Consider the following 235,430-nt stretch of genomic DNA (forward strand, 5'->3'; position numbering starts at 1 on the left):
CACGAGGTAAGGACAGGGGCTGCTCGGAGCGGGGGCGCGCGGGGGGCGGGAGCGCGCGGGGGCGGGGGCGCGCCGCGGGGCGGGTTGCGGGAGCGCGCGCTCGTGTGTGTGTGTGTGTGTGTGTGTGTGTGTGTGTGCGCGTGTGCGCGCGCGCGCGCGGGGGGCTGGCGCGGGGGACCCCGGTCGGGGGTGTGTCCCGCCTCACGCGTCGGGCCGGGGGGAAGTCCGGGGGCCGTTCGGACCGTCCGGTCCCCCGCGCCCCCGGCCCGGGCTTTGTTCGCGCCCGCGGGCAGCGGGCAGGAGGCGGGGGAGGGAGGGGTCGGGGTGCCCACCTCACAAAGGGCCCGGGCCGGCCGGAGCCCCCCCGCCCCGGCCCGGGCCTTTGTGACAGCCCCGGGGGGCGCCGGACCCCCGACGCCCGCCGGCCGGGAGGAGGCATGACCCGGGTGGGGGTGGGGGGTGGGGCGACGCCGAGGGGCCTCGGGGGTGGGGGAGGAGCCCCCGCAGCGGACGTGGGAACTGCGCCCCGACGGGCCAGCCGGGCGCAGCGCGGGGGCAGGGGCCAGAGGGCTCCGGGGCTTCTCGGCGCCTCCCCCGGTGCGCCGGGATGGAGCGATCCTCGCCAGGCACATCTGGAAAGGGGTGTGACCCTCTGGCACTGGCTGGGGGAAGGGTGCGAGCCTCAGCCCGGGGCACCCGGGGTGGGTGGAGGCTCGGGCTCGGCCCCTTCTCTCCCCCCGCCCCCCGCGCACCCTCGAGCCGCAGCCCGCAGCCCCCCGTGCCCCGTGCCCCGTGCGGGATCGGCCGCACGCCGGGGCTGGAGCGCGCGCCGGAGCAGGTTTGACACGGGCTGAGGGTGGGGGCAGGGGCCCAACCCGGGAGCTGGCCTCGGGGTCCTCGGTCCTTGTGGAAGCCTTTGTCCCCTCGCCTCCCCTCCCGTGCCTGTCCGGCCTTCCCCGCCTCGCCCCTCTCTCTCCCCTCGTCCTGCTCTGCTCTGCCAAGGACAAACGCGGTGCCCGCCCGAGGCCCCCTCGCAGGGGCCGAGCCCGGCAGCAGATGTTCGGAGCGCATTTGCAATGCAGGCATGAGCGGCCGGATTCTGTGTAGGCACCGGATTCCCGGAATGGCCCCGGAAAATCCCTGGAGAGGCCTCGGGCCCTTGGGGGGCGTGTGGGGCAGCGGGGGCGCCCGCTCGCCCTCCCCTGGCCCGGCTCTGGGGGAGAGGGGATTGTTCGGAGGAGCCAGGCGGGCCCCCAGGGGGCCTTTCTAGTCCCGCACAATTGAATTTATTAGTTGTAAAAAACCTCGGGGCTGTCTGTGGGCAGAGGGGAGCCTCGTTGAGCGCGCCCGAGGCAGGCTCCCCGCCCCCCTTGCGCCCGGGGTCCGGCGGCTGCTCCCGCTTCCTGCACGACCAGTTCCTGGGACTTTGCAGAAGGGCCGGGGCTCTGCCCAGCTTTTCTGCCCGCGGTGGCTCGGCTGCCAGTTGTTGGGACTTGTAGCTTAGTCACCCTCCGTTTACGAGCGATTCCTGAAAAGAGAATTCCCCTCCGCCGCTAGCGGCCAGGAAAGGCAGCCCGAGGGAGCCAGGCCCTTCATGAAAAGAAAATAGCACGGAGGCCGGCTGGGGCTGGAGGCGGGAGGGGCCCTTCTGTACCTGTTCCCGGGACAGGTGGCCAGGATCCTGTGCCCTTTCCTGGGGCTTGGCCAGTGGCCCAGCCTTCACCACAGGCTGCAGCCCTGGATTAATCCCCACATCGTGTTTTCTTTCTCGAGATCGGATTTCTCATTTTGTTAATAAGTGCAACCTCCTATGCACTTCAAGTCAGCTGTTGTGGAGTGGGGACAACAGGCATTTTGCATTATTGAGATGACAGGCTTCCTGCCTTTCTCCAGCCGGGATGGTACAGAGAGCTGGGGAGGGAGGGGGGAGGAAGGAAGGAGGGCAGGAGGGCCTCCGAGGTGCCTTTAATCAGCAGGGAGCCTCATCAGGAATGGAGAGCAGAGTGGGTAGGGAGTCCCGGAGGGGAAGGGATAAAGTCCAGTTTACCCTAGGCCCCAGTGCTTTGCCCTTCTTCTAGGCCCACAGGGCTCAGAACCCTTAGCTGGCTGGGGGAGGGGGCAGAAAGGGCTACTACCTCCGAGCCGCCGCCACCACCACCCCCAGGTGGTCCTTGGGGCTGGGTGGCCCCTAGTCCATCCTCTGTTGGTCCTGCTGGCCTCAGATGGTGAGGAACAGGAGGAGATAAGGGCAGTGGCTGGGTGCTGCCCAGCTGGGGCTGGTTTGGAGAGACCTCTCAGGGATTCAGGAGGGAGGAGGACTGCTTCTCCCACCACCAAGCTGGGGCTCAGCTTTTGTTTGGGAGGAGGCCTGATTTTGCCTCATCCAGCTAGGCTGAAGCCTTCCTTGGGTTTGGGGAGAAGGCAGCTCCGAGCTAATCTCCCCCCAGTGAGTTTGGTAGGAAAGCTCATGGAACCACTCTCACCCATTTGTTCCTGGGCCTTTATCTTAGATTAAAGATAGAAGGGCATAGAAACCAAGGCTCCAGCAAGTTACCTTGTTCCTTGGTTGGCCCTGAGGTGTTCAAATGGAAGACACCCCCCCCCACTTCTGCTGTGCTGGGCCGTTGTGGGCAACTTCCGGACTCCTGGGATGGGCAGTCTGCTGAGCCCTAGGGTTGTCCCCCTTCTCAGAAGGGTGGCACCTGCCTTCATAATGGAAGGGAATGGGGCATTTGATGAAACCATAGGTGCCCCCCCTTCCTGTTGAAGTTCGCAGACCCTAAATCTCGCCACGTTTTCCTTGGGGTTAGAGGCAGGGACAGAAAAGGAAGAGGGCTTAGGTCAGCACTTGATGATTAGAGTAGCCCCAATCTTCTATCTTCTTAGGGGGGCAGTTAAGAAGCCCTGCCCTAGAGGATGGAGAAGTCCCCCTTTTCAGACAAGTCCATCTCCTTAGCACTGCATTTATCCCATTCCTAGGTGTATCTATGAGCATGTATTAAGTGCCCACACTATACATCAAGTGCTGTGCTGCTAGGGATACAGAGGAGGGCTTCTAGGATCTTGGGGCAGCCACGGTACAGGCAGGAGCAGTTGGGGACCTGGCGGGACCTGTCAGGCCCTGGCATTCATGAAGCCGCATCCCGAAAAGGCTTCTTGGAAACTGGGAAGGCAGCAGGGAGAAGATGCGTCTCTTGGACTCAGGAGTGGGACAGCCTGGTTTTGTTGCAGTCTCTGCCCCACTTTGCTGCTGGAGAGGCCTTGTGGGGCGGGCCTGGGCCATCAGGAGACCCCTGGCTTTAGAGCTTGCCTACATCTTCTCGTCAGCCACCCCCAAGGTGCTCCCCTGACTGGCCTTTGAGTGGTGTGGGTCCGGTGAAGGCAGAGTGGACATTTGCTCCTTCTCCCCTGACTGGCCTGGATTCGAGCCCAGCACTTCAGGTGTGGTAGGCAGGTTCAGGGTCAAAATGGTTTCTGCACCTCACTTTCTCCATCTGCAAACTGCATGTTCAGGGAAGGCACTTGGCTCCCAAAGAGCAGGAGGAGGGAGGTTTGGGTTACTGGAGGGCCTTGAGATCATCTTGGGGCTGAGGGGACCTGGAGGAGGAGGTGCCCTTGGGGGGCCTCTGAGGGCCTGGCTGCTCTGTACTGAGCAGGCACTTCGGGGCCAGAAGGGCCCTGAGAAGACAGTCTTCTGTGGACACATTATAAGTTTTGCCTTTCCCTTCCCCCTTGCTAAGAGCCTTCCCTTACACCTCCAAAAGGAGGACAAAAGCACCAGCAGGTAGCCTGTAGATGGTGGGTGCAGCCGGGCACGTCGCTTCCCACATCTGTCAGCTGTGCCCTGGGCTTCTCAATGCACTCTCTCCGCCCTGGCTCTGGCTGCCCCGACATTGAATCCCCGGACTCGTGAACTTGGGGGAAGCCGTTTTCAGTGGATAGGGCCTGCTTTGGTTCTGGCTCACTGCCACCATTGGGCTGGCACACTTTCTTTTTTGTCAGTGATGTCCTCGGGCTGTCTCTCTTAGCTGTGGGTCCATACAGGCAGTGTGGCCGCTTTGACTTCATGGTGCCACATTGCTTTCCTGCTCCCCTTTTACATAGATGAGGAAACAAGAGCAGGCCCATCAAGGTGGCCTAGAGGTCACAAGGATTTGAACCTGGGCCTTCTGGACTCCAGATCTACCCCCCCCCCCCACCTTGTCTTCCTGGCCCAAAGGTTCTGAGAGTTGCTGAGGCAGATTGAAGCCTGCTAGGACAACAGACTAACTGATAGAGCCAAGGAGAGTGGAATGGTCTGCCTCCCCTCTTGTCATTGGGGGGGGGGGGCACCTGTGTGCCAGTTTGTCAGGAACAGGTTGGCCTAGATGAGCACCAAGAAGTCTTTTACTAGTCCGGTTCCATGAAAGGGTCATCTCCTAGCCTGTCCCCGGGCCTGGCCTCGAGTGGGGCTCAGGTACCAGGAGAGCCCCCACAGGCCCAAGCTGCCTCTCGGGAGGGTCCGCTGCTGCAAGTGTTTGTGCAGACTTGCCTTGTGCAGCCCTGAGCCGCTCTGAGCAGCCTGGGTCTCCTTCCTGGAAGTGTGAGGAGCTGGAGTAAGGGCAGGCGGCACTCCCTGATAGCTGTGGTAGGAGGGGGCCTCCACAGGGTTGGAGAGCTTTACTGTCTTCCCTTTGACGGTGGCTCATTGGTTATCTTACCTCCACTGCCTGTGGATTTGGTGTCGGGAGACCTGTGTTTGATCTGGGAGTGGAGGCCTTCGTTTGCCCAGGTACTGGCTCACTGTTCCATTTAGTAACCCCTAAGTACCTGGCCAGGGAGGTAGATTGGTAAGACGAATTGTACCATTTGTGTTTGCTGGTATATGAACCCAAGTCCAGACTTGGAGTCCAGCCGACCCCCCCACCCCCAATCCTGAGAGAAGAGATTTTCCTCCCCTCCCCCATCCATGAGAAAGGGGCATTCTGGGTGCGGGGGATGTAGCAGCCAAGCTGTTGTTCATCAAGCCCTCATGGGTAAAGGGAAGTCATTAGAAATGAGGCTGGAGCAGATGGAGGGGATCTGAAATGCTGGGACCAGGGCATTGTGCTTTAGCCCTAGGGCCACAGGGAGCCAGTGAAGTTTCTTCAGCAAGAGAATGCCGAGGTCAGGCCTGGCCTTTGGTCATTTGGAGAAGGGACTGAAGAGGGGAGAGACTTCCTGGAAGCAGGAAAGCCCAGGATCCTCTCATTATCACCGTGGTGGTCATGTGAGTGGACGTATGGCTTGGAGGTGGGGCCTGCAAACCCTGGCAGCTGACTGGGTGGGGGCAGGGCAGACTGCCCCAGGTGGGCCTCCCGGGCAAGGCTGGGGCATTTGGAGAAGGTGAGGCCAGACAGAATCCTTTTATTTCAGTAACATTTTCAGTTACAAAAGATGTGCCTTGCTACTCCCAAGTGACTGGAAAAGGAATTCTTATCCCCTCTTACCCAATAGAAACTGGCTCAAGGGAGGGAGGGGACCTGGCCACAGCTCTGAAGCCTTGGAGGGAGCCCAGCTAGTGTCCTTTCCTGTTTCCTTGCCCACTCTGCCTGGCCCCTGGGGGTGAGCCCCCCGGGCGCTCAGCCTTGTGGACCAGACTGGGGTCAGGGGGAAGGGGAGAAATAGAGGCAGGAGCCCTTGTCCTAGTAGGGTCACAACACCCCAACAGCCAATAGACAATGAAACTGACACTCAGAGTGGGGAAGGCCTCCATTCAGGGTACAGATCTCATTGTGGCTCTTTTTTTCCTAACTTCAGTTCCAGGCATCTGCCCTTGACTAGATCGTCCTGCTGTGGGCTTAGGCCTTATCCTGCCTTTCTGGGCTGTCTAATAGAGTTGAAGGCCCGCCCCCCCCACTGTGCCGATCCTCAAACCTCTACTGTTCATAGTTTCCCTGACATAGTTCAGCATTAACACTCCCTTTCACTCTGTCCTCTTCCCACCTTCCTCAGGAGGTCCGATTGCAGAGGAAAGCCCCTAGGGGTGGGGGACAGTAGGGCTGAGGCCTCCAGGAGGTTCAGGTTGGGGTTGGAATGGGCATCTTTTGGCCTAGCCCCTTCCGTCCCTGACTGGGACTCCAGGGGTCAGCAAGGCCCTCTTTGGGCCTGGCATCTTGAGTTTCCTCAGGATTCCCTTGAAATGGGTTCTTGTTCTCTTAGGGGAAGTGCTCCAGCCCATGACTGTCCTTTCCCAAGCTTAGTGAGTGCCAGACTCCAGGGGGTGCCCAGGGCCACTGCCAGGCAGGACAGTGATAGAAGGGCCAGGTGGGTACCTCGCTGGAGTGGGTGCTCGCTCAGAGATGGAGGCCCCAAGGAAAGAGTCCTTGGCCCCTAAAACCCTAAGGTCTTTTCCCATGAGCTCATCTCCCCTTCATCTTGCACATCCCTGCTGCCCTTCACATTATGAGATGAGACTATGAGGAGACCAGGGTTGTGATTGGGGGCTGGGAGGCAGCGGCAGCTCAGATTGAGGGGCTCCCTACTCCCCGTTGTCCCCGTCACCTCATTCCTCCACCTTGTCCAGCTCCCATTCTGTCTCCCTTCCATCCCTCTCCTCTCTTTCTCCCTCTCCTTGCACCCTGTCCATCTGTTCCCTCCCTGCCCCCCTCCTCCTATTGTACCTCTTCCCTCACCCCAGACCTGTGAAGATGGTTTCTAAGGAGGCTGGACTGAAGGCCAGGCTTCTTGACATGAAGTCTGATGCCCCTGGCCTTTCTGGACACCCAGACCAGGTATCCGTGAAAAAGTGACTGTCCATATTAGCTCTGATAATGTAGCAGCACAGCCCCAAAGAAGGGGAAGTGTAGGAGAGGTTGGGGTGCCTAGGACTGGGTCAAGGGGTGTGTGTGTGCGCGTGCGCATGCAGTGCCAGTTTTCATTTGCACCCATTGGTCTGGGTGCGAGAGCCTGGCCTGGAGCTCTCTGAATGAGTTCTACCTTCTTCCTTCTTTACAGAATGAGAGAGGATCAGCAGTCCGTGTTAGCTCTCAGTCTGTTCCTCTGATCCCTGCAATATGTATTTCCAACCTCAGTCACAAACATTTTGGGGGAACCACAAGCTTTTAACAAACACAGAAAATCAGACAAACCCAGTGCCCACAGTCGCCTGTGCCCAGGCATGTCTGATTCTGTGGTGTGAGCCCCCCCGTGGCTCTGTTAGGAGGTGGAGAGCCTTCTTCCTCTGGAATTGCTGGGCAGAGCCCTTGAGTGTTTCAGAGGCTTTTGTCCTTGTGGTGCTTGTCTAGTGGTCCTCCTGCTTCTCCTCCCTCCCCTCTGCATCTCTTCTACTAAGCCTTCCGAGGTTTCTCAGACACATTTGCTTCAGCATTTCTTGCAGCCCAGCCGTCTGTTTCCCCATTTGTTAGGTCCTCCCAAGAGCTGCTATCGATATTCTCGAACTTCAGGGTCCCTTTCCACTTTCTTTGATCTCCCTGGGGCCTCGTGGCCATCTCAGTGTCAAGAGCAGTGTTTGGTGACTTTCTTTCCCTGGTGTACTTCATGCTGTTAGTTGAATCGTCTTCTGAGATGGGGCTTGGGCTGGTTCCGAAGGACCCTAGGCCTGGAGCCAGGAGGCCCAGGATTGAAATCCTTACCTAGATGCTTCTGGGGTCTGTTGCCTTCTCTACAAAGCAGGGCCAGTCCCAGCTCTTCCCTCCCAGGCTTGTAGTGAGCTGAGAAATACATGAGAAGCCCTCGGTAACCGCATGGTGGTTTCTAAGATTTGAGTCTGGGTTCTTAGCTCGGCTCCCCAGAGCTTTCCTTTGGAGGACCACCCCCCTCCAGTTCCCTAGGCTGTGACCCTCCTTGGCCTTTTTTCTGTAGACCCTGTCTTTGTGAGGTGGTCCTCCTCATATCTCTAATTCAGGGCCTGTAGAAGTAAAGGTGCTCAGCAACCCAGGCAGTGGGGAGCTAAGCCTCTTTCTGGGGCCTAATGAAAACACTGAGGTTCAGAGTGGGCCCTGGCTACCAGACGGGAGGCCCCCACATAGTGTCTGTAGAGCTAGAGCTTCTTTCCACCTCCACCTCTGAGGCAGGCAGGGCCAGAGAAGGGGCTCCTACAGCTCATGAGTCCACCCAGCCACAAGGGCTGCCGTGCTGCCTGAGGGGCTGCCAGCCAGGGAGTGAGAACTTGGCCCAGTCGTGGAAAGGCTAGGTGCTGCGCTCTGGGGGAGTCAAGCCTGAGCTTCGAGCCAGGAGAGATTTCCCCCACAGGCCACCCAGAAGAAGGGCACATCCCATCCTTCCCAGCCAGGTGCTTCCTTGTCTGCTTTGCTGACAGGGCCCAATTTGACTGTAATTTGGAGTTCTTTTCTTGTTCTCCTGTCAGTACTCAGCAGCATGTGAGAAACCCTCGGGAAAAGTCTTCTGGCTTGTCTAGATTGGGGTGGGCTTTGGGGTGATATGCCTGCAGCCCGACCTCAGGGCTCCCCTTGAGCTGGCAGACCTGGGAGGAGCCTCTGGAGTCTGTGTGCATGTATGGAGTGAGGCCTTAGCTGGGCTATGGGACTGAGCCCCAGGAATGAAGGGCATACAGTCAGCGACTTTGATCCGGCCTTGCAGGGCTCTCCGGCCTCCTCTGATTTTCCTGAAGCTCTCCTGCTCCTTGCTGAGGGCAGGTGGGGGGAGGCCCCTCTTCATTGTTCTTCTGGACCCTTGGGACATGTGAGCAAGCACCAAACCTAGAGCTGGGAAAGCCATCCAGAGGTCATTTTACCCTACAGGGAGGGCAACGATTAGGTCTAAGCCTTGATGACTTGGTTTGGCTTTGGGCCCCAAGCCCAAGGTTCTTTCCAGTAAACTCTGCCTTTGTAGCCCTGCCCCCACCCTTCTTTCTAGGTGTTTCTGGGTGGGGGCAAAGGAGCAGAAGCCAGGTGAAGCCGAGCTGATGATTGACTGGGGAGTGGACCCTCTCCCTCCCAGGAATCTGCATTACCCCATTTATCTATTTGGGGAGTGGACAGAGGCCTTGTTTGCAGCCACTGTAGTAGACAGAGCCACTTCTGCTTGTCTTCCCATCTTTTCTTCAAGCTGTTTGGCTTCAGATTGCCCCACCCACTGGCCTCAGGAACCTGGCTGCCCTGAGCAGGAGGGACCCCGGGAAAGGGTGTGCTAGGCACTCAGGCCCTGCCCTGCCTTTCTCACGAGAGCCTCCCTGCTGGGCCAGCTGGCCTCTTTCCCACAGAGATGGGGCTGGCTTCTGGATGGGTATCCAGGGCTGCCGGTCTGAGTTCTTGGCTGTCTTCTTGGATCCCTTGGGGGTCTTCAGGGAGCTGTCATCAGAAAACCTTGGTTTGAGGCCAAATAGGCCTGCGGCTCCATCCCCAGCAGGTTAGTAAACATTGATCAGGTACCTACTATATGCCAGGCATTGCCTGCCCTCGAGGAGCTCACAGCCTGAGAGACAACACACATATTGACTATGTACAAACACTGTATGTTTGTTCGTGTGACAGGCTGTGGGGTTCCTGAGGCCTTGGGCCTTTCTGGCCTCTGCCATCTTCTTCTTTCTCTCCAGGGTCTCTCCCTGGGGGAGCTGAAGCCCTTGTTACTTTCCTGCATCTCCTGGGAGTTGCCATGTGGGCCATGGCTGCTGGCATGCCAGGGGCCAGCCCTTGGAGGGAGGGGCAGGAACCTCGGGTGGGGTGTCTGCCCCCATGGCACTTAGGGCAGCTGCTGCAGAGAAGATGGTGGGCGGGGGAGGAGGAGGAGGTGCCGAGTGCAAAGGCCAGGCCTGGAGCAGGTAGGATGCTGGCTGGTGGGCGCAGTGCCCGACCCTGGGGCTTGGGGGGCCGGCCAGGCCTACGTGTGGCTCTGCCCATCTTACAGAGAACAGAACTACATCCATGAGAGGGGAGCAGCTTGTCTCTGGTTGCCTTTGTTAATTGTACCTACCAGTGCCAAGCACTGGGCTGAGTTTTTTACAAGTGTTACCTCATTCTGTCCTCACAGCCACCTTGGGAGGTGGGTGTTATCACCCCAATTTACAGATGAGGAAACTGAGGCAAACAAGTGAAGTGACCTACCCAGGGTCACACAGCTAAGAAGTGTCTGAAGCCAGATCTGAACTTGGGTCTTTCTGACTCCAGGCCTGGCACTCCAACCACTGTGCCACCAGCTGCTTTGATCTCAGAGTTCTTGACTCCAAATTCAGCACTGTCTTATTTAGGAAACAGATCTGGGGGGCGGGGCAGTCAGGGGATGAGCCTCAGAAGGCACCTCGGACAGCCCCTCCTTGTCTGGATGAGGACACCAAATCTCCAAAGGGCTTGGTGCTTGAGCTGGGTCTGAAGGCTGGGGCCCTCCATGTCCAGGTGGGCAGTTGCCCGGTTCAGGGGAAGCCCTGGGGGGCTTAAGGGACAAAGGAGCAAGGAGTCTGATGGGGGTAGGAGTCACCCTAGGAGTGCCCCCGGGGGCCTGCCTCTGCAGCAGCCTCCCTTCTTTGGGGCTTCCACTTTCCTTTTCCTGTGACCCTTGGTCCTGGCAAAGAGTGGAAGGTTGGGATTCCCAAAGAGGCCCGGGGGAGATTTTGAAGTGAAGGGAGTCTGTGGGAGTTCCTCTGACTGCTTGCATTGCCCGGTGTCTGGGGCAGGCCTTTGTGTGTTTGCCACTGTCTAGAAAGGTGGCCTGCTCCTGCCAGTTGGCACAAGGAGGGAATCAGGATGGCCCTGCTTTCTGGGCATCTACTCCAAAAACCACTTTGGCTCCTTCTCCACACAGACCTATATGTCCCTCCTCCCAGGTGCCGGTCCCTCTTCCTCCTCCCCTCCAGCCCCATTTACCCTGTGTCAGATATGGATGCTGTGAGTTCTGTGTTGTCCCCTCCATTAGAATGGGACCTCTTTGGAAGCAGGGCTGGTGTTTTCACCTTTCTTTGTATCTCTGGAACTTAGCCTAGTGCCTGGTGTACGGGCAGAACTGAATAAACGCCAGTTCCTCGATCTGTAGCCCGTGAAGAGCATGGTCTTGATAACCTGTGGGGCTGAGCTGTTTTTCTTGGGGAGCTGGTAAAGGCGAAGCAGGGGCAGAAGTGCATACGAGGCAGTGGTTGGCAGACCTGAAGAGAGACTTCCCAGGTGCCACGGACCAGAATTGCCAGCAGAGCTGATTGAGTATGGGGCAGTGCTCCCAGGCAACCCGCCCTTTGGGGGCAACAGTACTCCCTGGTTCCATGAGTGAATCCAGACCCCAAGTCCGTGTTTCAGGAACGCAGGACAGTGGCCTTGTTTGGGCGGTCTGGTGAGGATGGTGCTGCCTGCCAGTGGCCAGCAGGCAGAGGCCACGTTGCCAGGGTTCATGATTTAGCTACAGCTGTCTGGCTCAGCCCTCCGTCGTGTGTCGTAGAGGAGGCCTCGTCCCCCAGCACTGCTGCGTTGGGCTAGCCCAGCTGTTGCGCCCTCCATCTGTGGTCTTTGATTGCAGTCCCTTCTCTATCTTCATACGTCCCTGGCCTCCTTCCCCAGAGATTGTGTGGGTCTCCAGTAGTCTTCTGTTGCCATGATCGGAACTGCGCGGAATATTTCCAGTGTGCTTCTGTTGTTCATTAGGGTCTGACTCTTCTGGACCCCATGCTAGGCCCAAAATCTGTCCAGGTTCATCCTCTGCTGTCCCCTTCTCATTGTGTGGCCAAAGTATTTAAGCTTCAGCTTCAGTGTTTGACCTGCCAGTGAATGGTCTGGATTAATTTCTTCTGACTGATTTGATCTCCTTCTGTCCAAGGGACTCTCAAATGTCTCCTCCAGCACCACAGTCCTACAGCATCGATTCCTCAGCTTTCCTTAGAGTCCAACTCTCACAGCCTTGCGTTGATACTGAAAAAACCATGGTGTTGACTGTGGGACCTTTGTAGCCAAGGGAATGTCTCTGCTTTTCGGTCTGCTGGCCAGGTTTGCTGGAGCTTTCCTTCCAGGGACCAACATCTTTTAATTTCATGGTTGCAGCTGCTGTCTGCAGGGCTCTTTGAGCCCCAGAATGGGAAATCTTACATGATCTTTGGTCTTTTGATTTAAGCTTCGAGCCACCTTTCACCCTCATCTTCACTCTCGGCCATCAGAGTGGTGTCAATACGTCTACATATCTGAGATTGCTGATTTTTCCCCCAGCAGCCTTAATTCTGGCTTTTGATTCCTCCTGCCCAGAATTGGCATACCATAGCCTTATAACAGAGTGGGGAAAGGCATCCCTGGCCTTGGCTCCAGTGAGCCCCATGGGCTTCTCTCTGCTACTCAGCCTCCTCCGATGCTATTGAGAAGCACCTGGGTCTTGTCCCCCAGACTCTGCTCTTTCACTAATTTCTAACCTGCCCTGTGAGGCGTTGATCCTGTGGGTACCTGAGCTAGCTTGGCTCCAGGGCTTCAGAGATCTTCATCTTGTCTCGCTACTGCCACTCAGTATCTCCATGCCCTTCCCCCTCCCTGTACAAAGGCTTGTTTCATGCAAGGACTCTGGAGCCCCAGGTTAAAATCTTCTCTATGACTTAGTGGTTGGATGACTGTGGGTAAATCGTTTCCCTCTGAGCCTTTGTTTGGGGTAGAATACTGGGTCTGCAGTCTGTCAAGGCTTCTGGTGAGGAAAGCATTTTGTAAACCTGAAAACATTGCGGACCATGAAACCGTCCAGGTTTTATGGGGGGAGGGAGGAACGGTGTGGATCGGTATCCTGGCAGAGGAATGAGCCTCCACGCTAGGCCAGGGGTACTTAGCAGCTCTGCTTAGCCCCTCAGGGTGCCCTCTCTGGGCCCCCGTGGGCCCCGTGGTGGTCTGGCACCGCCCCTCCATATGGCCAGAGCAGCTTCTGGGCTCAGGTACACACTCACTCTCGGAATTTGTCCTACACCACCCACCTTTCTCCCTTCCTGTCTTTTCCAGCTAACTCCATCACCCTGTGCCCCATGGGAAGAGCCAGGTACAAGACAGGGGGATTTAATCTGGTGGGATTTAGAGATCATCGGGCATCATCCTGAGGCTGAGAAGGAAAGGGGATTGCCAGGGTAGCCCAGCTTGGATGCTCCAGAGCCAGGGTTTACAACTACCATGTCTTGTACACTACCAAACCTCCCATTTGTTCCTTCATTGGCTCAGCAGGATGGCTCAGTGAAGAAGGCAAAGGTTACTCTCACTAATGAGGGAACTGAAGCCCAGGAAGGGGCCCACATCTCCTACTTTCCATTCTGGTGCCTTCTAGGACCATAGTCCCTCTGCCATTGGCATGGCCAAAGTGGGAATCCTGTAGATGCAGGACACCCTGTAGATCCCGGGAACCCCATAGATGGAGGGCACACTGTATATCCTGGGATTGTCATCTCGACTGCTCAGGATCATGGGGTCTCAGTACTAGATGGGGCTCCAGAGCAGCTGTCTAGACCACCCTGACCCCAGTGATCCTCAAGGGACCCATTTCTCTTTGGAACATGACTGCCCTCAGCACCTCCTGTTCCGTGGCTCCTTGTTCAGCCCCCTCTTCCATGGGACAGTCTTCACCCAGGTACTGACAGGCCGTGGTCTTCTCTTCTCCAAAGGAAGCCTCTCTGGTTCCTTGGACCAGTCCTCACGACCTCTCTGATCTCCTCCCCCTATTCCAGGCACCGTCTGGCTCTGCTCCATAGTGGCCCCCAGCACTTATACATGGTCTGACCAGAACATTCCCTTCCTTGGCTCTGGAGTCTGTTTTATGCATGAAGGGCCCGGTTGCCTTGTGATTCAAGTGAGGCCAGTCTTTCCTTTCTAAGATTTTCCTTCCAGGGAAGCCACAGCTTGCCCGTGTCAGCCCCTGTCTTGCTTTGGATGGGCAGCAGCATCACCCTCCAAGGCCTGGATGTTGGCACCCCTGGGTACTGCCTGTTGCGCTTGCTCATGGGATGCAGCCAGCACACAGTTGTGCTTGTCTGCCCAACCTGCCTCCTCACAGCCTGCTGATGGGCATGGAGGTTCACTTGGCTCGGGAAGCTGGTAGCCCACGGCCCTCCCGTTGTTAGAAAGCCATCCGTTCGCTTTCCAAATAAGTTGAATCTGCTTCCGTGTCTCCTGCCATGGGAAAGTGGGAGTGGGCACTGCCTCTCACCTGCATCATTCTCATTCACTTTGAGCAGGGAAGGGACCTTAGATCTTGGTTCATCCATCCTCTTGATTTACAGAATGAGCCACAGAGAGGGAGTGCTCCAGTCTATATAATGGCCGAAGCCCAGAGTTCTGCTTCAGTGCCCCTGGTAGCAGTAGTGCCCAGAGTGCTCCTGGGCTAGGAGGCAGGGGAGACTGACCTGCTGAGCCCAGCTGTGAGGTAGACCCCCATTCTCATCTGCCTGTGGCCCTTCCTCACAGGGCTGGGGGAGGAGCTTTTGAAGGAGCCAGGTATGTTTCTCCTTAAGAGGAGAAAGCTTGGAGGCCAGGCTGGTCCTACTTCAGGGATTGGGAGGTAGAGCTCAAATGTGTTCTTGGCTCGAGAGCAGAATCAGGAACCTTGCAGGCAAGTGGTGGGGAGGCAGGTTTGGGCTTGATGCAAGAGGAAAACCAGCCAGAGTGGGATGGGCAGCCTCCATTGGGGAGTTTGGCCCCTCTCCAAGCAGAAGCAGTGGTCGAGGAGGAGGAAATGGCTGAAAAAGTGCCCCCTCCTCCCTGTCCCAGGCTGGGATTCTGTGACAGGAGCCCCGATCATCTCCACCTCTTGAGCTGCTCCTCTGGGCCAGACCCCAGAGGTATGGGCTAGGGCCTGGGTTCAAATTCTGACTCAACCTCTCACTAATTCTGGTCTTTGGAAGGTCTCTAAGCCTCTCCAGTCTTCTGTAAATGGAAGGGTTGTCCATTAGCCCACCCTCCTGGTACCAGGGTTTGATAGCTCTCTGAACACAGAAGAGCAAACAGGTGTGAGGGGGACTGTGAGGTTGGCATCTTGGTGACTTGGTGGGATGTGAGAGGTGAAGGACAGGGAGGGGGGCCCCTCTGACACCTTCCCACCCCCAGTGGCCTCAGGAGGATGCTGGTTGTCTCCTTTTGGGGCCTGGAGTGGTACCTCATCTGCTTCCCCTGTTACCCCCTCCCCAAGCCTTGCAGTTTCAGTGATGGCTGTGGCCAAGGTATGGTGGCAGTGACTGTGCCATTCCTGAGCGGGTGGTTGGAGACAGAAGGCAAGCCTCCCCTTGGAGAGCCTCCTTTGGGGACCAAACCCTGGGCCTTGGGTGAGCCTGATGCTTTCCAGGAGGAGATCTGGGAAGGCAGCCAAGGAGGAGTTGGCTGCCTTCCAGGCCCCAGGCTGGGCTCTGGGGTTGTGCCTATGCAGATGAACAGTGGCACCTGGGCATGGGCCCAGGGAGGGTGGGGAGGTCAAGGAGGACGGGAACGAGGTTCCCATGTCAGCACCTTGGCCCAGCCCTTGCTCTCACCACCACTGCTCAGGGAGGGCCTGAACTGAGCCCCCTGCCCCAAACTCCCTCTGAAATTCCTGTGTTTGTGGCATCTCTTTGCTAGAAGGGAAGGAGCAGCTTGTGAATCTTAGCCAGCTGTGGGTGGTGTCTCCTAGGGGCTTCTTCTCCAGGCCTGAGGTGCCTTGGCATAGCATTTATGGACCTTGCTGCTGCTGCTGCCACGGGACTGTGGGGACCCCCACCCCACCCCGCCCCAGGGATATCTGGAACGCTTAGGCCTGCCTACAGGTGGCAGGTGCAGATGCTTACAGTAGCCACCCTGAGCAGATCCTTTGGGAAGCCATTGATTAGGATGTGGAAGGGGAGCAATGGAGGGGGCTGGATGGACAGGTCAGGGGGCTGGGGCAGCATAAAGGAACAGGGACTCTGGGACCCCAGATGAGGGAGGTGTTTCTTCTTGAGGCCTTCTCTGCTCATCTGAAGAGTCACCCTCAGGGAAGTTTCCCAGATTGCCACTCACCTCATCTCCTGGGCCATGTGTTTTGGCTGAGCCCCCTGGGTCACTGGCAGGCATTGGCAGGCCAGGGCTGGTTGCACCATTCCTGGTTAGATCCCGATCGGCCTTCCTGCACTGTTACAAGTACCAGCTGCTAGAACCAAGGGATATGACTAAAATTTGGAGCCTGACTTGGCTGGCCAGCCCTGTGAGTCCCCAGTATGAGTGGCTGGCAGCCATGGAGCCGAGCTTCCCAGTCTCACTATATGCTTAGGGTCGGGGTTGTTTCTTCAACAGAAATTAAGTGACCTGCTTCCAGGGCAAGACCACCGGGCTGTGAGGAGAGCAGAAGCTCTGACCCCCTAAGAATGTCTTGGCGTTAGGAATGGTGATTCTTCTGTAGAGGCTGTGGTCATGCTTAGGACCTTGGAGCAATGGGGAAAGTTGCAGAAGCCAGTTCTGGTTGGAAAAGATGAACAGTTCCTCAAATGAGAGTTGCCCCAAAGTGGAGCAGCCTGCCTCGGCCACGGCGGGTCCAGAGGGAGGTAACAAGTGCCTCGTGACTGGAGTCTTCCTCTCGGCTTCCAGGCATGTCATCGAAGGCTTCTGTGCTCAAGCAGGGGCCATTCTCTGTCGCTAGGCCTAGCTGGGCCTTTGGATGGGAGCTTCCTGCCAGGTTCCTTAGCCAGCCCCTCTCCCTGACTGGCTGCAGGGCAATCTTGGGAGTGGGATGGGAAGAGAAAGGGGTCCATAGGCTGCCACCTGCTTACTTGGCCAGAACCTGTAGGTTCCCAGCCCTTGTCTGTGCCACACTCCGAGGGATGCCCGGCTTCATTCAGTGCCCAGGCCCAACTGTGCTCTTTATTTATCTGCCTGAAGGACCCCAGACACTTCCCTTCAGTTCCCTCAGCTTGAGTTTCTTAGTCCTAAATTCTCTGATCCTGTTCAAAGTGTCCAGAGCCTGGCAGTTTAGTGATCATGTCTTGGGCTGGAATCCCAGCCATTCTGGAAACCTGGGCCGAAGGCTCCCTTGCCTTGTCATCCCTTTGGGGCTGGGAGGGCTTTGAAGTTTCTGCCTCTTGCCAGGTGTGTGACTTGAGGCAAGTCATTGTTAGCTCTCTGTGCCTCAGTTTCCCTTCTCTATACATTGGAGGTGATAGTCTGATCTCCCTAGACTTGTTGCAGGGCTACGATATTGGTGTGTAATATTAGCTAGTGCTCTGTGGAAGCAGCAAAAGCGTATTCAGCTTGGGGGGGCGTGGGGGTTTGTCCCCACAAGTCTTGGGTGGTCTCTAGTTGCCAGAGAGCTGAGCTTGTTCCCCAGTGCTGGAGGGCATTTGGGAGACAGCCTGCTGTTTTCTGCCCTGGTCATGCCTGACCTGGACTGGGTTGGTACTTTGCCGAGGGCTGCTGCAGCTTCACTGTGTCCAGAGGAAGGACGTGTGTAACTTGGAGGAGGAAGATTGACTTCTAGTGGAAGGAGGGATATGGTTCCAGCTCTTCGAGACTTCAAAGGAGCATTTGAGGTGGGAAAAGGATTTCTGAGCAACTGAAGACAAATCTTCCAGTCAGAGCTGTTCCGAAGGAGCAGCCTCCTCCCAAGGCCCCATCCCCGAAGGCCTGGGAGCAGAGGCTCAGTGAGCTCCCCCTGAGGCAGGGCCTCCACCGAGGACATTCTCCCTCCGAACTGCCCTGGCTCTGGGTGGATAATTGCTGTGTGCTTGATTGTGAGAGCCAGAGAAGGAGCCGGCAGGGAAGCTTCTCCAGGAGGACAGGCAGCTACTCTTGACTTTGGCGGGGCATCAGTGTGGAAGTAGATGGCTGAGCTGGCTAGAGAGAAGTTGATGGTGTCAGCCTGAAGCTCTGCCATGAGCAGAAAGTGCTCCCGACCAGATGAGGGAGATCTGGTTTGGACTGCCCCCTCCCCCAGCTGAAGATCAGCTCCTAGCAGCTGGGCTTTCTGTCTCAGTGACTCCTCTGGGATTGAGAGATCCTTCTTTCTGGCCTCCACCCTTCCCCAAGCAGATCAGGAATTCTACTATCGTAAGGGAGTGCCTTTGGCAGCCAGGCTGCCCTACATGTAGGGACCTAACCTTGGAAGGAGTGAGTACCCTTCACAGCTGTGCTGCTTGCCTGCCTGCCAGCCCTCCAGGTAGGGGCAGAAGTTGCCCCAGGTGGATGCCTGAGCTCTAGGGCCCTCTGAGGACCCCAGTGAAGGAGCCTGGGATGAACTTGTATTCACTCCATCAAAGACATGCTGGGGAAAGGGAAGAGGAGAAGTGATTGCTCCTGCCCCAGAAGGGCAGGTTCACCGCCAGGTGGATCGCCACAGGGCCTAAGTATGGTTTGGAAGATGGGAGGAAGAGGAGGAATCTTCTAGAAGGGAGAGAAGAGTTACTGTCCTCCTGAGAGGATGGGAGCTTCTGCAGCCAGCACAGAGGCAGGAGCCCGTGGGATGGCTTTGGAGGACGGCTAGTGAGCCAATGGGGGCAGTGCCAGGTGGAGCAGCTTTTCTCAAGGACCATGGGAAGCCATGGACATGGTCATTTTCCTCACTTTCTTTTGGGAAATGAGAGAACCTTTATGGGCTTCTCCAGGACAGGATTGGAGCTGTCTTGCTCAGTTGCCTCAGTCACAGGGAATGGGCCAGAAAGCTCTCTGCAGCTCAGACACCACCCCTCACACCCGTGTACCCTCTTCCTGTGCCTTAGAGGTTCTCTCTTCCCTACCTGCACAGCCCCTCCTGCCTTTCATACTCAGCCTACTCGGCCCCTGTAGCAGGACTCCCTCCAGTCTGGCTCACCCTTCTGTCTACTCTGTGCCCAACTTGGGGTGTAAGCTCTTGGGGGGCTCAGAGCCCAGTGCTTGGCACAGATAAGTCAATGCTTCTTCCCTGATAGAAGCTCATTTTATCAGAATTGTGAAGGGTCAATTGGCAAGAGGGAGGAATTGAGATAGGAAGATGAATTAGAGGCAAGAGGGGCTGGAGGCCTGGATGAAGGTGGCGACCAAGGAGGGTTAGACAAGGGGTAGGGGAGGGGAGGAGGAGGAGGGAGACTACTTGGGTGTTCAGAGGGAGGAAAGGAATAATATTTCTCCTGGGATGATCTGCTACATCTGCTTGCCAGTTTTTGCTTGCTGCCTTCTTCAGTTTACTGGAGGTGGAGGTAGTGTATGTGTCTGGTTTCAGGCACCCCCTTGGCACAGGCATCCTGGCAACTTCTCCCTAACCTGGGCTAGCAGACCCTGACTGCTCTGGGTCCTTGGCATCCCTGGACATGTGCCAGGAGAATCTGGGAGGGAGCATGAGATCCTTCAGTAATAGGAGCATCATCTAGGCCTGCTGCCAGTCCTGGGGTTGTCCCTGCAGGAACCCCATGTTGTTGTGTGGTCAGGAGCAGGCACAGGATGGTTTGTCCTCCCTGCCTGGCATCAGCTTCAGATAGGACTTGACACTATTCACCTGGGATGCCAGTTTTTTAGAGAGAACCCATCCCAGCTCAGCTGTGTCCTTCCCCATCATTCCTAGCAGGCAGGTGTTGGGGCGGGGGAAGGTGGGAACACGCCACTGCCCTCACTTTGCTTTTTAAAATGGGAGAAATATGTTAAGGGTTTCTCAAGGGCAGGGTTAGATCTGTGCTGCCCATGACATGATCCTCTCTATTGAGAATACCTCAAGAGTCTGATCTGATTTCAGTCTAGGTGGGCACGCCAAGGGTGGTGCTCCTGTGTTTAATATTGTCCGTAATCTCTTAAGCGTTCCCTGTGTGTGCTCCTGTTTACCCTGCTCTGGGCTCCGGGAGCGCTACAGAAACTTGAGAAGCTGAGTCCGTTGGGGAGAAGTCTTGTTAACAGCCCAGTGTCCTGAGAGAGCAGGCTATGTGGCAGAGCTGGGCCGTTGTACCGGCGCCACACTTTAGGAAGGACACTGCCAAACTAGGCGGAGGAGGGACATGGGACCCGATGCAGGGTGTCCTCTAGGTATCGGAGGGAGGGTGGTCTGCCTGACTTCTTACCAAGTGAAGTAGGGGTGTGATTGGCTTGTTCTTGGCCCTCTCCCCCAGAACTGCCTCTGAGGGGCCTGCAGTGGCCTGGATAGTTGTGGTCCCCAGGCCTCTGGACCCTTCCCACTGAGGCTCTTTGCTGTTCATCCATTCCAGGATCTCTCTGATGCTTTTATCAAACATGTAACGCCCCTAATGCCCTGCTACCAGTCAGCATTCCATGTGTCTTGCCTTCCTCTCCTGTCCTCTCCACCCCCAGTCACATCTTGGCTAACCTTGGTGCCGTCAGCCCCACTTTGCGCACAATCCAGGGAAGCATCCAGAAAGGCTGCCCTGGCCTTGAATTCTAGCCGTGGTTCTCTCCCCAGTCTCACTTTTCTTGTCTGTAAAATGGAGGGATTCTCTGTAGGTAGGCTGGGAATTCTGGCTTTAAGAACCAGACTGGGCTGGATGAGGTGGAGGGGGTGGGGCTGCTCCTCCGGCCTAGCCTGAGGGAGAAGCTGCAAAAAGAAGGTTCCCCTGGACCCAAAGGAGAGAAGACTGAGTAGGTAGGGCGGACCTGGTGGGGGGAGCCATGGGTGGTTTGTGAGTAGGATGAGGTGGGCACACTGGGAGGCTTGCTGGTGCCAGGCACTGTGGAAGCGCTTCCCAATTTACCAGCAAGTGCTGGTATTAATCCTGTTTTACAGATGAGGAGACTGAGGCAGGCAGGGGCAAGGTTACACAGCAGCTGGATTTAAACTCAGGGGCCACCTCGGTCTGAGCAAATGTGCAGAGAGCCATGATGAAGGAAAAGTTCCCTGGGAACAGAGGGCTGGGAAGGCCTTACTTTGAACAGAAAATGAGACAATAGAGTGTGTTGAGGGGGTTGCTGCCTCCCCTAGATTGTGGAGGAGGGACCAGTGAGGCTGTGTCCCCCCCCCCCCCCATTTTACAGATGAGGAAATCAGTGAGATTATATAGCTGGCCAAGCTCAGAGCCCAGCCTCCAGACCTGCTCTCTCCTTCCCCCTCCAGGATACCTCCAGATCATGCTGCAGCCACACCCTAGAGTCTTGCTGTCACTTTTTGGTGGTAGGGAGCAGAGTGTGCAGGACAGTGAGAATTTGGAATGGACCCTGGGTTGGGAGGGAACTTGGGCTGGTTGCTTTCCTGGGGGGCGCAGGAGGAAACAATGAAGAGCCTTCGAGGCAGGATCATGGGGCGGGGAGCCATTCCACCACCTCACACAAACATGAGTGGAGCCAGCTTTGCCCTGGAGAGTCGGATTCTTGGTGTGGGGCTCCCCACGTGTAAAGGGGTAGAAAGGACCTGATGGGGATTGGGGCAGGATGTGTCAGCCAGAGAAGGTGTGTGGATGAGGAATGAGAACCTGGGCCGGGCCTGCTCTGCCACATCTCACACCACAGCTCCCACCCGTGTCCACATTGGCCACAGAGCTCTTTCCAGGCTGCCTAGCCTGGTGCCTCTAGCCACCGCTTTCCTTCTTTGCAGGGACCCTGGTAGATGCTCAGCTCACACTTGGCCTTAGACCCTCGGGAATGAGTAGAGACAGCTTGGACCACACTTGGTGGGGGGGAGGCTTCCTTGGAATCCTTTAGTGATTCGAAGCTTTTGTAGGCAGGGGCTGTGTGGGGTGCTGGTCAGGGCCACAACTGACCAGCAGGAAGTCCTCAGGGCCTCTTAACCCACAGAGCTGGTCTGTCTGGCCTTCCCTAGGATCTGGGGCCTGGTGGGGGAGGGGAGTGACTGCCTTCTGCTCCCAGGCCACTGGAACAGCTGGCAGGCTGGGGCCTAGGCCTCCCTGGCCCCAGGCACCCCATGTCTGGTCACATTCCTGAGGGCCTGGGGGGGAGGGGCTGGGGCAAGGAGGCAGGATCCTCTGGGGGCTTCCCCAGCCCAGTAGAATGGGTTAGCGCCAAGGTTGCCCAGCCCATGGGAGTGGGGTGGGAAGGGCCAGCTGGGGGAGGGGGCTGAATCTTGCCAGCCACCCATTTGCCTTTTGTTATACAGATGCAGCAGGGCCCAGCCTGCCCCTGGGGAGCTGCAGGGGGCCTGGGTGGAGCCAAGCCAGCCTAGCCATGAAACTGCTTGCTCCCAGAGGGAGCCAGGGTTTCCAGGCTTTAGCTGGCAGCTGGGGGACAGTGTTCTGGGTCCGGTGGGACACCCCCCCCCCTTTCTTGGGGAAAGAATAGCCCCAGATCTGGTGATTGGGGACCTGGGTGCAAGCGGTACGTGTGGCAGGGAGTCCTTTGTGGCCTGTGAAGCGCATAGTGTCTGTGCTAAGTTGGTGTTTGCCCTGGGTTCCTCACAGGGCTCCCGATCCCCACCCTGGCTTCCTCCAGGCTGGAGCACACAGTCCTCCCCTTGTGCTGACCGGCTGGGTGACCCTGTCCTCCTCCTCCACAGGTAACCAGGCTTTGCTGCTTCCGCCGAGAGACCGCACCCTGCAGGCGGCCGCCCCTCGCTCGCATGGTTTCTGAGCCCCGAGCTTTCGGTAGGCTGGGCCCTGGTGGGTGGGGGCTGGGCTGCTGGGGGCCGTGCTCTCTAATGATGCCAGTAGATGTGCCCTTGTGGCCGTTGTGATGGAGACTCTGTCCTTATGTGGCTTCCTTCACACAGCTCCTTGTCCTCTGTTCTCACCACTGTCTGACCATCTGGGTGCTAGAGAGGCAGGGGAGGCGTGGCCAGTGGGAGAGGATGAGCCAGCCTGGGCTCAGAGCCCCAGGCTACTCTGGGATGGTGCCCACCAGCAGCAACTCTTTCTCCAGACCCACTTTTCTGATTAGCAGGGAAGCTCTTGAGTCAGGCCACTCTGTGTGCATGGGCTGAGGGCTGTGTGGGGGCACCCCACATCCACCCCCACCCCCTTGTATGCCAGTGGGTTCCAAGGCCAGGCACATTCATTTTTCAGGTCCAGGAAAGGATCTTACCCCTGCCCATGGTGTAGACATCAACCCCCAGAAGTTCCAGGCTTCTGGTTGGGACTGTGAGCCCAGGAGGGCCTGGCTGGGCAGCATGCCACTCTCTGACTCCCCCCTCCCCCATCCTTTGGGTGGGAGGAGCAAGGAATCTGGTGACAGGCCTTGGGACAGGAAGCCATGCTCAGGACTGTGCCATGCGGGCCCTTTTGGAGCAGCAGGATCACAGGCACTCACACTTAACTGACCTGGGTCCTGGCTGCCTGGCTGCCCTCACCTGCACCATCCAGCAGGCCCAGGGCACCTTGGGAAGAGCTGGGAGGCCCTCGGGCCTAGCACCTCTAAGTTCATCTCAGCTTTCAGGCTGCCTGGAGACCCTCACTTGGCCACTCCAAGGTGTTGCCGGAGCACAGACATGGCAGATGCCAATAAGCTGGAAAGGTTCTGAGGATGTGCCCAGCCAGCAAAGGGCCCACTTGAAAGAGGGTGGAGAGAGGGCTGGCAGAGAGGCATCAAAGTGGTTCATTGGTAATTCATTCTTTTGTGCCTCTGCTACCTTCCCACGTCCCTCTTCTTGGCCTTTTTGGGACAAGCAAGGCAAATCTAAACTTCCTCTATTCCACTGGCTGGTCCTTTCTCCCCCTCAATCTCCCCACTTGTCAGACCCCTTCCTGAAATGAGCATAGTATCCCATGCTACTCTGAGCTGATAGGGCAGAGGATGTGGCCAGTGGAGTGAACAGGTCATCCTCCCCGCCCAGATAACCCACAGGGATCCCATGTCACTTCCACGGCCAGGGCCTAGTGGGTTCCATGCTAGGGTAAGTTACAGGCCATGGGAAGGAATGTTCAGATTGGCCTGGGCCAGTGCTAGATGAAAGCTTCTCCTCTCTGGGGAATTTAGGAAAGAGAAAGGCTGGGCAAAGAAAGTAAGACAAAGCAAAGACCTGTAGATGGGAAAGCCCCCGAGTTGCAGAAGTGGTTAACTCCTTCTGGAGTTTGTGCATCTAGCTTCTTTGGGGGGGGGGACTCCTTCAGGGGTGGTGTTGGTCTGTCCTCTTTCCCTTGTGTCCTGGGGGCATAGGGCAGGAGCCACTCTTTAGTCAGGGGACTTGTCCTTTCCCCCTCCTTCCTTACCAGCCTGATGGGCTGGTCCTGCCTTCTGGAGCTCTTTGGAGGCAGGGTTGGGCTGTGACTTGTCTGTCTCCCAGAATGTCAGAACTACAGGGCCAGAAGTGGGGGCAGGATGATGTGGGCCAAAGCCTTCTCATTGATCAAAATGAAAGGTGAGACCTGCAAAGGAAAAGGGAATGGGCCAGGCCCACTGCTGGCCCTGCCCAGCAGCCTGTGAGGCCTCAACCTGGCTTCTTGGGTCTTGGGCTGGATCTGCTCCTTCAAAGACTCTGGGAATGGATGGGTGGGGCTGCCTGGAGTAAAGATCAGCCCTGTCCTCCCTTCCCTCCACCAGCTTTTAGGGCTGTTTCCCCTGCCCAACCTGGTAAGGTCTAGGACACCTTTAGAAACCAAAGGTGTTGGTGCTTTTATTACTTAATGGCATCAATTAGCCTGTGCCTGCCTGTCTGGCAAGGCTGGGCGGGCCCGCTGGGCCTGGCCCGCCTTCCCCCCAAAGCTGAGCAGCAGCCGCTTTTCCTAGAAAGGAACCTGAGGGCAAGAAGCATTACGCATTTGGCAGAGGGCCCTTGGGCCCTGGCAGTGCCTGTGCTCAAGCCAGCCCAAGCAGCGGGCACAGGGCCCTGGCCTCATTGTTCACCCCTGTAGGGCTGACAGCTTTCCAGCAGGGAAGCTGCCCTTCACTGCCCCCAACATTTGCCATTCAAGAAAGAAAGTGCGTCAGGGACTTGGTCTGTGCAGGGCTCAGTGTGGGGGGCACTTCTAGATGTCTCTTGAGGCCCAGGAACATGGGCTTGTCACTTCCCTTGGTGGGAAGGATGTGTGAGGAGGGCATGCAGCACAGCGGGTGTGTTGGGGGTGTGTGTCTAAGGGGGTGTGTTGGGGCGTGTTTTAGAAGGGTTGTGGAGCTCTGTGATCATATTTCTGAAGGTTGGGGGAGGTGTCTGGGTAGCCCTGAAGGGAGGGGCATGGCTTCTGGGTATCCCTGGAGCTGCATGCCATACTTGGCCTCCCAGGGGGCCCCTGGTGGGCCAGGCCTGACCCTGGTCTCCCCTTCTCCTGCAGGTTGTTGGCTGGGACACGGGGCCTGCTGCCATGGAGTTGCCCAACCATGCCAAGCAGCTGCTTTTGCAGCTGAACCAGCAGCGGGCCAAAGGCTTCCTCTGCGACGTCATCATCGTGGTGGACAACGCACTCTTCCGGGCCCACAAGAACGTCCTAGCTGCCAGCAGCATATATTTCAAGTCCCTCGTCCTGCATGACAACCTCATCCACCTGGACACAGACATGGTCAGTCCCACGGTTTTCCGCCAGGTCCTGGATTTCATCTACACAGGCAAGGTGCTCCCCAGCGAGCAGCCATCAGAGCCCAACTTCAGCACGCTCCTCACCGCCGCTAGCTACCTCCAGCTACCAGAGCTGGTCGCTCTGTGCCGCCGGAAGCTCAAGCGGGCAGGGAAACCCTTCGGCTCTGGCCGAGCCGGAGTCCCAGGAATGGGCCGGCCAGCCCGCGGCCAGCGTCTGTCCACTGCCTCGGTCATCCAGGCCCGGTACCCAGCGGCCTCAGAGAATCGCAAGGCCGTGCATCCTCCCAAAGAGCTTCCTCAGTCCAAGGGCTCGGATGATGAGCTTTTCCTTGGGGGCCCGGGCCAGGAGAACTCACATCCCCTGGGCCGAATCAGCTGCAAGAACGGCGGGGAAGGGGCCAGCTGCGGGGGCTCCAGTGGGAACAGTGGTGGCAGTGAACAGGAGCTGGGCCTGGACCTGTCCAAGAAGAGCCCCCCCTTACAGCCCCCGGCCCCTGGCCCCCTGCTCGGCCCCGATGACCTCGGCCAGCTCAGCGACAGCCAGCACGGCTCCCCTGCACCAGCCTCCACCAACAGTGCCTCTTACGCAGAGCCTGGTGGCCCCCCGGAAGACCCCATGGAGGTGGAGGGGGCGGGGCCCCCTGAGGAGAACCACTTAGGGCTGCTGGAAGGGCCAGGGGGCCAGCCTCGCAAGAGTCTGCGGCATCTGGCTCGGAAGAAGGAGTGGAGCAAAACAGAGGCCGTGGCCTGTGCCTCGGCTGGGGGCAAGAGCTGCTGCCCAGGGGACGAGGACGAGCTGGAAGACGGGCTCCCCAATGGCATCTTGGGAGCAGGTGGGGCGCCCTACGGGGACCCGCCTTACCCTTGCAAGGAGGAGATGGAGAATGGCAAGGAGCTCAGTGAAGAGAGTGGGCAGAGTGAGGGCGAGGGTGCCGGGGGCCCTGCAGGGTCTGGCGGCGCCAACTACGTGTACCGCCAGGAGGGCTTTGAGGCGGTGCCCTATGGAGACAACCTGTATGTGTGTATCCCCTGTGGCAAAGGTTTCCCCAGCTCCGAGCAGCTCAACGCCCACGTGGAGACGCACACGGAGGAGGAGCTCTTCATCAAGGAGGAGGGCGCCTACGGGGGCGGCCCAGCGCCTGAGGAGGAGGCCGAGGACCTGTCGGCCCCCAGCCCGGCCTATGCCACCGAGCAGCGCCCCTTCAAGTGCTCGGGCTGTGAGAAGAGCTACAAGGACCCGGCCACGCTGCGGCAGCACGAGAAGACACACTGGTTGACGCGGCCCTTCCCCTGCAACATCTGCGGCAAGATGTTCACCCAGCGTGGCACCATGACCCGCCACATGCGCAGCCACCTGGGCCTCAAGCCCTTCGCGTGCGAGGAGTGCGGCATGCGCTTCACGCGCCAGTACCGCCTGACGGAGCACATGCGTGTGCACTCGGGCGAGAAGCCCTACGAGTGCCACCTGTGCGGCGGCAAGTTCACCCAGCAGCGGAACCTCATCAGCCACCTGCGCATGCACACCTCCCCCTCTTAGGAGCCAAAGAGGCCGCGGCCCCTCCAGCCCCACCAGGGCGGACAGAGGAGGGCGAGGGGAGAGGCCCCAGTGCCACCCCTTGCACCCCAGAGCTTTAACTGACAGTGCATACCAAGAGAAGCTGAGGGAACCAGGGCCGGGCAGGGTACTGACCCTGTTCCCTTTGTTGTTTTGGCATTTGGTCTACCTCCACCCCTCTACCCTGAGGGACATCCCCCAGCCCCACCCCCTCGCAGACCGCTCCAGAACCAGCAGCAATGGGGGGGGTGGCGAGGCTGTCTTCTGGCTCGGGCTCAGCTTGCTCTCCTTGCTCCCCGATTCAGGGGTGAAGATTGGGGGGCACAGCTGAGCATTCTTCCCAAGCCAGAGTACTCTGGAGCAAGCCCGGATCCCCCATGGGGGGATGCGTGCATCCGTATGTGAGTATGTGGACGTGCGTGCGTGCGTGTGTGCATGTGTGTGTGTGACAGATGTGAGGGGAGCCAGGCTGGGCTGCCAGGCTTGCTCTCGTCCCTCCTCCCAGGCAGTCAGGGTTAGCCCAGATACTTGAGTTTTCTTCCCTTCCTCCCAGGGTGCTCTGGCCCATCCCTCTTCCCCATCAGCCTTGGTTAATTTTTTTTTTTATCTAAACCCAGCCTAGATCTCAGTTTCCCACTTCCCTGCCCTGCTTCCTTGGGACTGGGGCCTGAATGTAATCGGGGCAGCTGGCCTCCCCCCCGCCAGTGTGGAACCCTAACCCAGAGGCCCCCTGGGACTCTGGGGCACTCCCTCCACGCCCAGCCTGGTTCCCTGTGTGTTCTGTGACTTCCTTTGCTCATAGGTACTTGTTTTGTGGAGACAGAGCAGTCAGCGTCTGTTCAGCTGGAGGGTCTGGGGTGGTGGGAGGCAGGGGCTGAACCGGCTCTGTGTTTGTAGGTACTTTTTGTATTTTGTGGGTGGATGTTCACATGTTGGGTGTGCGTGTGCATGTGCGTGTGTGTATGTGTGTGCGTGGACAGATGGTTCGATTCTTTCCTCACTGAACAAGGGAGTCTGATCCAAGACTTCTGATTTTTTTCTACCTCTGAAATTCATAAGAACAATAAGATGGTGAGTGGCCCGTGAGACCAAGCCTGGGATTCTTTGGTTGTTCCTGGTATCCTATAGAGCTGGGGGAGCACTCCCCCTCCCTGCACCCTTCTCCCCAGGACTGAGGGCAGAGCTCGGGGCATTTTAGGTTGAGGTGCTCCTGTGCTGACCCTGTCTCAGGGAGCTGCATGGGCATAATCCAACAGATGCTCATCCGTGGGCTTACTGTGTGTGACCTGGGCAGCTCCTGCCCTCAGGCAGCCTCTGGTGTGCAGGGTGCATGCCCGAGCGTGTGAGTGGAGGGGTGCTGAGTGGAGTTCAGGTGGGGGTTGGGTGTGCTCCTGAAGGAGGGCAGTAGAGAGGGCCCCTTCCCAGCCTCCCCCTTTCTCTGGACAAGACCTGGGACCCGGGACAGCAGGGCCAGTGGGAGAGGGGCAGGGCCTTGGCCAGCTGATCCAAACCAAAGTGTTTCCACGTCTTCCCAGGGGTGGGGGAGATGGATGTTTGCAGAGCACACCCCATAGCCTGCCCTCAAAAGGGACAAGGCCTCGGAGGCAGGGAACCCAGCCAGGAGTGAGAAGGGCTCAGGCTGGGGTGCCCCCTTCCTTCTCCCAGGCTCTCTCTTTAATTTGTCTGCTGTTGTTGTTTGAGAAATTCTTCTTTTTTAAGTTCAGACCAAATAGTCCTTGAGTCTCTGCCCCCTCCTCCCTTTTGAGAATGAACCTTCAGCTGAAACTGAGCCTGAGCGTGGGGAGCGGAGGGTCCCCTCTCTTCCCCCTCCCCCTGTCCCCCCCCCCCAGCAGGTCACTCCTTCAGCACTTAACCACACGACACAAAGTCTGTACTGCCCAGGATGGCGAGCGATGGTGCTCGCAGCAGCAAGCCTCCCTTGTGGCGCTCGCCTGACGCAGAGGAATGGGGACATGCAGCAGGCGACCGAGCCTCCCAACTTCAGGGACGGGGAGCAGACGCCCCCGACACTCAATGACGTTTGTACGACCTAGTATTGTATCCAACCTTCGTGTTGTATTGGAACATTTTCTGTATTTTAAAGGAGAAAACAAAACACTAGTTTCATATTTAAGATTTTAAGGATGGGGGTGGGGGGCGAACACTTTTCTGTTTGTTTTGTAACTTCATGTCACGTATGTGTGTGTGTGAGAGAGCGTGAGTGCTTTCTGTATGCGTGGAGATGAGCCTCATGGGGAGTGCCGGGCAGGAGCAGAGAGGAGCGTGGGGGTGGCTGGGGGGCCTCGGCCTGGCTCACTCCCAAAGGCCTTTGGAGAAACAGGAAATAGGAATGCAGGCTTCAGGGGGAGACCAGAGAGAAGGGAGAGAAGCTCATACCCAAAATCACAAAGCTATTCTTTAAACCAAAGCACATTTAAACGAGTGTGGAACCTCACTTGGCTCACGAGAGAATACTAATATATTTATCTCATGTTTACATAAACTTTTACAGTTTCAGACCTCAGCAGATGGAAGGACCAGTCCCAATGCATCCCAGTTTTTCCACTCACAGCCCCCAGTCCCGGGGATTGCCTTATGCTCCCAGCAGCTAACACAAGTCTCACTTAGACCGCTGGGGTGGCATGAGACCCTCTGGGCAGCTCCGACCCCGGACGGCACCAAAGAGCCTCGACCAGTCCCGGACGGCCGGTCGAGACTGGCCACGGGATCCCAAGTTTGGGCTTGGCACAGGGATGGGGGACCCAGGGTGGACCAATATCAGGTGGGGGGGCTGCTTAGGGCACCAGTCCCCCCCTCGCCAAAGAGTGGAGCTTGTGTAGGTGGGTCTGGGCTGCGCTGGGTCCTGGCCCTTCTCTCAAAGATGGTGCAGACACTCTTTTACAGTGTTCTTTTTGTATCAATCTGTATGTGCAGTGATGAATGTATTTATTTCTCAAACTCGGGCACACTGGCCTCTACCCCCTGGCCAGCTTGGGCTGCAGGGAGCAGCTCCTCCCGGATTGCAAAAAATAACACAAAAGACAAATGTAAAAGGCAAGAGCAGAACCTCAGAAACTGGCAGCCGTGTAGCCATATACCACGACCTGGAGAGACTGGCCGAGTCTGGCCCTCTGTGGCCATGCACACAAGGCTTTGTCTCACTGGATCTGTCCACGGTAACCGTGGAACTTCTACCATTTATTCCAGGGGGTGGGGACCGCCCCCACCCCCTTAGGCTCGTCAGTATTTGCTACTTTGGTGCAGGAGTGCAGGCTGGGCTGGAGGGAGCTGGGTGTAATATGTCCGTCCGTCACACACACACACATATCCACACGCGTGCACCTGCACGTGTCCTGTGTTAGCAATAAGGGTCCTGAGCAGTGCACCTCTCTTGGTGGCCAAAGAGAAGGCAGTGGAGGGGCAGGTGGAGGGGGGTGGGGGTGTGGGGGAGCTTTATCCGAGAACAGGGGCCTCGACATCATCCCAGAATTGTGCTGGGGGCAGGAATTTTTTGGCTAAAAATTCATGGCTCCTGATCCCAGGTACCAGGGAATGGGAATGGACACCTCTGTGGAGGTGAAGGGGAGGAGAGTTTGAGAATGCCATCAGAACCCCCTCCAGCCTCTTCTTGCCAGTGCGGGGGGGCGGGGGAGTACCCTGGGAATGGCTTTCCTCCCGATTAGTTCCTGCCCCCAGTTTTTCACCAGGAGCCTCCTTCTCAGCCCCACTATTTATTGCTATAATTTATTGACCTCAGAAATGCTGCATCAGGAGCTCGGGGCAGGGGGATTCTCCAGGGCTCTCCCCACAGATACACCCAGTGGGGCCCCAAGGGGCCAGGTGCTGAGGGGAACCTCCCATGTCCATCCCTGCCTGCTCAGTATTTGAGGCCTCAGGCTGGGGACTGACCCATTTCACAAATACCTCGTCTGGGGGGTGGGGGTGGGAGTAGCGTTATAGATGTTTTATTTAAATCAAGCTGAAAGAGGGATCCCCCCCTTCTCTGGGAGGAAAAAGAGGGCCCCCAGGACTGCACTCCTGTCCCAGCCACTGCCCTTGGCATCACTCGGCCCATTGTCCTCCAGATTTTGGAATTCAGGTCAGAGCCACTAGACCCTGTGGCTACCAAGTGTCATAAGAGAAATTCAGAAAGTTTGATCTCCATTCAGAAGTGTGCAGTCTTAATGTACAGTGATGAGAAACTGCTATTTTATGATCTTTTCATTAAAAGCTTGGTTGAAAATGATCCTGTGTCCTTCACTGCCTGTGTTCCGAACTCTTCCCACTTGGGTCTGGCCCTTTGATTTAAGTTCATCTTGGCAAAGAACAAAAAGCCCTTCCTTTCCTGCACAGGGAGCCAGTCCTGCCTTGTGCACATGGTGGGATTTGAGCGTCGCCCTGCCTCGTTGGTTTTCATTCCCCAGATGGCCCAGGGGAGCTAGCTGATGGGCACCCAAAGGCTTCCTTTTGGCCTGCCTCCATTTCTGCCCGTCTTGGTTTTGTTTCCATAATTCAGCCCTTTCAAAGTCCTCAGATCGGGACCAGTAGGAGGAAGTGACTTGTTACGAGTCACAGCCAGGTGGTCTTCTGACCTTTGGAAATGGTCACAACTTGTCTGGCTGTGTTCGCCACCCCTCTACAACAAGAGGGTCCATGCAGAGAAGTTAGCATTCGCTGTTATGTACAATGGGTCGTTAGGCCATTGTGCTCAGTGCAGCTTTTCAGAATGGAACCCCTGAAGTTAACCTTGACCCACCAAAGTGTGGACCCCTGTGACAGTTATATCTTCCTACCTGTGGGACCGCCATGGACAAGTCACCGCTCAGGGTGTTTCAGGCTAAGTTGCCTGTCAGTCTGTGATCCTGAGATCTCAAAATCAGACCCTGGAGGCCAGGAGTATTGTTTCTGCATATGTCCCACATCGTTGTCTGGGAATCTTGTATCTTGGTCGTTCTCTGGGCTCCTGATTAAGTAGCATCTTCCTTTCTCTCTCACTCCACCCCCTTAATTGTAAGCCTTGAAGGTCTCCTGTCACCACTGGTCTGCTTCCAACTTGCTTCTCTTCACCTCATTATGTGTCCTCTGGCTCTGGAAAGGAATCCATCCCTTCACTTCCATAAAGCCACGGTCCAGAAACTTGAAGCCAGATCTGCAAAACCATCCCCCTCGCCAACTTTTTTGCCTATCTTCTGCCCTGCCCTGAGTTGGGCTTGGGAAGGTTGCACGTCCCCAAGTCCGGATGGAAGTGTTTGCCTCAAATTGTATCTAAGAAAGACCAGTTGAGAGCTTTGTGAGGCCCCAGGAAAGAGGCTGGGCTCCAGGAGCCCCTGGGAAATGCTTTGTGAAGGGGGTGCCATTGGATCTGGGTCTTTGGAGGAATGAGAATGATCTTAACAGGTGTAAACGTGGGAGGGAGACATTCCAATCAGGAACAGCTGGAGCAAAGTTGGGGAGGGCAGGCGTGGGGATGATAAATTTGGTTGGGGCACGTTATCCATGAAACAAGTGGGACATGAGGCTGGAAAAGCAGACTTTGAAGTGCCCTCAGTACCAAGCTGCCATGTTAGGATTTGTGTCTAGGAGATGCAGGAGGGGCCCAAAGACAACCTTAAATCTGGAGGACTTGAAGAAATACTAAACCCTGCAACCTGCTCTCCCTTGCCTAACCTTAACATCAAATCTAAATTTGTCCTTTTGTGACTTCCGCTCAATGCTGTTGGTTCTGCCCTATGAGGACCAAACAATTCTAGTTGTCCATTTGACAGGACCCTCCCATTCTGACCCCCATATTCCAACTAAATAAACATCCCCAGTCCCTTCCACTGACCCTCTGGCGGCACCTAGTAGGATAATACTCTAGACAAATGCCACCTTCTCAGTGCCCTTCCAACGTGGCCAGACCTGATCCAGGGGGATTTGGGTCTCACCCCCACCTGCTCACTCCACATCCAGGAAACTGGCCTGAGGCCCCAGATCAGCACATTGAATGAGCAGTCACTTCTCATGAAGGTCAGTCCCATCACCCATTTGGCTTGTGTTATTGATGTTTTGGGTCTATGGAAAGGAATTTACATTTATCCTCATGACATTTCACCATCTTAGTTTGGGTCCCAATTAAGACTGCCATCCATCCCTCTGAACTTTAGGTACTCCACTGGGTGAGCATATACTGTGAGGCAGATGCTACGTGTATGATGATCCCCAATTTACAGATGAAGACACCGAGGTTCCGAGGTGAAATAACCTTCATGACTTTGGGCAAGTCCCTACCTCTCTGGCCTGCCTCCTCTGAGGCCCCCTCTGATTCAGAACCAGTTCCTTCATCCAGTCACGTCTACAGGGGCAGGATCTTACTAGAAGTTGCATGGTAGGGGAGGGATGGTTGATGATATGGAAAGAAGTTAAAGCACCATCAAAAGTCTGGGAAATGTGACTGGAGCATCAGGGACCAAGCCAGAGAGGAAAAGCTCACGGCATTTGCTCTGGGACAGAGAGTCTCCAAAGCAGGAGGGTCTGGCTGGGAATTGGGCCTGTGACTTTACTGGGCCAGGCCAGGGCCACCAAAGCAGCCTTCACTGACTTGGCAAACCCCGTATTAATGCTATGTTCTAGTATATTTTTATTCATCCTGTTAATTTTTTCCCTATTATATTTACATCTGCCTGGGAGGCAGTGCTGGGTGCCAAGGCTGTGTGTTTGACCCCTCTGGTCTAGGTACTCTGGGATGGGGGTGCTCTGTGTACCAATATGCAGATCAGTAACTTCTCTAGGGCATTGAGTGGGTAAGTGCTGTGCCCAGGGACACACAGCTAGCTTTGTGTTGAAGGCTAGACTTGAACCCAGGCCAGTTCTGTCTCGGGTTCATACATTTATTATGTGTGAATCCACCACGACTCTGGGAGTCTGCAGAAATGCCCTTGTGGGGACTGGACAGTGTTAACCAGGAAAAGAACAGCAGGGAGGGATGGGTGGTGGTGGGAAGGCTCCTAGGATTTTGGACCATGGAGTCACACGCTGGTAGATAGAATCAGAGGAAGAGGGAGATTGTCTAGGAGACCCGGGCAGGGGGGTGTGAAGCACCCACAGGTTAAAACGGGCCAGAGGGAGGGGAGCTGATGCGGGTCCTCTTACTCTAGCCCTGGATGGGTGAGGGTGCCCAAGGTGAGATCTGGAGAGAAGCCAACAAGGCATTTATGAAGTGCCTACAGTGTGCCAAGCCTTGTGCCCCGGAAGGAGGCTGGGGTGGGGCCCAGGGCATTGTGATGCCTGATGACCCCTCAGAATGGGCCAGGGCAGAGCTGGCCTGGGCACGGAGGGCTTGATCAGGGCCAGGCTGGGCCAGGCACGGCAAGGAGGGCATCTGGCCGGCCAGACACATGGCAGAAGCTGAAGAGATCCTGCTGCAGCTTCAGAAGGACAACAGAGATGGAAGGCTGAAGAAGCAGGAGCTGGAGGAGTTTATGAGGATCCTGGAGACAGAGAGTGATAAACTGGTTCTGAAACTGAGGGGCCTGAGGGAGCAAGAGCGCAGGTGAGCCTCCCCTCCCTCACCTCAGGAACCCCTGGAATTAGGAGCTGGGAGGGGCAGGGGGAGAGGGAAGGAGGAGGAGGCACCCATCTAGGCTGGGAGGGGCCTCAGGCCATGTAGCCTTAATAGAATCTTAAGGTTCTAGAGCTGGGGAGGAGCCTGAGAGACCCTCTGGTGTGGTTCATCTGGGTAAACTGAGACTCAGTTTTTGCATTTCTTTTTTAAAAAAATTTTTTTTGGAGGGGAAAAGGCAGGGCAATTGGGGTTAAGTGACTTGCCCAAGGTCACACAGCTAGTACCTGTGTCAAGTGTCTGAGGCCGGATTTGAACTCAGGTCCTCCTGACTCCAGGGCCATTGCTCTACTTGCTGCACCACCTAGCTGCTCCTATTTTAAAATTTTTTAAAATTTTATTGTGGTTTTTCATTTTTACATAACAGGCATTGCTAGAAATATCCATAGCCCAGACCCCAAGAAGTTTTCAAGTGTGTGTGTGGAAGAGAGGCCTTGAGGGAGAAATTTACTAAGTGTGGGTAATGGGCACTTGAGGGAATATTTACTGAACCTTTATTAAGCACCTGCTGTATGCTTGGCGCTGGGGAAATGAAGAAGAGAGAAGATCCAGTTCTCACTCTCAATCAGTCAACAATTATTTATCCAGGGCGTACTCTATGCTTGGCTCTGGGGGAATACAAGGGAAAACCACAAACAGTCCCTGCCTATAGGAAATAGACATTTATTAAGCACCTACTGTATGCTAGGCACTGTGCCAAGAGCTTGGGGTACAAAAAAAAGACAAAAGCGCTCAAGGAGCTTATAATCTAAAACAAAAAAGCCAGCTACCGTACAGGAAAACAGCAAATGGAGACATTGGGATTGAGAGGTCACTAGAGGGCTTCTTGTAGAAGGTAGGATTTTTGTTGGGACTTAAAGGAAGCCATTGGAGGAGGGAGAACATTCCAGGCATGGGGGACAGCCAGAGAGAATGCCCAGAGCCAAGAGATGGAGGGTCTTATTTGTGGAACAGCCAGGAGGTCAGGGGTCACTGAATGGAAGAGGACATGGTGGGGAGTAAGGTGTGAGAAGACGGGAAAGGTAGGACAGGACAGGTGATGAAGGGCTTTGAAAGTCAGAGCATTTTGTATTTGTTGCTGGTGGCCATAGGGAGCCATTGGAGTTTATAGGATATGGGGTTGACATGGTCAGACCTGAGCTTTAGAAAAATCATTTTGGCTCCTGAATGGAGGATGGACTGGAGCGGGGAGAGACTGGAGGCAGGCAGGACCCCCCACCCCAAGCTATTGCAATAATCCAGGTGTGAGGTGATGATAGCTTGGACCAGGGTGGGGGCCATGACCGTCAGAGAAGAGGGGAATATTGGAGAGATGATGCAAAGGTGAAACTGATGAGAGATGATGCAAAGGTGAAATTGATGAGAGATGATGCAAAGGTGAAATTGATGAGAGATGATGCAAAGGTGAAATTGATGAGAGATGATGCAGAGGTGAAATTGATGAGAGATGTCACAAAGGTGAAATGGAGAGGCCTTGGCACCATATTGGATATGCGGTAGGGGGGAGATAGGAATCCCTGGGTTGGGAGACTGAGGGACTGGGAAGAGGGCGCTCTCCTGGACAGCAGTAGGAAAGGTGGGAGCGATTGAGGGATTGGGAGAGAAAAGAACGAGAATTATTCTGTCTTGAAGTTACTGAATTTAAGGCTTCTACTGGATATACAGTTAATAGAGAGACGGGCAGAAAAGGTAGATTGGAGTCATTAAATCCATGGAAGCTGATAAGATCATCCATTGATGCATAGCTGGAGAAGAGAAGGGGGCCCAGGACTGAGCCCTGAGGGACACCCTGAGGGGGTGAGCTGGAGGAGGAGACAAGGGAGTGGTCAGAGAGGTAAGAGGAGAACCAGGAGAGATAAAGAAGGGGGGGGTGGAGAGAGGGAGAGATGAGGGGGGGAGAGGTCTTGAAAACCTAGAGACAAGAGAGTCTCAAGGAGGAGAGAGTGATGACCAGGGTCAGAGGCTGCAGGGAGGTCGAGGTGAATGCAGGTGAAGAAAAGTCCACTGAGTTTGGTAACTGAAAGGGCACTCGTTGGACAGAGCTGTCCCATTGGACCCCAGACTGGAGAGAGCTAAGTGAGTAAGAGGAGAGGAAATGGAGGCCCCCAACGGAGAAACTGCCCAAAGACAGGACTGATGAGGGCTGTTAGTGGGGACAGATGGGTCAGGGGAGGGGTTTTTGAGGAAGAGGGGCCATGGGCATCTCGGAGGCAGTTAGGGAGGTGTCCAGTAGACAGGGAAAGACTGAAGCTAAGTGTGAGAAAGGGGCTGACCTGGGTCAATCTGCTGGCACGGGGTCACTGGTACGTGTCGAGGAGAAGGGTCACCTCATCATGTGAGACGGGGTGGAGGAGGAGGGAGGTGCTGAAGGCATCTGGGGGATGGGAGATAAGGAACAGGGCAGAAGAGAGAGCCCTCCGTCAATTTTTCAGTGAAATAGGAGGCAGTTTTCAGCTGAGAATCAGGGTTGGGGTTCAGAGACTTGTTATCCGTCCAATAAGCAGATTTCAGGCACCTGCTATGTGTCAGGCTCTGGAAATTCCAAGATGAAAACAAGACAGTGTTTGCCTTCAGAAAGCTTTGGAAGGCCCCAGCTGTTGGACAGTGTTTCTAGTGAATGGCGATTCACCTCCGAGTGAGGTGTCTGTCTGCCCTCTGAGGCTAAGCAGGACCAACTGACTCTTCTTTCCCAGGGCATCCCTCCAGATACTTGAAAGCAGCGATTATTCCCTGCCCCACTCCTCCCCACCCCCACCCCAAGCCTTCTCTTCTCCAGCCTAAGTGAAATCGGTTCCTTCAACTGACCCTCATGTGCCAAGGGTTCCAGGCCATCCTGAGATTTTCCTCTGGAAACTCATCTGCCAGCTTTCTCCTCAAACAGAAGCCAGAGTTGTGAACAGCGCTTCATCTTTGCACACCTCTCTTCTTCTAAGGCTGTGACTGGCTTGGTAGGGCCTTCTTGATGGCCAAACCACTCTGTGGAGTCTGACTGAGAGTGGCCCACCGAGCACCCCCAGGCTTTTCCCAATGGATTGTTTTCTCATTCAGTGGAACTTGCAATAATTTTTTTTTTCAAAAATCAACGGAGCCTTCTTAGCTTTCACCTTCCCAAAGAGAGGCTGAATAGAGAGCAGCCCAAGAGTTGGGGCCCCAGAGCCAGGAGCATCTGGGCTCTGTCTCACCCCTAACCCATCACTTTCCTTCTTACTCATGACACTCTCTGATGCAGAGAAGGTGCCAGCCCCCACTTCTTCCCCAGGGAGATTCTGGTATGTTCCTCGGAAGATGATGGTGACAGTCCCCAAATTTCATCTTACTGGATTCTAGCTTGTTGAAGTCCTTTGTGGGTCCCGGTTCTGCCATCTGGAATGCCTCTTTTTGGCATCATCAGCCCTTAAACATTCTGAACAGGACGGTGCCAAGGACAGAGCCCTGGGGTTACAGGGGCCGGGGCTCTCCCACCAAGCTGCCAACTCCTGTTGGGTTCCAGCCATTCCCACAGCCTGCTGAAATTTAGTGAATAGGGGGGTGGCTTGATCCCAGCTGAAAACCTTCCCTCAGCTTGGCATCTTTGGGCCTGAACGCACCTCTAACCATGCCACCTTCTAGACCTCGCCGTCTCGCCCTCATGTTTACCAGTGGGAGACTTGGTCACTTACCTTTGCTGTAATGCAGACCCAGGATGTAGGCAGCCTTCCCCTGAGAAAGTGAGGCTAGGCAGCCATGATTGGTTTTGATGATCCCAGCTGCCCCATTCCAGGGCCCCCCAAGTCCCCTTTTTTCTAGCTTGGAGCTCGGGGCCTTCAGTCAGATCTTCTGAGGCCAAATCAGGCTTTCCACACAAGCTGCCATCTCATCCCTAGACAAGAATCCCAGATGTCATAGCAGTGGGAGGGACCTCTGAGGCCACCCTGGAACTTAACAGGGACACACTTTCAATACACTGTGTTATTTGATCCTCATGAGGTAGGCACGACAGGGGCTGTTAGTCGCACTTGACAGATGAAGAAACTGAGGCACAGGTTAGGTCACATGGCTCTAATTTGGAGCCTCTCTCCAGTATCCCTGACAAGTGGCCATCCTGACTTGACTGGGAGACCTCCAGGGAGAAAGGGCCTCGAATCTCACCAGAGGGGCTGTGGGGGCACAGCTCAGCTGGGTCTGTTGGGAAGGAGCCCAGAGCAGCTTGCTACAAAGGGGTGGTGGGTGGGAATCCCTGCTCCTCAGTCCAATGAGATGACAGATTGACGGATCCCATAGCTGTCCTCCTTTGTCCTGGACACTTCGGCCCCCTCCCTCAGCTCTTCTCGAATTCTCTGACAATCTCCAGAAGTCCCAGTGCAGCCTAGATACACCTGCTTCCTCTGGCTGGGACCCCAACCCAGAATGCCCCCGGGCCAGAGGAGATGGCACTGCCTGTCCCTCTGTGCTCTCATAGGTGCAGGCTGGCACAAGTCCCCAACACATACAGGGCAGATGGAGGGACCTTGGAGGGAGGCAGAGGGGGAGGAAAAGGAGGAGGAAGAGGAAGAGGAGGAAGAGAAGGAAGAGAAGGAGGAAAAGAGGAGGAGGGAGAGGAGGAAGAGAAGGGAGAAGAGGAAGAAGGAAAGGAAAAGGAGGAAGAGGAGGAGAGGAAGAGGAGGGAGAGGAGGAGGTAGCGGAGGAAGACGAGGAGAAAGGAGAAAAAGGAAGAAGAGAAAGAAGAGAGGAACAGGAGAAAAAGGAGGAAGAGGAGACAGGAGGGAGGAAGAGGAGAGAGAGGAGGAGGAAGCGAAGGAAGAAGAGGAGGAAGAGGAAGGGAAGGAAGAAGAAGAGGAAGAGGAGAGGCTCGATTCTTCCGCTTGTTCTGTTTGGCTCTCTCCAGATCTAGCCCGGGGCTTGGTACTCAGGAGCGGCTTCCTAAATGCCGGTTGCATTGAACGAGGGGGTTGAGGCAGAAGGCGGGTGGGCAGTTTTTTTAGCTCGGTGCCCCCAGTTCTCAGTACAGCCAGGTACACAGTAGGTGCTTAATAACCTGCTGGGTTGGCTCAGAGGAGAGGCAGCCTCCAGCCTCTCCCACACCCTTGGTCCCGGCCCCTCCTTATGCTCAGCGCCTCCCTCCCGTAGCCTCCAGCGGAGGCTGAACCAGGCGGCAGGGGCCCTCCGAGGGGAGGCCGAGGACGTGGTCAAGAGCCGAGCAGCCCGCACCCTGGAGCTCATCGCTGATGCCGCCGAGCAAAAGCTTATCCTGGTGAGGGGCCGGGGAGCCGGGGCTGGGGCTGGGGGGCAGGGGACTGGAGCCCAGACCCTGCCCCTTCCTTGACTCTCAGCCCACTGGCTCTTCTTCAGGAGAGGAGCAACCAGTTACTTCAAGAAGAATGGGAAGAGCTTTCCAGCCAGGTACCGGGTGCTGGGGGGCGGGGGATGCGAGGAGGGGAGATGTCTGGGAGGCTAAAGCGACAGCTGAGCGCAGGGGCCGGGGCCCGCCCAAAGGCCAGCCCGCTCCTTCCTCCGTGTGCCCCTGGGCACGTCACTAGGCTTCTCTGGGGCATATGACGGCGGGTAAGGGGGCAGGAAGGCGAGGACTGTGTGGTTTCTGAGGCCCTTTCCCTCTCCAAGCCTCAGTTTCCCCAACTGTAAATGGGGTGCGTGTGGACTACATTACGACCTGAAGTAGTTTCCCTACTTCCCTTTGCGCCTCTCGTCCCCCGGCCCCAGAAAGATGCGAGAGCGCTTGAGACTGTAGTTGGACATCCCCTCCCCGGCTCTCCCGGCCTCCCCCAGACCCCATTCGTCTCCTCTGTCCGGCAGCTTTTCTACTACGGTGGGGAGCAGCAGTGTCAGCGGAGGCAGAACCGGCGCCTGCAGGCGGAGCTGCTGAGCCTACAGGTGGGGGGAGGGCGCCGGGGCGGGGGAGGGGAGGGACCCCCGGCGGGGCTCCGGCCTAGGCCGAGAAGTGACTGACCCAGGCTGGTCTGGCCTTTGTGTAGAAACAGCAGGAGATAATGGAGTCGAGATTCGCCCTCCAGGCGGAGGGGATCCAGAAGGTGAGTGTGAGTGGTGTGTGCGAGTGTATGTGATTGCGAGTGCGTGCGTGCGTGTGCGTGTGTGTGTGTGTGTGTGTGTGCAGGGGAGGGCGGGTTCAGACTCCCTGTGGGGGTCCGTTTGTGTGCCTGGGTCCGTCTGTCTGTGCATTGGCGGGGGGGTTCAGCCTTCCTGTGGGGGTCCATTCGTGTGCCTGTATCTGTCAGTCTGGGCCTGGGTCCATCTGTCTGTGCATGGGAGAGGAGGTCAGGCTTCCAGTGGAGGTCCGTTTGTGTGCCTGGGTCCGTCTGTCTGTGCATTTGGCGCGGGGCGGGGGGGGGGGGGGGGGCGGGTCAGGCTTCCAGTGGGGGTCCGTTCGTGGGCCTGTATCTGTCAGTCTGGGCCTGGGTCCGTCTGTCTGTGCATGGGGGGGGGGGGTGGTCAGGCTTCCAGTGGGGGTCCGTCTGTGTCTCTGGGAGCCAGATCCGAGCAGCTGCTAGGTTTCTAACCACCCTTCCGACGCCTCCTACTAGGGAGTCGTGCAGAAGGAAGAGGCCTGGGCCAGCTTCCAGGAGCAGAGCGGGGTTCTCCAGGTGCGGCCATCCCCCTCTTCCAATTTCCCCCGCCCCCGCCCCGGTCCAGGGTCCCCACCCCCACCCCCATCTGGCTCCTTCCGAGGCAGTGAAGTGGTGCCCCTCCCCCCTTGGCGGCAGGAGCTCCAGATCAAGGTGATGGAAGTGGCCTCTGTCCTGGACGCCCCTCGAGAAGGGACAGATCTGTAAGTTCCCTCAGCCTGGAGGGGAACGGGCTGGGGCTGGCTGGGGGGCCGGACCCAGGGCCCAGTTCAGCCTCTGCCTCCGGTCCTGTTCTTGGCAGGAACCCCGGGCAGATTTCCCCCATGGCCAAAACCCCAGGCTCCCTCATGGAGGAGGTCGCTGAAGCCAATTGTGTGAGTAGGAAGGGAGGGAGGGAAGCTTGCGGGGAGCGAGGTCCGTGGAGACCAGACCCTGGCCCAGCCTCAGACCTCGGTGGCCCCTGGGTCCACTGCCCTCCTCACAATGCCTGGAGAGGAGAGGCCAGGCAGTGAGAGGCCTTTGACCCAAACTGGGGCCCTGGATGCCCAGCTCCGCCCACTGCAGCCTGGGATCCATTCTGGGCTGTCCTTTCACAATGCACTTTCCTTCCTTTGGCAGGAAAACAGGCTCAACGGCCCTGGGCATCTGTCAGGGCTCAGGTGAGGAGGAGCTGGGGCTGGGGCTGCAAGGATATCCTTCCTCCCTCCTCATTGTCCTCTTCCTGACCCCAGACCCACCCCACCCCCACCCCAGCCCTAACCACACTTCTCTGACCCCTCCCGGACTGACCTTAGCCTAGGCCGCACTTCCCCTACCCTGAACCCTGACCTCTGACCCCCCACAGGCTCCTGGCCATCCTAGGGCTTCGGCTGCTGCTTCCCCTGTGGTTCCTGAGCCTGCCCCTCTTCTACCTTAACTTGATCAATCCCAATGCCATCCGAGAAGCCCTCTCTGGCCTGTGCTCCCAGGGCACCTTCCGCCGTTTGCGATACACCCTTTCGCCTCTGCTTGAACTCCAGACCAACAACCTGCTGCCCACTTAGGCCTGGCCGGAGGCAGCCCTGACCCTTTTCATCTCATCCTCCTCATTGGTAGTGTCCCAGCCCCGCCCAGGCCCCACCCTGTCTCAGCTCCAGCTCCGTCCCACCTCGGCCCAGCCCCGCCCCCACCTAGCCTATTCTCACCTAAACCCCTTCTCCATCTCCTCCCATCTTAGCCTATCCGCACCCTAGCCCAGGCCCACCTCAGCCAATCTCCCCTCTCCTCACCTCCCCCTCTACCCTCCTGGCCCGTCCCCTCCCTCTTCCCATCATCCCCTTCTCCCCATCCCTCTCTCCTCTTCCTATTTCAAGACCTCTCCTCATCTTGCCATCCCAGCTCCCTCCAATTCCAATCTTCCCCATTCCCCTCTTCTCTCCCCATTGCTTCCTAGCCCGATCTCATTCCGTTGTCACCATGTTCCCATTCTCCCCACCTCCTCCCCTTCCATCCCACTGTCTTCTCGGTCGCATCCCAGCTCCCAACTCTCCCCTCCATCTCCTCCCAATCTCATCTCATCCCTACTTCATTCCAGCCCTTAATAATCGAACCCAACACTCCCCTCCGGTCTCCAGCTCAGCCTGGTCCCGCCCCACACTCATCCCCCATAACCCTCTCCTCTCATCTACAACCCTGTGACCAGTCCAACCCAATCCTACCCCATGCCAGCTTCCTTCCCTAGCCAAGCCCGTTCTTCCCCCACCCCTGAACCCATGGTCACAACTGATTCTTCACCGTCTCATCCTCAACCCAGATGCCCTCCAGCCCACCCCAGCCAAGCCCCTGACCCGTTTTCCCATACTTAGCCCCTTCCCGTGTCTGCCTCTTCTTCCTGTCCCCATCCCCACTCCACCCCAAACCCTTATCTGTAGCTCCATTGTGTTCCCTCCCATTCCCACCTCAGTCATCCATCCCATGTCTTACACATCTCTTCACTCTCTCCCAGTTCTTGGCTCTGACTTTGACTTCAGGGACAGGGCTGAAATCTCTCCCTGTACTCCATGGATTGTGTGTGTCCCTATATTGATCGTGGATTAATGGATCTGGGCTCAAATTGGAGATGGGTGCGTGCGTACATGTGTATGTGTGTGTGAGTGCATGTGTGTGTGAATGTGTCATGAGTGTGTGTGAGTGCATTATGTGTGCATACATGTGTGAGTGCATGTTTATGTGAATGTGAATGTCGAGTATTTGTGAATGTGTGTCATGAGTGAGTGCATGTGTGTGAATGTGTCATGAGTGTGTGTGCATGTGTGTGTGTGTGAATGTGTGAGCACATACATGTGTGAGGGGGTGTATGTGGGTGTAAATGTGTGAGTGCATGCACACTTACATAAGTGAGTGTGTGTGTAAGCATGAGTGCATGTGTGTCTGTTTCAACAGTCCGGCTAGCAGCTGCTGTGGGGGTGAAAAACCACCAACAACCAGCTCACAGAACACTGCAAAAGCCCAGGTTCTTTTGATCTGCTTTACTCAGGAAAGCAACGTTAAGGGGTTAACAATCTTACTTTAATTCAGCATACAAATACTGTTCACTTAGTTCAGGGGAAAAAGCCAGCACCCTGAACTTCAGAGCAAATCCAAACAAATTATGAACACACCCAATACAATTCATAGTTACCAAGAAAACCATCAACATCTGAGTTCAGCGGGAAGGCCCTTAGAGCAGCTGCCCAGGGTCCCCCGCCTCCAGGAGTGAGAGCCCTAAGCAAATAGCTCTGTCTTCCCTTTTTATGCACTCTTTAGCCATCATCAAACGTCATCTGAGCCACCAGAACTTAAGCTCTTACTGTTGGCTCTGGAGTTAGCACCTCCCCCTAGGACCTTGAGGGCTTCATGCCCACACCCACTTAGCACCTAATAGCTAGGGGTTTGGGGCCTACTTGGGAGTGAAGATATAATCAGACCTCCTTTCATTGGGCCCAGGGGGGGCCCCACCTTAGTTACCAATTCACACCCACATAGTCTCAGCACCTAATAGATAGGGGTTTGGGCCTGGGGCTTAGCACCTAGTAAGACAATCAAAGACACTGAATTAATCATTTTTAAAAAGTAAGAAAGTCCCTACTTAATTGTTACTACAGTGTGCAAATGTGTGAGTGCATGTGAATGTGTGTGAGTGCACACACACACAGAGAAGGCACTTCCTGACATGGCCCCCAGCCCAAGGCCCAGGCTGTGCAGGAATCACCACCAGCTGTTCTGTGCCTGGTCTCCTTTGGGGTCCCTTTGTTTTTCACCTGGAGGCCCCTGGACCGGCCCAAAGTGGTTCTTCCTTCTCTGGCTGCCGCCATCCGTGTTTCACTCCTCTCTGGCCTACCCTGCAGCCCTCAGGCTCTCCCCCGGTGTCCTCCCTTCCCTTCCTACCCAAAACAGTCAGAGAATCCTAGATTTTCTGGGTGGGAGGGACCCCAGGAGCCACAAAGCCCAGCTAATACCTGAAAACAATTCCTTTGGCATCATCATTTACTTGTGAGCATCCAGCCTCTGCTTGCAGAGCACCTGTGCTGGGGAGCTCACCACTTCTCTAGGCAAGCCAGAGTACTTTGAAAGGGTGGCTTTTACTGGGAGGGAGTTCTTCTTTACATCAAGCCAAAATCTGCCCCTGCAACTTTGACCCTCCCTTGGGGCAGGACACTGGAAGGGTTCCCGCTGGTTTTGACATCAAGCAAGGGTAAGGAAAACCCCAGTGCTGAAGGTACAGGGGCGGGGGCCTGGGGAGGCGGGGTGTCCAGTCAGCCACGCCATTCATCCAAGAACTAACTCACAAAGCTGCTTTCATCATCTCCCCCTTCCTAACTGTGACCCTCTGTGGGCCTGTTTCCTCATCTGTAGAATGGGGGGCTCTGCTATGATCTCCTGAGAGCAGAGGGCACCAGTCCTTGACCAGCCCTGCTACCCCTGGTCCCCTTTCCTCTGGTTCATTTGTTTATTTCAACAAATGTTTACTATGTGCCAATTGCTGGGCTGGGTGGGAAGAGATATTGTTCAGCTGCCTTTAACAAGTCTACGGTGGGTAGGGGCGCGAGAAGGACGTAACTTTAGATCCCCCAAATTGGGTGCTAAAAGCACAAGAGGAGGCAGCTTTGTAAGAACCCTGGCTTTGGAGTCAGAAAACCTGGGTTCAAATCCTACTTTCCTTTACTAGCTGTGTGACCTTGGTCAGGTCCCTCTCCCTCCATGGGCCTCAATGTCATCCTCTGTAAAAACAAGGAAGTTGGACCAGTGGGCCTGTCCAGCTTGGGGTCTGTCATCCTATGGATTATCGTGGAATGCTCCTTGTAAGAGGGCCCCTTACAAAGGATGAGCTCCTCAGCAGCCAGGGAGGGAGGGATGAGGAACACAGTCCAGTGTGTGAGTCAGAGGAGCTGGGATGTTCTGAGAAGTCAGGCTTCCTCTTCACTGTCCTCTGCCCATGGGAGGCCCACGGGGCCCAGGCCTCATTCCGTGTCTGAGCTCTTTCGTGGACTGCTAGTGAAGGAGATTGGTGAGGGCAGGGCCTTGGTGGCCCCAGGCAGGCTCAGCCTGGTCGTGCCAGGACATGGTCAGGTCTGTGATTTCAGACATGGATTTCTGAAGAGGATCATGGGCAAGGCCTTTTGGGAGCAAGCTTCCTGATGGTCCTTTGCAAGTTTGGGTTCTCCTGGGTTGCTGGACCCAAGACCGGACATGGATGGTGCTGGCCTCAACAGCTACTGGGTCACAGGAGCACAGACCAAGATCCCAGAGGCCACCTAGCTCAACAACCTCATTTAACAGGGAAGGAAACTGAGACCCAACATCAATCTTGTCAATCAAGCCTTTTCAAAGCCCTACCCAGTGCCAGGTGCTAGTGACACAGAGATTCAATTAGGCAATCTGTCTCTGGGAACCTCCCACTTCACTGGAAAAGACACCATAACCAGCCACAAAATAAAGACCCTGTCATTTTGGTGAGGAAGCACCAGCTGCTGGGAGGGTAGATAGGGAATCGATGTGGTGTTTGAGTGGAGCATTGAAGGCCAATTGAAGAAGTAGTAACAAAGAAAGACGACATTGGACAAGGTGTGCCAAGGCATGGAGACAAGATGGAGCGTATCATTTGAAAAGAATGGTGGGGCCAATTTGGCTGGACCATAGAGCATATGGAGTGTTTCCCCCCCTACTTAGTTATTCAATTAAAAAATATTTTCCTACCTACTTCCCTCATTTAAAACACACACACATTTTAAGAAACATAATCAAAAAAAACTTCTCACATTGGCCATGGAATGGCCACATTTAAATAATGCTTTAAGGTTTGCAAAGCACTTTATATGTTAGGTGTGTCTCATTCTGCACTGCCCCCTCCCCACCAAGTCCATCCCCCATCTGGCGGGTGGGTAGCAGACTTCATGATTCGCCTTCTGGATTTATGGTTGGTCACTTCATTGATTAGAGTTCTTAAGGCTTCCAAAGTGGTTTTTCTTTCTTTACACCATTATTATTAATTCATATAATGAATTATATGAATAATTCATGATTCATTAATTACTCCAACCAGTTTCTTCTCTCCCTCTTTATAAATCAGAAGAGGGTGATGAGAGAGGGCCAATCTACTACTACTTTTCTACCTTTCTCTTTCCCTCACCCAGAGCTTAATCTTATCCTCTTTTTCTTTTTAAATGCCTCTTCACATTCTACCCTGCATCGTTAGAATTTGTTTTGTACATTGTTTGATGACCAGCTATGATAGACTTAGCTTTTCTCAGCAATGCAGGGATCTAAGACAACTCCAAAAGACTCATGATGGAAAATGCCGTCCACATCCGGAGAAAGAAGGATGGCGTCTGAATGCAGACTATCTGCTCCTTTTTGTTGTTGTAATTTTTTGTGATTCTTCTTTCACAACATGACTAGTGTGGAAATATGTTTAATATGATTTTACACGTATAGCCTATACCATCTTGGGGAAGGGAGGGGAAGGAGGGAGAAAAAAAATTTGAAACTCAGTATCTTATAAAGGTGAATGTTGAAAATTATCTTTACATGTAATTGGAAAAAATTTAAACACTATTAAGTGGGGGGAAAGAATTTGTTTTGCTCAGGAAGAATCCCTCTCTTAATCTGCCTTCTCTCTAATTTCCTCTTGTCCTCTTTCCTTCCTGTCTTCCTGTATTTCTGCATCCAGCTGTGTGTATGTTCACTCCTCTGAGCAGTTCAGAAGAAAGTGAGTGAGGGTAAAGCGTCACTCTCTCCAAACCCCATCCTCTCTGTATAGATGTCTATTTGTTCTCCCTATTATGTGAGAGAACTTTCCCCCTTTTCTGTCTCAGCTCTCTCCCCATCCCATTCCTTTCTTCTTTTAAGATAATCAAAACCACTGTCTGGTCCTCTGTCTTACTTGACTTCCTCTAGGACTCCTAATAATATAGGGTTTGGAGGGGCACGTGCATAGTCTATTTTAGAACGTAAACAGCTTATCCTTGGTTAATCTTTTGTGATTGGTCGCTTATGTTTACCTTTGTTTCTTTTGACGCCTGTGTTGGTATTTCAAAGTTTCTATACAGCTGTGGTCTTTTCATCAGGAAAGCTTGGAAGTTTTCATTTCATTTCTCCCCTGTAGGATTAGACTCAGGTTTTCTAGGTTGTTATTTTTAGCTGTGAGCTCATATCCTTTGCCTTCTGGAATATCATATTTCATGGACCTTAGTGGAATATCATATTTCATGGACCTTAGTGGTTGCTAAATCATGTGTGATCTTGACTGTGGTTCCTTGGTACTTGAATTCTTTCTTGCTGCTGGCAATGTTTTATCTTCAGCCTAGAATCTCTGGATTTTGGCTATAATATTTAATTTTTTTATTTTTGGTTTACAACACAGTTCCACAAGTTTTTGAGTTCCAAATTTTTTCCCTCTCCTTCCCCACCTCCCCCTGCAATACGGCATGGGATCCAATATATGTTCTACATATACCTTCGCATTAAACTTATTTACACAATAGTCAAGTTGTAAAGAAGAATTATGTCCAATGGAATGAATCATGAGAAAGAAGAAATAAAACCAAAAAAGAGAGAAAAAAGAGCAAATAGTTTGCCTCAATTTTCATTTAGATGCCATAATTCTTTCTCTGGATGTGGATAGCTCTTTCCATCGTGATCTTTTGGAGCTGTCTTTGAACCTTGTATTGCTGAGAAGAGCCAAGTCTATCAAAGTTAGTCATCACAGAAGCACTATGTCTGTGGTTGTGTATAATGTTCTCCTGGTTCTGCTCCCCTCCCTCAGCATCAGATCCATCCAGGTTATAATGAAGTCCATCTGCTCCTCATTTCTTATAGCACAATAGTATTCCATTACATTCATATGCCACAACTTGTTCAGCCATTCTCCAGTTGATGGGCATCCCCTTGATTTCCAATTCTTTGCCACCACAAAAAGAGCTGCTATAAATATTTTTGTACATACAGGTCCCTTTCCCACTTGTATGATCTCCTTGGGAAACAGCCCCAGAAGTGGTATTGTTGGGTCAAAGGGTATGCACGTTTTTACAGCCTTTTGGACATAGTTCCAAATTGCTCACCAGAATGGCTGGATCAGTTTACAACTCCACCAGCAACGTAACAGTGTTCCAATTTTTCCACATCCTCTTCAGCATTTATCATTTTCCTGTTTTGTCATGTTGGACAACCTGACAGGAGAGATGTGGTACTTTAGAGTTGTTTTGATTTGCATTTCTCTAATCAATAGTGATTCAGAGCATTTTTTCATATGACTATAAATATCTTTAATTTCTTCCTCTGAAAACTGCCTGTTCATATCCTTTGACCATTTCTTAAGTGGGGAATGACTTGTATTCCTATAAATTTGACTCGGTTCCCTGCATATTTTAGAGATGAGGCCTTTATCACAGACACAGATTCTTTGCCAATTTTCTGCTTCCCTCCTACTCTTTGTTCCATTGGCTTTGTACAAAACCTTTTCAATTTAACATAATCAGTATCACCCATTTTGTATTTCATAATGCTCTCCATCTCTTGTTTAGTCATAAATTCTTCCCTTCTCCATAAATCTGACAGGTAAACTATTCCTTGCTCTCCCAAATTGCTTATAGTATCAGCCTTTATACCTAGATCATAGACTCATTTTGACCTTATTTTGGTATATGGTGTAAGATATTGGTCTATTTGACTATAATATTTTTGAGAGTTTCTTATTTTGGAGTTTTGGGAGGTAATCAATGGATTCTTTATATTTCCATTTTATCTTCTGGTTCTAAGAGATGTAGGCAGTTTTATGTTTTCTTGAAATTTGATGTCCAGGCTCTTTTTCATTCAGGACTTTCCAGATAGTCCAATGAATCTTCAGTTATCTCTTCTTGATTTGTTTTCTAGGTCACTTGTTTTTTCATGTGAAATGACTTATATTTTCTTCAATTTTTCCCATAATTTGACTTTAATATTCTTTGTTATTTCATGGAGTTATTTTCTGTTTGGTGGATTCTAATTTTCAGAGTTTGTTGCTTGTTTTGTATCTCTTGTGCCTAGCTGTTAATTCCCCTTCCAGTCCTTTCTCCCACAATTCTCTTCCTATTTTGTTCTCTAATGGTCCCATTTACTTTATTCAAAAAATTAATTTTAAACTCTTGAAAAAGTACCCTGAACTCTTGCTTCGTTTCCAGGAATTCTAGTTGAATTTGTACCAAACTGTTGTGTTTTCCTTTGAGGCTTTTCTTGTAGATGTTTCGGAGTGATTTTTTTTTTTCGGTTGATGTCTTGAGATTCTCTGCAACCATCAATAGCTCATTACGATGGGATTCTTTTTGTGTGTGTGGGGGGGTGTTGGGGGAGTGCTGCATTAGGGTCAGTAGTCAGGTTTCAACCACACAGCTACTCTTTGCTCCTCACTCAGTATACAGCCTAGGACCCGAGACAGTCCTTGCCACCCCTGGCTCAGGTCTCTTCAGTCCACTGCGACCCCACACTAAGTATCAACTACTGCCAGTTGGCTCCTGTGATGACCCCTCTATGCAAGATCTCGGACTTTTTCTTCTGTGTGGGTGTAGAGAATGTGGCATAGGGCCAAAGTCTGCTGATCCAAAGGTGAAGGGGGGGGGAGGATCTCTGCAAGGAGGACAGCAGGTTCCCCCCTCTGTTTCCATGCTTTCCTCCATCACTGGTTGCTGGTCAGGGGACATACACCCGCCTTCATGCCATGCAGGGAGAGACCCACCAGCAGCTATTGCCACACTCTAGGTGTGAGGCGATGAGGGTCTGCACCAGGGTAGGGGCAGGGTTAGAGGAGAGAAGGGGGTTAAACATGCAAGAGATGTTGCAAAGGTGAAATTGATGAGATGTGTTGCAAAGATGAAAGGGACCAGAGAGTCTTCACAAGTGAAATCAATGAGACATACGGCAAAGGTGAAATGCAGAAGAGATGCTGCAAAGGGTGTGTGTGTGTGTGTGCGCGCGCGCGTGCGTGTGCGTAGGAGATAAAAAGCTGGGACACAGAGAGAACATGGCAGATGAGAGAGTCAAGATCAAAAAGGTCTTGAGAATATTGGGCTGAATCTAAGATAAAACTCTATAGGTATAAATATAAAGTCTTATACAAAAATCACAAAGTACAAGGGCGGTGGTGGGGGGAAGGGCAGGCTTGGCTAAGTAACAGTTTTCCTGAAAAATATCTGTGGGTGTTGGCACGTGTGAGCCGGTGTCCAGTCTTGGACATTGAATTTCAGAGAGGACCTTAGTAAGTCGCAGAGCACCAGTGGAGAGTAACATCAGAGGGTTTGGTGAACTGGGCATATGTGCTCCAGGGATTTGTCAGATCTGCCTCCTATGAAACAAGGTGGCATGGCCAATCAACATTTATTAGGCACCTACAGTATATCAGGTCTTGTTTTAAGCACTAAGGATACAGAGAAAGGCAAACATGCCATCTCTGCCCTCAGGAAGCTCACATTCTCACGGGGGAGACATATATATATGTATATATGTATATAGGGACATAAAAATATATATAGAATACATAGGTCATCTCAGAGGGGAAAGAATTAGTGATTGGGGCTTTTAGGAAGCCAGAGGCAGAGGGGATGGGGCGGAACACTCCAGGCATGAGGGACTGCCAGGGCAGAGGCCAGGAGAGGGGAGATGGAGGGTCCCTTTTGGGGATCTGACAAGGAAGCCAGTGCATCTCTGTCAGAGAAGTGCTTGGGATGCAAAAGGAGGAAGGGGCCAGATGTGAACGGACACTGGAGGGGATGGTGAGCCAATGGTGTGTCAGCAGTCAGATTTATGCTTCTGGGCAGCTTGGGGAGGATGGGCTGGAGGACAGGAGGTGGGGGGGGGGCAGGGAGAAGCGTTGCCACACTCTCCCCCATCACTCCTCAGCGCACACACCTACACATGGACCAGACCGAATCCTGCCCAGGAAACCGACGAACAAAAATCATGAGTCACTCTTCCAGCCCAGGTTGGCACAGGCAGACAGGCAGAGAGGTGTGCAGACACTGGGGATGGCATCTAGGAAGGACTCTCCCAGTGCGGATGGTCTACCTCCAGCTGCACCTCAGAGCCTGACCTGTCTCTGAACGAAGGCATTGGTGCCAAACAGCAGGTCTGTTCATTACTCCTCAGTTCTGAGTCATAGCCCATTTCTCTCCGACTCTTCTCTCCTCTATCCCTGCCCCCACCTTGGTGCAGGCCCTCATCACTTCATGCCAGGAGCTTGTGGGTGTTTGCCTGCCTCCAGCCCCTCCTCCATTCAGCCACCAAAGTGATTTTCCTAGAGTGGAGGTCTGACCACATCACATGCCTTGTCCCCACCCCCACCCCCACTAAACTCCAGTGGCTCCCTATGGCTTCCAAGGTCAAAGATTAAAGGTTCTGCTTGGCCTTCAAGGCCCTTCGCTGCCTGGGCCCTCCTTCAGGTCGTCCAGCGATTCTTAAATTACCTTTCTTCCATCAGTTAAAAAAAGAGAGCAAATAGTTTGCCTCCATCTGCATTCAGACTTCATAATTCTGTCTTGGGATGTGCAGAGCTTTTTTTTTTTTTTTTTTTTTTTTCCATCTTGAGTCTCTTGGAGCTGTCTTTGAACCTCACATTGATGAGAGGAGCCAAGTCTATCAAAGTTAGTTCTTACAAATACTGTGCGTCTGTAATCATGTATAATGATCTGGTTCTGCTCCCCTCCCTCAGCATCAGTTCATCTAAGTCTTTCCAGGTTATAATGAAGTCCATCTGCTCCTCATTTCTTATAGCACAATAGTATTCCATTACATTCATATGCCACAACTTGTTCAGCCATTCTCCAGTTGATGGGCATCCCCTTGATTTCCAATTCTTTGCCACCACAAAAAGAGCTGCTATAAATATTTTTGTACATACAGGTCCCTTTCCCACTTGTATGATCTCTTTGGGAAACAGCCCTAGAAGTGGTATTGTTGGGTCAAAGGGTATGCACGTTTTTACAGCCTTTTGGACATAGTTCCAAATTGCTCTCCAGAATGGCTGGATCAGTTCACAACTCCACAAACTGTAACAGTGTTCCAATTTTCCCACACCCTCTCCAGCATTTATCATTTCCCTGTTTTGTCACGTCAGCCAATCTGACAGGAGAGATGTGGTACTTTAGAGTTGTTCTGATTTGCATTTCTCTAATTGGTAGTGATTTAGAACATTTTTTCATGTGACTATGGATATTTTTAATTTCTTTTTCTTAAAACTTCCTGTTCGTATCCTTTGACCATTTCTCAATTGGGGAATGACTTATATTCCTATAAATTTGGCTCATTTCCCTGTACATTTTAGAGATGAAGCCTTTATCAGAGACACTGGGTGTAAAGATTCTTTCCCAATTTTCTGCTTCCCTCCTAATCTTGGTTGCATTGGCTTTGTTTGTACAAAACATTTTCAATTTAACATAATCAGTATCACCCATTTTGCATTTCATAATGCTTTCTATGTGTTGTTGGGACATGAATTCTTTCCTTTCCCATAAATCTGACGGGTAAACTATACCTTGCTCTCCCAAACTGCTCGTACTATCAGCATTTATTCCTAAATCATGAGCCCATTTTGACTTTATTTTGTTATGTGGTGTAAGATACTGGTCTATGCCCAGTTTCTGCCATACTGTTTTCCAGGTTTCCCAGAAGTTTTTGTAAAGTAATGAATTCTTAGCCCAGAAGCTGGATTCTTTGGGTTTATCAAAGAGTAGATTGCTATAATCGTTCACTACCGTGTCTTGTGTACCTGACCTATTCCACTGATCCACCACTCTGTTTCTTAGCCAGTACCAGGTAGTTTTGATGACTGCTGTTTTATAGGACCGTTTAATATCTGGTATGGCTAGGCCACCTTCCCTAGCATTTCTTTTTATTGATTCCCTTGATATATTCTGGGCCTTTTGTTCTTCCAGATGAATTTTGTTATTGCTTTATCCAGATTTGTAAAATCATTTTTTGGCAGTTTGATTGGTATGGCACTGAATAAGTATATTAATTTAGGTCGAGTTGCCATTTTTCCTTATATTAGCTCAGCCTAATCATGAGCGACTGATGTTTTTCCATTTATTTAAATCTGACTTTGTGTTCATTTGGGTCCTGGGTTTGTCTTGGAAGGTCAGCTCCCAAATATTTTATAGCGTCCGTAGTAACTTTAAGTGGAATTTCTCTTCCTATCTCTTGCGGTTGGGCTTTGCTAGCAATGTATAGGAATGCCGAGGATTTATGTGAGTTTGTTTTGTATCCTGCAACTTTGCTAAAGTTGTTTATTATTTTAAGTAGTTTTTTACTTCTTTCTCTAGGATTCTCTAAATTATCGTATCATCTGCGAAGAGTGATAACTTAGTTTCCTCTTTTCCTATTCTAATTCCTTCAATTTCTTTTTCTTCTCTTATTGTACAGCTAACATTTCTAGCACCAACTTGTATAATAGGGGTGATTAATGGACATCCTTGTTTCACCCTGGGTGGGGGGGGGGTGTCTTTCTTAGGTAAGGTCTTTACCTCTTGTTATTTCTTCCCAAATCTACACACAATTTTCGCTTCTTTTTCCATTTTCCCCTCTTGTGCTCCCATTTATTAAAACATTTTGAATTTTCTATAAAAACAAAACTTTAAAAAAATCTCTTCCAGGAATTCTAGCTAAACTTGTTCCCAGACTGTATTTGTCTTTGAGGTTTTGGTTATATATGTTTTGGAGTCGTTCTCGTCTTCGGGGATTGTTTCTTGAGCTCCCCTGCTCCCCATAGTAGCTCTTTATGGTGCAATTGCTTTTCTGTTTTTTCCTTCTTCTATCCTACTTCCTGTTAGGGTCTGGAATCTTCACACTTCAGGAGAGAATGTCTGGGTTGAGCTAAGCTGTTGCTTACTAAGTGTACTGAGTATTGTGTCATTCCAGGATCTCAGAGGTAGCTCAGTCTGGGGACTGGCAAACTTTCGGGGTTCCCAAAGTGACATGGCATCATCTGATTGCTTCCCTCCTGGTCTGGGCTGGCCTAGGCCTGTGTCTGCGTCTGAGTAGCACAACTGTTAGCTTGCCCCTGGCTGGAATTCCAGGAGACGCTACTGGACCCAGCCTTGATTGAGTGCTGGAAAGCTCCCCTTTAGTTTGAGATTCCTGGCACCGTTAGTCCTCTGCTGGCTTCAGAACCATGGCTTCCCCTTGGGGTCTGAGCTATAGGGCCGCTACTCTTGCTTTTCTGTTTTCTGCTTGCTCAGGCCTGCAATGGCTCCTCAACCTGGACCTCTGTTCCTAGACACACAGCTATCAGTAAACATTTATTAAGTGCCTGCTATGTGCCTGGGACGTTACTAAGTGCTGGAGACAAAAAAAGGCAAAAGCCAGTCCATGCCCTCAAGGAGCTTACAATCCAAGGGGGGAGATAAGCAAATAAATATGTACAAAAAGGCTACATTCAGCACAAACAGGAAGGATTCCAGTAGAAGGTGGGTTTTTGAGTGGGACTTAAAGAAGCGGGATTGGTCCGTAGTCGGAGGGAGGAGGGACCAGAGAGACTCTCAGATTCCAGACAGGGAAGCTCTTGGGAAGATGGTGTCATTGGCTTGTAGAGAACATGGTGGGGGGAGTAAGGGGTGAGGCTGGGAAAGGACGAGGGGGCAGGGTACAAAGGGCATTTTGCATTTGCTCCTGGAGGCCATGGGGAGCCATAGCAGTTTATTGAGAAGGTCACTTTGACAGGTGGAGGAGGGAATGGAGTGGGGAGAGACTCAAGGCACTAACGTGCCTGACCAACTGTCCAGGAACTTGGGCCACTGATAGAACCCTCTGCATGGAGAGGAGTTCGCCTTCCGGGACTGTGAGGCATCTCTCAGGTGTCCTGGAAGGAACTGCCGGAGAAACCAAAGGCTCACACAAACAGTCTGATTTTGGTCCTTTTATTATTTCTGGTAGATTAAATAAATCTTTATAGAGTGATTTTTATTTTACACACAAAAGGAAAAATACATTCTCCTTGTACCTGTGAAATAAAGGAGCAGGGAGGCAGGGACCATGCCCAGTGCGGAGCACGGACAATGATACCTGGGGTGATTATCATTCCACCTCTTACAGCATCACCAAAGCATTGCACCAGGTTTCACCCCCTGTTGCAAAGAACAGATTGCCACGCAGTTCCTGCCATGGGGACCTTCACTCTCCAATCATCTCATTGGTTCGCCCTGAATTCCTCTGACCTCACACCGGGTGGGGGGCATCAGGGACACTAGGGATCCCCACAAGGAGACTGACACAAGAGGCTCAGTTCTATAGATTGCTCTATGGGTCAGGGAACTAGTTGGCCACAGGGGAGCTGTCGTGCAAGCACATCCACACACAAGCATGCACACCACCCCCCGCCCGCCTGCCCGCTGCCACCACAGACCAGAGCCAGAGCCGGGGGCTGCTATTGCACAGTGCGCATGACAAGACTTGGAAGCAGTGTTGAGGCCCCAGAAACCCCCTGCCCGAGGGGGCCTCAGTATGGAATGTCATTCTGATAGTACTGGATCATGTCGTACGTCCGGCTCCTGCAAGGAAGGAAGAGGAGGTTCATTGGTCAGCTGGGAAGCTTCGAGAAGTGCCTGATGGGTCCAGGGCCCTACCTTAGGGGTACAGATTCAAAGCTGAGGGGCCATGTGGTCCCTGCTCCCGGAGCTCACAGGCAATGGTGACACCCCACTGTCAGCACATTAGGGAGCAGTGACCGTGTACCATGTGAAGGTCAAAGGAAGCAAACGGCTGGAGGAATGGGGGCAGGCTTCCCAGAGGCGGTGGCATGGTAGCCCCAGGCAGAGGGCAAGAGGAGGGGGAGACCCTCAAGGCCTAGAGGGCAGCTGTGGGAATGCACAGGGTCAGTGCAAGAGACAACAGGGAGGGTGCAGTCTGAAAATACAGGCTCTCACCAGGCTATGAGAGGCCCTCAACGCCAGGCTAAGCAATTTTAATTTAATTTGGTGGCTATCAGAAAGCAGCAGGGGCCTGGTTGGATCTCTGCCTGACTGAAAGGAGGGAGGGAGGGAGGAGCCAGAGAGAGGCCAGCAGGGGCCTCCTACTGAAGGCCAGGCAGTGGGTGCCTGGCAGAAGTGCCAGCGGAGGAGGAGGGAGGAGCCCCAAGCCCCAAAATGCCCCTTCCCCTGGGAACTGGGGTCTGATTTTAGGACACAGAGGGCGGCCTCAGAGCTCAATCTGGGCATGCTCCTAGGCCTCTGACCACAGGCAGGTTAACCCTCCCTGGCTTCCTTTAAGGCCCAACTAAAATCCCACCTTCTCCAGGAAGCCTTCCCGACCCCTCTTAATTCAGTGCCTTCCCTGTTAATCATTTCCTATTTCACTTTGAACACAGTTGTTTGCATGTTGTCTCCCCCACTGTGAGCTCCTTGAAGGTAAGGCCTGTCTTTGGCCTCTTTTTGTCTCCTCAGCACTGAGCATGGAACCTGGCACACAGCAGGCACTTAATAAATGCTGACTAAAAGGGACCTAAAAGGTCAGCCAGACTAAGCCCTTCATTTTAGAGAGGAGGAGACTGAGTCCCAGAGAAAGGAAGAGGCTGACCCAAGGTCCTATGGGCTTGAATACAAATGCCTCCCGCATCAGCTGAGCCCACTTGCCAGAACCTGCCAAAGCCCAGACCTGGCCTCTCTGTGGCCGATCCCTCAGGGGAAGAGTTGTCAATGGCTTCTAGTCTGGAAAATGGGCAGCCTCTTCCTGATCCTCACTCTCCCTACCCTCCCTGCCCCCTGGCCATCCAAAACCCCTGACTGTCCAGGCCCTTCTGCCCCTCTCACAGAACAGCCAAATGGGCCTAGGTTTTGTGCACTAGCTGGTCCGAGCCTTTTGAGGGATCTGTGCAAGGCCCCACAGCTAACAGGTGTCAGGGCCAGGAGCTGAATCCTTCCCACTATAACTCACAGCCTCGGTCACCACAAGCCGCCTTTGTGCTGGTTCCTAAACTTTTCTCTCCGGCCCTGTATTCTCCAGTCTCAGGCCTCGGCCAATCAACAAGCATTTATTAAGCACTTACTATATGCCTGGCACTGGGCTCCACACCAGAGACACGAAGAAGGGCCAAAGCACAGGCCATGGCCTCAAGGTCCTCTCTCTCTGATGGGGAAGCTACACAGAGCAGATGGGAGGGCACCTCCAAGGGAATGCCCCAATGGGGTTTGGGGCCTTGGGAAAGGACCCTGGCAGAAGGAGTGGGGCTCAGTGGCAGCACGGAGAGGGGAGAGCAGTCCAGGCATGGAGCGTCCTGGGCAAGCACAGACAGTGGCCCAATGACGCTGGATCATAGGGGGACAGAGGCTAATCTGCCTCTGTCTAGCGATCTGCCAGAGAGGGCACTGAGGGACGGGAGGCCTGAGGGAATGTAGGGGGCTCAGGGTCAGCAAGGAAGAAGGCCCCTCTTCAGTGGTGACCAGAAGGAAGCAGGAGGAGGGCAGTCAGACGTCTGAATGGCTGAGCTCACGGCCAGTGGACTCGGGTTTCTGGCCAAGAACAAGGGAAGAAGAATTTAGCTGACGGGCAGTGGGGAGGTTCTGAAGGGAGGGGATCTCTCATGGCTGCTGTGGACAACGAGGCAGTAAACAACCAGGGAGGTGCGAAAGGACTGGCTTGTCCACTAACGGTCTGGCTGATACAGGACAACGCTCCAAGTGGATCCCTTAATGGTTAAACCCGACGGTGAGTGCCCTCGGCAGCTCTCTGGACTCCGAGTTACAGAAGGTGCAGACGCTTCTCCGTCCCCCCGCTGTGTTAGACACCACTGACCACTTCCTCCTGGACGCTCTATCCTCTCGGGGTTGTCATGACTCTTCTCTCCTGGTCTTCCTGTCTGGCAGTTCCTTCTCAGTTGCACCCTAACTGTGGGCGTCCCCCAAGGTTCAGGGCCCTCTTCTAATCTATGCAACTTCAGTTCACATCTCTCCACAAATGCAGCCCCAGTTTCTCTCCTACCTCGAGCCTACCATCTCCAATTGCCGTGGACACCTCCAATTGGCTGTGTCCCAGAGACACCTTCAACTCAGCTGTCCAAAAACAGACTCATCCTCCCTTCCCCATCAGCTCTCCCCTCTCCTGAGGAAGGTGCTACCATCCTTCAGGTGTCTCAGGACCATCACTTTGGCAGCAGCCACCATGCTGCTGGGCATCATCCTTCACCTCCCATTTCTCTACCTTCACGACGCCTCATTCTCTCCACTCCTTCTCTCCGTTCATAGCTGCGACCTCGGCTCAGGCCTCTTCAGTCTCCCTGCTTTAAATCTCTCTCCACTCCAGGCCCCTAGACTCTGGCCAGGTCTCTCACCACTTACCCTGCTGTCTTTAAAGCCCTACCAGACCTGGCCCCAACCCGTCCTTCACGCTCCCTGGACATGGGCTCCCCTTCCCACACACACTGATCTGGTCAAACTTGCCTCCCTGTTCCTCCTTTGTGACACTGTCTCTTCTCTCCATGTTCTCATACTGGCCGTACCCCATTCCTGCAATGCACTCCAACTAGACCTCCATGTCTTAGGGTCCCTCTCTTCCTTGAAGAAACAATTCAGGAGTTGAGTTGGTTCATCAAGAAGTTGAGTAAGGGAGTGTCCATTTGGGGGTTGTGGAACACTGCTGGCTGGTGGTTCCAAATCCCTGGGATGGGGTGAGTCTAAGTGGGTAAGCAAATGTGCTAACCATTGAGGAGAGCATCCAGAAAGGGCCTCAGTGGTTGGAGATCATTGACCACCAGGGTGACAAGGAAGCCAGCCTTGCAGCCCTAAGGCCGGTGTGCCTTGCTCACCTTGGAGAAGGTTCTGGGAGGCCAGAGGCGGAAGGAGTCTAGTTGAGAGGTGACCAGTGCGGGAGATGCTCTGGGGTCCCAAAGAAGCAGGAGGTGAGCTGTCAGGGCAGGGCCCTTTCAAGACAATTAAATGATCTCACTGGCCTCTCAAGTCTCGACATGTCCAAAGTTCAGTCAGTCAGCCAGCATTTATTAAGTACCTACTGTGGGCCAGGCACCCTGCTAAACTCTGGGGATATGAAGGCAAGGGAAAGAAACCAAAAACATTTTCCTCATTCAGACAATCTCCTTTCTGAATTCGCCCACATTTATCCCCAGGGTGTGCCGCTTGGTGCTGGAGAGCCAGCTCTGGTTTGTTTCTGATGTCCAGCTGGTCACCAAATCTAGCTGACATTGGTTTCATTCTCTCTCCTTCCCGTCCCATTGTCTCTATCCTCACCGCCTCCACATGAGGCCAATCCCTCAGTGCCTTGTTGGAGGCCGTGGCAATGGTGGGCCTCCTTCTGCTCCCCATCCTCATGCGCCAAACACATTTCTCATCATCTCTGTCCTTGCTCAAGTGACTTCTGACCAGATCAGGTCTAAGTTTCAATCTTTCCACCTCAACAATCCTTCATCAGCTCCCACTGGGTCCCTCCACTAGGCAGGTGTACGTGTGTCCTCCCTGGTGGGGGCTCATGATCTTGCTGACTGATGACCCCCCTCCGTCCTGTTCTCCTTCTGTGCTCTTCCCTGGCTCTGGGCAGTCTCACACCTGCCCCCGTGGGATGCCCATCCTCAGAGGGGGAGGTGTTCTCACCAGGCTTGGGGTCAGCAGAGGAGCACTGTGGATTCCTGACAGCAGCCGGCCTGTTCTTGTTCTGCTTTTGGGCTCGGGGCCTAGCTCCCTGGCTGTTTCTGACACCTACTGTGGGGTAAGTTCTGTCACTGAGAAACTTGGCCCTTTGACATCCTAGTGAGGCCCAGTCACCCAAAGAAAAGCAATACAGGCTGACCTCCCCCCAGAACTCCTGCTCAGAGCTGTGCTGAATTCTGGGTGACGGACGTTGTTCATCTGCTCAGTCTCTCTGTTTGGATGGGCAGGCCGTATCCTTCTCTTCTAGGAGGCCATGCAACATTCTGGTACCATGTTGTCTTCAGACTTGAGGGAGCAGCCGAGGACCTCGCTGGACCTCCTCCCTTACAGCGACCAAGGCTTTTGTATTTTTTGCCTTGCCTGACGGTGATTATCAGGGCTCTTCCTGTGGTTACACCTTCCGAGGAATCTTGGATCGTGTTTATGTATAAATGGGAGGCAGCTGGCAGTCTAGGGGCCCACAGTGGGGTCTCATGTTGTCTACATCTTTCACGCAATCGTGAGAGGCAGAGGTGTGGTCAACTGCTGACTGGTGCCTCCCTGCTAATACCCTTGCGTTGTGGAGGACACTCTCATCTCGTGGACAGACAGGAGCGAGGGGAGAGGCGGCCTCAGCTGGCTCTCTCTGCTGGTTACCTTTTTTGGGAAGAAGGCTCAGGATTTTTGGATCCCTTGTGACTCAGTCTCCCTCCCAGCACCCAGTCTCAGTGCTTTCCCCATCTAGCAGGTGCTGTTATCTCCATTCCAGAGGCTGAGGGAGGTTCTGGGGCCCACCCAGGCTCAGTTCTGGAAGGTTCCAGAATCACAACGTCAGAGCGGTCCCAAGCAGCAAGGTCCTGTAGCCACCCAAGGAGGTGTGTTTGTGGGCGACCACAGACCTGACCAGAGAGCCTGGCAACTCATGGGAGTAGGTCAGGGGGCACCTGGGCCCCCATGCACTGGCAATGCCTCTGACCAAGGTCTTTGGCCACATCGGCTGCTGTGGGAAGCGGGCCAGGATGTGAAAGGCCCACTGTCCCCTATCTCATGGATGAGGTGAGCTCAGTTTTGGGCTCTCCATGGCAGTCCAGAAGGCTTAACAGATAGGACAGGAAAGGGCTGGAGCTCGGCCAGAGGAGGTCACACTGGAACCTACTGGGGAGGAGGGATCAGGCTCATCCCACTTGGTCCCTGGGGGCAGGACAAGGTGTTCTAGGGGGACAATTCCAGCTTTCTAAGGGCATGATTCCTGCAACAAAAGCAGTCCCCAAAGAACACAGGCTGGCCTGGGGTGGGGTAGGGTGAGTGGGCCTCGTCATCTCGGAGGGCCCCCAGCTCAGGGGAGCTGAGGACAAGGCACCTGCCAGGCATTGGTCCCCTGGCTCCTGAGGGGAAGGGAGGAAGCATCTCAGGATGAGATGGGGCTGCCCTGTGGGGGGGTCAGAGGTTTCCAGTTGGTGGATCCTGGAGCGCTCACTTTACAAATGTGACCTGGAAGGGGCTTGGCTATAGGGAGCCTCTAAGCTGGTTCTGTCTAGAAAAGGGCCCCCCCATCATCACAGTGCCATGCTGAAGGTGCAGATGGATGGGGCCTGGATGTGTAGGGTGAGGGCTGGCCAGGAAGGGCACTGACCTGTTACTGAGGAAGCAGTTCTGAATGACCTTGAGGATGAAGTTAGCCGCCTCCCGTTCAGTCATGTTCGGGCTGAACCTGTGCCTTGGGGGGCGAGAGAGAAAGATAAGCCCATTTTCAGAAGAAGTTAGGATAGCTGCTGCCCTCTGGGGCAGGGCGGCCTGCCTCCCAGTGGCTGGGAGTGAAAAGCTCCTCAGGATTGTTCAGCCCAGGGTCAAGTGCTAGAGAGCCATGTCTGCAGTGGCCGAATCCCCTGACCCCTTCTGTCTGAGGACAGCTGTCCAGGGGTGTCTGACTACAGAGGTTAGGGGCGATGGGGAAAGGACAGAGGAGGAGCTTGTGCTTTACGGGGGGTGGGACCAAGCCAGAGGCATCCTGGGAACTGGCCCCCTCATTCTGGGAGGGAAGATCATGGGATCTCCAAGCTGGAGAGGTCCTCTAGCTAAGGGGAGCAGCATGCCCCCACCCCCACCCCCACCAAGGCAGCCCAGGACACTTTGGTCTGTCTTGATCTCAAGCCCAAGCCCTGCCCACTCTGGTGGTCTTGCCCCTGGCTCTGCCCTCTCCCCTCCCCTGGTCTTCCGGGTTCTTTCTGGGCAGTCTGTGGGGGGCTGCTCAGCCCACATGGGTAACGAGAGCACCTCTCTTCTCTCCTTATTCCCCCAAGACCACCACCTTTGTGCCCTGGGGCCGTTTGTGTTCTAGGGGAACTGAGCACCAGGAGAACAGGAGGGGAGAGACTTGGCCTTCCCTCCACTGCTGGTCATCACTGACCCATCCACCCCTGAATCCTTCCCTGGAGAGCAAAGAGCCCACTTCTAGGCTGACCCTCACATCCCTGCCTTTGCCCCTTGCCATGTAGGGGGGAAGCTGAAGCCTTGACTGTGAGGAAGTCTTCCTCACATGGACCTCGGGTGCCTCCAAAGGCAGGAGCAATGACGCCCCCCACACTGGGGGGGCCAGCTACAGATGGCGGGAGTAGGCTGACTGTGCGCCAGCTGGGGATAAAGTCCCAGAACTTACTTCAGCAGCTTGATTGTCTGTCCTCGGAAGCAGGGGAGCCCAGTGTCCAGCATCAGGGTGACCAAGGAGACCACAGCGTCCATGTAGGGCCTGCAGGGAGAGCCAGAGGGGTTGGGCGGGGCCTGATGATATTGGATTGGCCCTGCCCCACCTCGAGGCCCCCAAACTAAAGGGGCTGAAGCCTTCCCCCCCACCATGTGCCTCAACAGCCTGGCCAGCCTCCCCCACCTCAGAGGACTCTGGGAGTCCTGCCCAACAGTGCCTCCCTCCTAACAGAGGCCCAGGGTCACCACAGCAGCCGCCAGCTCAACATCCCACCCAGCACTCCAGGCCCCGAGCCTTCAAGGAGTTGACTACTCTGCCTGGCTTCCCCAAGTATGGATGTGCTCCCTGGGAGAAGAGCAGGCTTTGTTTGGCTGGACACTTGGGCCCCTGAACACTTGCTGACTGAGCGCTGGATTCTGGCTCCAAGCCTCAGGTCAGGCCCCCGGGGAGGCCCCACTTGGCTGTGGGAGACAAGGTCTGCAGGCCCTCACCTGACCGCCAGATAGCCCCGGACACACATCTCCATGAACCACTTGAACGGGGTGGCCTCCATCTTCCCGCCCATGATCATCACCATCTCATCGGTCAGTTTGATGTCCGGCTCCCAGCCCAGATTCCCGCCAGGGGAGCTCTCAAACATGAAGCCGAAGTCTGTGAACATGAGCAGGACAGTCACCATGAGTGACGTATCCCATGGCGGAGACACTCTCGCCACGTGGCCGGCCACCACCCCCATCTTCAGCGTGGCAGCCGTGTGGCCTAGCAGGTCGAGTACCAGAGTTCAAATCTGGCCTCAGACACGCTGCATGACCCTGGGCAAATCCCTTCCCTTCTGCCTGCCTCAGTTTCTTCAACTGCACGGTGAGGATGATCAAAGCGCCTGCCTCTCAGTGCTGTTGTGAGGATGACCGTATTATTAACACAGGCGAGAGAACCACGGTAACAGGTGACAGACGCCGTTTGAGTGTTTGCCAAGTATTTCACGGACACAATGTCATTCAATCCCTATTGTCCTATGAGGTTGATATTGTAGGCCACTAAGCTGAGCGGCCTGCCCCTGGTCACACAGCGAGGCTCCTCCGTCCCTTTCTGCCCCTAAGAACCTGCCAGGCCTTGCCCCCCACCCCCACCTCAAGGCCCCTGGCTGACCGATGTGGATGATATGGCCCTTCTTGTCCAGCATGATGTTCCCGTTGTGACGGTCCTTGATCTGGAGCAGGAACAGGAGGAGGCTGTAGGCAGCCATGCTGCGGATGAAGTTGTAGCGAGCCTGTTCGGGGCAAAAGGTATGTGTCATGGGGGCGGCCACAGTCCAAGCCGTGGCTCTGGAGGCCCAGGCCCCACGGAGAAGCCACCTCCTCTAGCAAGGCCTCCTGAGGCCTCCCTGTGCTCTGCTGAGCCCTGGCAGCTGGGTTGCTGGGCAGGGATCAGGATCTCCCAGAATCCACTGTGGCAGCAGCTGTCACTGGACGTTACCTTCTGCATGTGGGCCACTAGCGGGTTGCCTGCTCTGAGCCCGAAGACGCAGAAACAAAGAAGGGTAAATGCTTGCCCTCTGTGGGGGTCTAGACTGCCCCGTCTAGAGGGGCCCGCTCCTTGGGTTGTGAGCTCTCTGTGTCCAAGGACCCCACGGAAACCTTTTCAAATACTCATCACTTGTAGCCATCCTACGCTCCAGGATTCTGAGATTCCAGAGCTATTCCAGTCAGCTATTCCCTGACGGCTGGAATTTGGGTCGTTTTACTTTTACACAATCACAGATAATGCTGCTACAAGGGCAGCTGAACAGTGAAGTGGCCAAGTGGGGTCAGAAAGATCTGAGTTCAAATGTGGCCCCAGATTATGTTTGATCCTGGACAAATCGCTGAACTGTCTGCCTGAGTCACTTCAACTATAATAGCAACGTGCTCTGAGGACTGCTGTGAGGCTCCAATGGGAGAATATCAGCCAAGCGCTGAGTGCAGTCTGGCACATAGTAGGTACTTCATAAATGCTCCCCCTCCTGATCAGTGTCTTGTTGTGGGGGAGGAGCTTGTGTAGCTCAATGAAACCATGAGCTCTGCAGTGCAGGGTCATCCAACACGGACAGGTCATAGGGCAGAGTTCAGACAAAAGGTGATCCACCAGAGGAGGAGCTGGCCGGCCACTCCAGGATCCTGTGGTCAGCAAACTCAAACAGATGGGCATGCGTTAATTTAATTCAGGCGATCACTTCGTAGACTACTGCGGGGAAGACTCCCTTGGAAGAAATGGAGGAGCCCTCACAGTCGATAAAAAGAGAGAAAAGCAGGACTGGGGCACAGTCTCAGGAATGACAGGATCATCTGTTCGAATCCAAGGTAAACCATTCAATGCCACAGCGATACAAGCCTGTGCTCCAACCACTGAGGCCAACGAGGCCACAGTGCATCAGGTCTGTGAAGACCTAGAATGTGTTCTAGAAATAATACCAAACAAAGATGTCCCATTCATCTAGGGTATGGAACGCTAAGGCAGGAAATCGAACGATAACTGGAAGAAGCAGGGAGTGCGGCCTTGGAGGACAAAATGAAGCAGGGAAGACACTACAGAGAACTCGCCAGTCACAACAAGCACTCCTCTTCCACAGCCCAAAGGCACTCTACAGATGGACGTCACCAGAGGGCCAATGGAGAGATTGGACTGAGGATAGACTTGGCAGCCACAGACAGAGAAGCTCTGCGCAGTCACTTAAAACACAACCTGGAGCTGACTGGGGCCCAAACCATGAGCTTCTTATTGCAAAATTCAGACTCAAACTGAAGAAAGTAGGAAAACCATCAGACCATATGGGTGTGACCTACGTGACATCCCTTATGAATAGGAAGTGGAGCCAGAGTGCCTGAAGAGCTCTGGACAGTGGTTCAGAATATTGTACAAGGGGCAGCAACAGCAAAAACAACCCAAAGAAAAAGAAGAGTGAGAAAGAAAAATGGTGTCTGATGAGGCGTGACAAACAGCTGAGGAAAGGAAGAAAATGAAACGGAAAGACATCGCTAACTGAATGCAGAATTCACTGGAGCAGCAAGGAAAACTAAGAAGGTTTCCTTAAATGAGCAAAGCAAAGAAACAGAAGAAAACAAGAGAATAGGAAAGACAAGGGATCTCTTCAAGCAAATTAGAGACACTACGGAATGCTTCATGCAAAAACAGGAATGATAAAAGACAGAAACAGTAGGAACTTCCTAGAAGCGGAAGAGTTTAAGAAGAGGCGACAAGAATGCACAAAACTATACGAGGAAGCTCTTAACATCACTGATAACCACCGACGCTATGATGCTACTAGATCTAGAGCCAGACATCCGGGAGAGTGAAGTCAGATGGGCCTTGGGAAGCACTGCTAACAATAAGCCTGGTGGAGGTGACGGGATACCAGCTGAGCCATTTAAAACCCTAAAAGGGGATGATCTTGAAGTGCTGCACTCAATATGCAGCAAATTTGGAAAACCTAACAGTGGCCACTGGATTGGGGAAAGATCAGTTTACGTCCCAACCCTACAGAAGGGCAATGTCCAGGAATGTTCGCATTACCAAACAACTGAGTAAGGTCATGCTTTGGCTTCAGCTACATGTGAACTGAGAATTACCAGGAGAGCAGGCTGGTTTTCAGAGGAAGAGGTAACTAGAGACCAAATTGCCAACATTCGCTGGATTATGGAGAAAGCAAGGGAGCTCCAGAAAAACATCTACTTCTGCCTCACTGACTACACTAAAGCCTTCAACTGTATGGATCACAACAAATGTGGCCAAGTCCCCAGAGACAGGAAGACCAGATCGTCTTGTCTCCTGAGAAGCCTGTATGTGGGTCAAAAAGCAACAGAACCGAATATGGAACAACTTATCGGTTTAAGATTGGAATAGGAATATGACAAGGCTACATATTATCACCTTATGCATTTAACTCATATTCAGAGTACATCATGTGAAAAACTGGGCTGGATGAAAAGCCAGAATTAAGGTTGCTGGGAGAAATATCAGTCTGAGATGCACAGATGATACCACTCTGATGGTGGGGGGCAGAGCCAAGATGGCCGCATGAAGGCAGTGTCTTACCAGAGCTCTCTCACAAGGTCTGTCAGATTCCTATAAAAAAGTGAATTTGAGCAGTTTTGAGAGAGTCAGAAACCACGAGCAGTCTGCGTGGGGCAAATTTCTGAGCCAGGAGAGTCTGAAAGGCCGAAGGCACGAACCTGTAGGCTCAGAGAGTGCTCAGCGTGGTGCGTGCGGAGTTGCTCCAGACCAAAGCGGAAGCGGCCGGCTGGGAAATCCACATGGGAGACAGGCTGGGAGAAAGCTGGGCGCCTGAAACCGGTGGAGATCCCCAGGCCTCCCAACACAGGATGGCAGTCTGTGGAAGTGATGAGAGGCAGCGCAACGCAACGCCACCGGCTGGGAAAACACCCACTCCTGACACTTGCAGCGCAGAAACTCGGCTTCTTGAACTTCCGGGAGACATAATGGCCAGGTAAACAGCTCTAATCCCTCCCCTCCCCACCCAGAGAATTCCTCGGGGGAAAAAAAAAAGAACGCTGGAACAGAGGAGAAAGAAGTGGGGCTTCAGTGGTCAAATAGTAGAAGTTCATTAGTCTCAGAGGGGCAGAGTTGGCAGGGGTCAACACCAGGAGCCCAGACGTAATCTTGCTCCCCCAGGGGAAGTGCCAGAGATCAGCTCAAACAACAAACAGCTGAGACCATTGCTGAAAAGCAACAGTGCTGGAGAGCACCCATAGGGAGTGAGAAGTCAGGGAGCCAGACCCCTCCCCCACACCTCAGGAAACTGAAGGCTGTAATTCTAGACTCACAACCCCCAGAATAAGAAAGCTGGGACAGAGAGCCCTGAACCCCAAAGGCAGAATTTGTTCTAAAGCCAGGAAAAGGCAAACCAACATGAAGAACAACACAAAAAAACCAAGGATTAGATTCTTTTTATGGAGACAGGAATGATCAAAATACCAATTTGGAAGAGGACATCAGTGACACTATAGATCCATCGGATACCTCAAAAGATAATGTGAACTGGTCTCCAGCCCAAAAAGCACTGCTGGAAGAGCTAAAGGAGGACTTTAACAACCAAATTAGGGAGGTAAAAGAAAAAAATGGAAAAAAAAATCCACTGATGAAATCAAGTCCCTAAAGAATAAGATTGGTGAAATAGCCACGGAGATTCAGAATCTAAATAGAGAAAATGACACCCTGAGAGGCAAAATCAACCAGTTGGAAAAGGAGACTCAAAAGCAAAATGAAAACACTAACTCATTAAAAATTAGTGTTGAGCAAGTGGAAGCTAATGAATCTATGAGGCACCAAGAAGTAGTAAAACAAAATGTAAAGAATGAAAAAATAGAAAAAAAATGTGAAATATCTGATTGGGAAAACAACTGACCTGGAAAATAGATCCAGGAGAGACAATTTAAGAGTTATTGGTCTACCGGAAATCCACAATGAAAAAAAGAGCCTTGACAGTATCTTCGAAGAAATTATCAAAGACAACTGCCCAGAGGTCCTAGAACCAGAGGGCAAAATAGTCATTGAAAGAATTCACTGATCACCCCCTGAAAGAGATCCCAAACTGAAAACACCAAGAAATATTATAGCCAAATTTCAGAACTATAAACTCAAGGAGAAAATACTGCAAGCAGTCAAAAAGAAGCAATTCAAATATCGTGGAACTACAGTAAGGATCATGCAAAACTAAGCTTAATTTTTCAGGCAAGGCGATGGACATTCAATGAAATAAAGGAATTCTAGACCTTCCTGATGCAGAACTCAATGGAAAATTTGATCTCAAATACAAAACTCAAGAGAGACATAAAAAGGTAACCAGGGAGGAAAACCCCCACAAACCTTATTAACCAATAAGGGCAGGTTGTCTGCATCTTTATGTGGGATTATATCATCATATGTATGTTTTATATATATACATATATATGTCAGTCTTGAGAATGGTACACTTATTATGACAATTGAAAGGGATACACATAGATTGTGAATGCCTGTATAAATTAACTGATGTGAAGATAAAAAACATAAGTAAGAGATGTAAAGGGAGGGCTATGAGAGAAGAGGTAAGGAGGTAGTAGAAAAGGGTAAATTACACCATATGAAGAGGCACAAAAACATATTATAGTAGAGGGAAAGAAGGGAGGGAGAAGAGCAGTATTTGAGCTTCACTGTCATCTGACCTGGTTCAAGAAGGGAATAACATACCCTGATAAGTTTAGAAATCTAACCTGACCTACGGGAAGTAGGAGGGGAAGGGGGGAGAAAAAGGGAGGGGGGTGGTCAGAAGGGAGGGGAGAAGTACCAAGTGGGAAACGGTAAGATAAGGGAGGGGAATAAAGAGGGAGGGTAAACTGAGGAAGGCGGCGGTCAAAAGCAAAACTTTGTTGAGGAGGAGAAGAGGAAAGGGAGAAATAAAAGCATAAATGGGGGAAATAGGGTGGAGAAAAAGACACAGATAGAAATCATAACTCTGAACGTGAAGGGGATGAACACTCTCACAAAACAGAAGTGGATAGCAGAATGGATTAAAAACCATAATCCTACAATATGCTGTTTACAAGAAACACATTTGAAACAGGGGGATACACACAGGGTAAAGGTAAAAGGCTGGAGTAAAATATATTGCGCCTCAGCTAAAGTAAAAAAAGCAGGTGTAGCAATCCTAATCTCAGACAAAGCAAAAGTAAAGATACATTTAATTGAAAGAGATAAGGAAGGGCATTATATCCTGCTAAAAGGTACCATAAACAATGAAGCCATATCATTGTTTAATATATATGCACCAAGTGGTAAGGCACACAAATTCTTAGAGGAGAGGTTAAGGGAGTTACAGGAAGAAATAGACAGCAAAACTATATTATTGGGAGACCTCAACCTCCTCCTTTCTGAACTCGATAAATCTAACCTCAAAATAAATAAGAAAAAAGTTATGGAGGTAAACAGAATTTTAGAAAAGGCACATATGATAGACCTCTGGAGAAAACTGAATGGGGATAAAAAGGAATATACTTTCTTCTCAGCGGTACATGGCACATACTCAAAAATTGACCATGTACTAGGGCATAAAAACCTCACTAATCTAATTCTAAAGAATGAGTGGGCCAAAGAACAAATCAGAGAAACAATTAATAACTTCATTCGAGAGAATGACAATAATGAAAAAACATACCAAAACTTATGGGATGCAGCAAAAACAGTTCTTAGGGGAAGTTTTATATTCCTAAACGCTTACATGAATAAAATAGGGAGAAAGGAGATCAATGATCTGGGCATACAGCTGAAAAAGCTAGAAAAAGAGCAAATTGAAAATCCCCAATTAAATACCAAATTAGAAATTCTGAAAATCAAATGAGAGATTAATAAAATTGAAACCAAGAAAACTACTGAATTAATAAATAAAACAAAGAGCTGGTTTTATGAAAAAACCAATAAAATTGATAAACCTTTGGTCAATTTAATTAAAAAAAAGAAAGAAGAAAATCAAATTACCAGTATCAAAAATGAAAAGGGTGAGTTCACCTTTAATGAAGAGGAAATCAAAACAATAATTAGGAATTATTTTGCCCAATTGTATGCCCATAAATTTGACAACCTTAGAGATATGGATGAAAATCTACAAAAACATAAACTGCCCAGGTTAACAGAAAAGGAAGTAAAATTTCTAAATAACCCCATCTCAGAAAAAGAAATTGAGCATGCCATCAATGAACTCCCTAGGAAAAAATATCCAGGGTCAGATGGTTTTACATGTGAATTCTATCAAACATTTAAAGAACAACTAATTCCAATACTTTGTAGACTATTTGGGAAAATAGGTGAAGAAGGAGTCCTACCAAATTATTTTTATGAAACAAATATGGTACTAATACCCAAACCAGGTAGAGTCAAAACAGAGAAAGATAATTATAGACCAATTTCCCTAATGAATATTGATGCAAAAATTTTAAATAAAACATTAGCAAAAAGATTGCAGCAACTCATCACGAGAATAATACACTATGCCCAGGCAGGATTTATTCCAGGAATGCAAGGCTGGTTCAATATTAGGAAAACTATTAGCATAATTGACCATATCAACAACAAAACTAGCAGAAACCATATGATCATCTCAATAGATGCAGAAAAAGCCTTTGACAAAGTACAACACCCATTCCTATTAAAAACACTAGAAAGCATAGGAATAAATGGAACCTTCCTTAAAATTATAAATAGCATCTACCTAAAACCAACAACAAGCATTATTTGTAATGGGGATAAGCTAGATGCATTCCCAATAAGATCAGGGGTGAAACAAGGATGTCCATTATCACCCCTATTATTCAATTTGGTACTAGAAATGTTAGCTGTAGCAATAAGAGAAGAAAGAGAAATTGAAGGAATTAGAATAGGAAAAGAAGAAACTAAATTATCACTTTTGCAGATGATATGATGATTTATTTGGAGAATCCTAGAGAATCAAGTAAAAAACTACTTGAAATAATAAACAACTTTAGCAAAGTTGCAGGATATAAAATAAACCCACATAAATCCTCAGCATTCCCGTACATTACTGACAAAGCCCAACAGCAAGAGATAGAAAGAGAAATTCCATTCAAAGTTACTGTAGACACTATAAAATATTTGGGAGTCTATTTGCCAAGACAAACCCAGGGCCTATATGAACATAACTATGAAACACTTTTCACGCGAATAAAGTCAGATCTGAATAAATGGAAAAATATCAGTTGCTCATGGTTAGGCCGAGCTAATATAATAAAAATGTCAATTTTACCTAAATTAATCTATCTATTCAGTGTCATACCAATCGAACTACCAAAAAATTATTTTACTGAGCTGGACAAAATTATAACAAAATTCATCTGGAAAAACAAAAGGTCTAGAATATCTAGGGTATTAATGAAAAGAAATGCTAGAGAAGGTGGCCTAGCCATACCAGATATTAAACTGTACTATTGAGCAGCAGTCATCAAAACTACCTGGTACCGGCTAAGAAACAGGGGTGTGGATCAGTGGAATAGGATAGGAATAAAAGATGGAGAAGCCAACAACTATAGCAATCTACTCTTTGATAAACCCAAAGAGACCAGCTTCTGGGCTAATAATTCACTATTTCACAAAAACTGTTGGGAAAATTGGAAAATGGTAGGACAGAAACTGGGCATAGACCAATATGTTACACCATACACCAAAATAAAGTCAAAATGGGTTCATGATTTGGAAGTAAAGCCTGATACTATAAGTATCTAGTATTCCAGTAGCAATACAAGGCTGTAAGTTAGACTATAAGGAAAGCTGGAGAATCGATGCTTTTGAATTGTGCTGGAGAAGACTTTTGAGAATTCCTTGGACAGCAAGGAGATCAAATCAGTCAATACTTTAAGAAATGAATTCAGACTATTCACTGGAAGGTCAAATACTGAAGCTGAAAGTGAAATACTTTGGCTACATAATGAGAAGACAGGACTCACTGGAAAAGACCCTGATGCTGGTAAAGAAGGCCAAGGGAGAAGAGGATGGCAGAGGAGGGGACAGACAGATGTGAAACCAGTGAACATGAGCCTGGACACACTTGGGGAGAGAGTGGAGGACACAAGGGCCTGCTGTGCTGTGGTCCATGGGGTCAAGAAGACTCAGACACAAATGAAGGACTGAACAACCCCCACGAATCTGAGGTCATCTCAGAGAGGAGACACAAAGATTAAGGAGAAGCAGAACAGATTTTAGCTGGGATTTGAAGGAAGCCAGAGAAGGCAGCAGGCAGAGGTGAGCGCAAGAGAACCCCAGGCCTAGGGGAAAGCCAGAGAAAACACCCAGGGTCAGAGATGGGAGTGGCACCCTGGAGAAGCAGCCAAGAGCCCAGGGTCACTGAGGAGTGAGGTGGGAGAAGCCTGGAAGGGGAGGAAGGGGCCAGGTTATAGAGGGCTCTGACAGCCAAGCAGAGCACTGGGTATTTGATCGAGACAATGGAGTTTATCGAGTAGAGGGAAGACAAGGTCAGACTTCTGTTTTAGGGAAGTCACATTGGTGGCCGAGTGGAGGAGGATGGACTGGAGAGGGAGAAGTGTAGGCAGGCAGACCCCCTCCCCCAGCAGGTGACTGCAGTAATCCAGGCAGGAGGTGATGAGGGTCTGTACCAGGTGGGGGCAGGGTCAAAGGAGAAGAGGGGGCATATTCGAGAGATAGTACCGAGGTCGTGGTACCATATTGGATATGGGGGGTGAGAGATGAGGAGGAGCCTGAGGGACTGGAAAGAGGGGTGCCCTCACCAGGGACAGGAAAGGTGGGTTTAGGGAAAACAGAAGGAGTTGTATTTGGACAGGCTGAGTGTGAGGTGTATCCCGGACAGCCAAAGTGATGTGTGAAAGGCAGCTGGAAGTGAGACCAGGGAGGCCGGCAGAGAGACTGGGGCAGGACAGGCGGGTCTGAGAGTTACCAGCATAGAGGTGACTGCTAAGAAGAGGAGGGACAGAACATGGCCTGTTTGGCCTTTTCCCTCCCCCGCCCCAGGGGCTCAGACACCTCAGCCTTACCTGCTGGAAGGCCAGGGTGGATTCATCTCCGTATTGCCGAGTGAAATAGTCATACATGCCAAAGTCTGTCTGCCGGCCCAGCTGGTCTCGAGATGTGCAGTCGGGAATGCATTCGATCACCCCACACTGAGGACCAAGGGAGAGCCTGTGTGACCCCAGGGGCCTGGGCCTTTGGCATTTCAAGGCCCCCAAACTTTGTGAGGTTCAAACTAGATATTCAAGCCCCCTGTCAGGTGGCTCAGGAGAAGGAGCTGGAATCTCTCTCCAACCTGGGCTGGAACAGAAATCTCCTCTCTCACCTCCCCACAACAAGGGCAGCCAGTTTGATGGGGCACTCACTACCTGCTCAGATCTGCCTCCCTGCCACTTGTCCAAACTGGTTCCCCAGCAGACCAAGTCTGATTCTGGCCTTGAGCAGAGTGGAAGGCACTGCAGGCTCACACCGAGCGAGCGTCTTCATAGACTCAAACTCAGTGAGGTCTCTATGTAGCCCCCTCCCGATCCTGGCCATGCTCTGGTCACACCCTTCCTCAGACCCTCTCAGGTCAAATGCCTTGGCTGCACTTACCCCAGGAGCTGTGGCCACCACCCTGTAGGGAAACACAAAGAGGTCCAGGCCCACCAGCTGGAAGATGTTCTTGAAGAGGTCGATGATCTGCAGAGCCAGCATGTCCTGGGGGGGAACACAAGAAGAGAAGGCACTTACTAGGACTCCCAGGGGCCCTCTGCCCTGGCTGGCCCCTCAGCTCCGCCCCTCCCACGGCCCTGGGGCAGCCATAGAGCCTGACCTCTGCTGCCTCGCCCTCCTGAGATTCCCCCAATCCCCTCAGCTTCCTTCACCCCAGTGAGCCCAGGTGCGGAAAGCACTGTGCCAAGGTGGAAGGAGAGGGATGGGCTCTCTGAGCTAAGGCCTTCAGGTCTAGGATCTGATTCCAGCTTCCTCCCTAAGGATGTCTTTGTTGAGTGAATGAATGGACCCCCCGGAAGCAGGAGGTTTTGTTTACACTGCCACCCCTACTCCGCTGGGGCTCAGTTTACCTGTCTGCAGTCATCGCCCACTTTAAAGATGGCTGCCTGCCAAGAAATCTTGCTGCTGTCCTCATCCTCTTCCTCAGTGGGAGAGACATGGTCAGAGGTGCACCGCATTCCTGCTTGGGGCCAGAAAGGCTGGACCTCAGAAACTCCCAGAGCACCCTCAGTCTGTCCAGAAGCTTCGGGTAAACATGCCACAATTCTATATCTGCTCGCCACCAGAGTCGGGAGCTGCGGGCCCCTAACTGCCACCAGCGGCACTTAAATCTGATGTGAGTGCACATGTGTGTGCGTCTGAGTGCATGCAACTGTGTGCAAATGTGCGAGTGTGTCTGAGTGTGTGCACATGTGCTGGGCGCCCAGTAGGTGCTTTATCAGCGCTGGATGGCCAACTGTGTGGGTTCGTGACCGTGGAGGGGTGGGGTTGAACACCAGCTTAAACCCATGGCCCTCAGGCTGACGAAAGGCTGGCAGAGGGACGTGAGAGCAGGCTGGCATCCAAGCAGCTGCTGCCCTGGAGGAGGCGGGACGAGAACTGCTAGCCCGTCCCTCTCGGCTCCCTGCCCCTTGCTGTGGCTCTCAGCCCAGACTCCAGCCAGGCCACCTACGTGGGGCCTGGCCCTTGGCCAAGGGCCGGGGCTGGAGCAACCACTTCTGACTAGTTACTGGATAGACAGAGTCCCATGGGCACAAGGGCCAGCTCTGCACTGACCTTCTTTTTCGAGCTCGCTGACCCCGCAACGCTTCACCTTAAACTTGGCCAGGTACGGGGCCTTGGCGGCACTGCAGAGACAAGAGGACGCAGTGTGAGTCGCTGCTCTAGAGGCACTGGGGGGGATCCTCAGTTGGACCTCCGGGCCTCCCAGGACTACCAGGGGGTAGCTCACCTCTGCATTGGGGTTCCTGATTTGTAGTCAATGTCCAGCACGATGGCCTCAGGGTTACTTGGGAGGTAGCAGCCTAGAATGGGAGGAGGGTCATCAATCTGAGGGGTGTGGACAGTGTGCTCCCAAATCCAGGGTGGGGCTTGGGACAGTGCTGGAGGCTGGAGCCTGACTGGAGAGTCGGTCGGCAGTGACCCATCTCTGGACAGCCTGCACCGCACTGCTGGGGTCAGGGGCCCAAGACCGAGGCGAGGCCAAGGAGGAGGAGGGTGGCTCTGTGAGCTGGGGACTTAGAGAAGAAAAGGAGGAGACCAAGGGAAAGGAGAGGGCCTGGGGGGCCCTGAGTGCAGCTGCCTTCCTTCCCCACCCTTCTCACCTGTCCCAGAGGCACCAGCCCTCGCCTCCCCTGGCCATGACAACAGCCGCTGTCTCTCCCTAGTCCAGCCCAGCCTCCACCCCTCCACTGCCAGAGCACAAGTGTCCCAGCCCTTGGTGATCTCCGGTGGGTCCCTATTACTTCCAGCATCATCTCTCCTTGTGCTCCGGCTGCTTCCCACCTCCCCTGTTGTCTTACTCTCAACCTGCCACCAAACGTTCTCGAATCCAGCTACACTGGCCTCCTTGCCACTCCCAAATGCAATACCATCATCTCCCACCTCCGGGCCTTTGCAGTGGCTGGCCCCACTGCCTGGAATGCCTGCCCTCTGTGCCTCTGCCTCACAGACTCCCTCTCTTTCTTCAAGGAGCATCTTCTCCCTGCCATCCCCTCCAAGGACTCTTACTTCCTCTAACTTGAATCTCCTTGAGGGCAGGGCCCCATCCCTCCTGCTGAGAGGCTCAGGGAAAGCCAGAATGAAGCCTCCCAGGCCAGGCAAGGCCCATCCCTCCTGCCAGCTCAAGATCGGGCGGCAGTGTCCAGCTGTGAAATCCTCGGGGGCCCCAAGGACAAGCTGACCGCCTCTTCCAACCCTGGCCCTCCCTCCTGGGCCCGCAGACCAAACAGCACCCAGTCCTACAGTCTCCGTCTCCTCAGGCTCCCCTGGGAGCCCTATCTTGGCTATGCTCATCCAGACACTTGGGCACTGTGGTCGTGGCCCCCCTGCCCCACCCCCCCAACTCGGGTTGCAGAAGGAGGCGTGTGGATGGACCACCCCGTCTCCCTGCCCAGGCCCAGCAGAGTCGTCAGGAGGAGGAGGGGTGCACGACAGGATCGCCGGCACCGGGGCTGCTTACATGGCTGCACCTTCACGTCAGCCAGGGCGCTCAGGCACGCTTTCTTCCGCTCATCACCTTTTGGGAAAGGCCTGGGGAGGCAGAGAAAGTGGCTTCTGAAGCAGTGGCTGGGCTGCTTTTTTGTGTCTCCTCTGTGGGAGGGTCACAGACCCAGGGAGGAGGCTCAGGCTGCTCTCTCTGGTGCCCTCAGTGGCTCCCACCCAGGTCATTCAGGTGCACCTCCCCAGATTCTCCTGCCTCCCTTCCACATGAATCTCGAGACCACCAGCCTCTCCTACGGGCTCTGCTCCTTCTGGGCTGCAGGGCCTCTTAAAAGGGACTATAGACAGAACACAATCTTTCCCTGGGGTGGGGGCAGGGGGAGTGGCAGGGGGGTGGGATGGGGCACAGAACTCCGTAGTGTGGGGCCCACAGGGCTCTACAAAGGCAGCCTGAGATGGCTACTACTTCACAAGGTTGTCTAATACTGAACTTGTGGTCCACTAAGACCTCAGGCTCCCAATTTTTTTGGACACCAAGTGGTCACCTCAGCACCTTCATATAAAACCATAATTAAGACAATTCCTGCTTGCAGAGAACATTTACCCCAGCCTCCCTAGGGGAGCCTCTCCCAAGGTGGGGGGCCTTCCTCACTCCAGAGCCCTGGCCCTGGGCCAGGAGACTCACTTGATTATGGCCGACACATTGGTGATCTTGTTAAAGAAATCAAACTCGCGCTGATAGAAGTCTTTGGCAGGGCCTGACAGGGAGCCTGTGATCTCCTCCACCAGCTGCTCCAGGAGCTCCCCGATGTCCGCTAAGGGGGAGCGAGAGAACCATCATGCTCACGGAGAGCGCGGCCAGACCCAGACCCAGCAGAGCTGAGGAGGGGGACGGCCCTGAGGGGCTTCACCACGACCCTTCCCAGGGCCCACACCTGCTCTCAATGGACCCTGCCCAGTGGAGGGGTCAGATCATCCAAAGCCTGACCGTTCTCTCCATTTCACAGACTGGGAGACTGAGGGAGATGTGGTAGCCTGAAACTCTTCCAGGGCCCCAAAGGTCACAGCACTCAAGTGAATCAACAGGAATGAAAAGGAAGAAGACCCCTTCAAGCCCCGAGGCCTCAATTTTTCAAAGCAGTGACATTTATTTTTCTTTTGGGCAAGGGGGTTGTGCAGGGGAGATGGGGGGGGGGTGTGAATGCAGGGCAGGGGGGATGGGAACCTGGGGGGGATGGGAGCCCAGGGCAGGGAGGTTGGGGCGGGGGGCGTGAGCCGGGGGCATAGGGCCTCGAGCACAGCCAAACAATACTCACGGTCCTTCTGGTGACCTTCTTCATCCAGGAAGATGTTGGTCTTCATGTTCCAGATAAACTGGTGTGCCAGGAGCTGGGACTTGGACGCTGCCCACAGGATGTACTCCCGGACATAGCCCATCTGCAATCAGACCAGGGCCCCTGAGTGCCCCTGGTGCCCTCCTAGCCCACGGTGCGCAGGGAAGGTGTGCGTGGGGCAGGGCAGTGGCAGGTGAGGGAGGAAGCACCGGCCGGGTAAGCCCTGCTGCCCTCTAGCGGCCCAATGAGCAGCCGCCCTCCCAGGCTCTGGCCCAGCCTGCACTGGAACAACAGCCCGGGGAGAGGCTGGCAATCTGCGCTGTCCAGGGCAGCTTGGCTTGTTCCACCTGGGAACAGCCCCATGAGGGGTGAGCTTCTCCTGGCGCCGGCCCCACGTTTGGGCCCCGCAGCTTCTAGACTCTTGGAGCTCCTTGGAGAGCAGAGTGGGTACACCAGGGACACACCCCTCCCTCAGCGCACCCCACCAGGGACCCTCCCTAGGGAGCCCCTGATCCTGCTTCCTCTTTTCTCCCCAAAATCAGGGCCAGAACACGACCTGGGGGTCCTTCCTGGCCCCGGCCCCACCCTCCTGGCCGGTCCCAATCAGGCTGTTTCCTTCACTTTTTGAAGGACAAGATTAAAGTAAGCAAAGAACTTACAAGCCGCCAAAGACCCCAGAGGAGGGGAAATTGCTGAGGACTTGGGGTCTGCCTAAGGGCCCCTCGCTGCTGGCCCCTGCCCTCCCACCTGGGGCTGGGCCAGTCAAGTTCATGGCTCTAGCCTCTGCTCTCCAGTCCCCAGGCCCCTCTCCTGATGCCTGTACTTTGCCCATGTGTGTCCAGACTCCTGGGCTCATGGGGAAATGCAAAAGGATGCATGCCCCATCCCTCCTCCCCCAGGCTGCTGTGACTTTATGGGTCAGTTGGTCAATCAAACAACCATCAAGGCCTCCAGGAGGGAGGAGCCTCACCTTGTCATACCTCAGGGCCTGCACAATTTGGGGGATGTAGAACAAAATGGCATCCTACAAAAGAGGAGACAGAAATCAAGATTAAAGGGTAAAGTCAAGACAGAAATCACCCAGGACCACGTGAAGAGAAGGTGGCCTGTGGCAGCCCCCCCCAGAAGAGCCAAAGCGCTTGCCCAGCTTCCAGGCACAGAGTAGAGGAGGAGGAGGAGGGCGTGCTGGGGGGCTCCGAGATCAGTCACTGGTGGCCTGAGCCAGGAACAACACAGCGGGCAGCCCCCTGGGCTCCTGGTGACCCATGGGACCGACTTCCAACAGGAGCTGCTGGGCCTGGGCCCACTGACTCTTCTCTTACTCTTAAAGCTTAGAAGACTTGGCTGGGACTAGGGTGAAGGCTGGGGTCAAGGGCAGGGTCGCGGGGTGCCGGGAGTCTTACCGGAGGAAAGGACCGCAAGACCTTGACTCCATACTGCGCCGTGAGGGGGTGGGGCGGGTACATGCTGGAGAAGTAGGAGAGGCCGGTGGGCGGGTCCGTTGGGGCCCAGCACAGCACATGGCTGAGCTCAGGGGCGTCAGCGTCGATAGTGTGCCAGGTCACCAGGTACTGGAGGGGAGGAGGGATCAGAGGCCGATTCAGGGGCCGGCCCAGGGGCGGGTGCCCGAGCACGAGGCCTCCTCATTTCTCCTCCATAACTCCAGACTCACAGGGAAAGAAAGGAAAGGCACTGCTGTTCTAAGTGTGTTTGCACAAGGGGTGGGAGGAGAGAGAATCAGGGCTGGGGGGTTCAGCAAAGACCCCTTGGGCAGAAGAGCAACAACCTTCAGATCAAAGGGGACCCATTCACCCAGGGCCTCTGTGCCAAGCACTGGGTAAACAGAGATGAACAGTGGCACGGAGGAGAACTGAGGCTGAGAGCGGCCATGCTTGCTGGCCCCTGGCGGAGCCGGGCCCCCAGAGGATGAGCACCAGCCTCCTCTGGAAACAGCAACAAGCTGCAAGCCAAAGGGAGCAGCTAGACAGCGGGGAGGGAGGGAGGGCCGCTACCTTGATGGCTTCTGGCAAGTCACTGACAGCGCCTGGGTCCAGCCGCACCAGCCGTGTCACCTCGGTACCGATGGCTTCCATATTCTTGAATCTGAGACAGATGGGGACAGATGAGCACCGACAGCCTCAACGTCAATGGAGAAGGGTGAGACAGAAAGTCAAGTCAAACCCTTGGCAGGCAGGAGGCTGGATGGTCTGTCCTTGGGCTGGACAGCTCCCCTGGCCTTCCCCTGGGGCCCTACCACCAGAAGCCTTCCCTGGAGGCTCCTCCTCCCAGGCCTGCCCTGAGCCCCCATCACAGGTTTCCTCCATGTTCTGTGGGTACCTTCTGACCAGCCTGGGGGGCAACTGGGAAGGCAGAGACCACCTCTCTGTGAACCCAGCATCAACTCTGGCCATGGGAAGGGCTGGAAGCTGCTCACCCTAGGAGGGAAGCCCCCAGTGCCCAGCAAGGTCGGCCTCCACTTGTCCACTCCAAAGTTCCACAGAGCTGCCTCAACTAGAGTGGCTCGGGGCTGTGTGCCTGGCCCTGGGCCCAATGCCAGGGCATGAAGGAAGGGGCAGAGGTCTTCCCCCCAGCCTGCCTCCCTTGGGTCACAGTCTGGGAGTGAAGAACAACTCCTCTTGTTTTTCCAAAGCCCGCAGGGAACAAGAGTAATAGCTGATGTGTGGTACGTTGAGGTCTGCCAGGCACCTGATGGCATCATTTCCTTGGCAGCACTTTCTGCCCAACCTCCTTGGTCTGGTCTTTCCAATCTTACTGGAAGCTTTTTATCCTTATGGGTGGACATAGGGCTGGCCCTGAGGGTGCTGTCTGGCTGCCTCAGAGGCCTCCCCCTCACCCCACAGTCTCCCTCTGGGTGCCCACCTGGAAGGCAGCTGCACAGCCAGGTGCGGGGAGATGCTCCAGGCCAGGTTCACATTGTCCTTCCACTGCTTCTCGCTCATGCTGACGTACTTAGACTTCCAGTTGGCCACGCTGCTCTCCCCGGTCTGGTCCAGCTCCAGCTCAGGGGCCGACAAGGGGTTGTACCAGGTGATCAGACGCTCAATCTCTGTAGCCTGAAAGGGCCAAGAACAATGTCGGCTCCTCTTCTGTGGCCTCCACCATCAGGAGAGCTTATGCTGAGTGTGCCACAGCTGGCACTGCACCCTTGGGCAGGTGGGTGGTGCCCGGATGAGGCAGCTGAGGCCCAGAGCTCAAGGCCAGCTGGCACATCAGCAGTAGGCTGTCTGCCAGACCAGCGCTTACTCCACTGCCACAAGGCACAGGAAGAAGGGGTGCTGGCAGGGCCAGACCTTCTGGGCCAAGGCCAGAACCCTCTACGGTGCCCTACTGTCTGCCCCATTGCCGCAGGCCGCAGCCAGATCATCTTGAGAGGCTCTTCCCGAGGAGCCAGTCCATGCTTAAGGCCACATGCATAGCCCTGGGATCCTACACGCCCTGCCCACCTCCAAGGCTCGAGGAGAGGATTCTGGGAACCTGTGATTGGGGCATGACGGGGACATGCATGAAGGCCCTGCAAGGCTGGAGGTCTGATCGCCTGTAGGAGGGCCCTCGACTGCCCTTCTTTATGGACCAAAAAGGAATCTTGGTCACAAAGAGGGAGGCCCGGGCTTCTGGGATCTGTTTCAGGTCATTAAAATAATGGGGTAGCTTCCCAGGAGTTGCCCCCTCAGCAGCCAGCCTGGCACAGTGGATAGAGGCCAGGTCCTGGGCTTGGGAAGACCTCGGTGAGAATCCTGCCCTAGGCCCTCAGGAGCTGGGGGAGCCTGAGCACATCCCTTCATTTCCAGGGCTCCATTCTCTCGTTCATAAACAGGGGCTGGGCTCAGTGGCTGCCAAGGTCCTTCTGGACAAGCGGGCTGTGGTAGCCCCCACTTGTGTGTCAGAACAACATGCATGCCCCTGGCTGTGCCTGTGCACTCCATACCATCAGCCCAGAGTCTCTCGCAGACGAGAACGCATCACGGGGACTTGGGTACTATGGGAAGTGCTTTGGTTTCCACTTGGCATCCCGTCTGACCCATGACTGTCACGAGTAGCTTTGATGAGCAGATGACTTCCAGTTTTATCAGGCAGCTGTCTGGCACTGATAAACACCTACTGTGTGTCTGGCACCAAGCTCAGCCTTAGGGAGGGGCTCTGAGGCCAATAATGGACCAACAGGCTACATACAAGATCTGGAACAACGGGACGGGAGCTGGCACAAATAACCGGGGGACTGGGAAAGGCCACCTAGAGAAGGGATACTTAAGGGGGGTGTCCTAAAGGAAGCCAGAAGGTGGCAATGAAGAGGAGAGCCTGCCAGGTGTGGGGAACAGTCAGTGCAAAGACTCAGTGGTGAGAGGTGGGGTGTTGGAAGAGTCAAGGGGAAGAAGCCTGGAAAGGCAAGAAGGGCCTGAAATGCCAGAGGGAGGGCTTGCTCCCTGCTCCTGGGTGTGTGTGTGTGTGTGTGTGTGTGTGTGTGTGTGCGTGTGTGTGTCTCCTCCAGAGCCATCTGGGTCCAGTGGCCTGATATTCAACACGACGACTGGAGACGGCCCAGGATGCACTGGGAGACTCTGGCCCTTTCAGGCTAAGGGAGGTGCCCCTGGGAGGGAGAGGCAGGGGTGGGCCTGTGGCTGCTGAGTGGAGAATCAGGCCCAGGGAGGCTACTGCAGTGGGGCAGAGGGGATGAGGGCTTGAGCTGGGGATGGCCACGGGAGTGGAGAGACACACTCCCCCTGTGGCAAACCCTGAGCCAAGCACTGGAGATAAACAGAAAGGAAAATCCCCAGCCCTCACCCCCAAGGAGCTCCTCACATTAGATGGGCCCTAGCATCAAGGTGGCCTTTACCTAGGACTCCCCCCATCCATTCTCCACTCCCTTTTCTGGGCTGTCTTCCCTGTGACAATAAAAGCTTCTTGAGGGCAGGGGTTTTCTTTTTGGAGGTATTGGTACCCCCGGCACTCAGCACAGAGCCTGGCACATCACAGGCATTTAATAAACGCTTGACTGACTGATCACCCAGGACTGGGACGTGATGGTTCCACTGTCCTTGTTAACAAAGAATTCAACCCAAAACTCTCTAGAAAACTGATTGAAGCTGGAAATAGCCCATGCTGGAGGGGCTGCAGAGAGACAGGCCCACTGAGGCACTGCTGGGAATGGGTGCAGCCATCCTAGGAAAGACCCAGATCAGCTGGGGGTGCCCCAGAGCCTGGTAATGTCTTAGGAAGGCTGCAGCACCTTCTGGCTCCCTGGCATCCTTGCCCATGTACTGAAGGCCCTCAGGGTGACCTTGGCCAGAGCTCCTACCAGCTTCTCTGAAAGACCTCATGGCTGAGTCTGGAGTCTCAGCAGCTATCCCATCTGGCTGTCCTGGCTCTGCCAGGCGAGTGGACCAAGTGTGGGCGGATGGCCCTGGGTACCATTTGTTTCTAGGAGCACATGCTGATGCAGGTCCTCCCGCACAGAGGACAACAACTGAGGTCAAGTTTAGAGACGGTGACCTGTCGCATCCTGGCCCCCCTGCCCCTCACTCTGTCACCGTCACGGCTCAGCTGAGCACCATCTGCAACGGTCTGTGGGTTTCTCTGACCAAGTGGCCGGCCAGCTGCCTAATGCCGAGCCCCTCAAGCAGACCCCATCTGGGGGCCAGGACCCCCGATCTGCCGGGGCAGGTGCTTCCCTGGTAGGCCATGAGGAGGCAGGCGTCAGGGTGCACTGTGGACCAGGGCCTAGAAAGCCCTCTGTAAAGCCAGGCTGCCATGGCAAGGATGGTGGGGGGGATGATAACAGGACTTGGCACCGTCCCGCACCAAAGGGCCTGACTCACCAGAAGGGACAGCAGCAGTGTCCTCCGCTTCATGTAATACTTGTGCAGCTGGGTGCCCCTGTTGGTTTTCTTGGACATCCCTTGAGAGGCAAGAGAAAGAGAAAGAGCGAATTTGTCAGTGAACGTGTCTGCTTGCTCGGTTCCTAGGAGACTGACGAGGCTGCCCTTGACCCAGGTCACTGCGGCTGACAGACCAAGCACGGCCTGGGCCTGCTCACTTGTGGGAGCACCCAGCTGAGGCTCCGCGGCCCCGGGGCCGGCCCAGGAAGAGCTGCCCGGTGCCCCTCGGTCTTCCTCATCTTGTGAGCACTTGCATGGGCGTCTTCCCCATAATCGCACTCTAAGTGGAGAGCAGGGTCTGGGCTGGCCAGCCTTGGTATCCCAAATGCTGAACCCAGGGCCTCACAGATAATCGGCCCCCCCAAATGCTGGCTGAGCTGAAGGCCTTGGTCTGAGTGTTGGCTCTGCCACTTTTTAGGAGCTGGTGCGGTCTCTTCCTCGGGGCACAGGCCTAAGGCTCCCGGCCCTCCCCGTGCTACAGCCAGGTGCGCTAACCGGGGGCTATGATGAGCATGATGGGATGGAGGTGCTGATGGAGGACCACAACGATGAAGATGGCGCAGCGATCTCAAGCAAGGACTCAGGCAGGGCGCCGGAGCGAGCCGGCGGACTTGGACTGAGCGCTTGCCGAGGAGAGAAAAGACAAGGCGGGCGCGTGAACAAAGAACTAGATGACCTGATTTCTTGGAGATGGTTGACATGCCGCTGGACAGTGGGTAAGTATTGATCCAGCCCTGGGTGGCTTGCTGTCGAGAGCCAACGGTTATGTCCAGGTTACTCCGAGTGTCCTGGTTATCTACAGTCAAACAGAACACGGGACCCTAAAATAAAGCCACTCAAGAAAAAGCACAAGGGGTTAGTTATCCTGCATCAGCCCGAGGTCGCCAGCTGAGAGACGACGTGGCTGGAGGCTGTTCCTGGAGGAGGGACCACTCCGCAGGCTGGCCCCGCCCCTCCTGCTCCAAACCATCCTCCTGAGGCACCATTTCTCTGCTGAGGCTTCCGGGGGCTCCGCACCCCTCCCTGCCCAACCTGCCCAAGCCCATGAATGTCACAGGCTCTCTCCTGAGCCCTCCAGGCCTCTACCCCCACGCCTCAGCTCATCTCATCATTGTCTGCAATGGTAGCACTCTTGCTCTCTGCCAAGTGAACTCTTGTCCACAGCCCAGCTGGACTCCTATCTCCTCCAGGAAGCCTTCCCAGATCCTCTCCTTCCACCTCACAACTGGCTCATGAAACGATCACGTACCACTGCCTATGACACATGGGCGTGCCTAGTTCCTTGGCCAGGGGGTGAGACCCTGCACACAGGGCTAACTTCCTCTGGGCTTGGGGCCTCTCTCAGCATTGGGCACAACGTGCCTTGCACAAAGCGGACACCTAAGCATGTGCTCAACTGCGCTGCTGGGAAATCTGCCTGGTGCCCTGAGTGGCTTCTAAAACCAGGGCTGACCCCTCCGGTGCCAGTGCTGCCTGATGGGTCTGGTGCCCAAGCTTCGGGAAAGGCATATCCCAGCAGACACGCAGGTGGACCCTCGGCTCAGGAAGGAAGTTGGGCCGAGCCCTGGTCCTCCTGTCTCTGCCTAGGAGGTACAAGGAAGCAGACTGTGGGCAGAAGCAGTAAGCCTCCCCTGAGTCCCTCCAGAGATCTACAAGAGCATCCTACAAGATCCCTGTGCAAGAAAAGCTCTAGAAGGGGGATCCCGGTCAGGACTTGGTGGGATCAGATGCCTCTGAGGTCCTTCAGGACTCTGGGAGCTGAGCTCCCCACCGGTAGAGGTCCTTCTGGTTGGGGATTCCCGCAGCTCCCCCAGGCCTGGGCGAGACACCACTGTGTTCCAACTCTGATCGTCTGTGATGCTAGGCACTAGCACAGATTCTAGGATGGTAAATCCTTGTCGACTGGAAACCTTGGGATCCTTCCGGGCAGCCGAGGGCTTGCCCATTCTTAGGGAAGCATGGAGTGAGGAACAGCAATCATTCTAAATGATACTGCGCCCTCACTGAACTCCTGAATCCTTATGAATGTCCGGGACTAGACCGTAATACGTTGGCGCCCACGGCCTCCAGCTGCTGGGCACATGTGTGCCCTTGGCTCTGTCTCTTCCCTGGTCATCAGGAGGTACCATGAACAGTGCCAGGTGCTGCAGTCTGTGGGAGGCTGAGCTCCACAGTGGTCCCACCCTATTCGCCCGAAGACCACACGATCACATGTGTTACGAGTGTCTGTAAAGTAAGAGTCGGGGGGACTCTGACTAGTGGAGGTGAGCTCGGTTTTGGTGGCTTCCTTACTGGCTCTCGGGGGTCAGACGGGAAGTAGATGGGCATGACGGTGGGCCATGCCCTCCTAGGCCCAGAGCCATACTCACCCGGGGGCACGAGCTGGCTGGCGGTCAGGTACTTCTTATCGGAGAACATGGCAGTCCAGAACTTGATCAAGACGCTGATGTCCTCACGCAGATGGTTTTCTCCTTGGGTGGGAAACCTCGGGGGACAACTGAAAACAATCAGGAGAGAAAAGCAGCTCACGGGTGGAGAATGAGTGGAGAGTCTGAACAAGCCGAGGCCTTTCGGAAGTCACGTCACGTCCTGGGCATCACCTGGGATCCCCATCACGGCTTATCAGCCAGTCAGCATTGATCAAGTATCTCCTGTGTGCCAGGCCCTGGGCTTAGTGCTGAGGGAAGGCCCCGGAAGGCTTCCTGGAAGAGGTGGGATTTTAGTTAGGGCTCCCAGGAAAGTTCACTGGTGAGGGTAGAGGAGAGAGGGACAGTGTCAGGACTTGGGGCCCAGAGCTGGGGGACAGAGGGTTTTGTTCACGGGACAGCCGGGAGGCTGGGGTCACGGGATCCAAAAGTAGATGTTGGGGAGTGAGGTGGAAGTAAAGGGCAGCCGAGTGGTGTGGTGGAGAGTGCACTGGGCCTGGAGTCAGGAAGACCTGAGTTCAAATCCAGCCTCAGACACTTCCTAGCTGGGTGACCCTGGCAAGCCCCTTCACTGTCATCTGCCTCAGGATAATAACAGCCCCTGTGACCCGGGGGTGTTGTCAAGATCTAGTGAGAGAAAATCTGTAAAGTGCTTAGTAGGGTGCCTGGCACATAGCAGGTGCCACATCAGTGTTAGCTATCCTCACCTTTATTATCACTGTTAAGAAAGCTGGATAGGGAGGAGGGGCTGGGAACGAGGAGCTCTGAAGGCCAGACAGAGCATTCTGTCTTTGCTCCTGGAGGCCACGGGAGCCGCTGGAGCTGGCTGCATGGGGGTGGTGAGGTCGGACCTGCACTTCAGGAAGGTCCCTTCTGTGGCTGGGTGGAGGCTGGCTGGGGGGCGGGCAGACCCCCCACAGGGGCTCCCTTCTTCCTGCCACCAGCCCCCCTCCCCACGTGGGCAGAGGGTCTGCCAGCACTCTGCCGGGCATCTCTGTGGTTGGGAACAATGACATCTGAAGGGAGTGAGGCCAGGGTCCTTTGGGGAGATCCCTCTGCTCCATTCTTGGACCCATCGAGGGCTGGTAGCTAAGCCAGACCTCCCAGTGCTGGGGCTTCCCCAGGCCCTCCGGTCACCCCAGCTACCACGAAGGCTCAGGGACAGCAGCACCTGAAGCGTGGCCCACTTTACAGATGGGGATGCTGAGGTGCAGAGAAGTGGGTGACTGTCCCTGGTCAGCCAGCTCAGGCCTCCCTGGACTCCCAGTCTGGCCCGCTCTGACTGTTCCACATGGGTTCAATAGCTTTGGGGGTGGGATGGGAGTGTAGGACACTCATCATGGCCCAGAGCGACCCACAGAGGGCTCTGGAAACGGCAAAGCATCACCTCAGTGTCCCCCAGGGGCACGAAGGAGAGGCATGAGCCAGGACAGAAAGAGGAAGGTTCAAGTCCCACCTCTGCTGGCCATTCTGGGCCATCTTGGGGAGCCAGAAAGCCCCCAAAGCCCCAGGTGGAGCTCAGACAGATGGATGGATGGCTGAGTGAATTAGAGCAAGCCGGGCATGCTGAGCCTGTGAGGGGCACTTCCTCATAGGAAGCGCCCATGCTTCTGAAATCCCAGGTGTGCCCTGGATCTCCTCAACACTACTGATGGAGCTGGGAGCCCAGGTGCTAGCAAGCAACAGGCCTAGCTGGGCAGGCTTCAGGCACCGACTCCAGCTCCTCCTCTACCAGCCCCAGGGATGATGAAGTGGGTGGGCCACTTGGCCAGCCAGAGCAGCCCCTTGATATGGAAGGGCTGCCACCTGCACCTACGGTAAGGTTCCCAGGCTCCTGTACACCTGCTGAGGGCAGCACCAGGGTGGAGGAACCACCTTCATCCTTGCTGAGGAATACAAGAAGGGGAGCCAAGGGAATCCAGCCAGCTACAGTAATGAGGCACCACTGCCACACCTTCTCAGCTCTGAGAATGCCAATCATGGAGCAGAAAGAGAGGCCGTGGGGCCAGGGCAGGGCTGTGGGCAGCGTTCCTGGCATCCCTGAGCCCCACGGGCCTAGATGGAGGAGAGAAGGGTGTACCTGAAATAGTCAAAAGCAGTCGAGTACACCTTCTCACGCAGGACGTTGCGGATGGTGGCATTGGGGACCACGTCGGCATGCAGCAGTGATAGTCCAAGGGTCAGCAGCCTGGAGGAGGAGAGGCCACAGGGGCACACAGTCAGGATGAGAGAATGCCAGTGACCCAGAGGCCCTCTGCCCCACCCCACCCCCCAGAGTCTCTAGCGTAAAGGGTGAGGACAACACGGCCCTCCCTGGAGGGCAGAACCTGGGCCTAACCTTATGGAGTCGGAGTCACCAGGGGCGGGACAGGATGTCCGGCTGAGGATCCCCAGACACCCGGGCCTCTGAGCTCTGACTCAGACCCTGCCTTGCTGCAGCACCGGGGGCTTGGTGCCTCCTAAAGGAATGCCAGCTTCAAAGCCAAGGTGTGCCTGTCCCGATTACTTACAGATGAATTGTTCATACTAATATTAAAAAAACCCTGCACTTGACCCGTTCCTCCTTCTGCTAAACATGGGCAATGACCCTGGCGCCATCTAAGCCCCAGGGCTTGGGCAGCCTTGGAGCCCAAGAGACATGAAAGTGTCTCCCAGTGTTCCTGTTGCCGTCATTATCGTGACTATGGTTATTGTCACCTCTGCCTGGCCCCAGGTCACACGAAGGCCAGGACTACAACCCAGGCCTCTGAGGCCCCAGTCCAGCTCGTGCCAAGATGACAGATGTCTCCTTCAATAAGGCTCGACTTGGGGGGTGGGTCTGTCTTCCCCTGGATTCCTACTTGATACCTCCCGGATGGCCTGGCCTTCCCTGGGAGGCCACCTTCTTGGCACCTTCACCCCTCTAGAACAAGACCAGGGACTGTGCTTGCCTGCCTGCCCCCTGTGTTTGGGGGAGCCTCACATGTGCCCCCCAGGCACTGCCACAGAACCAGGTGGCAGGTATGACTATGGCCGTGCTTCGCCAAAAGAATGGCTGGATGAAAGCGCTTCCAGAAGCCCTCCTCTCCATGGCTGACACCCTCCCCTCTGCCAGCCCTCTCAGGGGATGCCCACTACCAGGGCCACTAGTGAAGGGCATGGTGTGCACCTCCAACTGCCCTCTGAGGGTGTGGGTCCTTCAGCATGAGCGCCGTGGGCTCAGGTCTGTCCCGAAGGGCCCTTCCGAGGGCCTCGAACCCAACCCCTCCACGGCACGGGATGAGGAAGCAGGCACGGCGTGCGGCTCTCTGCCTTCTGCTCAAGCCACTTCCTATTTCCAAGCCTCAATTCCCTCATCTGTAAAGTGAGACTAACACAAGCTGCGGCCTAGAATTCTGAGGGTCATGAAGAAGAGACATTCCTTCCTCCAAAGCAGCAGGGGGGACCATGGGTAAGGAGTATGGCATGCTCTCCATACACGATCGATGCATGTCCCTACAAATGTAACGCTTTTAAAAGGGTAAAGTATAAATGGGATGTTGGATTACCATCAGCCACCAAGAATCCACAGCAACGCCTGCTTGGGACCACTGCGACAGAGCTCTGAAGAGCGCCTCCCCTGAGATCGGGACCCCTGAAAATCCCACTAGCATCTACCCCTTGTGGGATGCACAGTAGGGTCTATCTGTCCCCTGTGGGATACACAGTAGGCAGCATCTGTCCCCTCGTGGGATGCATAGGTTCTATCCATCTGTGTCCCACCACCCCCTGTGGGACACACAGTAGGCGGCATCTGTCCCCTTGTGGGCACACACAGTAGGTGCTTTCCATCCCCCATGGAATGCACAGTAAGCAGCAACTGTCCCCGCCCCCTCCCATGGGACACACAGTAGGTGGCATCTGTCCCTTCACGGGACACACAGCAGGTGGCAGGCCTGAGCCTCTGGTCCAGGAGCAAGTGGTAGGAGAGGCAGAGGGTTTTAGAGGAAGGGGGCTGGGCTAGGGCTCAGGAGACATTAGCTGTGGGTCAGCAGGCCGGTCATTCTCCTCTCTTTAATCCTCAGTTAACCCAGCTGAAAAAAGCAGGCACTGGTACGGCCCTTGTTGCCACCCTAGCCTGGGAGCCTGGAGGGTTTGGATGCTATTCTCAGCTCAGCTCTTACTGGAGCAGGGCCTAATTATCTCCTTTGTAAAGTAAGGAGCCTGAAGGTGATGAGCAGGAGACATGTGGTGGCAGGTCCCGTGGAAGGGATGTGTCCAGACTGAGTCCCTGAGGGCTCTCCCGGAGACATGAGAGAGGCTTACTTGAAGCGGGGGCCAATGGCTGCCACGTGCCGGTTCATGCTGCCCTTGGTGCCCCCGATGTTCAGTGACATGGAGCGCTGGAGGAGGCTGGAGAAGATTTCCACCTGGTCTGAGCTGCAGTACTTGGCAATTTCAAACCTCTGCACCAGGAACTGTGGGCAGACATAGGACATGGGATGGAGCAGTCCCCGGTGGGGCGCCCCTGCCCAGCCTTCATCGGCTTTCCCTACCTGGGAAAAGGCCTGCTTGTTGGGCCTCACCCCCATAGCCTGGCACTGCCCAGCCTTCCCAGCTTTAACACACGCCCGACAAATGAGGCGGCTTTTTGCTCCTGAGACATGCTCTGGGCTTTCCCACCTTGGCACATTTGCTCAGGCCATTTTCGGTTCCCATCTCTTCCCCTTTCTTAATCCCCCATCTGTTATTCTGTACCCCCCCACCCCTGCCAAGGCTTCCCTAATCTCTCCCTCTTCGACCTCCCAGAATACCTTTTCCCTGTGTAGTGGGCTTGTGTGTCACCCCCCAGGAGACTAGAAGTTGCTTGAGAGCAGAGTCGGCCTCCCCTCTGGCTCCCTGGCCTCGTGCCGGGCGTCAAGCAGACGCTCAGGCACAGGGATGTCCCAGCCAGGCTCCTTCCCCAGGCCCTGAGAGGGCAGGCTGGGGGGCACTCACGTCAATCCAGATGTAGTGCGGTGTCACCTCAGGAGGGCACGGCTTTGGCTGGCTTGCTTCGGAAGCTGCCAAGGGATCCGCTTCCTTTGTCTCCACAGAAAAGAGTCCATATTTCTGCTCCACTGTCATTTGCCAGGCACCGGCCATCTCCCGCATGAACTGGAAATACAAGAAGCCTGGTTACAATCCGCCAGAGCACAGAGAGATCCTGCAGTGACCCCAGGACTCCAAATCGCTGCTCTGTCAGACACAGGGCCACTCCCAGCAAGTCTGGGCCTCAGACTTGAGACTGGGAAAAGGGTGCTGCCCAGGGTCCTGTGCACGGTAACCATTCTGACAACACACAGGGCCTGGCCCACCCCTCACCCCTGGAGGATGGCAGGGCAGGAAAGGACGGAAGAAGTGTTGGGAACACAGAGGCTGCTATCAGATGCTAGGCCCATGCTAGTCGGTTGTCCTTCGTGCTTGAAGAAGACCCAAATGATACCATGATGTTGGAGTCGAGTTATACTGCATCTGATGGTGGCTGATCAGACCACACTGGGCACAAATAGTCTGTGTGAACACTTGGGGTGGATCCTCTAAATGTACACATTCTATGTTTTCTTTGAGCTGTTTCAATTCTGCTTTGCTCACAGAGCACAGCACCTCCTCTGATGTGGTAACGCCATGCTGAGGGGTCCTGTGCCAATGTCTCCCATGTCACACAATCAATTCCAAAGTTCTTCAGAGGGACCTTAAGGGTGTCCTTGTATCGCTTCTTCTGATCACCAAGTGAACACTTGCCTGATGCGAGTCCTCCATAAGATAGTCTTTTGTCATTCGAACAACGTGATCAGACCGTCGGAGTTGCACTCTCTGAAACAGAGCTTGAATGCTTGGCAGTTTAGCTTGAGAAAGGTCCTCAGTGTCTGGTACCGTCTCCTGCCAGGTGATCTTCAGAATCTTCCTAAGACAATTCAAATGGAAGCGATTCAGTTTCCTGGCGTGGCACTGGTATACTGTCCAGGTTTCATACAACAATGAGGTCAACACAATGGCTCTGTAGACATTCAGTTTGGTAGTCAGTCTTATACCTCTTCTCCCCCATACTTTTCTTCAGAGCCTCCCAAACTCTGAGCTAGCTCTGGCAATGCATGCGTCAGCCTTGTTATCAATGTGTACATCCCTGGAAAGTGCACTACCAAGGTCAGTGAACTTCTCCATGTGCTGTGACCGATGGTTCTACGAATGGATGGTGTGGTGCTGGCTGGTGGAGCACCTGTGTTTTCTTGGTGTTAATTGCCGGGTCAAAATTAGCACAAGCAGCAGAGAATCGATCTGTAGCATGTTACCTGCGAGTGGCGATCTCATGAGCCCATTACTCACTCCTTTTGGCAGGCGTACAAGCTTGTTAGCTAGATTAGCTTTGATTGCAAAACCTACGCCAGCTTCACGGCACTCCCCTTCACCGAGGTCACACCAGAAAAACGTGTATCCAGCTCCGACTTCAGTAAGCCGGCCTTCGTTTGCCAGCCTTGTTTCACTCAGGGTCATAATTTGGACATGATTCCTGCTGAGTTCTCTTGCAACGAGAGCTGCTCGTCTTTGAGGTCCACTGGGTTTTGTGTGCACACACTCTGTGTACTGATCATCTTTGAGATGAGTGGAATTGTCTTTGCAGAAGTTTTGGTCCACTTTTTTGTGTCTTGATCACATAGTGGGACCCTCGCCTGCTACAGTAATCAGGCCAAGGTTGGGGAAGCAGACAGTTTTTAGGGCACCTTTTCTAGCCCCTTCCTCCCACCAGGAGGTGAGCACTGCGATCCTTCAAAGGCTGCTCAGACACCCAGGGGGCTGCTTCCCACTGCTGCTTCCAGTGTAGAGACAATCCTATGGCCTGGGCCGCCTGTGTGCAGGGTTGTGACTGCAGCTCCCAGTGTATCTGCACCTGCTGCTTTGTCATTTGCCTGTCACCAGCATGGTAAATGGTAAAATGATGTGGGTGATGTCTTCTGATTCGTGAATAAACTAGATTTAAGTGAGGCAGAGTTGCACAATGTCATCGGCCTCACTCTCTCCTCCAGAGCCATCAAAGTCCAGCGGCAAGACAAAAGTCAGGATGCCAGGCGATGGCCCAAGATGCAGCGGATGACTTTGTATCTTTGATGTCTAGCCAAGCTCTAAGCGCCCCACGGCGCCTGCTTCAGCCGCCTCAGGGCCATTGGAACAAACTGTTCTCATCTGCCCATTCCACCAGCGGAGGTCTTCACATGCTCAGTGTAGTCACCCCCCACAACTCACTGAAGGCTTTGAGACTCCTCGGTTACCCTTGACTTTGTTTAGTGCACCTGCCAAGATGGTTTCACTGCTGCACATGCTCCAGCTTCTTGGAGCCACAGGTTGGACACCAAAGGTGGACGAACAGCCCTCACAGCAGAGGTGCCAGTCCTCCCTGAACACAGCCTACAACCCCCAGGACCATGCTAGACATCTCCTAGAAAGCAGGGAACTTGGCCAACAGCAGAAGGAAGGGGCTGGTGGGAGGCATCTGGCTTTGGGCACTGAGCCATAGGAAAGAGACTGGAAAAGGCTCTGCCCTGCCAGGTGACAGCAATGACAGCAGGACCAACGCAATCAAGGGGCTGGGTAGAGCGTGGGCACCTGCTCCACGTGTGCAAGGGGGCATGGCCCATCCAAATAGAAAGAGGGTCATGGAGAGGATGGGCTAAGAGTATCCCGGCTGAAAAGGGAAGGGCAGCTTGGAGCCCTGGCCGGGGGCCTGAGCAGCAAGCTGAACTGCCACCTCGGGGAAAGCAATGGGGGGCACATCAACATTCCCTCTTCAGTTGCCCCCTACAGAGAGCAGAGCTTGGAGCTGGGCAGGGAGGATGCCTCCCTCCCGCCTTCTTTCAGTCTGGGCCAGGCTCTGGCCTGTAGGGCAAAGATAAAGGGCTGGGGGTCTGGGCTGAGAAGCCCATGTGGCCCCTTCCAATCACCCGGCTGCAGCAGCAAGGGGACCAGACAGGTTTTTGGGACCTCTGCGGGGCAGGTAAGGCCAAAGACACACCCTGTGCTACTCCATCACTGGTGGGCAGCAGGGCCATGTCTTCACCACCCCTGGCAGGGCCGATACCCTATGTTCTATATCGGAAGAGTACCCTGGCCTGGCCCAACTTGAGACAAAAGCATTTCTAAGGTTTAGCTGTTCAAAGCTGTGTGTTAGAAAAGCCCCAAAGGTCTGTGGGTTCTGTTCTCAACCCTCCCAGGGACTGCCACAGCTCATCACCAGCATGCTCAGAGAAGTTGATCCCATGGTGGAGTCCCACTCTGGCCAAGTGACAGACACCATAAGCAGTTGGCTGGACAGGCTGGGTTGAGCTGGGGCCACAGAGAGGCCACGGGAAAAGGCCTGTTTAACTGGGAAATGGCCAGATGAGGAAGTCAGAGCTGTGGCAGAGGAGCTGAGAAGGGATGCGGCTGGACCTGAGCTCTAGGTGAAGCTCTTGGACAGCCATGCACAAGGCAGATTGGAGGGGGAGAGCCTGGAGACAGCCAGACCTCTGCAGGCTCCTGGGACAGCCCAGGGAAGAAGGGGACGATAGCCCAGACTAGGGGAGAGGTGGGCATGGCTCCATTTGGAGATGGGCACCATTCAAATATAAGCTTCTTGAGGGCAGGGCAGGGACCATGTCTTGGGAGCTCGGCACAGTGCCTCCAGCTGAGACGGCCTGTAGGAAGGCTTCCTACATACTCCTCAGGAGGGCTTATAGAAAGCCAAGGTGGCCAAGCCCAAAGAGGCTGAAGCCTGACCCGTGGAGGTGGCTGGGCCTGGACAGGCCAGCCCCAAGACACAAGGGGCTGGGCCGGGGCCCAGCAAATACAATTATGCTCACCATTCACTCAGCTGCATTCACCTAATAAACACCAACGCATCAGTGAATCTGGGTGTGGCAAAGCAGAGGATGATACAAACGTGGGTGTCTGTGTGTGTGTGTGTGCGTGCGTGCACACACGTGCACATGTGTGCATAAAATAGACACAAGAAATCTATCTAGAAGGATAGATATCAACAGAGACAAATATAGACAAAGATCTAGATAGATACACACGTAGGCATAGATGCAGACAGGGAGAGAGAGAGAAATATTGAAAGATACAGATGTAGACAGAAAGACAGACAGACAGATACAGACATAGGTGTAAACGAAGATGTAGACATGGACACAGATGTAGAAACAGACGCAGACATATGGATAGATGCAGACACAGGTGTAAACACAGACGCAGATACAGATGCAGACGCAGACATACAGACCTGAACACAAAGTCACAGACAGACATAAACACAGACGCAGATGTGGACATAGACACAGATGCACTACAGCCACCTCCTTGGCCGGGTCTCAGCCCCAGAGGGACGTGGTGACCCCAGCCAGGAGTCGCCCAGCAGTCTCCCAGGTTTGAAGCCTGAGCCCCTTACCGGCACTTCCACACCGTTCTTGCCCGCGAGCAGCCACTCCCAACATGCGATGGCTGTCTCCATGCCGTGTTCGTTGAACATCCGGAGGGGGCCCCAGCACAAGTGGTGCAGGAGCTGGGGGTCACAATCTGAAACCAGAGAGTCAGACAGAGATGCTTGGGGGAGACGCTCCTAGGACAGCACGTGAAGGGCTGCCGTGCAAAGGAGAAAGCAAATGTTTCTGAGTGAGAGGCTGAGCACAATCCCCTGGCCCCGCACAATTTGCTGTTCAAGCAGCCACGGTTATGGGATTTTCAAAGCTCTGGCTCCATCTCTTCACAAGAAGCAGATGGAGTCTCAGGGAAGCCCCTGTGGTCGGGGGGTGGGGGTGAAGGGGAGGGCCCGTTGAGGGAGGGAGGCGATGTCCTTGGGCTGGATGTCTCCCACATGGGGAGGAGGGGGAACGAGGGACAGAGCTCCTCCCCAGGGCTCGGGCCTCCACTGTTACCTGGGATGCTGATCAGCATCGCTGTCAACTTGAACATGGCCTGAGTATAGTCCTGAGTCTTGTGCGAGTCCAGGGCTGTGTTCAGCTGCTGGACCATCAGCTTTTTGAGGTCAGATGTGTGGCCTGTGCTATCTGAGAACTGAATCATTCCATAAACCTGCGAGGAGACAAGGCATGGCCAGGTAGGACCAAAGGCTACCACTGAAGCTCTCTGTTTCATCAGGCATGTGGAGGAGACTAAAGACACACACCTTGCTGTACCAACATGGGGAGCACAGTGCAGGGATTGGGGCCGGACTAGGAATCGGGGAGACCTGATGCTGACGAGCCTCTTCCCCTCTGAACCTCAGCTTCTCTTTCTGTACGGTGGGGACAATAATCCCCATAGTCCTCACTGTCATGGGGTGGTTGTGAGCCTCTGCCAAAGTCAGGTGCTACTAGCTCCAGACCCTGACTGCTGGGCTTGGTTCTGGGCACCAGAATGAGGACTGTCAGAAAGACAGTGGGTCCTCTGAAGGCGCTGAAGATGCTCAGCTGGGGCACAAAGGGCAAGTACCCAAGGGCAGACCCAGCCCAGCAGCAAAGCATGAGGGCACAGGAAGGCAAACTGAGGCTGCACTGCCTTGGAACTCTGAGCCAGGGGAGCAGCCAATGCTAGGCAGGATGCGGGCCAGCCAGATGGACTTCTTTGGACTGAGTCAGGGCTGATGGGCACAAGTCACAAAGACAGGCTCTACCACCTCACAATGTCTAACAATGCTCCTGACTGGCAGCTGGCCACCAGAACACAAGTCACGGGAAGTCCATTCTCCGGCCTACAAGGCACCTGCTCCTTGGCAGCCTCCTCTGCCCTTGAGGCCCAGCTTGGGCACCCCCGGTTCCAGGAAGCTGCCTTGGCAGGACTCTCCTGCCTCAGTTTCCCTAGAACTCCTTGCCCTTGCCCATGGCTAGCTGCACCTGCCTGTGTTTCCCAGGATGGCCTCAGATTTCAGGAGGCGACAGACAGTGCCTGACACTCCAAGGGTGCTTGAGAAATGACTCCTGAGCTGATCCAGGCACTAGGCTGCCAGCTTCTGCTGCCAGGCAGGCTTCCAGGCCTTTTCAGTACAAGGACCCCTTAAAGCAGAAAATGCTGCAGCCCCCAGATGTCTGAGACAGCAGAGGATGGTGCCATGTGGCCTCAAGTTAAGGGTCCACTGGGACTCCGAGATACTGCTCCAGGTCCGTGGAGGGCACTAAGGCAGGCTCCCTAGCTTACATGTGCTCCCCCATGGGCACTCCCCACCTCCTGAAGCAATGGAACCAACTTCAGTGATAGTTCTAAGTTCAGGGCTGACCATGTTCCTTCCCTGCTCCATAAAGTCCCAGGTCTCCTACTACCTCAAGGTACAAATGAGAACTCCTATTTGGTGCAGCAGGTCCTCCCCACCCACTCTCCTTTGATTCTAGGTGACAGTCAGCTCATGCACAGCCTGTGCCCTGAAGGCCTGCTTCTGCCACTACTTTCTGGGTCTGGGGTAGGAGGGCATTACCTCGCCTGCATAGCGGTTACGCAGATTCAGGGAAGCCATGAAGTTGGAGTAGTCTTTCTTCACGCACGCAGGCCGCTCTGTGAGCTGAGTTACCTACAGACGGAGAGTAGAAGTGTCACCCTGGCCCAGCAGGGTCCAAGCATGGCTGGCTGGCCATCCTCTCCTTCCTGACTTTGGAGGCTCTCCTAGGAACCAAGTGGAAACCCCACTGTCCCCAAGGCCCCCTGGCCTTCCCTAAGAACCCCGTCAGCTTCATGGACAGTGGCCAAGCCCAGAAGCAGAATGAGCAGGACTGAAGGCTGCCCACACTGGTCAGACTTTCTCTTGGGCACTGGTGATGCCTCTGGAGACCCTTGGGGTTCCCCCTGTCCGTCATCTGTGTCTCAGTGGCTTGCATGAGGTCACTGACTGGCCAAGAGGCAAGGAGGAAGAAGGGAGGGCTGCTGAGTTCCCAGCAGCCAAGGAGCCAGAGGACAGAAGTAAGGCCAAGGGAGAGAGTGAGAAGAGGGTCTTCTGCTCCAGAGAAGGAAGAGCATGCTGCCAGTCAGCCATCTGGCCATGACATGCTGGACATTCCCTCACTCCTAACAGGATTTCCTGTACAATGCGTCTAGTGGTGTAAGGAATCATTAAACAGTCCCTAATGCTTGGCAGGCCCATCTGTGAAAAGGCCACCAGAGGAAGGGAAGCCTCTTTCCAAGAGGGAACAAAAGCTTCAGGAGAGAAGGGGCTGCTGAGGGCCAACATGCCAGGCCAGTGTAGAGCCAGCCAAGGATGCCCACCATGAAGCTCAGCCTACCTGGCAGGACTGAGGATGCCCGCAGCACCGTCACCCCTGCCGGGAGGTTCTGCATAGCTGGGACTTTCAGGGGAGGACTGAGGGACCCGAGTGAGGAGTTAGGAGAGCAGAGGCCCATCTGTCTGCCATCCTTCCCTCAGGCCTGGCTCTCTCCTCCTCAGACAGCCTCCTGGAGGGTCTGTGGAGGTGTTTGAGGAGAGCCTGAGAGCACCTGAGGGGGAGAGGAGCCCTTGGAGACCCCCCACACCGGATCATGCTCTGACCTATCCCTTCCTCCGGGGGGTGTTCCAGGTGGTGACAGGACAGCAGCAGAGGAGCACAGGGCTGTCAGCATCCAGACGGCAGCTGCTCAGGGAGCAGTGGACATTTTATAACTGTGTTTCAGTTTGCTCCTCTGGGCTGCTGTGAGGATCCAGTGAGATCATATTTATAAAGGGCAAAGTACTTGAATGACTCTGATGGTCTTGATGTGAAGAGTTACCGTAAAAGGACAGTGTAGTGCGGTGGTCAGGAGGCCCAAAGCTACCTTGCTGGCTTTCCTCCCTACACCCTGGGGGGGTCCTCTGAGGGCCCCAGGGTGTCTGCCTGCTTCCAGTCCGTCCTCCACTCAGCCACTAAAGCACAGACATGACCACGTCACCTCCTCACTCGGTAAACTCCCATGGCTCCCTGTGGCCTCCAGGATCCGGTACCAAATGCTCTGGTCAGCCTTCAGAGCCCTTCACCACCTGCCCCTCTGTGCCCCGGTCTTTTTATACCTTGTTGCTTCCCACCCTGCACCTTGGCTCCAGTGCCCCCGGCCTCCTGGCTGCCCCACAAACAGACCCTCCATCTCCCAGCTCTGCACTTTCTCTGGATGCCCCTCCCTGATCCCTGGAACCCCAAGCTCCCTGGCTTCCTTTGGGTACCAGCTAATATTCCAGCTTCCTTCCCCCACCCATCTTTATTCCAGGGCCTTCCCTCCATTCATTTCCTGTATGTAGCATGTCTCTACCTGTCTGCTTGCTGTCTGCCCCACTGACTGTGAGCACCTTGAGGGCAGGGACTGTCTCTTGTCTCTTTGTAAACCCAGTCCTTAGCACAGTAACCTGGCACATAGTAGGTATTTAATAAATGCTTGCTGATTAATTGGTTGAAGGAGAAGCAGAACCATTCCACAGCAGAGAGCAGAACTCTGGTTCAGCCTCACCTCCTAATTTCCTTGGCTACTGCTGGGATGGACAGGTGGGTACATGGATGGATGGAGACGCCTGCCCTCTAGCCTCACAACCAGCTCCCCAGGCTACAGCTTACAAGCAACCCTGATCCCGCCCTGGCCCACAGGAGGCCAACACTCACCCCCAGAGTCGTGTTCTGCCGATTGTAACCAGCAAAGTGCAGGATGCTCTCGGTGGCCATAGCCAGGCCTGTGTGCTGTGATAGGCCCGAGACCCAGTTCTGGTGCTTATTCAGATATTCCTAAAAAGGAAAACCAAGTTGTTTTGTTAAAAACAGAAGTTGAATGGATTTCATAACTAAAAGGCCAAGTGTAGCAGGGCCTGAGGGCTGAGGACCTGGGTTCAAATCCTAGTCCCACCACTTGCTAGCCATGTGACTCTGGCTGTTTCCTGACCTCCCTCGGTCTCAGTGTCCTCCTCCATGGAAGGGGCGAGCAGGAGCAGAGGGTCCTTTCTGGCTCTAAATCTATGATGCTAGACCCGGAGTGGGGATGGGGAGCCAAGACAGGAGCAGCAGGAAGATGTACAGCTGAGTTCTCCCCCCTGAAAAGCCTTGCACAGAGATCTAGAAAACTCATCAGCCCAAGGCCCGGTCAGGAAACCCAAAAAAACCATCAGAGTGAGTCATTTTTCCAGCCCAGGTCAGCACAGACAGACAGAAAGGTCAGATGAAACTGGAGTAGGGTCTGCCCAGGAGCGCACAGAGCATTCCCACCCAGGGCCTGAATGAGGGCATGCCCACAGTTGTGCCCTAGGGCAAGAAGGAGTCCCAGCTTGGGCAGGCTGCTTGGAAGGGGCCAACTCGCCACTCAGCCTCTCACTCACCAGGGCAGAGTGAGGAAGGAGAGTGCTTCAAGGGAGGGCTCTCTTCCACTGTGACAAGAGGTCACAGGCCCCACTTCAGAAACAAAGAGACTGTGTGGCTGTGGTCCCACCAGTCCCTAGCTGAGCCTGAAGCCAGCAGAGGATTAATCAGGGCAGCAATCCCAGACCACAGGGAAGGCTGAACCTCTCTCATGAGCCTGCAGAGCTTTTCAGCTAGCTGACCATGGCTGGGTCCAGCAGCATCTACTGCAATGCCAACTGGGGCAAGCCAACAGTTGTGCTGCTCAGACCCCAAGTCAGGCCAGGAACATGCAGAGCTCAGACAACGAGGGATGTGATCAGACTTTACACTGTCATTCTGGGGACACCAAAAGCATGTAGGTCCTCAGCCTAAGTTATTCCTGAGATTCTAGATACTCCAACAAAGCAGCAGAAATATCCAAGAAGACATAAATTCAGTGCTGACATTACTCATGGAAGTGGGTCTGAAATCAGAAAGTAGGCTGAAAGAGTCAAAAAACATGGGAAGAACTCCACTACAAAGAGCTATTATGGTAATAGACACTCACAACACAAACTCAGAAGAAGAGAATGACTCCAAAAAAATCTACAAGCAAAGTCTCAAAAGAAAAAGACACCTTGGACATAAGTTCAACGAGAATGCCTTAAAGAGATGAAGCAAGCGTTTAAAAAAAGATTTTAAAAATCAAATGAGAGCACTAGAGAAAAAAATGGGAGAGCTATGGGAAGGGTCATAAAAGACAGAGGATCTGGGGGAACGGTTTCTGTAATGTGGTGAAGAGCTTAAAAGGAGAGAGAAGAAAAGGAATATATTAGGCTGGAAAAGGGAAGAGGAAAGGTGCTGAAAATTATCTCCTATAATAGGGGTGCAGAAGACGACTCTGTAAAGGAGGAGGAAAGGGTGGGAGGAGCGGGGGCATTCGGACCTGCCTCTCACTTGAACTGGGCAACGAAGGGAAAAATACACAGACACACTCACAGTTGGGTACTGAAATTACTGAAATACACTTCATTGAACAGGGAAGCAGGAGGAAAAGGGAAAAAGGAGATTGGGACTAAATTGTAGGTAGATTCAGGGGAAAAATCAGTCCTAAGCAAAATAAAGTAAGGAGGGTGCAACCTGAAGAAGGGTATAAAAACAAAAAAGAAAGGTGAGAAGCCAGGCTCACACACGGGGTGAGGGAAAGGGAAGAGAAGCAGATTTCACCAAACACTGCTGCTGACATGTGCCTTCTCTCTCAGCAACTTCTTCTTTATTATGTGGGGGAGTAAATAAATAAAAACAAAAGGATAAAAGAGGATGCAGGGAGACAAACAACAATAATTACTGTGAATTTCAATGAGATGAACTCACTCATAAAATGGAAGAGAACAGCACAATTGATCAGAAAGTTGAGTAAAACAATATGTTATTTACAACAAACACGCTTGAAACAAAGATTCACAGAGTAAAAATAAGGAGCTGGGGCAAAATCTATTATACTTTAGCTGAAGTAAAAAAAGTAGTGGTAGCAATCATGATCTCAGACAAGGCAAAAGCAAAAACTGACTTCACTAAAAGAGGTTAACAAAGAAACTATGCTTTGTTGAAAAGTACCATAGACAATGAATTAACATCAACACTAAACATATGCATCAAATGCCACAGCAGCTAAGTACTTAAAGGATATAAGTTCCAGGGAGAAATAGATGGCAAAAGTACAATAGTGGGGGGACCTCAATTTACCGTTTTCACAGACCCAGATAAATCTAACCCAAAATCTAACCAAGAAGAAGAAGTTAAGGACTTGAGTAGAATTGTAGAAAAATTAAGTAGGATAGACCTCTGGAGAGTAGTGAATGGGAAGAGAAAAGTTTGCATATTCTCAGCTGTCTATGGCACCTTTATAAATACTGACCATATATTACAATATGAAAATCTTACAATGAATGCAGAAAAACAGAAATGTTAAACATATCTTTCTTGGAGCCACCCAATGCAATAAAAATTATATTCAATAAAAGACCACTGAAGAAATGGTTAAATATGGAGATAATATAATTTAATCCTAAAAAATGGAGGGTCACATAACAAATCATAGAAATAATTGATAATTTCATAAAAATAGTAAAAACAATGAGACAACATACCAAAATTTTTGGTATGTCAAAGTAGTCCCTAGGAGAAAATTTATATGTCTAAACACTTTCATCAGCAAAAATGACAAAGAACAGGTCAATGAATTAGGCATACAACCAAAAAAAAAATCTAGAAAACCTATGATTTAAAAAACCCCAAAGAGAAATCTTCAAAATCAAAGAGATTAACAAAATTAAAAGCAAAAAAAGTGAATTAATAAATAAAATGAAAAGCCATTTCTCTGAAAAACAGACAAGCTGTTATCTAATTTAATTAAAAAAACCACACCAAACTGCCAGTATCAAAATTGAAAAGGTGAATTCATAACCAATGAAGAAGAAATAAAAACAATTACTAGGAGCTACTTCGCCCAACCATATGCCCATAAAACTAACAATATGAATAAAATACATGACTAATTACAAAAATATAAAATGCCAAGATTAGCAGAACAAGAAATAGAGGAATCAAATAGCCCAATCTCAGGAAAATCAAAGTGAACAAGTCATAAATGAACTCCCAAAGGAAAAAACTCCAGGACCAAATCGACTTCTAAGTGAATCCTATCAAACATTTAAAGAAGAATCAATTCAATGCTACACACATAAACTGTTAGGAAAAAATAGGAAAAGGAGTCCTATCAAATTCCTTCTATCATACAAATATAGTCTTAATATCTAAACCAAGGAGTCAAAATAGGGAAAAAATACATAGACCAGTATCTCTGGTGAATATGGAAGCAAAATTAATTTTTTTTTTAGTAAGTAGACTATAGCACTATACATAGACCAAGACCAGATTGGTTTTATACAAAGAACAAAAGGCTGGTTTTAATATCATGAAAACTATAAAAGTACCACATCAATACCAAGGGTAACAAAAATCATCTATCAGCAGATACAGAAAAAACTTTTTAACAAACTACCACAGCCATTCTTTTAAGAAGTACTGGGAAGTGTTGAAAGAAGTGTATCTTTCCTCAATATGACAAACAGTATCTATCTAAAACCAAAAGCCAGTATTATCTAGAATAGGGATAAGCTTGAGGCCTTTCCAAAAAGATCAGGGGTAAAGCAAGGACACCCATTATCACTACTGATACAGAACTGCCAGCTATATTTATAAGAAAAGGACACTGAGGGAATAAGCACAAGCAAAGAAGCTTGGTGTGTATGACACTTTAGAGAACTGCAGAGAGTCAATCTTCAAAGTTAACTCAAACAATTAACAACTTCAGTGAAATGCTATTCAGTGATATAAAATAAGCCTAGAGAAATCAACACTTCTAGGCATCACCAACAAAACCAGGAGAAAGAGACAGAGGAAGAAATTCGATTTAGAATAATTACAGAGAGTATAAACACTTGGGAGTCCACTTGACAAGACACACACAAGCACTATATGAACAGAATTACAAAACATATTTTTCAGAAATAAAGACAGATCTAAATAACTGGAGAAATAGTATTTGTTCATGGGCAGCCTAAGTTTCTTGAGCTAGAAAAGATCAGAATAAAATTCACCTGGAGGAATTAGTGTTCTTTCTCTCTTACGACAGAAGCTCCAGGAAAGCTGAGATATTTTGGTTTTCATCTTTGCAACCCTAGTGCCAAGCACACCCAGTGACTGGCATGCAGCAAGTACTTAATTAATGCTTTTTTGAATTGTTTTGTTTCTTCCCTGAACTCATACTTCAAAATAATTCACTGTGGCACAGAGGTGTGGGGTGTGTGTGTGTGTTGGTGGGGTGGGGTAACACATCAGCAGCTTGTGTACCCGGTCTGACACCAGCCTCACTGGGTTCAGAGGGGCTCATCTCCACAAGTCTCTGATGACGATGCTGGTTAGGGCATTTCATAATCCTGGCTGCAGAGCCCCCATACCAAAGAAGCCTTATCTACTATAGAGAATCCCAGGCAGCTGGACCCCTCACCCTGCGATCCCGTACGCGGATGAGACAGTTCATGTCATTACCTGCAGGTGGGATTTGGTCACGGTTGGGGCCCATTTCATTGCCTCCTGCAGGATCATCTCACAGCGTGCTGCGAAGTCTTTCACAATGTTCTAGGAAAGGGTTTGGGAATGTTAATGATCTCTCTGGGAAAGGACCCTTCTCTTCCTGGTCAGGGGTGCTGGTCCAGCACCACGGTCAGCTCAGAGAGTTCTAGGCTCAGTCCCAAAGCTCTCCCCTGCAGGATCCAGGCCCTCCTTCAGGCTCCACGAAGACGTGGAAACTGATGTCGGTCCAGCCACAAGCTAAAGATTATGAAGCACACGGTTCTACGACTCTTACACTTCTGATCACACTCATGGGAGGCCCGTGCGGAGGGCAGGCCCAAACACTCGCACTGCTCTGTGCCCCTGGCCAAAGCCCCTGTCACAGATTCACCCCCTACAAGACAAGAAGCTCCCTAGAAGCTCAGGTAGTCGTCAGCTTCTTTCCAGCTCCATCCACTTAGTGCTCCTACTTTCCAGATGAGAGACCAAGGCTCAAGAGAGCTAAGTGACTTCTCCAGGGCCAGTGAATAGCCAGCTCTCTGGTGATGCCCCAGGCAGTGGACTTTCCTTTCTGTTTCCATGGATATGCCTGAAACATTGTTTGGTGACTAAAGAGCTGGTGGCGCTCTGCACTATGAAACGGAGCCCACTCACCCTCAGCAGCAAACTCCCAGCTCAGACAGCTGTGGCTCAGAAAAGGTAATGAGCGCTGAGCCGTGGGCTCAGAGGGTAGACAAGGCCACCTTTCTACTCACCTCCCGGGCTTCACCAGTATCAGGGACCGTGATTCGATAGGGAGTGTCTGGGATGTCATAGTAAGGTTGGTCTTTGTGAATATCCTGGAATATAAAAAATAAATGAAATGTTTCCTAGGGCTCAATAAATGACTCTTCCTGAGCTGCCTTTATAAAAGCCTATCTCCTCTAGAGTATGAAATCACAAGTTTAATTAACAATTGAATTATGGCTGGGGGAAAAGGGATGATCTACCAGCGGGACCTGCGGCAAGGCTCTGGGCCCCTCTTGGGCAATGGAGGTGTCAGACTTGGTTATCTTTGAGCTTCTCTCAGCTTTAACATGCTAATGACTGTCCAACACCTCCCTCCTCACCCCTCCAAGCTCTGACCTTCTTCAGTGCTAAGTCCCACCATACCCCAGCTCAGATATTCTCTGTTCTAACCTCCCACCCCACCTCCAAAACCCTGCTCGAGCATCCTCTAAGGCTCTAAAGGCTCTGCCAGCTCTGACACTGTGGGTACTGAGGCCCACTGCACCCCTACCTCTGACATACTCTGATGTAAGGGCCCTCCTAGCTCTGACCTGAGTTCCTAGGCCTGCTGCACTCCTACCTCTGACAAACTCTGATGTAAGGGCTCTCCTAGCTCTGATCTCCTGGGATCCTAGGCCCAATGCACCCCCAGCCCTGACATGCTTTGATGTAAGGGCCCTCCTAGCTCTGACCTTCTGGGTTCCTAGACCCAATGCACCCCCAGCTCTGACATGCTCTGATGTAGGGGCCCTCCTAGCTCTAATCTGGGTTCCCAGGCCTGCTGCACACCTAGTTCTGACATGCTCTGATGTAAGGGCCCTCCTAGTTCTGATCTCCTGGGATCCTAGGTCCACTGCACCCCCAGCTCTGACATCTTCTGATGTAAGGGGTCCTGCCAACTCTGACACTGTGGGGTACCCACTGCTCACCCAGCTCTGACACATTCTGCTTCATGCTCTCAGGTCCCTTCTGGCTTTCACATTCTATCTTCTCCACCCTAAGGTTGTTCCCAGCTCTAACACCCTATGATTGGGGCCTCAAGCCTAAAGTTCTCGGGACCCAGGCCATCCTCCCAGGAATGGCCACAGAGTGTAAAAGAAAACCTCCTCTTTGCAATAGCCCACCCACAAGGAAGCCATACTCACAGCACTAAGGGACAGTGAGAGAGTCTGCAGGATGTCCAGCATGGTCTTCAGGACAGTGCCACTCCACAGCAAGTGGGGAAACCTACAGTTAATTGTCCAGACATATGCCTGAGTCAAAAGGCTTCAAAGCAAGGCCTCCAGCCCCCTTCCTATTAGAGGCCGAGCCTTCCCGATCCCAGGCCCCTAGAAGCGCAGCCCCCAGACTCGAGGTCTCCCCCAACCTCACAAGCAGGCTGTGAGACAGACGGGGGGCCTGCATAGGAGTCAGACTGAGCGATCTGTAAGCTCCCCAGCTCTGCTGCACCCCGATGCTACCAGGTACCCAGAAGTGTAAGAACCCAGCTTTGCCACACCCCTAAGGTATGGCTGCCCCCGGGCTAGGCATCTGCACTCTCTGGCTCCAAGTCTGCAAAGCCTGGAAATGAGGGCTGGGTTTGGTGAGGTACGGACAGTACCAGCTGTAGAAACTAGGCCCTTCTGCATGAGCACTGTAGTAACGCACAATAGAGAGCGTGCTTCTGCTGCGTTAGCCTGTCGGGGCACATGAGGCCGGGCTCCCCAGGGGAGACCCTCACACCTCTGCTCTGAGCTGCTCCCCAGGAAGGGGCCTATCAACGTCATGCTCACCTGCCCAGTACTTTGGGGGGGGGGGATGGCTCTGTGCCCTGCTTCAATGGAAGAGGGGCAGTCAAGCCAAGGCAGAAAAGGTAGAGGACTGGGCGTTGGGGGTACGGAGCACAAATTCTGCTCTAGCAAAGAATAATAGTCATAGCCAACAGCAGACCTCGAGTCTGCGAAGGGCTCTGAAGGCCCCGTCTGATTTCGGGCTAGGTTGGCTCATTCCTGTCCTCTGCACAATGAGGAGGATTGTGCTTGATGTGGTGGGGGCTCTGAGGAGAGCAGGCTTTGCCAATGGCGGGGGGGGGGGAGGGGGGGAAGGTGGGTGTTCTGATGGGAGCGATTCTGGGGAGCCCCCTCAAGCTCAGTTAGGATGCCCGAGCGTGTGTGTGGGGGGGCACATGATATTTTGTAAAAAATAAAAATGATTATAAAAGGTTGGTCTGTTGTGTCCAGTGCTGGGGCCATGTTTTAAGGAAGCCGCCAACAAGCCTGAGTGTGCCCAGAGGGGGCAGCTGCAGTGGGGAGGCCTCCACATTGTGCTGGAGAAGGCCTGGGGTGGCATGAGAGATGCTGGCCTCCCGAAGGCCTTTCCTGGCCTTGGCTCCAGACCAAGGAGCAATGGAGGAGATTGATTTATCTTCAACCCAAGGACCAATTTCTGGACAATCTGAGCTGCCTCCAAGTGGAGTGGGTATTGGGAGCTGCCCTGGGGGCCTGGATGCCCACTTAACAGGCATGCAGTAGTGGGGAGACCTGCTCCCACATCACACACCCTCTGAACCCCCTCACAATAATGACATTTGGATACTGCTGATGAGGAAACTGAATAGCGGAGGCCCAGGGTCTGCTTCTGGTTTGAGGCCTAAGATGCTTCCTCCTTCAGGAAGTCTGCCAGAGTTAATCCCTCCCCCATTCGTACTCTCAGAGACCTTTCTACAATGCTCACCCTCCATCCCTGGACCCATAGTCAATGGCAACGAAACAAAGCACTTTTTGCTGTGTTGGCTGAGAGGCCAGGCTTCAGCATGACTTAGCGGCCATCCATGGCCCTAAGGGACCCTGGGACCCTGCAGGCTTTGCAGCAGGTCTGGGGGACTCATTTCAGAGGGTTCTGCTCCCAGCCAAAGAAGGTTAGGAGGAACTCTGACAAAGCCAGGCAGGCCTAAGCTAGCCGGCATCCTCCGGCCCAGGCCTGGCACAGCCCTGTCCTTGCAGGGCCTTCTGCCTCCCGGGGAAGGGAGATGTCGGCGAGCTTCCTCGGGAGCCCATGGCTGTACACGCTGCCCCCCGTCTCTGTCCAGATTCCACTCTCCCTCCCCTCCGGGGGCCCATGGCTGTACACGCTCCCTCCCCTCTGGGAGCCCACGGTTGTACCTGCTCCCTCCCCTCCGGGGGCCCATGGCTGCACACTCTCTCTCCCCTCCGGGGGCCCACAGCCATACACACTCCCTCCCCTCTGGGAGTCCATGGCTGTACACTCTCCCTCCTCTCCGGGGGCCCACGGCTGTACACGCTCCCTCCTGTCTCTGTCCAGATTCCATGCTCCCTCCCCTCCGGGGCCCCCAGAGCTCTTCCACAGAAGGCCGCCACAAGGGACATACTTGTCCACCAGTCCGGACAGATACTTGTCGGCCACCCTGCGGATCCTCTTGTGGATGTGGTTAAAGTTCACCAGCAGAAACTGGGCGTGTCGTTCGAGCTCCTCCTCGTTCTCCTTGGTTTTGGCCTGGGCGGTGGGGAAGGACAGAGGCCGTGAGCGTCCCCAGCGATGCCGAGACTAGGGGGAAGAATCAACATCCTCCCTCCCCGACGATGATCCAGGGAAAGAGAGGAGCGTGACAGAGCTAGACAGTGAGGGTTTGGGGATCTCATCTGCAGGGGCTCAATGGCCTCTGCCCACAGGAGAAGCAGCAGGAGGGGCCTGGAAGGACAGGCAAGACAGCACAGCAGAGATGGCAGATCCTACGATGGGGTGAGGATGAGTCTGATGTGGCTACCGGAACGTCAGGCTGAGGATGAAGAGGGACCACAAAGACGAGGAAGCGGGGCAGGGAGGGGCCTGAAGGCCAGAAAAGGAGCCAGGGCTCAGTCTGGGGAGTGAGAGAGAAGCTACAGGCAGGGGAAGGTCTTAGCAAGACTTACCTTTTCAGCCATCATGTTGAGGAAAGCGTCAAAGACTTTATCTGCCACAGCGATCACACACTGCATCATGCCTGAGAAGAGAAGGGATAGTCCAATGAAAGACATGTTCAAGGGGACAGGCCATTCACAGGAGCGGCTGGGTGAGGGAGGGACCAAGGGACCTGGCCAAGGACGCAGAAGAAACCGTGCTGACCACCTAGATAATAAGGCAGCCTCACAACCACCTGCTGAGTCAGGAAGGGTGATTGGGGAGGTCTTCTCACCCCAAATCCAGCACCGCCCCAGAAGGGTGGGGATTGGGTGACCAGGTGTCCAGAACCCAATCTGATCATCCCCTGGGGGTTTGGCACCCTGGAATCTGACCATCTCAGCAGCTCAAGGAACATGACCCACCGGGGTCAAAGGCTTCAGAATCAACAAATCCTGATTCTCCTAAGCCCATTCCCAGAGGGCAGGACAGAACCAGGGTCTTGGCACTCTGCAGCAGGGATCTCCACACTTTTGATCATGCACACCCCTAAAAAGTTTGTCGAGTTACTTATAATTTTATGGGTAAAACATTATCATGTACCTCTCACATGTATGTGCAGAGTTACTTATAAATTTTATACATGTATACGATACCAATAACCACACACAACATAGAACAGATGCAAAAAGCACAAAGTAAAACAGGACGAGATGAAGACGATGGCGTATTTGATCCCCGAGTCAATTCGAGGCAAGACAGAAGAGTGGAGGGCCAGCCGAGGCCCCAGGAAGATCTCTGTTCAAATGCTGACTCTGACACATGCTGTCTATGTGACCCGGGGTAAGTCACTTGACCTGGACATGTTCTCAGTGGCGCCCTCAGGTTCTACGCTGCAGAGAAGGTGCTGACCTGCACTGGTAGAGGACTGTCCTCCCCTGGGAGTTCCCTCTATTGAAGAAATCACAGGTCTCCTTCCCACTGTCTCTAACATAAGATCAATGGGGAGCCATGGAGATGATGGAGTGGGAAATGATGTGGTCAGACCTTCCCCTGGGGGAGGGGAGATTAACTGAGAGGAGAGAGAGAATGCTTTGAACTAGGGAGGGGCATGGGGTCCAACCAACAAGATCTGGCAACTGATGAACTGTGTGGGGGAAGGGAGAATGAGGAAGCTGGTGCTGGGAGAGAGGGAAGCTTTGGGGACAAAGAGAAGGGGAGAAGGCCTGTGGTTGGGACAGCTGCCTGCCATAAGACCTCCCTGGGACTCCCCTGAGCCACCCATGACATAGTGGGGGGAGAGAGCTGGGGCTGGAGGGGGCACCTGGGCCCAACTAGAAGGGGGCTGGGGACCACAACGGGAGCCTACCCAGCAGAAGAAGTGGCTACAGCGGGTGGGGAGGCTGGACTGGAGAGAAGCCCCAGGGCTGGCCACAGTAAGATGCCCCTCCCTCTTCCCACCCTCCACCCCAGTGATGGATCCACACCCCCTGAGGTCAGTCTGCAGTGAAACATTTTCATCACATGCCATCCTATCAGTTAAAAAAAAAAAAACCCACTAAAAACCCCCAACCAATCAATAAGGATTTGTAAAGAACCTACTATGTGCTAAGTACTGAGAGCACACAGGGAGGAAAAAACTTACAACAGATCCTGCTCTCAAGAAGCTCACCTTCTAACGTGGGTGATGAAACATAAATAAGTGCTTATCGGCAAGATGGTAACAACGCAAATAAATGTTCGTAGGGCAGCTCAGCACAGCCCTGAGCCTGCAGTGAGGAAGACCTGAGTTCAAATCTGACCTGGGCGAATCCCTTCCTGTGTGCCTCAGTTTCCTCATCTGTAAAATGGTGATAATAGCACCTTGCCCCCAAAGTGGCTGTGAGGAACAAAGAAGGTGATGTGTGAAAAGCACGCAGCACGCACGCAAACGGCGGCTCTCCTACGTTCTTCTCGTTCCAGTGTCCATGGAAGGTTATCTGGTGGAGGGCCTCATGAGAGCAGAGGAGAGGAGGAAGAGCAGCCCCGGCCCAGGCTGGACAGAAGAGCCACCTTTGGGAGAAACAGCGGGGAGGACAACGGGAGTGGGCAGCAGAGATGGGCGAGGGGAAGCTAGGTGGTGAAGGGCTCTGAATGCCAAGGAGCGCTTTGTACGTGATCCCAGAGGGGCCAGGGAGCCCCTGGAGCACCACGGGTGTGTGTGTGTGTGTACGCACATATGCAAGGGTCTTGGTCAGACGGGCATGCTAAACTCTGAGGGCACAAACACAAGGAAAGAGTGATGGGGAGAGGCAGTGCTGGAGTCTGGGAAGCCCAAAACAGTGAAGGCTGGCAGGCTGAGTCTCCCCCAGACGAAGATCCAAAAGGAGCTCACTAAAGAGAGAAGGGAGAAGGGGGCTATCAGAGCAGAGGGATATTCTGGCATGAAAGGACCGCAGGGGATGGTGGGTGGATGCATCAAGGTGAGAAAGCCTTGGGAGCTGGGGGAAACACAGAGGTAAGTGATGGAGTTGTCATGGCATGGAGGATGAGGCAGAAGGTGGGGTACACCTGGGCAGGAGGAAGGCCCAATCAGTGGTAGGACAGGGGTGCAGGAGGTGAGAGAGGAAGAATATGGACAGCTGAGCTGGTTCACCAAGGCTGATGGGGCCAGGATGGGGAAATGAGGAGAGGGGAGAGCCCAGGGCCCAGCGGCTGCGAGGCAGAGGGAAGGACAGAACAGCCTTAGGGTGAGATCAGGTAAAGAGATTTTGGAAGTGGCAATGTGTCGACACTGGGGGATGATCTCAAACAGTATTACAAAGCTATAATGTTCAAAACAATCTGGTCCTGACTAAGAAACAGAATTTTGCCTCAGTGGAATAGATTAGGGCAAGACACGGTAGTAAATGACCATAGTAATCTAGTGTTTGATAAACCCAAAGACCCCAGCTTTAGGGACAATAACTCACTATCTGACAAAAACCGCTGGGAAAACTGGAAAGCAGTTTGGCAGAAACCAGGTATAGACCAACATTTTACACCATCTACCAAGACAAGATCAAAATGGGCAGATGATTTAGACATAAAGGGGGGGGGGTACCATAAGCAAAATACTGGAGCATGGAATATTTTATCTGTCAGATCTATAGATAAAGAAAGAATTTATGACCAAACAAGAGATAGAGAGCATTACAAGAGGTAAAATGGATAATTGTGATTACATTAAATTAAAAAGGTTTTGCACAAACAAAACTAATGCAGCCAAGATAAGAAGGAAAGTAGAAAACTAGGAAAAATATTTTTTCTAAGTTCTCTGATAAGGGCCTCATTTCTTAAACATAGAGAGAACTGAGTCAAATTTATAAGAATATGAGTCAGATCTCAATTGATAAACGGTCAAAGGATATGAACAGTTTTCAGAAGAAGAAATCAAAGTGACAGTCATATGAAAACATGCTCTAAATCACTATTGATTAGAAAAATGTGAGAGGATTCTGGGAAGATGGCAGAGTAGGTCACAAGATTGCAAGCTCTCCAGATTTCCCCCATAAAGGAGACAAAATAGTGCCTCAGGGTGAATGTAGAGCAGTAAAAATAAACAAGAGTTGGGGCAGAACCGTAGTTCTCCTAGGATAACCAGATAAGATCTGAAGAAAAATCCCAGGACCCTTTTTTCTATATTGGCCATCTTTGCAATTCTGGTGAACACCATAGGCCTCTTCTCAGGATAATGTTTTATCATTACAAAGGAATGATACAAAGGAAACTCATTATATTGAAATATAGTTACCAAAACATTTTTTTTAAAAAGTTCATGAAGTCCAGGTAGTTGAGAACTCTTGGTGTATAGGATGTTCATTCAAATGCACGTTGAAATCTCAGCAATGGTCTTTCTTCATCCATTTAGTCTTTGCTGTGTGGATGGAGAGGCCAGGCTCCCTTGAAGGATCACAAATCTCTTCTCCCAGGATCCTCTGCAGTATTTTGGGACTGGACGTCATCAGGACAATGTCCTGGACAAACAGGAGCACAGGGAGAATCTTGCCATCCACAGAGATACCCTCCTAGATTCCAAACTCCTCTAGTGCAGTGGCAAATAGCTGTGGCGATCTGAAAAACTTTTTCCCCCTAAATTGTGAGAAATGGTGGGAGGAGTTTTGTTTCCACAGGATAGTGATTGCAGATTGTAAGTCAAGTGACTGGTTTAATCAAAGTTGTGATCTGGCAGAGACCAGGCTTCTGATCTGGTGAAAGGTTAGAGGCTTGTATGCATACTTGCCGAGCCCTTTGAGGAGGGCATCATGTAGGCAGTCAGAGGGTTGCATCTGGCCAATGAAGAGAAAAGCGGGAGATTCAAATTGGGAGTCAATTAAAGGACTGGCCTTTGTCTGAGTCCTTGTACTCTCCTGCACTATATTTAAGGGATGCACCCATTTATTCAGACGCAATGTAAAATGTAATTTTAAAAAAACCAACTACTTTTTCCCTCTCTAAAAACAGGATGATTAGTAATTCTATTTTTTCATGAGAATGTTGGGATTAAATATGCTCCTTATTTTTGGAAAATCTTGGTTTCACATAATGCTTTGTGAGCTCATGATTTGGTCTCCAGAGTCTGACTTTCCCTTCAGTTTATCTCAATGCGGGACTGATTTCCATGGCTGTCACAGCCAGAAAGGAGACCTCCCAAAGACCCTGAGTTCTAAGAAATGGATCCAGGACTGGCCTTCCTCCACCATGACACTCATTTTTCCAATCCCATCTGCCAATTATGCAGATGATTTTGTTCAACAGTGGAATTGTGGGCCCCAGGATCTTTTCTAACTTTTCTCTGAAGGGAATGAGCAACTATAGAGCACCTGCTGTATGTGAGACCCTGTGCCAAGCTTGTCACTAATATGGTCTCATCTGATGCTCACAACCACCCTGGGAGTCAAAGGTTACTTTTTCCCCCATTTTACAGGTGAGGAAACTGAAGCAAGCAGAATTGACTTGCCCAGGGTCCCACCGCTAATAAGTATCTGAGGCTGAATTTGAACTCAGGTTTTCTGGACTCCACTGCACCAGCAGCTGCCTTGATCTGTTCTCCCCAAATCTAAGGCGTGCATCAGACAGGCTCTGCATGTCTCTCCTCTCTGTCTATCACTAACTCCAGGAGTGCACGACCACTTTCTAATTGCAGTTGTCTGCTGGCTAGTGAGACTCGGGTCCAGAATCACAGTTCCCCGTGCTGGTTCCCCTGCCTTTAGTGAGATGATGTGATGACCACAGCTGTCGGGTGGTCCCCGAGCAGGGAGTCCTCCACTGCGCCCACCTCATCTTCTTCCTCTACCCGCTGCTCAAAGCCCCTGGTCAGACAGCACCTGTGGACTCCCACCATCACGGCCCGCAAGACAAGTCGGGGTCCATCTCTTACACGAAGGAGGGTCTGGGATCCCTTTCTTCTTCCCCCTCTCCTCGGGGTCTCACTCTTCCACCCACAGACCCTGGGCTCAGGCCAACATTTTCTGCCGCTCCAAGCATCCCAGGCATGTCCTTCATCTCCCTGACACACCGGCTACCGGATGATGAATTAGTCTGGCTGTGGCGATGCTTTCTGACATCGGCCCTGTTCTCACACAGACAGGAACACGAGAGCCACCGTGCTTACTGTGCTGACTCAGAGGACGTCGGCCCGTGTTCTCACAGAGGCAGGGAGCACAAGAGCCACCTCGCTTACTGTGCTGATAGAGAGGCTGCCAGCCGTCCTGCCTGGCGGGCTGTTCCCCACCCTGGCTGCCACCCCCTTCCTCACTGCCTCGCTCCTCCTGCTCCCCATCGTGTGTCGTCCGCTCCCATCCCAATGGCAGCTCCCCAAGGACTGGGGACACCCGCTTTCCTTGTTTTTTTATCTCCAGAGCTGAGTACTGGGAGAGCATACAGAAATGGATTGCCGGACCTAAATGTGCCTCGTCCTCTAAAAAGGCAGAGACAGGCTGGTGTAAGAAAGCATTTACCGAAAGAGGTGGAGAATTAGTAGGTAAGTTTCTTTTTTCAAATGAAAAAGATGTCAGGTAAAACAACTGAAAAAACTGTGAGATCACCAATCACAGAGAAGAGACAGAGAGAGAGAAAAAGAGAGAAAAGAGAGGGAGAGAAGAGGAGGGGGGAGAGAAGAGGCAAGGGGGAGATGGGGAGAGAGGGAGAGAGACAGAGAAAGAAGAGAAGAGAAGAGAAGAGAAGAGAAGAGAAGAGAAGAGAAGAGAAGAGAAGAGAAGAAAAGAGAAGAGAAGAGAAGAGAAGAGGAGGGAGGAAAAGAGGGAAGGAAGGAGAGAGAGAGAGAAAAGCAGAGCCAGGAAGCCTGCGTCTATGTGTCTGCATGCTGGCGCTTGGTCCTGCTCAGGGCCCCCTGGCCTGACTGACAGTCCCTTTGATCTCTGGGCTCATGGGAGGTGCAGCAGCTGCAGCCCCCTCAGTCTCAAGGAGCCTGGCATGGGGGGCCACAGGCTTCGCATTAACCTCCTCAGGCCCTTCCAGGGAAGATCAAAGACGGCGGGGCAGCTGGTTTAATGGCATCTTTCTGACGGTCCCTCTACTGACAGATGTTTTTGTGATCACTTCCTGGAGGGAAGGCTCCCTCCAGTTATAAATCCCCAATCCCAAAGGGACAGCAGAGGACAGGCCTCTGAGATGGTCCTGGGGCTGATGCCCACTCATGCGCCGTTAGACAAATCCCTCCCCCTCTCTGGGCCTCAGTTTCCTAAGCTAGGGCCTCTACCTCCTCAGCAGACACAGAAAATAAAGCTCGCCCCTCCAGAATCCTCAGTGCCACCCAAAGGTTCAATGTCAGAAGCAGATGAGATTTTAGCCAGTGGACAGGAGGTTCAAGAAGAGGCCTGGCCATAGACTTGGCAGCCACTCCCTGAAGCCCCAGCAGCAGAGGCCTTAGCACAGCAAGAGTCCCTCAGGAGCAAGGCCTAGGCTGCTTCTCTTTTTGTCTCCCCAGCACTTAGCACATAGGATGTGCTTAATAAATGCTTTTCCACTCACTCCTTCATGTGAGGAAGGGCAGAAATGTGGGTAGGCCCCGGAGGAGGCAGAAGGCAAAGCGCTGTGTCCCTGGGACATGCTGCAGACAGCCTGGACACAAGGCCAGCAGAGTCCACTGAGCACTTCCAGGACCAGGCCAGCTGCACGCTTGCTCTGGCTCTCTCTACAAAAAGCACAACTCATGCATGCTGATCTTCCTTAATAATGTCGGGCCTCAAGGGGAGGAGGGAGAAAAAATCTGACATGCAAAACCTTATAAAAGAAGAGTGTTGAAAACTATCTTTATATATAATTCAAAAAAAAAACCCCCACTATTTAAAAAAAAAAACCACACACACAAGAGAAAGAGGGAGGGGGGGGGGGAAGAGAGAGAGAGAGAGAGAGAGAGGAAGGGGGAAAGAGATGGAGAGAAAGGGGAGAGAGAGAGGAAGGGGGCAGAGGGAGAGGGAGAGAGACGGAGAGGGAGAGAGACAGAGAGAGAGAGAGAGAGAGAGAGAGAGAGAGAGAGAGGAGAGGAAAGGGGGGAGAGAGGCGGGGAGAGAAGGGGAGAGAGAGAGAGGGGAGACAGGAGGAGAGTGGGAGACGGGAGGAGAGAGAGAGGAGAGAGAGAGAGAGAGAGAGAGAGAGAGAGAGAGAGAGAGAGAGAGAGAGAGAGAGAGAGAGAGAGAGAGGGAGAGGAGAGGAAAGGGGGGAGAGAGGCGGGGAGAGAAGGGGAGAGAGAGAGAGAGGGGAGACAGGGAGAGAGAGAGAGGGGAGACAGGGAGAGAGAGGGAGACAGAGACAGAGAGAGGGGGTGGTCAAAAAAAAAAAGATAATGTGAGCCCTCAAAATGCAAACAGACTGATGGAAGAAAATGACATTCTAGATCTGATTTCTGCCAGGAATGAGGGAAAAGGAACTGCTAGAAATCATGGCAGCCTCAGGAGGAAGAGCCCCCTCCATATGATAATGATAACAGTAACAATATGAAGCATTACAGAGCACCTACTATGTGCCAGGCACAGCAGCTCTGGGAGGCAGGTGCTGTTATCATGCCCACTTTACGCATAAGGAAACTGAGGCAGACAGTGGTTAAGTGACCTACCAGGGTCACAGCGACAAAGTGTTTGTGGCTGGATTCTTACTCAGGCCTTCTAGACTCCAGGCCCTGTGCTCTTCGCGTGGACCTGGGCCCGACTGGCCGAGCAGATCTCATAGGTCTCTGAGACTGACCTGGGCTCCTGTTCTGGAGGGGGATGGGCCCAGAGTGATGGGAAGCTCCCCAGAATGAATCCTGAAGGCACTAAGAGAACCAAGGGTTTATCTGAGATTTGCAACAGGCACATTAAGCCTCATGTCCAGACTGCCTGGGCTCGGGCCTGCCCCCTTCCCTGTGACAGCTATCCTGGCGGCTACGTAGGCCCCCAGTGTGGAGTTGCCCCCATTCCTGACTTCCATGCACACAGACAGTCTGTCATCGAAGCCTCTTCTGGCCCCTCCTCTGGGAAATAGGGGCTTGGCAACATTCCGCTACAGTTCTAGGCTTTGCACACGGAACTCAAGTTTGCACTTGGAGACAGTGGCAGAAGTTGATACTTAAGCACTTCTCTAAGTCAAAATATTTGGCAATGGGGATTTTTAAAAACTAAAATTCCTAAATTCGTGTGAACCCCTGCTCCCCCTGGGTGTAGATGTGGCACAGGGAGGGGAGGAGGAATATGGCCACACAGGAGCGTCCCAGGAAGCCCCGGCCCTAGCCCTGTCTCTGGCTCCTGCAGGCTAGGGGACCCTGGGGCATGGCCTCTGGCCCTCGGGTCCCTAGGCCACTCTACGACCAGCAGTGGAGAGCAGAATGGGAGCCAAGGGCTTCCTCTACCAAAGTCCTTGGCAGTCCTGCGTCAGCCCCCAGGGCAGCCCGTCGCTAGCCTGGAGCTGGGCCTACTCACACCTGCTCACACACTGAGCTCTTGTCCAATAAAACAAGGCCTCAAAGCCTCCAGACCTCAGTGATCACACAGCCCAGCCTCACTCTGTAGAGACTGCCAAGCATGTCAGCAAGGGCGGTTGGCATCAGAGTCCCTGCCTATCACACGCCATCAAGTGTGATCACTTTGTGAACCACCGAGAGGGGCTGGGGAGCCACCCTCCAATGAGGGGCCCTCTGGGCACACCCCTGCTCCTCTGGTCTGGGGTCCCCCAGGAGCACAAGCCCCAGCACGAGTCGGGGGTAGGGGGGGACAGTGGCCAGCTTACCGGACTTGTCCTTCTGAATGGCCTTGTCCTCGAAGTAGCAGAACATCACCTGGAAACGGTCTGGGTCGGTGGAGCGCAGCACCCTGAGGGAGAGAGCGGTCACGGCTGGGAGGGCAGTGGTGCCTCGGACACCTCCTCCAGAAGGCCCTGCACACACAGGACTTCCCCTGTGGCCAGAGCAGCCAGCGGGGGTCAGCAGAGCAGCGAGAAGCCAGCCACACTGGGGCCCACGGGCCCCCAGCCTCCTCTGCTGGGTGCTGTAGGGGTTTAGATGTTGTGTGTGACCCGTGTGACAGACCACAGCACACCTGACATGGCTGGTGAGTGTCTGTGCATAGAACCGTGCGGGATACTTCCCAAGAACTAAACTAATTCACATGACCCGACATTTGTAATGAGGAGGTCCACCCTCTTCCAGTGATGATCTCATTGGGCCCGGAGGCAGCCACAGGGGGAAAGGCTCAAGGCGGCCCAGCCCAGCACCGGCCAAGACGCTGCCCAAGTCATGCCAATGCTGGAGCAACCACCTGGCCCAGTGAGTCTGGTGAGTCTGTGACCTCCACTGGGAACCAGGAGCATGACTGGCGACAAGGGGTAGGAAGATGTAAATCAGAGGTCAGGAAAAATGGGCGGATAACCAGAGGGTGTAACAGTGGCTGGGGCCCCCTTCATGGACGTCTGTGAGCAGAGGCCTGGTGACCTCTCAATGGCTGTGCCAGAATGGGCACTTTGGCTGGGGGCAGGAGGAGCCTGAGGTCCTTCTAGCTATGGACAGCCAGGTGCAAGCTCACTACCACAGATGGTTCTTGACTGAGGGCACTGGGAAAGCGCAGGGAGGCCTGAGATGATCCTGCCCCTCAGGTCTCCATGCCAGGAAGGAGGGTCCCTCCTCAGGGAGGCTGGAAAGGGGACCCTGGACCACCATAGGGTCCATAGGGGCAGGGCTCCCTTCCAGCTCTGGGGCTGCAGCAGTTACAGAAGTGAAGGGGGCTCTTTGTCCCTGCTCTGAGAGGCTTCCAACAATGGCTTTAGGTTTTCTGCAGGTTGCCTGCCATTTTTTCTTCTGAGGAGTATGCCAAATGTGCCAGGGTGACCACGTCACTCTCTTCTGCACCAGCTGCTCACTGCGGGAGGTGATGCCCAGGTGGCCAGAGCCTGGCCTGGCCAGGCTGACCTCTCTGCCCACTGCCATGCGTCACACTGTCCATCTCTGGCAAACGGATGTTGTAGCAGCAATTTAGATGTGAAGATCTTTCCCACCCATTAATAGGCCATGTGACCTGCTCACGTTACAGGAAGCCTAAGTCACATGTGGTGGAAGGAGCCATCGAGATAGTCAGAACTGAACAGGCTGACTTCGCTGCACTGTTTGTTCTGGGGTTTGAGAGGGTTTGGGATGGCGAGGCTCCAGGCTGTGAGATCTGGTTCTGTGGGGTCTGAATAAACGGTGTGCTTCTTCTACCTTCTATGTGGAGAGCCTCGGATACTTTGTGAGACAGAACCATGTGGGCATTTTGACAATGATCACCTACACTGGTATTACTGCCTTGCTGTTACACCAGTCTCCAGGCTCCTCTGAGCGGGGTGGGGCTGAGGCAGGGGCAGCTGAGAGTCCCCTCCCCCATCCTCAGGCTGCCCGGGAGCACTCGGCTGGGATCCCTCCTCTGCCTCACCAATACCTTATTTTGTGCCTAACTGATTTGTACCCAGGGACCGCTGCGTTAGACTGCTAGCGTCCCGGAGGTCAGGCCGGGCTGGCCGGAGTTTCCACCTCCAAACTCACGGGCACAGACCTGCATATGGAGCCAGAGACACTGAGTTCTGCACATATATGGCACATAGAGCTTCGAGGGAGGTAGAGGGTCCTGGGGGGATACAAGGCCAAGGGCTCCTGAGGCAATGCGCCATTTGGTCATGAGGCCCAAGTCTCTGAGAAGTGGTGTGGGGCCGCAGGCAACCATTCTCACAAGCCCCCTGTGAGGCTGACAGGACACGGGTCCTTGACCTCGCTGGACAGATGAGGCCTTGGGGCCAGAGCTGGGTCTGAGCCCAAGAACCATGCACCCTCCTCCGCTTCCCCCACCCCTGGCACCTCTGGGAGTGGCTCTAGGCGGGGCCCGGGACAAACGCACCTCATGTACTCCAGGCGGTAGACAGACAGCAGGTAGGTGGACATGGCGAAGTCCAGCTTGTTGATGAGCGCGGACACTTCTGGGGGAGGGTCCAGCAGATTGCTAATGGTGCTGCGGAGCTCGTTCAGTTCAGCCTGAGAAGACAAAACCAAGCCCTTTACCAGTGGCTACTCCCACACAAGGGTAGCCCCTCCACTAAAGCTGATGGCAACTTGTCTACCATCACTCTGGTGTTCATGCAGCTGGTGTATATCAGAGGCAAGGCCTGACTTCCTCAGGTCCACTAGACCATGCTCAGTACTACTGCTCCATTTAATGGATGTGAAAACTGAGCCTAGACACCAAGCACCAGAGTTCTGGCCTCTGGGCCCAGCTTGGTAGCCCCTTCATGGCCAGAGTCAGCAGACCTGAGATCAGCCCCAGTGCTGGTACGCTGCCCCTGCCCCCTGCTTCCGAATCAGTGAGAGGAAGGGGGTAGGGATGATTGCTCAGGCTTCACCCAAGGCCACCCCGCACCAGGTGTCCATGTTGAGCCCGGGGGCTGGCCCTCACCGGAGTGACGGTATCGTTCTTCATGGCAGAGTTGTACTGAAGGACAGACCGCAGGGGCTCCTTGCTGGGGAATGTGAGCAGGGGGGACTTGGTGGCTATTTCACAGACGCCCTCGTACCACTCCTCGGGCCACAGGCCTGCACATACAAAAAGGGACAAGAGAACACCTGTCCAGGGGTATTTGGTGTGGTCCAGCCCAGCCCAACCCAGCCCTGCCTGGCCCAACCCAGCCCAGCCCAGTGCTTGACCTAAGGGCTCAGTCAGCAGGGCAAGCACAGGCTGGCAGCTCCTGCCCCCCTTCCCAGGCCAGCTTCTCTACCTGCTCCAAGATCGCTTGCTGGAGAAATGAAGAAGCCCCAGCACCAGCAGGGCTGACTGTGTTCACCCACACTGAAGCCTGGCCAGGCGGAGCAATGGCCACTGGGAAAAGCAACTGCCCAAAGCTGGCTGCTACATTATGGACTATGGCCTGCACCAGAAGGAGCAGGACCCATCCAAGTGAAATCATGGGTCATCCTTTAATTGTGGAAAGCCTGACATGAGCATTTGAGGCTCACCAGGCAGGGTCAGGGTTAATCACACTCCTTTCAGATGCCAGACATGCTAGAGCAAGCCCTCTTCCAGCCCAGCCCTGGTTCCTGCAGGCCCAGGGTGTTCACACTCAAGAACACCGAAATTCCTTCATCTGAGCCCACCTTTCCATCATTCCCTAAGCCCACACAAGCCCTCAGTGCCACCCCAGGCACTGCCGCAGCTGGGGTGCGATCTTAGCCTCTTCGGGACTCATTTCAAGTCCACACTACTGTCTCTGCTCCAGGCCCTGGTTTCTCTGTCCATCACCGCTCATGCCTCACCAAGCTCCCAATCAGGGACTAGAGGAAATCCCCAAATCACCCTGACTGGGTCCCCTACAAACCGACATGATCTCAGCTCAACTGGGTGGCAATCCTCCTCCTTGTCCCCCATCAATCTCCTCAAGCGTCCTGGCCCTCCCCTCGACCCTGGCCCTCTCAGCAAAGACCATACTTTGTACTTCTCTAAAAATGGTGGCCATTCACAGAGAACTCCCTCAAGCCACCCTCTCCCTCCTCGCCTTCCATGCTCCTGAAGTCACACCCTGACATCTCCTCCTTCAGGCCAGGCTCTGGGAAATGCGGCCTTTCCCCTCACCAAGGCCAAGCCTGTGACACGCGTTCTCCACGACATTCCCTCCCCTTTTCTGCAGAAGTCACCCCCATTGTCTTTGTCTTCAGTCTCGCCTGGATTATTGGTTCCTTCTCTATTCCTACCAAGTCTCACCCAGCCTTAAACGACATTGCTAGGTCCTGTCATCCCCATGAGCTAGCTTCCCCCCGTTCCTGGTGAGACTCTGAAAAAGTCATCTACACCGGCACCCTCTCTCCTAAACCCTCTGTGCCCTCCTGGGCTCCACCTCATCACTCAGATGAAACTGCTTTCCCTAGTTACCAGGGATCGTTTACTTGAAAACCCTCTTCTCCGTCCCCATCCTTCTTGACCTCTGTTCAGCCTCTGACCCCTGTCCATCACCCTCCCTTCCGAAAGGAAGGAAGCAGAAATACTCTGTCCTCTCTGCATGGTCAGGACCCCCCTCACCCCGCACACCGGTTCTCCTCCCTGGCTGACCACTCCTTCTCTGTCTCTTTGCTGGCTCCTCCTCCAGATCACTCTCTGACCACAGGCGTCCCTCAGGCTCTCTCCTGGGCCCTCTGCTCTTCCCTTCTCCCTCTATGCCACTTTGCAGGCTGATCTCATCAGTTCCCATAGATTCAGTGACCATCTCTACAAAGATGGCCCCCGGATGGGATAATCCAGCCCCAGGCTCCCTCTCAGGCTTTACTCCTGTGACACCAGTTGCCTGCTGGCGCCTCAGACTCACCATGGCCAACACAGAACTCCGTATTTTGGCCCAAATGCTCCCCTACTCCAAAATGACAGGCCCATCCTCTGACCACTGGCTGCCACATAAGGAGAGCCCTCCATCATGCCCTGGGGAGTTTGACGCATGCCTCAGAGCAGAGGAGAGGTGAGCTGAGGAAAGGCTGGTCTCTGGACACCTCAGCACAAAAGAGATGAATGAACCCCAGGGGCCCATCTCTGCCCTAAAACCGGATCCATTTCCTCTAGCAGGCTTGAAGGGTCTCACCCAGGCTGTTGGGACAGCAGTTTTGGGGTCACGGGGCAGGACAGCTCCCCACTCCATGGCCAGATAAAGGCAAGGATGACCCCCAAATGTATGTCCACTCTTTAACAGGGCTTACGGAATAGCCCCAGTGGGTCAATCTGCCAGCTCCTGTTGCTGCCAGCACGTGGGGGGCAGGAGATGGTAGGTTCCTAGGCTCCCAACAGAGACCCCTCTAGAATCTAGGCTCAGTGTCAGAAAATGTCACCTCCTGAAACAGAAGCTACTGGAAAAAAACACCTGCTGAGCAATTGTGGGAAGCTACAATGCAAAAGCTGGCATCCAGAGCTTCCAAATCTCACGGAGAAGGTAAAGGAGCTGCGGGCTAATGTCGAACGGTGGAGCTGCTAGATGGCGCTGCAGTGGACAGAGCGCCAGGCCTGGAGTCAGGAAGACTTGAGTTCAAATCCAGTCTCAGACACTTCCTAGCTGAGTGACCCTGGACAAGTCACTTCACCCTGTTTGCCTTAGTTTCCTCATATGTAAAATGAGCTGGAGAAGGAATGGCAAACTGCTCCAGTATCTTTGCCAAGAAAACGCCAAATAGAATCATGGAGAGTCAGACATGACCGAAATGACTGAACCATGACAATGTCTGACAGAACATGGTCACAACCTAAGGCTAGGGCTCTGTGTAGCATCTATGGGACATGAATCCCAGACTCAGAACGTGCCCCATCCTGCCAGGGGCACCTGGAGCATGGGAAGGCATGACCAAGCTCCAGAATGTGCTCCCTCCTCCCCCAATAGCCCCGCCCACCTGGAAGGAGAGAGGACTTTGTGCATGTGAGCCCCGGAGGTGCGCTACTGTCTACTACAGACCCATCTGCCTCTGTAGATCAATCAAGCTGGCAAAATCTGGTTGATCACTCTGTCTGGTGAGCTTGGAGAGTGGGCTGGTGTGGGCTTGCCAGACTAAAGATCTGCCCCCTTTGTGAAACGTAGGGCCACCCTCCGGACCCAGGCCAAGGTGGGGAAGGGTCCACAGGGCTCTGTCCACAACACCCACCAGCTCACAACAAAAGACGAGGCTTCCCGAGCAGAAGTAGTGTGCTCAGATCTTTCAAAAAGACACTTGGGAAGTAAAGCATCTACCAAAATTCACATCCTATGGAGAATGAGTCACCTTGGAAGAAACATGCCCCTCCGTGTCCAAACTCATGCTCGCCTGAGGCCAAATCTGCCCACAGGTGTCGGACCTGAGGACCCCACCCCCCGCCCAAAACCAATGCACATCTCCCTACCTGAGCCTTCCACAGCAAATCCCATGAGCACCGAATAGAGCCAGAAATCCCGGAAGAGCTTCTGAAGTCTCGGCTTGGCCTTCTTGATGGGGAGCAAGCGTCTTGTGAGCTAATGGGACGAGGACAGAGAGAACCAGACTAAGAGGGTTCAGAAAACCTGGCCACAGCATGACCTTGCTGTCTAAAATGTGGAGATGGCCCTGGAACATAGTAATGCCATGGGGGTAGGGGGAAACGTGGGTGCCACACTTCTCGTGGCCCCTCTACCAACCGCAGGTGGTCATTTCTGATCATAGAGGGGTCTGGTCACAAGAGACAAAGGGGTTTCTTTGCCTGGAGTCCCCCAGCTCGTATGGGTCAGAGGTTCTTCCTGACCCCCTCCCAGATACAAGGGCCCCTCCACTGGACTTTGCTCACTCTGCCTTGAGGCCTCTCAGGGGAGCGATTGCTAGCAGCTGGTTCAGATGTCAATAAGAAGGGACCCTCGGCTCAGAGGGCTGGTATCCTCAGCCCCCTGAGGCACCTGACACAGAGGTCCAGACACTCAGCACTGGAAGAAGCTGCGTGGGGCATCCAGTCCTAGTCCCTCATTTTACAGACAGGGAATTCAGCTGGCCCAGGCCTCCACACGTGACAGGGGGCAGAGGTCGGACGTCCAGTCTGCCTCCAAACCCAGTTTTCTCCCCACTGCTCCATGCCGGATCTGATAATACTTGGTGAACTGGACAGAAAAGGGGTGGGATGCGGGACCAGCAGCAGCAGGGCCTCCAGGCTGTGCGTCGTCACCTGGTGCTCTGCCAGAGAGACTGACCCGGGCACAGCGGCCTCCTTCTGTGGCTATCACACGGATGATTTCCCCAAACAATACAAAAGAAACCTTGCCTTGGGAATCCCAGGCCAGAGAGGCTCTACAGTTGCCAACCCCAGAATGGCAGAGCTGGGGCGCCTTCAAGAGTACTGGGTCCAACCATCAGACACTGAGGACAGTTGAGGAGGAAGCGGACACTGCCACAGCCCTTGGGCAGGGTCTCTGGACATGCAGCTGCAGCGGTCCCTCCCCAGCCCTTCCCTCAGAGTAGATCCCTAGGTGGCCCATGGCTCTCGACTGTCTGGGCTCTGGCGTAGCTTGGTGAGCCTGGGCAAACTGCCTTCCTCAGTGGGCCCGAGTGCTTTTGAAGTCCTCTCTGGCTGAGGCACCTGCCTTTGAGGAGGTGTTCCTGGCAGCAAGTGTACCGTGACCCTAAGATTTCAAGCACGCTTCAGGGGGTCAGCAGGACAAAAGGGGAGTTGGAACAAGGGCAGCAGCAGCTGGCACAATCTCCTGAGAGCGCCGCTCTGTTCAGTAGCTATGACCTGAGCACCTTGGATGTGCACGGCCTGGCTTGGGTGCTGTCAGGGATGCAAAGGGCAGCAGCAGGGCGTCTGGCAGACAGGGAGAGGAGGCGGCTCGGTTCTACGGCCACGGCCAAGGCTTTTAACCTAGCTAGACCTCAGCTGTTTCACCTGCTGAACGGGGGATGCTGATCTCTGAAAAATCACCTCCCCATCTTTCACAAGTGTGATGAGGGCACAATCAATCCATGAGCATTTATTAAGTGCCAGGCCCTGCGGTAAGTACAAAAACAAACTGCTCCTGCCCGCCAGGTGCTCACTATCCACTGGGGAAAACAATAACACACACACACACACACACACACACACACACACACACACACACCATACAGGGAGCATGGAGATACAAAGTCATGTATCCCAGTTGGGGTTTTTTTGGCAAAGGTACTAGAGCAGTTTGCCATTTCCTTCTCCGGCTCATTTTATAGATGAGGAAACTGAGGCAAACAGGGTGAAATGACTTTCCAGGGTCACATAGCTAGAAAGTGTCAGAAGCTAAATTTGAACTCAGTGTGGCGCCATCTAGCTGCCCAAGATACAAAGTTAAATACATGATCACTGGTAGATGCAGAGGGAAGAAGCAGATGGCCTCCCTAAGAGTTGGCACTGAAGCCCAGCTCTGAAGGAGGGCAAGGATGCCAAGGGGAGGTGAGGAGGGAGGGCATCCCAGGCAGGGGGCACAGCCTAGGCAAAGGCACAGAGACACAAGGAACAGTTTCTAAGAAGGCCTGTTGGCTGGAGACAGTCTGGGAAGGGCTTTAAATGCCAACGAGAAGATGCTTTGAAAACATAAAGACTCCAAATGTTGAGTGTCCAAATGTCAACTGTTCCCACACTGAGTAAGACCTGGCCCAGAGCCTGTAACCCCTCCATTTAGGGAAAGAGAGGCCCCAAGAGTAGTGACTTGGGCAGGGTCCCACAGTCACTAAGTGCAGAGCAGGGCCAGGGCTCCAGAACAGGCCTCTTAGCACAAACTTTGCAGCAGGCCAAGGGAGGCCAGGCAAACATCCAGAATCCTGGGCCTTCCAAACATTCCGTGCAGGACAGTCTCCTATCCTGTGCAGCAGCCCCAGGGCAAACACAGGGGGAGGGTGTTTTCTGCTGACAAAGGCAGTTCAGAGGTGTTTGATTTGGATCCTATTTACCTTGGAAAATATGCACCAGCCTGGCCCCAAAGTTCACATTTGCCAGCACTGGTCACCGGAGGCTGCAGATCTCCTCAGCTCCAGGCACCAAGGGAAGGCTGGTTCCCACCCTTGGCCTGAACCTTCTCTGCTCAGATAGGCTTGTCTTCTTCAGTCCCGGGTATGTATTCCACACCTACTACGTGCTCTAAGGGGGGAGGCGGGGGGCTAGGGTCAAAGCGTGCTACCCGTGGAAGGAGCATTTGACCCTCACTGTCATCTGGACACCTCCTTCCTCTTGGGAGGGCAGGACGGCGGGAGGATGCAGAAGGAGGCCCGGACCCAGCTCACCAGAGCTGCATTCCCATGCAGCCCCTTCTGTCCCCTTTCTGGTAAATGCAGGCCTTGGACCGGGCACTGTCCCCTTCCCCGGGCCTCAGTTTCCCCATCTTGCTGGAGGGTGGTGTTTCAGGCTGGGACACATTATGGGGTAGGCAGCACAGAACCCGCTACAGGAGAGCCAGAAGGACCTCAGCAGCCATCGAGCCTGACATTAACAGTTTGTGTAGTCTTGGCAGGAGGATGGTGGGCTTAGGCCAGAGACTGGACTGGACAGTCCTGGGGAAAGGGATGGCCCCTGAGGACAGCACTAGGAGAAAAGAGGAGGTTATAAAGAGGCCAACAGAGGCAAGAGAGCAGAAGGGCTTTGGAATGAGGGCTCCCCAAAGCTGGAGGAACTGCCCTCCCTGCAGACCTTCAGCATCCAAGGCCCCTTCCCCTGCCGAGATTCTGCCAATATCTGGGCTGGATGATCTAGTGAAGTGCAGTCACAAATGGGGGCCAGGCGTACGTGACCTTGGGCAAGTCACTACCCTGATCTGGGTCGGAGGTTTTCATCTGCAAAAGAAGCCCAGCAGAGCAGATGAAAACGGCTAAGGGCCTTCCCAGTCCTCCATCTGGCCCTGAAGCCAGGCCTCCAGAATCTAAGCTCACACCCTCCAGGCCCTTTTGTACAACAAATAAGGAAGATACTATTCTCATCAGGAGATGGATCATTGGGTTTTCCCATAACCCAAAGCCCATTTACTATTTCTTAGAGACGTTTGGTTAGAGGTCTGCTGCTGGATTACAAAGTCAGAACTGGCCATGGGGGTTGGTATCCAGGCCCCCAACACTCGGTTCCTTCAAAAGTATAGGCTCTCTTTAAAACAGCTCTCGGGTTCCCTGTTCTGAAAACAAATGTTGCTGACAGTTGCTCAGCCCAGGAATAAGGATTAAGAAGTCTCGAAATTCCATTCCATGCTGGAGGGATGAACAATTTCCTGGGGTTGGGGTGGGGGGTGGGGACGTTCTAATCTCTGTGGTGGATGGAGGGAGCCCTTCTGGACTCTGCCCAGCTGGGCCATGGACAATGGGCTGATGGGGCTAACTGCAGCCTGGCCTCCGAGAAGCGCAGCCCAGTCCCTGCTGGAGGGAGATAGCAGCGGCCACAGGCCTGTATGTGTCCTTTTCTGTTTCCTCTTTGGTGGGTCTCGCTAAGCCCTAGTTCACTCGGATCACCTAGGGTACCTCAGGTGGGGAACAGGGGCACACAGCAAGTGCTAAATAAAGGCTCTAGCTATTCAGTCACTCCACCTGTCCAGGCCTGGATGCCTTTTGCTGTCAAATGAGGGAATGAGCCCTGCCTTGCCTTCCTCAGAAATCTGAATCTCAAATGAAAGGATCCATATAAAGTGCTTTCCTGGAAAACTGTAGGGACCATCAGACAAGCAGGTTCCTTTGGGTGACTGTATTTTTCTCATTCTTAGGGCCTTACCTCTAGCCTTCCCTGAGAAGTCTGGCTTCCCACAAGGCCAGATGCAGAGATGGAGGGGCTCCCAAGTATTCCCATCCAACCCCTACCTTTTCCAAAGGACTAAAGGCCAGCGGCTTTGCCTCAGGGCACCCAGCTACCAGGTGGCCCAGTGGGAATTTGGACCAGGGCCTCTGGCCTCTAATCTGATGCCTTCTTTTACTTGGTAAATGGGACTTTGGCAAATTTACCATGAAGCAATTTCCTCATTCACTTCCTTCTTCTGTGGCTTTTAATGTTTCGGGTTCACTGGCCAGAAATGAGGTTGAGCTGTAATTAGAAAATGAGCTTAATGCAAATCACTCCCATTTCTGCAGTGCTTTTCTCATGGACCCATTATTAGCCTCTTTTATAAGGAAACTGAGGCTCCCAAGCTCGCACAGCTAAGTGGCTACTGGGCCTGCTCCTCGAAGGATGAGGTGGGACCTACATTGCTTTATTTGGTTAATACAGACCTATCTGGGCCTAGTATAGCGTTAAGTCAAGCAGTCTGTAACCTACCGCTCAAGGAAAAGCCAAACGAGAATAGTCAAGTACAAGTTCTGGCCAGGGGAGAAAGGAGCCTGAGGAGGAGACCAGAGGTAGCAGTGCTGGAGCCCCTGCCTCAGTATCCCCTCCATGACTACTTGGCACAACCAGAGAAGCGGCAGGCAGCAGCAGCCCAGGACCCCACCCCAGCGGGCTCCTCCCAACCAGGAGTACAATGCCTTCGGAGGCAGAGGGGCCCAGGAGGAAGGATGGCCTTGATTCTGATGCTCACTACCTGCCTGTTTCCTCAACTGCCAAAAATGGGGGTGCTTTCAGCAGCACCTCCTTCCAGGGGTTCTGGGCTCTACAAACGCTAAATCATGAGATAAATCAAAGCCATTATTTTCCTGAGATGTCTGTTCTCTGGCCCAGGGCCTAATTCCCCAGAGGAGCCAGGTGGTATGTGTGTGGGGGGATGAGGATCTCATAGCTAGGGCCAGGGTGGCTCACTGGGTCTGTTCTCCTGGAGATCCTGAGCTGAGGCAAACAGAGGAGGCTGAGAGGTTATCTAAATTCTATACCCGCTCGTGCCCCAAGGGAAGTGAAGTCCCAAGAAGATTGAAGATTGTGTGTGTGTGTGTGTGTGTGTGTGTGTGTGTACGGAAATGTTTGGACGAAGGATGGAAGGAATCCTGAGCTGAAGCCCATGTAGGTGAGAGCGTGGGGGCTGGGGCTGAGGGAGGGGCAGCCAACTTGGAGGTGATCACCCTCTCTATACTGAAGCATGCGCACTTTGACCAGAAATCCGGACCTGGCCCTAATTCTGGACAATACTGAATACAGCATCCCCTCCTCCTCCCCCGGTGTGTTGTGCTTAGGTGAGCAGCCCACCTAAGCACAACACACCGGGGGAGGAGGAGGGGATGCTGTGGGCATGCAAAAGGAAAAGAGGACTATTCCGAGGAGGGCGCCGGGGCTGGCAAAAGGCAAACCTTTTAAAGGCAGGCCACAGTGAAGCAATTTAGCACAGAGGCAAAGAGCCCCGGGCCTGAAGGACATCCATCCCAGCCCTGTTACGCACAGCCTATAGAACACATATTGATTCACTTGGGTGTCCAGCCCAGGGGCCTAAAGTAAAAGTGCTTTGAGGTTTGTGGGGGGAGCTGGAGGGTAATATGAGGCTGTGTGTGCTGAACTTGAGTGCCGTGACCTGTGCTGGTGGAAAGGTGGCTGCACCTCCCTGGAATCCTTCCCTCTTCAGAGCAGGAGCTGCTAAAACCAACCTGGCAGGGCTCTGGTATCATCGAATTTAATGGCTCCAGAGTTCCAAGGGCAGAGACAGTCCAGTGAGGGGACACAGGGGGGAGGCGTTTTCTCCTTAACATATCCAGGAGGGCTGCCTCTTTGCTCAGCCAGTGAAAAGCACCCTTGGGTCATGAACACTGATCAAGCAGCTGAAGTGGGCAAGGTCCTGAGCGAGACTCTGGCTGGTCAAAGGGAGGAGAAGGTCTCAGTGAGCAGACTTGCTGTGACCAAAGATCTCCTGCACTGTTGGCCAGCCAGTCCATGGCTGCTCCTTCACGGTCGGATGCAGTCTGTACTTGAATTCTGTCTAGCTTGGCAAGGGATGCCCTGTTAGCACAGCCTCTGAGAACCCAAGGTTACCTCATGCCATGGTGAAGTATAGGTGTGCATAGAGGAAGGCATTAGTAGAAAATGGGGAAGCAGCATGGTACCACGGAAAGTGTGCCAGGCTCCAACCCAGGCTCTGCTTAGGGGACTGGCAGAGGCCTCAGTTTCCCTATCCAGCCTGCTCAGCCCTCCAGCACCAAGCCTACTGCCCTGGACCTATTTTTATGCAAAGGTCCACTAAAATGCTAATGGATTCATTTTCCTTTCCAATGGCAGGGTCTCAGAATGAAACTCGGGCTCCACCTCTTCCTCCTTTCTTTAGTCACATCATTTGTGTCTGGGAAGAACAAAGAGCCTGTGGGTCTCGCAGAGAATGGGGGGAGACCCTTGTCAGCCAAAGGGAGGTGGGGGCAACCAGACCCCACAAACCTAAGCATGCCTCTCCTGCCCGCTGACTTCCACAAGGAGAACACGGTGACCAACGACCTGTTTGTGGAAGAGGAGGAGGAGGGGGACTATTTGGACCTGGAGAAGATCTTCAGTGAGGATGACGACTACATTGACATCATCGACGCCGTCCCCGCCCCAGACCCAGAGGCCCAGCCTGGAAACGTCCTGGAGCTGTTCCAAGGCAAGAGTCGAATCCAGCGCCTCAACATTCTCAATGCCAAGTTTGCTTTCAACCTGTACAGGACCATGAAGGAGGCAGATGACCCCACCAGCAACATCCTCCTGGCGCCCGTGGGCATCTCGACGGCCATGGGCATGATCTCCCTGGGCCTGAGGGGAGGCACACATGAGCAGGTCCACTCCGCCTTGTATTTCAAGGACTTTGTGAACGCCAGCAGCAAATACGAGACTCAGACCGTGCACAACCTCTTCCGCAAGCTGACCCATCGCCTCTTCAGGAGGAATTTTGGCTACACTCTGCGGTCAGTGAATGACCTTTACATTCAAAGGCAAATTCCCATCCTAGAGGACTTCAAAAATAAGATGAAGGAGTATTACTTTGCTGAGGCCCAGCCTGCAGACTTCTCGGAGCCTGCTTTCATCGGCAAAGCCAATGACCATATTCTGAAGGTCACCAAGGGCCTGATCAAGGATGCCCTGGTGAATATAGACCCAGTGACACAGATGATGATTCTGAACTGCATTTACTTTAAAGGTAAGGCAGGAGAAGGACTTCCTCTCGCTCTTTCGGTACGTGGGGGGCAGAGGGTGGGGTGTGGACTGAGTGGGGATCGGGCCGTGATGGAGTGATCTTCATCCACTCCAAGAGGAAAATGAGCCTTTGGTTATGAAATTAACAATAATGAGGTGGTACAGTACAGGGACTAGAGGGTCAGCCTTGGACTGGGAGAGACCTGGGCCGTTGGCCTCTCCTGGCCGTGTGACCGTGGGTAAGATGCTTCTCCTTTCACTGACCTCTCAATGATTCTCACAGACAACCAGTGAGTCACACTGCCCCGTAGTGGGGGGTTGTCCTCACTCTATGTGCCTGCAGGAGCCCCATGCTCAGATATTTAAGAGCTGGAGGCTCAGAGAGGTTAATTTTTAAGGTAACTCATTTTTTAATTAATAAGCCTTTCCTTTCTCACTCTCCAATCTGCCCCTACTCCATTACTGATGGAAACACAAACAAAAAAGTCCTTGTTAAAAATAGTCAGGAAAAACCAATTCTCTTCACTGGTTGTACCCCAACTGCCTGTCTCCCCTTGAGTCCATCCATGGCCTATCAGGAGGCAGGGGACCCTCTGGATCATGGGTCTTCTGGAATCATCGCTGCTACTGCCTCAATCAGAACTCCTTACATCTTTCCAAGCTGTTTGTCCTTTAGATGTTTTTGTTAGTGTATAAATCGTTCTCCTGGTTCTACTCCCTTCCCTCTGCATCAGTTCATCAAAGTCTTTCAGGGTTTTTTCTGAAACTCCTCCTTCATCCTTTTCTGCAGCACAATAGTATCCGTCACATTCATATCCCCATGCCAAGTGATGGGCACCTCTTGGTTTCAGAAGAGCAGCTATAGATGTCTCTTTACATACATAGGCCCTCTCCCCTTTTCTTTGTTCTCTTTGGGAGCAGGCGTGGTAGTGGTATGTCTAGGTCAGAGGGGGTACACAATGCAGCGACTTTTAGGGGCACAGTTCTAGGCTACTTTCCGAAATGCCTGGGCCGGCTCACATTCACAGGCTCCCAGAAGGTTGTCATTTTCCTTTTTTGCAAATATAGGCAATCCGACAGAAGTGAGGTGGTACCGCAGAGTGGTTTAAAACTGCATTTCTCTAATCATGAGTGACTTGAGGAATTCTTCCATCTGGCTGCTGATAGCCAAGCTTTCCTCCTCTGAAAACTGCCTGCTAAGGTCCTTTGATTATCGATGAGTTGGGGAGTGGCTCTTACTTAGACAGATTATGTGATCTGCTCATGTTATGGCTCATCAGCATCTTCGAGAATGTGAAGTCAGGTGTCCTGGCTGAAATGCCAGAGTTGCTGAAGGCAAAACTCGATTATCTCCTAGGGCATGGACGCTGAGTAGTGAAAGAGGGCTAAGGGTGGAAGCTAAGTGACCACGACTCAGGAGACACTTTGTGAGGCGGTGAGCTTTCTATAACAAGATCTCTAATCCTCCCAACTGCTCTGTGAGGTTGTGGTACCAGGAAGACAACCCCCTCCACAGAGGAGGAGCCTCCAGGGGCAGCAGGCAGGGGCCAAAGCCGGCCCTCAGGCCCAGGACCACTTCCTGGTGTTGGGAGGCCAGGCCAGTGGCATGCTAGAAGGTCCAAGGCAGAGGCATTGCTGGGCACAGCCTGAAGCTGCCCTTTCAATGAACAGCAACGGAGAAGGAACATGTAGGCATCGGGGTCTGTGTGCTGGGGGCAGGGAGCCAGGCATTTTAGTGCTCCACGGGAAATTGAAGGGGAAGGTTCAGTTGACTGGTGCCTCCTCCTTGGTGTTTGAAAGCCCGAATCCTTGGGGGATTAGTGCAGTGTGTGTGGCCAGTCTCCAGGGCAGGTGCTGGGTAAGGGTCCAAGTCTGTGCTGCTCCAAAGTCTGCCCACAGAGCCAGAGAAGGAAATAGCCCCACTGTGAGCTGCCTATTGGATAAAATAGCAACTGAACTTCCTTCTGCCTTCCATCCCTGGAAAGGGGTGTAGCGGACAGCTGGGAATGAGCCTGCCCAGAGCAGGACAGCAGCTTGGGAGGTCCCAATTCGGGAAGCCAGGCTTCATGCTGCGACCCCAAGAATCACTACACCCGAGCGTGAGTGTAGAGCATGGGCATGAACCTCTTAAAACAGGAAAGCTGGTGTCTGTGCAAACCGAGGGCACGCACAGCATCAGGACCCTCACAGGGCAGCACTGGCCAACAAAGCTGGGTCCCCGAGGTAGGGGGAGGTGCAGCCTTAGGGGACAAGGACATCTTGAGGGGTCCCCTACCTACCTCCCTACCGCTGAGTAACAGGGGAGCTAAGTGACCCAGGCTAGAGCAATCAATGATGTCACAGGCACTGCCCAGCGAGCTGGAGGGACAGTCCAGGAAGACCTAGGTTCAAGTAGCACTTCTGGTACTGACTGACTGAGAGACCCTGGACAACGCACTTGGCTCCCAGGGCCCTGAGGGGACTTAGGACCTTTCACTTCAGGTTGGTGGCCCAGAGACAATCACCTCCCCACTGTGGGAAGCTGTGCCCCTCCTCTTAATGCAGTCTGAGGTCATCAGAGGTTTTTTGGCTGCCACATCCCCGCCATTAGCTTGTGGTCTACTGAAACCCCCAGTTCTTTTTCAGAACAAACTGCCATCAAATGACTAAATGTCATCTTATTGGCTTTAATGAGCCCAATGCTCGGCCTATCCTATTGAGGCCTGCTTGGATACTGATGTTGCCGCCCAAGGGTATTTCTCACATTTCCTATTGCTTTGAGTAAGTCTCAATTTTGTTGGTTGGTCACAGGGAGAGATTAAAGGGTTCTATGCTAGCATCCCCCAGAATGCCAGCCTGGCCAATCACCCTCATTTAAGGAGAAGAAACCTTAGGCTCTGGGAGGGGGAGGGACTTGCCCAGGGTCACACAGGCTGGCAGAAGCAGACCCGCTGTGCAGGCTTCCCGATGCCCAGGTTCCCTTGGCATTTCCAAATAATCTCCTGAGACTTCTCCAACAGCCCCTTTCTTATTGAATTCACAGGTACCTGGGTGAACAAATTCCCAGTGGAAATGACCCACAATTCCAATTTCCGCCTGAATGAGAGAGAGGTGGTCAAGGTTCCCATGATGCAGACCAAAGGCAACTTCCTTGTGGCCAATGACCAGGAGCTGGACTGTGATGTGCTGCAGCTGCAGTACGTGGGGGACATCAGCATGCTGATTGTGGTGCCTCACAAGCTGGCGGGCATGAGGGCACTCGAGGCCCAGCTCAGCCCGCGGGCAGTGGAGAGATGGCAGAAAAGCATGACCAACAGGTAGGGGCACCATGCAGTCTGTGAGGGGGCAGCGTCTGGGTGAGTGGGCTTCCCTCCCCACAAAGTTCTGGGGATTTACAGTGTTAGGAGGACTCCCCAGAACCCAATCCATGAGCCTGGCACTGGGCCACACACTGAGGCTGCCAAGAGGCTTCATCTTCCTTCAATGCCCTGTGGACGCGTGGCAGGGAGGGTCGTGCTGGGGCCACGAGCTCCAGTGGGCAGGGCCTCACAAACAGGCCCAGAGCAGCTGCACTCTGAGGGGGCTTTCTGAGGGAATGGGGGATGAGCCGCCGAGTCACACCAAGGACACCACACCAAGGCCTCTAAAGGGTGGCAATCAGCACCGGCAGAGGGAGTAGCCACACCAGTAAACCAGGCATCCTTAAATCTGAGGTACGCTAAAGATAAAAAGGAAGGAACAGCAGACAGCAGCGAGATGGTGCCTGTTGTGGAGTGGGAAGGGCCTGGCCCCAAAGCTGCCTCCAGCTCCAAGCAGCTCTGGGTGGGGGGGGGGGGGAGGGTTGGGGGGCGGGGTTGGACAATCACTTGCAGCCCCATCGGCTCTCAAGGGCTCTGGGAGCTGAGCCTGGGCCCATCTCCACTGGGGATGGGGCACTTTCCTCACTGGGGACCTCCAACATGTACAAAATGTCCTATTTGGTCCAAAGCAATATTGGAATTGATGGACAGAGTAAGCAGAGTCTCACTGCCCCGTCGGTGCTAGAGGCCGTAGGTTAGGAGGGCCCCTGGCAACGCTGACCCTGGAGCAGAGGATTCTTGATGCGGGGTGGGGGGGTCATTTCAATGACCAGTCATTAAGCAGTTACTATGCACAGAGCACTGAGTGCAAGGTAAACAAAGATGAAGGTCTCTGCTCTCAAGAGAGGGGCAGCACGACAGTGTAGAACAGCGGACAGAGCCACGCTGGGAGTCACAAAGATCTGGGTTCCAGACATGCCTCAGTCTCATCCTAATGGGCCACACTGGACACTCCCCTCCCCTCCAAGCAATCTCTAAACCCGAAGATTCCAGAGGAGTGGCTATGTGCATGGCTCAAGGGAATTTTTACAGTAGAAGCTCTCCAAGAGTGCCACCCCCCCCAAAAAAAACCCCTACACGGACAAAAATAACTATGATACTTAATTTAAAAAATATCGACAGTCAGATTGCTGCTGGCTGGTCCAGTATGGAAAATGGAAGAACAAGCATTTGGCTCCAAGAGAGTTCTGCCCCCGCCGGTGCCTCTCAGGTTTCTGTCCTGAGTGGAAGTGGGTGTGATGTTGCTGTAAAAACATCCACCACCAGATGGATGGGGATGGAAGGGAAGGAAGGAGGAGAGGCCTTGACGAGAAGTCTCGAAGGCCCCGGTGGGACAGAGACAGAACGCTGAGCAGACTCAGGGATGAAAGGGCACTAACAGAAGGACTGGGGAGGACACGGAAATAAAATGTATTCGAAAGGAAGAAGAAACAGGCCTGTCCCCAAAGGTACTTCAGAGAAGGGAAGGCAATGCTGCGTATCACAGGATATCTGACATTCCCCACTGGATTCAAAGAATCCCAGTATTTTGGAGATGAAAGAAGACTTCACCCCATCCACACCCATCTTACAGATGGGGAAACTGAGCCCCAGGAAGATGTGATGTGCCCAAGGTTGTTCCTCCCCCACCCCCACCCCAAAGGGAGTGGGTAAGAGGCAAAGATGAAGCTCCAGGTCAGGTCCTCACTCCCCAGACTGCACTGATCATGCACATCGTCATCATGACCGGTCCCTGTCACCTAGAGAGCCGGGAGCCTCCGCCCACCTCTTCTAAAGGGTCTGCTGGCATGGTTCTTTCTTGGAAAGCTCAGCGTCTTTCTCCTCCTCCTCTCCTTCTCTCTGGGCTTCACTTGCGGGCTTCCATCATGGTGGAAGGTGGCAGCAGCTTGGAGTATTTCCCACTGGTGCCTCCTTTCCCTTCCCCAGATCAGGCTGGTGGCAGGTGCTTCCTGCTCTTCCCCTCTCAATGACCAGAGAATTTGCCCCCAAACACCATTTTTATCACGTGCTTGCTATCACATTTAGGGTTCGCTCACCCCCTATGGCCTACCAGAAAAAGCCCAAACTCCTCCTTAACTCGGGCTCTTCCTCTATCTGCTCTTCCTCTTCCAGTCTGCTGCCTGCCATCAGTCCTGCAAACACACCCTGCTCCTGTCCATTTCTGGGTCTGGCCCCTGATGTCTCCCACCCACCAAACAGCTTCTGCCTTAGCTCTTTCACCTGTCTGGTTCAAGGCCCATCTCTCTCCCCTCTGACCTCCTCCACCCCCCAGCCTGCGTCTCACAAGGTAGGAAGGAGTAACAGCGGGCTAGGGGACCGTCTCAGGACTCTTCCCATCTCAGCTCCACCAACCGGACGAAGAGGATCTTCCTATACTGCTGCTGCTTGGAGAAAGCCCTTCCTCAAACACTTCCTTTAACCCTCCCAATGGCTCAATCGTCCCCTTCGTCCAGAGAAAACAGACACGGAGAGAAAACGAACCGACCAGAGAAACTTAGATGTCTGAGGCAGGATTGGAACCCAAGCCTTCTGGCCTCCAAGCTTCGTGGGCTATCCAGGAAGGCAGTTTAGAATTACCACATCATGTGAATGGGGCGAAGGTGGGGCTAGATCTATGACTGCTCAGGGGAGCTGGGGGCCAGGAGGCAGCCCCATCTTGCAGGGCAGGCTGGCACTTTCTCCCGCAGCTCCTTGGAGCACAGGGTTGTACCCATGCGGGCCAGCCAGGGCTCTATCCCCTGAACCACACTATCTTTGAGTCACATGAATAATTTTACTAAAAGTCCAAAAGACTTTTAGTGGGCTTAAGAAAAACACAAAACACCAACTTCCTAGAGGCAAGAAACCTGAGTTCAAAGTAGGCCTCAAACCAGCCGCAAGACCCTGGACAAGTCGGTTCTCTCATCTGTAAAATGGTATAATAATAGCCCGCCCTACCAGGGCTGTTGTGAGGATCAAATGATATAAAAGTTTGTAACCTGTAAGCACCCTTAGAAGGGCCAGTTATAGGCAGTGAATTAACTGAAGGAGGATGAGGAAGTACTGCTCTGGGCCTCCCTGCTGGGCCAGCTGGTACCCCCCCATCTTCTGCTCTGGGCCTCCCTGCTGGGCCAGCCAGTGGCCCCCCCCCCCCGTCCTGTTCTAGGCCTCCCTGCCGGGCCAGCCAGTGGCCCCCGTCTTCTGCTATGGGCCTCCCTGCCAGGCCAGCTGGTGGCCCCCCCCCCCCCGTTCTGTTCTGGGCCTCCCTGCTGGGCCAGCCAGTGCCCCCCCCCCCCGTTCTGTTCTAGGCCTCCCTGCCGGGCCAGCCAGTGGCCCCCGTCTTCTGCTATGGGCCTCCCTGCCAGGCCAGCTGGTGGCCCCCCCTGTTCTGTTCTAGGCCTCCCTGCCGGGCCAGCCGGTGCCCCACCCTCCATTCTGCTCTGGGCCTCCCTGCTGGGCCAGCCGGTGGTCCCCCCTGTTCTGTTCTGGGCCTCCCTGCCGGGTCAGCCGGTGGCCCCCCTTTCTGCTCTGGGCCTCCCTGCCGGGTCAGCCGGTGGCCCCCCTTTCTGCTCTGGGCCTCCCTGCCGGGCCAGCCGGTGGCCCCCACCCCCCGTTCTGTTCTGGGCCTCCCTGCTGGGCCAGCCGGTGGCCCCCACTGCTAAGCAGGCAGCCCCTCTGCAGCATCCCCAACACAAAATCATGCAGCTCTGCTTACAGATCCCAGGGATGGGGAAGAACGCTGAGGCCTCCCAAGCCTCTTGGTCTAGGCAAGGTTTCCCTGGCAGTGAGCTGGAGTCACAGAAGCACACACACATATACATATAGGATAGATATTGATTGACTTGGGGGCTGCCATGGAGGAATGGAGAGAAGCTGACGGAGAGCCAAGAAGGCAGGCGTTCAGATGTGCCACATCCTGGCTGGGCCTCCCTGAGTGACATACAGCCTCTCAGTGCTCTGTTTGGGGGGAGCTGGGTGACTCAGTGGATAGAGCACTGGGCCTGGAGGCAGGAAGACCTGAGTTCAAACCCAGCTGTAGCTGTGTGACCCTGGGCAAGTCACTTAATCCTGTTTGCCTCAGTTTCCCCATCTGTAAAATGAGCTGGAATAGGAAAAAAAACGCTCCAGTATCTCTGCCAAGAACACCCCAAACGGGGGCACAGAGAGTCATACTTACATGAGTGAAAAATGACCAAACAACAAAAGGCCTGCTGTGGAAGGAGTTCCCTCGCCTGGGAGTTCCTTCTACCAACCAAACCGCACTCAGGCCCTAGTCACTGTGTGGTGAACCATGAAATGCCGCAGGATCAATGAGGCTTGTGCAAAGAGACCTTAGGGATCGTTTAGCACGGCCCCTCATTTGACGGAGAGGAAAGGGGTGCAGAAAAGGGACGCAGACAGAGCGTAAGAACAGAGTGGGCTCTGACCCTGGCCCCAGGGTTCTCCCCCTGTACTGTGCTGCCCTTCGGGACCATCTGGCCCGACACGCTCGTTTTCCGGGGAGGGCACGGGTTCTGTCCCAGGCCGCACAGCTTTGGCAGATTTTCCGCAGGTGCGTTTCTCACCCGTGGCAGTCCCAGAAGCCAGCACTTCTGAGGTCACCCCTCCTGTACGAGCTGCTGTGATGACACCACATTCCTTTTCCCCTCTCTGAGCAGAACCCGTGAGGTACGCCTGCCGAGGTTCAAGCTGGAGAAGAACTACAACCTCGTGGACGCCCTGAAGTCGATGGGCATCACTGAGCTGTTTGATCACAACGGGGACTTCTCTGGGATATCCGATCAAAAACTCGTCATTGACTTGGTAATCGCACTCTCTCCTGGCCCATAGCCCCTAACAGTCTGCTGACTCTCCTCTGTCCCTCCTTCAGTCCCCCCAACCTGACTCAGCTCTGCTGAGACGTGGCCTGCCCCCCGTGCTCTGCCTCAGTGGCCACGCCAGCAGGCAGTGCCGCACAGCAGAGACGTGGCAGAGGGTGGGAGAAGCTGCCTGCCCAAGGAGCCTGGGGTGGAGGGTGGAGACGCTCCATGAGCACGTGGGTATCATAGTCCCTGTAGACCGCTCCAAACCAAGGGCTCTGCCTACTCCTCTTAGGCAGGGGATTAAGAGATGCTCTCTCCTTTCCAAACAGTTCAAGCACCAAGGCACCATCACAGTGAACGAGGAGGGTACCCAGGCTGCCGCTGTGACCACCGTGGGCTTCATGCCCCTCTCCACGCAAGTTCGATTCACCGTCGATCGTCCTTTCCTATTCCTCATTTATGAGCACCGCACCAGCTGTCTGCTGTTCATGGGCCGTGTTTCCAACCCCAGCAAGTCTTAAGAGGTGGAGGCTGGGGCTCCCGTCTGATCCTGTCATAATGACCTTTTTGTTACAACAACACCCAAAGGGAATCTGTTAGCAGTGCCACTTTCATAATCCACCATGGCCCCTGAATGCACGGGCCAGGTCTCATGAAAGAAATCACAAGTCATGGGAATTCTCTGGGAATCACTTTGTGTAGCAAACAGTCCTGAGTCTAGAGAAGCTGTGTGCGCCTGCGTGTGCAGTCAATGAATACATTAAAAGTGTCCTTAAGGAGCTGACCATCTGATTTCCTGTTCCTTTAGTGCTGCGGCCTCACGCAAGGCAATTCCTGGGCCCTTCTGTCCATTCTACGTCACCCTCAGCCCTTTGGTTCCTCTGCTCTCTTGTGGCCTCCAGCCATGCCGAAAGGGCTAGCAGCCTGTCCCCATGATGATGGCCCCGTTATGAGGCCTTGCTGCAAAGCACGGGCTGGGGCGCACAGGACCACAGGTCCCCCTCTAGGCACCAATAAATATAGACTACTTTTAACCTGTGTCTCTCACCTTTCTCTCCCCTGATAGAAGCCCATTAAATGCTAATGTACAACCAACAGTAAAGCAGCCAGACCCCTCTGATCTGAGAGGCCAGGATAAGGATCCCAGTCAGCCACATTTCTACGGCCCTGCAGGATTCACCGGCAGCCCCGGAAGGACGGGCAACGTGGCTCCTCCCTCGCAGGATGGTAGACTGAGAACTGGCAGGGCCCTGGAGGTCTTCATGGCCATCTGGCCCTGAAGTGTGACATGGGTGGTGGGATGGCATGGGCCACCCTGTTAGGCCAGGGAGGGAGAAAGAGAGGCTGGTCTGCTTGCCTGACTGTTCTACAGCAGGAGTGTTAAACCTGTGCCTGCAAAACTTAGACCCTGCTGGTATCCTGGCTGAGCTTTCTACAAAATCCTTGAGATGTAGCTGAGCACAGAATCCCAGGCAGCACCCGGACAAACAGGGAACATCAGAGGCCAGAGTACCTGAATGCCACACACTTGCAGGAGCGGCCGCTGGGTCTAAGGACGGCACTGTTCAGCGTTTCCTGCCGCCTCAGGTGTACCGAGGGAGAGCAGTGGGTTTCTGCACCGTGCAGGGCAAGGGTCTCAACCATGTGGCAGATGTTCAGTTACATGGCACAGTGAGCCTGAGGGGAGGCACCCATTGGTCAGCTGAGGCTCAGAGGTGGTGATTAGGAAGTAGGGGCCCAGTCCTGTTCTCTTTGCTCTCCTTTCTGGGCTCTGGAGCAGAGAACCACAGCCAGGGCACCTTTTCTTGCCTCTCCATGGCCCTAAATAGGGAGGCTCAGCTCCCAAGAGAGGATCCTGAAGAGCGCAAGGCTTCAAGCACTTGGGCTGCCCAGGTATAGGCTCCATCAGTGGGCACTCACACAACCCACTGCCCTTCCCCTCTAGCCCAAACCTCCACCACCTTCACGGAAATCCTGGGTCTCTCCTGTAGACTCTACTGATAAGATTTTATCTTTGTTGGCCTTGGCAAACCCACCAACTAAGTGAGTTTGATATAGTCAGGGTTTCTGGGAGTTACTTTTGCAAAATTCCACCAGAAGTGCCCTGATTACTATGGCAGTGCCACAGCAGCAGAATGGGGAGCGGGAGGGGCGGTTAGGAAAAACACTTGTCTTGCCATCAGAGCATCAGAATTCTCTTTCCAGGTCTGCCCTTTATACCTGTCAAGTCACTTGACCACTCCAAACCTTGGTTTCCTCATCTGCTGAATGGAGCTGTGATACAGCTAACATGGGGTAGTTATGGAAGAAGCCCTATGTAAGCACAAAGCCCTAGAGAAATGGGAGGTTCTACTTTTCACCAAGTCTACCAGCGACTTTTTAGGAAAGTACTCATGGTGCCCACAACCAGGCTCAGCCTTACAGAAGGAACCCAGAGGTCCAAGGTGCAGCCCTTGCTCTCCGAAAGCGCACACCAGCTCACAACAGAATGGAAGGTGTGTCCGTGGAGCAGGAGGGCCCATCACAAAGCCCACGCTGGACAGGAGGAGGGGCCATGGCCCCCACCCTTGGAAGACACCTGCCAGAGGAGGGCTTCCTGACCAGACCCCGGCCCCTGCTCACTGTGGCTGACTCACAGGACTCTGTCCTTAGCCCCATTAATTCTAACATACAATTTTGCCAAGACCAAGATCTTAACCGCCATATCACCATGCAAACCGCTTTCTTCCTCCTTTTCCACCACCATCAGCAATACTACCATTTTGCCAGCCTTCTAAGACCACCATGTTACAGTCATTTTTAAGGTTTTCATTTCATTCTTCCCCTAAGACTGGACTGTTACAAAATCCTTTTGCTACTTTCTTTCTCTTGTCTTGGCTCCCCATTATCGCTGCCCCTAGGTCTCATCAACTCTACTGTAAAGTGCCATTCAAACTGGCTTCCTGCTCCACTCTCTTCCGGTGCATCTTATAAATCACCTTCAATCTAATTTTCCCCGAGTCACATTTTCATGATGTGACTGGGCTGTTCCAATTAGCCTCTGAGTAGAGGGTGCTCTGGCCCAGGGCACTTGGAGAGTTAATGAGAGGTCCATGAGAGATAAGGCCTTTTGTCAATGATCTGGGCAACTAGATAATAAATGCCATCACTGACACATAGGGAGAAAATGCTACAATATTGACCGAGTTAGATCTGGAGACCCTGAGTGATCACTTAGCCTCCTTTTATAAGCACTTCTGTCCCAAGACCGTAAGGTGGGTAGGGCAGGTGTTATTATCCCAATTTACAGATGAAGAAGTCAAGGTTCTGAGAGGATGGATGATGTGCCCATGGCCATCCTAGCAGTCAGTGTCTGATGTGAGACTGGAGTCCAGCGCACTGCCCACTAAGCTCTGAAGGTAAGGAAATGTAGGAAGGGAGAGCGACCCTTCAGATGGAGGCGGTGGCAGAATTCCTAGTGAAGGCATGGTCCATCCAAGTATTCAGGCCCCTACTTCATGAAGGGATCACATCCACAGGGTGCCCTGAAAACAGAACCTTCTGAACTGTGTGCCCCCAGCAAGTCCAAGAGGGCAGCAGAAAGTAAACCTAAGGCCTTGTGATATGTCTTTGTTGAGCAAGAAAATCAAATATTTGCTTCCTCCCCCATAATGTAACCATTAACTTTTACTAAAAACCCTCAATATTATTTCTTTTCCTCATGTTAAGGGTCACACTAGTTGGAAAAACAAACATGTCTCATAAGCTTTGATTAGACATTCTATCTCCCTTCATTGTAACATATTAGAAAATCCAATGCTCAGTGGATTAATTTGCCTATTTCTTCAATTCTAAAATAAAATCAGTTCATGTGCATGGCTGCCCATCAGGTTACAGAACGTTATAGAGTAGGAAGGCCCTGGAGTTCTTCCAGCCCAAATTCCCACCAATCCATGGGATTCCTGGGCATCACCTGGCCAATGCCAGGGAGCCCACCGGGGCATCCCGTCCCAGCTCTGCATGGGGGTGCTTGTCCGATGGAACACGTATTCTCTTCTAATGAGTTCTGCTCCTGGGCCTCCTCAACCCCTGGAGCCATCCCGGGACAACTGAACAGCCCTAAAGACACTCCAAGGCTGTTGTTACGGCCTCCCGTCAGGTCAAAGAAAGAGTTCTTAACTTAACTCTGGAGTGGCCAAAGTAAACCTGACCTAAGTGGGTTAAAGTGGAGGCCGTGTAGCACAGCAGGGACAAGCAGGCACAGAACACGGCAGCTAAACTCGGTATTTATGTCGCAGAAATAGGACTTTACTAATGGCACCAGATGGCCAGAAGCACCTCCCAGAGTCCATTTGGCCTCATTTACCCAAACTTCTCTGCTTCTCTCCCAGAGCGCACCTCAGGGCTCCGTCCTGGGCCCTCCTCTCATCGGCTCTCATGGACTTAATGACCACCTCTGGGCTCATGACTCTCAAATCTACCTGCCCTGCCCCACCCATCTCCCATCGCCAACTGCCTCAGACACCTCCAACTGGATGTCCAGGAGACACCATACACTCAACATGTCCAAAAGTGAACTCATCATCTTCCCCCTAAACCCACAGCCCCACCATCCCTATTAATCCAGAGGACAGCTCCTCCTAGTCGCTCAGGCTCCTAACCCAGGAGTCACCCTGGACTCCTCTCACTCTCATCCTCACATATCCAACATGGTGCCAAGGCCTGTCAATATCACCTCCCACAACATCTTTAGAACACTCCCCCTTCTCTCCTCTGATATGGTCCTCACCCAGCTGCAGACATTCATCTCACATCTGGACTACTGCAATGGCTGCTGGGGGTCTGCCTGGCTCCCATCTCTCCCCGCTGCAGTCCACTGTCCATTCAGCCACCACAGTGATTCTTCTAAAGCTCGTGGCCAATCGTGCTGCCACCTACCCAATCCACTCCAGCTCCTGCCTCCACCTTCAAACCCAAACGTTGGCATCCAACGCCCTTTACAACCTGCCCCTCTTCCCTTTCCTGTCTCCTTACACCATCCCTCCTGACACGTCCTCTTCCATTCAGTGACCCGGCCTCCTGGCTCTCCCACCAACAAGCCCCTCCATCTCCTGGCTCTGAGCATTTTCTCTGGCTTTGCCCCCACGCCTCAAATGCTCTCCCTCAATCATCTCCTGCTCCTGGCTTCCTTCAAGTCCCAGCTAAAGTGCCACCTTCTACTAATGTGCCACCTTCCCTAATGCCCCTTCATGCCAGGATCTAAGTCTTAGCTAAACTTTTTATCTCCTTAGGGCCTAACATAATATCACACACACAGAGGATGCTTAAATAAATGTGGAATGAATGACCCACAGAGCCTAATCACCAGCTATAACATTGTTTGGTGGGAAAACTCACCCCACAATTCTGGCTTGGACCCCAGGAAGCCTCATCTCTCCTTGAAAGGAGCCTTGGTAGTGGAGGCAGCATGGGCAGTGGGAGAGGAATGGAGAGAGGAGGAGGAGGACCAAAGAGTGCATCATGTAGTTTTTCTCTGGCCTGGTATTAGTGTACTTGGTAATGTCTCATGGCATACATGTATAACAGAGGTGACAGGGGAGTGTTGATAATAATTGAGAGAAATACACCAATCTTCTAACCTAAAGAGTCACCATTTCCCACAATTCTTAGCAAGCAAATACTGTTCCTGGCAAGGAAAAAGCTGCCAACCATGCCTGGAACTTTTGGGTCTAAGTGGCAGAGCCTCCCATTCCCAAGAGATAGGGGCAAGGATTTCTCCCTGAAGGATTTCTCCCCTGCCTTCTGAGTGGGCATTCCCACACTTATGGAGCCTGGAGATACTGAGGAGGGGGATGGGAGATTATTGTGAGGCAGGAGACAGAGGGGCGGACAAAGGAGGGGCTTCCCTGGTCCTGTGAGGAGGAGGAAGAAACCTCAGGCCAGGCAGGCAGCCTCATGGGAGTTAGGCTATGGGGCCACGGGCCCAGCAGGACTCCCGGGGGTGTGGCACTGTCTGTTTGGAGGAAGCTGCCACAAGAGGTCTGTTTCTCTCAAAGGCAGAAGTGGTTCAAGTTCTAGTCTCAGACTGGATGAAGCATGAGGAGGCCCAGAGGCCGAATGTGAGCTTTTAGGAGGGCGAGGGCCGAGGAAGGTGACCCCAGCTTCTCAGCTTGGAGGAGCCAGCCTCTAGCACCCTGGGGTAGTCCTTCCAGTGTGTACCTGGCCATCCTCAGTCCATAGTAAAGCAGCCTGTAGCTCCTCAAAGGATGGGCTCCCTCCAAGCCCAGCTCTCACTGGCTTCTGGCTGAGGAGGCCTGAATGCTGAAGCCCAAAGGAGGTCCCCACAAGGAACAGAGGGGAGATCCCAGGAAGGCCAGCTCACAGCCCATTTATTTACATGCCCCAGAAGCAGCCCAGGCCTTGGAGCCAGAATACATGGATGCTAGTCAGGACTGCCACTGACCAGCTGGGGGGCCCTGGACAAACATCTGTGTGTGCACAATAGACTAGGGATGGATGGGAGAGAAGGGACGCAGGAAGAGCACCCTGAAGGCTCCGCTGAGCATCTAAGCTGGATGCTTGAAGGGCTGCAGTGGGGGAGGGGGAAGACAACGATTTTCAAGGTGGTGATGACAAGTCTTTGCAAAGGGTTAGCTGTGTTGGGGAAGGAAGGAGGAAGGGCCAAAGAGGACCCTGTGGTTAGGAGTCTGGGGCTGGACTAAAACACTGGAAGCTCAGCAAGAGGAAATCCAAATAGAAAGAAACGTATCAGCAACAGATCACAGGGAAGTATCACAGCCCAACACAAAGACCCCAGCAGAGGGTCAAGCTTACTCACCACGGCAATAACAGGGATGAGCACGCCAAGGTTCCCGGCACTGCTGGACGCCTAGGAAGGAAGAGAGCACAAACGGCACATCAGAGGACCACTGAGCCAGAGGGGGGAGGGGTGATGCAGGCTTTGGCATTCAAACCCAGGCCCTGGGACTCCAAAGCCTGTGCCCTTCCCTCTGGACAAGCCATTTGAAAACTAACAAGGAAAGAAAAATAATAAGGGCAAAAGACCACGCAGCAAAACCCCAGGTAAATGGCACCAGTCAGCGGGCCCCTCAGGCAACCAACATTCTTTTACATTCTTTAATATGTAAATATGTGCACATATGTGTATATATACGTATATGGATATACACACTTATAAACAGATATATATATATAGAAATTGAGAGATGGATGGAGCCAGAGATGGACAGACAGATGGAAGGAGAGATGGATGGATGGAGAGAGAGGGATGGATGGAGAGAGGGATGGATGCAGAGAGAGGGATGGATGGAGAGAGGGATGGATGGAGAGAGGGATGGAAGCAGAGAGAGGGATGGATGCAGACAGAGGGATGGATGGAGAGAGGGATGGATGGAGAGAGGGATGGAAGCAGAGAGAGGGATGGAAGCAGAGAGAGGGATGGATGGAGAGAGAGGGATGGAAGCAGAGAGAGGGATGGATGGAGAGAGAGGGATGGATGGAGAGAGGGATGGATGGAGAGAGGGATGGATGGAGAGAGGGATGGATGGAGAGAGGGATGGATGCAGAGAGAGGGATGGATGGAGAGAGGGATGGATGGAGAGAGGGATGGAAGCAGAGAGAGGGATGGAAGCAGAGAGAGGGATGGATGGAGAGAGAGGGATGGATGGAGAGAGGGATGGAAGCAGAGAGAGGGATGGATGCAGACAGAGGGATGGATGGAGAGAGGGATGGATGGAGAGAGGGATGGAAGCAGAGAGAGGGATGGAAGCAGAGAGAGGGATGGATGGAGAGAGAGGGATGGATGGAGAGAGGGATGGAAGCAGAGAGAGGGATGGATGGAGAGAGAGGGATGGATGGAGAGAGGGATGGATGGAGAGAGGGATGGAAGCAGAGAGAGGGATGGATGGAGAGAGGGATGGATGCAGAGAGAGGGATGGATGGAGAGAGGGATGGATGGAGAGAGGGATGGAAGCAGAGAGAGGGATGGAAGCAGAGAGAGGGATGGATGGAGAGAGAGGGATGGATGGAGAGAGGGATGGAAGCAGAGAGAGGGATGGATGCAGACAGAGGGATGGATGGAGAGAGGGATGGATGGAGAGAGGGATGGAAGCAGAGAGAGGGATGGAAGCAGAGAGAGGGATGGATGGAGAGAGAGGGATGGATGGAGAGAGGGATGGAAGCAGAGAGAGGGATGGATGCAGAGAGAGGGATGGATGGAGAGAGGGATGGATGGAGAGAGGGATGGAAGCAGAGAGAGGGATGGATGCAGACAGAGGGATGGATGGAGAGAGGGATGGATGGAGAGAGGGATGGAAGCAGAGAGAGGGATGGATGCAGAGAGAGGGATGGATGGAGAGAGGGATGGATGGAGAGAGGGATGGATGGAGAGAGGGATGGATGGAGAGAGAGGGATGGATGGAGAGAGAGGGGTGGATGCAGAGAGAGGGATGGAAGCAGAGAGAGGGATGGATGCAGAGAGAGGGATGGATGGAGAGAGGGATGGATGGAGAGAGGGATGGATGGAGAGAGGGATGGAGAGATGGACAGACAGATATGTAAGAATCCACCCACACGAGACTCCATCCCAGGCTCTGCTCTTTTCTTCTCTACCTTGATCTCATGAGCTCCCAGGGGCCCAATGACCCATGGATCCTTAGGTCTGGACCCAGTGTCTCTTATGACCTCCAGTCTCTTATCACCAGTCACCTGGATCTCAAAGTGGATGTACCACAGGTGGCTCAGACTCTTCATTACCCTTCCTTCTACACCCACCCGTCTTCCTCATTTGCCCACTTCAGGTCAAAGTCTCCTCCAAACTACTGGTTACCCAGGTTCATTCTCAACTCCTGCCTCTCCCTTATTGCACACAACAGATCCTCTTTCAAACCTCATTTCTACATCCACGATGTCTCTCCCCTGAGCCTTGATCTCCACATAAGCAGCCGCCTGCTAGATCAGGCCCCTATCACCTTGGCCTCCTAACTGGCTTCCCTGTCTCAGCTCTCACCCCACTCTGATTCTTTCTACACTTGGCTGCCGGTGATATTCCTAAATTTCAAGTCTGGCCGTGTCACCTACTCACTGATCCCCAGTGGTCCCTCTGTTGGGCATTTCAAGCTCTTCCCAAGCTGGCCCCTTACTGCCTTTCCAGCCTCATGACACATGAGTCCCCCTCCCACTCTCAGCTTCCAGCCAAATTCATCTTCTCTGCCTTCTTCACCTCCCAGATCTGCACCTATGCACCGACCATTGCCCATGCCTGGCATGCCTTCCCCTCTCTACCTCGACTTCCTGAAGTTCCAATCCAAGTACCACACTCTGATGAGGCCTTTGCTGGTCTCCCCAGCTCCTCCCCCAAGAGTTCCCAAACCTCCTGTCTACAAGTTCAGCAGGGCAGGGGACCTTTGTTCGAGCTTGTTTGGTGGTACATTGAACATCTGTCTGCTTCCCCTGTGCCTAGCAGAGAGCCTGGCTATAATGGCACTCCATAAACGCTCACGGGATAAGTGAAAATGATCCTAAGGTCAGAAGCTCAGCACGAACATGCTTTTACAGTTAGAAGCCTTTCAGAATGGCCTTTCCCAAGTGAATCGCACCCAGAAGCTGAGTTATCCCACCCTTTGGCCTGACTTTCCCATGAGGCTTCGGACATCCTGCCACCCTCTTCCTCCTCCAGGAGGCACCTGAGCCTCAGGCTAAGATGAGGAGAAATAACTCAGGCAAGGTCCCACGGCAGCAGCCCAGCAGCAGGCCCAGAGCCCAGGTCAACAGAACCTCCGGCTGTGGCTTTACTGTGTAACTGGAACATTACAGCTACGGTGTGAGGAAGGGGATGGCACGAAGCTAATCCGTGGCCCCTAAGAGTGGGAAAGGGCCTGGAGGCCGCCCAGCCCATCCCCTCAGGAACACCTAGGCTCGCCTGGTGCACTTCCAGGGAAGAGGAGGTTGCTGCCTTCCTTCTTGGGAAAACGTCCCACCTTCTGACATGTGTCATAATGAGGAAGATTTCTGGGCCGTGCAGCTCAAGATGTCCCTTATCTGTGGGATGGCTGGGCCCTCTGACGACGGGGAACATGCTCCATCTTCCTCTTTTCCAACCAATCTCCCCTGGCTTCTTCCACGTCCCTTCTGTGGCTGTCTCTGAACCTCTTCTTTTTGATCATTCCCTCCTGTCTCTATCTCCGTCTCTCTCTCTCTCCTCCACTGCTTCGCCTCAGAGCGGCTGCTGGTCTCCCATGTCCCCTATTTGGGCCCCACATGGGTCTTGGCTTCCTCCCTAGACAGGATCAAGACACCCAGCATTTTCTACCCTTGGCCCCTCACCCCACAGCTGCTACTCCCTGACAAACCCACACCCAGTATCTACCTGGATCCGACTGACCCAAAGGTGCTTAATGCTCTTGGAGAAAAGTCACACTTCTGGGCCACGTGCCCAGAGGCTGCTCCAAACGTCCCATTTTCCTCTTCCCCTTCAAGAGAGGGACTTTCTACTCCCTCTGAATTAGGTTGAAGACTACAGGCAGATGCATTCTTGGGAGGAGCCCCTGTCAGGTAGACTCCATCCCTTCTGGGAACCCATCATTCACTGGCTCTCAGACAGCACCATGTTCATTCCCCAAAGCTGCCCATCTCTCCTGAAGGCCCTGTCTTCAATGGCCCCTGTGGGTGCCCAGGGTCTGTGGTTTCTGACCCAAGATTTGGTCACTGTCAGTAACGCCTAAGACTCTTATGTGCTATCTTCTTCCCCCTCCCCCTGCTCTCCACAGGGCACAGGTCCGAGAATGAGAGCTGGAAGGAGCCTGGGGGCTCACTGCATGGGTCACCCGCCAGCCCATCAGTGTTGCCCTCGGGAGGGAAGCCAAGGATCCACAGAGGCATCTCAGTCCTGGTCTTTTGACCACAGCAGCTTTTCTGATGACCTCATTCCATGGCCAGCTTCCTGTCCTCTCCAACCCCCAAGTCTGGCTCAGACAAAATCCTAGTCCAACCAACAGTGGCTTCATCGCCTCCCCCGCTGGCGACGTAGCTCTCTTAGGACTTGACACTCGTCCCTGTCAAGTGTTAGCTCATTCCTCCCATCCTGATCTTAAGCAACCTGAGCTGTCATTTGGTGTCAGTGATCTCTCTCTGCTCTGTACTATCTGCAAACATGGCACACCATCTGTGCCTGTATCCAAGTCTCCACTAAAAACAACGGAGAGCACCAGCAATGTGCACAGATCCCAGGGCCCTCTACTGGAGACCTCCTTCCAAGCTGGCTTTGAACCCTTCATGCCTGCTCCAGTCATCTCACGGTGCAGGGATTGAGCTCACAGCTCTCTGTCTTCTCCATACGACTAGCAAGAGATGGTACTAAACATCCCACTGAAATTTGGGTCAACGCCATCTCTGGCCCTCTCACAAAGGCTGCAGAATTAGCCCAGCACGCCCCGCCATTCTGCCCACAGCCAGGAGGGCTCTCTGTGAGCACCCCCGCCTTCTCTCCCTCATCACTAATTACCTCCTTAAGGAGAGACTCAAGTATTCTGCCAGGATCATGTGAGACCGCCAAGGTGAGAACATGTCAGCCCCTGCTCAGTGAACCCCCCAGCTCTTTATCGCCTCCAGGGTCACCAGCGAGCACCTGCTCTGCGGAAGCTCATTAGCTCTGGCATCTAAGCCCCCTCACCACCTGGCCCTTCCCACCTTCCTGACCAGTCCTCAGGGACGGCCCTCTCTCCAGGGCCCCACAAGCCAGCTCTGTGTACCTCCCTCTCTGTCACCCATCTTGGAGTCGTGGCATCCTCACCTCCTCCTATGGAATCAGGAACCACCTTCCGTGAGAAGCATGCCCTGATCCACGCAGGGGTGGTGGCTTCCACCCTCCCTCCCAGATCACCTAGCACTAATTGTCCAGTCTGGGCATACCGCAAACCTTACAACGTTGCGTGAAGGCCGGCTATCATGACCACTGCTATTAGTTACTGATCTGTGAGCGGCTGTGAGCTCTTGAGGCAGTCACTTCCTGCACAGGGGCTGGGCACCGGCTCACATGGAAAGCTGCCGAGGGCCCTTCGTCCACACGTCTTTCCCACATCCGTGCCCTCGACCTGGACTTTCTCTCTCCCCATGCCGCAGCCTCAATGGCTCACCAGTACTCCCTCGTGACCACAGCCTCCCACCTCCTCGTCAGGCCCAACATGGCAGCCTGCCTCCTCCTCTTCCTCCAGGGCGCCAAAGAAAGAGCTGACAGGGTCCTTCCCCTGGGTCCCTGTGGCCTCCTGGGGTTTTTGGAGCCTTTCAACCCATCCCCAGCCTCGCTTTAGTCTCCCGACACATCCTTGTCCTGCTCTGCGGGCTGGCTCTCCACATCCTCGCAGCCCCAGGCCTGGGGGCCCTTCGCCCTCCCCTCTGCAGGGGAGGGCCTCCCCTCGGCCCTTTGCCGGACCCCTGCCCCAGCCCCTGCTCTGGATCGATTTACACATGTCTGTGTTTTGTGCCCTACACATCAGGAGCACCCTGAGCCCGGGGCTGTGTCTTTTCTATGTCGGCACCCCCACCACCTCACACATAGAAGGTACTTAACGCGCTTTATAACTGACTGCAAAGCCCTTGCTGCGTGCCAGGGGAGATACAGCCTTTAGATGGGAAATGGCTCCTGCCCTCCTGAAGTGCGCCGTCTAGGGATAATTCTTAAGTTCTTCTTTATTATTTGAATTTAAATTAAAATGCCAGTTATTTTAGCCAGTGGCAGGGCCTCAGGCATCCTGGGCAGGGTCGATCAAGTAGCCACAGGGACAGAACAAAGAGGCAAAGTAGCCAAGGCAAGAGGGAAGTGAACCTGGAGAGAGGAAGTCCTGGGTTCAAATCCTGCCTCAGACATATCCTGGCAGGATGGTCTTGGGTGAGTCATTTGACCAAGGTGCCTGCCTCACTTTTTCGCTCTGTAAAACGAGAGGGTGGGCCCCAAGGGCCTCCCAGGATGGCACAGTAGGGCCCAGGCACAGGGCGGCAGTGGGCTTACCTTCAAGGCTGGTCCTTTCTCACTGGCGCGCTCGCTGGCACGCTTCCCTTCCAGCCCCAGCTGCACAAAGAGCTCGAGCAAGTTCATGAGCAGCTCGTCCACCAGGTGCTCGTCTTGGATGTTGGCGGCAATGTTGGCCAGGGCGTTGATCACAGCCAAGGAGCAGTGCCTGGGGAAGAGGGAGGATGTGCTGACCCCCGGCACAGGGGACGGTGCCTACACAGAGGGGGCGAGCACTCAGGAAACGCCTATGGTCTGGGGCCAGCTGCAGGAACAGAGCTGCTCTGGACAAGAAGCGGCTGAGGGAAGGAGAGGCTGCCCATGGCCTCTGACGGGGAGCGTGCACAGAGCCAGCGGCTGGCCCCAGCCCCCCAAGGGGGAATGCTCTCTGCCAGACCCTTCCCTTTACACAAGCTCACGGTGATCCCTCCGAGGACAGGGCCAAAGGTGGCCAGGAGCGCGCAGTGTGACTGTGAGGAGGAAAGTGGATGGTGTGGCAGAAACAAGCAGGAAAGACTGCTGAGGGCTGACTTCATTCTTCTAGGCCCGCCTGGGGAAAAATCAGGCCAGGCTACAGAGGTTTTAGTACTGTCATCCCTAATGAAGATCACAGCAATGACTATGACCTGGTGGTTAGGGTACGGGTGCACTCTGTAGCTGGATGCCTGCCCACTTCACCCAGAAGCTAGCAGAAGGGCCAGAGGGAATGGGCACGCCGGGCACACCGGACACTGACACGGGACATGAGGGCTTCAAAGCACGTATTCACTCACTTGATATCATGACAACCCTGGGAAGGAGGTCCTACCTGTCACCCCATTTTATAGATGGACAAGCAGAGGCCAAGAGCAGTGGACCCATCTGCCCTGGCTCTGAGGTGGGAGGCCAGCTCAGCTGGGCTGGGCCCCAGTGCCCACTCTCGTTGTGTTTTCATTTTACAAGAGACTTTGTTCTGTGGCCAGCCCCCTGCAGGAGACAGAACTGGCCTGCCAGCCCAGATCCCTCTGCAAACCTCAGCAGCCTCATCTATGAAATGGGGGAAGAAGGCACAATACAGCATCCAGAGAGCCTGCCTCTGAGACCCAGGATGCCCTAGGTGCAAGTGCCCCCTCTCACACCAGCCGGCAGTGGGTGAGCAGCCCCAGGAGCAGGACTGGAGGAAGAAGCAATGGCCTCTCTGACTAATCCCTCGGGCTAAAGCAGAGCTACACCCAGGTGGGTGGCACTGTGGGGCACAAAAGAGCTTCTGCCAATGGCCACAGAGCTCCAGGACCCCAGTGTCTGCGAGGGGCTGAGCTAGGCCTCAGTCCTCTCCTTACCCACCCCGCTTGGCCTCCGCCTCAGCCCCTTGGGACATGTGAGGACAGAGTAAAGGCAGGAGCTATTAGGATGGAGGTGGGCCAGGCCAGGGGCTGCACCCCACTCCTTGCTGTGTCCCCAAGGTCACTTTGCCCCCCAATCAATTCCACAAGTTGCACCACATGCCTACCTACAGTGGCTAGCCTATGTGAGGGGCAGATCATTCAGTCTTAGGGGATTCAAGTACCCTCAAGCACTGCCCTGTGTACACTAGGCTAGGCACAGGTACGAAGACAACAAATAAAGGGATGCTCTCTGATTTGGGGGAGTGGGGACAGCAGGAGAGGGGGGCGCCTGATGTTATATACAAAAGCTGGGCGTAGAGAATCGGGGGGCTCCATGTAGGAGGTGGCACTGAGAAGTGAGCTCTGGAGAAGGCTGGGGAAGCCAGGAGGCAGCTGTGAGCAGGAAGGGAGGGAATGCTGCATGGGGAGGAGGACAGAGGGGCTGGGGGAGATGAAAGCACTAGGAGTGAAGGACCCTGCTTCCAAGTTCCCACAGGACACGTGCCGCCCGGTTCTGGGAGCCCCGATAACTGCTTCTGGGGCCCCATTTAACCCTCCCAGAACCTACTACATGACTGTACCTATAGCCGTGATCCTTGTGGTCTTTGGTGGCCGAATAGACCACGGAACTGGCCTTGACACTGATCTGCTGGAAGAGGTTCCACACCTCCTGGTAAATGTATTGCTGAAAGAAAACAGGTTCCCTAAGCCACTGGCCCCTTCCCAAAGTACGCTGAGCAGCCCCCGGGCACCACCTGCAGGGCCCTGCTTTTGTCAGAGGGTCCAGGGCCTAACCAGGGCAAGGGGGGACTCTCAGCTCCCAGAGGTGGCACCAGGAAAGTAGATGCTGGGATGGCTCCTGCCCCATCTGAGCCTTGTGTCCGTCACCAAACGTGCCCAGTGCCCACGGACAACCAGAGGGGGATGAATTCTGTGGCCACAGAAACTCCGGGACAATTTGCTAAGTGCCTGAGATTTGCACCAGCAGAGGGTGGGTATACTCCCTGGAGGGCTTCAAGCAAAGGATGGATGGCCAGTCTCTGGGTATGCAGAAGGAAAGCTTTCCTGACTGGGCAGAGGCCGAACCAGCCAGGCCCTGACTGGGGCTCCTTCTACCTCTGAACTTGTTAAAATTCGATGGGTCCAATCCTTCCAGCTCTATCGGTACAGTCCAGAGGATTCGCTTAAAGCTAATTTTCTTTTCTCAAAGCTCAGCACAAAGGTGCCCTGGCCCCGTGTGGGGATGTCCGCGCTCTGGGCCAACAGCCATCCCCTCTATTTTCTTACAGAATGCTGGCCCAATGTTAGCCTGGGAATGGACTGTGGGCTCACTCAGTCTCCCCTTCTCTCAGATGGACCAGGGCCTGGAAGGCCGGAGGGGCTGGGGAGGAGTCGGAGGGGCCAGGCTCCCGGAGGCAACTCTGGGGCCTCGTCTTTTTGCATTGCACCTCTTGGGGGCTGGGGGATCTGGGGAGCGGCCCCAGGCTCTCCGCCTTAGGAGAGCAGCTCCAGTGCTTACACTGCCAGTGATAACCAGGCAGCCCAGCTGATCGATAATGAGCACATCAAGTGGAGACGGGGGCTGGCAGAACTTCTGCTGCAGGATCTGCAGGATGGGCTCCATGACTTTGGGGGTGTCCCTCAGCGCTACCGCGATGTGTCCCAGCGCCCGGATGGTGTGGTCAGGAATCAGGTGAGCATCCCTGGGGGCAAAGGCAAACACTTAGCAACAACCACCTAGAAAGCCCAGCTCTCTAGACCAGCTCCATTCATGAAGTGTCTACTGTGTGGCCTGTCCTCAGGAACCTTACGTTCATCTCAGCTTCTTAATCCTGCAAACTGATTTGGAGGAAAAACTCCGAAAATTACACAGCAGAACCCACTTTCTGGTGCAGACAGGGAGGTCTTTCCCCCTTCAAAATGGACCCCATGACTAGTGGGGTCCCCTTCCAGACTTTCCTAGCCACCACCACCACCACCACCACCGTCATCATCTTTTACTGGACAAAACACCAGCAAGGCATTTGTGATGCAGCCAGTTTTACAGATGAGGAACCCAAGGCCCTGCCCCGAGAAGAGACATGTACAACGCCCCAGGAACGCCAGGTCCCCCCTCCACAGCCCACCACTAACACCCAGAAACAGAGGCCTCACTTGTCACTCTCCTGCGAGATGTATAGCCTGTTGGAGAGGCTGGCCAGGAAGGCCTCCACGATCACAGGATCGATTGTCAGACCAGCTTTTAGGCACCTGAAAAGACAAGGGAAGTCTCCCGAAGAAAGGGCCTTGAGGAGAGGGGCCGAGGAGGTGGGGAGCCCCCACCCACCCAGGAGACGTCCCAGAGCTGCAGGCGCGGTCAGCGGGGGACATCCTTCACGGCCTGGCTCAGCCGGGGCCCACGTGACACTGCGACAACGTGGCTTGGCCTCCGGGGGTCCTGGACGCCCTCCCCAGGCCTCACCTGCAGATGTTGTCGATGGCGATGTCCCGGAGCTGTTCATACATAGAAGGCTGGCTCTTTTTTCCCGACATCACGTTCAGCGTAGGCTCCGAGTGCTCGTTAGTGACACTGATTTTGATGTCGTTGGCGCCAACTAAAGGCAAACACGGACACAAACACACACACAGTTTGGCGCCTGCTTGGACCCCTGGCCAAGATGCAGAGTCTCCTGAACGGCCTTTGCTTTGGTTTTCGCAACTACCCCAATGTTTCTCTTGAGCAAAAAGAGGAGAAAAGAGCCACTGGGCTGACGCATTCACTTTCTGATAGCGCCTCCAACGAAAAGGAATCCAGAGCAGTGTGAGAAGACATGAGTGCGAGGAAGTGCACAGATTCCACAGAACCAAAGAAGACCTGGGCTGGGGGAGGGACAAAGGCGTGAGACAGAGACAACCAAACCCTGGGCCGTCCTAATGGCTCAGTGTAGCCAGGGGGAGGGGTCCGAAGCCTCTGTGGAGGGAGAGGAGGAGGGACACCACACACAAAGTCAGACGGCTCTTCTTCCCTCTTATACTTCCAGTCTTTATCATCAGGACAGCGGTGGGGAGGCATGGGTGGGAAACATGGGTGATGTAAAAACAACCCATCTCAGTGAGAACGCATTAAAGGGAAGGCCATCTCTGGATCTCCAAGTGCTGCGATGATTTCTGAATCGGCAGTTAGTCCACACAAGCTTCCTAAGCACCTACAAGGGCACCGGGTGCAGACCCAAGTGCCAGAGGGGACACGCACCCCGCCCTCCCAAGGGGAAGCAGTCTGCCCACTGCACATGGCCTCCATCCAGCGCACACAATGTTCTGGACAGAATCTCTCTGAAGCCTTGTGATGAGCTGGTTGGTGGACCAACCTGGCCAAGGTCAAAGAGCTGGAGCAGCTGGAGCCCTGCCTAAAATGCAGGCCTCCAGGGCAGCGTGGGGCATGGGCACTGTCCTCCCCAGCTGCAGACAAGAGGACAGCCTGGAGCTATCACTGACGGATCAAGGAAGAAGGGAGCCAGAGATGGCCTTTGAAAGACGAGGTCACACCGTCCTCCTGAAAGCTGACCGAGACCACCACGGCCACCTGGGAGGGAGGGTAAACTGAGGCTCAGAATGTGGAAGTCTCAAAGCTGGCTCATAGGAAGCCAGTATTGCAAATCTGTGCCTCCTATCTCAAAAACCAGGGCCTTGCAGGTGGGAATTGGCACAGCATTTATGAAGTGCCTACTATATGCCAGGCATCTTACCGTCTCACTGGGTCCTCCCAACAAAACCATGAAATAGCTGTGAGTAGCTTGCCCTATGAAGGCCCAGCCCCCAGCCCCGCCGATGAGCCAAGCGTGTGCACGCCGCGGGCTACGGTACCTGCGTGGTACTGGCTGTGGTACTTGTACAGCTTGATCAGCACTGGGGACGGGATGACAAGGAAGTCCCGCAAGGAAGGGGTCACTGAATGAACCACCACCGGGAACCGTTCACACAGGCGCCCGAGGCCCTATGAGACAGAGAGGTGCTGCAGTCAGCCAGGGGCAGGGCCGGTGCTCACGGAGGAGCCCCCAAAGTCTCTGGTGCCCTGCCCTGAGGACACACTGGACTGCAGAGCAACAGGCATGGAATGCCAGGGGGATGGGGCTCTGGGGAGAGCAGCGGGCAGCAACGAGGGCGGGGCGGGCTCCCGAGGCCTTCCCAGGGACCAGCTGTGGCCACTCACAAGCTCTCCAGCACAACTCCTGGTGGGAAGCAGCAGGGCCGGATGAGGCTGCCCACGCCACCACTAACTGGGCAGAATGTCAGCAGACGCCCCACCCCCTGAGGAGCCACGATAGGCTTCAGGACAGGACCAGGGACGTAGTGGAGAGAGAACCATCAGGGACCCAGAAGGAAACTTCCCTGGCCGGCCTGCACTGCTTAGTCACCAAGCAGTGATTAAGCACCTACTGGGGGCCGGGCTAAGCCCTGCAGATACAAAGGAAGGCAAACAGAAGGTTCTGCCTCGGGGGGCAAGAGGCAGAGCCCCGGCGGTAGACGTGCTCCAGGGGCTTTGAGATCTGGGGCCACGAGAGGGCTCCAAGGGGGAGCAGAGGTCCCAGGGTATAAGGACACCCCGAGTTCCCCAGGGCAGACCTGAAGGGAGAGGGCAGGATTCTGGCCGGCCACGTGGCTGCCACCCTCGGTCCGCAAGGGACTGACCTGAAGACAACAGATGAGCAGAGGCAGGTGCGCGATGATAACCTTGCTGGAGGTCTTGGACTGCAGCTTCTCGGACAGCTTGAGGCAGAGGTTTTCCGCTCCTGGAAAGTCAGAGACAGGAAAGCAGAAAACTGTGAGATCCCCCAGGGCTGCGCAGACACAGCGTGCCAGGAAGCTGGTGTGTCCATGGAGGCTACACCCAGGTCTCCTGCACCTGCCCTCCCTTGGCTGCTGCAGATCAAGGCCTGGCCCTGGCGATGGAGAACAAAGACAGAATCTCAGGACTCTTACTTTCTAGGAGGCAGATGCCTCAGTCCCAGAGACCTCACCAGGCCTCCATCCAGGCCCATGCCCAGAAGGAATCCTGCCGAGATCAGACCCAGCAAGGAGTCACAAGGCCCGGCACACTGTTGGTGCCACATAAATGCTGCTGCATAAATAAATGCGTGCGTTTGACAGAAATGCCTTCCCCTGGACACTTCGAGCCAGGGTGCAAGATCCCCAGGTGTGGAGGACAGGGAAGCACCGTCCCATCTCGCCACAGCAACAGGGGTGTGTCTGGCCTCAGAGTCAAGAAGAGCCAAGTCCAAATCTGCCCTCAGACACTGACGAGCTGGGAGTCCCTGGCCAAGTCACTCCACTCCTCACGTGTCAAATGAGGGTGACAGCAGCCCCTCCCTCCAGGGATAGCTGTAAAGGGCTTTGCACCTTCAAGGCTCCATATCATCACTGCCCTTATTTTCATCCAGAGCAGAAGTGGGAGGCAGGTGGAGGCAGTAGTGAGAGCCCTGCTGCCCTGGGTCCCAGCCTGACCACGCAGCAGTCAGGGAAGAAGAGTCTGAGGGGGCACATGGCCCCGAGGTGCCGGCCCCTTCAAACCTGGAGGTGCCAATTGAACCCTCAGCCCAAAGCGCCAGGAGCTCAGCTGCAGGGCAGCTGGGGCAGGATGGAGGAGAGTGGGGAGAGCACAGGCTCTGCGCAGCCGTGGTGCACAGGCCCATGTGACTGCCATGTTGAGTGAGGACGAATGGGAGGAGAATGGGAAGGAGTCCAGTTTGAACTACAGGGCAAATGAAAGGAGTCGGATGACCCAGGGCTGGGTGGTGCCCGACTCTGAAGGGCCTTGAAGGTCAGGAAAGGTGCAGGGCGGCCCCCACCCCACTCGGCACACACGTGTACACATGCACACCCACACGTACCTTGCTCATCCTTCACGGCCCACACCATGAGGTCCACGCAGGCTGCGTTGGCCTGGCAGCGGAGCTTCAAGGGGCTGAGCTCACTCGGGATGCGGTCAACATCATGCAGGATTTTCTGCAGCTCTGCCTGGCTAATGTTGAACTGCTCCAGCACAAAGTCATGGACCTCCTTCACGAAGGACATGGGGAGGTCTGCAAAGAGCAGGAAGTAGACAGCCCAAGTCAGGCCAAAGGCAGCGAGGTGGAGGCAACAGCACTCAGCACCATGGTCACGCTCGAGGCCTGACTGGCAGTGACCTGCCCACTTTGTAGCAACAAGGAAGCTCATCACAGACCTTTCCTTCTCAGCTCACTGGCTGTGAGAGCTGGAGCTGGAGCTGGAGGGGACGTTCAAGGGGGTGCAGGACAAGGCCTTCCCTTGGGAGCTGCGGCCCCAAGGGCAGAAGCGCCCACCGGCACGCTACGTCACGTAGTCTGTCCCTATGGGCTAGACCCTCCCGCCCCGGCCACTGCCTGGCACGTGCAGGGCCTGGGGAGAGCTGGTTCCCAGGACATGCGTAGCCCAAGGGTCACCAGCAGTGGAGAAAAAGCAGCTACTGATAACTTTTCAATGGCCGGACTTTCATGTTCTAAGTTTAGGGAGGCACAGAATTAGACAAAAAGGAAAGAAAAAGTTAACATAAAGACATGAGAAGTTTCCTGGGCCTCAACACAACCCATTCAACAGCTGTCCTAAATTTTAGTAATAAGAATCAAAATGCCCTTATCGCAGTCTAATTAGTCATGGGAGGCCACTAGGTGGCGCCATGGTGCACACAGCTCTGGGCCTGGAGTCAGGAAGACCTGAGTTCAAATCCAGCCTCAGATACTTACTAGCTGAGTGATCCTGGGCCAGTCGTTTAACCCTGCTTGCCTCAGTTTCCTCATCTGTAAAATGAGCTGGACAAGTAAGTGGTCAACCACTCCGGCATCTCTGCCAAGAAAGCCTCAATGGGGTCACAAAGAATTGGACAAGACTGAAAATTACTAAAAAACAATAGATCAGGGATGGCTGCTGAGCCTTCAGGGAAGGGGGGAAACTGTGCTGCACCCAGGCCGCCTTTGAGCCTTCTGACCACAGCCACTGAGCCTGCCTAAAGGACAGCAGCTCGGGCGGGGGGGACTTGCCGAGGCATAAGCTGGGCTGGAGGGCACGGGCAGCCTCCATCGTCTTCCAGGAAGGTCTCTGAACGTGGCTGTGGGGGCACGGATACAATCACTCACGTGTGTGGGAGAGAAAAGATCCCTGCTGAGGAGCAAGCTGGACCAGTGGCCTCAAGGGGGTGCACACCCCCTGCTTTGGGGGATGTAATGCAATTTAGATTTGAAGATCTTTCCCATCCATTAATAGGGCATGTGACTGGCTTATGTCACATGTGGTGGGAGAGGAAAAGGAAAGTGTGTCACAGGAACTGAGGGAGAGAGCAGACGTGCGCTGGCTGCGCTGTGAGTGGCTGTTGGTGGCAGGGGCCCAAGCATGACAGGGTTGTGGGATGGCGAGGCTCCATGCTGTGATATTGTGTTTTAAGTTCCTTGCTGTTATGATAAAGTGGGCTTACGGGTTTTGAGAGTTGGCTGCGGCTTGGATGGGCTGGACTTTGGCTAGTATCTGAATAAATGTTTTACTTCTTCTACCTTCTACATGGAGAGTCTCTCATATTTTACGATATAGAACCACACAGGCATATTCACAATCATCAATGATGTTGATACAGGATGGAGTCCACAGCCTCATAGAAAGAGCACCCAACACAGAGTCAGAGGCTCAGCGCAATCCTGGGCCAGTGGCTTAATTCTCTAGGCCTCACTGCCTCTGGGCTCCTCCCAGGGTCTGCTAATCCTCTGAAAGATACCCGTGGGTACCCAGAGGATGGGAAGAAGTCTGTGAATGAAGACCAGGGTTGGTTCTGGGCACAGGAGTTTAGGACAGACAACAGTCACTGAGAGAGTGCCCAGAGGAAGAAAGGTGACCAAAAATGAGAAGCACTCCCAGCCCGCGCCCCATGAGGCCTGGCTACAGGAAATAGGGACGTTTCACCCAAAAAGAAAAGCCATGAGATGAGCCTCCCGGCACTTGATAATTGGTCCCGTGCAGGGATGGCAAGGGCCCTGGTGGGTACCATGAAGAAGAAGCTGGTGAGTTTGGCACTAAGTATAACGGGAGGTCATCTAGCCAGGGCTCCACACTGGTTGGTCTGGCCAGGCAGGGGAAGTGGACTGGGCTGCCTGACCACTGAAGCCTCAGGCCACCTGGCCTGCACACACTCTCAGGCACCTGGCAGATCCAAACTAGAAGATCTTACCGATGCCTGGTGACTGAATATGCTGGTCCTGAAAGACAGCTTTGGTGCTCCCTCCGCAAGGCCTATGCCCATTAACTAGGAGAGCCCCCACGTCCCACCATCACTCACCCTTCATGTAGTTCAAGGTGTCTCTCAGCATTTTGAACATGGTGACATAGAGCGGATCGCTGAAGGTGGAGTAGTACAGATCGATGTTGGGGTTGGCCTGAAAGAAGACACAGAGATGTTAGAGAGGAAAGGAAACCAGCCCTCCTCCCCTCCGGGGCTAGGCAGGCCTGCATTGAACAGGCAAGTTCTTCCTGCTCTGGCCGCCCCACCAACCCGTGCCAGCAGGTGGACGATGCCTGAGCTACGGCTGGGGAGTCACTAGCCTGGGACATGGCTGGCACCTTCCCACATGCCATCCATCAATCCTGCCTGACCAATGAGGTGCTGGGGTCAAATGCCCATGCTCCTCTGGTCTGGCCTCCCCTTTCCTTCCTCAGACCCCTGAGGATTCTCTGACAGCCTGATCCATCGGCGGCAGTGGGTAGCAAACAGGGTGACAGAGAAGAGCCCTGGGCCCGTTGCACACCAGCTACTGGCTGAGACAGGACTCAGGCTAAGCCCAGTTTCCTCACCCTAAAAATGGGGGAAAGCTGTGACCTCTGGAACCTGTGGCCAGAAGAGGCACATGTGGAAAGCACTTGGCAAGCTTGGAAGTACCACCCAGGTCAGGCATAGTGAGGCAGGTCTAGATTAATTCTCAGGCTCTGGAGAGAGCTAATATTCTAAGGTCCATGTTCTCAGGCCCCTCCCAGCCCTGCCCTCCCCTGTTCTAAGGTCCCTCCGAGCTCCAAACACATGTGTAACCCACCTCTGTGACAGAAGTCACAATAGCATCTAAGGCTTTGAGAATAGGTTCCTCCACAATCTTCTTCACCTACCAAAGAAACAAAGGGAAAAACCAGAAGGTCAAACAAAACCAAGGGCATGGAATGCCAATGGTTACCATGTGTGGAGCCATCAGCCAGTCCCAACAACAGCCTGGCACATCATCTGGCAGGGGTTTGCTCTGATCCCACCATCGTGCGAAGACAGACCAGGGTGAGGAGGGCCCAGGAGAGCACCTACCACAGCCCCCAGCACACATGGATGATCCAGGGGCTGATCCTCAGGGGATTCTCAGCACAGGCTGACAGAGGCTCATGGAGACCCCAGAGTGGGTGAGAACAACATCCTGGGAATCCTGCTGTTGTGATCCTGTGGAAGCACCTGAGAGGCGGGGCATTGCGCATGGGGCACTCACCGCTGCCCTCCTTAAACCCACATCGGGGACTCTGGGGGTGATGGTTTGTGTGTACAGCTTTCTGCCAGTGTGTTACCACCACCATTTTCTTTCCTACTCACTATGGGCATCTCAAGAATGTCTAAATTATTTAGAGATGACATCCAATAATAACTCTCAGGAGAAAAATGAAGTTAATTACAAGAAAACTTAAGCCTAAAAGTTAAAATAAACACATGCAGAAATTCGCTTTCCCCTGAGATGGTGCACTACAATGACTCAAGTAACTTCGGTACATTCTGAGGGCAAGATTCAGACCAGTGGAGAGGGGCCTCCAGGAAGAAGGATTTTCTAACATTTGGACCTGTCCAACCATGCATGGGCTGGCTCCCATTGTCTGTCCCTCAGAGGGCTCCTGGCCTGGCGTGATGGAGAGTGCACACACACACGCGCGCACACACACACACACAGCATTTCTGAGGCCGGGGGAGAAGGAAGGAGCCCCTGGCAGGTTCTTGAGCTTCCATGATCACCCCCCACCTCCCTCATTTCTTTTTATCAAGGGACAAGAAATCAAACTCCAAGATCAGAACTGTTCTCCCAGACATCCTCATTTGTTTACATGGGTGTGTGTTAAAAATAAGCCTCAGGATACAGAACGGTTCCTAACACTTGGGGGGAAATCTGGGGTATCTGGGGCACTGTCCACTTTCTCTTAATAATTCCTTACGGCCCTGCCATTCGTGAGCAACGGCAATCCCCCCTAGTGTGGGAATGCTCTCCTCTCAGCAGCCCCAGAGGAGAAGGCAAATTCACTCCCAGTGTCTGCCTCCCTCCCACCTCCTCCCTAGAGTGAGTATCTACAAAATCTGACATTTCAAAGTTTTTAAAATGGTAACAAGCATTTGTAAGCACTTACTATGGGCCAGGTACTGCACAGAGCAGAAAGAATGTCCCTGTCCTGAAGGAGCCTCTATTCTAATGGGAGAAGAGGACACTCAAGAGGGAGACGCAAGGCAGGTGGGCAGAGTGGAGGGCACACCTTCAGGGCCCATGCCAGAAGGGCCCAGGCTGGCAGGCAGGAAAGCCAGAAGGGTGATTAGACGGGGCAGGGAAAAGGCCCCAGTGCTGAGGCTGGCGCCCAGCACGCCACAGGCACCTAATGAATGCTCATCAAGGGACTAACAGAAGAGACAGTCTGGGTATAGAACGGACAGGCCCAGGCAAAGTGACCAGCAGAGGAGAGGAAAGAATCAAGGCAATCCCAAGGTCAGGAACACGGGAGTGCCTGTGACGGACGTGGCAACGTCAGGAGGGGGAGAGAGCGGGGCCCCAGATGCTGAGACTTCTCACTCCTGTTCTGCCACAGTGTGGACACGAGTTGCTGCTGTCATCCATCTTCAGTCAGTGCTGCCATTCCTGGCAGGCGAGACCGCAGGGCCCCCGCAGAGCAGGATGGGCCCCCAAGAGTGCTCAGGAGCAAAGCCCTAGGAGGGCTCTGTGATGGATACGACTTACCAAGGTGAGGAGGTCACGAAGCATTTCCAGGGGAATCTTGTACTCAGCAGAGCTGGTGACAGGGATGAGCGGAGACACTGAGAAGCTGGAGCTAGCTGTGAACAAGTAGCATTCCGGGTCCAGCATCTGCCCCTCGGGAAACAGAGGCCCTGCAGAGGAGATAAAGGCCAGCACCTGATCAGCAGCCCCCAGGAGGGACATGGGGTGCCCTCTCCCTAGTGCCCCTGCCTCTGGCCTGGGTCCAGGCTGGGGCATCCAGGCTGGCAGCCAATGGGCATCTGTTAGACCCCGCCCTCGGGCAGAGACTATGCCAAGTGCAGGGAATGACCCAAAGAAAGGCAAAACAAACCCGAACCAAAAAACTAGACCCTGCCTCCAAAGAACTCCCAGTGCGATGTGGGGGACAGTGCGCCAATGACATTACAGACATGATGTGTTGGCAACCATTGAGCACCTACTAAGCGCTTCCCATGTGCCAGGTGGGAAGGTAAACTAAGTGCAGGGAGTCAAAGACAGCCAGGCCTACCCTCAGGAAGCATCCACTCTACTGGGGGAAGAGAGGACATTCAGGGAGGGGGCAGAGAGGAATTGGGATGCCACTCTGGGGCCTGCCTCCACATGTGCGTTCTGGGCTGCAGGGGCACAGGGCCAATCCAAGGGAAGAAGGGCACAGGTGTGTGATCTCAGCCAGAAGGCAGGACCAGCATGAAGGGGAGAAGAATCTGAAGCCAGGAGATGAAGCTCCTTGTTGGGACACAGAGGTAGACGCAGACCAGAAAGGGAACAGGAGCTGGGGGCTGGAGGATGTTAAAAGCCCAACTGGCCTTTCAGTTTGGTCCCAAAGGTAACCAGAGCTACTAGAGTTTGCTAAAAGGGGGGCAGGGGCACACGTCCAGAGCCACCCTTTAGGAAGGGCAATCTGAGCACTGAGTGGAGGATGGGCACCAAGGAGAAGCCTACTGGATGAGTGAGGCATGGGGAGCCCCTGGAAAGGAAGTGTCCAGAGAAGAAGGAAGTGTCAGGGAGATGTTCTGCAGGTAGAATCAACAGGCCCTGGCAAGTGCCTGGATACAGGGGATGAGAGGGAGGGTTCCAAGATGACTCCTGGGAGGCTGAGCCTGGGGGCCGAGACAACAGCAGGCAGGGCAGGAAAGAGAATGAGCCCCCTCTGGACCTGAGAAGCTAGAGGCATCTTACACATGCACCACTGGAGGTCAGGGCCCGAGAAGCAGACCAGAGAATCATCGGCATAGAGCTGGCCATGGAATTCATGGAGCTGGCGAGCTCGCCAAGCTGAGCAGTCTAGAGAGAGAAGAATGGAGGGCCCAGGGCCAAGTCCTGGGGGCCACCCTGACTAGCTGATTGAGTTGTGCAGACACAGTGCTGCAAATCTGAAAGAGGCTGATACCCAAGAAAAGGAGACAGCAGAAGACCACTTGGCGGCCCTTGATGAATTTCTATCGACTGGCCCAGATGAATGAGACCCACAGGTTCAGAAAGAAAGGGCAGATGTGACTGCTGGGCGAGATGTGAACGATCATGGAGAACAGGAGGGGTACCACAAGATGCGGGCAGCCAGGAGGCACAGCAGAGAGAGTGCCATGTTTGAAGTCAAGAAGTCCTGAGTTCTAGTCCAGCCTCAGATACTAACCAGCTAGGTGACCCTGGGCAAGTCATGTCACCCAGTGTGCCTCAGTTTCCTCATCTGTAGAATGAGCCAGACAAGGAAATGGCAAAGCACTCCAGTATCTTTGCCAAGAAAACCCCAAACGGAGTCACAAAGAGTCAAATAAAACTGAACAACAACTGCCACCAGAATGGAGAAGGACAAAGAAAGGGGAAGAGAATAGAATCTGCCAACTTGATGTTAACTCCTGGAAAAATGCCCCAAAGGACCACGAAAGAACTGGCTGGGAAAGCAGCAAGACAAACAACTGCGAGAGGCATGGGCCCTCAGACCAGCGCCGTGACCAGCCAGGACTGCATCCACAGACCCGTGCTGGATGTGGGCTCTGGGCACAGACTCTGGATGAAGCGCGTGACTGCACCCACAGACCCAAGCTGGACGTGGGATCCGGGCGCGGGCTCCGGGATCGGGCTCCAGATCAACCTCTAGACTCGGGTGCATGTTTTGGACACGGCTCATTTCGGACAGTCTTTGCTTGACTGTGTATATTTGTTATTTGTGCTGTTTTTTCTTTCTTTTTCAAAGGGGCAGAAAGCAGAAGGGAAAGAAAGAATGTTTTCAATGATAGGGAAAAAATTAATGTTTTTTAAAGAAATGGTTGGAAGGTGGTGCTCCCCAGGCTGGCTTCATCAAGGACAGGTCACGCCAGGCTGTTAGCTTTTCTGGAAAAGTGATCAAACCTGTAGATTATAAGGAACGTTGTGGACCAAGCTCTGGAGAACATTATCTCTAGAGGATGTGCAATGTGACCGCTCAGGAGGGGGGTGGCAGGACTGCGGAGGGTTCCCCTCAGTGGGGCAGGTCACCAATGGTACTGGGGCTCCCTACTTAACATCTACTTAACAAAACATGGAGAAAGGCCTAGATGGAAGGCTCATTCACTTGGCAGAAGGGCATCTCACGTACCAGGCTCCATGCTGAAGCACTGGGCTAGGTCTAAGAAGATACAATGCAATCACCGGGGATACATATATATCAAAAAAACCAACTCTGCACGTATAAGAGGAGGAGCAGAATACATGAAGAGAAGTTTTCCTGAAGAAGATTCAGGCTTTCTGGTGGACTGCAAGCTCAGTACGAGTCAGCAGGGACACGTGGCAGCCCAAAGGCTAACTTAATAAACATTTACTGACTGACTCAGATGAAGGTTGGGATAAATGTTCACTGACTGAAGGACCCAGGTGTGGTTAGCCTGGAAAGGAGATGCAAGGGGACATGATGAAAAGGGTTCTGTACAGACAAGGGATCAGCATGGCTCTGCCAGATGCCGAGGGCAGAACCAGAAACGATAGGAGGAAAGTTGCACAATGATCCATTTAGGCTTCAAGGCAAAATTCTCAAAGAATGAGACGTGCCCCCAAGTGCCATGGTCCCCCTCTAGAGGAGGACGTGGAGGCCTTCCTGCAGCCTCAACACCCTCTGGCTGGATGACTCGGGGTACCCACTGGACCTCTCTCCACCCATCTGCCTCCCAGGGGGTGATGAGGGAGGATCAGAGGAGTTCATTAACATGTGGAAGTGCTCTTGGCATCATGAGAGGCTCTGGTAGGGTGGGGATTCCTTCCTTCTAGGTTGGAAGAACTAGCCACTGACAGCTCTACCATAGGGGAGGGAAACCCAGGAAGAACAATGTGGCAAAACCAAGGGAACAGAGAGGAGGCAGGAAGAGGGGAAGGTCAGCAAGGGCAAAGACTGACGAGGGGCAGAGGCATCGATCCATGAAAAGGCCATTAGTATCTGGGAAGACCCTGGTGGTTGAGCAGAATGTGAGCCAGAATCCAGACTAGAAGAAGTGAGAGGGGAGAAGTGGTAAAGACTGCCAGTCGCTGCTTCTGGGAATCTAGCCTCTCTGGAGGTGGCAGGGGGGCCAGGGAGGAGCTGGGACAGAGAAGGGCTGCAGCCTGAGCATGAGGCCAGCCCTCTTTCAGGCATTCTGTGCTCTGGCCACAGAGACCAGGGGGACAGGCTGCTTGGTGTCCCTGGTTCAAAGGACAGGGCCACAGAGCACAAGAGACCCAACTGCTGACAGCCAGCACTGACTTGAAAAGACCCCCAAGGGTGGATCCCCAGGGAAGACATGGGGGCAGACCGGGCCAAGAGACACAGAGTTAGTGGCTGGGCTGCCATCTGTACCTCAGAAGGGAGTTTGTCCACATCAAAAGGAACACCGAGAGGGAGCCTGTTCAGGAGGGAAGGAGCCTTTCATCACCCAGAATGCTGAGAACCGAAATTTAAGGTGCTCACTGCCCTCCAAGGGCCTGGAGTGGAGGGGGAAAGCAGATGGGAAGGAGAAAGGCCAAGTTCTTGATGAATGCCCATCTCTGCTTATGCTTAGGGGAAAGGCACTGGAGATCAAACACTAACCATGAAAATGCATTAGTGATTTAAGTCCTAATCAGGCTTTTTTGTGAAAAAGTATGGAAAAGAAGGTTACTTTATGATGATTCTAGCAACAAGCCTTTTTAAAGAGCTTACTTACCTCTATGCAAGGTCTTAAGCTAGCAGCTGAGAAAAGAAAAAAAGAGGAAGCGTCCCTGTCCAAGAAGCTTTTCTGTCCTATGGGAAGCCATGACAAAATGAGTGCTGCTGCGGAAAGGACAGTGCTGGAGTCAGAAAGCTGGGCTTCACATGTGGCTTCCATTACTGCGCCATCTAAGCAAGGCCCAAGACCCCACCTCAGTGTCCTAAGAGGGACTGATTCCCAAGGTCCAAGCCCTAAGCGGGTCCCTACTTCCATCGGGCACAGCACAACAGATGGGCACTTCTGGCATCTCTAAGATACAGGAAGCAAATAGCCAAGAAAAGCTGAAGGAATCGGAGATGGGAGCCAAAGGGACCAGGGGGCTGCCTTCAAATGCCTGAAGTGCAGCCACACGAGGGATGGCCGGGAGCACGAGGTGGGAGGACCGGCTGCTCTGAGATCTCAGCCCATAATGCGAGAAACAATGTGAGGCAAAGAACTCTCCATCACCGGAAGGACTTAACCAGAAGTGCCCTGCTGGGTTCCTGCAGTGGGGAGGTGGGTGGATGGGATATCCTCTAGGGTCTGTGATTCTATGGAGCACATCACGGGGAAACAGAGAGCCTCATGCTAGGCAGGCAGGGCACGTGATGGGCAGGGGCTGAAGAGTTGGTCAGTGGGCAGGAGAGGGAGGACCATTCTGGAGAGGACCATTCTCATTCTGGAGGGACCCTGCAACTTTGGAACAATGTAGCAGACTCCCTCCCGGCTCTACATGGCCATGAAATGCCTTCTGAAATGTCCTCAGGCACACCCCCATGTCCCAAGGCACACCCAGACCATGGAAGTCCCAGGAACCCAGCCTCTTCCTTGGACATGGGGGCACTATGAAAACCCCACGCTCCAACTCACTGACCCTCAGGCCAAAGAAATGCTCCTACCTTCCAGGGAGTGAAAGATGGATCCTCCAGGAGAATTGGGGGCTGGCACTCCTCGCTCAGGGCTCACCTGAAATAGGGAACAAGAAACAGGATGCCTGATGACTGGAGTCCCCACAGCATCTCAGCCAGCAGAGGGTCCTCATCTGCTGCAGCCAGAAACCCTGGCCGGTCTGCCCAAGGGGGCAACCCTCTGACGGTCAGCCACTCCAGGCCAGTCCTGTGAGGGCCCAGGCCAAGTCAGGGAAGGAAAAGAAGACTTTAGTAACCCTCAGACCTCTCCTGGTTTTGAAAAGGACTTCTCTAGGGCCAGACTCAGCTGTGCTGTCCTCCATGAAGGCTGCCTCTGAGCTACAGCCTCCACAGTCCTCGTCCCTGTTCTCTGTCTCAAGATGCACGGTCTTTGCTTCCTAGAGGGATGCTGGGTGCTGCAAGCATATGACCCGCACCTTCTGCTCCCTCCCCAGTGGTGAGGAGACAGAAGACAACTGAATCAATCTCTAACTACACAGTAATGCCTGATCATCCTACTGGGGTGTGCTGCTGCCATCAACCTTGTAAAAAGCCAAAACTCCATAATGAAGGCGTAAGAAAAAAAGGCACATTCAGCGAAGAGGAAGACAGCAGACTGGTTCTTTCTGAGGATAATGTATCGATGATTGGAGTCCCCATGATCATAAAATAATCATCATGATGACAACAGCCAGGCCTGGGATCACACATGAAGTTGTGCAAAGAGCTTCACAAACATTATCTCACCTGATCCTCCCAGGAGCCCTAGAGGGGGTGGGGCCGGTACCACTATTATCTCCATGTTTGCAGATGAAGAAACTGAGGCAGAGAGGCAAAGTGATGTGCCTAGGGTCACACAGCTAGGTGCTCCCTGAGGCTGGATTTGAACTTGCAATATCCCATTCTGTAATGCCTTTCTCAATACGAGGAAGATCAAAATAACTCAAGGCAAAGAAAGCAAAGCCAGGTCTACGGGCCCACCCCGCACCAAGGGGTCAACGTGGGCAGCACACACGAAGGGATCCTGGGGAAAAGCGATGAGGAGGGGTTGGGCCCGGGAAGTGGAGACCGGCTTTCTCAGTGGGTGAAAGAATCTGGATGGATTTGTGCCTGGTGGAGGAGCTTGCTCACTGGTGAGCAGGTGAGGCCTGCCAAGATCTGCCTCTGATGCCACACAAGCCTGTGCTGGAGCTCAGGTCTTCCTACCTTACTTAGATGTGACTGCAAGGGGAGCCCCAGACGCACCTGTGAAATGCTGGAGACACTGCTGGTTTTTCTCTTCAAGGTGCCTTCCTGACACACAGTAAGTAAATTGCTGGGAAGGATGGAGCGGAAGTCATTGAAGGAGCGCCTCCGAATGCCCTCGAGCTCCTCTGGGACTTTCAGTGACTGTGGTGCGATCTGGGGGAAAAGCCTGGAGAGGAGGGGCTCGTCGGTAAGGCTGAAGCGCCCAAAGGCCCGGGAGATGCCCAGCAGGCAGGGCACTATGTATCGACACAAGTATTCTGGAATAAAAGGACACAAGAAAGATGTTTTAAAGGGAAGCAAAATCAAAATGCCCAAGAGCTGGGCCCTGCAGTCAAGTCTGGGGGCCCAGAGAAGAGGGAGCAGCCCCAGCCCTCCAGGAACGGACACTGCCTGAGGAGGGAACAGCAGGACCCGAGATCCAGGTGCCAGCCCAACCTAAAATGAGCAGAGTCAGCTCAGGCTGGGGCAGACCCTCAGCATGGGCCAGGCCTCTTGTGGGTGGTCTGTGGTGCGTCAGGCAGGAGCCACTTGCTTCAGTGTGCGCCCCAGCAACAAGCATTGACAGCATTAACCTTGCAGAAAGCAGACAGGCTGCATGGCCAGGGCCTCAGTCACAACTACTAAGCCATGAATGGGCCGTGCCAGGCCTTTGGGGAGGACTCAGTGGCGGGCTCAGGGTTCTCCCACCCTTGACCTCATTTGACTTTGAACAACCCTGGGGGACAAGGATTAGGACAAGTTTTGCTCTCGCCACTTTACAGATGGGCAGAGAAGGGCTAGGCCCCTCCAAGGCAATGCAGGAAGCCAGAACGGAACCCTGGAGCCTCCAATCCCTTAGCACCAGATGAGGGTGTTAGGCTCTCTCACACCAGTCCCCATCAGACACACGTGCCAGCTGAGCTGGGGAGAGATGAAGGGTGCCTGGCCCCACACAGGTGGCACCTTTGGGAGAGAGGCCTAGCTAGGCCTCTCTATCCAAAGTCACAGACTAGCATTCCCCGCTCAGTGCCATTTATGGGCTCTGTGAAAGTCCAACCTGCTCCTCCCATTTTGGCTGGGAGTGGCTCAAAGATGCCTGTCATGTTACTGAGAAAAGCCACGGGCTGTCGTGCCATGCCAGGGAGTGGGCCTGCCCAAGAACAGCCCAGACTGCCCTTCAAGAGAGGGGAAGCATGGGCATATCCTGACAAAGTGGGATCCAAATCAGATGCAAAAGACAAAGTCAGCAGCTACAAAAGGAGAGCTGGGACAAGTCCTAAACCATCAACTTTGTCCTTAGAGAGAGTGAAGAGGGGTAAAGGTGAGCAGTATGCCATCCCATGGAACCACGTCATTAAAGAACAACAAACATACCCTTCTCCTGTATCTCTGAAGCCTTGCACATTCCCAAAAGGATATTCAAAACATGCAGAACTGTCTCGAAAATCTAATAGCCAAGAGAACAGATAAAATCAATCCAAAGGTTAAAAAAATCAATCCCATGTTGATGAAGGGGTACAGTGGCCAGTGCTGGCCCTCTGCCCCAAGAAAGAGCAAATACACCCCCCCCACCCCCGTCCTGTTCTTCCCCGGCATTGCTTCATGTCCTCTTGGGCCTCCCCTCAGAGCCTTCTGAAGGACTGACGCACGCCGTCCCAAACGGCTGGTCATCTGACCAGACCAACCTTCAGTGGAGCTAAAGAGGCCAAAAGGAGCAGGGGCAGAGTGAGGTTAAAGGCAGGCTTCACAGAGAAAGGGGATAGCTGAGAGTGAGGGAGTAGGGACCACGCCCCCCCCCCCAGCACCCTAGGTGCAAGCACTTCAGAAGCAGGACCGTGGAGGTGGCCATGGGTTGGGGGAGCTCAGCCACCTCACGCAGCCTCCAAGGGGGTCACTGGATCGATGGACAGCACAGGGACAACCGTGGGCCAAATAAAACGTCCAATTTGGTTCGGTAGTCCACTTTGTTTAATGAGGCATCTAAAAAATGGCTGAAACTTGAACAGCTTGGGCCCTGAAGGAGAGAAGCTTCACTTACTACCTGGCCCAAAAGATCCAAGACCAAGGGGTTAAGAGTTTGGCCTGGAAGAGGACTCCTGGAGGGCAGGGGCTGTTTGGGCTTTGTTTGGCAAGCCTGGCACGGAGCAGGAGCTTTGGTCAGTCTTTGTTGGTTAGAAGATGGGGCACTCTAGGGTTTGGGTTCTGAGCTCACTACTGGCGATCTAACATCCCAGTTTGATACATGAACATTTCCTGCTCTTGGATGGGACCTGGACCAAAAGTAAGCTTGGGAAGGCGGCCATTGGCACATCAGAGAATTGTGGCAAATCTTACCTCGTTCCGGAGGGTAGAATCCCGATAGGCTACATCCGACAACAAAGTCACCAAGCTGAAACTGAAGTTCTCTGCAACGGGGAGCATGCCTACAAGACACAAGGACATCAGATGTGACCTCCAGAGAAAACTGAGACACCAATGCATTGTTGGTGGAGTTGTCACCTGATCCAACCATTCTGGAGAGCAATTTGAAGCTAGGCCCAAAGGGTTATAAAACTGTGCGTAACCCTTGACCCAGCAACACCACTACTAGGTCTGTATACGAAACAGATCAAAGAAAAAGGATCTACATGTACATAAATATTTCTTAGCAGCTCTTATTGTGGTGGCAAAGAACTGGAGTCTGGGGAATGGCTAAACAAACCATGGTATGTGATTGTGATGGAATAGTACTGTTCTAGAAGAAATGACGAACAGGATGAATTCAGAAAAACCTGGGAAGATTTACACAAACTGATACAAAGTGAAGTCAGCTGAATCAGGAGAATATCATACACAAGAACGGCAACGTGATGAACTGTGAAGGCCTCGGCTATCCTGATCAAGACAGGGATCCAAGATAACCCCACAAGACTCATGGCGACACTTGCATTCACAAGCACTAGGGTGTCTGAAGGCAGATCGAAGCAGGCTTTCTTTAAACTTTCTTTTTCTTGAGGGTTTTTTTTTGGGCTGTGTTTTCTTTCACAACATGACAAATAGGAAAATATTTTGCATGACTGCACATGTATAGTCCATATAAAACTGCCTGCCTTCTCAATAAAAGGTGGAGGGGGGAGGGAAAGAATTTGGAACTCAAAATTTTAAAAAACAAACACTAGAAATTGATTTTACGTGTAATTAGAGGAAAAAAATGAGCTGCAGATTCCCGCCCATTAGCCATCCAGGCCAGTACAGAGGCTCTGACATGGGCCCTGAAAGAAAGTTTCTGAAGAAATGTGCTAATGGCCTGCCACCAAAGAGTCAGACTCAAAAAAGACAGAGATTTAAGCTGAATATCCCAATGGCCCCTTCAAAAACTCTAGATTTAAACTAACATGGTTCTTGATATCATCCCCTTATCCGGCCTCCTGGCAGAACATCTTTCATATAGCTCATATCCTCTCAGAAACACAAGTCAGAGAAAGCAGGGTGAATGAGGATGGCAACATGGGTGACGCAGGCCACCAATGCATCACCTGGGGGCAGAGGGCAATGGGGACAACGCAGGGTCCAGAGACTGCGCACAGCGGGGTTTGCCAAAGGAACCGGGGACTTTGGTCTAGAGAAGAAAAAGACCAAAGGGGATGGGAGAGTTGTTCAAGGGTCTGCAGGGCCATCAGACCAAAGACTAAAGGAGTTAACCTTCGTCAGCTTGGGTGAACAGGGAGCAATTGTGAGCCACTAAAATGAAGCTGAAGTTACCCAAAACTCCTTAAGAACTAGAAGCATTCCAGAGTGGTAGAGGCTGCCTGTGAAAAGAAGAGAATGGGGCCTTTGAGCAAAGGCCTGCTGCCCATGCTGGGGCAAGCTCAGGGTTAACAAGACACTGGCCATGGAGCCCTCTTTCAACTCTCAGATTCAGTGACTAAGCCTGGAGACTGTGGAGTTGGTGTTTCCAGCAACAGAAACAGCACAGGGGCTGCAAGGAAATGAAGAGTGACATTTTGGACACATCAGAACCCCATGATCCAGGGGAGTCAGTACCCCAAAAACTAATGACGTACAGGAGCTACTGTCCAGGGAAGGCTGTCAGCCTCAGAGGAGCGTAGTAGATAGGCCCTGGGCCTGGAGTCAGGAAGAGCCAGATTCAAATCCTCCTTCAAACACATACTAGTTGTGTGACTGGTGAACCTCTCTGGGCCCAACTTCCTTCTCTATAAAATGGTGGTGGTGGGGACCCTGAGATCCTTCACAACTCAAAAGCTATACTCTTCTGGCCCCTAAACAATCCTGATACACAGGGTGACAATGAAGGTCTTCAAGGTTTCCTTAAACTCTCTGGAAACCAAGATAGAAAAGAAACAAAGTTAAAAAACCAAGAAAAAAAATCATCTTACCACCATTGACTCTGAAAGAAAAATCAAAATGACGTAGTTCCCATGTTGGCTTCCTTACTAGTTGACGTTTACAGCCTCAGTCTGCTGCCAGAACCAAGCTCAAAGCATCTGCCATGGTAGAAGCTGCCAGGTGCCCAATACCCTGCCACTCTCACCCCCAAAAGCAAGATGAAGCGTCATAGGGGAACTCTGTGATGCATGGAAGTACACACCTGGGAACAAGACTGAGGGGCTTATGGCACTACAATGGGATCCTGGAGATGCCAGGGTGATGAGGAAGGTCCCCAAGTGCCTCCTTATGGGAGGCAGTGGACAAGGAGTGCAGGGACAGTGAGAGGGGCATGTGTCTCCAGGTCATAGCAATGAGGACAGGCATCCATCCACATGCTCTAAGGACAGAGGTCTGAGCTATAAAATCACACAGGGGTTTAAGGAGACCATTGAGGGCCCCTGTGTGGGAATGGCCCTTGGCATGTTTATGTTTTTCAGCTATATTCAAAGAAAAATGAACAAGGCACCACCTCGTTTTTTCCGTGCAGCACTTTCTTCAATCCAATGCACTTTGGGGAGACCCCTCAGAAGGCGGAGAAGGTAGGGGATAATGTGGTCTTTGTGCTGAAAAAGAAAGAGATGAACACTGAAAAAGGAGTCAGTAGATGTATCCCCCAACCCCGGCCCCCTGTAATTACTGAGCCTGACCGATAGACTTGGGGGACGTGAGGCCTGCCCTCAATACCTGAGTCCAGGAACAAGGACGGCTGGAGGAAAATATCAGCACACAAGGGCATGAGTACCAGGGAGACCCAAGACAAGGCAGCGCACTGAGGACAGTTGGGGGTAAAAGGGGAGGCCATTCGAGGCAGAGGGAAGCAGAGACTGAAGAGGACAGAGGGAGCCAGGCAGGGAGGGCACAGGGGAAGGGTCATGTCTTCCCCAGCCAAAAACGGACGGAGAGCTGGGGAAGCAAGGGTGGGGTCTGAGGTACAGAATGGGGGTGAAAAGAAGGAACAAGGTGGACAGTCTCTGCTGAAAGAGAAGGAGACAGAGGAGATGAAGGGTGGAGGGCAGGAGGACAGACAGCAATGTCTGAAAGAGTATGAGTATGGAACATGAATCTAAAGATTTAAAAGACGTGTCTTTATTAAAATACCTATCCGTGTTTACTATTCAGACATTTGTGGAATGCTGATGATTCTTTGGTTAAACAGGACAATTTACATATTGATTGTTTGGGAACAGAAGCTCTGTAATAACAGAGTCTGACAAGCATTCGCTCCGACACTGATGATTAACCTTAAATTTGGGCATGGCTCCTCCCGCTGCGAATTCTTCACCTCAACTGGTAAATAAAAGGGCCAAATTATCACTTGGTTTTCAGATAAAATTGCAAAAATACAATGGAAAAAAGCATTTTAAATAAAATGAGTTATCTTTAACGTGCTTAAAAATTTAGTACCCTCACTAAGCCTGCATCTATTACTGAACCGTGAAAATAATGTGCACTGGATCCAAGCTCCATCGCACAAACATATACTTCTGATTTTAAGTTATTTTGATTAACCTGTTTTCTGTAACCTCATGACTCTGAGCAATACATTTCATCGTCAGGTAAATGATCACCAGGAACATGAGATCTAGTAAGAACCATACCTGTAGGTTTGACTCGACGAGAAAAATCCCCAAAGCGATGACAGCATCTCTCCGACGTTCGTCCAACTGGAAAATCCCATGAAAGTCAACTGGACACATGCAAAGCAGCTTCTCAACCTAATCAAAGGAACCAAAACACGCAACGTCATAAAGTGAAAGCCAACCCTGACTTGCACTGGATCTGAGCTACAAAGATCCATGCGGTTCCTCAGAAAAACCTGGCCTATTTCACTTGGACAATTCCATATAAGAGATCATCTCCTAAATGGATCAGAAAGAAAATCACCAAGTCTGATTAAAACCGGAGGTCAGCCACCATACTCGAAACTTTTTCCAACCCAGCAAAGGACAAGCTGAAAATGTCTATCACAAAGCAATTCCCACCACAGCCTGAGCAAGACAAGGTAGAAAATCTCACCCAACTTGGGGTCCAGACAACAGCAATGAAAGCAAAGAAGAAACAGCTACACTTCTCACCCTATCAAGTCACTATTCCCAGCAACAAAAATGCCAACCAACACTTGGTGCTGGGTAAAAATAAAGTAGAACAGTGGAACTGACTAGACAAGTGAAAATCAAAACCATAAGACTCAATATCCCAGTGTTTGATAAACTCAAAATCAAATTCCTTAGGGAAAAACCTCCCAATTTCATAAAAAATGATGGGAAAACTAGAAGGCAGTCTGGCAAAAATTAGCCTGACGCAGCACCTTATGCCGTATCCCCCATAAATCCAAACTAGATATTGAAAGATCACATCATTAGAAAACTGGAAGATCATGAACCTCTCATAGCAATGGGTAGAAGGTGTACTCTTAAGCAAAGAAGGAAGAGAGAGAATTATAGAAGATGAAATGGATAACCAACTACATAAAACTAAAAAACTTCTGAACAAACAAAATTAATGCATCTGTGTTTAAGACGGGAAGCACCTGAAAAAGAAAAAAAATCTTTCTGTCCAAGTCCTCAGGTAACAGTTTGGTATCGAAGATACACAAACCCCTACCTAACAGATAAAAAGAAAGGACCAAGAGCCATTTCCCATGAACAAACAACTCTCATAAGAAGAAATACAAACTATTCACAACCTCAAGACAGCTCAAAATCACTAATGAGAAGAGACATGTCAGCTGCAAAAACCCCGAGCTTTTGCCTCACACCCAGCAGAACGTCAGAGATGACTGAAGTCAGATGGGCGCACAGGTGCATCGTTGGTGGGAGTTGTGAATCAGTACAAGTGACTAAAATGTCCATACCCTTTGACCCAGAGATTCCAATCCTAGGCACAGATTCCGAGGAGATCATTCAGTCGGTCAATAAACATTGAATAAACATGGACTATAGGCCAGGCACTATGCTAACAGGTTGCAGATACAAATGCAGGTAAAAGTCCCCGACCTCAAGGAGCTGGCCATCTGACGGGGGAGACAACATGCAAACAACTATAAACAAACAAGTTACCCAACAGAGGAGAAGCACTGGCATTCTGAAGGGTTGGGGAAGGCTTCCTGTAGAAGGGGGGACTTTGGCTGGGACCTACAGGAAGCCAGGCAGGTCAGTGGTCAGGGCTGAAGAGGGAAAGTGTGCTGGGCCTGGGGGGCAGCCAGAGAGAATTCTGCCCAGAGCCGAGAGTAGAGGGTCTGGTGGGAGGAGGAGCAGAGCAGCAAGCAGGGAGAAGAGCTCCATTTAGACCAAAATACTTACAGCAGCACTTTTTGTGGTAGCAAAGAACCAGAAACAAAGGAGATGATGCCCACCCTTCGGGGACTGGCACATGACTGCGACAGGCATAGTACCATGCTCCAGGAAACGATGACTGCGCTTAATACAGAGAAGCATGGAAGGAGCTCCAGGAACTGACCCAGAGAGGAGTGAGCAAGGCAGGAAAACAAGGACTGCAGTAATATAAGGGCAGCCGGGGGGCCAGAGTGCACGGAGCACTGGGTCTGGAGTCCCGAAGACCCGAGTTCAAATCCAGCCTCAGATACTCGCTAGCCGGGGGATGCTGGGCCAGTCACTTCACCCAGTGTGCCTCAGCCTCCTCAACTGTAAAATGGGCTGGAGAAGGAAATACCAAACCCCTCCAGTGTCTCTGCCAAGAAAACCTCGAACGGGGTCATGAAGAGTCGGACTCGCCTGAACAACCATACAAATGGAAACAAGCATGTTACAGAGAACACGCGTGGCCCCAAAGAAGGGGGAGGAGAACCCCCCCCCACTCTTCTGCAGCAGTGACAGGCCCATAAGGGTGGAAGAGCACAGGCATTTCAAACTTTTCCAATACACTGACCAGTTTTGCTGATTTTTTCTATCCTTCCTCTTTTCTTTTCTTTAAAAGATATTCTTTGTTCCATGCCCTACTTCTCTTAGAGGGGGAGGAAAGAGGTACTATAAGATATCCAAGCAAAGTAAGAAAGGTTTCTATAAAAAAACTATTTTTAAAAACAGTGGCTGCCATTAACAAAACATTTTCTCATCCCAGAGATTCCGGATTCTCCGCAAAGCCCCACCCAGGAGGCAACGTGAGCAGCCTCACCTCCCTTTTAGGAGAGGGGAAATGATCGAAGTGACCCTGGACACCCAGCTGGGGAAGACAGAGCAGGCCCAGGGGGCTGGCGGCTTCTGGCCAGAGCCCATATCCCTTCCTTGGCCCGTCTGTGTGACAAGAACACGACACGTGAAGGAGTGCCCTCTTTAAAGGCAAATGGTCAGAAGCTGGAGAGAAGAGCAAGAAGAAAGTGAGTTTTTAAAAGAATTTTTAGAATGCAGGGACTGAGAGCCAAGGGTGAGGAAGGGAATGAAAATCAAGCAGCAGTAATTTAGGAAATGCCCACTGGGTGCGAGACTCTGCGATAAGCAGCCACTGCCGCTCTTCTCCCTCTGGACTCTTGGCCAGGGATCTCACAGCCCCACCAAAGGGACGTCCCCTGCTCACTAATACACTCCCTCCCTCCCCATCTAGATGATCAAAGACAAGGTCCTAGTCCTGGCCTTTGAGGCCCCCACCTCTCCCAACCTATTTCATTCCCTATCAGAACACCCCTCTAGCCCCAGGGGGAAATGCTAGCTTCCCCTTGACCTGGTCCTCCCTCCCCCTGCCTCACACCTGTTCCCACCACCCCTCTCATCTGGATCAGGGCCTGCCACTTCTTGGCCTGTTGTAATCCTCTTTCTTCACAAATCAGCTCAGGTGTCACCCCTTCCATGCAGCCTTCCCTGATTTCCTCCTGCTCTAAGGCAGCCCTTCCTTCTGCTCCAAATCCCACCTGCCTTTTTAGCTTGAGTTCCCCTTTGTGCCGATCACTTTCTCACTTGGATTCTATTTTTTTGGTGGATGTTGGGAGTCCCAGACTTTTGAGAGAGGGAAGGGGCCTCAAAGGCCATTGAGTTCGAATCATATGTGAAAAGGAATGCCCTGCGCCTCCCTGACTAGTGGTCATTCATGGGGTTGAAGATTCTGGGTCCCGTAGGGGAACTTGGCCTGTTCAGACAGTTCTGTTAGGAAGTTGTTTCCTTAATCGAGGGAAATGTACCCCTCTCTGGCTCCTCCTTCTTCCTGGTTCTGCTCTCTGGGCCAAGCAAAGCAAATCTGAGCCTCTTCCAGGAGGCAGCCCTTCAAAGGGTTCCATCACGGCTATCACATTTCTTGGAAGCCTTCTCAGTTTCAGGTTCCATGCTCCCTGTTCATTGCCTGGACGTGCCTTCCTGGCCTCGATCTTTGCACTTGCTCAGTCCTTTAAGCTTCCTGAGGCCAAAGACGGGAGCTTTTCATTGGCTCTTGCTAGCATTCTCAGAGCACCTTCTACAAATCAGGCTCATAAGGTCACCTGAAGACCAGCTGAAGGGACTGAGGGCTTTTAAGTCTGGAGGACACAGGACAGCCACCTTCAAGTATCTGAAGGGCCGTGTGGAGAAGAGATTAGATTATAGACTGGTTTGGCCCAGCAGAAGCGGGTGGCTACTACAGTGAGGTTGATTTTGGTGGGGTCTGCAGAGTCTGATCAGGTCACTAAATCTGAGGGGCTCCCCATCACCTCCAGGATCAAATACAAGATCCTTGGTCTGACTCCAAAAGCCCTTCAGCGCCTGGCCCCATAGAAACTTGCCAGGGTCCTTGTACCTCCATCCCCACCACGTCCTCCATGACTCACCAGAGCTTGCCTGACTCCTCATCTTTCTGCGGCCCCCTCGATGCTGGGGGTGTCTGCCTTCTGAGATTCCCCCTCACTCAACCTGTATATATATTTTATAGTTTACATATTGCTTCCCCCTCACGTTAGAATATGAGTTTCTGGCAAGCAGGGGCTGTTTTTGCTTTTCTTTGAATCTCCAAAGCTTGGCATACAGTAAGTGCTTGATCAATGCTTGGTGACTTGACTTGAACGCTTGTCAGGTAGGTTGTAGTAGTCATTGGTCTGTTGTGTGAGTTGGACTTGATGGTAACTGAGTTTCTTGCTAACTCAAATTCTATGACTATTACCACTTTTTTGTTGAGTTAGTGTTCTTGGTGAGAGATATTTCAATAGAACGGTTCAAACAAAAGTCGAGTTAGTCAAAGACTGTTCCCAAGAGGACTGCCAGGATGGCGAAAGGTCCCTCCTGGACTGGACTGTTCTCCTTGGCACCAGAGGGCCGAACCACGAGCAATGAGAAGGCGGAAAGATCAGGAAACACTAGGACTGCCACAAAGCAGAGGAGACCCCTCCATGCCGTGCCTTTCAGCGGCCTCTCCGAGGTGTCACTGGCCTGAGTCACTCTGCATTTAATATGACGTGATTTAACGGGAGATGACCACACAATTCAACAGATATTTAATAAGACACGTTGGCTTTTTTTAAAAGCAGTTACACAGTAGGTGCTTAATAAATGCTTGCAGACTTAACTTGACCAACGCAATTTGCCCAGGGTCTCCCAGCTGGTAGGTGCCTTAGTCAGGATTTGAACTCCAGTATTCCTGAATCTAAGCCCATAAACAAGGGGCCTCTGAAGCTTCTGAGGGGCAGACGATCTAACAAAGACACACGCACCACAGTGACAGAAGGTCAGGGCCACAAGCAGCATCCATGATGTGCCTACTATGTGGCAGGCGCAGGCACGGGGCCAATTCTCTCTTTTTTCTTTCTTTCTTTTTTTTGAAGGGGGGAAGTTAGAGCAATTGGGGTTAAGTGACTTGTCCAAGGTCACACACCTAGTAAATGTGTCAAGTGTCTGAGGCTGGATTTGAACTCAAGTCCTCCTGACTCCAGGGCCAGTGCTCTACTCACTGCACCACCTAGCTGCCCCAAGGGGCCAAGTCTCTAGTTCAAGGGTGGGGAACCTGCAGCTTCAAGGCCACAAGTGGCCTTCTAGGTCCTCAGGTGCAGCCTTTTGGCTGAGTCCAAGTTCTTTTATGAAGGGAATTTGTTGTGTGAAGTTTAGATTCGGTCAGGGGCTGCACTTGAGGCCCTAGATGGCCACGTGTGGCCTCGACGCCACAGGTTCCCCACCCCTACTTAGGCAAACCAGAGGAGGCAGAGACCAGGAAAGACTCTCTGGGACTCCCAGGAGCTCATTAGTGGGAAAACCTCCTGGTCCTGCAGGAAGCCATTTCCTTTGGGGTTCTGCTTCATCAAGGGCCTCTGACTAGGGAATGGCACCATCACCAGCCACGCCCAGGTGAGAGCAGCTCCTCATTCCCCATCAGGCTGCACTGATCTGGGGCCCCCTCCCCCTCAGTGGGACACTGCCCAGTCATCACTTTCCCCTCTCCCCCTACCCTTGGGTGTTGTAAGCTCCTCAAGGGCAGGGACTGGACCCCCAGCACTTAGTACAGGGCCTGGCACATAATAAATGTTTGCTGACTGACTGACAGAAGGCACGGCCCCCACTGGACCCTAAGACAGGGACCTTGCAGGGAGGAATGAGGACAGACAAGGGGTGACCTGCTGACCAGTGTGCAGAGAGTGAGTCTGAAAGGTACCAGTCATTCGAAGGAGATGCAGCCAGATGGCAAAGTTTCTCTTTATAAACTGCAGCTTCATGTCCTCATCTCAATTGTTTCTGACTCTGGCAGAGTTTTGTGATTAGCCAGACAGAACCTGTATCTCAGCTGAAGCCTGATCCCCAATCATCCCCATTGGCCAAAATAAGATGTTTGACTCCAAAGAAATACAAATAGATGCTTTAAACATCATAGCTGAAAAATAAAAATGAACAATATTGTTGCAGATTTCTAAAGAAAAAAAATGCTCTCCTTTTGAAAGTGTTACAGGGCAGAAAGGTAAGGTTTCCCTATAAAAGGTCACTGAGCTGGGGGTGGCCAGATGGCTGGTGGACGGGAGACTTGGGAACTCCAAACCCAGGGGCTCTCTGAAGAAGCAGATCAGCATAGGGGGAGAAAAGGCCTGAGCCTCAAAGCTTCGGAGACAAGGCAGCATGCCGAAAACGATTAGCAAACCGAGCCATCCCCTGGTGACTTCATGAGGGGTGTGGAACTCCTCCCAGCTGTGTGACTTCATAGGGGTGTGGAGATGCCCTCCTAAGGGGCATTCTCGGTAGGAAGCTGCCTAAGACTCAAGGAAAATAACTCGTCCATGGTCACATGGCTAATGCCTGTTGGAAGCAGGATCTTTGGGACTCCAAGGCTTTGGCCACTCAACAGAGTATGCCACCTCTCTCTGCCAAACATCCTAGGTGACAGACGTAGCACTGCAATGGCCAGGGTAGGACTGCTTTTGTATCCCCAGTGCCTGGCACATAGTAGGCCCTTAATCAGTGCTGACTGATTTGCAGCCACCCCTGCTGTCTGTCTGGAGCCAGAAAGGTAAAGACAAAGTGGTGCGGCTCTAGAGGAGCTTCTACACTAGCTGGGAAGGCCACAAGTACGTATGGAATAAATCAGAGGAAGTTTGGAGAGGATCACCCCAAGCGGGTGGATGGATAAAGCACAGAGGAAAAGAAAGTGAGCTGGAGCCACGCTGGGGACTTGGAGCAGGGCAGACACCAGGTGCCGGGGGCTCTGCCACCAGAGCTGCAGCAGAGGAGGGGACCAGGAAGAGGCCTGAACACAGGCCTCTCTCCTGACTTACCCCTTACCAACAAATCTCACTCTGGGCTAGCCCCGGGGTGAAAGGAGACACAGGACCCACACAGCATGGTCATCGGAAGCAAAAGGCCAACAAAAAGCAGGAAAGAAGGGAGAGAAATTCCAAGAAGAGGGGAGGAGAGGGGAGGTCTAGCCACCTGGTCACCGACCTAGTCAAATGCAAGCTGGCTACCAGTAGTTGAGTATTACGACCTTCACCTGGAAGTACAGCGGCACTAAGGAGCGAAGCATTTTACCAAGCAATTAACACAGTAGCTTGGGACTGAGATTCAATAAAGTCAGAAAGTCAAAACCTTTTGTTTTGGGAATGCCAGGACCCAGAAATTGGACATTGTGACCAGCAAACAGCCAACATCCCTCCTGCTTCGTGGGGAAGTAGCACCCAGAGAATATCCCATCACACACTCAGACTTCAAGACCAACCAGCCCGACTTGGCATGGCTTCTTGGCTCATCTGAGACCCCAGAGCTTGGAGATGCCTCAGCCAGTCTCAGCAGGTCCCCAAACCAGGAGCATTTACTTAGATTTTCAACTGTTCTCCCTGGATACTTTTCATGGACAATTCCCCTGAGGCCTCCACTAAGGTTCTTCTCACGGCATCATGACCGTAGGCTTCCGAAGGCTAAGACAAGTCAGCAGAGCCTGCCGAGTTGAACGGCTTCAGGCACCAACCCGTCCCTGAACAGCATGCCTCAAATCCTGGAATTCAGAGCCACTGCCAGACTGCTGGCCACCAGGCTACACTCTTGGAAGTTCATCCATTCAGGACAAGGGGGATTGTCACTTACAATAGAAGGATTACCCATCCTAACATCAGGAATGCTTGAAAGAATTAAGTATTTTCACAGGATAATCACATGTAAATTGTAAACTGTAATGGCTGTCTAAAATTAGAAACACAGGCCCTGCACGTCTGCTCTGCCAGAAATAAGAAAATCTGCACAAAGCTGATACAAGAGTCTGTGAAGCAGGCTCTCATATTAGAAACTGGTGTTCGTGAAACAGAGTTTGCGGAGGTTTTTTCTGGATAAACCTACAGAGCTCAACCATACGGCCCTCTTGCCTCACAGCCCTGTATAATCTTGTCTATCCATACGTCAATCTTCCAGAACCTTCAGGCTTCCAAGGTGCCAGATAAAGTCAGGAAAACAAAACAGAAAGCCTGGGAGATGACATCTGACGTGCTCTGATTGATTTGGTTCCCTTAATAAAAAGAAATGAGTTCTGATTGACTGGTGTCGTCTACAAAAAGGCCAATGCTTTCCGGCTGAAGTGACAAGGGAGAAGGACCCAGTAAGCAGAAGGAGGTCAGCAGCCAATGAAGGCCGGCCTGCCTGGGCAGGCCTGAGGTGCACAAGGGGCAGAGAGGCTCCATGGGCAAAGCCCACAGCCCACACCAAGCAGTATCAACAGCACTAGATGACAATCTCAGAAAGCGAGAAGAGTTCAAGTCCGTTTCAAAAAAATGTCCACGCCGATACAGTTAAAACCGCTTCAGTAGAAACACTCAACCACTGAGGACACTGGTCCAGCCAGAGTGACTCATTCTCCGAGGGTCTGGAGAACCAATAATAACAACAAAGTACTTCTAACCTTGGCTCGTTTGGGCTCCGCACTAACCCCATGAGGAGGTGTTAGCAGATGAGGCCTAGAGGGGCTCAGGACTCTGAGGTGAGGCAGGAGGTAAGCCCTCACACCCAGTACACGGCGCTGATAAGGCCAGTTCCCTGCTCTGCGTAGTGCCTTACAGATACCTCCAGAATAGACCGGGAGCTGCCCGGCTGCCATTTCAAACCTCCCACTAACTGGCTCCAATTTCCCTTCCCAGCCTTGCCTCAGACATTCGATATTATGGTCAAACTGGACTGTTCAGTGGCCCTGGCAGGCGGCCCCTGGGGCTTCATCTCCCACTAGCAATCCTTCTCACGGGGCAAAGCTCAGTTCAGAGGCCACTCTCACGATGCCCACCCCCCCCTTCAAAGGCATTCTTTCCTCAAATTACCTCAAATTCTCTTCTGAATCCCCTGAATCTCTCATGCCTGTTACACACCTACTGCTGAACTGAATATTGGGGTAAAACAGTGCAGACTACCACAATGGTGCTGGCCTGGGATTGATTCCAGCCCGAGTTCTGTAACTGCAGATGATCGGGAGGAGTCATGCGCCAGGCAACATTCAGCCCTGAGGGACAGCAGGATTCTGCCTTCTTAGCGGCCCAAGATGCATTTTCTTTTTATCAGCCACCAGCTGGTTTTGCTGGCCTGCTCTGACCTAAGAGGTTGCCGCCAAGGAGGCATTGATCAGTCTCTCTGACAGCAGAAAGTGGCACAGCATGTACTCCCAGGTGCCCCTCAGCAGAAAAACGGTATCTACACACACGTGTGGAAGATGGGGGTAGGGAAAGGAGCCTGGCCAGTCACCAGAGGTGGCCAAAAACACCCTGGCCCTGGGGTTAGAGACCAGACTTGAATGCCAGTTCTGATACCTTCACCAGAGATGAGTCGCTGGAAAGCTGGGCTTCCTTCAGCTTACTCCTCTGTGAAATGGGGGGAATAAATTATGCCGCCAGTGTTGACCTCCCAGGGATGTTGTGGTGTCTATCAATGCCTTGGAAAGCTTTAAAACCCTTGGTAAGGGTCAGCTCTTAGGGTGATTCTAACAGGGAGGGAAGGTCTCTTCATCCGTTACAGGCCAGCCACTTCTAAGGCAAAGCACTTCCATCGGGTGGTCCCAGCTTGACCACTCTAAGACTCTCCAGCCCTCATTACTCTGACCTCCCTATGCAAACAAGGGCTGCTACCTTAGCTTCTCCAGAAGCAGGAGAGAAGGTGCTCGCCCTGGGAAGAGCCCAGGCTGACTGGCCACGCCAGCATTTTTCACCAGTGTAAGGTAATAAGTTGGCATTCTGATTTATAATGCAATCTCAGCTGTCAGTCTGGTTAGTGTGAAGCAACAGCCTAGGATCTATTTGGCCTGAGTCAGGCAGTAACACATTTCACAACCTCCCAAGCTAAGGAGCCAGACCTTAGATACTGGGAACCCTGCTGCCAGTGTGGAGAAGCTCATGAGGGCCTTCCTAGAGCTGCCTCAATTTCTCCCCAGTATAAGTCTCAGTGACACACCCTCCCAACAGGCACATTTTCACTCACTCCTCCTCCATGGAACACCCTCAGGAAATGTGTGCACCAGAGGAGATGAGCTGGCCAGACTGAGAGTGGCACTGCTTCCTGTCAAATAAGACCGAGAGGAAGGCCCTGGGTGAATCCTGCTGCAGACCTGGCCCTAGGGGACAGACTAGGAGCAGTGGGAACAGGGTGCAAAGCTGGCCGTAGAGATCAGATTTACATTATCCATTAGAGTAGTGGTGTCGAACTCAAACAAAAAGGATCTCTGCAAGGCCATATACTGACCTCAAAAACCACAAACTCACATTATCTATGTCATACTGTATTTGTATTTATTTTGTTAAGCATTTCCCAATTACACTTTAATCTGGTTCAGTTTTACAGGAGCAAGTTGGACACTTCTGGCTTAGAGCAATCTTCCAATCAGAGCCACTCACAAGGGGAATGGGCTGTCTAGGCAGGTAGGGAGCTCCCCTCACCGGAGCCTTCCATGAGTCCACTTGCTGGGTCTGAAGATGAGGAATCCCTTTTCAGGTCTGGGTTAAACACAATGGCCACTGGGGTCCCTCTCAACTTGAAATTCTGTGATTCTAGAATCTATGGAAGGGCATGGACAAAAGTATGTCCCAGGATGAAGGTCAGAGAGGGGCTGCAATCTGCGCCTTTGGAGGGAGTGCTCATACTGACCTTCTAACACCCTTTCACCACAGCCCAGGGGGAATCTTGGCATTTTTGTTTCCTAAGGAAGGATTAGGGTTAGGAGAAACATCTCATTCTCCACAACAAACTCGAGCCAGAACCACAGTGTGCTGTAAGAAGAGTTCACGAAAGGCCAGCATGCTGCCACCTTCCTTCCTGAAACAGGACGTCCCTGGCAGGATCCTGGTGACCCAGCTCAGGAGTGGCCCGTCCGGCCCCAGAGCCAGGAGGCGCCAATGCTGCCCTTCCCATAACTGGTTCTCCTCCTCCTGATACGGAGTCCTGTTCTGCTCTACTTGAAACAAGACTCTCCATCCTTCCATCTCCAGGATCTCACTCCTCTTTATCTCCCATAGAGGACACATCCTGCTCCCAGCATCCTCCTTCCCCCTCCAGGGGGGTCCTTCCCTCTCGGAAAAGGGGATTTCCTCAGCACCAATGAGCAGCACCAGAAGCAGCCTACCCCCCACTCTGAGCTAGGGCCTGCTACACGCAAGGCTGTAGCTAATTCTAGACACCAAGTAAAAGAGTAAAGAATGTCACTGCCCACCTCCAGTGAAGGTCTGGCAAGTGAGGAGAAGAGCTGATGCTGAAAACGTACAAAGTGCTTCCTAGGAGAAGAGACTGGGGCCAGGGAAGGGGTGAGACACACCTGGATGCCTCCACCAACCACTAAGATCACAGAGGAGGAGCCAAGGCAGCCTGGCAGTACACTTGTCTCCCTTTCAAGCTCCTGGCCAGAGTCCAGCCACAGCCTTCCCCTGCGCCCCCAGGTCACCTCCCCAACCCCCTCCTTTCCTGAGCCCCCCTCCAGGCTGCCTGGAAGTTCTTTAGTACGCACTTACATACACAGGGATCCCAGAGGGTGCCCGAGGCAGGAGAAAGCCCTGGAAGGCAGGACCTTCATTCTGCCTTTGTCTACCGCCCAGCACAAGGCCTGGCACAGAAGGGGCATCTGACGCTCCATGCACCTGTATGATCCCCAGAGGCAGCATTCAAACCCAGGGCTTCCTGACTCCAAGGCCAGCACCCCTGAGGCTCTGCGTTTCCTAGTCTCTCTCAAGAACTAGCTTAGTACCTGGCACATAGTAGGCGCTTAGCAGGCCAGGTTGGGCTGACCAAGTGCCGTGCCCTCAAGCACTCCTCCTCCTCTCCTCCTGTCTCCTCTCTGCATCTCCTCCCCCTGTCTCTCCCCCAGGTCCCTCCTATCTCTGTCTCTCCCCCAGGTCCCTCCTATCTCTGTCTCTCCCCCAGGTCGCTCCTATCTCTGTCTCTCCCCCAGAGCTCTCCTGTCTCTGTCTCTCCCCCCATCTCTCCTGTCTCTGTCCCCCAGATCTCTCCTGACTGCCGTCTCTCCCCCAGATCTCTCCTGTCTCGGTCTCTCTCCGTCTCCCCCCCCCCACACCATCTCTCCCAGTCTCTCCTGTCTCTGTCTCTCTCCCTCTGTCTCTCTCCCGTCTCTGTCTCTCCCCCCCATCTCTCCTGTCTCTGTCCCCCAGATCTCTCCTGACTGCCGTCTCTCCCCCGATCTCTCCTGTCTCTGTCTCTCCCCTCAGATCTCTCCTGGCTCTTGTTTCTCTCCCCCTTCCGTCTCTCTCTCCTCGGTCTCTCCTGTCTCTGTCTCTCTCCATCTCCCCCGCCCCGGGATCTCTCCCGGTCTCTCCTGTCTCTGTCTCTCTCCCTTCTCTCTTCCTCTGTCTCTCCCCCCAGATCTCTTGTCTCTGTCTCTCTCCCGTCTCTGTCTCTCTTCCTCTGTCTCTCCCCCCAGATCTCTTGTCTCTGTCTCTCTCCCGTCTCTGTCTCTCCCCCTCAGTCTCTCCTATCTGTCTCTCCGCCCCCCCCCCCGCCCCGATCTCTCCTGCCTCTGTCTCTCCCGCCTCTGTCTCTTCCCCTCGGTCTCTCAGTCTCTGACAGCCGGGCCAGGGGAGGGGGGGGGGTTCGGCGTTCAGAACCCCCCCCTTCTCTCCCTCCTCCTTCCCCGCCCCTCCCCCCGGACCGGTCACCTTGTCCAGGGCCGCGGGCCTCTGCACGGCCAGCGAGCGGGCCAGTGACAAGACTGTGTTGAAGTAGAAACCACGGGCGGAGCTGGGGCCGGATCCGGGGCCGGCCGCCGCCCATGCCGCTCCCGCCGCCATGGCCCCGCCGAGCCGAGCCGCCTTCCTCCGCCTCGGCCTCCGGCGCCTAGATCCGAGAGCTCGCGCCCCTTCCTGGCCGGGGGCGCCACGGCGCAGGCGCAGGCGCAAGCGCAGGCTCTGCCTGCTTCCGGCAGGCCGCGCACGTGACCCGCTCTGTTGTCAAACCCCAGGGGCGGGGGTCCTCGGGAGGGTCCACCACAGCGGGAGGGGAGGAGGAGGCGGAAACGACCGCGACTACAGCTCGGGACTGGAGGGAACACACCTCCATGCACGCGCCTAATGGTTGGCTCAGGGGCGTGGCCGCGCACGCGCCCTGGGCAGAAGGAGCCGTTCTGGGGCATAATAGGGTGAGGTGGCGGCCGCGGTGGGGACGGTGCTGAGGTGGGGAACGGCAGCGGCGGCGGGTAAGGCGCCCGAACGCGGGCCAGGGGGTCCTGCGGGGGCCCCGAGGGCGGGAGACCCCGGGAAGGCAGAAGCTCGGAGGCCGGAGGGGAACGGAGAGGAAATCGAGGCCTGGAGAGGGGGGCGGGGCGGAAAACTGAGGCGGGGAAGGGAGAGGAGAGACCCAAGGGTCCCGCCCCCTGCGTGAGTGGAGGTGAAACTGAGGCCCAGAGGGGCGGAGGGACCGAAATGGGGCGGGGGACGGCGGGGACGGAGGCCCGGCTTCAGTTAGTGTCTCCGTGTCGCAAGTCCGTGTAACATACTATATGCACGGTACATGCAACATGCGACACATGTGGCGCATCTGTATGACAGCACACTGCACACATGGTCGTATTATATAGAAGATCCATGTTAGTGTTGGGGAGCGTCCGTGTTCCTGCTTTCTCATCTTACAGAGAGGGAAACTGAGGCCAGGAGAAGGGGACCTTGCCAGGGCCACGCAGCACGTGGGCGCAGGAGCCGAGGCCCCCTCCGGGCCTGGGCGCTTGGCAGAGTCTGGGGGCACCTCAGAGAACACCCTGAACCCCTCCTTTGCCAACAGAGGAAATAGCCCCGCCCTTGGCCTTCGACTTTAGGCCCCAAGTGTTGAGTTCCTGGGCACCTGGAAGGGAACAGCCCCCCGAAGCCTTCCCGAAGAGGGAGGGTGCTTAGAACAAGCCTGACGCACTTCACTTCGCTCTCAGTCACACACACACATACCGGAGTGTGTAAGTGAGCTCTGCCGTCTCCCCAGCTAGACCCATTGTGAGCCCAGCAATGAACCCAGCGCTCGGAAGGCCATCCTCCGCTAATTAGTGTGACACATATCCTCATAATCCCCAAGTGTGTGGAGGTGGGTGTCGATGGAAGGCTGCTTGGCAAAGGGACAGAGAGAGGACCAGACTTGGGGTCAGAAAGATCCAGATTCAAATCCTGCCTCCGATACTTGGTACCTCTGTGAACCCAAATAAGTTACTTCGCTTCTCTACGCCTTGAATAACTCCTGAGGGTTTAATTGTCTGAGTCAGAGGCAGGTTGATAACACCAGAACCCCAAGGCAGTCGATGTTGCTGGGAGTGCTCTGTTTCCCAGCAGACAGAAGTTGTAAACATCAATTCTTCCTCTCTTCCTTACTCTCCATCTTGTGGTGTGGTAGGATGATAATGTCCCTTGGGGGCAGGAGACCCGGCTTTGCCTTTGTATCCCTGACACCTAGCACACTGCCTTCTGGGTAGTAGGATTTTTTGGTCACCACACAACTTTTCCTTTTCCTCCAGCTAGATCATCTTTCAAAATAACTGCCCCAGAACCTCGCGGCTTTGTGAGCGGAACGTTGAAGAATCTCTGTGAGTCACCTGGGCAGTTCAGGCTTGACACCGCGCACCATGTCGGCATATTCCAAAAATTACAATCCGTTTGATGATGATGCGGATGAAGAAGACTTGAAGCCGGTGGAATGGAGGAATGAAGAGGACTTCTCCCAGAAGCCCAGGGAGCCTCTGGACAGACAGCAGTACCTGCGGCAGGAAGTGCTGAGGCGGACCGAGGCCTCTGTGGAGAGCACCAGCCGCTCGCTTTCCTGTATTTATGAGTCAGAGAAGGTTGGAATTGCTTCATCCGAGGTAAGGTCCCAGAGCAGATCAAGGACTGTGGCGTAAGATGCTGACGCGCTCTAGGATCAGGATTCAGCCTGTTTGAGGCTGGTCCAGGTCCTGGTTCAGCTTTAATAATGATTTGCAGTCACTGTAGCAACTATGTAAACAGAAAGTAGTGTTAATTTGCTACTGTCCAGCTTTTCAAAAGTCTCCACTAGCAGTGTGAATTCATGAGGTTTTCCTGTGATAAGAAATCACCTTGAATTGGCAGTTCCCTTGCATGTAGAGCAGGTAGGTGGAAGAATCACATCTCATTTGTTCTTTTTGGGAGGCGGGGGGACAATGGAGTTAAGTGACTTACCTAGAGTCACATAGCTAGTATGTATCTGAGGTGGATTTGAACTCAGGCCTTCCTGACTCCAGGGCCAGTTCTCTATCCTCATCTCATTTGTTTTTCAATCTCCCTGGTTAATATGTTCTAACATTTAACTCCAATAGAAGCATCTCAAATTCAAGAAAGCGAGAGGCCCTAAGACAAGCCACTGGAATGATAGAATCAACATATGCTGGAGGAACCAGGAAATGTCCTAATCACATCCATTCTCAAAAGAGAGATGTGTGTGGGTGGGGGTGGTCCTCAGAGGCTTCCTGGAGGAGGAGGCTTGGAGTGGGCGGGTCCAGAATGGGGAGGAGGAAGGGCGTTCCTTAGGAGCCTCTCACCAGGACTGTTGTAATAGCCTCCTCCCTGGTCTCCCTGCCTCCGGAGTTAGAGGAGGCATTGATAACTTGGAATGGGCCCAGAGGAGGAAGGGCCTTCAAGAGATTGGGAGGGCTAAAGACCAGGTGGTCTGTGAGTCAGTGGAGGGAGAGAGTGATGTAACAGGGACAGGCTCTCAGCCTCAAGCTATTGGAAGAGCTGGCATACGAAAGAGAGGCCTTTCCCTGGCCTCCCCCATCTTCCCTCTGTGTATCACGTACATGCCTACTCAAGGCCAGTTCAGCTGGGAGCTCTGGGAGGGCAGGGAGGGCGTCTTTCTGCCTCACTTTGTACTCCCAGTGTGTAACACACAGTGGGGGCCTAGTGCTGATGGGCTCACTGACCACAGAGAACAGAACCAGCAGCCATGAGGAGAAGGGGCAGATTGAGGCTTGCTGTCGAGCAGAGCTGACCCCAGCTGGAAGAGCTGCCTTGGGTCTCCCCATTGAAGGAGGGCTTCAGTCAGTTGTGGAAAGGATTCCAGAGGTGACCCAGGACCCTTCTAGCTCTAAGACGTGGGTTCCGTAAAGCTCCCAGGCCTCAGGAGGAGCTGAATGGAACATGACCTAAGGGCCCTCTGCACTCCACCAAGGACGTCAGCTGGTCAGGAAGGAGATGGCTCACTCAGCATTCTCCTTTAGCTCAGCCCCTTCCCCGATGCCCAGAGGCTCCTTGCTGTTCATTATATCGGCCTCTGTGCCCTTGAACACAGTCCAAAGAGTTTCAGGGCTGACTTCCTCAAGGAACAGCTGACCTGAGAGACCAACACTTCCTCAAGAAAGAAGGGGGAGGGGGGAGTCTCGTCCCGGGCCAGGAGCCAGCCAGCTTCTGTCCAGTAGATTCTAGGCAGAATCGCCTGTCCACTAGGACCTGGGGGAACTCCACTTAGGAAGTCAGCAGGGGCAGGCACAGATCATTTGAGGTCTTGCCCTTCAAATCAGCTTTTGAGCCAAAAGATTGAAAGCAGGCTGAGTGGAAGGTTTTTGTATTCCAGGTGTCCTTCTCGCCATTGCATTCATGTTGCCTGGCCCTGAGATGGCCCTTTGAGGGGCACTAAGCCTTTCCTGTGTGATTGGTCCTCACAGTGACCCTCAGGGGTCAGTACTATGGTGGTTATTACCCAGTTTGCAGACGAAGAAACTGAGGACATATTAGCAGCATCAGAGGCAGGATCAGGGCCCAGCTGTCTTCTCATTACATCAGACGTGAAGTAATGAGGACTCATTTGTTGTCCCAAAGATGTGTTTACAGAGAAAAAGTGATGCGCTTGCCCTCATCAGCTTCCCCGAGCCTGAACCTCTTCCTGGATTCCCCAGGACCACCGTTAGTCATCTGGGACTTTCCCTGGTGACCACATTCTCCCAGCGCCACAGACCCTGCCTCCACCCTGGCTTAGGCCTTCCTGACCTCTCCCTAGGTGTCCCAGCTCTCTGCCTCTCTAGTCTGTCCTTCATACCACCTTCCCTTCTCTTCTGCAGGGTCCCCTTGCCTGGGTCTCCTTCCCCGGCGTTGCCGGCCTCCATAGTCGGACCCCGGCCCGCCTTTGCTTCCTCATCATACCTACCGTGTGCCACTTTTAAGTCACAGCTCCATTGGCTTGGATTGTGTAGGCTGTTCCCCACACCTGGCGTGCGTCCTCCAAGATCCTTTCTTCCTATTTAGATCCTTACGCTTCCGCAAGCGCTCCAGGAGTCTCCACTCTTATGGTGCTGGGGCGAGGTCAGCCTGCCAGTGACCAGGGTGGCAAAGGACCTGAGGCGTGGGCATGCAGCCTGGGGCCCATGCTGCAAACACCGAGTCATTGCCCTAAATTACGGGGTGTGCGTGGTGGAAGGCCAGCTCACCTGGGCTCCACCGGAGGGCCTTCCTACTGACAGGGGACTGGCACCTCATCACAGGGAAGGCCTCCCATTGCTTTACTAAGCTGTTGAGAGAAGAGGAGAAAGAGGTGGCAAATGAGCATTCAGCAGTGTGTTCACTCTCTCTCCCCTCCCCTCCTCCTCTCCCTCCTCTCTCCTCATCTCCCTTCTCCTCCCCTCCCCCTTCCCTCCTCTTCTCTCCTTCCCCTCCCCCTCCTCTCCCCCCTTCCCTCCCCTCTCCTCTTGCCTTTCCCTCTCCCCCTCCCCCACTCCCCACAAGCTGGAGGAGCATTTTTGGTGGCATTTTGAAGGCGCCTGAGCTCTGATTCACTCGCACATCATGGCATCACAGACCTGGTGCCATGGTCCCCTTGGAGAATGAAGGACAAACAGCAGCAGCTAATGTTAGACCTTACTACCCTGGGGATGGTGAACAAGACACTGGTCTCCTGAGCCCTGATTTCCTCAACTGTGTCGTAATAACTTCCAGCACCTGTCTCAGGGATGCTGTAAGGATTGGTATCTATTGTTCAGTCGTGTCCGACCCTCTGTGACCCCATTTAGGATTTTCTTGGCAGAGGTACTAGAGCAGTTTGCCATTTCCTTCTCCAGCTCATTTGATAGATGGAGAAACTGAGGCCAAGGACCTTGCTGCCCTCCATGTCTGCTGGGGCTCTTCAATGGCCAAGTGCTGGTTTTGAAGGGAATTTTTTGTGTTGAGTGAGCCCTGTGGGATGTGAGGAGCAGAGGTCTCAGGCCAGAAGGGAGCCCGGAGGACCATCTATTACTGAGGAGGGAATGTGAGACCCAAGGAGGGGGGGACTTGCTCCGGATGGTGCAGTCAGGACTTAGGCAAGCCAGAAGCAGATTGATGTGGGTGCTCCCTACACCAGCAGTCTCTGCACCCGCCCCCTCTCTGCCCTGGACTGTTGCAGGAGAGACTTCTTCCATCGGTCTCCTTAAGTCTCTCCCCTCTTCATTTGTCCCCCAACTAGCTGCCAGATGGACCACTCCCATGGAGGACTTGTTTGAAAATGTTCAGTAACTACGTTTCAATAGAATTGGGTTTCCTTTGCCAAGTCAGCAAGCCGTGCCTGGCTCCGTGTGGCCATGGTCACGAAGAAAGGACAGAGCGGTCGCTGCTCTGACAGGGGCCTCACAGTCAAATGATTTTGTGACCAGAAGGGAGCCGTAGGTTTCACTAGATGGCCAAAAGTGGCCATGACACCAAAAAAGCTTCAGAATCTCTGCTTTGTGCAAAACCCTTAGGTGCTTATTGTACCAAGGCTAAAATGGCAGCTCTTTGTCTATGGGTGTGAGAGCTAAGCGAATGCTGGAGTCGGGGATGTCATGTAAAGAGGGTCTGGGGCCAGGGGCGTCAGAGCAGGGGCTGCAGCTGCTGTCACCTCCTACCTCAGAAGCTGGCACTGAGCTTGGGAGAAAACAGGCTCAATCAACATGGGTTGGATTTGTCAGTGGATTTCACTGAACAGAGGAACCAAGGGCCCGCAGGTGGGAACCAACTTCACATGGAGAAGGAGGGTCCCTAGTGGTATGTGACTGGTGGAAAGAGAGCCTGGTTTGGTTTTCTATTGTTGGGTCGGTCGAGCATTCCTCACATTTTCCCCTTTTCCTTCAGGCTGAAAAAACGTAGGTCTCAAACGCAGCCCCGTCTAGCCCGAGTAAGATGCCTAACCATGTGTAAAAGCAGAAGTGATTATAAAGGAGGGAGCACTTGGAAAGAATCTGAGAATAAGAGGTGTAGATAAGCTGGTGACATTGGTGCTCGGGCCATGAGACAGGGTGCCCTGGGCATTCTCTGGGCTGTCCAAGCATCTGTGAAACCATAGCTTTTAGAGATGGGCTTGAGTTTCACAAAGGAAATGACAATAAAAATGAAACTGCCAGGCCAGTAATCCACAGAGGAGGTGCCCCGTGACATGGCACTCTGTCATCAGCCTGCAGTAGAACCCAGGGTTCCTGCCTCCGCACAGCATGCCCTTTCTGCAGCAGCTAGAGGCCTGGCCAGAGGGGAAGGGCGGGGCCTGGCAGTTGGAGGCAAATGCAACAGTTTGATCTGGAATCGAGATCTGGGTTGAGGAGATGGGGGAAAGTTGACTTACAGGAAGGGGAAGAGGTGGCAGAAAGAAGGAGAGAGGAAAAAAGAAGTGTCCTCCACTGACCCTTCTGACCTAGGGTCCCACCCCTTGTGACATCCCTCAGGCATAACTAGCAGCTCTACTGGTGATCAAGGTTTTGGCAAAGTGGTTGGGGTTTAGTTTGGTTTTTTAACCTGACTGTTTAGAAGGAAGAAGGTATTGAGAACTTTTTCTCCTCATAGCTTTCTTTCAGTGACCAGATCCACGTTCCAAAAACAGCAGCATTGGCAATTCTCTCCCTACCATTTGTAGATCTCTCAGTCTGGTGACCTGTCCGAAAGGGAGATAAGATTAGGCTCCCTTGGCTTAACTCCATTTTTCTTCTTAAACATGTCTTCATTTTAAAAGCTCTTGTCACCAGAGTTCTCCCCAAATAAAACTCCTGCTACCAAAAAAGCACCAAACCCCACACATCAACCCCTTCCAAAAATGCCTGTCTCGTTGTCCACCTTGTGGCCGTTGTGCTCTGGAGCTGGGACAAGTCATTAGGCTGGTCAGTTTTCCATCTTTTCTTTGCAGCAGTGGTTCTCCTGGCTCTGCTCACTTCACTCTGCATCGGTTCATGCATTTCTTATGGCACAAGAATGCGCCATTGAGTTGCTGTGTACATAGATAGACTGCCATTGGTTTCCCCATTCCCACTTGCTAGGCCTGCTTGGTTACATGGCTTTTTGCCCATTCTCCAATCTCTCTGAAGCGATGCCTTGTAGTGGCGTGGTAGGGTCAGCTGTGCCTTCTGAGGGACCCTTGCTGGCTCCCTGCTGCCCTTTTCCAGAGCTCACAAGCCCTGTGGGGTGGTTCAGCAGCACATTGGCACCTGGGCTGTCGTTTGTGGCTCTGGGTTGGTCTCACTTGCTGGGGGCACATCGGGATCAAGTCCTGCCATCTCCTCTTGTCTCCCCACCTTGGGCTTCACTTGACCCTCTGCCACTTGGGCCTAGACTTCTGAGTTGTGGTTCATTTACTTTGGGACAGAAAAGAGGAGGGAAACAGAAGCTATATGCTTGCTTCTCCTTGTCCCCTTCACCTTACGCGGTCATCATAGATGTCCTCCACCTTCCTTTGCCTCCTCCAGCTCTGACCCTGAGCCATGGAAGGTGCTTTACAAACCTCTGAGTGCTCCTGAAATGGCAGATGTTGCTGGTGGTCTTGTTTGGGGGACAGAGGGTCTGAAGCAGAGGCACCTGTGTGGTTATTGAGCCTTGGCTACCCTGGCTTGCCTGCTGTGATAGGCCTGGCGTGGATGGCTTGCCAGCTCAGGAGATTGAACCTTGTGGGGATCCATCCCAGTGGGCCAGAGCCCCAGGGTGTGTCTGCTCCCTGCCCAGCTGTCCCACTCTTTCTCAGTTCCTCCTCTGGAGCCTTGGCACCCCATATGGCTGAGGGCATGATTGCACTGGCAGGTATAGCAGAGGGGTAGTGTTTGGTTGCTTTAGCTCGGTCTGGCCCATTTAGAGCTGAGCCTAAAGGAATTCCTAAAGGAATCTTTCCCTTACATCTCTGTGCAGAGTGAAGGGGGAAAACTGCTGTTATATCTCTAGTAGGACCCATTGGACCAAAAAACTGAATTTGATTGGGAAAAAAAAAAAGATTCAAAAAACCAAGATCCAAATGGATCTGTTCAGCCATGGGGTGAGCACCTGCGGCAAGTCATAGGTGCGCTTTCAGTAGATGCTTGAGTCTGGATTGGATTTATCTTGGTCTGTGTCTGGTCCATGATGAATCATGGGAGAGGAGACCTCAGTACTAGAGTGCCAGGTTCCTCCCATCCCAGAGCCCAGAAGCTACCTGGACATCCCCACTCAGACCTCCTCTCCGTCCTTCCCGTCTTCCCTGACCATGGCTGTTGCCTGGCTTCCCTCTTCTTCTTCCTTGCCTCTGTTTCCCACCTTGTTCCCCCAGGGCTGGGCTCATATACTCATACATGGGAGAAAACTGTTAGACTTCCCTGGGCCTTCTTCCCTCTGATTCCCAGGCCCCTGGTGTGCCCTCTGGAGACAAGTCATTATTCAATCTTTCTAGCATACTAACAAAACAAAATATGAAGCAACTTTGAGTCAGAACAGATGAGCTTAGAACAAAGGCTCTCAAGAATCAGGCTTGTTAAATGGTTAGTTACATATCAGCCGCTCCATAGGGCCACAGGAGGTAGAGTTCGGGGGCCCTGGGTTCTTGAAGGCTTTGCCCATAGAACACAAGCCTGTCAGCCTGGGAAGGCTCCTACCTGTGGCTGACCACGTGTGTCCAGGGACCAGCCTGGCCAGGCAGAGAGCTTGAGTAGGAAACTCCACAGGTCTAATGTCGGACACGATGTTTCAGAGGCCCAGAGAAAGCTTCTGAAACCCTCCCTGGGAAAGCCAAGACCCCCTGGGCCTTTCAGAGACCTGAGGCATGAAGCCTGTACATGGAGAGAGCTCCAGACTCCTGGACAGCATTCAAGTCTTCTGGAGGTTGAGAGCCACCTCCAGGGCCACAGGCCAGGGCCAAAGAATCCTCCTGTGTGGTGACCATTGGCAGGTGAAAACAGTGGACATCAGACCTTGGTTCTGCGCATTGGCTTTTCATCTGGATCAGGATGATTAGACTCCCTGCCTCTAGGCTCTCCCTATTCCATGCAACCTAGGCACAGCTGGCAAAGTGATTCTCCTGGAATGTACGTCTGACCATGTCACTCCCTATGGCCTCTTTGTTTACCTCCCCAAACCTCTCACAGAGTGGCCTCCACCTGGCTTTCTAGACTCAGGGCTAAAGCCCAAGCAGCCTTCCCTCTGTGCCTGTGCCTTGGCCACCCCCGTGCCAGGAATGCCCTCCCGCTTCTCCTCTTTGAAGACTCTCCCTCACATTTAGCTACTCCATTTTTATTTGAATTTATTTTCTTTGCATATACATATTCACATACACATCTACACAGACACACGCATGTCTTCCCTGATAGACCGTGAGCTCCTCAGGATAATTCATTGTATTTGTACCCCCAGCTCATGCTCCTGTCTGGAGCTTGCCCACGCCTCTTTGCCTCGGATCCCTATTTTTCTGTAAGGGTCAGATGGGTGTCACCTCCTCCTGGGTGGGCTGGAGTAGGCGTGGGCAGGTATCCATTCCCCTCTTCCTCACCCCTTCCTTTCCTCTAGCCCCACCCAAGCTGAAAGCATGTCCCCATCCTCTGATGTCCTGAGAGAACTTTCTTGGAGGTTTCTCCTTTGTCACCATGCCATGATGCCTTGAATGCTGTTTTCCTCATGTGTGCCTGCCTCATGACCCTGTTTTCTCTGCTTCCCCCTTTGCGCAGGTACAGTCTTGGGCAGCAGGGCCATGTGATGGCTGATCTTTGCACCCTGCACTCTGTAAAGGGGCAGAGGCCAAGTCTGCAAACAGCTCTTTAATGCCCATCCTTCAGGGCACCCAGGAACCAGTGTTTGTGGGGTTTGGGTGAGAAACCAAAGGGTTTGAGCGGTCATTGACCGTGGCCCAGGAAAGGGCCCTGGGATTCCCAACAGACTTTTCCTTAGGAACCAGGGTGGCTCAGAGAAGGAGCAGCAGACTCAGGGCCCATAGACATGGGTTCAGGCTCCAGCCGCTCCTCCTGGTTACCTCGGATTCGCCCTGGGCCGTACCCCTCCATCCACCCCATCTACAGAGAAGAGGGACGGGAGGGGCCACGGGATAGTTTTTTATCCTGGTGTCTGTGGTGCCTGGCACGGCACCTGGTCCACACTGAGTGTTCGGTCTCATGGCCTTGAAGCCCGCCAGCTGGCGCTGGGTAATCTCTTTGGGACTGCTAGGCCTCCCCAAGCCTCCGCTTCCTCACCCGCCCTCCCTGCCTTGCGGAGTGTTTGAGTGAGAGGTTCTCTTGTTTTTCTGTAGGAGCTGGTGCGTCAGCGTGGAGTACTGCAGCGCACGGAACAGATGGTGGACAAGATGGAGCAGGACCTAAAGACCAGCCAGAGGCACATCAACAGCATCAAGAGTGTATTTGGGGGCTTCGTCAATTACTTTAAATCCAAACCGGCCGAGGTCACTCCCCCCCAGAATGGCGTCATCGGCTCCCAGCCTAGCGCACGGTGAGCAGGCTAGGAAGGGAGGAGGGGCTGGGCTGTGAAGGGCTTCGAAGGCCAGGCAGCTTTTTGTATTGGCTCTGGGAGGACGGAGTAAGGGTTGACCTGTAAGTGCACCTGTGCGTCAGCAAGATCAAGTTGACGACCCCTCTCCTGCCCTGATCCAGAGGAGAGCAGGCATGAGGGGCTTTGCAGGCTCCGAATGCCAGGGCCCTTCCCTCCTGGACAATCCCAGAAAGAGTGCCAAGCCCCCGTTCCCTCATCTGTAAAATGAGGGAGTTGGATCTTTGATCCCTAAGACTCCCTCCCAGTCTAATGATTTACATTCACAGACTCGAGGAGAGAGACATTCTCTGCCCTTGAACCCCTTCCAGCTCTGACGTTCATGGATTCCTTAAGTCCCAGAGTTTTCAGAATCTGGGGGGCAATTTTACCTTTTATTCAATAACTTTGAAGGTCAAAAGAAGTGGAGTTTTAGACCTGGAAAGAACCTCATTGGCCATCAAGCCCCCTTGGAAGAAGTCCCCCCTACAGCGTAGCTGACAGGGGTGCCATGGCCTCTGCTTGAAGGCCTCCAGGGATAGGGAGCCAACTCCCTCCCAAGGCAGCCTGGTCCATGTTGGGACAGCTGGCATCAAGCTGAAATTTGTGCAGCTTCCACCTGTTGGGACCAAACAGAACAAAGGTAATCTGTCTTCGTGGCATCTCCTCAATTACTTTTATTAGGTTGGTGAGCATTTATTAAGCACCTACTGTGTGGCAGGTGCTGGGTAAACACTAAGGGATACAAAGAAAGGCAAAACCAGTCCCTGCCCTTGAGAAGCTCCCGTCTAATGGGGGAGACAACATGCAAACAACTGGACAGACATGACCTAAAGGGCAGATTGGGGGTAGCCTCAAAGAACAGCCATCTACTAGAAGAGGAGATTGCAGCTGAGGCTTGAACTAAGCCAGAGAATCTGGGAGGCAGAGCTCTCCAGGTCTGGGAGACAGACGGTGAGAGTCCTGGAGTCCAGAGATAAGAGGGTCTTGTTCTGAGGCACGGTCAGAAAGGCCACTGAGTCAAAGTGTGTTTGGCAGGAAATATGTCATAAAAAAGACTGGAAAGGTAGGAGGCAGTTGATTGTGAAGGGCAGTGCATGTCAGACCAGATTTTACATTTCCTCCTGGAGATAGGGAACCACTGCAGTTTATTGACTAGAGTGTCATGATCCAATTTGCACTTTTAGGACATTAATTTGCCAGATGAATGGAGGCTGGCATGGAAGAGATTAAGGCAGACAGAGCCCTCAGCAGCTACTGCCATGATCTAGGCCCGTGGTGATGAAGGCCTGCGCCAGCGTGGGAGCAATATCACAGGAGAGGGGGGGCGTGGGAGAGAGATGTCGAGAAGGTGACATCGACAGCCCTCAGTGCCATATTGGATATGGGGGAGTGAGAGAGAGTGAGGAGTCCAGGATGACTCTGGGGTTGGGAGCCTGGGGGACAGGGAAGGTGGCTGTGCTTTCCACAGTGATAGGGAAGTTTGTAAGGGAAGGAGGGTTCAGGGAAAAGATAATGAGTTCACGTTTGGATATATTGAGTGAGAAAATTGTTATCTCTTATATTAATACAGGGGAGATCCAGAGTCTTTTCCCCTTCTGTTTCTTCATTCAAAGCCCAGTACTTGTGGAGAGCATTACTGATAGATGAAATTGCCCAGATCGTCTGGGTGCAGAGCTTCTCGCCCAGCCCAACTAGAAGACCTTCCAAAAAGAAGCTAATCTAATTAACTGGATGGAGGAGAGATCCTTTCATATAGATGGCCAAGATGGGAGTGGTCTGGCTTGAGATGTCAGTGATCAGAGACACATACCCAGCCTTTCATTAAAATAGGCCCTCCCTTGGGGCGGCTAGGTGGCGCAGTGAGTGGAGCACCAGCCCTGGAGTCAGGATGACCTGAGTTCAAATCTGGCCTCAGACACTTGACACACTAGCTGTGTGACCTTGGGCAAGTCACTTGACCCCAATTGCCCTGCCTTCTCCCCTCAAAAAAAAAAAAACCAACAAAAAAACCCCATAAAAATAAAAAAAAAAGCCCCCCCCTTCATTATAATGTTCATTTTCTCCTTAATTATTAACCAATCAGAGTTGATTTCCACCACTAAGCATTGAGCAGCCTTCATGATTCGTCTTTGGTTTATGAGAGAAAGCCAAATGACTTTCATTTTGCTAATTATTTGCTAGCCATAATTAATAAAATTGATTATTAATTACTCAGAAATGGTCTCTCAAACCTTTCATGTGTCACATGATTTTTAAAGGTGTACAAGATATCCAGTTCAAGATGTCTAATAGGCAGCTGGAAATGTGAACCCAGAGGTCAGGGGAGAGATCAGGGCTGTATCAATTTAGATCTGGAGATGGTCATTGAAGCTGTGGGAGCTGATGAGGTCACCGAGTGAAGTACTGTGGAGGGAGAAGAGAAAGCGGGCCCAGAACAGAGTCCTGGGGAGATGTCTACAGTTGGAGAGTGGTCTGGACGAGGATTCAGCAAAGGAGATAGAAGGAGCAGTCAGAGAGGGAAGAGGAGAACCAGGATAGGATATTGTCACTGAAACCCAGAGAGATGAATCTATCAGGGAGAGGCCAAGGTCAAAGACTCAGCACTCAAGGAGGATGAGAATTGAGAAAAGGCCATTAGACTGGGCCTTGGTAACTTTGGAGGAGAGAGCAGCGTACGTGGAATGGTGTGGGTGGAAGCCAGACGAATGCCTAGAAGATGCCATCATGTTGCCCTGTCTTCTCTAGTTCGATGTCCTCGTTTTCCTCCGTCGATCCTCATATGGTGTGAGTGAGGGTCCTCCACCGTCTTGGTTGCCCTCCTGAAAACCCTCACCCTTAGCCTTTTCCTTCCAAAGCTGGAGTGCCCAGAACTGAGCTGCCTTGGTCTGAGCAGAGCCGCAGACAGGAAGCTCTGTCTCTCTTCGTGCTGCCCAAAATGGGGCTCACTCTTGGCCACCACTTCATGCTGCTGATTCATACCAAGCTAGCAGTCCACCCAAACTCCCTGAAGGAGCTCATGCGCAATGACTCAGACAGTTGAGGCACAGAGACACATGCTTTACATCCTGGATGGACACTTGTAAGATGCCCCAGAATTGGCTCATCCTGCCCTGAAAGATGGTGGGCCTCATTGCCCAAGGTCCCCCCAGCTTAAGTAAACAAGGGCCAGACTGCAATTCACTGTTCTTTCCACTGTCTCATGTCAGTTGACACAGAATAAACTTTATGTACCAGGAAAGGCTTCAATAAAATAGGATACTGCTGACATTTTTTATCTTAAATTTTTTCTTCTTTTGTTACTTAAAGACTGCAAGAAGCCATAGCCACAAGTAAGGAACAAGAGGCGAATTATCAGGCAAGCCACCCCAACCTCAGGAGGCTACAGAGTTCAGGTCAGTACAAGACCAAGATTGATCCCTTTGCAGGGGGTGGGGGAGCTGCTAAAGTCTGACAGTTGGCAGATTCCTCTCAGCTTGCCAAGGGGTATGCCCAGGCATGCCAAGAGAGGGTGTCAGGCAGCCAACCAGCTAGAGTAAGTCAAGGGCCATGTGGTCCTGGTGAGATCAGGTAGGACTGTTTGAGGACACTCTTGAGGATGGGGGGAGGGAGTAGGAGGCAAGGTTAGAGCGGCTACAGTTTAATGATTGCTAATTGCCCCAAGTGTCTTGGAGGTCACCAGCCTTCAGCCCCACTATGTGTGAGGTTGTCTGCCATTTCTGGGAGGTGTGTCCTGTGGAATGCTGATCTCTACTCCAAGCTCTTTCTAGGGAGTGAAATAACAGCCAGTGGCGATAAATTGTGCAAACATTCACAGGGCGTCTAAAGAACAGCCCTGGCCAAATGTCAGCTGAAAGAGAGAGCTGCTATCCTACTCAGGAACTCTTGGCAAGGTCTGTGATTTCAGCTGTGTACACATTCCTGGCACACCTTAGGAGCTGTGAAAACTCAGGGAAACTGGGGGAAAAGATGACAAATTCCATTTGGAACAGGCATCCCCAGTGGAGATGGACAGGGTGTTGACTGTGTGAGATCGGACCTCTGGAGAGAGACTCAGGCCGGGTACAGAGATCTGGGGGTCATGTGCAGAGAGATGAGCCTTGAATCCTTAAAAACAGATGAGGTTTGGAAGAGAAAAAGTGCAGACGGAGAAGAGGGCCCAGGTTGGAACCATGGGGGTCATGCACACTTAGTGCTTGGGGGCCAACAAAGGAAACTCAGAATCATCCGATGGGCAGAGGAATCAGGAGTCGAAGGGAGTGGGAGGTGCACATCTGGGAGGAGGGTCTGGGGGCAGTGTCTTAAGAGGCAGGAGCCAGCCAAGGTGCCATCCTCAAATAGTCTGCTGCAGCAGCTGGAGAACATGCTTGGAGAGGAAGGGAGGGGTCTGAAGTGTTTGGGAGAAGGGCCATTTGCACAGGCAGCTCCAGTGGGCATGGCTCATGCCAAGCAGGCGCCATGGACCTTGTGTTTTACTAGGTGGAAAGACAACTGTGAAAGCTTGAAACTGAGCTAAGGCAGGCACAGAGCTAGGGGAGTTGAGGGGAGCCTGGGCCCCACTTGGTTCACTTCTCCAAGGAATGACAGCTTAGACCTCCTCCTAAAAACCATCCAGTGCAGGGATACACACATTTGGTGTTTTCTTGGGCAGACTCTTACCCACGTCAGTCTGGGGTATCGGTAGAATGCTAGAATCTCAGATCTAAAAGGAATCTCACAGTGATCTCACCTATTCTCCACCTCGGACAGGAATCCCCTTATTGTATCCCCAATTCCACAGTCTCTTTGAAGATCCTGAGGGTCCCTTAAGACAGCCCTGTCCTGGGCTTCTTAGGCAGCTTGGGTCCATCAGTATGTCTTCCCTCAGCTGAGCCAGTAGCCGCCTCCCTGTATCTCCTGCCAGTTGGTCCTGGGTTCTGCCCTCTTGCTGCCCCTGGTGTGTTACACTCGTGCCAATCAAGAGGTAACTGGCAAGCCTCGCATTCCTGAGCCCCAGACTGGCCAGAGCACCAGGCCACCCCCCGGCAGCAGCCGCCTCTGGCCCACAGAGTCAGCTGAAAGTCAGACCTGGGGTCAGCAGAGTATGTGTGCTAGAGGGAAGGCATGCCAACCTCCGTTGGGAGGCCTGGGCTCAAGGCTCAGTTTCACAGGTCGTGCAGCCTCAGGCAATTGGCCCAAGCTCTCAGACCAAAGAAAACCAAAGACTTTCTTCCAGGAAGGGACCAATCTCATCCGGCCCTTTCCTGGGCTGTGACTTCCTCAACAATACCCCTCACATGGTCTCTGCTCAAACACCTCCGTGATCTTGATGATGCTTTAGCCATTAACAGATCCACCAAAGCCCAACTTTAAGGGAATCTGTGTCAGGGGCCGTGAGGGCTGTGGGGTAAGGGACGTCCGAGTGAGGGAAGGTAGCAGTACCTAGGAACAGCAGTGGGGGTAGCCCCTGGGAAGTGTCAGGCAGGGTGGGGAGCTCTGGACAGCCAGAGGCAGGAGGAAGCCCCAGCTGGGATCCATGGGGCACAGGACTGGCTCTGGGAGGGATCGGGGTCTGGGCCAGCCTCCATTGACTGGAGGAACTCTGAACGCTGGTGGTGAAAAGGGGTGGGAATGAGAGCATTGTAGTCACTGAGAGATGCCATTTCACAGGGAGTGCCTCCCTGTGCTCAGCCTTGCCCCTTCCCCCAGGGCTCCTAGGAGCGACCAGTAGGACAGCATCCTGCTGACCAAGTCACATCGCATCACAGAGATGTCATTAAGGTCCTCCAGTCCTCTTGGACCCTGTGAGCCAGTGATCATCCCAGCTTGTTTCTGTCGACTTCAAAGTTGACAAAACGTTTGATTTCTTTTTTTCCCCACAACAAACTGTGTAGATGGTACAAATATTGTCATACACATTTTACAGCTGGGGAAGCCAAAGTTCAGTAAGGTGGCCACAGCTTCCCAGGTCACCCAGCTCACAAGTTGTGGAGCCATGTTTCCAAGACAGGTCCCTCCTGTGCCCTTCCACCATGCCAGGCCTGGAGAACAAGCAGGGACTGGTGAGGCGAGGTGTAGATAGCTCCTGGGGACTGCAGACTGTTTGCATTTTTGTCCTCATCTCTGCTGTGCCTGGCAGGCAGTTGCTGTTTAAAGAGAGCGTATGGACTGATTTACTGATGCTCCTCAGAGGGGAGCCTCACTCTGCTGCCTCTCTGGTCCTGAATTGAAGACCCCACTGGAGAGGTGCTTTAACACCTGTTGTGTGCCAGGAGCTGGAGTACAAAGGCAGAAGCGAGCCTCTCCCTGCCCTCAAGGCCTTTACATGCTCTTAAGAGAAACAACAGTCACCTGTTTAGGCCTCCCCGAGAGGAGACGTGGGGGGAGGTGCTCGGAGCCCCAGGTTGATCGTGTTGCTGCTTCTTTCTCAAACAGATGTCACTGTTGGTGGGACTAGCTCTGCCGTCAGTACCGATGCCTATCCAAAGAATCCGCATCTCCGAGCCTATCACCAAAAAATAGACGACAATCTCGGTAAGCCTTCAAGCCTTCTGGGCCTTGGGGCCCGTCCATCCGCCCCCTCCCCCTGTTCTAAGAGGTCGGCTACTCAGAGCCAACTGGAGCCACCAACACTTCTTTTTTTAGTGGGGGAAGGGGGCGGCTGTGATGGTCAGATGACTCACCCAGGTCACGTAGCTAGTGAGCCTCGAGTGTCTGAGGCCGGATTTGAACTTGGGTCCTCCTGACTTTGGACCAGTGCTCTGTTACTGCACCACCCAGCTGCCCCATAAAGTACTTTGGTTGATGCTGTTCAGTCCTGTCTGACCCTTCAGGACCCCATTTGGGGTTTTCTTGGCAGAGATGCTGGAGGGGTTTGTCATTTGCTTCTCCAGCTCATTTTACAGATGAGGGAACTGAGGCAAACAGGGGTAAGTGACCTGCCCAGGGCCACACAGCTAGTCAGTATCTGAGGCCAGATTTGAACTCAAGAAAATGAAGCTTCCTGACTCCAGGCCTTGCACTCTATCCAGTGTGCCACCTAGCTGCCCGCTGCTGACACTTCTTAAGGCCTCTGCCAGGTCTGCCCTCAGAGGAGCTTACCTCTTCACCTCCTTCCTTCCTCCCCCAGCCTCAGCCCCACCTGGACCCAGCTGCATCCTGCCTATGGGGGTGCAGTGTGGGCTGGCTTGTTTGGCCTCCCCTGGGAATCACCAGCTCCACCATGGTGCCATTCATCTCCTCACCAGCAGGGCTTCCTACAGGGGAGCAAGAAAGGCAGAAGATTGAGACAAACCAGTTGTTCATCCCCTCTTCTCATGTCTCTGTTAGGGAAGGAAATGTCAGTAGGCATATCAGCTGGGCATGGAGTCAGCACTGAGTTAGTGCTTATAGAAAAGTTTGGTCAGCCATGAGCTCAGAATGCCTTGGAGTGAGCAGCTCCAATAATCACCACCACAGACCCTCTGGGTGGGATCCGTCTGTCAAACCAGATCCAGGGTCCGCTCCAAGAGTCAGCGTGATCACTCGAGTGGCAGTGAGTCACTCCATGGATCTCTAGGAGGCTCCAGGACCACTATTCTTTCGGTGCTGAGAAGGCTAATTAGAGAGCCCTGCCCTGCGGAAGCTGTGTCCCCTTTCTCAGTTGACAGAGGTGGAATGGTACTTGCATCAGGATCGGGCAGCCTATGAATCACTTCCCAGGATGCTCCGTGGCAGCAGCTGATTGCAGAGATGCTGTCCCCCTTCTTCCCACTACATCAAGTTCTAAAAATGGAAGATGCCAGAAAAGTAGTAGGTGAACTACTTCCTAATGGATCAGTGCTGAAAGAACATAGCTGGTCTTATGAGCCATACGGAGCATTAAAAACATCTGATGGTGGAAAGGATCTTCTGGCTGTGTGGAATCTAGAATCTGGAGAGTGGATGGGCAAACCAGCTCTTGAGAAGAAGCTGGAGTTAACGCAACCTAATCTCCAAAGAGAAGGGTCTTGTATCCAGCTTTACTCTGCCTTCTCACGTTTGCTCTTAGAGGTTAAACTATCCCTGCAAAAACTACCACAACTTCAAAAAGGATGGAGGCCATTAATTCCAAATGTGGCAAATCTACTGCAGAGGGCCTCAAGTATTTAGAAGCATCTCAGTCATCTCGTAGGTGATGTGGGCTCAGTCATAAAACAGTGGCTAAGTTATTTGCCTGTACCATCTACACGCTTACAAGTAATCCTGGCCCAAGCAGCAGGTTCTGGTTTCACCAGCCTAGATGTGATAGCAAGATCTCTCTTTGAACACCCTGACTTTCTTTGGCACCGTCATCAGCAAATGTACCCACAGGAATGGGCTAACACACTTCTGGATCTTCAGAAGATTGGCCAAAATCCCCATTATGGCCACAGAGGTGATGGAGCCCTTGTTAGAGCAGCTCAGCTCGACAGTTTGTCTTGGTCTTGTGGTCGTCTTCGATCGGATATGGTGATAATGCTGTAAGTGAATATTGAGGGTTTGTTCGGGATAAGATGAGCCGTGTCATGTTCATGTGCTCCTTGACTGTCGTGTCGCTCAAAGGATGCACAGATTTCATTACTGACCCAGCAGAAGATAAAAGAGCAGGTATGGCAGAATTCCATCCTCTAGTGGCCAGCATCCCCTGAACACCGGTGTTTTAGGGAATATGAAAGGACGTGATGAAGTACGAGAGCGGGAGCTAGTCGAGAAGTCGGCTCTCTCCAAGAGACCATGGAGGCTGCACGTCTGGTGGGTTGGAAGTTTCCAGTGCCTTCAAGATGTCTCTTCAGTCAATGGGACAGGATGTGACCTACTCTCAAAGTCGTGAGCCTACACAACCCCCAAGGCCAGAGTCCTAGCCACCTGATGTGGAAGCGCTAGTAGCCAGTCTAGAGAATGGACTGGCAGTTATTGAGAAGGGCATCCAGGAAGCGCATTAAGAACATCCAGGCTGAGGAGGGAATACCATACATACTCAGTTGGGTATCTTACCCCACAGGAAAGAAGAGGGAGGAAGATAAAAAAAAAAAAATAAAAGAGGGGGGGATGATGGAGGGGAGGGCAGATGGGGGTGGAGGTAATCAAAACAAACACTTTGGAAAGGGGACAGGGTCAAGGGAGAAAATTCAATAAAGCGGGATGTGTTGGGAAGGAGCAAAATGTAGTTAGCCTTTCACAACATGAGTATTGTGGAAGGGTTATACATAATGATACACGTGTGGCCTAGGTTGAAGTGCTCGACTTCTTAGGGAGGGTGGGTGGGAAGGGAAGAGGGGAGAGAATTTGGAACTCAAAGTTTTAAAAACAGATGTTCAAAAACAAAAAAAAAAGTTTTTGCATGCAACTAAAAAATAAGATACACAGGCAATGGGGCGTAGAAATTTATCTTGCCCTACAAGGAAAGGAAGGGAAAAGGGGATGAGAGAGGAGGGGGGTGATAGAGGAGAGGGCTGACTGGGGAACAGGGCAACCAGAATATGTGCCATCTTGGAGTGGGGGGGAGGGTAGAAATGGGGAGAAAATTTGTAATTCAAACTGTTGTGAAAATCAATGCTGAAAACCAAATATGTTAAATAAATTAAGAACATCCAGGCCGCCCAGGTCTGCGTGACCATCCATCCTAAACACATTGCTAATGACAACCCAACAGTGAATCTTCGGTGAGAAGTAAAGCCCTGGAGATTTCTGGACATTTTTAGCTTCCCGTTCCTTCTATCTTTAAAAAGAAAAAGGAAGGTAAAGGGCCAGTTCTTGCCTTGTTCTGTGTGGCCACAAAGCAGTGCTGCTCATCAGCCATCACAAAGCTGCCGCTGTCCTTGACGGCTGTCTGTCTGACCGATCCTGATGCAAGTACCATTCCACCTCTGTCAACTGAGAAAGGGGACACAGCTTCTGCAGGGCAGGGCTCTCTATTCAGCCTTCTCAGCACCGATAGAATGGTGGTCCTGGAGCCTCCTAGAAATCCATGGAGTAACACTGCCACTCGAGTGATCACGCTGACTCTTGGAGCGGACCCTGGATCTGTCTGAAAGGGATGCAGAGGGCGTAAGTGGGCTGCAATATATTACCATAGAGAGACAGATATGATGGAAGGCATGTGTATCAGAGTCCCCCTCAAGGAAACCTGTGGTCAAAAAGGAGTTGGGTTTGTTTTGGAGCACTGCTGGTGCTCTGGTGTCCAGAGAATGTCAGCAGAGCCCGAGAAGGGCCACCAGTCTATAGGGTAGGTGCTTTCGAGAGGTGCATGTGAGTGTTTGGACAGCAGGTAGCTGAGTTATGGTGAGTCACAGTGCGTGGATAGATGGGCCCCTTCCCCTCACCTATCGCTCACAACCAAACGTTCCAGGGCACCAGCAACAGTGCAACAGATGCACAAGCGAGTGAACATTGCCATGTGGTCTCTGAGGAAGGAAAGATTTAACTGGAGGGATCAGGGAAAGACATCTTCATAGAGGGTGTTGTGTTTGAGTTAAGTCAAATGAAATGAAAGGATCACAGCTCTAGAAATCAAGATCATTTCCTCCATATTTGACAGATGAGGAGACCAAGGACCAGATTTCAGTTGTCAATGTGTTAAGAAGGCTGTTAACTGAGTAATTTGTGCTAGGAATTCCAGTGCCTTCCACCTCCTTACCTGATTCTGAGCCACACAGCCAGTCGCCATCCCTTACAGGGACATACAGAGATTCTCCAAATTTGCGGATTAGAGAACTGAGCCTCGGAAAAGTGAAGGCATGTGCCCACAGTCACGAAGCTAGCAAGCAGCAGGTGCTCAGACAAAGGCTGGAATAAGCAGACTTTATGGCGAGAGCCCTGGGGTTCCCGTCTCAAATGGCCATGTAAAAGAAAGAAGAGGCATTAACGACTGTTATGAAGAGAGACTCAGTGTGGAGGAAGGTACCCTGTACTCTTGGGTTGGAATCATGACTCTCATACTTAATAGTTGTGTGATCCTGGGCGGATCATCAGACCTCTAGCACCCTCTGTTTCCACATGAGAGAGTTCGTTCATAGGATCAGAGGTTTAGAGCTGAAAGAGACCTTGAAGAAGTTAGGACTGGCTTATGGCGAAGGACCTTTCTGGCTCTAAATCGAATAATCACAGGCTCAAAAGGATGAAGAGGCCAGAAACCACCTGGTTCTCCCCTCTCCTGAACACAAGACCCTTCTCTGGCACCCCTAACAAGTGATCATCATGCCGTCTTTGCTCAAAGACCCCCAGGGAGGAAGAGCCTCCACTTTCCACAAAGGCAGCTGTTCCCCTCTGGGGTGACTGTTGGTTAGGAGTTAGGTTCTGAGAGCCTATTTTTGCCTTTCTGTGATCAGGGGCCAACCAGAGCAAATCTAGTCCCTCTTCCACTAGACTAAGAGCATGTCCCTCCCAAGTCATTGTTTCTTTGGGCCACGGACCATAAAATTATGGCCCTGGGGTAAGCTGAGAGAGGTTTTTGTATTTTTAAATAAAATTTTGTGCTGTGCAGCTGTATTTTCCCTAGGTCTTCCTCATATGGCTAAATCTTGAGGCCCATTAGCACCCTGGTTTCCCTTCTCTGAATAGTCCTCATCTTTTCAATGCCCTTCCCAATAGATGGAACCTAGAATTAGGCATAATATTCTCAGATGTGGTCTGAATAGGGTAAAGTACAGTGGAACTCTTATCTCCTTAGTCTGCTGATGGTAGGTGTCCCTCAAGGTTCTGTCCTGGGCACACTACTCTTACCAGTTATCACGAACTCATCTATTTTTACATCCCTGTATCTCCCAGGTCTCCTGAGATATAGCCCCATATCTCTGATCAGATCTCCCATAGGCCTCTTCCTAAGGACTGTCAAGGAGACTCCCCAGATTCAGGTATCATCTCTCTCACCCCACACACCTAGTCACTCGCTAGATCTTGTCCTTTCTCCTGTCTGGCCTCCCTTGGTCTGTGTCTCCTTGTCTCCATCCCCCGGGCTCAGGCCCTCATCACATCACGCCTTCTGACTGGTCTGTCCCCTCCGACCTGCCCGTCCTGCTCTCAGCATCACCTCAGGCAGGTCTGACCTCGCCTTCCCACTCGTCACCTTTACCCCACTCACTGAAACCCTTTTACTCCTATTATGAGAGAATATCTGGGAGGAACTTTGCACCTTACAGCTCCATAGAAATGCTAGCTCTCCCCCTTCCCCTGGAGGATTTTAATCCAGGGGATCCTCCCTCTGCTTTCTCTAAACCCTCGAGATGACTTAGCTCTCCCCAAGTCCCCAGGGCTGCGTGTCTAATACTGCCTGACATTCCTCTGTCACAAGTTGTGAAATGAGGGGCCTTTCCTCCCTCAAGGTTCTTGTCATTTCTACTTCAGCAGCCAGGCCATCCCCTTCCCTTATTTAATCCTGGCCTTATTGGGAGCTGGAGCTAGTATCTGCATGGATCAGTCTGCCGGAGCGTGAAGAGCTGGCACATTAAAATGCTGACCGTCTTTAGGAGCTTAAGTAGAAAAAGTCAACACATTTAGGTGCTTGTTCGATGCCGTGGCCCTCCTTGATGATGCTGGAGAGCCTGGAACAATCCTGTTTGCCATGGAATGAGAGTTACTGTGGTTACCATGGCTAGGAGTCCTACCTGAGCCACTCCCTCAGCTGTGTGACCTTGAGCCGAGTGCCTTCCCTCTGGGCCTCAGCTTCCCTCTGTGTAAAGTAGGGGCAAGAGATTCAATCAGTCAGCAGTTATGAAGCAGCTACTGTGTGCCAGGTACTGGACCAAGTGCTAGGGATACAAAGCAACATAAAACATGGTCCCTCTTCTCACGGTGTTCACTGTCTAGTGGGGGGAAACATAAAAACAGCATTCTTCAAACAAGATACATGAAGGGTGAATTTCAGCCAATCAAGAGAAGGAAGGCACTGGGGATTAAGAGGAATTGGGAATGGCTTCCTGTAGAAGGTGGGATTTTAGGTAGGACTTGAAGGAAGCTAGGAGGGGGAGAGCATTCCAGGAATAGAGTTGGGAGATGGAGTGTCTTGTAAGAGGAAGGGTAAGGTGGCCAGTATCACTGGGGTATATGGAAGGGGGGTGGGGGGATGATGTATAAGAAGACTGGAAAGCTAACATGATGGGGTGGGCAGGTTATGAAGAGCCAACAGAATTTTATATTGGATCGGGGAGGGGGAGGGTGATAGGGAACTACCTAGGATAGACTGGAGTGGGGAGACACATGAGGTAGGCAGACCCCCCAGCAGGCTGTTGTAGTAGTCCAGGTGTGAGGTGTTGAGGTTCTCCACCTGTCAGAGGACAGGAGGGGGTGTATTGGAGAGATGTTGCAGAGGTGACACGGACAGGCCTTGGCACCATATTGACTCCTACATGTTGTGAGCCTGGGGGACCAGGAAGGTGGTTATGCCCTCTACAGTAATTTGGAAGGTGCCTAGGGGGTAAAGACAGTAAGGCCAGTTTTGTGCATGTTGATTTAGCTAACGGATCTCCAGTTCCACATGGCCACGAGGCAGTTGTAGATGTGAGCCTGAAGAGTCTAAACTTGCTTGCTGTTTTTTCTTCTCACAGACGAGATGTCCAAGGGCCTCGGCCGCCTCAAAGACATTGCCTTGGGAATGCAGACTGAAATGGAAGAACAGGACAGCATCATTGACCGACTCACAACTAAAGTTGAGAAGTTAGACGTAAACATCAAAAGCACAGAGAAAAAAGTCCGGCAGCTTTAGAGACAATTGAGGTTTTCTGTTCATATGCCATGGAATGGCTTGAGAGGTTCTTTCCTTCCCGAGACGTTTTCCAAAACTCTGGGAGAATTCCATTTCACTACTTTAGTAAGTTACTCATTAAGCCCTGTCTGCAAGTGGTCCGACTACATGAGTCTTCTGAAAGGTTATTTAGCCTGGATGGACAGGAAGGAGGCAGCCCCGTGTGACCGATGCCTCAGATGCTTTGCTGGGATATGAAGAAAGTGACTTCACTTCTCAGTTGAATGAAAAGACATAATCATCCTAGGAAACAAGGAGAGGTTCTCACACTGCACTTTGTGAAAGTGGGAGTCCTGCTGTGCTCTTCCTCCAGAGGCATCAGACCTGAGTGGGGTCACAGGCCTCCTTTGTTGTCCCCCTTCTTGTTGGAGATGGGCTTACCTCCCCACCTGGACATTCCATCTGACAGCGGCGTCCTGCAAAGATCGAGCTTCTGAGATGGGGCCTCTCCCCTTCTGTATTTAGCTCATCTCTGTCCTCTCTGCTCCTCCCATAGGCCCTTCTTCCCCGAGCGGCAGTGGCCACGGCTGCCGTGGCTGTGAAGACCATGTGCCTTCTTCCTCAACACCAGTGACTTTGCCAGTTGAGCCTTCTCTCATATCCCCTGGCAGTCTTGGCTGACTGCCTGCCCCAGATTAGGAGCAGACTTACCCCTCTGTGCCCAGGACTGACTGGCTAAGGAGTCCTTGGAGCCCTCAAAGAGCATGTGCCATCTGCAGGCTTTTTCCCAGCAGCTCCTTTCCCAAGAACTGGACAAAAGTCTATCTTCGTACCATCTTATCCCCCTATCCCTACGCACCAGCCGTATTGGAACAAAGTCTTAGGGTGGAACTGCGTGTCTACACAATTGCAGTGCTCTGACTAATCCCTCTTCTCAATCACAATTCATACAAATCTGTCTGTTATAAAAAGAGGATTTGAAAAAATATGATTTGACTCATAAAGGGATGAGTCCACTGGCAGGAAAGAGGCAGACAAAGCTTGTGGCCAGATCTCAGCCTCAGCCGGACTTCGTCTGTTCCCTCTCCACCACAGTCCTTGTCTCTGGTAAGAATATCTGCCCCAAGACTAGGAGAATCTAGGAAGAAATCCAAGGTGCCCCAAGGCCAAGTCAGGCCAGGGGGCCACACTGTTGAGGCAGAGAAGTATCTAATTAGTATGTCTGTTAGTAATAGGTGTGCCTATTAGTAAGGATATATCAGCTGAGTTGGAACTGGCCCCTTTCTTATTGGGGCTCTGTTTCTTACAGTCTGTTCCTTGATAACCTTGACATCTTAGATAAGGGAGTCTCTCTCTCTCTCTCTCTCTCTCTCTCTCTCTCTCTCTCTCTCTCTCTCTCTCTCTCTCTCTCCTCTCTCCCTCTCCCTCCCTCCCTCCCTCTCCCTCTCTCTCCCTCTCTCTCCCTCTCCCCCTCCTTCCCTCCCCCCCTTCCTCTCCCCTCTCCCTCTCTCTCCCCCTACCTATCTAGAGAGAGCAGCTAGATGTATATGTCTCTCTCTATAGATTTATATCTACAAAGAAACACACACAGATAAACCTACCCAATGCTGAATGACACCAGCCATGTATACAGGACACCTGCAAAGAATTGTGGATCCAGTTGTTTTAATAGACCTGACTTGAACTTGTTCACTTTTTGAGCGTTAAGGGGAAGTGATTGCTTAAATAATAGAAGACACTCAGCTGGGGGAGCACCTGCCTTATTCCAGGGTAAAACCAAGTAGGAAGTCCAGTTTTAAAGCAGCTCACTTCCTGGAAGCCTTTTTCAGAGGATGAAAGCTCTCATTAAGAGAGGGAGGATTTCTCCTACCCCAGGTGCCTATTACACCTTCATGTGCTCTGTGCCTTTCTGACCTTTGGCGTTTTGACCTTTGCAGCCTTCAAAGATAGGCCCTGCTGAGCTGCAGAGAGCTGTTGTGGCCTCCTCTTGCGCAGAAGGGCTTGGGTTGTTTTCTCACAGATGGTCGTGAGAAACCCAGCAGCATGACTGTCTGGAGAACTGCAATTTCCCTAAGGTGCTCGGGCCTGGTTGCAGCCTCCCAAAGGTGACTGTGAAGAGAGAAGCCAAGTGGGAAGGGAGTTAGGACGTGGAAATGAGATTCCCGTTTGCTTTGCTTCAGACTACTATTAAGAAAGCACACCCTCCAGGTAGCCTCCTTACTTACTGGTTCTGACCAGACCAAGCTGGCTGGGCTTTGGAGGCAAAGATTCTGAGATTGCACTCAGCCACACCCTAGCTCACTTCTGTTCTAGGGTTTTTACCAATGCCTTTCTTCAACTTCCTCCACCTCACCTGTTTCTGTCTGCTGGTATTTCATTATGAAAGGGATGGGTCATTACACCTTGGGCTTGGAAGAGTGGTTTTTAAGGCAGCTAGTCACTCCTGTCTGTCAAGGAACAAAATGCTAAAAAACTAACATAGATACTTAAACACAACCTGTTCCAAGTAGACCGCTTAGAGTCCTTAAGAAGCTGGGCGACATCTAGGATAGACTTTCCAAGTGAATGTCTTTAAGTCACTTGATCACCAGTGAAGGTGCCTGTTGCGTCTGCTTGATAGCTATAGCCAAAGCACATCCCCGATGCCAGAAGGAGACTCCTGGGAGGCTTCATCATCTTATCACCTACACGCTTTAATGGAAAAGCATCTATAAATGTTTCTCCTGAACTCTCCAAGAAAGTTTGAGAGGTTTGGCTGTGCCTGGGTCTCAGGATCAGACCTGCTTGAGGGCATCAGGGAAGAATACGGGTGCTGACCGTAGGGCCCAGCCACAGGTGTGTTCCTTGCCTAAGATCCCTGGCAGCTTATAGTACAGTCAGACAGATGCAATTTTCCTCAAGGTTGCACAGGAACACAGACACCATGACAAAATAACCTTTGCAAACACCCTCCCCAAGCTTTGTTGCTCAGCCACACGCAAGGCTCCTCTGGATTTCCTGCCTTCCCTTCTTGCAGAAGACAAAGACTAACTTAACACAACACAAGGAGTCAGGCTATATTCGTTTCTATCTCCTGCCATCCTGCCTCAGTTCAACTGCTGTGCTTCTTGATTGTGCGAAGGGGTCATTGAACATGGCTTCTCACCAGTTGGGGCCCCTCCACAAAAATTACAAATGCAACTCCAGACTGAAGAGAATCTAATGTCCATAACTGGGCTGGAAGCTACCTTTCCAGAAGTGGCTTATCTTCTAGAACAAAGTGGCTGTGAGCTTTCTTATTCTTGGGTTGGGTTTGAAATAGGCTCATACCTCTCTTGAAAGAAGACTGCTTTCAACACCCAGTCAGTACAAACCTTCCTGGTCATCCTCTAGAAAAGACCACTTTGATTTGAAGGCAAGAATCTGATAGACTCAGATCAAAAGGCAGACACTTAAGGATGCAATTAATCTATCTTCAGTATCTCTAACTTGATTTTGTTGGTCTGTGATTTTAATTGTAAATGCTACCAATTTGTTACTAATCTCACATTTAACAGAAATGGAAAACCTTTCATGGAGACTTAAAAGCATTGTTTTAGCAATTTCATCTGTAAAAATTGGAATGTTGCATCATTAAAAGTGCTTACTGTACAGTGAAGAGAAGTGTTTGGCTTTTCATTGTTGGAGTCCTGGCCCTACGTTCAATAATGTGTATAATACTCAATTTGGTTTAGAAATCTATCTTACCCAACAGGGAAATAAGGAAGGGCATAAGAGACATGGGGGAGAGGTAATAAACGGGAGGGTGGATTAAGGAAGGCAGTGGTCAGAGGCAAAACAGACTTCAGGAGGGACAGGATAAAAAAAGAAGGCTAAACAGAAGAAATAAGATGCAGAGAAATCGTAACTGACTGAATGGAATGAGCTCATGCATCAGACAGAATCGGATAGCAGAATGGATTAGAAACCGCAGGGGACAGAAAGACACTGTTAAAATAAAGGCCTACTGCAGAATCTATTATGCTTCAGCTGAAGTAAAAAAGCTGAGGGCATCAAGCATGACCTCAGACAAAGCAAAAATAGACCTAGTTAAAAGAGATAATCAGAGAAACTACATTTTCCAAAAGCATACCATAGACATTGAAATGAAAAGAAAAAAATTTTACAGCAAGTTTCTCTGATAAAGGCCTCATTTCTCAAATTATATATAGAGAACTGAGTCAAATTTATAAAAATACGAGCCATTCCCCAATTGATAAATGGTCAAAAGATACGAATGGGTAGTTTTCTAAAAAAAAAAAAAAGCTATAGTCATGAAAAAATGCTCTAAATCACTATTGATTAGAGAAATGCAAATCAAGACAACTGAGGCACCACCTCATCTATCAGAAATGACACGCTAGAGGTGATGAGAGAAATAGGGACACTAATAAACTGCTAGTGGAATTGTGATGGTCCAACCATTCTGGAGGACATTTCAGAACTACGCCCAAAGGGCCATAAGACTGCATCTATCCTTTAACCCAGCAGTGCCACTACCAGGTCTGTGCCCCAAAGAAGATTAAAGAAAAAAAGAAAGGAACCTATATGTACAAAAAAAGCTTTATTTTTGGTGAAAGAATTGGAAATCGAGGGGATGCTCATCAATTGAATGGCTGAACAAGGTGTGGAATGTGATTGTGATGGAGTGCTATTGTGCTACAAGAAATGACAAGGGGGACGTTTTAAGGAAAAAAAAAACCACAAGACCTATATGAACTGATGCCATGCAAAGTGAGAAGAACCAAGAGATTATTGTACCCAGCAACAGCAATATTGTAATGATGATCGACCACGAAAGACTTAGCTATTCTGATCAATACGACGATCAAAGATCATTCCGAAGGACTCAGGATGAACTCTGAGCGCAAATTCAAGTATAATTTCCTCTTTTTTTTCTTTTTGGTAATATAGCTAATATGAAAATATGTTCTGTGTGATTTCACATGTATAATTGATACCATTTTGCTCAACTCAGCAAGTCGGGAAGGGTGCGAGAGAGGGAGAATTTAGAACTCAATTTAAAAAGGGAAGAATGTTCAAAAAAATTTTTAAAAAAATCAATCTACTCTAAGTTCCTGACGGGTAAGAACTATTTTCACAGAGTCGTAGCGATGGAATGACTTAAGGCCCCTAGATCTAGAGCTGGAAGAACCAGAGACCATTTAGTCCAACTCTTTTCTTTTACAAGTGAGGACACCGAGGCTCAGCAAGTTGCCCATGGTCACATAAATCGTCAAAATAGGAATGTGGATCCTCTAATTCAAGAGCTCTTTCTACTGCACCACACTACCTTTTTCAGAAGCTATCTCGTTCAACCAGCACCCACACAAGAAGCTGAATGCATACCCAACAGGTTGTTTTGCTTGAAGGCCCCCTGTGGGAGGGAACCCAGCACCTCCTAAGGCAGTCCATTCCAGTTTTAGATCGCTGTCATTCTTAGCAGGTTTTTACCTCTAGTAAGCCTAAAGTTGCTTCTCTGCGATCTCCACCCATCGCTCCCAGTTCTACTCTTTGGGGCCAAGCAGATCAATTCTTCCACACAACAGGAAGTCAAACATTTAATGACAGTTACCTTGTGCCTATTGTCCTCCAGGACAAACATCCGCAGTTCCTGAAGATCTAGTTCTATGGTGATCTAGAGATCAACATCATCCTTGTTCCATTTTTGCCTTTGTATTTCAAGTAGCTGTTACAGTGCAATGTAGTAGGTGTTTATCCATTTGAGCAGAAGCAGATATTGGGAAGGGAAGTTTGGTGTGAGAATTCCACTGGTTGTAGTGAGTAGAGCACTTGAAAGTGACTTGGAAGTCAGGAGATGACATCAGTCAACACCTTGCCATAGACCAGGTGCTCTCCAGACTGAGCTTCCTTTGTCTCTTGAACAGCTGAAAAACTGGATTTTTAGTCTGAACGAGAGAAGGTTTGTAAGGGAGTATAATAGAGCAATCTTCAAGGTCTTGAAGGGTCTTATTCCCTATCTGCTTCCTCTTCGCCTTCCCTCAAAGTAGGATAGATACGTAGATACATAGATACACACACCAATAGCTATTCCCCAATAGATAAATGCTCAAAGGATATAAACAAACAAAATTGAAAACTATTAATAACCACACAAAAGAAGGCTCCATTCTTAATAAGAGAAAAATCAAAACAACCCTGGAGTTTCACATCCTTTGCTGCAAATTGGCAAAGATAACAAAAGATGACAATAGTTGATGATAGAGGGTTTGTGAGAAGACAAGTGTACTGATATGTTTTGGAGGGAGCTATGAATTGGAACAAACATTGAAAAGAAATTTTGAATTAAGCATATACATTGACCAAGATAATTCCATTGCTGGGTTTATACTCCAAAGAAGCCATTGATGAGAAGTCCCCACATACACCGGAATATTTACTGTAGTACTTTTTGTGATAGCAAAGAATTGAAAATAGATGCCCGTTGGTTGGGGAACGGCTAAACAAATTTTAGCACATGAATGTAATGGAAGATTACTGTGCTGTAAGAAGTGATGAATGTGGAGAATACGGAGAAGCAGGGAAAGTTCTACATGAACTGATGCAGAGTCATCATACCCAAGAAACAATACAGACAGACATACACACTAATTAAAATAATGTCAGTAGAAAGAACAACCACACACTTAAAAAAATAAAAAATGAATGTTTCAAAAGTATAAAGAAGAAATGCTCTAAATTACTATTGATTAGAGAAACACAAAATTAAAAAAACCTCTGAGGTACCACCTCATAGCTATTAGATTGGCTAATGTGACAAAAAAAGAAAATAATAAATGTTTGAGGGGATGTGGGAAAACTGGAACACTGATGCATTATCTGTGGAGTTGTGGATTGATCCAGCCATTCTGCAGAGCAATTTGGAACTATGCCCAAAGGGCCATAAAACTGCATGCCCTTTGATCCAGCACTACCACTTCTAGGGCTATATCCCAAAGAGATTTTTTGAAAAAGGAAAAGGGCCTATTTGTACAAAAAAAAAATGTATAGCAGTTCTTTTTGTCGTAACTAAGAATTGGAAATTGAGGGGATGCCCAGCAATTGGAGAATGGCTGAACAAGTTGTGGTATATGTTTGTAATGGAATATTATTGTGCTATAAGAAATGACAAACAGGTTGATTTCAGAAAATTCTGGAAAGACTTACATGAACTGATACAAAGTGAAGTGAGAAGAACCAGGAGAACATTGTACATAGCAGAAGCAACATTGTCCAGTGATTAACTGTGAATGACTTCACCGTTCTCAGCAATACAGTGAGTTAAGACAATCCCAAAGGATTAATGATGAAGCATATTATCCGCCTCCAGAGAAAGAACTGCTGTTGTCTGAATACAGACTGAAGCATGCTATTTCTCTCTCTCTTTCTTTTTCTGTCTTTTTTTTTGTTTCAGTCTTCTTGCACAAAATGACTGATACAGAAATGTTTTACTTGATTGTATAACTTATATCACATTGCTTACTGTCTCAGGGAATGGGGAGGGGAAGGAAGAAGGAATAGAATTTGGGACTAAAAACTTTGAAAAAAATGTTTGAAATTATTTTACATGTAATTGGGGTTAAAATATCATTTTTTAAAAGTATAAAGAATAAGCATGGTTCAAAAAGACATATGAGAGGATGCTCCCAATCTACTTCTTTGTGGAGGTGGATTGCACAGGTTTTGGGACTTTTTCAGTGTATCAATCAGTTCTAATGGTTTTCCCCTCTTTTTCTTGTCTTTAAAAAAATACTCTTTGGGGGGCAGCTAGGTGGCACACTGAATAGAGCACTAGCCCTGGAGTCAGGAGGACCTGAGTTCAAATCCGGCCTTAGACACAACGCTTACTAGCTGTGTGACCTTAGGCAAGTCACTTAACCCCAATTGCCTTGCCTTTCCCCCTCCAAAAAAATACTATTTGTATTTTCATATGAGATGGCTCTCTGGGCAGGGGAGGGATACTAGAGAAAACCACAGTGATTTAAAAACAAATGACATCAATAAAACCTTTTTAAAGTAAATAAAATTAAGGGGTCGGAGCAGATGGCCTCTAAAGTCTTCCCTGCTCCAAATCTCATCCTGTAACTCTGTGGCTGGGCACTGTACCGGGCACCAAAGATACAACGACGCATGAAACGCCCTGCCTGTCTGGGAGCTTATAAACATAGGCAGACAAATAAGTAGAAACTATATTCCAAGTTAAGTTTTAAGGGGAAAGGAAGAAGGAACGTGCCAAATATGGAGGAAAGCCTTTGCAGAGGCATATGGAAAGTCATGTATAGTAGACCGCTCTGCCAGGAATACAGAGTCAGCACTTACTGTGTGCTAAGAAATGGAGGTCAAAGACTTCAACTAGAGCATGTGAAGAAGAGGGAAGAAGAATGTAGAATCCGTCATGGAAGGGCAGACGAAAGGTAGATCGCGCAGATAGGTGGTAAATGCCAAACAGGAGTTTGTATGTTAGCCCAGGGGCTAAGCCACTAAAAGCTCGGGGAGGCAAATGCCTAGGAAGATCAGTCGGTTAATTGGGGAAGGGATTGGTGACTCCTGCCCGGCAGGTTTTGCAGGAATGCATATGGCCCCTGGACCTGATGCATCCAGATCTGCTCGGATCACAGAAGCAACTGCCCATCGGAAGGCCTAAAACTCCAAGAATAAGGCAAGTTCTGCAGTGACAGCTGGGATCCCTCTAACCAGGAAATTAGACCTGCTGCTTTTAAGGGCAATTCATGTATGAGTCGCCACACTTTGGGAGAGAATTTAGCAGGTCCCTGGCTGGAAATTTCAAGCATCTAGCCAGGGGAAAAAAGCAAGAACTTTGGGCTCTTCCTGCCCACCAGCTCCTCCCTCTCCTTCACTGGGGACACCTCTTCAGCACTCTAGCACAAGCAAGGCCCCCACCCTCAGCTGAGCAGGGGGCCAACGGTCTTGCAGAGGCTGTCTGACAGACTTGGGAGGTAACTCAGAGGTCATCCAGCCCAGCACTTACAAACTGTGCAGCCAACCCTGGACAAGTCATCATCCAGCCTTTACTTGAACGGACAGCACCAGGGAGCTTACCACATCCCAAGGCAATCCATCGCACATTTAGGCAGCAATAGAATTTCCTTTAAATGGATCCAAAGTCTTCTTTCTAGCAACTTCCACCAATTGGTCCTTGCTTTGGCATCTAAAAATGACCAAAGAGATTGAGTCTAATCCTACCAAGTAACAACCTAAACCTTCAAACTAAAAAATCCCAAATTCCTTTGGTAGGTTCTCCACAGCCTTGGTTCTAAGTTAGTCCCCTTCAGCATTCCTCTTGCCCTTTCCAGGACATAGTTTAATTTGTCAACACTCTTCCTCTGCTGTGGTAGCAGAATTACATCGGGTACTCTTTCCTTTTTTGGAGGGGGGAAGGCAGGGCAATTGGGGTTAAGTGACTTGACCGAGGTCACACAGCTAGTACGTGCGTCAAGTGTCTGAGGCCGGATTTGAGCTCAGGTCCTCCTGACTCCAGGGCCAGTGCTTTACCGACTGTGCCACCTAGCTGCCCCTACATCGGGTACTCTTGACATGGTCTGACAAGGGCAGAACAGAGCAAGACCATCGCCTCCACCATTCTGGACACCAGACTTCTAAATGGATGACCCATTCTGAGGAGTGTCGAGTCATCCTGTTGACATTTTCACATGGACTGCTTTCCATCTGTGTCTCCCCCCATTACTGACTCATGCAGCTGATTATCCAGACTAAGTGCAGGTGTTATATGTTCCCAGGAAACTTTATCTACTACCTTTACAACCCACTGAGACCTTTTGGATCCCAATTCTGTCATGCAGGAGAAGTGTTTTCCCACCTTCCTAATGTCCATGAATTTGATGTTATTTCATGCAAATCACGAATAAAAATGTTGACCTTAAAGCCAAAGACAGAGCCTAGCGGCACTACACTAGAGACTTCCTTTTGGGTTTGATAATGAAACGTTAGTCAATGTTCTTTAGGTTCACTTTCAAAATCACCCATCTACATCACTCACTAATCTCCATATTGGGTACAAGAATATGGTGAGAAGCTCTGTCAAATGCTTTGCTGAAATCTGGGTAAATTAAACTAAAGAAACATTATGAAGTATCTCTCTCTGCCTTATTACAAGCATGGTGCTAGGCACTGAAAACATAAATACAAAGGTGAAGCAGTCCCTACATCTCAAAAACTGACTTTCTAAGTCTTGGAGGATACAACATGTGAACAGCTAAGTTACTAGAGGATATAATAATTGGAGGTGGAAGGTGGTATCGAGAACTGGGGGGCTGGGAACAGCCTCCTGAATGGGGAGAAAAGGGAAGGGAACAAGCATTGATGGAGCACCTACTATGTGCCAGGTGCTGGGATAAGCACTTTACAAATCTTGTCTCACTTGATCCTCACAGCAACCCTGGGAGGTAGGTGACATTATGATCCCCATTTTCCAGTTGGGGAAACTGAGACAGGTGAAGTGACTTGCCCAGGGTCACACAGCAAGTGTCTGAGGCTGGATTCGAATTCAGGTCTTCCTGACTTCAGGCCCAGGGCTCCACTGCTCTGCCTAGCTGTCTCTTAGATGACCTTTGAGCTGAGCCAATATTTGTGGAGAGCTAGAGGTTCCAAGGAGCAGTCTATAGAAAGGAATAGAAGTAGAAACGGAAATGTCCCATGTGAAGAGCCCCAAAAAAGGCCAGCGTGGCTGGGGTGAAATCAGGGCTGGGCACCAAGGCAGGCTCTCGGCCACACAGCAGCCTTGGAGCTCCTCCCTCTGTCACAACCAGAACAGAGCCTCAGCTTTCCTCTGGTGGGATTGCTCACACATCCCTCCTCCCTCCTTCTCTGGAGGTCACAGTCTCTCCCTTCTCAAAGGGGATGAGATAGGGTATCTCTGATCCTTGTCCCCGGGGGTCACTGCTGGACCATCCAGCAGCTCCTGGCTTTCTTTTTCTCATTGCTCAAAGCCCAAGCTCCCTTTGAAGCATTTCCCCATCTACAACCCACCAAGAAACATGTCTGCCTTCTGAGAAAGCTTTAAGTCTGCCTTCCATTTGTCCTCTCCCTGCCTATCCTGTCCCTTCCTGGAGGAGTTACTGTCCCACCTACTCTGTAGACATCTGGTATACCTACTGATTTACACCTCATTGGAAAGTATGCTCCTTGAGGGTAGGAGCTCTTGTTGCCTTTCTTTGAATACCCAGCACCCAACATATAGTAATATTTAATAGAGACTCCTTGACTGACCAGTGATGGCTTTGGGTTAATCTCCTCAGTGATTCCAACAATCATTGCGTATTAATGATTCGTAAGCTTTTGTTTTCCTTGATTCTTCTGGTGCCCATTACCGTATCTAATCGATCAAAATCAGTTAAGGGGGATTGGGAAAGACTTTTTGTAAAGGTGAGAAATTAGTTGGAATTTAGGGAGTCCAGGAGATGGGAATGAGGAGGGAGAATAATCTAGTCCTGGGGGATAGACAGCTAGAAGAAATGCCTCAGCATCACTAGATCAAAGAGTATATAGGCAGGGATGTCTGGTGAGGTATAAAAAGACTGGAAAGGTAAGAGAGGGGAATGAGAGCTTTGAATGCCAGTATAATCAAAATTATATTTGATCTTGGAGGCAACAGGGAGCCACTGGAGTTTATTGAGTAGGGGGGTTACATTATTGGACCTGCAGATTGCTTTAGTGGCTGAGTGGAGGATGGTCCAGAATGGGAAGAGACTTGAGGCAGGCAGATCCCCCAGCAGTCAAGGAATGAGGTGATAAAGGTCTGCACCAGGGTGAGGGCAGGGCCAGTGGAGAGAAGGGGGTGTATTTGGAGAGATGTCCTAGAGGTTGAACCCACCGAGATGTGCTGCACAGGTGAGACTGAGGAGAGATGCTCCACAAGTGAAATCGACAAGCCTTGGCAACAGCTTGGATGTGGGGGGGGGGGCGGCGCGGTGAGAGATAGTGAGGAGTCCAGGATGAGTCCTGGCTAGGAGCCTGAGGGACTGGGAAGAGAACAGTGCCCTGCACAGTAAAAGGGAAGGTAGGAGGGGGAGGAGGTTTAGGGAGAAAGAGAATGGGTTCTGCTTTGGACATGTTGAATCAATGTATCATTTTACAGGTGTACTGCCTTTGGGTCTTCTTTGACTATCATGGGAGAATTTATGGAAAGATAGGACCCGCAATGTCCCAGGAGGAGGACAGATTCTTCAAAGGGCTCAGCATCACACCGTGTGTCTGTCATCTTGGGGTCAGCCCAGCTGATGATGATGATGATAAGAAGAAGAAGAATGATAAATACTAATGACTTTTGTTTTATATAGCACCCTGAGGTATAGAAATAAATACTATCCATACATCCTCTCTTTTAATTCTCATAACAGCCATGTACTGTGAATCCTTTATAGGCAAGGAAACTGAGTCTCAGGTCAAGTGATTGGTATCCCCGTTCTCACAGCTGACATTTTAATCCTGACTGCAAGGCCTGAACTCTTTCTGCTGCATCACTCTGTCGTAACTCCTGTCAGAGAAGCCCAACACTGGGTGCTTGGCCTATGAGCGATGAAATTCCTTTGGCCATTTATTGAGGTGTGGAGAACCTGTGATCTGCGCTCATGGAAACATGGGCTGCTTTTGGTCTCTGAGTTCCCTGGCTTGGTTGAACACGTTAGTTCAATCGCTGAAATATATGGAAAGCTTTCGGTTATTTAGTACTCTTAACTCCACCAGCTTCCAAAGGGAGCTGAGATGGCACACAAAGCCAAACATTTTTTTAAATTTTTTTAAAATTTATTTATTTATTTTTAGTTTACCACACACAATTCTCCATAAGTTTGAGTTCCAGATTTTCTCCCCTCCCTCCCCCCTCCCTCCGCAATACGGCCTGGAATCTGATATAACTACCATGTATAACTTCGCATTGAATTAATTTATACACTAGTCAAGTTGTGGAGAAGAATTATGACCAATGGAATGAATCATGAGAAAGAAGAGACAGAACCAAAAAAAAAAAACAAACCCCAAAAACAAAAACAAAAGAGAAGCAAAAAAGGCGAGCATGTAATGCGCCTCAATCTGTATTCAAACTTCACAGTTCTTTCTCTGGATGAAGATAGCATTCTCCATCGTGAGTCCCCTGGAGTTGTCCTTGCACCTTTCGTTGCTGAGAAGAGCGAAGTATGTCAGGGTTGGTCCTCACAGAGTCCATATATCTGTGGCTGTGTACAATGTTCTCCTGAAAGCCAAACATTTGATACAGAATAATTACAATATAAAAGAAAGCAAAACCATTCAAAGGTAGAGAAGAAGATTCAACGTTCCACATCCTTGCCATGGTTGCTCTGGGGATCAAAGGAGATAATGGATAGATACAGGGTGCATTTTTTTTAAAATTTTTCAGTGGACGTGTGATTTCACTGGGTGGAAATGGGCTTCCCTGGTGCAGGTCAGTACTGGTCTTTAATGGGTGGTCTCAGGGAGTTTCCTGGAGGGCAGGAAAGAGTTGAATGATAGAAGTGGCCAGAATTACTCAGTTGAACCCATCTCTTCTGACTGGGATAGCTAACCTCTTCAGTCTTGGGACTCCATGTTATCACTGCCCTCTCTGCCACCTCTGATTGGAGGAAGGGGCCATGAACTTATTGTTCGGTTGTGTCTGACTCTTTGTAACCCCATCTAGGGTTTTCTTGGCAAAGATACTAGAATGGTTTGTCATTTCCTTCTCCGGCTCATTTTACAGATGAGGAAACTGAGGCAAGCAGAGTTAAGTGACTTGGCCATAGCTAGTAAGTGTCTGAGGCTGGATTTGAATGAAAGTCTTCCTGATTCCAGGCCTGGGGCTCTATCCGCTGCACTACCCAGATGCCAGGGGCAAGAACTACAAACCTTCATCTAAGGTGAGTGTTCAGCTCAGACATCTCCACATTTCTTACCTGCAAAGCTTTTCCAGAATGGTTGGGCTAGTTCACAACTCTGCCAACAGTGCATTCTTGAGCCTATTTTTCCACATTCCCCCAAGTTATTTGTAATTTTCCTTTTCTGTGAGCTTAGCCAGTCTGGCGGTAAGGTGGTACCTCTGGGCTGTTCCAATTTGCATTTCAGGGAGAGCTGACCTTCTGTGGGACTTGGCTGAGTGACTTCTCCACCATGCCCTTCTCCCCCTCCCCCTTTTCAGCTTCCTTTTGTGGATCTTCTTCTCCCCTTAGATTGTAAGCTTTTTGAGGGCAGGGCCCATCTTTCTTTTTAATTCTTCTTCTTGTAATTACATCTCTAGCTCTTAGTGCAACAACAAAGCACTTAGCCAGTTGATGAAATGTTTGTGGATTATTGACTCCAAGTTTAGGATAAAGGCCCTGTTTGTAGACCGGGGTGGGGGGGGGGAGGAGGGAGGGCGGGCAAACTCCAAATAAAGAGGAGAGACTGAAGCTCCAGGGATGAAGAAGTATCTGAAAAGGAGATGGGATGCTTTGGCCAGAGGGAAACCCTCCACATCCTCTGAGAACAAAGCCAAGCCATCTACTGCTATTTCATGTTCTCCATCTCACCTGGGCCCTTACTGCTCAGCACAATAATTTTGTTATTCTTTCCAGATCAGTTGTCCAGAACAGCCTCGATGAGGGGGGCTGCTCCAGACCTTCACTTCTCACACCCTCCTCTGAGCAGAGGACCTCACTGCCTGCTTTAAAGCCAGCCATTGCCGGCTCTTCCCCTGATTTTTTTTTTAAGGCAGTTGGGATTAAGTGACTTACCTAAGATCACACAGCTAGTGTCTGAGGATGGATTTGCTTTTTTTGTTTGTTTGTTTTGGCAGGGCAATTGGGGTTAAGTGACTTGCCCAAGGTCACACAGCTAGTACATGCGTCAAGTGTCTGAGGCTGGATTTGAACTCAGGTCCTCCTTACTCCAGGGCCGGTGCTCTACTCACTGTGCCACCTAGCTGCCCTTAAAGTAAGTTCCCTGACCAGGACCTGAGGATGGATTTGAACTCAGGTCCTTTTGACTCTAGGGTTGGCACTCTATCCACTGTACCACCTAGTTGCCCCTCTCCTCCTGATTCTGCCCCTCAGTACCCCACAATCTCATGCCCCTTTTCTCTTTCTTTGTTTCTCTCTCTGAAGGCTGAGTTTCACCTTGCCAAGCCCAGGAATCCCTTACTAAGTGCTTGTTGAAGCCTAGCCCGGAAGAAACAGGCACCATCCTAGCCTACTCCTTTGCAGAGGCAGGGGGTGCCAGGGTATGGAACATGGCATATATTTTTCAGATTTTTTTGATATATTGATGAATCTTAGTAACTCCCCCCTTCTTTCTGTTTTTTTTTCTTTAAAAATAGTTTTTGCTATATGGGACAGCTCTGTGGGAGGAGGGGGGATACAAGGAGAGATTTTAGAGATGTAAAAATGAAAGATATCAATAAAAAGATACATTAAAAAATTAAGTACTTATTAACTTCCTCTGAGGGTTCGCCCTTCCAAACATCTCTTCCTTTCATAGTCCAGTCTCTCAGCTGGCACCTCCCCCACTGCCTACAAACTGCCAAAGCCCTGGCCAAAACCCTGCCTTTGGCCTTGCCACCCCCTCAGGTGCTTGGTCCGGATCCTCCTTCCATTCCTGGCCAAACTGCCTGAGTGGTCCATACTCATTGCTTCCACTTCCTCATATCCCACTCACTTCTTGGTCTGTTTTCTCACCCTACCTCCTCATTGAATCTATTCTCTCCATGTTTACAGATGATCTTCTAACTGCTCCAATCCATTGGTTTTCCCCCTCAGTTCTCCTCCTCTTCGACGTCTTTTTAAAAATAATTTTTAATTTTAAGTATTTAAAATTTAAAATTTTTATTTTTATTTAATGTTTAATAATTTTTATTTTAAATATTTTAATTTTAAAATGTAAAATTTTTAAATAAATTTTTAAAAATAATTAATTACTCTATTTATTTTTATTGTTCAACATTAACTTTTTTAAGATTTTGAGTTCCAAATTTTTCTCCCCCTCTTCCCTCCCCCCTCCCCAAGAAGGCAAAGCAATCTGATATAGGCTATATATGTACAATCGTATTAGACATATTTCCACATTAGTCATGTTGTTAAGAAGAATCAGAACACAAGGGAAAAACCACGAGAAAGAAGGAAAAAAGAGCAAATAGTCTGCTTTGCTCTGCATTCAGACTCCATAGTTCTTTCTCTGGAGGTGGGTGACATTTTATATCATGAGCCTTTTGGAGTTGTCTTGGATCTTCGCATTGCTGAGAAGAACTGAGTCTATCAAAAGTGATCATCATACAATGTTGCTGTTACTGTGTTACAATGTTCTCCTGGTTCTGCTCACATCACTCAGCATCAGTTCATGTAAGTTTTTCCAGGCTTTTCTGAAGTCCGCCTCCTCATCATTTCTTCTCTTTTTTTTTTCCTTTGGAGGGGGGAAGGCCGGGCAATTGGGGTTAAGTGACTTACCCATCATTTCTTATGGAGCAATAGTATTCCATTACATTCAGCTTTTCCTCTGGGTAGCTTTTGATACCACTGATCACTCCTGGAGGCAGCTAGGTGGCATGCTAGACAGAGGGCTAGAAATTGAGTCAGGAAGACCGGAGTTCAAATCCTGCCTCAGATACTTCCTAGCTGCGTGACTCTGGGTGAGTCACTTCACCTCTGCCTGTCTCTGTTTCCTCATCTGTAAAATGGGGTCATAATAGCACCTTCCTCCAGGAGTAGTCTGGAGGTTTGAGATAATATTTGTAAGATGCCTAGTGTAGCACCTGGCCCATAGTAGGCACTTAATACGTGCTTTCTCCCTTCACCTTTCCCCCATTCATGAAGCCTTTCCAGAACGGCGGGCTAGTTCACAGCTCTGCCAGCAGCCTGTTTCCCCACATCCCCTCCGGCATCTGACAGGGGCAATGCCTCAAAGTTGTTGGCCTTTGCATTTCCAGGAGAACACCATCCTCTCTGGCACACAGCTTCAAAACTTCCTCCCTCTGTCTTATCTAGTCCATGAGTAATGTTCCTCCCATCCACCTGTCCTCATTTCTCCTCTCACCCGGACTATCGCCCTGGCCTTCACCTTGGTCCCCTTGCCCCAAACTCAATAAACTGCAGAAGCTCCCTATTACCTCCAGGATGACATAAAACAAATCTTTTCTGTGGCAGTTAAGGCCCTGCACAATGTCCATTCCAGCCACTCTGGCCTACTTACTGCTTCTCAGACAGAAGGCATCATCTCTTATCTCCGTGTCTTTGCAAAGAAGCATCTCTAGCCTGGAATGCTCTCCCAGTTTAGGAATCCCTGGTTTCCTTTCTTTTCCTGCCCACCACCCCACCACCCCCAGCTGCTGGTGCTGTCTCTCTACTCTATGGATCCTGTGTGTGTGTGTTCTGATTTATGTGTTGTTACCCCCACTAGAATGTAAGCTCCTTGAGGGCAGGGATTATGGCTTTTCTTTGTATCCCCAGAGCTCAGTGCAGCAATTGGCACATAATAAACACTTAATAAATGCTTGTTGATTGATTGGTTAGCTCTACAGGTATCAGTGCATTACCTTGGCTATCTGGCTTCGAGATTATCTTGTCCAGTCACTTCATTTTATAGATGAGGAAACTGAGTCCCAGAGAAGAAAGTGACTTGTCCGAAAATCATACAGGTAGTAAGTAACAAATCGACCCTCCTCCAACTCTTTTCCCATCATTCCTGTGGGTCCTACAGGAGATACTGGGGTAACTGAAGTATAAGCAGTCCAAATCTGTACTGGCTTCCTTAAGCCTACTGGATGGCAGCATGTCTCTGTGTTAATCATCCACCGAGGAAGCACCATACCTGAATTTTCCACCAGGCAGAATTCTCTTTGAACCATAAATCCAATATCCATTTCAGTCCCTTTCTGGGGAAAGTGGAAGGGTCTCCCAAAAAGCTGCTGTTTTTCCATTGGCCACCAGAGGGTAGTCAGCTGATAAACATCTCAGCTGCCTCCTCACTGCTAGGCTTCAAGCAATTTAAACTGAGCTAATAAGGTTCAGAACTTAGCTAGGGGGTGATACGAAATATTGCTTCATAGAGTGGGTTCTTCTCTCTAAAGGCATGTTCTCCACATTCAAAAGACTCAGGTGCTCAACATCCTGGGGCCATACAGTAAACTGAACATAGCAAAACTCAAAGGAAAAAGTTAACCCTTCTCTGATGGGGCCCTCTGGCTCTCCCAGATCCTCTAGCTTCAAGAGGTTGGGAGAGGAATCCTTGAACCCACTGCATCCATGGCTCATCAAAAGGAATAAAGGAAGGGTTTGTGTGTTTCCTAGGCCCCCTCCAAGGGTCCTGACCTATAATAAGAAAAGTGGGCAAAGAGAGGGAGAGGAGCCTGGCTATCTCCCCTTCCTTGAGCCTCAGTGTTTCCCTTCTCATCTTGGCCTCTGCCTAGTATCCAAATAATCTCCCCCTGGGCTAATCACCATCTCCCAGGTCTGTGGCCACTTGAGCCTTTGGCCACAGACTATCCTGCTCACAGAAATCTCAAAATCTCAATCTGAGTACTCTGGCTGCTTTATCCCTGTGACTGGGCGGGCCAACCAGGAAGTGTGGATCTCAGGGGAGGATCTGGAGGAGGGAAAGAGCCGGTTCTGGACACCAGCAATGAGATCTTTTCCTTTAGAGCCAGCAGCTTACCTGCTGCCAGATCTAGTCCCCTCAGAGAGCTGGGGCCTGGGTGGGGTGGGGGATACCAGTCAGCAGAACCTGGACTTTGCATCTCCCTGAATCACCATCATCCCTTGGGGAAAAGTAGTAATTCATAAGGGAAGAGGGTAAGGCCTGGGCTCCGGTTGCACAGGTTACTAATACATAGAGTGCTGTGGGGAAAGGGTGTGGGGGTACATGAATCAGTCATTTAGCATTGACTGAGCACCTGCTATGTGCCAGGCACTGTGCTGAGTGCTGGCATATAATGTTGGCCCTTGCCCTCCAGCAGCTCATGGTCTAATGAGGCAGACAAGGTGCAAACCACTGAGAAAGGCCAAATTAAAGAGAGTTCAGCACTGCCCCGGTCTGACTTCTCTTGGGGATCATCATTGGAGGGGGATGGGTAAGGATGTCCAGGTTCCCCAGTTTATGGTGTGCCTTTCATTACTGGTGGGAATGGGGGTGGGGCAGAGGCTTGGGTTAACCTGGACCAGCCTGGGCTCTAGGAGCTCCACAGGCACCCATTATAGGGCTGGTAGGGGATATCCTGGCCCAGTGTGGCCATAAGGAGGAGTTAGAGCCTGGAGTCAGGAAACCCTGAGTTCAAATGCAGTCTAGGCCTTCCCTAGGTAGGGGACTCTGGGCAGGTTACTTAACATCTGCCTCAGTTCCCTCTTCTGTAAAATGGCGTTAAGTAACAGGCCCTACCTTCCAGGGCTGGTGTGAGGATCCAATGAGGTATTTCTAAAGAGCCTGGCACACATGCTGGCCGGTGTTGTTCATCCTCTGTTTTGGAGGACCAAGGACACCACAGGGTAATGCCCTGACTTGTGCCTGAATTGGATTTTAGTGGGGCAGAGCTGCATCCAAGTCCAGGGCAGGACACGGGTCAGGAGGACTGGCCATGGTTTGGGTGTAGGGGATGGCCAAGCTCTGCTTCATCGTTCTATTCGCCCCCGTGTTAGGGTGGGGGGAGGTGCGATAAGGCGTCAAGTGCTGGGGGCGGCCACCCCGTAACTCGGCAAGGTTTTTGGGGCCCACGGGTCACCCTTGGACAGGTTTAGCCCGTCTGCAGGGTCTCGACCAGGTGTGGCCAAGTACGGGCGGGGAGCCACAGGTGACAGGTGGGTGACGGATGAGCAGCCCCTCCCTCCCAGGTGCTAG

General features: G+C 52.6%; 5 protein-coding genes across 7 annotated transcripts; 4 read left to right on the forward strand and 1 right to left on the reverse strand.

Annotated features, from left to right (window-relative positions):
• Positions 1 to 25,018: 25,018 nt before the first annotated feature.
• On the forward strand, positions 25,019 to 26,767 carry HIC2 (HIC ZBTB transcriptional repressor 2). The gene has a single exon (XM_036741564.1). It carries the CDS (start codon positions 25,019 to 25,021, stop codon positions 26,765 to 26,767), a length of 1,749 nt encoding a protein of 582 aa, XP_036597459.1.
• A 7,297-nt stretch (positions 26,768 to 34,064) lies between these two features.
• Positions 34,065 to 43,059, forward strand: TMEM191C (transmembrane protein 191C). Its single transcript, XM_036767947.1, has 10 exons — positions 34,065 to 34,316; positions 39,492 to 39,615; positions 39,714 to 39,764; positions 40,176 to 40,253; positions 40,355 to 40,411; positions 40,922 to 40,981; positions 41,102 to 41,166; positions 41,265 to 41,337; positions 41,582 to 41,622; positions 41,808 to 43,059. The coding sequence occupies exons 1-10, from the start codon at positions 34,162 to 34,164 to the stop codon at positions 42,004 to 42,006; spliced, it is 903 nt and encodes a 300-aa protein (XP_036623842.1). The 5' UTR covers positions 34,065 to 34,161; the 3' UTR covers positions 42,007 to 43,059.
• Positions 43,060 to 55,343: 12,284 nt separating this feature from the next.
• On the reverse strand, positions 55,344 to 191,137 carry PI4KA (phosphatidylinositol 4-kinase alpha). 3 transcript variants are annotated; one of them, XM_036758592.1, is made up of 55 exons: positions 190,910 to 191,137; positions 177,999 to 178,115; positions 176,870 to 176,963; positions 174,307 to 174,395; positions 173,347 to 173,419; positions 171,991 to 172,250; positions 170,737 to 170,803; positions 165,648 to 165,796; positions 163,719 to 163,784; positions 162,971 to 163,067; positions 160,521 to 160,712; positions 159,322 to 159,422; positions 158,497 to 158,626; positions 157,115 to 157,247; positions 156,808 to 156,903; positions 156,173 to 156,356; positions 155,235 to 155,338; positions 153,290 to 153,458; positions 147,104 to 147,154; positions 124,539 to 124,647; positions 121,095 to 121,231; positions 120,543 to 120,676; positions 118,411 to 118,493; positions 109,200 to 109,270; positions 108,659 to 108,783; positions 106,437 to 106,518; positions 105,279 to 105,362; positions 104,500 to 104,589; positions 99,682 to 99,801; positions 97,545 to 97,637; positions 96,013 to 96,169; positions 95,526 to 95,653; positions 91,064 to 91,222; positions 90,392 to 90,543; positions 88,188 to 88,295; positions 86,051 to 86,178; positions 84,358 to 84,477; positions 83,622 to 83,701; positions 80,668 to 80,861; positions 79,800 to 79,890; positions 79,191 to 79,358; positions 78,758 to 78,811; positions 77,770 to 77,890; positions 77,139 to 77,268; positions 76,473 to 76,543; positions 75,243 to 75,315; positions 75,068 to 75,138; positions 74,362 to 74,474; positions 73,892 to 73,996; positions 73,324 to 73,449; positions 63,923 to 64,043; positions 63,265 to 63,424; positions 62,729 to 62,818; positions 61,706 to 61,789; positions 55,344 to 55,989 (listed from the first exon to the last, which is right to left on the reverse strand). In XM_036758592.1, the coding sequence occupies exons 1-55, from the start codon at positions 191,039 to 191,041 to the stop codon at positions 55,938 to 55,940; spliced, it is 6,288 nt and encodes a 2,095-aa protein (XP_036614487.1). In that variant the 5' UTR covers positions 191,042 to 191,137; the 3' UTR covers positions 55,344 to 55,937. The 3 variants fall into 3 exon arrangements, with proteins under 3 accessions (XP_036614487.1, XP_036614499.1, XP_036614494.1); XM_036758599.1 differs by having other exon boundaries at positions 55,382 to 55,989; positions 74,362 to 74,471; positions 190,910 to 191,133; XM_036758604.1 differs by lacking the exon at positions 84,358 to 84,477.
• SERPIND1 (serpin family D member 1) lies at positions 127,109 to 141,320 on the forward strand. The gene is made up of 5 exons (XM_036758628.1): positions 127,109 to 127,235; positions 131,283 to 132,171; positions 135,190 to 135,463; positions 140,143 to 140,287; positions 140,616 to 141,320. Exons 2-5 carry the CDS (start codon positions 131,292 to 131,294, stop codon positions 140,805 to 140,807), a joined length of 1,491 nt encoding a protein of 496 aa, XP_036614523.1. The 5' UTR covers positions 127,109 to 127,235; positions 131,283 to 131,291; the 3' UTR covers positions 140,808 to 141,320.
• Positions 191,138 to 191,356: 219 nt separating the features above from the next.
• On the forward strand, positions 191,357 to 219,225 carry SNAP29 (synaptosome associated protein 29). The gene is made up of 6 exons (XM_036758661.1): positions 191,357 to 191,445; positions 192,742 to 193,086; positions 201,699 to 201,895; positions 205,241 to 205,326; positions 208,346 to 208,444; positions 215,452 to 219,225. Exons 2-6 carry the CDS (start codon positions 192,850 to 192,852, stop codon positions 215,607 to 215,609), a joined length of 777 nt encoding a protein of 258 aa, XP_036614556.1. The 5' UTR covers positions 191,357 to 191,445; positions 192,742 to 192,849; the 3' UTR covers positions 215,610 to 219,225.
• The last annotated feature ends 16,205 nt before the right edge of the window (positions 219,226 to 235,430 follow it).

The sequence above is a fragment of the Trichosurus vulpecula genome, chromosome 1 (genome assembly GCF_011100635.1).
Source record: "Trichosurus vulpecula isolate mTriVul1 chromosome 1, mTriVul1.pri, whole genome shotgun sequence".
NCBI lineage: Eukaryota > Metazoa > Chordata > Mammalia > Diprotodontia > Phalangeridae > Trichosurus > Trichosurus vulpecula.

Coding starts and splice junctions, on each gene's coding strand:
- PI4KA (XM_036758592.1), bottom strand. CDS start 191,041: ATGGCGGCGGGAGCGGCATGGGCGGCGGCCGGCCCCGGATCCGGCCCC. Junction 163,068..163,718: donor TTGTGACTTCTGTCACAGAG/GTGGGTTACACA, acceptor GTCTTCTTTCAG/GCCAACCCCAACATCGATCT. Junction 86,179..88,187: donor ACTGCTTTTGACTATTTCAG/GTACACCCTTCT, acceptor GATTGTTTTCAG/TTGTCCCCCGAGGTTTCCCA.
- TMEM191C (XM_036767947.1), top strand. CDS start 34,162: ATGGCAGAAGCTGAAGAGATCCTGCTGCAGCTTCAGAAGGACAACAGA. Junction 39,616..39,713: donor CCGAGCAAAAGCTTATCCTG/GTGAGGGGCCGG, acceptor GCTCTTCTTCAG/GAGAGGAGCAACCAGTTACT. Junction 40,982..41,101: donor AGCAGAGCGGGGTTCTCCAG/GTGCGGCCATCC, acceptor CCTTGGCGGCAG/GAGCTCCAGATCAAGGTGAT.
- HIC2 (XM_036741564.1), top strand. CDS start 25,019: ATGGAGTTGCCCAACCATGCCAAGCAGCTGCTTTTGCAGCTGAACCAG.
- SERPIND1 (XM_036758628.1), top strand. CDS start 131,292: ATGAAACTCGGGCTCCACCTCTTCCTCCTTTCTTTAGTCACATCATTT. Junction 132,172..135,189: donor GAACTGCATTTACTTTAAAG/GTAAGGCAGGAG, acceptor TTGAATTCACAG/GTACCTGGGTGAACAAATTC. Junction 140,288..140,615: donor AAAAACTCGTCATTGACTTG/GTAATCGCACTC, acceptor CTTTCCAAACAG/TTCAAGCACCAAGGCACCAT.
- SNAP29 (XM_036758661.1), top strand. CDS start 192,850: ATGTCGGCATATTCCAAAAATTACAATCCGTTTGATGATGATGCGGAT. Junction 193,087..201,698: donor TTGGAATTGCTTCATCCGAG/GTAAGGTCCCAG, acceptor GTTTTTCTGTAG/GAGCTGGTGCGTCAGCGTGG. Junction 201,896..205,240: donor GGCTCCCAGCCTAGCGCACG/GTGAGCAGGCTA, acceptor TGTTACTTAAAG/ACTGCAAGAAGCCATAGCCA.